The sequence below is a fragment of the Peromyscus leucopus genome, chromosome 6, assembly GCF_004664715.2.
Source record: "Peromyscus leucopus breed LL Stock chromosome 6, UCI_PerLeu_2.1, whole genome shotgun sequence".
In the NCBI taxonomy this organism is placed as follows: Eukaryota; Metazoa; Chordata; class Mammalia; order Rodentia; family Cricetidae; genus Peromyscus; species Peromyscus leucopus.
In genome coordinates, this window is record NC_051068.1 from 42,316,355 (window position 1) to 42,541,562 (window position 225,208).

Genomic DNA, 225,208 nt, shown 5'->3' on the forward strand with positions numbered 1-225,208 from the left:
AAATCACAACTAATCAAAATATAGAGTTCTCGAGCCTAGTCCTAGTGAATACATCTATAAAACATCTCACACCTAAGGCTCAAGAAACACCGTGAAAGAGGAGGCAGAAAGATGGTAAGAGCCAGAGAATCAGGCAGCATGCCGTGAGAGTGTGTCTCCTTGTAGCGTCGGAACCCTACACACATGGGTGGATCAGCTGCAGGGAGAAGGGGTGGCTGCTCAGAGGAGGGGAGGGGCACTCTGGCCACCCAGCCCCCACAGACCCAATCCTGGGCGTGCGCCTGTGAGAATGGAAGACACCACCCACATGACTTCTCGGTTAGTGCCCACCAGACCTTTGTTTCCAGTGCCTAGAGTGGGGAACACTAGGGTCCCCAGATGGATGACAGGCACACAGCATGCTTGCCCACACACTGGAATATTATTCACCAAAGTCTCACCAAGACTGCCGAAATATGAGGTGAACAAGGACAGCACCCGTGGGCATACCATCCCAATGGACAAACAAAACAAAGGCTGCATGCCCTCAGCCCTACACAGAGAACTACAAGTAACCAAGGAATGCGAGACGGGAGAAATAGTCTTCTCCAGGAAAGCGCACACCAACTCGTTATCTAATACCAAATAGTCAGCCCTTAAAACACACATACCAGTAACATTATTGTTGTGTAGCACTTTCCTCTGCAATTGGAACATTCCATCCTGCAGGGAAACTCCTTAAACCAGAAGGTGAGCATTTTAAAATAGCTTCAGGAAGTCCCTGAAACTGATGAGATTTACTAGCCCCACCCCCTGCCAGAATAAGCCATAAAGACAGCTGAGTCATTCTCAGACAAGACAAGATGCAAAGAAGACTCTTAGGCCAGATCAGCTGCCTGGAAGAAGCAAAAACCAGCCAAGCCGGCCTGCAAGAGATTTAGACTAACAGTCACTTAGCAAGGACACTCTCCAACCTGTTGAGCTGCCCATAGGCTGTGCACTGTGCCCCAGGTTCCCAGCTTTTATGAACTGTCACCCATGCTGGGGTGGGTTTTGGTGATGCAGCTGTCTTTGGGTCATTTCTGCTCCTATAAGTAACCTTTTCACCTATATTCCTATAAGTAACTTCAATAAAACTCCCTGGATTACCAAATTGATCTTTGGTGGTAACCAAAACTTTGGTCTGCTGTAGGATTCCTATTTGTGGTGAATGAGTGTTACATCATCTCAAGAAAAATCTTGTCACATAATAATTTATACAGACTGACCTGGTTATACTTAGGAATATATATATATATATATATATATGTGTGTGTGTGTGTGTGTGTGTGTGTGTGTGTGTGTAAGTATGTATATGTATATACATATATAACAATCAATGAAAAAAGAGGCAGTGAATTTGAAAGCAAGCAAGGAGGGGCAATGGGAGGGTTTGGAGAAAAAAAAGGAAAAGGAGAATGATGTAATGATATTTTAATCTCAAAAAAATAAAAAAGAAAGCAAGAAGGAGAAGAAGGAAGGAAGGGAGAGAGAGGGGGGAGAGGGAAGAGAGGGAGAGGGAGGCGGGAGGAGAGAAAGGCAGGCAGACAGGCTGCCTGGCTTCAAAACTGCTAGCCTCCTGTTTCAGCTTCCCTGTTGCTGAGATTATGGGCATGCATGTGTCCACTCAGGACACACCACTTGTTTTGTCTTTGGTATTTGGCTTTTGAAGGGAATCACACTGACCACCTTCAGGGGCTTTTTAGAATTTGCTCATTAGTCTCTCCTTTATGGATCCATACAGCCCCTTCTGATGGATACCTGCCTTTTCTGAACCAGATTTTTTAGTTGCTCACCCTATTCTGTGGGTTATCACACATCCATTTAATAAATTCATTTTGGAATGAGAGAGCTAAAATCATTTTCTATGACTTGAAGTAAAAATAAAACCATGAATATAGATGATACATTATGCCTCTCTCAGCTAGCAAGACTTTGTGATAAAAAATGGATGAATTATAAAAAAAGATGAGCATTAAATGTTATATATTTGTTATTCATAAAATCAGTTCATAGAAATTACTTTCAAAATGTCGATATTTTCTGTTTTCTTCATACTTTACTTTGAAATAGTTGCTCTGGGTGGTAAGAATGTCCTTAAGACATGTCAATCCAAAGCCATAAGATCCAATAATCCAAGTGGTTATTGATTCACAGAGCAAAATAACTTGATGATAAGGAGGGCTCATTATGCCTCTTATTCTTGTTTGTTTCTTGAGGCGATGTATTCTGTTATATTTATTAAGTTATAATAATCCATAGTATCTTTAATTAAACATTTTAGAAATAAAATTTTAAAAGATTCCCATGCAAAGAAAGCTGTAATGTTGTAATCATAAAGAAACTTGTTTATTTGCAGTTATCTTATATAAAAGAATATGAGAATTCATGACATAAAACCAATCAAATATAATTTAAAGATGAACTAGGACAATTTGAGCAACAAAATACATATGGTATGAAGTATAATCCAGAAAATAAAAGTTATTCATATCAATAATGATATAAACAGTTAATAAATAAATAATAGAATCCCAAATGAAGTATGGATAGAACTATTAAGTCATCATTTAGTGATAGAATAATAATGATCTTACTCAAGAATCATGAATGGGTGCTAAAATAGATTGTCATGAAGAATAGGGTATTTACATAGTCTCAAATATCTCATATGACCAAATGCTAATAAGTTATTGCTGTTACAGTGGAGAAACTTGGAAGACTGCCTTACCCAAGTGGTCTGTCTGAGTTAATATAATTTGTAATGAGACAAAAATCACTGTGTGCTTTCAGACTCGTTATGTCGAGAAAGTGTGATGACTCACTTCATGTGTTGAGTTGACTGGACCATGGGATGCCCAAAGAGTTTATTAAACCTTACTTGTGTAAGTGTCTCTGTGGTGGTCAGAAAGAGAATGCCGCCAACAGGCTCATATGTTTGCATGGTTAGCCCCCAATTGATGAATTGCTTGGAAGGATTAGGAGGTGTGTCATTGTCAGGAGAAATGTGGCCTTATTGGAAGAGACATGGCCCTGGGGGTGGCTCTGAGATTTCAAAAGCCCATGCCAGGCCCAATGTTGTGCTCTCTGCCTGGTGCTTGTAAATCAGGAGGTAAGGCTCTCAGCTACTGTTACAGTGCCTTGTGCCCTGCCATTCTCCCTGCCATCATCATGGAGTGACCCTCTGAAACTAAGTAAGGCCTCAATTCAATGCTCTCATTATAAGAGTTGCCTTGGTCATGGTGTCTGTTTGCAGCAATAGACTATTGACTAAGTTTATTTACATATTTCTGGATAAGGTTTGCACTGGCATTGACAGACTGAATAAAGCAGACAGCCCTTGCCATTGTGGATGGCCTTCTGTCTGTCACAGCCTTGACTAGAATAAAAGGCTAAGAGAGAATTCTGCCCATCTTTGCTGTTGGCAATGGCCTTCTCCTGACTTCTAGCTCATTCACTCTGGAACTTATATTATTAACTCTCCTGTTTCTCAGGCCTTCAGATTCAGACTAGAACAATTACCACAAGCTCCTTGTGCCTGGACAACTCCATAACGACATAAGTCAATCATTTATAACAAACCTATCTATCTATCTATCTATCTATCTATCTATCTATCTATCTATCATCTATCTATTTATGTTTTCCACTGGCCATGCTTCTCTCAAAAAATATGGCTAATAATCATTAACCAAGAATAACTGATTCAGACATTTCCAGGATTTTCTCTTCAGTGTACTTAAAAAGACAGACCATGCATGTTCTGGTCATAGAGATATCCTAAGTGTCTCCACTGAATAATCCTAGTCAAACAGGGTAAGAAGCAAGGAGCTGGGTGATCACATCTATAGTTTTGAATATTTCTGGAAGGTGATGAATACAGTAAAGTTGGCTGCTTGTTTCTGAGGTCACAAGGCACAGCGGTGAGAAATGCTAAGAGCTCAGGGATGCAAACTCCTACCTTGAGTGCCAGATAAGTGATCCTAAGTTTAATACATGTGTCATAGGAGAGATATTGACAAAAATTAATGCAGAATCTTTCATTCTGCAATGAGTGTAATTATGGTGCAAGCTGAGTTCCCAGGTTCATAGGGTGAACCTTAAGAGTTCGGGTATTGATTAGGAAATAAGTGGATGTTGTAAACCAGAGTGGAGACCATACAGGTGAAGGGGAGGATGCTGAGGCCCTAAAGAAGTCCATCTTTGTCAATGGTAAGATCTTATGACTCCCAGTAGAGGGGAACATCAGATGTTTGAGATTTTGGCCCACAATGCACAGCTTGAATTTGATCATGAAGAAATAACTGGCAATAGTTTTCAGATCATCAAGGCCATGAAATGCAAGTAAAAGTTTTGAAATTTCTCATACTAGGGAAGATCAGCAAGATGTGTCAGTTAAATGCCACACAGAATCTTGGATTTGAATCTCATTTAGACAAAGGGCAGTCATGGGACAACTGATAAAATCCGAGCAGTTGTAAGTTAGTTAACAGGACAATTTGAATCTTAACGTCCTATTTCTGACTATGGTGCTATGCTTATGTAGGATGTTCACAGTTAGGGGAGACAGATGAAGGTTGTGTAGGAATTGGCTGTGCTTGTTTTAAACTGTTCGGCAAGTCTAAATTCATTTCAAAATGAAAACATTGAATGTAAGAAATAAGCTCAGAACACTATTTAGAGCAAATCACCCAGGCTCCAGGTACACAGTAATATATATATTCCTGTAGTCCCAGCTATATGGGAGGCTGGGCCAGAGAACTGTGAGCTTGAAACCAGCTCATGCAGCACAGTCAACAGCAAGATCCTGTCTCCAACAACAGAGAGCCAAGAAGACACAGTAAATTACACAAACATGCTGAAATAGCAACCGAAAGTGGAAGACGACGGACGCACGGAGGAAGTAAATGTGGAAAACATTCAGAATACTGATTCTGTCTTTTCACATTACACTGTGTTCAGAGCAATCCTTGCTATCATTGAGAAAAACAAAACAGAAAGAAAAAACTAAACGTAAGAATATAAATCACAAGGCAGCATGAAGAACAGTGGAAAACAACCATTTATTCAAAAGATCTTCAATGTAAGGAACTGACCAAAGAAGAGATTGGAAGTATTGAGAAACATTAAGGAAAACAAGAGTTTTCACAAATGAACAATTCCCTTTCTCTGTTAATTTCTAGCAATAAAGCATAATTACACATTTGATGGACATAGATATCCTATTTCTTCAAACAAGAATTATCTACCTGTAACTTATAAGTAGGACTTCTTTCTCTTCCTACAGACAGTAAATGAAAGCTAAAGGGTATTGTACATAATCAGAAAAGTCTATAGAAAAAAAAAATGAAGTCGTGCTCCAAAGAAAAAGAAACTGGGCATGTACATGTATCCCAACTACTCAAGAGGCTAGGCTAGGGGATCACTGGAGCTCAAGCATTCATGGTCAGCCTGGGCAACACAGCAAGACTGACCCTTGAAAATCAGAAACTAATGATTGGTTACACAGTAGCTAAATGCAAAGGAGACTCAGAGTACCACAAAATAATAATAATGATATGGTGTATAAGAAAAGAATTTGACCATTCAGTATATGAAAACCACCATTAAGAATTTCACATGTGAATCTGTGTGACACTTGGGTAGTTGTGCTCTTGTGGGAAAATGCAAGTAGCAAAACACAATTTAAATACAAGCAATTTGTTGCCAGGGTGGGAGGGTGTTTTACCACAATGTTAGTCTGCCTTGAAAGTACAAAAAAAATGACTAAGCAAACCAAGGAGTTCCCATCTTCTCCTGGGAAATGATGCTTCTAATTTATAGTACTTTCATGTCTTAGTAAACATAGGGCCTAACAGTAGAATGTTCCTGGCATGAAGGAGGAGAATGCTAGGCAAGTTGAGGCTCCCATAGAGGAATTGGGTATAGAGAGGAGGTGTAGAAAACCCACACTCCTTGACTTGTCACCAAAGCTGAGTGCAGCTCCCCCAAAACTAAGGCTCTTAAAGACACTGCAGAACTATCCTGCCACCCAGATACCACTTTATCCTCAGGAGGGACTCCTCCATGCAGAATGCTTGGGAAATGATCTGTCAGGTAGAATTTGATTCTCTGCTCCAAATTGGCCACTGGGGAAAGAGTCTATGGAAAATGAGGATGCAAATAAATGCTCCAAGTGTAGATTTAGATATTTTAAAGCATCTCTAGTTCATACAGTCTGTGTTCAAAAAATATAGACATTAGCATTCAGAACTCACTGATATTAACTGAACAGAAAAAAATAGCATGATGGAAACACTGGAAATTTTTATTCTGGGAATAGAATTTGCAAATGAAAGTTGAATAGAGTTAACTAGAGAGCCTCCAGCAGCCAGAGAAGAAGTGAATTAATCCTGAGACAAGGTGTTGTCAATTGAAGAACCTTTATTTCCTTATATTAAGCTCATAGAATAGTCTCAACTTCAACAGAAGCTCTCTTCGATTCTGTTTGAAACACATAGGCTATCTTTTGTTTTCCTAGCTTTGATGGACGAATAAATGGACAAACAATGACATTCGATGTAACTTGATGACAAATGAGACCCCAAGCCCTAAATAAGAAGCAGACATCAGTGAGAACACTGGAAGCTGAAGAAGGTACTTAACAATCATTTTAGTTGTTGTTCTTTTGCTGCAAAGAGACACCATAACGGTGGCAATTCTTATAGAGAAAAGAATTTAATTGACGCTTGCTTATAGTTTCAGAGGTTTAGTTCATTGTCATCATGGTGGGGAGCATGACAGCGTGCAAGCAGATGTGGTGCTGGAGAAGCAGCTGAGAGTTCTACATCCAGATCTGCAATTAGAGAAAGACACTGGACTCAGAATGGGCTTTTGAAACCTCAAAGCACATTCCCAGTGACATAATTCCTCCAACAAAGCCACGCCTCCAAATTCTTTCAAATTGTTTTACTCCCTAGCAATCAAACATTCAAATATATGAGCCTATGGGGGTCGTTCACATTTAAACTACCACATGGAGTGAGCAAGACTCTATCTACCTGCAACTTATTCCTGCCATGAGAATGTGGGCCACATTTCTTCTATCCATTCATCTGCTGATGGGTAACTAGGCTGGTTTTATTTCCTGGCCGTTGTGATAGTGTAGCTATACACATGGGTATGAGAGTATCTCCGTAGTATGTTCACACAGAGACTTTTGAGTATACACTCAAGAGTAGTGTACATGGTAGTTTCCTATTTATGTTTTTGTTGTTGTTGTTGTGTAGCAGGAATCTTAAAAGTTCTTATTAATAAAATCAAACCCGAGGCCAGTTATTGGGGTCAATGCTGGTAGATCAGAGAGACAGACCAAGCCACAGCTATCTCACCTTGCCAGTTCCTCAGCTGGTCCTGTTTCCTCAGATTGTAAGCTTCTGTGTCCTCATCCAGAATGAATCTCAGCGAACTGTGTTGCTCCATAGCCTGAATGCTTAACCAGCCAAATGCTTCTAGTTTCTGGTCCTCACGCCCTATATATCTTTTTGCTTTCTATTACCACTCCCTGGGATTAAAGGCTGGTTTTCTGGGATTAAAGGAGTGTGTCACCACCATGCTTGGCTATTTCCAATGTGGCCTTGAACTCACAGAGATCCAGAGGGATTTCTATCTCTGGAATGCTAGGATTAAAGGCGTGTGCCACCACCGCCACACTCTTGCTATGGCTCTAATAGCTCTGACCCCCGGGCAACTTTATTTATTAACATACAATCAAAATCACATTTCAGTATAATTAGATTACCAGCACATTGTTGTGAGGACTCTCCATGCTGACTTCCATAACTATTGCATCAGTTTATACTCTCGTAGGGATGAATACACATGAGCCTACCACCTGTGTCTGTTTTCCTTGGGGACCCTTCACTGAAAAGTACACCAACGATGGGGATACAAAGCATCACAAGGAACTTGATGTTGACTTTCTGCTCCAGCCAACGGGCAGCACTGGAATAGCACTGGACTCCCTAACACCCATGGGGACATAGGTATTCTAGCAAAGCAGAAGCCTATTAGCTACAAACCCCACAATGAACAGTCAAGGTGCCTTGTTCTATGGTCATCTTTCAAGATGACTAAAAGACAATGCTTTCCCCAAAGGTACCACTAAGGTACCTTTGACACTGAACCAGGGTTTGGCCTGATTTGTATAGTCAAAAATAGCATCACTGATGAAGAGACTCCAGTCACTATAGTGAAAAGTACAATTTCCAGTTACAAGATCTAGAGAAGTTGATAAATCCAGAACCCATCAGTTGAAAGGGAAGCTTGGTTCCACAAACCTGGCAAGTATTTCTCTACTATTGCTCAAACTTTGCCGCGTAAGTATGCCCTTTAAAGGAACTACCTAGAAGTTAGCCTGTTGTGTGTGCTTGGCACAGTATACATGTAGAGGTCAGAAGAAAATCAGTCTTGTTTGAAACAGGGTGTCGTTACCCCTCATACCCCAGGTTGACTGGCCCACAAGATTCTGGAGTCTCCTGCCTCCAATTCTCACCTCTAAGTCAGAATGCTGGGATTCCTGATACACATGCTACCACATCCAGTTTTTGCACGGGTACTGGGGACCTGAAATCGCATCCTCATGCTTCCATGGCATGTGCCTTCCCTGCTGAGCCACCTCCCATCCCCAGACCCTGTTTAGCTTTTGGACAGAATATCACTGTGTAGTCCAGGCTGGCCCAGAGCCTGTAGTCTTCCTGCTTCAGCCTCCTGAGTGGTGTGTACAAGACCTGTGCCTAACACCTAGAACATAGTGAGAAACTGGTCACAATTGATACATGCACTAGAGGTCCTAAAAGTTCACCATACCCTTCTAGTTAGAAATTACCTTGTGGTGGTATTTATTGTGTTCCCCAAAATATTGTGTACTCTAATAAATTTATCTGGGGTCAGAGAACAGACAGCCACTAGATACAAAGGCTAGAAAATGGTGGCACTCACACCTTTAATCCTAGCATTCCAGAGATAGAAATCCCTCTGGATCTCTGTGAGTTCAAGGCCACATTGGAAATAGCCAAGCATGGTGACACACGCCTTTAATCCCAGAAAGCCAGCCTTTAATCCCAGGGAGTGGTGGTAGAAAGCAGAAAGATATATAAGGCGTGAGGAACAGAAACTAGAGGCATTTGGCTGGTTAGGCATTTGGCTGGTTAAGCATTTGGCTGGTTAAGCTTTCAGGCTTTGGAGCAACACAGTTCAGCTGAGATTCATTCTGGATAAGGACTCAGGCTTCCAGTCTGAGGAAACAGGACCAGCTGAGAAAATGGCAAGATTCCTGTTACATTACCTCTAACAGATCCCAAAGCATCAAAGAGGTTCAGGCTAAAGTCTATCTCTCAATGGATCCAATATACCTAACGGTCCATACCTAAAGGTCCACCCTGTGGTTATTTTTCTCATCTAGTTTTCCATACATAATAGGACAGATATACTTCCAAGTTGGTTTTTTTGTTTCCTGACATATGGATTAAATGACATTATGGTAGAAAAGTCCACTGTTAGTCTTTTAAAATGTAATGCACTCTCCCTCCAGGCCAAGGCAGTAAACAAGAGCACTATCTCCTCCTAGGAAAATCTGCAGAATTTAATATCAAGAGGAACTCAAAAGGATTCAGGGTTGGTAATTCCTATGTCTCCTATGTTATTCACCTGTTTAAGCTCTTTATATAAAACATGGCTTATGGTAGATATCAGTGAACTACTGTGTATTTAACCAGAGTACTTCAATTATAACTTCTGGACCAGATTAGTTTCATTACAGCAAACCAACCCAACCTCTGACACTTAGCTTGTGGCTTTTATTTTTTTCAAATCCTTTTTCCTGGCTCTTCTCAGTTGAGAATACCAAAAGCCACCCATCTTTACATTTGCAAGGCACGCAGTAGCCCTCACTGCTGTGCTGTCCAGGATCTGTTTACTTTTCTGATACCTGGAAGAAGACATTTGCAGTGAACGCAGCCATCTTCATATTCCACAGAGCACTTTAGTAGTCTTCTATATTGGCTGACATTTTTTCTAATTGGATTTAGTAAGAGACTATGTCATAAGGTCTCACATGACCTGATAGGATTGTCAGTAGGTAGATGAACATGTAAGAGGACTGCGGCATCAGTGAAACTCTTAGGGGACAGTGGTCTGAATCATTGTGGGGCAGCTACCCACCAACCCCTCAGTTCTCCAGCGTTTTCTTGAGTGAGAGCAGCAGGAAATACTAGACAGAAGGATTTAGATTGTGGAGATAAACAGATAGAAAATACAGTAGAGCCTTAAGAAGGCCTGGAACCTGTTCCAACGGGTCCCGATTGTCTCTGCCCTAGGCCATTTATAGAAATGCCAAGGGGTGGAGCAAAAGACCCCTCCCCCAGCACAGCCAACGGCAGACTATCTCAGACACCTGCACTCAGGCCCATAGTCTAATCATCCTCTCTATGCAGACCTGCTGGGTAAAGCCACTAGGAACCTGAAAATGGGCTCCCACAAATCATGCAGCGACACATCCTATAGAGTGAAGCCTGAGAACCTATGGCATACCATGTAACTCTGCAACTACAGCTGCCCACGATGAGTGTAGACTCAATAGGGAATGGTCAGGAAGCATAGGGTTTGGCAGGTGGCTCAGCCGGGTAAGCCAAGTGCTTGCTGTGCAAGTATGAGGACCTACATTCTCATCCTGCATGTATGCAGAAAGGCAACTGCAGTGTAATCCCAGTGCTGGAAGTCAGAAACCGTAGGTTCACTGGGGCTTGCTAGCCAGCCAGGCTAGCCAAAGCGTGAGCTCTAGGCTCAGTGAGAGACCCTGTGTCAAACAATAAAGTGGAGTGTGTTAGAAGTCATGCCCCTAATGACCTAACTTCCTTCTAATAAGCCCCACTTCCTAAGTGTTTTTTTTTTTTTTAACCTTCTCTTAGGCTAGGGACCAAGCCTTTAATAGACAAGCTTGTGGGGAGCATCCTAGACCAGTGTCTGATAAACTCATACATACCAAGGATAAGGGACTGTGTCAAGCAACCAGATAAACAACTTAAGGGGACAGAAATAATCAGTGAAAGTGTGGGAAGTAAATAGGTAATGAGAGAAAGGCACCAGCTATGGCCATGGGCCTGCTGCAGCACTGTGGATAACAGTCTAGTTTGCTAAGCTTGGCTTGTTTTTGGTTTTTTGTTTTGTTTTTCGAGACAGGGTTTCTCTGTGTAAACAGCCCTAGCAACTTTCGTGGAACTCACTCTGTAGACCAGGCTGGCCTCGAACACACAGAGATCCACCTGCCTCTGCCTCCCGAGTGCTGGGATTAAAGATGCGCCACCATCACCTGGCTCAGTTTGCCAATCTTAAAGGACGAAACTGATCACTGTCCTGTATGGAAGAACTGGCCATCTACCTCTCTTCGTGAGGTAGTGAAGGTCTCTTGTTCTCATTTAAGAGCTAGTACAAAATAAAACCAGCCTGAGGAAAGGAATACAGTAAACAAGGCCCAGCTGTGGATCACTCTAGCTCATTTTATCCCATCCTTCTCAAAGTCAAGTGTTGGCATGGCTTTCGGCTACCCAGCTGTTCCCACAGCTGCTGATGCTGAATGCAGCTGTGACTGTCATGGCCATCATGGAGCTGTCCCCATTTGCAGCACCAGCTAAAGTGGAGACCAGTGCACCAAGGGACTCCAGCTCTGCTGTGGCTGTCTAGACTCACACAAGTCCGTGCCTCCTAGGGTCCACTGAAAGTGGATGGGAAGGCGTAGTGATGCGCACTGCCCACCCCCCTTCCCTCCTGCAAGCTGCTCTTGGGTGCAGCCTTTCATGGGACTTCTTTGGAGTCATCCTATAACCCTCACAGCTAGCTGGCTCATCTTTTGGTCATCTCAGCAGCTTATGTCCTGGTATTTTCTTTTCCTTCCCTGCCTAGTCGTCTCTCTAGCCCCATTCTCATTTCCCTGGGAATTTTCCCTGGACTTTCAGTAATTTTCTGGGGGGGGGGGACGACTGGGTATTTTTTCAATGTCATAGATTAAGATTTTAGCTATTTTTTTGTTTTTTCAAAACTCATGGGTTGGCAACATGTAGAAAGGTCATAACCGCACAAAGCGTTTGGAACAAGGTCCTGTGCTTCTGACAGTACAACAAACCGATACCACACATGCTATTTTCTTTCTCATTTCCCTTAAGCTTTGCATTTACCAATGTATCAAACATTTACCGAATGCACATACGTGCTGGATCCTGAGCTAGGAACAGGTCATAAGGCATGGTCACTGACCCATGGCTAATGGAGGAAAGACAGGTGTGAGTGGAGCTTCAATACTTCCAAAAGAATTGAGCAAAATTCAAAGCAAAGTTATAGAACCTTATTCTGTGACAGGACCAGAGAAAGGAGTTTAAGAGGGAATCGTTGCTTTGTTGGATTCATGTTAAGCAATTCCACTTTCTGCCCTCTGTGGATGTTATCACTGTTCCGAAGAGCTCTTTCAGAGGCCTCAACTACTCAGACTTGGAACACGCAATGCAGCCTTAATGAAAAAGCAGTAAGGACACGTTGACACTCCACAGGGCTTGTCCTAAGTGGGAGGTTCAGAGACTAGCAGCTTCCCACACACTCACCATTGGTACTGATTGAGACTTCTCTTGTGTACTTGCCTTGGGGACTGAGTCAGTCCTATATCTATCTGCTAAACAGGTGAAATCTTAATGAGCAGGATCTGAACATCAGATGCTTTTATTAAAATGTAGGCTTTATTGCCTCCTCTTGGGTATTATGCAATTCTCAACTCACTATTATGAAACTGGTTCCCCTTCTCTCCCTGTGTTCTGTCTGTGGGTAGAAGACGATAGCATGCGAGCAGACAAAATCATGGACACCAAGAGAACTCCCCTATTACCTAGCTCCTGGCCCCAAACATTCACATTATGACGAGACACATGATTTTCTTTTCTATTTTTTTTTCCTTTTTGGACTAAAGATTCCTTAAATCATAAAAAGCAACTAAAGTCTATTCATAGCAATTTAATTTCAAAAACTGTATTATGTCAATGTCTCCTAAAATAAAAATAATATCAAATGTGCCAAGGTCTCAGGATAGAACATTAGAGGTTCAAAGACCCCAAGACAGAAAGACTTCAAGCTCATTAAAGGCATACAAATGGGTTCTGGTTCCTTTCATCTTGATACTTCTGTCTCCAACAAATTTCCAATGTTTGTGAAAAAAGATGACTCCCATCATTAGGGAAAAGCTAAGATTTGGCACTGAGGGAAGCAGTGTGTGATTGTTCCCTCACACCACAAACCTATGCATGTATGCATACACACATACACGTGTACACATACACATGTACACACACACACACACACACACACACACACACACACACACACACCAAAAAGAGCATCTCGCTTACTTTCTCCATGTGAGTTACAACCAATACCACAGGACTAGTTGCCAAGAATTATTTTTAAACTTGCAAATCCATACCAAATGCACAAAAAACATTCTATTTGATACCTGTTTAAGTTATCTTACAAATATGCTCTTCAGTAGGACAGGGCTGGAGAGATGGTTCAGTGGCTAAGAGCACTTGGGCCCCGCAAGGGACCCAGGTTCTGTTCCTAGCATCCACACAGAGCAGCTTACAACTGTCTATTAATTCTAGTTCCAAAGTATCCCCCACCCTCTTCAGCCTCCTCAGGTACCAGGCACACACATGCTGTACATACATACAAGCAAAGACACTCATACACATAAACATATCTAAAAATTAAAAGCAAAAAATTAATATTTCTTCAACATAATGAAAATACCCAGAGACATAAACTGCTGTATAAAACCATCCCTGACACTGAATGTTCCCAATTCTGTGATAAGCACACTGAAAGGAAGCCATATCCAAGCACTCCTGGCCCTGCACTCAACAGCTAACACCCAAACTCCAGCTGTGATTCTGTTTGTTTTTGTTTTATAAATAAAACCACCAAGTGTTCAAAAATCTGTTTTAATTATATTTTTATGAAGTCCAGGAAGAACATCATTGTAATTCATGGTACAAAAAGCAAATGACACCTGAACATGCAATAAAAAATGGATTCACGATGAAAATAATATATGTCAGTACTAAAATAGAGTTACTTGGTCCCTAAAGGGAAAAGGTTTCTTTTAATTACCTATTCACTTGGATTATGAGAAAATACATTTTTTTTTCTTGAAATCTTTGGGGAAGTTTTCTGTTTGCGCTACTCTGAGTTTTAAGTCTAAGGTAAGTCTCTTTTCCTTTATTTTTTTTTCTTTTTGAAGACAGGGTCTTACACTGTAGGTCTGGTTGACCAGGACTTTACTATATAGATCAGGCTTGGCCTCAAACTCAGAGATCCATCTGCCTTTGTTGGGATTAAAGGCGTGACCCACCATGGCCAGCTGAAGTTTCTCATTCTGAAAGCCATTATTTTCATTATTTCACATCAGAGACACTTCAAGACATACTTCAAAAGTATGACAGACAGTTTGGCAACTGAATTCTTGTTACATACAAAGCCATTAGCAAAAATATGTAACAAAATTTATGCAAAACAAACCATTTTGTCCTTATATACAGAGTTCACTTTCTTCCTTAAAGCCTATTCTAAAAGGGGTTTGAGGACTGGAGAGATGGTATCCATCTTCATGGAATTCCCATTTTGGGCGAAGTGAGGAAATCATAAAGGGCAAGGTAACTATTTTAAACAACTCTTTTAAATGAATTATAAAGTTGAATCTGTGCCTTTCAATTTAGAAGGAGAATGTAGCTTCAAATACAGAATCCATTTATCTTTGGAAACTCTAGTCTTAATGAGCTCAACGCTCAGTGAGTAAAAATGACAGCCTTGTGACTGTGACCCAAGGACTCAGGAAAGAGCATTTTTGTGCAACATGCACACGCTGTGACCCAAACTGCTGAGAAGTTTCACATCGAGGGCATGCACACATTTCATACTGACACAATTTACAATACCTTGGGGGAAAGAGATCATGGGTTCCTGGGAAATGTCACAGAATCTATCTACAAATGCATAAAGTGAGAGAACACAGGAAGTCAGAGGGAGACCCAAATACAAGTTCAAAAACACACTTGAAAATCATTTCAAAGCCAAGGATCATGTTCGCTGACGATGGGAAAATTCTAACATCCTATAGAATATCATGTAAACAATGAAAATGCAGCTTTATATAATTCACAGTCTCAAAAGAAAATAAATTTCCGGTTTATCATCACTGCTTGGCTCTGTCTGCAGAACTGAATTATCTGAGCAAAACTGGTCCACGTAGCCATACCGAAGGGCTGTGCATGCTCCCTCTGGGATGCCTCGGCCCTCCAGGCCACCAGCTTTCATGTTCCTCAGGTAGCTTGCGATGTATGAGCCTGTGGAGTGTCGGTTCACAGCCAGAGCAGGAGCTGAAGGCTTACTTCTGAGGACTACTCCTCCTCTAGTGCTGTGGCTCATAGCTTTTTGCTTGCCAGCTTCCTGCTTCTCCTTGGCACGGCTGGCAATGTTTCGGACTCTGCTCTGACTTCTTGAGGACAACTTTCTGACTAACGCCCTGGGACATTGATTGGCATCCTGCTTTGAATAGAGCACTTGACAGCTGTCTTCTTGGTCAAAGGACACCAGCTTTCGGAGCTGTTCAGTTAGGGCATCTAAAGGCTCTAAAGACTTTGTCTTCATAGTCACACTCTTGTCTCTAATGCCGTTTGTCACAAAACTTCTACTAATACATTGGTATTTGCTTTCAAAGTTGCACGCAATGTCCTCTGATGTTAAATCCCCCAGACTTTTGGATTTACAAGGACTTGGCAGTTTCAAAGCAACCAAAGGAGCATGTGTTGACTGCGTGGGTGTGGGGGCATGCATATCTGGAGCCCTAGGCTGGTTTGTTTTTGCATCTGAACTTGAGAAATGGTTATGCACAAAGCCAGCACCCTGATAGGTTAGGTGAGAGATACTTTGATTTTTGACACCTTGAATATTGTTGAATATTTCAGGGGCAGAAGGCAGGAGGGTATCTTTACAGTACCTATTCCTGAAGCCTCTCTGGACCTGCTCCTCCATCTCCTGGCTGTGCTTCAGTTCTAGTGGAGAAACAAGTTGATTCAGACCCTCTCCCCTGTAGTCACAGGTCGTTAGAGACAGGTTTTCAGATTCTCCATCGATTTCCACAAGGCTGCTCTCTGCAGAATTTACACAGAGAGCAGGGTCTATTACATCTTCCAGGCCCAATTCAGTGGGAAGAGGAGGGCTATTCATCACTTGTCTCGGGTCCTTTCCATGAGTGGGGCTTTTGGGAAACTGGCCAGGAGAAGCATCAGGGGACCCAGGCAAGTTGCCTTCTATGACCCTTGCCTTGGCTTTATCACAAGGGTCATTACCTGGTTTTGGTTTAGAGAAGGGAGAGGCAGTCATTTCACGAAGAACGGTGTCATTTGCAGGTTTGGTGGTCTCAGCATTAGAGACCTTGATCAGCTCAGGAGATGAGCACAAGAAGGAGGCCTTGGGTTTCCCCTGGGGGAAACCATGCTTGACGGGTGTTTGTAGACCCACTGTGTTAGGCAAAGGAGCACTTTCTGATGTCACATCAGTGCAAAGGAGACGAGAGACCACAGCAAGGTTAGCCCGGTGGTGGCTCTCTTCAAACTGACCAATCAGTGCTGAGATGGAACTGCCCGGCTCATTCTCATTTGTTAAAGTAACATCATCGATGAGATTGGAAATTTCAGTGTCCTGAAGAATAGCAGTTGAGTGCAAATCAGGGCTGTCAGAAGAGAGCGCAGAGACATCAGATAGAGAAAAGGATGTTGCCGCTCGGCCCTTGAGCCTACTGCCTTCCAGGGTCTCCATCTCCAGAGCACTCCGAGAGAGAAGACTTTCAGACAACATGCTTTTGCCTTCCCTGGAGGCCTCAGCATACCCCTTTGGGTTGGTTTTCATCCCAGAGAGAGCTTGTGGTCCCTTCGTCGCAGGATCAAGTGCCAAATGCTGCCTTGGGGAGAGGGATTTTTTGGGACAGTGGGTTTCCTGGCAGTCATTTGCCACATTTGGTTTGGTTCTCCCACCCTTTGGACCTGGTCCTCCGCACTGTTCTGTGATGGGTACACTGGCGGTTGAGACAGTGCGGACCCCTTGGTTGGCATCTTTGTGGAGGAGGGCACTGGAGGAGAAGGAGAACTTTTTGTTGAAATTGGAAAACTGTGGGTCTTTTATAGTTGTCTCGCCCTTTCTTCCGCCATGCTTGTCCTCTGCTAAAGAAAACAAACAGCATTTTAGGTAAAGTGTATCGCTTTCTGTAGGCTCTGCTGACACTCACGTTTGTCTTGACACAGACAAATGGGAAATGTAAATCTGCTTTACGTTGTGACAGAATATAATTATGGAATAAGCAGAAGTTTGCAACACAGTGTCTGTGTGATGGATAAATGGTAAAATATATTTATAGGAACTTCACTGAGCTTCCTTTTGAATGTCTATTACATCAGCTGAGGATGTAATATTCATTGTCCAGAAAATGTCAATGAGTTACTATGCTTTCATGGTGAGGATTACCTTACGCTGCTTCCTAGTCAGATCTGTACTACAGAGAAGCATGGCAATAGAAACAGAACAAGACAGCTCTGTTAAACAATGTACTATGGCACCTGGAAACAAGACACTGTCAGCTTTCAATGTCATTTATGTATTAGCAACAAGCAAACCACACATGATATCATTTAAAAAAACATTTTGGCAAAATATTTAATCTAACCAATTAATTTCTAACACAGTTGGAATGTACAATATGTGCACAAAACTATGAGTATCTTTTGGCTTAAAGTGAAAAGATTACCAGATGACCAGTCATCAATTCCACATCACTACTAACATTTAATATTTTGTTGATATTTTTTTTGTTTCAGTATAAAAAAAATATATTACATTATTTCCCACTTTATGCCCAAAGTGGTAATACAATGGTAATTAAGGAAAACTGTAAAAACATACAATTCACAATAACCCGGGATACCTCATCCTATTTGATATGTGCTGAGGCAATTCAATGTTCAGTTATTTTTATCTGATTATTTAATTGACTATTAAATCTCTCGAAGTCATGATGTGAATGAAGAATTTTTTCACTAAAATATTTTCTCCTCACTAAAATTTTAATCATCATATAAAAAAAATTAAGCTTCCCAAATTGTAAACAATTAAAATCCTATAACTTCATTTCCAAAACGAACACTTTTGTAGAGACAGACTATTTAGAATTTTGTATTCTCCTTTTTCTCTACTTTATTTTTTGTCTGCAATTATCTGGGATCCCTGCAACGATTAGGTATCATTCCATATTTGCTGTAAATTTAATCCATACAATTAATTCTTATATCTTTTCAAATGTAGGAAAGAAACTCTGTCTTGGTCTTCCTTCCCAACTCATCTTCTGCAGTTAGGACCAGTTAGTACAGATTTCTATTGGACAGTTTTACTTTGCTGTAATAGGTTTTTAAACTACATTTAAAGCCATGTATGTCCTCTCTTCTCTGACACTATTCTTAGCAAAATTTCAACCATTTTTCCAGTACTTGGTAGGCTCCAGGGCCTTGCAAACTAGGAAATTTTCAATTTTCACCTCTCCCCTTTCTTCTAATGAAGTAATCAAAAACTGGCTTTTCTTTTCTCCCTGGAAGATCTTATAATAAGAACCAATACAAGCAAAACAGCATTTGTGGGAAAATAAATCACTGGAATTATATTGTTTGGATAAAGACTAATTTTGCTAAAATGCAAGGTATTTACAGTCTACTTGTTTGAGATAATTCCAGAAACAGTCAGTGGACAGTTTTCGAATACGAAGGGGAGTCACAGACACAAATTCAAGAGCTCTTTGTCACATTGTAAAGTGGCCATTTCTTATCATCAGGTTGTCTCCAAGTTAAGGACGAAGATGGCTCCCAACTCCTACACTTACAAAGCCTGCAACCGAGCAAGAGCCGTGGGCACGTCTCCTCCCCTGCCACTATCCAGAGCAGGGAAGTGAGATCATAGGAAGAAAATGCTGCCTCAACCACACCTTAGGGAAGAAAAGATTTTTCCAAGTGGAATCAGCAATGGGCTTTTAACAGCATCCTTTCCCCATGAACATTTCCAACTACAAAAAAATATTTTAAATAGTGAAAAGTAATGCAGCTGCATTCAATCCCAGAAAAGCCAGGGTGGGTCTATACAACCTTGGGACAATCTTTAAAGCCCTTGTCCCTGATCTAGGCCGCTACCACTCAGAAACCAACACTGTTTTCTTTTTGTAGGTTTCCCTTTCCTCTCAGAGCCGCATGCGCAAAGCCATCACACCAATGCTCCTCCCCTTCCCCACGGATGGAAATGTTAGGTTCAAGGCCATAGTAGAGGAGGAAATAGCTCACTTTTTACTTTCTTACCAAAGTTTACATCCTCTTGCATAGAATTAACATTAGAAGTTGATTATTTTTCAGAATATTTTAATAGCAGAATGGTAACTATGTTGTAATGGAAACAAGGGACGAAAATGCAGCTTAGAGAAACCGAAAGCACCTTACCCAGAGAATTTTCTTTTCCATCTGTGTCTTTTGCTGCTTCGGATATGGGCAGCGACAAAGCCCCCAGAAGACTCTTGTCAACCGGCATAGAGACAGGGCGCACTTGCAGACTCCGCGTGGTCCTCCGAAGGACACCGTCCTGCTCTCTTGTGGCCTCAGAGACGGAATCTTTTATCTCAACCATTTCTTGGAATCCCACTTTGCTTTTTTTCCTGCCTTTGGCCGGAGCGCTGGCTGTACGACGCAGAATTCGATCTCCAATTGATCGCTTCCTAATATAATGGGAGTTGTTTTCTGAAGAACTGTGCCTGGGATTCTTATTGAACAGTCCCTTCAGACCTTGGAGCTGTCTATTCTGAGGATGAAAAAAAAAAGAACCAAGCACAAATTAAACACATGCCATCGTAAGAACGACTTGAGTTTGAAATGGCAGCTCCATGAAGAATGAACGTGAAGTGAAATTTTACAGCCATCGATTGAAGGACGATCAAAATAAGAAAGCAGCTCACAGTGGGTTCATACAATACCATGCACAGCTCATCAACATTACTCTGTGAGGAAGGCAGTCTTTCAATTTCATGGCCAACCTTTCTAGAACTTTCCTACCCAGAGATGATAAAATGGTAGAAAAGTTTCCTCGGGTAACAAACTAACAAAATTTCAGCAGCCTTGAAGCAACAAATGTGTGTTTCCAAATGGTAAGCAGAAGATGGAGAGACAGGAGGGGGCATGCCACCACAGTCATTTCACAAGACTATGCCAGGGAGAATGCAGGGCCATGCTGAGAAACTACCTTTGTAGCTCCTAGAAAGTGTAGTATGGTATAACTGGGGTTGAGGATTAGAGGGCTCCACTGCAGGGGAGGAAAAAAACAAAAATAACAATAACAAAAACGAAACAAAACACAATTGGGCTCATTCAAGTAGGCAGTGCCAGTCAACATAAAAGACTAGTGTGCCGACCTGTACACACCCTTCCTCCCACCTCTAAGACCTTCCCATCTTCTGTTCATTCCTTGTTCAACTCAACACCACCATGTTATGGTACGAGCATCCCAACCCAAACATACATTGAAAATAATAAATGACTCCAAATTGGTCATTTATTCAGGAATGAAACAAAAGTTACATAAAATACTTTATTTGTATTTTATTTCTGGGCTGAGTTTTAAACAAATGCTGTGTGCCTCATCGTTCCCCACCACCTTGAGTGAAGTTAGAGACATTACATAGTTAAACTGGCTTTCTGGTATTCGGGCATCATCTTAACATCATCTATGTATGTTTCCATTTAGGCTAACAGACAGAGCCCAACAAGCTGTATAAACAGGAATGCAAGACTGAACGTTTTCACCAACATTTTCAGAAATAAAAATCCTTTGTTCCCTTCTGCTGAATGATCCGAGGCTCAACCTACAGTCCTATTCAATTCCCAGTTGGATCGTGGCCACAGTAACAATGATGTTCGCCAGCAGTATGCTTGTTTACTCCATGGCAGGTGGTTCTCAGAGAAGAGCAAACCTACTTATGAGGCAGGTACCATTTTCACCTCACATTGACACATGGAGAGTGAATTCACAGAGAATGCCAGTACTCTGGACAAACTCCAGGCGACACAGACTATGGTCACGAGCAGCGTGGGGAAATCCTGGGCACTGTTCCATTCTACATTCCCACCAAGTCACATCTGGTCCTGAAAATCCCTGACAGGGGCCGAGTCTCCAGCACTTGGCATGACCAGAGGAGCACCTGCTGGGGTCCAAACCACCATCCCATTCTACAGAGAAGGGAGAAAACTCGAGGCAGAACTAGATACCTCTTTGTGATATTTGATCTCCTTTTCTCCCTATTTCCTTTTGTCCATCTCTTTCTCCTTCTCTCTTCCCACCTCCCTCTTCTTCCCCCTTTCATTCTAACTCCCCTATCTGTCTCCCCACTCTCCCTCTCTCCATTTCTTCTGTGGGTAGTTTTAAAGCCATTCACACTTTTTTGATTTTCAATTTACAATTGTTCCATATGAATGCATCCTGCCTAGACCTGGCTGGAATCATAGCTAGATTAGCATAGGCTATTCATCAAACCTCTGAGATACATTTCCTACTGTAGAAAATGGGGTCACTTTTAGAATTACAATAAAATTCAAATTTTAATGGTCTTCATTATTTTCATAAAATGATTGCCTGAAAGTATGATAGTCTTCTCAATTCTATTAAACCTAGAGAGAACCTCTGGGAAGAAGGAATGAGCACACCTCCTGAGTAGAGGTGGACAGGGACAGGGCAGGAACACTGCCTGAGCTTGCTCTGCTCCCCACAGACACCCACAAAAGAAGACTTTGTCAAATGTACATTCCTTTAATGAAATCAGTCACTTTCTTGAGGTTACACTACAGTTTTATGCTCTTTCTCACCTTTCCAAAGATCTCATTGATCGTAATGTGAACAAAGATGGATGCTTCTGTGAGTCCTTCCAAGTAGACATGCCGGTAGCCTGCAAAACCAAAAAGAATTGGTTCTTTGGGTCGAATTTGGCTTTCCAGAGGATACCACAGAATTACGTATCTCTTATTTATCATTCTCACATTTTACATCACATCTATCATATAACATGATTTACATAATGAATTTGACAAATATCCTGTGGAACCCATGTCATGTATTAAACCTTCCAAAGAGAAACCAGTAAGCCAGCATATAATAGACCCTATATACTTCTCTTCCACAGTAGAAAACAAACAAAAACAAAAAAGGAATAGCCAATCCAGAGAGGAAAGGCCAGCTTACACCTACCAGGTACTAGGCTGCTGAAGGTCACGGTCCTTTGTCCCACAAAGTCTCTTCCAATTGGATCATGATCCCACACAAGGAACCGAACTAAAGCTATTTCTGGCATGTGGACTGTAAATGTTAGGGTTTCTTCCCACACAGGGTTAAATCCTTAGAGAAACAGGAAAAAGAAAAATCAGCAAAAGCAAAGGGCTTGGTTGGAAATGATTTAGTAGCAACGTCTGTAGAGCAGACAGTGAAAATTGCTTGTAATGGTTATTAAACTCATGCAAATGCCTGAGCCTCTCCAGGATGCCCTGCTGAAGGAAAGCCTCTGAGTTTACTACACTATCAGAAAATAATTGGTAGGAAAATTGCCGGGAAATTATCACATCACATCAGTTCTATTAATCTCTGATGCCCATTGTATCAGGAAGCTTCTTAATCGTCACTAAAAAACTTCAATAAGCTTAAAAATTATAGTAGTATTCTAAGAGTATTTTAGCAGAAACATTATAGAAAGTTACCCCCTAAAAAAACCCTATTTCTCATCTACCAAAGCTTTTCCCGCTGGAGTAACTAACCACCAAGAACCACCATTTCATATGGTTCTTTATAGCTTTTGATTCTGTTGTGTACAACAGTCCTATTTAATTCCTAGAGAAACCCTGTAAGAACAGCAGAGCAGGGACTTGTGGATTCCCTTTGTTTTGTATTTTGAGACAGGGTTTCATGCAGTAGTCCAGGTTGTCTTGCAACTCCTGATCCTCCTGTCTGCACCTCCCATGTGCTGGGACTACAGACATGAGCCACCACACCCTGCTTATTATGGTCTAAATAAGGAAAACGTACATACATTATCAAGTTTCGAACTACAACTTTTTCAAATTTATACAAGTAACACATGCTTATACTTTTGAAAGTCCAAAACATTTGTTACTCATTCTATAGTTTATAGAACTGCTGTTCACAGAAATGTGTTGAAGGTCCTACAGTGAGCAGGAGGCCCAAACTAGACTGTGCACTGCACATTCTTAGTGGCTTCTCATGAAGCAAGAAGTTACTCTATTTCTGTTCGCACTGAACATGAAAAAGAAAGCAGATGCCTTGGTTCAAATACTGCAATAGTCTGCCTGTGGTTTGTCCCCTAATAATTTCCACTTTGCCCTATAAAAAGCCTCAAGCTCATTAAATAATGAGAGGCTGAAAATCAGGGAGCCCCTGCAGTGAACCAAAGAGATTATCTTTTTTGTTGACTCTGTCATGACCCCTCAGTTACATCTGCAACTGAGAAAAGAAGGAACAACTTCCTGAGCCCTGAAAAAATACAACATAAGGATGGCTTTAAGAATGTTATTTCCTCACGGGTTCACTTTACTTTTGAACAACTAACATTCCTACAAGGGGGCTCCCTGCGAACTGCTGATTTCTCAAATGTTTTGATAACCTTGATTTCAAATCATTTTAGGATATTAATTAATATAAATTAAGAAAATATGTATGAAATATTACTTGTCAAATATAGAACAAGCAAATATAATTTTATAAGATTATCCAGAAAAATATGCTAGATTTGGGTAAAGGTAACACCTTCTTGCCACTATTGAAATGCTGGCCACTCACCATATTTCAGAAATGAATGGGCCAGAGAATTCTGGCCCAATCTTTAGATACTTTCATGCTACAAACAAACAACAACAAAAGCCAAGAGAAACTGACTAAACACATCGCCTCAGGAATGAAAGTTTCAAGGAGACTCATTTATGAGAATACACAAAACACATTATAAGCAACACACTAGGAAGTATTCCCCTGGGTGAGTTTGGAATCCAGGTCTTTAAGAAGACACTCATGCTTTTCCATAGAAAGGCCAAGCAAGAGTCCTAGGGGTCTTGATTATAATAACTTCATCAAAATGTACCACGTATCCATCCCAGTTCTTCAGGTGTTAACCAAACCTTCTTTCCTTAGTTGCAGAAGTAACTGGGGGGTTATAACAGAGTCAACAAAAAGGATAATCTCGTTTGTTCACTGGTGGACTCTGATTTTCAGCCTGTCATCATTTAAGGAGCGTGAGGTATGTTATAGGGCACAGTGGTTGACTCCTCCTGAAACTACGTGTTTGATGGAACTTACTTTCCTTGGTCAGAAAGGAATCAGAAGCTTAGCGAGTGGATGAATTTTATCCGTGTGTTGAACACACGTGCAGATGGCAGTGACAGATCTCAGCCATCCTGCTCTTCCAAACAGGACACTTTTCCTAGTTGGTCCAAACTGCAAAGCACCTCCTCGGGAGTGCACACCGACCGCCATCTTACCATTGTCGTCCACCACCCGAGTCTGATCCTTGCAACAGTCTACTGGCAGTCCAATAATTTCAACTTCAACAAAGGGGTCAATGATCTGTAGAAAAGGGAGGAAGTATTAGTGCCCATGTCACATGCAAATGAGTGTTAATGATTCTGAGAATAAATTAGCCAAGTGTTCACATTTCAATAACCTTGATTTTACTACAAGCTTACTCAAAGAATTATAGAACCAGGTACAGTATTTTTAGATACATGAGTGAAGAGTGGAATTAAAACATTAAATTCTTCTACACAAGCTTTTACTCAAAGAACCTACAATTTCAGTTCAGGATACATACCCAACCAAGGTAGGAGACTCTCACATACCCATGCACAGAATCTCAGAGAAGTCGCAATCTTATGGTCAAACACTGGAAGCAACTTAAAGGTCTACCATGAGTAAGATGGCTACATTGTTCCAATGTCATAAGATCAAAATAAAAAATCTGGAGAATTATTTTGAATCACACAAGACTGGAGAAAAATGGCAATAAAAAGTTGCTGATGATTGAATTGAAAAATAAAAGAAGATAGATAATTTGAGGATAACCTGAAAGGGTTAGATACAGGTACTATATTAGATAATATTGTACTTTGTTGTAGTTTTACAAGAGAATGTCTTTGTTCTTAATCAAGTAGTGAGACAGTCACAAATGACTGCCAAGGAAAACAAACATGTAACCCCCAGCAGACATACTTACAAAATATGTAAACATGAGGGGACAGCAAGCATGTGCTATAAAATTTAATCATTGAATTAGTGAATTGAGGAGATCCATTGGACTATTCTTGCAACTTTTCTGGAGCTAAAGACTTCTCAAAATGAAAAGCTTAAGAGACACAAGAAATGTGTATTCTTTCTTCAGACATAAAGAAATAAACACAAACTTTCTGATTATACCAATTAACTAGTCCTGCTGTTGAACACAGAGCAGAAGGTAAAAAGAAAGGAAAACAGAGTGGTGGGTCCATCGGAGAAAGCTGCAGCAGACACGGAGGCCATGGCCCTGGATGATGTGTTCCTTTCTATACCTGGGCACTGTGCTATCTGTCAATAAGTACAGAGATTGGAAAGAGCCATTATGAAGAGTGGGATAAGCCTAGGGAGGAGAACTGTGTGTGTGTCCTGCGTTACTGTACTACACCATACCGCACTATGAAGAAGGGGATGAGCCTAGGGAGGTGAAGTGTGTGTGTGTCCTGCAGTATTGCACTGCACTGAACTGCGTACAGGTCAGATAGAGTTTGACACACAGCATTCACAGTGGTATGAACACACAGAGCTGTATGGCCCCATCCACAAGGTCAGGGGCGATAGTAGAGAGGGTGAAAACGCCGAGAGCCTGGAGCAATGGGAAGCCCTGAGAGGAGGACATGGAAACGGGACTGACTGGCCAGTGGGGAGAAAATAAAAGGCTGCTGTATCCTGCAAGAGAAGGACAGCAGCTGGTGACAGCAGTCTGCATGTGGCCACAAAACATGAGGCCAAGGAGCAGGCGGCAGTGAGGAAGGTTGCCAGACATGTGCGATTTAGAAGCTAAATACATGCTTTGGATCATGTTTCTGCCAATGAAGAACTCAGCCTTTGTTCTTTACATCCAAACTGCCAGCATCAGTCTTGAACTGTGAACTAATATCATGCCTTCAAGCCTCCAAAGCAGGTGATACTACAGCCCTGCAGGAACTCTGTGTGACTGACAGAAAACCAGCTCCTGCCTGGTAAGTGGAAGTCAAGACTTATTTAGGAACACAGACACAGGTATATACCCACCCACAAGCATACATAGACACACACACACACACACGTATACATACACACACACACACACACACACACACACACACACACACACACACTCATATATAAACCTCTGTATCCCCCAACACACGTACCCCTAAAGACACTGAGATGACTGCTTAAACAAAATAAAATAATCTCATATCTAACTAATTAGGCAGTCAGATGTGACTTACCTCGCCTCGGTCTCCAAACATAGAGTCAGGGGGTTTGGGAAGCTGCTGCCCACTGATCACTTTCAAGATGAGCTGTTTTTTGGGATTGGCAGGAAGTGGATCACCGGAAAAAGGGTTGAAAGTACCTAGGCCAAGTAAGGTAGAGGTCAGTAGCATAGGAGCACACACACACACACACACACACAGTCTGCCAAACAAACAACAGTGTCATTTATCACAGTGTTTGCTAAAAGTAAGAAATTATCATGTAACCATCAATGTGACTTTCAGCAGAAGCAGCAGCAGGCACTTCCATAGCTGTGTTTTCATTACACTCTTTCCAAAAGCCAGGGGATGGGATCCTTTAAAGCCATGTCGACAGCGCAACCATGACATGGATGGACAATCTATTTGAATGCCTGTAGCATCACAAGAAGGGCAGTTATACCAGATTCCAATTATTGTCTAAGCTATCTCGGGTCTAGAACAAATACAGGGAACAGAAAAAAAAAAATCTGAAATTAAGTCGAGAACAGAAACTCTGTTGTCTAACTTCTACAAATCCAGTTCAGTGGGTAACTCTCTTGCCGTGAAGCCTGAAGACTTGAGCCCAGTCCTTGGTGCCCACAACGGTGGGAGGAGAGAACAGACTCCACAAAGTTGCCCTCTGACCTCCACTAACATACATATAAACACACATGCCCACATTCACAACAATAATAATAAATTCAAAACTTTTAAATAGCGGAGTATCACCTGCATTCAGATACAGCTGTGACCCCGGCGCTTACCTTTGCACATCTGCTGCGGCTTGAGGATGTAGCCACAGTTGCCGTTTGCCTTGAATTTTGCCCGATTTAGCTGCATCATTCGTCCTTCAGACTGGTAGTTCAGAGCCACTGTGAACATTGAACGTTTGAGAGGATTAGAAGCAATTTAGAGTTAGTAAGGTAGAGAGGGGATGCCAAGGACCGCTCCTCTCAGGCCACACCCACCTAGCTGGCAGCCTGCATTCCAATAGGGCAGAGGGTTGAAGTTGCTGGAGTCGATGCGGTAGGCAGAGGGGTAAATCCTTGTGAGCTGTTTTTGGTTGTAGATCATGAATTGCTCTGACTTCTGCTGGACCACTTGATGTGCTCTTGTCTCACTGAAGGACAACACATTCCCTGTGGTCCCTAGCAGTCAAAGAAACAGGGAAAGTGATGGACGCACCAAAGCCAACACTCTCTTAAAAGACTGGATAACGCCAGAGCCCACCCACAGCCCACAGCAGAAGTGGATCCAACCTGTCCAATGAAAGACTTTAGACATATCAAATCCACCAAAGACCTTTCACAAGTTAAAGGTTCACCCCAGAATCAAAATGGGTTCAGAGTGACCCACCCCACTCCGTGGCAAGTTATAGGTAGAACCACCAAAAGAAAGTGTCAGGAAAAACAAAACTCAGAGACACTCTGGTTGGTGGCAGCTCATATGGACTATCTGAACCCTCCTCAGAAGAGGACCCCATTGTAATTAACTGAGACTCAGGTGCTTATCAGAACAAGAAGTTAAAGTATCTTTATCTATCACATTAAGCTGTAGCTGGTTAGAAACAGGAAAGGTTTAAGTCAAACATAAACAGGTATGAACAAATAGACAAAATTTGCCGTTTAACAAGCCACAATGTAAGCAATTTCTGACCAAAAAAAAAAAAAAAGACCCATTTAAGACTCCGTTCTTGGGACTCTGCTGCCAATGCAAAGCTGAATAAGAACTTCATTTGCTAAGGTGCCCCCATTGTGGGGTCCCATATTCTCCCATATTCCAGTTATTTCATTGATTCATGTCTGGTCAGCAAGAAGAGGCAGGAAGGAAAATTATTTTGTAGGTTCATGACATAAGCTGTATCTTTGGCAAAGATGCAGGTGACAGTGAATGGATGAAGCCACATATACAACTTACTCCTGACACCAGGGAGACAAACATTGAAGATGCTCATTAAAAACACGCATGTAGGGTTGGGGAGATGGCTCAGTGATTGTGCACTTGCCGTGTAACTATGAGGACCAGAGTTCAGATACCCAAAACCCACATAAAAGTCCAGTGGCTGTGGTGGCCTGCCTGGAATTCCTCCTTGGGCAGGTGAAGACAATGGAGCCCCACAGCATTGTCACCAATATAGCTAGCAAGACTAACCATATGGGTGAGCTCTGGGTTTGATGGAGAGACCCCACTCAGTGAATAAGGTGGAAGAGCAATGGAGGATGGTTTCCAACATAAACCTCAGGCCTCTACATCCTTCGGACTCCATATATGCATGCCTACTCCCACATGTGTGCTACATACATAGACATGTACATACATATAAGCAACATATAGGTCCGAAAATGTAAAAAGTAAAAAGCATATGTGAAATACATGTACTAGTGAAGGAAAAAATGTCATGTTGGAAAAAAAACAAAGAGCTTGAGTTTTGAAGGTGATTTGATCACTCATGGAATCAATAGAAATCTGTTTGAAGAGGGGCACAAGATAGATAGTGCCCATGCAGTAATGCCAGCAACTCTGGAGGCCAGGAGGAAGATTCCAAGTTGAAGGATTGCCTGCACTAAGCAAGTGACTTCAATGCCATCTCAGACAACTTAGACACTGTCCCAAAATCAACACAAGAAAAGATGTATGGCTATAACTCAGTAGTATAGCATAAAAATGGAGAGAGGCAGAAATGCATGGTGCCCGCACCTGGGTTTCTGCTTGGACAAGAAAATGTTGTCAATGTAGACTCTACAGATGTGGGGATCGTGTGCAATAAAACTTTAATCATTCCCCATTCTGTCCCCATCCATCTCTTGAGCCATCATCCCAGTGCCACAGCTGTTACCCACATTTACCAAACCTCACATCCTGGAACCTATGTACTCCTGTGTCTACCGGGCCTGCTGCAGAGGACCAGCCTGAATAAAGAGCAGGCTCGCCCAGAGTCTCATTCTCACCAGACTCTGACAAGGTGAGAGTCTAAATCCATGGAAACCAAGAATGGAATGCAGTTGCTGTGCTCAGACCATAGCTGTCCGGCTTTGCTTGTTGGCAACGTGGTCTGCCAGGGTACCTGTTGTCCTGGGGGCTATACTCCCATGGGTGGGAAAAGTTGACAACTGAGTCAGTGACATTTCATAGCTGGAACCTGAACTAGTCAGAGCTCAGGAGGAAGAGATGGGAGGACTGTAGTTTTCAACCTAGTGATTTTCTCTAGCATGGGCCTGTTCTCTGAAAACAATTACTAGTATATATTATGGACAGAATACATGAACAGAATTTATGCATCTCAACAAAACTGAAACTGAATGTATGTGCAGATTCTGATGGAAAATGCATTGAATAGAGCAGGAGAAAATACACTTATCGACAAACCCAGTTCATATGGAGCATCACTGCTGATCAATACCTGAGTTATTTTTTCTGATTCTCCACATAAACAGGCTCACCAGGGTATCGTTAAGATGACCTTGCTTACTAAGCTCGCATTAATTAGTATTCTAATGGAATTGAGTTGTTTTGCAGAAAGATAAGCAACATACTCATTATGTACTGTTCATTTTGTGTCTTTTTTAAAAAATTAAAGACAAACCAGATGGAGTTTAAGAGGTAAACAATACTCAAAACTGTTTTCCCAAAGCTACTAGGCTTGTGATTTCCAAAGGTATTATTAATAAACATGTTCATTCTGTAAACCAGCTATATATTCAACTCCATTCAGCTAATCCCTGGGTTAATCTGGGAGCCATGGGCAGTCATTATAAAAAAACATCGTTTGCTAGTTGAGAGTCTTGAGGTTTCCTCTTTCTCACAGATAGTGTTCATTTAAATTCTGCATAACTGCCATTGTTTCAGGAGGAAATCTAAACCCAGGTTGAAGAAAAGTCATCTTTCAATGGATACAGAAAGTGTACTTGTGGATTATGGCCAAGAAAAAAGAACCCAGGGAAGACTCCGAGGCCTGTGAGGACAAGAGCCTTTTCCCACACTGCTGTCTTTGTGCTGAGACCACTGAGAAAATGGTCGCCATTTCACTCCACTATAATTAAAATGGATTGAAGCACCACAGGACTCTTGTATCTCAATAAACATTTGGTGACAGAATGAAACAGGACACAAGGAGGGAAAGAACAACTAGGAGACTCAAAGATGAGGACAACTGTGACTGGACCCTCCTAGCTTGATACAGTGGAAAGCAGTGAGACGGGGATGGAGAGATGTCTCTGAGTTAAGAGCACTCTGAGGACCTTGGTTTGGTTCCTAGCACCCACAGTATTCTGTAACTCCAGTTCCAGGGGATCAAACACCCACTCCTGGCCTCCACAGGCACCAACCATGCATGTGGTGCACATACATACATGTAGGCAAGATACTCATATATACACAATATATAAATCATTTTTAAAAGAAAAGAACAAAGGAAAAATCCATGAGAACCAGTGATGCTGAAATATGTCTACTCTTTCTGTTAAAATTTCAGTCAGTGAAATAAACTACTTTATTCAAAGTCAAAATGTTTAATGAGAAAATGTGGTCTCTCCAGGTTATTGTTATAGCTAATTAATTCACTCCTTCTGGTCATTCACACTTGAAATGGCCATCTGTGACCTGGTCATGAAAGTAGGTCAGGTCTCCACAGTTCGAGTCCTGGAGTGAGACCTGACATTGTCATTGTCAGAATAATAAAAGCCTTCTCCATCCTGTAGGAAACTTCTCTGACCTCCAGGCAATCAGGCACCTACCAACGATTAACGCAGCCCCGTATGTGAGCTCACAATCACATTAGCTATCATTTTCCTGGCAAATGAGAATCCATACAGTCACAGACATGTGTCGGAACGATCTGATCAGTGACAACATTAACTAGCAATGACAAAGAAAAGTCATGAGTGTTGGGACGAATGAGAGATTCTTGGGCCTTACCATCATCCACAATGTCCTGGGCTGCCACCGAGTTTGTGTACACCACCAGGTCCGAGAGCTCTCTGCACAGTTTCATGGTTCTCCTTCGGCGGCCCAACCTGCAGAGCATACACTCAAATGAATAAGTCTAGAGCTGGAAGGGTTGGGAGCTTCTGGTTGCACCTCCTTCCCTGGGACTTGATGGAGCCGGAACTGGACCCCAGGTCTGACTCCCCATTCAGTACTTCTGTGGTGTCTACACCACCCTACCCCCTTAGTTCTAGTCAGGCGCTGCAGGGATCTGCCTTTTTGAGTTCTCTTGGGAAACAGCTGCCCAGCTAGGGGCAATCACAGGAAACAGACTAAATAGGTACAGAAATGTGGGCCATAAAATCTAAAGACCTAAAAAGAAATGAACCAAAAATTTCACAGTGATTTTCCTTTAGAAATACAATTACAAGTATTTTAGATATTCTTTAAATGACTATACATTGTATTATGTGATTTTTAGTTTTCCTAGGTACCCTCTGAGTTTTCTCCCTACAAAATATTCTTATAATCTTGACTATAGTCTTACATTTTTAACCACTACTCTTTACCACAGTAAAATCTCCACATGCCACCTCATTGCGCGCGCGCACACATACACACACACACACACACACACACACACACACACACACACGTTTCTCCTCTAGAGAGAAGTTAACTATCAAACACTTCAATGCTCATCAACACCATTCCAATGGCCAATAAGCCCACAAGATAATGGTCAATAAACATCATTAGTGAAGAGCGAAGTGGAAATGTACAAGAAGGTACCATGTCTCTTCTGTTAGGATAGCTCTAACTAAAAAGGTAGGGGAGTGACGACAAGAAGAAACTCAGACACAGTCAGGGAATATAAATGATGCAGTTCCCCTGGGAAATGGTTAAGCAGTTGGTCAAGTGAAAGAGTTACATTGTTACCTAGCAATTCTACGTCCATGTAAAATCCTGCATCTGAATATGCATGACAATACTTTTTCCCAACCAACAAAGTGAAAGCTACCAAAACATTCTCCAGCTGCTGAATAAAATACATAAAACGTAGTATATACATACGGTGAGTGGTTAGGCAACAAAACTGAACAGAGCATATATATGCCACAATGTGAGTGAATCTTAAAAACACAAAGCTATGCCTGGTCTAAGCTCCTCCTCAGTTTTAAAAAATACTTATTTTATTTTTTTGAGATTATAACACAATATCTTCATTTCTCCCTTCTATTTCCCCACTATAAATCTTCTCATATATGCCTAAACGCTCTTTAAAATTCATGGCGATTTTTTTCATGAATTGTTGCTACATACATGTATATCTAGGTATATAATATATATTCCTAAATATATAAATGCAATCTTCTCAGCCCATATAATGTTATTTGTTTGTATGTTTTCAGGAATGACCATTGGAAAACTCAGAAGGGGCTTAGACCAGGCATAGTGGTACACACCTGTAATCTCAACAATGGACAGATAAAAGCAGGGAGATTACATGTTGAGGCTAGTTTGGGCTACCCAGAGTCTCTGTCCAAGAAAATCACTGCTGCTATCATCTCAACTGACAATAAGTGAATGCATAAACAAATGTGTTGATGTATTAAAAAAAAATAGAAAACACAAAACTGAATGAAAGAAACCAGGCAGTTTTAAAAGGTCAAATATTGTCAAGAAAAAGTCTACCCAGAGACAGAAAGGAGAGGGGAGCAGACTGACTGCTGAGGGGTAGATTTTTTTGGGGGGATGATGAAAAGGTTTGAGAACTAGATATTAAAGATAAAAACTGAACAAATCAGTGTCAGATCATGCTTAAAACTCACAAGCAAAACTCCCAGGACAGTCAGCGGCATGGAGACATTTGACACAAAGTTAGCTCTTTATATTGCTCATACCAATAGTGAATTGGGTTAGTCAAGTCCCAAGGTGACTGTCTGGGATGCTCAGGCTCTCACAGGTATTAGGTGAAAAATCTCTAAATGACTCAAGAGCAACATGTAACCTTATTTCATGTAATACCTTCTATTACACCAACGATGACACCTCGTTGGAGTGCAGGAAGAATACTGTGGCTTTTCAAATGCTATTCCTTCCCCAACTGTGCCTAAGACTCTTTAATTTAGAAATAGTAAAGTTCTTCTGAAAGGTGTTCCTGTCTCTCCTGTATCTTTTACTGTAACTAACATTCAACTTTTCTGCACATTTCTCCTCTGCCCTCACTAATGAGCATTTGATGCATATGCATCCCATTAGGGCACAAATATAAAGCCTACCTGAGCACTAATGGTAAATTCCTATAAGGCCTCTATGGCTTTAATTTCTCTGTCCAGTAAAGAAACAAAGTTGTGTGTGTGTGTGTGTGTGTGTGTGTGTGTGTGTGTGTGTGTGTGTGCGTGTGCCTGCCTGCCAGGAAGTCCCGATCACAGCATGGGTCACAATTGGGTTCTGAAAACATTCATCGTGAATACTACTGGCAACAGCTTAAAGAGGGGGAACAGGAAACTTTCCACACCTAGTCTCCTCCTCTATTTTCAGATCATGTGTTTACTCTAGCCCTTCTTTTTCGGCCTCCCCGCCCACAATCGCTGGACTTCTTTCTTGCTTCTTGGCATCTACAGGTATCAACACAATTTGAATACAGAAATCTGAAAAACTGAAGTGAGGATCTGCATGACAACACATGGTGTCTGTCTTTCTGGGTCTAGGGTACCTCGCTCACTATAATATTCTCCAGCTACATCTATTTTCCTGTACATTTCATAACTTCACATTTGTATGGTGTTGAATTGGACTCCATGGCGTCTAAGCACCGCATTTTCATTAGCCATTCATGGGCTGGCAGACACGTGAGCTGACTCACTTTCCTAGCTGTTGCGGATAGAGCAGCAGTGAACATCTAAGTACAGGCATCTCTGTGACAGGCTACGTGAAGTCCTTTGGATATATGCCCAGGAAGTGTGGCCAAGTCCTATGGAAGTTCCACTGTTAGTTTTCTGGGACATTCCGTACTGCTTTCCATTGTGGCTGTACCAGTTTACACTCCCACCAACAGCGAATAAAGATCCCCCTTTCCTCTCCTCCTCGCTGACATTTCTGCCCTTTGTTTTCTTGACAATAGCCATTCTGAGTGGGGTGAGATGGATCTCAAAATATAAAAGTGTTTGAATTTGCATCTCCCTGGTGACTAGCGATGTCGAACACTAGTGTCTATTAGTCATTTATAGCTTTCTTTGAGAACTCTCTGCTCAGTCCCATAGCCTAGTCTTTAAAATTAGGTTATTATCTAATGTTTAGTTGTTTCAGTGTTCTGTATATTCTACGTGTTAATCCTCTGTCCAGTGTATAACTGACAAAAGGAAGGAGGGGGATACTAGGTGTAGAGATGTTTAAACAGGGATGGAGTTGGGCATGGAGAGAAGGGGGGGGGGAGGTTAATCAAAACTAAGAATTGTGAAAAATAGAGAAACCTATTGTTTTAGGCTTGCGGGCTTAGAGGGTAAAAGCATTCGCTACCATGTCTGACAACCTGAGTTTGAATGCCAGAACTCACGTGGTTGAAGGAAAGAACTACCTTCCTTCCTTCCACAAGCTGTCCTCTGACCTCCACACACAGGCCATGACACGTGTGTGCACACACATGCACATGCGCAGTCGCGCACACACACACACACACACACACATACACACACGAGAGAGAGAGAGAGAGAGAGAGAGAGAGAGAGAGAGAGAGAGAGAGAGAATATTTTTTTAAATATCTGTTTTCTAAGATAACTAAATAAAACTTTTTTTTTTAAAAGAGTTAGTAGGGAAATGGCCTGCATGGCAGATAATGCCGTGCCTAGAAGCCATGAGTAAGTAATCAAAACCTCCAGTGCCAGGTGTGGGGTGCCTTCATGTGAACTGGTGGTTAAGGGAGACTTCCAACAGAATACAGACAGGCTCTGGGCACTTGGCTGTCTGCCAGGACTGGATGGTAAGACACAACTGTTGAGGATCCCATACACACTGGCTGCAAGAAACAGAAATAAAGCCGGAGCGAGGCAGGCAGTGCCTCCCTGCCAGCTAGCTCCCATAGTGCACCAAGGGGCTCCACACAGGTTGCTGGGGGACATGAAGAACTATAATGCCAACCTGCCTAGCAACATGCGCCCGCTATGAGGTAACCAACTGCTGCTTGGTTGAAGTTGAGGCCCTATCCACAGGGGAGAATCCATGCATGGTACTATAAAACCAGCCCAAACCAGAGGGCTGGTGAAGTCGTAGGCCCTAGGAAAGAACTTACTGCTGTTTAGATAAACTGACATAGCAAAACAAACAAACAAAACCAAAACAAAAAACAAACAAACAAACAAAAAAAAAAAAACACAGTCTTCTAATTATCTACATTTATACATAGACAAACACTACTCCCAGCCTAACCTGAGAAGTCTCTCTTTGCAGTGAATAACGGGAATGCAGAGACTCATGGCTGCTCAAAGTGCAAAAACAAGTGACAGTTGAATGCTCAGCCCTAAATAAGACATGTAGACCTCCCCAGCTAAGGTTCAGGAAAAGCTGCAGAAGAGGGAGCAACAAGAACGCAAGAGCCACGGGGCGATGGTGGCGCACGCCTTTAATCCCAGCACTCGGGAGGCAGAGGCAGGTGGATCTCTATGAGTTCGAGGCCAGCCTGGACTACCAAGTGAGTCTCAGGAAAGGCGCAAAGCTACACAGAGAAACCCTGTCTTGAAACCCACCCCCCCCCAAAAAAAAAAAAGAGCCAGAAGTCAGGGAGGAGGCTGTGGGAGGTCATCTTCTGAGTCTGACACCTCCACTGCAATCAGCAGCAGTGGCCGAGGGTAGCTGCACTGAGCCTGCCCAAGACTGGTCCGGTCAACTGTCAGTCATGGATGAGGGAGGGGCTCGCGGGGCCTCGCCACTCCCTGTTGAAGTATTGGTACTACTAGATTCTAGGAGAGGAGTCACTGTCTTCAGCCATATGTCCATTAGGGAGCCCACCAGGTTCCAATGGCTAGTTCTAAAGCCATGATCACCCAGAGAGGTCTGTTTAAACTCGCTGGATCCCAAAATCAAATGATACAAATGTGAGATTTATAGGGAAGAGGGAGAGCTGACACGGGTGGTAGCAGGAAAAGAGAGGGTAGGGAGTGAGAGTAATCAGAATTCATTATATACATGAATGAAATTGTTAAAGAACAGGTTTAATTAATAATAATAATTTAAAAAAAAAGACCAAGTTTAAATTTAGAAGTCTGAATGGAGGTAGTACTGCTCTCCCTAGAAGTCATAAGTCTTTAAATGAAATTCTCAGCACTTAGGGTAGACTACTCCCTATGTTTGTTGGTCAAGAAGACTGCAGGAGCTTCAGAAACAATACAGGCTGTGGCCATTGCTCTTGGTTGCCTATTAGAACTAAGTGAAATCGATCCCTTCCATTCCACAGTCCATTTTATTGTGTGTTATCTTAATGCTCAGTGTGGCTTTAGTGCTCTGACTATTCTAGATACTAATCTTCTGTCATAGGAATAGCTGACGAAGATTTTCTCCAGACTCTGTTGCTGAAGACACCATATATCCCACCTGCAGGACATGGAGAAATCAAGAAGAACCTGATTGGAAACTTCTTTCTTGCTCTCTAGTTTCCATAGCACTAGTAGGTTTTCTGCAGGACACTGTGGGAGAAAAGTCAGTATCTTACCCAGCTAAGGACCATGCACCAGGCAAGATCTGCTCATTGGTGCAAACAGTGGCATTACTATGTGGGGATAACCAACAGTACCCACTGCCTTCTGACTGGGTTTGAGGGCTGTTCTATGGAAAGGAATAAGTGTCTGGTACTATTCATGTGGTGAATGGCCTATAGCTGAGGCAGGTCACTGACCTATAGCAAAACCTACTACCACTGTTTTGCTAACAGGACAAGTAGCCAAACTGCTATATAACTACATGCTTGTAATCAAAGACTACTCCTGCTCCCAGCCTTGAGCAGAGAAGCTTCTTCATGCAGTGAGTAGCATTTAACGGAAATACTTGTAACTAGATAAAAGTGCTGAGAATTAGTGACTGTTGAGTATTCTGCTCTAAAAAGAACATCTACATCATGACCTCCAAGGCATAGGGAGCATCATGGAAATCGGGGAAGAAAGAATGTAAGAATCAGAGGATTAGGAGACATGTTAGGAAACACTGTTTTCTGGCTATGGTGTGGCCATTATGAACACACAGCATCTTCGGATAACAATATGAGACCTGCACAAGACCTTCAGCATTCCATCCCTGGAGGGGATTATGAGGGTCTGCCATTCCCCGAGGAGCAACTGGCAGGTAAGTGGTTCTGGGACTAAGGGAGTATAACTTTGTTCAGTGGTGTAGCTACTGATAAATGTCCCAAGCTTCAGCAAGTGACCCCGTACTCATCCTCATGTCAAGAACCCTAATTCATCTCAGTGGGTCCAAAGAAAGACGTGAAAGTAGGAGGAGGCCAGGTTGGGAAGAAGTGAGTCAGAAGGAGCAGGAAAGGAATGAGAGAGGGTAATAATGGGTAGATATGACCAGAATACATTGTATATGTGCAAAGTTGTAAAAAATAATAAAATGGGAGCTAATATTTTTGAGCATTTCTTTAATGGAGTTGGGACCTACCATGCTAATATGCAATTCCTTTAATCCTTTCGTGTCCCTAAGAGATGGAGAGCTTACATTGCTCAGTATTAAAGATGGTTGGTGGATAAGTAAACACCTGTGGTCTGGCTCCAGCTGTATGCTTATCCTGTCCTACAAGCCCTCTGCCAGTCCTGCATCTGCACAGCCCTCTCCTTCTTTGCAGATACCTTTCATGTGATAACTACTGCCATTAGCATGGGTCCAGTACCTCACTGACGTTATGTTCCCTCCACACTGGATCTCTCTCTTGATCTTCACATTTTACTCCAACACCTTACCTTGTGATTCCTCTCTTTCTCTAGACATACAAAACTAAAACAAACAGGATCATAGGATGGAGAGGCCATGGAAGTCTGAGCAACAAGCATGAATATGCTTTCCTACCTGTACAGCTGGCCTCCCTCCTTGCCAGGATTCTGAAATATATCTTCCTCATCGTCAGTACTATAGGATTTAGAACGTGATTTTGTAGTTTTCTGTTGGAAAAATCATAGTAAACTTACTAACTCACCACATTAGGCACATTCACCACATAAGAGATTGGACTTGATTTGAACACAGACACACACACACACACACACACACACACACACACACACACACATTATTGAGGCATGCACACAGAAAGAATGACCAATAGCAATCATTATATTACACCAGCAATGCAAAACTTAGAGTTTCATGCCCAAAAGCCAGTTTCTAAGCCACAGAAAACTGACATCTTAGAAGAATTATATTAGTTGTATACTTTGAAAATGTCCACAAGAGAGGGCCAAAATTAAAGTATCTATTTAAATAATTATAAGGAAAAAATGTCCTTATGTACAGAAGCTTACTATTGATAAGTGATAAAAGGCAACTTTGATTCTCAAAAAAGGTATGTATTAAGTAAAAAATAGAATGACTGCCATTCTACCTCCGATCAGCACATACTCAAATAGTTATGTAAATCAAACTGCTTTTTTGACTTTTTGACCCATTTTACGTCCTAGGAGTAAAATAAAAATTGCTACTCATAGGAATGAGGTGAAAGTCTCCAGAACTAATCTAATGTCTTCTGGACAGACTTGCGGGGGTGGTTCGTTCTCACACTGGAGACTGTTCTTTAGTTAGGCAATACCTTGACCAACAAAACAAATGATGAAGACCCCGTCACTGCAGAAGGCCTTGAGACTAAACGTACAGCTCCTACAAAGGTTAGCCATCTAGATGGTCTACTCTGGACATCAGAGAGGTGTGGGTTTGAAAATGAACACTATCTCCAAGTCACCACAGGATCACATCCGCTTCCAGATTTTCTCATTCGTGAAACTGAAGACAAGCTACAAAATACCCACTGTACTGACAGTGAGGAGCTACTTCAAACTTCCTCAGGAATTACTTTTGTCCTGAGAACTTCAGATATGGAAGCCCTAGTGGTCAAATTTCCATTCGAAGCTAGCTTTTCAACCAAGCTGGTGGAGTAGCAAGCCCCATCAAGCTTCCTGCTATACTTCAAAAGTAGTGTGTAAATACTGTCCATTCTACAGGATTCTTATTATTTCAATGGTTAAATGAGATGACATAAAAAGCCATTTTGCAATCCATTGATTTTAACTTTCTATGTAAATTATTACTGGTACTTACTAAAATAATTTGTCAACAGTCTCATGGACAGCCTACTATGATCACCAGCTGTGTAAAAATGTTCACTCTTTGGTAGCTGGAATGCTTCTGAAACATTTACCTCAGAAGTTTCATTTTTATTATAAGATACAAAAAGTTAAGAAATTAGTAACTAAAGTCAGTGATGTAGCATACACCTATAATTCAAGCTCTTGAGAGGTGGAGGCAGGAGGTTCAATGGGAATGTAAGGCCAGTTTGGGCTACACAGCAAGATGCTGCCTCAAAAACAAAACAAAGAATGATTAATGATGATAATTTTTCTGGCACAGTTTTGATATATGATATACATGAGGTTGTGATTATTACACCTAGAACCTATTTTCATATTTTTTTGTTTCATGTTTTGTATGTTAAGCTCTTCAGAGATCAGCCCCCTGTGGCTACACACCTGCCCATTATGCAAGAGAGTCATGACTTGCTTAATCACTCTTTATGACTGAACAGTTGGTTCTTTATTTTTTTTATTGCTGCAACTAATTTCCCTAAATTATCCTACTTACAGACATGAAATTCCAGATAGAACATCCCTACAATAGTAGGAAAGGTCTCATCAAAACTCTCAGATAGTGTTAAGTTCATCACCTAATAACTAATTTCCTTTATTAATTTTTAAAACTACATTTAGTTTATGTGTGCATGCCTGTGTGGTGCCACACATGCATGCCACAATGTTGTGGGTAGCTGTTTGAGCCATGATCTGAAGCACCACCCCTAGTGAGGCAGCTTTAGCTGTTACTCCTGCCTATGACCTTGAGGTACCTGCCCCTGGGGCATGGCCACCAGAGTCCCCTAAGGCCTGGGATGCACATATGCCTGCTCTCTTGGCTACTTTGTGGTTTTGAATGCTGAGATCTTGGACCAAGCCATTCAGTGTGGGACAGAGCTCAGCTTTCCTGGACCCTACAATAAATCATCCGTGGTTGTGAGTTTATTCCCAAATAAACTCCTTTGATCATTAAATAGACTCAGTGGATTAATCCCATTATCTGGCACCCAATGTGGGCATGAACCATGACCCTGAGATTAAGAGTCTCATGCTCTGCTGACTGAGCTAGCCAGGGACAGTCTGTCAGAGTAACTTTATCTTTTTCCACCATGTAGGTCATAAGAAACTCAGGTCATCAGGCTTGGCACAAACACTTTACCCGCTGAGCTTCCTCACTGGCCTAATGACTGATATCCTGTATAATATTTTCACCTCTTTATTGAGGTATTACATATATTTGCAAATGATTTCCACAAAGTGAAAGCACTCCAACAAGGAAGTAGACTCCTACCTGCTCTGTAAAATCCTTCTAATCTTCCCACATGGTCCTTACTTTCCCCTCAACAGTAATTAATAACTACCCTAACTTCTACCCTAGAGCATTTTTTTACAGGGCTTTCATTTCATACAAAGATACTCATACTACATGTACTCTGAGTTTTACTTCTTTAGTTCAGATCGTGTTTGAAAGACTGTATCATTGCACATAGATATAACTGTCTCCTTTTTGTGGCTGTCCATATGTGAATTTGCCACATTTTAATTGATTCTACAGTTAATAAGCATTTGGGCAGTTCACTACACACCCCATTACAAATGCTACTGTTAACTGTTGTTTCTGTCTTGATCATAAACCCAACAGTGGAGCTGCTAAAAGATAAGACTGTCACACAGTGTGCCAGAGTGGTTTCTGTTCCACAGCAGAGTGAGTACATGTTGCTTAGCACTCCAACACTTTGCACTTTTTATGCTATCTATCACAGTGTTCATGGAATGGCAACATTAACTGCAATTTGCTCTTCTTTTCCCTGCCATGTGCTATCTGCTTTTGCAATGGACACATTTAAGCTTTTGGTTTGGTTTTGTTCTTTGGAAATGCGAACTGCCTGTCTTCTTACTTGTAGAAATGATTCAAGTACTATGAGTCCTTTGTTGGATATGTTTATTTAAAAGACTTCCAAAATGCAACTTGATTTTTGATACTTTTGATTAACAGTGGTTCTAAATCTCAAAGTCTTTTAAATTTCAAACTTTTCTCCTTCAGACATCCTTTTGATGAACTCTTCAGTCATTCCAAGGTCAGTTTAATACAATGTTGCCCTGCTACTTATAGACTCTTCAAATTAACTGAATTATGCACATTTACCACCATTACTATGTACATACCTTGTGTTTCCCAAAGTTGGTCATCAGGGATCGTCCATGGGACTTCTTTCCACTTTCTTTCACATCCAGGTTCTGCATAAATAAAAAGCATAATATAATGATTTGTCTTTCTTTTTGTTCTGCTTAGCTCAGGTGGCAAAGGGACCCTCTCTTCTCTTTCCCTAGTTCCTTTCTTCCTGCTTCACACTTCTGACATCTCAAATGTGGCTGTCTGCTGTAAGAAGGGGGGCACTGTCAGGATACAGCACTGACCCATGGCTTTCCAAAGCTGACATCTAGCTCTTAGCAACAGCCAGCTCTGCTGGCCCTCCATTCCTATTCACCATGTGCCTAAAATCAGAAAGTGGTGTTTTCAACATCCCGAGTGGAGATAAATCATTTCCAGTTAAGAGGAATTTTAATTTTGGAAATTAACCAGAATTGGATAAAAGCCCAATCTGCTAAGTACAGCAAATGCTCACACTGAACACTGTTGTTTGGGATTTTAAAATATTACAAATAAAACACAGTCATATGACTTCCGTTCATTTAAGGAAATCACTGTGTGCTTATCTATATAGTAAAAGCATTGCCCTGGTAGTAAGCACTGGGGTGTGGAATTTTAGCCTCTGAAGATTTTTCAAATGGGTTAATTTTCCAGGCAGAGGTGGTGAGCAAGTATCCTCTTGAGTCAGCCCACATGTGGGAGTAGGGACAGAAATGCCCCCTGTTCAGTTATGTTCCTGAAGTTCATTGTGTGGAAACCTGCAGATCCCACCCACCAAGGGTTCCAGCTGTGTAGAAAGAAAAACACCAATAGAACAAAGGTGGGTAAGCAAGCCACTTACAATAAAGAAGCTGCAAGAAGTGTCAGCTAAAGCCATAGACAGATATCACAAGTGATTCACGGGAGAGGTGGTAAGGAAGAGCCCAGGAGATGGCTGGTAGAAAAACCCACCCAAAACTTGGTGAGGGGTAGGAACCAGGTGCTTACAGGGGGATGTTGACTCACCCTTAACTACTTTATGTGTGTGCATTGCCTGTGAAGACCTGGTAATACTGATCACTAACTGTTCAAACCATGCGGATTGGGAAGGTAGCTACAGTGGACAATGTCACAGAATTGGCACTACTCTCCCTAAGCTAGGAGAAATAGTATTCTCACCAAAGCCATGACCCTTCTCTAGGTCTCCATTTTCTCATCTGTAAACAGGAGAAGAGTGAGCCAGCTAACCCATGAGTTCTTTGGTACTTCTAAGAGCCCATCAATTGGTAGGAGGACTATGTCACTTATTGTCCCAACTAAGATGATTTAAGAGTAAAACTGGGCATATTTAATAGGACACCAGGCCAACAGCACACAGCAGAGCTGTCTCACATAATCGGAGATAAAAGTCATTGACTGAAGTTGGTACTTTCTGTACCCCAGGACAATGCTAAGTGTGTTGCATACATTCTCACTTATTTTGCAGAAGGATTTTGTTTCTCAAACTTTACAAAGACAGACAGAGAAGTTTGAGAAGCATTTCACAAAGGAAAGGTGCTTAGAAACCAAAGAGAAGGGTACATTTTTTCCTTGTTGAAGGGTGAGTTCAAGGGAATTATCTACCTGTTTCAGGTGTGTGTTTAAGCCTTCATGCGTGGCCTTGAGCAGAGCCCTCACTGTGAAACTATCAGGGTCTTCTTTGTCCCGAATTTGAGACTCCCTTAACAATGATTCCAGTTTTTCCGTATGAAAGATTCTACTTGGTGCTCAGTGGTCCCGTTACTCTGAAAAAAAAAAAAAAGTAATATAAACAATCCTCTGAGAAATAGACTAGTGTAGACTTTAGTTGAAGACAGCACTGAGTATATAATCTCATGATCTCTCAGTAATCTGTAAGAAATTAAGATACTCCTTGAACAAGTTTGAACCCCCTCATCAAAAAATTCTGCAAAGCACCTGATGATCAAAAATCCCGCTCTCTGTCAGTAGCTCCTCATTGGCTCACTGGTCCCCACACGTTTTCAACACTATTCACACTTACAAAGTCTTATTCTATTTCATTTCAGTGATGTGGAATCTGAGGCCTTGAGAAATGAAGCAATTTGTTTTAACATTTACAGAGGTAGCCAGTAAGTGAGGCAAGATTCTAAACCATTCCTTCCTGAGATGGCAAGATCTCAGCAGGAGGCAAGCCAGGGAAACCTTCTGGAGACAGAGCTTTCTAAGCCTATGTGGTTACAACTGAGCAAAAATGCTACTTTTAAGAATGACTTCCTTCACTGAGAGGCAAAGAATGCTGTGGGAGTTTTCAAAGTTGCTGACAATTCTGAGACAAAATTTCTTTTGGTCTTTAACTCCTTGACGTCACTAGAGGGTACACAGTATACCTCTGATTACAATTATTTTGAAAATCACAACCAATTTCAAGGCTTTCGGAAAACAAAGCAATGCCAATATCTTAGATGGCTTTTAGGTGGTCAAGGCATGTCATTTCCTGGAAATCTCACACAGCACAGTGTCTAGCCTCCATGTCCTCACTGACCAGTGGCCCCAGGCTATGTGCACTGCCCCCCTGCTGGTGAACTGCTTTTGCCCCTCCCTTTGTCCAGATCTGCTCCACAGATTACTCAACCAGTTGCCAAAGACCAGCCCACTCCAGGCATGCAGGGAGTGATACCTTTCCGCACAAACATTTCCCACACTATTTATCACTAGAAGGCCCGTCTATCTGACTCTCTAATTCTGAAGGTACTTCACAAAATCCTGTAAGAGAAAGGCAACAGAAGCATAACAGGAAATTTTAGAAAGGGGAACACTCCTCCACTGCTGGTGGGAATGCAATCCTGTACAGCCACTCTGGAAATCAGTATGGCGGTATCTCAGAAAAATGGGAATCAACCTACCTCAAGACCCAGTAATACCACTCCTGGGCATATACCCAAAGGATGCTTAACCATACCACAAGGACATTTGCTCAACTATGTTCATAGCAGCATTATTCATAATAGCCAGAACCTGGAAACTACCTAGATGCCCTTCAACTGAAGAATGGATAAAGAAAATGTGATACATTTACACAATGGAGTATTATGCAGTGGTAAAGAACAGTGTCATCATGAAATTTGTAAGCAAATGGATGGACCTAGAAAAAAATCATCCTGAGTGAAGTAACTCAGACCCAGAAAAACAAATATAGTATGTACTCACTCATAAGTGAATATTAGATGCAAACCAAAGGATAAACAGGCTGCAATCAACAACCCCAGAGAAGCTAGGTAAAGAGGAGGACACTAAGAGAGACACACATGGATCACCACAGAAAGGGGAAAGGGTTAAGATTTCCTGGGTAAACTGGGAGGGGGGAATAGAAGGAAGGGGGTGGGAGAAAATAGGAGGTGGGAACATGTGGGAGAGACAAAGAGGGAGAGCAATGAAAGAGATATCTTGACAGAGGGTACCATTAAGGGGATGGGGAGAAATCTGCAGCTAGGGGAAACCCCAGGATCTCACAAAATTGACCCAAGCTAAGACTCACAGCAATGGTGGAGAAGATGCTTGAACTAGCCTTCCCCTGCACTCAGATTGGTGTCTACCCTAATTGTCATCACAGAACCTGCATCCAGTGGCTAATGGAAGCAGATGTAGAGACCCACAGCCGAGCACTTGCCAAGATCCTGGAGTTCAGTTGAACAGAGGGAGGAAAGCTTATAAGAGCTGGGGGAGGGGGGCGGTCAGAGTCATGATGGGACAAACCACAAAAATAGCTGACCCAAGCTAGTGGGAGCTCATGTACTCTGGACTGACAGCTGGGGAGCCTGTATGGGACTGCACTAGGTCCTCTGAATGTGGGTGACAGTTGCGTGGCTTGATGTGTTTGTGGGTCCCCTGGCAATGGGACCAGGACTTATCCCAGGTACATGAACTGGCATTTTAGAGCCCATTCCCTATGGTGCGATACCTTACTCAGCTGTGATGCAGAGGGGAGGTGCTGGTTCCATTCTCAACTTGGTATGCCAGACTGTGCTGACTACACAAGGGAGGCCTTACTATAAGGAGGGGATGGCGTGGGTTGGGGGCAGGTGGGGGGGAGTGGAAGAAGTGAAGGGAGGGGGGACAGGGGTTGGTATGTAAAAGAAAAGAAAAAAATTTAAATAAAAAAGATTATTAAAAAAAAAAAAAAAAGAACACCTGTGCCAGGATGGATTGCTACATTTCCCTGTACTTATAAAACATAAATTAACGTGTTTAACATACCAATTAACAATGCATTCCACCCATTATAGAATCAGGCTCTGAAGGAGACACAAAGATGAAAAAGAGCTTGCACTTGCTCTCAGAAGTGAGCAAGTACAGCCCACCAGTCACAGGATGCAAGGAAGGACATGCCATTCCTCCTGGGTGGCACAGATGGAGCCAGAGAAAAGGTCTGACCAGACAGCTAAGTGTTCAACAGTGAGGAAAGGAAGGACTTCCTGTGATACACAGTCTAAACAACCATTTAAATGGGTCAGTCATGTCCTAGAGCAGGAGTTCAGAGAAAAGGAAAGAACTCTGGGGACTGAAGGGACTTGAAAGCCAGAAGATGGGGCAGCCAGAGTTTTGCATAAATAATACTTTAGGAATAATGGCACTTTGGGAGCGTATGCCAAAGGAGGCCAGGAGTCTGGAAATCCAGACACACCAGGTACCGTGGCAGGCACTAATTAGTATACAGGCGAGCATGCTGCGGGACGTAGTAAGGATCACAGAGAGTTTGGAGGGGAAACTCATTTTGATTAAAACAAACTCGTACTGAATTTCTGCCATATGCTAGGTGACACACACTAATAAGGATCAACCCACTGTCACAGTCCTTGGTGCCATGAGAACTGCTCACACAAGTCAGTGTGGGGAACCACTAGCGCACAGAGGAGGGGCACTCCACTTGTCTTGGGAATTCAGCTTTGTGGCATGAAGAAACATGAAGCACTGTATCTTAAAGGAGCAGAACATAGATTTCCTGTGAGAGCTGTAATAAATGACTCAAATTTAGCATCTTGAAACAACAAATTCATTTCATCATTAGTCTGGAGGACAAATGTTTGGAGCAAGGTGGGGTCACAGTCCCTGTGGAGTTCCAGGCCCTTGCCTCTTCTCACCTACAGTCGCTCCCTGCATTCCCTGGCTTATGAGACCATAGCAGTCTCTACCTGGGTCTCCACATCATCTTTGCCTACGTGTTCCCATCTGTTGGCCTTCTCCTCTTCCTGGAACACTTGGCACTGAATTGAAGCGCACCGGGTCAAGCCCAGGATAGTCTCAAGATCCTTAACTGAAGAGAGTTAGGGTTGCGTCCTTGATTGGGTTTCAGGACCCAGGAATGTTCTGGCCAGTTTATCTTGTATCCAGACCACTAGCGCTTTCTTCGTTATCGGCAGTAGGTCTGCTTCACTTTTTCCCATCCGTGCAGTCACTGGAGTAAACTACCTTCATGTCCTTCGCCCTTCCCTTTGTATTTACAGCTTGGCCAACAGCTTAGCACGGGAGGCCTTGCTTCCAGCTGCTCAGTTTCTGTCCCTTTGTCCCCGCGACTCATCAGCTCCAGCTTGGACTTGAAGAGACAGGCATGCAACTCTCCCTTTGGCCTGAGCACTTGGGGGCCACTGCAAGGCTATTAATTAACCTACTTCCAGTACTGTTGTGTATCAGGGACTGGCAACGCCCAAGCATAAGAAAGAGCTGAGGAACGGCAAGCGAGTGGATAGGTCAGAATACACATATTAACAGACTGGGTGAGTTTAGGGTATCCCCCGCCCACCCCCGCCCCGCCTCAAACCATGAGAATGCTAACATCAAAAGTCAGAGATCAAGCCGGGCGGTGGTGGCGCACGCCTTGAATCCCAGCACTCTGGAGGCAGAGGCAGGTGGATCTCTGTGAGTTCGAGGCCAGCCTGGTCTCCAAAGGGAGTTCCAGGAAAGGCGGAAAGCTACACAGAGAAACCCTGTCTCAAAAAACCAAAAAAAAAAAAAAAAAAAAAGTCAGAGATCACCACATATAATGACAACATAATCATGAAGCTTAAAATATTGGGAGAATTACGAAAATGGGCCAGAGACACAATGTGAGCACATGCTGTGGGAAAAACTGGGCTGACATGCTTTTGAGGTGCAACATCGAAGTAAATCCACTGGCTAAAGATGCAACATCTGTCTAATGTAATAAACCAAAGCTCAAAACAACATGGCGTGCCTGTCTGGAGAGTGCAAGCATGACTCTGCACAGGGCCACCTTACAAAGCAATGTCCTTAAACAGCTCGTTATCTGAACCACTCAACAGCCTCTAAGGGAGGCACTCGGGCCTGTCAAGTTCCACTCATCGTGACACAGACAAAGACTCAGAAGCTCATCCAAACACGGCCCCATGGATGATGATCCTAGGACAATCCGTAACACTTCCTTAGCAATGCAGCAGCCCTTCCTTTCGCACTGTGGCAGAAAGAGATGAATTTCTGAGTTGAGTTGTTGCTGAGCTGGCTCATATTTTAAACAACCACCATTCCTCCTATAAAATGTGGAAAACGGTCTGAAATCCCTCTGCAGGAAACATTGAGTATGTTTCACTTAAGGCCATGAGTGGACCCAACAAAAGAGCTGTAAGATCTCGAACTTCTAGCATCCTTGATCGAGTACTCCTGAGCCTGGAGGGGAGGGCCTGTGGGGATAGAAAGAGAACACTTGCAAGAGAAAGCTTGCAAGAATGCATGGAATGCCCAGAGCCAATCACAGAGGGCTCCCTACACCATCTACTTCTTTTCCTTGCTCAGGGCCTCCCAGGAAGCTGGACACAATGAAGAGCTGGACTGTGGGCATGTCAGAAGAACAGGACTGAAGCTACAAAGCCCAGGATGGCAGGTGCTGGAGGAATAACAAACGCCTAACTCAAGAGCTTATAATTCACCTCACATCCTCTAGATGTGGGGGTTTGCCAAAGGAACGAGAGGTTGCCTGGTGATCTTTTTTTCTTCTGTGATTTTCATCACTACAAAATTTGCAGCCATAAGGAACAAAGAAATACACAGCTGAGGTTTCATTACTGTGTTATCATTCAGTCCTGGAGCCTAACAGCACTCACTGACAGACCCTTCAGACAGACACCTGACCTCAAGACCTATGTGCCACTGTGCAGCTGTGGTAGAGAATGAAGCTGAGAGCCATGTGTATCTCATTCTATTGTTCCCTGGGCCAGAGGAAGGAGGCTGCAGTGGAAAAGAGAGAATCGTCATTTAACATGGTCAGCAGCAGTTCCTCCCTCATTCAGTTTTCTGAGAAAATGAGTCCAATCTAGGAATCTCTGTCATCCATCAATGGATTAAAAAAAAAAATTAACAAATGAACACATTCTCCTTTCCCCCCAGCATATTTTTCCTAAAGCATCATTTGGAAAGAAGGATGCCCCAAAGCAGTCTAGGAAGGAGATGGAGAGAGAGAGAGAAAAAAAAAAGAGATTGAGCCAGAGAACACTGATGTTTCACTAGACACTGGAGTCACCAAGGCATTGGGCAAGACTCCCAGGTAATACCCAGACCAGTGTCACAGTCTCTGGGCTGGGGCACAGGCACTAGCACTTCTGAAAGCTCCTTGCCATACCAAGATGCCACCGAAGTTAGGGGCCTTCTCTTTAAAAATGAACCCAGAAAACAAGATACGGGGCCATCTCTACATCCCCAGATGCCTTTTCTTCCCTGTTCAGTGCTGGACTCTGGCAATAGAAAGAAAATGTATTAACTGCTCCATCGGTTGCCTTATGAAGCTTGGAGCCCATTTCCTGAAGGCGGGGGTGGGGGTGGGGGTGGGGGTGGGTGGGTGGGGGGAGGTGGGCAGCACAGCTGCTTTTCAGCTATCCGAGTCTGCATTCACTTCGGCCCTCACCTGCCAGTTCCTTTACTTCCCATAAAACGTGTTCAAGAGTCATGTCACAGAGCAGAAAGAACTGGAATCTTGCAGGTCACCTCATCTAGTCCTTATAACTTGTTGCTAGGATGTGACCTGCTGCTCAGCATGTATCACTTCATCTCAGAGTGGACACGGGAGTAGCAAGGCTTCAGAGCCGCAAGAGGCAGCTCATCCGTTCTATGAATGCTGTTATGTTTGAGACTAACAATGCTCACCAGTCTTCTTAAAATGTCTCAGAGGAGAGATGATGAAGTTGCAACTATAGTTGCGAGGAGGGGAAAATGATTAAAATGTTCAATGAGAGACAGAGTGCATAATGGTGTACGGTATAACGGGAAACAATGGCGTGCAGTGGGGCTCAATTTGGGCTGGAAGGCCTGGTGTTTGTGGGACGAGCTTCATGCAAGAGGGAGCTGCTGTTTATGCCCAACAGCCTGGCTAAACACAGATTCAGAGAGTTTTAAGAAAAATAACTGAAAAGCTCAACAGAAAGAGAAAAAAAATAATCAATGAAGTTGAAATTCAAGAGTGAGAAGCCTGTGCTACCCACTGGCACAGGGAGCTCCCCTAGCTGTGAATAATGGTGATCGGGCTGCCTGAAATCAAATCCGCTAGATTATTGCATTGTGGCTGGGAGGAAATTGTCCCTTACGTCTCTGAGCTGTGTGATTCTTGGGTCACTGAACACATTGGCTGTACCCTGTGGCTTACATATCATAAACCAGATTTTCTCTGTTGCTGAAGCTACAAAGGCATACAAAACCGAAGCTTAGACAAGTCAAGCACAGCAAAAAACTCATTGCATAAGCAAAAAAAAAAAGTCACGGGGTTTGAACAGCTGACAGACTAGGAGAAAGCCTTCCTCCTGCTCAGCAGGGAATATTGGGTGAGCTAATATACCTGCTCTGTGGAAACTAACATTTGCATGTGTAACCTTCAGGGGTCTCTGCTTGTGCCTTTAGTTTCCTGGCTCTACTCTTTGCCTTGGGGTTTATTCTGCCTAGAACTTTCTCCCCAAATATTAACCTGGCTAATTTTTTTCTCTTCAGATCTTTAGTTAAATGTAACTTTTAAGGAAAGTTTCATGTCAACAACCCCTCTAAAATTCAACACACACACACACACACACACACACACACACACACACACACACACAACTGTTTCCTTTAGCATTTATATCTAACATACTATATGTTTCACTTATTTGCCTTGTTTCTTATCTGTCTCCTTTCTCTTTGATTAATGCTTCAACCCCAGGAAGACAAGAACTTTCATCTATTTTATTCACTCCAATGTCATCTAACACCAACAACAGTGATGGTGCATCTCCAACAGGAAATGCCCAGTAAAAATTGGTGATGTGCATAAAATATCTTTATAAGCTCATGAAAGTTAATGTTCTGGTGTCTATAAACTGTGTTAAAAGCTTTCTGTGCTACACTGATTTAGATATGGCTTATAAATCTAACCACACACTTCCAACTTACAGTTGAGGTTAAGAGAGCTTCCTTTATAGAAATGGTTTTGTGGGTAATGGCTGGTACCTACGCTGCTCTTGGTTTTGTAGAAATATGAACAACCATCTTTAAATCTGCCGCATAGATAAGACTTCCTGTTGTCCAGTGGAGTATAAACTGACTAGTTACAATAGAATACTCTCAAATTCTAAACAGGACATTCACTGTCTTTTCTCAAAAGAGCTCAAAAATAGAGAAAAGGGGTTGTATAAGAACTTTATATATTTCTCCTAAAAATGTTGTATATGTGTTAGCATATTTTCTTCCTCAGTGTATAACAAGGAAGCCTCTGTAAAGCCTTTTAAATGGGGTGCTCCCTAGCTCTATTCAGGTCAAATGAATGGTCATGACTATCTTTGTGGAGCCATATTCTAAAGTATTTGTCCATACCAGAGCCTAGAAAGCAGCCAGGAAACTAAAGGCACAAGCAGAGACCCCTGAAGGTTACACATGCAAATGTTAGTTTCCACAGAGCTGTGTCTACAATGAAATTTCATAACCACAGATATTTACTGTCAAAAGTAGAAGTTTGTCAGGTATGGTGACGTGAGCTGATATCCTAGCTGTGCAGGAGGATCAGCAAGTTCAAGGCCAGCCTTGGCAACAAAGTGAGGTTGTGTCCCAAGATAAAAAGCCAAAAGAAAAAAGCTGGGGACATAGTTCAGTGGTAAAATACTTGGCTAGCAAACAACAGGACCTGGATTCAACCCTGAGTACCACAAAGAAAACCTCTCAACAGACTCAAAGGAAAACTGATACAGCCAAGTGGACCTAAGAACTAGATCAACTTGGCTTGCATGTGGTAGGAGATGACGGCATTGTCACAGTAACAGAAGCTAAAGCTTCTACCTCCCATATCAGAGAACAGCATCCCCCACACAGTTAATATGCATGGGCTTCTGCTTCCTCTATCAGATGGTAGACTATACAGCAAGTAACCCAGAGATCTGAAGGACTATATGCAAAAGAGTGAGAATCTGAAAAGCATGGTTTATTAAATAAGACTTTAACTATCCACAGTCAAAAGGAATCACTTACAAAGATAGCAAATACATAGAAAAGCATATATTAAAAAAAAAAAAACTAATGTAGTTGCTATATTTTCAGTTAAGAAGCTACCTAGGTTTTTGTGATCTATTAGATATGGGTATTTAACTGAGTTAATAAAAACTACTAACAGGGAAGAGATGAATTCAGATCACCATTTTCTCTCTCTTCAAGCTGAATCTTTGCTATTTCCCCCCTTCAAAGCACTTTAAAGCCAAGAAAGAAATGTCTATGGAGACTTCAGCTGTCATTAAGCTCTTGTCTCCTTTGAAAATGATGTCAGCCCCTGCTGCCACCTCTGAGGTGAGGCATCAGAGTTAGTGTAATTTAGAAGATAGTGTCTTGTTGTAACAACATAATTGTTGAATTCTGGGTAATGGTGTATATTAGGAGAGATTATACAAAATGCATCTGGAGACAGAATAATGGTTCTGATGTCCACGAAGTACCACTTTCCTGTAGAAATGAAACTGTACAGCAAGGCCTGCACTGCTTTGGGCTTGTCATGTGGCACCAGAAATCATGTGACCATTGACAGTGACAGGGACAGCATTTCTTCAAGCCTTAGGATTCTGCAGGTTCAAACTGAACCCCCTCCACCACCACCACCACCACCACCTGTCAAAACACTGATCTTCTGAACACAGGCTCCTTCCTGTAAGAAAAGGTCCCAATCCCGAGGCAGATGGCTCACCTCAAATGCCACTCTGTTGAGGACGTGGCCAGTTAAACATCCAGCCAAGTGTCCCACTCTAGGAAGGGCTTAGGAATCACTGAGACCAAGGCATATTTTCTTGGTGAGGGGTTTGGAATCTTAAAAAAGTAGACCCAGGTGCAGCTGGGTCCTGGAGCCGGCCTAAGGTACCACAGTGGGCAGCCAGTATTTGGCAGGGGAAGTAAAACCATACCTGCTCATGTTCGTCAAGAAGATTGACAGTCCAACCACAGTTTGACTCTCAGCCCTATTATAACATGTGTGTTTGTCCCTGGGAAGAGGACGGATGGTGTGGTGGTTTGAATGAAAATGGCCCCCATGGGCTTATAAGAGGTGGCACTATTAGGAGGTATGGCCTTGTTGGAGTAGGTGTGGCCTTGTTGGAGAAAGTGTGTCACTGGGGGTGGGCTTTGAGGTTTGAAATGCTCAAGCCAAGCCCAGTTGTCTCTCTCTTCCTGCTGCCTGTGGATCCAGATGTAGAACTCTCAGCTCCTTCTCCAGCATCATGTCTACCTGCTTCCTGGCATGATGAAACAGACCAAACCTCTGAACTGTAAGCCAGCCCAAATTAAATGTTTTCTTTTATAAGAGCTGCCATGGTCATGGTGTCTGTTCACAGGATAGAAACCCTAAGACAGAAGGACTCACCACTAACACACCTCTCAGTTCTAAGGCATAGACTCCTCCACTCACTCACTCTCTCACCACACTGCTGGGTGCCAGCACACAGAGTCATTTTAAAGGAAGATCCTTTCACACTACTACAGACGCCAGTATTTGTGGAGAGTCCAACACAGCACTGACTTAGGGCCCCATTCCTTCTGTGGTACGTGAAAGGCAAAAAGAGGGCGGAGCCTGCAACTCACGTAATGGAGCTTGAACTTGCACTCGTCTTCAATTTCATCTGCGCTGTCCTCATCCGAAACTTCTCCTTCCTCTGCATCATCCCCAAGGTGATAAGGCAACTTCTTGCCCTGAAATAGATCAAAACACCCCATTTGAAAATGAAAAGAAATCCCTAACAGTCCCCAAAGTAGAGGCAAGCCAGGCGTCTGTTGACAGAGGCATGGACACACAAAGCCTGCTCCTCTCATATGGAATATTACTCAGCCTTCTAAAAGCACAACACCCTCATACACATTACAAAATGGGGGAACCTGGAAGGCATTATGTCAGACGACATAACCAAAAACAAACCTTGCATGGTTCTACTTGCGTCCGGTATCCAAACAGCAAACCCAGAGAGGGAACACAGAATGGTGATGGAAACGGGTGGTAGAAAGCAAATGGCTGCTCTGAAGGAATATGGAGCTTTAGCTTTTCAAGATGAAAAAACTCTGATTGTATAACATTCTGTCTATTTTTAACAATACCGAATTATACACTTAAGTAATTAAGGGGTAAGGTACATTTTCTGCTCTATGAACCATAATTTTTTTATAGAGAAAACTGAATACAAAATGAAGTGTCTATGCAATGACCCATCATTACTTCAGACTGACTGGAAAGCAAATAGTCTGGCAGAAAGACAAAATAAAGATGAGAAGAACTTTTTATCCTAAGGCTGTTATTACCTCAAATAAAATGAAATCAGTTAATAATACTGTATTTTTAAAAACCAGACCAATGTCTTTTTTAAAAGGCCTGACTCCTGACAATGTGCATATGATTGTACAACTTTCACAATCTGGGTATTGGTGTCCCCTCATTTGCTGGAACCTGACAGCATGAAGAACTCAGGCCTCTGGGAAGTTACTGAATGAGGAAGGGTCCCTTAAGTTGCTTGTCTCTTCCATCATGGAAACATACCTATGAGGAGCAGACCCTCCTTCACCAGACACTAAACATGATAACCTAGCTCACAACTATAATCCTAATACTTGAGAGGTTGACAAAGAAGACTGAGGTGAATTGGGGACAAGTCTGGCTATATAGTGAGTTCCAGGCTAACCTTGACTACAGAGTGAGATATACATCAGGGTGTGTGTGTGTGAGAGAGAGGGGGGGGGAGGAGAAGGGAAGGGAATTATAAAACCTGGAAGTTGGACTTTCAGCCTGTAGAACAGAGAAATAAACTTCTTTGTTTTTAAGTTACTCAGACTAGGGCATCTTGTTTTAGCAGCCCAAAGCCACTATGGCCCCAGAGCAGCCTGCTGTCCTCAGTGGGCAGAGCTGCCCTTGGCTGCTGCCTGCTGGTGCCCCTTTGCATCCAGTCCTCCCTCCACAGGACCACTATGTAGCTTACACAACAGTCCTCAGGACCAGGCCACTCTCCAGTCACCAGTACATTTTAGAAATCAGGGACCTTTGGCAGGGAAAAACTCTCATAAGATGGGAAGAGATTTGAGCTACATAACATACAGCCCTAAGCATCCATGGGAGATGGGCTCTAGAACGCTTCTCAGACACCAAATCCTAAAGATGTTCAAGTCTTTGCTACAACACAGTTTTGTATTTGCACATCACCCTGTATGTCCTCCTGTTTCCCTCAAATCATTTCTAGGCTGTTTATAATAGGTAATGTAACATAAACACTATGTAACCTAAGGGAACGAAACCTGTGAGGCTCAGTTCAGACACAGGAGGCGGACTGTCTGTACTCAATAGATCACATGATCTATGAGATCACTGGAGAATAATTTGGAAGTAGATACAGTCAATTGTTAGGGATACGTATCCAGAGCTGAGGAGATGCTCACAGGATAAAACACTTACATCACAAGCATGGGGATCTGACTTTGGACCCCTAGAAGCCACAAAAAGCAGGGTGTCATTAGCTTGCGTCTATAATCTCAGGGCTTCTATGGCAAGATGGGAGATGAGACAGGGGAACCCCCAGAAACTGACAGGGCTGCCTCAGACAAGTGGAAAACACACACTGATACCTGTGGTTGTCCTCTGACCCCCACATGTGTGGCACAGGCACACGCACAAACACACACACATACGTGTGCACATGCATACACAGACAAAATTTTTTTAAGAGTGAGTACCTCTATGGGTTTCCCCCCTTCTTCTATATTTCCCAACTTATATTGAGAAAAAGTTAAAAAGGAGAAAAAGCCAAGAGAAGGCGAGACCCAGGGGTCTGATAAGAGAGAGCTCTAAGGTAGCTATCTACATCGGTAGGCTTCTGACTTGAGAGCAGAAAGGAATGTTAATGGGATCTGCAGTTGCCCCCAGAACATGCTGGAGGGTCGGGGTGAGCAGACCAGGCTCTCAGGCAAGTGGCTGAGGCTGTAGTGATGGGCAGCCTCCAAAGTGTCACAGGTGCCTCCAGGCTCTTGTCTGTCCTATTGCAATGCTCTCTTCTTGAATGTGGGCTGGACCAAGTGACCACCAAAACATGGAGAAGATAGCAATTGCCCCCCCCCAGGCCCTACACACACACACACACACACACACACACACACACACACACACACACACACACCAGTGAGCAGTTCAGTGGAAAGAACCACGTGGCAAAGAACTAGGAGTCTCTAGGCCAACATCCTGCCAGCCACTGCCACCAACTGATCCTAGAGTACATCTTCCTCTCCCCAGTCTGCCCAGGTGACTGCAGTACCACCTGACATCTCCACTGCAGCTTTGGGCAGAAAACCCAGCAGGGACTCTGGGATAATGTCTGCTACTTCAAGTTGCTAAATTTGGGGGAAACTGCTATGCAGCCGTCGATGCCTAATAGACTTACAAATAGAATCTTGGGGGGGGGCAGAACTAATCCAGTAAAAATACCTTTTTCAAAACAAGGGACAGAGATCATTGCCTAGAACCTCACCACCCACACGGTGGCCTCAGCAAGTGCCGGCAGATAGGCAGCCATTGGCCTTTTCCAGCATCCCTCAGCTGGAGGGGCTCAGTTTGGGCCCTCCTCCTATTTCTTTTTCAGTGACAGAGGGAGGTTCACCTGATGGGCCATCTGTAGGCAGGGTGCACCCCCTACTTTTAAGAAAGGTTGAAAAATCAAATATCTAGCATTTTTAACTCAATGCAGAGATAGAAATGTTTTAAGAACGGAATGAACTCGGCAATTGCTTTGTGCACATGAATGGTATTTCAGGTTGTGAGAGGGATCTCACCTGCTGACCTTGTCCCGAATGCTCCTGTACACCCAAAGCCTTTGACCTTAGACTTTAGCTCAGTTATAATTTCAAAAGGATTATATAATCATGTAATAAAAATGAAGTCTGCATTCAGATCAAGCTTTTAGGATTTGGAGACTGACATATGTTCTCCAACTTACAGAATGGCCTTTCTGAGACTGAAGTGGTCAAAACAAATTTGTGCATTGTTTTAGACAGGCTTTCATATATTACAGGCTGGCCTTGAACTCACTTTGTAGCTGAAGATGACCTTAAAGTTCTAGTCCTCCTGCCTCCACTCCTTAGTATAGGAATTAGAGGTGTACATCACCAAGGCCAGTTTAGGTGGCGACAGGAATTGATCCAAGGGTTTCACACACACTGGGCAAGCATTCCACTAAGAGCTACACTGTGGTGATATATTGTGCACCCTAACAAAATTTGCCTGAAGATCAGAGAACAGAACAAGCCACTAGATTAAACATAGAGACCAGACCGTGGTGGCACACACCTTTAATCCCAGTACTTGGGAAGCACACACACCTTTAATGGCTGGGCGGAGAAAGGTATATAAGGACATGAGGACACAGGAACTAAAGGCTTTTTTTGTCTGGAGCCTTTCAGATGAGGACTCAGAGGATTTCAGTCAGAGGATTCGTGGAGTTGGTGAGGTAAGACATGGCAGTGGCCTGTTCCTTTGTCTCTCTTTGTCATACCCACCCCTTCTGGATTCCGCAACCAACTCAATTATTCTTGTTGTGAGTTAAACCCTGAATAAATCCCTTTGATCTTCAACAGACTCTGTGGAATCATCCCATTATCGGGCTCCCCGTTTCCCACTACCTGCCTCTTGGGTGCTGGGATTAAAGACACGTGCCCCCATGCCCAGCTTTTTCCTTAACTTCTAAGAAACCAATAGTGAATGGATCTCAGACACATTTGGGATGCCCATAGCTCACACTTCTGCCACCCCTTCCAAAAATTGCCTCAGACCTTCTACCTAATACATTCTGGTACCCATAAGTCCTGGAACACCACATATCTATCTTAACTCCCACTGTCCAAAAAGCAAGATTTTTTTTTGAGACACAGTCTCACTGTACAGCTCTGACTGGCTTAGAACATACTACGTAGACCAGACTGGCCTCAGATTTGCACAGATCTCCCTGTCTCTGACTCCCATGTGCTAGAATTAAAGAATGTGCCACTGTGCCCAGCCAAACAACTGTTTCAGTCTACATGCAATTTTCTTATAGTTGGGTAAGGAATGTGAGGTGTTTACAATATTATATAGATAATTCTTCAATTTTGAATGCAGAAACTTGTTTTAGCACAGCAGTTACCTCTGGCCAAGTTGGGCAAGTTGATATTACCTGTCATGTTATCAGGACCTTTCATTCAAAATGTACCTACACAGGAGGCTGACAGCACCTCTCTGATGGACTCTGGACCTATCCTTCTGATATAATTGCTAGAAAAGCACGTTTTGACTAACTCTAAAGATTTCATTATCTTTCTTAGAGTTCCCCTGTACAATGGGGCTCTTACTTTACTGTTCCTCCATGACACATATCCTTCTTAAGTAGCCTAGTCTACTCTCTATTCTTTATCATTCTAAACTCAAACTAAGGCAATCATGTAAGATTTTAGTCCAAAGAAAACGTTTACTGGAGATCAGTGAAATCACAGAGCTGGAAATCTGAGAACTCAAGGAACTGTCTTTCTACCATCATTTATATTCATGATATTCACTATAGTAAGTTTTCTCCCTTGGAAAATCTCTTGATAAAATGTCACTCCGATCACCCCCTCTCCTCTCATACACACAGGTCCTGAGGGGCATTATGTCTGTGCCCATGTTCCTGTCTGAAGTGAGTGCTTCTCACACACATAACCAAGACCAACCAACCATGAAGATTTTTTTTTTCCTTTTGACAGACAGTTATTGGAGCTTGAAATAGAAGAAAAGAATCTAACAGAATGCCTTCAGACATGGAGTCAGAGAGCTTTCTCCTCTCTTGCACCTCACTTTGCCATACACAGCTCTCTGTGGGAACTCACTCAGACTAAAATAGCTCGCACGGCATGGACAGCCAGCAAAACAAATCCATAGCATTCAATCAGCCATAACCTGCTTCTGAAAGTGTGACTATACATTAACATAAGACATGTACACAGATTCCTTTCACACGTATTGATTCTAATCACTTTCCCTTTTGTTGGTTTGTTTATTATTTATCTATTGTTACCAGGGAGGAAAGACCTAGTTGACATTGATGTCTGGGCTGTAACCCTGAAGTTATTTACCTTCACTAGGATTTTGCCTTTCAGACTCTGAGGGCTTGGAAGCTGCCTGCTCTCTCCCGTGTCCACGGATGACAGGTCCAGCTTGTCCTGGAATATCCCCTTCAGGTACTGAGCAATCTTCCTCTGCTGCTGAATGCTGCAGTGGTTCTCAATAGACAGTATAACTGGAAACCTGAGGGAAGAGCAACAATTCCACGGGCGTTCAGCACAGCCGGCTCACAGGCATCGCGGGGACCTGGCAACAGAATCTGCAAGTGCTGCTTTCTTAAAATCCCAGCCACTGAATGGGCAATACTGATAATGATTAAAATGGCACTAAAAAACAGAAAGATTAAGAATGCATTGAAAAAAAATTCCTCCAGGCAAATACACTTTGCCATGCACAAAGGCTAAACAATAGTTTAATGTTAGGCAAAAATTGAGGAGTATATATATATATGTGTGTGTGTGTGTGTGTATGCATATATAAGAAATATGAAGCCTAAGGAAATAAAATTCATGATGTCATTTTTTTTCATATTTATTCATATGTATAAATGAATCACAGAGACTACTGCATATCATTAAAGGCCATTACTTGCTCTAAAAAATATAGCAGTCCCACCTTGGGAACTAAGGGGAAAAAATAACATAATGTAGCTTTGTTTTATACATCAAATGTCAGGCCTCCCCAACATTTTTTTTTTTAATAAAACACCAGTGTTCAATTAAAAAAAAAAAAAGCTGGGCCAGTGAGCTGGCTCAGCCTCAGCCAGTAAAGGCAGCTGCTGCCAAGGCTGATGGCCTGGATCTGATCCCCAACACCCACGTGAGGAAGGAGAAAAGGTATTTCCGTTAGCTGTCCTCTAATACCCACATGTGCAATGTGGCATATGAACACATACACCCCACATCAATGTCTAAAAAAACCCACTATCCATGCTATAGCAGGACACGGGTTTTCAGCACAGAAAATGGAAGGTGATTCCCAAAATCTGGGGGGTTGGTAGCCAAAGCAGGAAAAACAAAACAGAATTTAGTTTTCTAGCACGAATCTTCAGAAATAATATGTGAGATCTTTCAGAGTACACAAACCAGTATTTGAATTGCCTAACACATTTGTGTAAAGAAAAAAAAAGATGTTTTGGGCAAGCACAAGCTCCACAAAATGGCCCGTGACCTTTTCAAATTAAATTCTGTCCAATTAGAAAGGCCTGTGTGGTGCCTCCAGCCAACGATGGCTTGCTGTCCTGACTGGTCTGTTGGGCTGGTTGGGCTCTCATAGGTTTTTATCCAAGAGTGTTGTGAAGAGAAACCAACAAACAAAAAAACCCTAAGATGTCTTGCAATTGTATAGGTTTTAACAAAACCAATTTTAAATTATCACCTCCTATAGAAAGAGCTCAATAGTATCTAGTGCCGCCAAGAATAAGGCTGTTGTCAATGGGGGAAGGGATTTTGAGCCTCGTCCCACTAAGGGACATTTGTAAATGTCTAAAGACAGTTTTGGTGGGCACGATTTAGGGATGCTGCCAGCATCTGGTGAGTGGAAGCTGGAGATGCTACTAAATGCTCTACAGTACACAAGATGGCTCCTCTACCACATAGGATCTGCCCCAAATGTCCATAGTGGCAAAGTTAAAAAACCTTGGTAAAGGGGAACATTAAAAAATAGAAGGAAAATAAAAGGTCCAAAATTTGTTAATGTCCTAAACAAGTATATGACATTCTCATTGAAAGTGTTTCCTGTTTTAAACATTTATTTTCTATTATTTTATGTGCATGGGTGTTTTGTCTGAATGTATGTGCACTCCAATTGCCCACAAAGGCCAGAGGAGGGTGTCAAATGCCATTGAACCTGAATTAAAAAAAAAAAAAAATTGGTTGTGAGCCAAATATGTGAGCTCTGGGAACCAAACCCAGGTCCTCTGTAGAAGCAGCCAGTGCTCTTAACCACTGAGCCATCTCTCCAGCCACTACAGTGCATTTCTTCTAAGGGTTCATAAACATGAAATCAGCATTCTAGGAATCAGAGGGTCCTCTGGGGTATGGGGGTGGTACTATTTCATAAAATGGGAAATACTGACATGTAAGACCCAAAGAAATCAGGGTTTGGAAGACTGAATTTAGCACTAAATTCTTCCATGTAAAAATGCCACAGACTAAATTTGCTATGCAGCAAGAATCTCTCATTAGAAGAGCATATCTCAACCTCATGGTTAATTAATAGGATCAAATATTAGAGATTTTAAAGGCTACTAGCTTCTAAAATATTGATTTTTATGCAATCACAATTTTAATTTGCTTCTTTAATTTAAAAACCCTTTTTCATATGCTTAGTATATTGTAGTACCTGCTAAATAGAAAGAAATCAATAATTACTGAAATACAGTTCCATATTTTCAATGAGTTTACCACCTCATACCTATAAAAGGAAGCAAGATATCAACCTTTTTATCAGGGTGTTATATGCTGGGACAGATACATGTTCAGATACTTCAGTATCAAGAAAGAGAGGGTAAGTCAGCTGTGGGTCAAGATATGCTTCCCAGCGGGGTGGTGCTTAAATCATTTTGTTGCATAAAAAGGAAGCATGTGCGGGTGGTATGGTGGGAAGGGTATTTGGGGCAGAGAATAGCACACACTGGTTTGGGAGTTGTAAAAGTTCTGGGCTTGTTGGAGAAAATGAAAGGCAATTGTTGCTAGCAGATGCTAGGTCTCTGTGCAGCAATGATGGAGGAGGATAATACTGGAAGAGAAGGAAGTAGCCACATGTGAAGGGCATGAAGACATCCTGGGTCCTGAAGAAGCTTTAGAAAGAGCACTAGGACAAGAATTACAGCAGCGTTCATGGTTCTGAAAGTAACCATAGTGTTGGGTGGTGGTGGCGCACGCCTTTAATCCCAGCTCTTGGGAGGCAGAAACAGGCGGATCTCTGTGAGTTCAAGGTCAGCCTGGTCTAGAGAGAGAGAGATCCAGGAAAGGCACCAAAACTACACAGAGAAACCCTGTCTTGAAAAATCAACAACAAAAAAAGAAACCATAGCATCAGTACAGAGCATGAACCAAAGGGGAAATGAGAATTAAGAGAAAGTGCGAAGTCAAAGAAACGGTTCATCTTCTCTGTGTTGGATGTCCCAAGTATCCTGAAGTGTCTGACAGTCTGTTTTATTAAATTATGATGTAGTGTCAAATAACTGTTATGGGGCTGGAGAGATGGCTCAGAAGTTAAGAGCCCTGGGTGCTTTTCCAAAGGAGTGGGGTTCAATTCTCAGCACCCATATAGAAGCTAAGAAGTGTCTCTAATTCAGGTCCCAGGAGATCCAGTGCCCTTTTCTGGCCTCCATAGGCACTGCATTCACATGATGCAGAGACATACATTCAGGCAAAATGCTCATACACATAAAAACAAAGTCTCAAAAAATTTAAAAACGATTATGTATAATACTTTGTTTCCAAGCTTTATAGGTTTAGAAATTCAGAAGCCATTCTTTGCAAGGATATTTTCAAGGAGACAGGACGAGAAAGAATGGGATTAAGGAGTAAGTGGGTCACAAGAACCCACAAACTTGGAAGCCATAGTATACTTGTTCCCAATCTTTGCTGGAGAGAAAGAAGAGAACCAGGGCAGTGGGAATAAAGGCGAGGGATCCAAGAGAGGGCGTGTTCCTGTAACCACATTACCTTGGGCTACTAGAAGTGGAGCATAGCTCCCATGTGTTGCTATACTTACTCATTCTTCACAAAGGCATGCTTGTTGATGGTCTCCACAACATCTCTGAAGAGAATCTTTGAAGTGAGAGTGTAACCATGGTGGACCACTGGCTCTCCATCTGGGCCATCCCAACAGTCAACTGCCAAAGACAGACGTTCACATCAACAATATAAAATGTCTGGTTTCTTAACATCTCTGGAAATACCACAAACGTTTAGGATTATTACTAGAACTTATACATACTACAGTTATGAAAAAGATGTAAAGAGAGAGAATTGAACATTCTGGCATACTTAGCAGAACAAAAAGTTAAAGAGGATAAATTATTTGGGTGCTTGCTTCTGAGTGCTTATAGTATGCAAAGACATCACAAGGAGACTAGCATTACCAAAGTTTCTCTTGGAAATATCGTCTTCTAAAACAATTCCTCTTTATTAGCTAAAATAAATTGAACAGAGAAATCCTTTCATCTGAAAGTTGCTGTTGATTACAGAAACAGAAAGGAAGTAGGACATGTAAGTCCTGCCTGAGCCTGCTTTGAGCCCATGCAACTAAAATATCGCCTTTAACCAAGGTCTCGGGCTAACCATTAGTCAGTCTACAGATTTCAGACTTGCTCACCCCACAACTGTGTGTGCCCATTCCTTAAATGCAACTGGCTAATCCCAATTTCCCTTTCTTACTCTATTTTATCAGTTCTTTTTCTGCTGATGTTTAATGAATACAGGATCCGATGCCCTCTGTGCACTATACATTGACTGGTTCTCTACCATGGCAGCAAGTGATTGTAACCACTGAGCTGTCTCTCCAGCCCTGAAATAAACATTTCTTTCATTTTGTTATTTGTTTGTTTACTTAGGGTATCAATATGTAATAGAGACTGGCATTGAATTTACAGAGATCTACCTGCCTCTGCTTCCCAAGTCCGAGGATTGAAGGAGTGTACCATGATTTCCAGCCTGAAGTGAACATAACTAAAATCTTGTGGCACAGTAGCTGTAGTGACGTCTTAGCATAAGACATTCCTCACATGTTAGTGGCATTGCTGGTGTAAACAAATATACTGTACTTTCAGGTATACAGAAGCATAGCAGTATAATTCTATTCAGTATCTAATACTTGGTAATAACAATGAATAACCATGTTGCTGGTTCACATGCCACTGTGCCATGCTTCGTATCATTGCTTCAGAGTGTAATCTTTCAATTTATAAAAAAGTTTATTAGAAAATAATATGCTGGTTTCCATAGGCAACAGCTTCATAGAGATCTGCAAGATGTAGGACTCTCAGCTTCTTCTCTAGTACTATGTCTGCCTGCATGCTGCCATGTCCCACGATGGTGATAATAGACTAAACCTCTGAACTGTAAGTAAGTCACCACAATTAAACATTTTCCTTTATAAGAGTTACTATGGTCATGGTGTCTCTTTACAGCAATAGAAACCCTAACTAAGACAAAGCTATGGAATGTTAATAGGCCATTCTGCTGTAGGATTCAAAGTCCAGAATGCTGACAGAAAGGAGAAGAGAGGAAAACAAGAACTCTATTAGGAGGCTATCCATGGTATACTCTGGCTAAGAATCTGACTGGACCTGCCTGTGTCCTGAAACTTAAGTGAAATTGGATATAAAAATAATGGATCAATTTATTTGTCAGACAGTAACATTCATGGTATGTCTTGTTATTATTGTCCTTTACATTTATCCAGATTTATAGTGAGACACAGCAGAAAGTGGAGCACAAAGATATGGAAATATTCAGTTCAGAGAGAAAATCAGCTCTTAAAAGAAGTGTTAAAACTGAGCACAGGGCAGGCGGGGACACCAGGGCTACAATTATTATAGAAGTTAGTGCCACTAGGCTGGGGTATAGCTCCAATGGTAGAGCACAAACTCAACATGCCTGAGGCCCTGAGTTCAAGCCCCAGCGATCAGGGAGGGCATTAAGGAAAATCCAGGACTTTGCACTCGGCAATGAGAAAGGTGATTTGAGGACAAGGCACAAGGAGGGCACAAGCCAAAGCTCCCGAATGGAACAATGTAAACTTATTTGAAAACCTTTCATTTTCTCAACAAAAAGAGCTTCAGGGTGTCATGCTTGAGTCAGGCTGATGACGGAAGTATTTCCCCAGGTTCCGCCACAAAAGAACACAGAGGCCACTGCAGTGATGGTCCAGTTGGGCCAGGCCACATCTCAAGCAGTAGCAGAACTTAGCATCAGTCACATGGAGCTGGTTTTGCAGGCGTGCAAGATGCAAGAGTGAGGAGTTATGGGGACTTGGACCAAGGTTTGAAACATCCCCTGAGGTCAGGGAACTTGTGGCATGGTAGGGTTCCCCAAACGGGGCTCCTCAATCAGCTGTGAAGATGTGAAGGTGGGCCTAAGCTGCAGTGAAGATCACAGATACTGGAGATAGCAGAGATATAAGATGTTCATGGAGTTAAGCAAGCTCAAGAGAGAAACCACAGATATGACAGCCAACGGAGCTGGCAGAAAGGACTTCTCACGCTTGTTTCAATCCAGATGATGCTGCCAACAGCTCCACATGCTGGATGTAGCTATGCAGGGCTTGGTTCTCACCCTCGTGGACTTCAGGGTTGCTTTGGTAGGATCTTTCTGGGCTAGACCCCCATTCTTCCTTTAGAAGTGGTTGTATTCTCTGTGCTATTGTATTGTTGTTAGAGGAGGCTCACAGTTATGAGTAACTGAGTCTCAGAAGAAACCAAGCCTTAAACAGTATTGACTATGAAGGCTTTGGAGACCCTTAAAAGACAGAGTGCATTTTCTATTATGAGATGAAGACACAGAGAAGTTAAGCTGATAATGGAAGACCCGCTCAAACATGGATGATGTCATCCCATGAGCTTGGAGTCCAGATTGAATAAAAGGGGGGTGGGTGAGAAAACCTGATGACCAGCCAGCATCCATCTCTCTCTGCTTCCTGATTGTGGATACAAGGGGACCAGCCTCCTCACGCTCTCACTACCTTGCGTTCCCCATCATGATGATCTAGTCCCTTCAAGCACTTAGCCAAAACAGGGAAAATTCTTTTACAGGGAAAATTTCGTCACCTGCCCTCAAATCAAAACTTGAACCTAAAACCATCATGCCTGACCCAGCTCTGCTTGATTAATTTCATCTCACACTCTGTTTGCCTATAGTAACACTCCTCTACCATGCCTGTGACTCAACCCACAGAAGCCTCATATCATACTAACATTTTTATGTACGTGCTCCCTGATCATCTGCGAGCTCTTCAAAGTCAAATACCACATCTTACTCATATCCGTGTCTTCGCCACTGAAACTGATTAGCAATTTAATAAATGTAGACCATGAAGTCTCTTCAAAATAGATAGAAAACTATTTTGCTGGTTTTTTTTTTTTATTTTAAAACATCTTTTCAGGTAGATTGTTATTTATAATGTTTTATTAACAATTCAGAGTATGCTTCCCCAATACTGGCACATGATTGAAAATAAAGAGACAAAGAGAAAAATGACTCTACAATGAACAAATATTTCTAATTAGTACGGAAATAGCTTTTGGGGCTCTGTTATCTAACTGGCCTATTAACCAATCACACCGAGCTCAGACAGACCACACTTACCTTCGACACATCGGCAGCCCTCTTGTAGCACCCGTGCATACATATCCACTTTGGACTGAGAAAGGAGCTGGTCCCCTGTCAGGTATGTGTTGTGAGATGAAGCAATGTAGTAGTTGCAGAGGGGCTGATCCATGTCTTGGTACACTTCATGGTGCAAAGGGTTAAATACGTCACAAGCAGGACTACGCATGAAGTTCGTGAAGCCTTCGAGGAAAGAGTGAAATGACACAACTTTCAAAGAATATCTGCTTAACTGATGCCAAGAGAGACAAAAAACGGTCCAAGAATAGTCAGAAGCAAGTATCAGGACAATGTTTGTGCTGGCAACTGGGGCAATGAGAGGTTTGCTTGATGCCAAAAAGAGTATCCAAAAATATGACTTCAGGGAGTAGCCATTTAAATATATCTTATAGAAAAATGAATTGACATCTTGTCATGACAAATGCATTAATTAACTAGTAAACTCAAGCTATGTTTATGTAGTGTGACCTCAGGGGTGACCAGAGTTGTATTATAGCCATATTTATACCTCAATCAACCAGTAACTGCTAAGTTGTTATGATGTTCTGTAAAACAGCACATGGCAAAGTATAAGGCTAAAACATTTCAGCATTACCTAAATTCAGAGGGTGACTAACTATGAAACTAGCTTTGGGGAAAATGCTGCCAACGGTTTTCACATAAATAACTTAGAAATGGTGCTTAAAAGTTTGTGTAGAAAATCTACCAGTTTTTCTATAAGCTTTCAAAATATAAAATCTGAGTAGAAGAGGCAGCCATTGTCATGGATTCATGAATTAAGATATGAGTGACCACAAGTAGTCACCATTACAAGTTGTTTCAAGTCTTTGAGACTCGTTTGGTGAAATTCAGTCTGTAAATATCCTCAGAGTCTTCAGAGTTTCTTCATGGCAACCTTTATGTTTATAACTAGGGACCATATTTAATTGCATCTTTGAAGGAAGCCTCAATAAAAATATTTATATCTTGGTATAGTCTTAAGAGGCCCACATTAGTTTGTCTTCTGTTTTAAAATAGTTTTAATGATAGAACATTTCAAATTATTGCCCTTCATTTTAATTCTCTTCCACCCCAGGAAATAAGTACTTGGCATTAAAGGTTCCTGGCCAAGCCATGTATGTTGTTTTGAGCCTGACTGCTTGAGACCAGAAGTTCAGGGTCAACCTGAGTAATATAGTGAAGACTGATCTCTTGCTTGCACACACACACACACACACACACACACACACACACACACACACACCCCTATCTGTCCACACTGGGAGCAGGGAAACACCAGAAGTCAGCAATCAATTGTGGCTTTGCATGTTCTTGAGGGATGTTGAGTTTCCCAGTAGTCTTCAGTTAAAGTTATCTGTTCTGCTTGGGAAATCTCACAGCCTATAATTTATTTCTCTGCATATTTTAAAGGCATATAGCTTATACACACAGTAGCTATATTTATACCATATTATTTATGTATAAATCCTAGGAACTAGATTCTGGGTGGTTGTTGTAAGTAAATTATTTAATTTTCTTTGGTCTTACTTTCTTTAGCTATAAAATAAGGTGGTAATGTTCACAAGACTTCCGTTTCTAACAGTTTCTGAAATGCTACCAATTAGGAAAAACAAATCAATTTTTAATATTTTACTTAAAAAAATGTTTATTTTGAAGTCACAACTTTTGCAGATTATTGGTTTGGGGGCCAAATTTCCCTTCCTGCAATCATCAGGACATGACTATTTCTTTAAAAATAATTATCCATTTGAGCAAAGTCCAAATATTTCTTGGCATTCATCACACACAATGGTAGCTTGAGGAGTACTATAAAAATGAGACACACAAAACCAGAGATTCGGCTATGAAGGAAAACATATGCTTTCAGGCTGTATCTGAATTACCTGAAATTCCATGACTATTTTCCGAGTTTGCTTCCTAAAAATTTGTAATTAAAATTTAATGTAGCAGATGAGAAACACAGATTAAGACCACCAGTTACCTTCAATCCCAAGGACATTTTTCACTTTATTTTCTTCAGAAACTTCAAACTTCTTTATGATGTCAAGACAATAGTCCACGGTCACATTACTCATCTAAAGGAAGCAGAATAGAAAGAAAGCACCTGAAACCTCATGAGCTGTGCCCCCCTACACCACAGCAAGAAGGACTGACTGACTAGTATCCCACACTTGACATTTCCGGGGGCCGCAGCAAGCACTGTTTGAAGTTCCCAGACTCATTTTTGCTTTCATCTTTGGAGGATGATTATGATCTTAACATGCCTCGACATCCTTCAGCTTTGGTCAGTGAACACGGCCTTTCAACTCTCCGACAAATGCTCTCCATGAAGGAATAAAAGAAAATGAATGCAAACCCATTCATATGCAGTAGCGATCTGCAAAATAAATTATTCTTACATAAAAACCGAACTGTGATAGTCATAAATATATGTAGGAAGGAAATTATGGTCTATCAAAATAGTATGTCTCTAAGTAAATTCAGCTGTATGGGCATCTTTAAAGCATCTTCTGCCGAGCAGTCAGCTATGGGGATTCAGGAACACAAAAGTGAGCAAAAGCGAACAACTGGCCGAAGGGTGAGAATCACACCCTGTGCGGTACTCATAGTGACAGGGTGACCACAGAAGTCACGTACCTTTGACATGGCTACAGGACAGGGTGGTGGTGAGGGTCAGGGAATGAACACTTGGGGACCATTTTGCAGCGCCAAGAAGGCAGCACATGTGCTTATCACTGTCAGCCCCAAGGCTGCTGCGTGGATAGTTACACGATGCATGAAAGCAAACTCTTTAGAAAGAACCTCTTTAAAGACCAGCAGAAAGCTGGAGGGCAGGCTTGGGATTGTAGTTCATTGGTAGGAGACTTGCCTAACATTTATAAATCTGTGGGTCTGAGTCCCAGAACGCAAAAAAAGGAAAAAGAAAAGAAAATGTGTTATTTTTACTTAAAAAAAGAAAAGTCCATTTACTCAGGAATCTAACAGTGACATTCTAAAATACGGATGAATAACAATAGAGGAAGACAATCTTGTGAGCCAGAATAAAATAATGAATACTGAAAGCACAGTTCGATTACAGTCTTCAAAGATCCCATTGTCTTTTAGGTTCAATGGGTTTTAGTAAAAGCTAGTTGTTTTTGTTTTTTGTTTGTAAGTAATTTATTTATTCTTATTTTGTGTACATTGGCATTTTGCCTGCGTGTATGTCTGTGTGAGGATGTCAGACCTTGGAATTACGGACAGTTGTGAGCTGCCATGTAGGTGCTAAGGATTGAACCCAGGCCCTCTTGAGGAGCAGTCAGTGCTCTTAACCACTGAGCCATCTCTCCGGCCCCCTTGTTTTGCTTTGTTTTGTTTACTAATTTTTTTTAACTAAATTTTTATTTAATAGCATTTAAGCTTTCTGTAGGAGAAAAGGCTGCCATTTGCTTGTTTGTTTGGGGGATTTTTTTTTTTTGTCAGTTTAAAAAATACACAATGCTTTGTTTTCCAAACCTGTTGCATAATAGCAATGCATCCTTTGAATAAAGTCCATAATCTTGACCACATCACCAGTAAATACGGTTAAGTAAACAGAACTGCAATGTCTCCAAGGAACTCTAGGGACCCAGAAAGCTGTGAGCAGCTCAGTAGATTGTCTACTATAAGCTAGACATAGCACACATAACCTAAATGGTAATTTCTCATAATATAAAAAGAACCACACCACGGCTGGGCATGGTGGTTCCCACCTTTAATCCCAGCACTCAGGAGGCAGAGAAAGGTGGATCTCTGTGAGCTCGAGGCCAGTGTGGTCTACAAAGTGAGTATCAGGACAGCCAGGGCTGTTATACAGAGAAACAGGATCTTGAAAAAAGAAAGAAAGAGAGGGAGGGAGAGGGAGGGAGGGAGGGAGGGAGGGAGGGAGGGAGGGAGGAAGGAAGGAAGGAAGGAAGGAAGGAAGGAAGGAAGGAAGGAAGGAAGGAAGGAAGGAAGGAAGGAAGGAAGAGGAAAACCACACTGATAACTTTATGTGCCATAGAGAGACTGAGTTCACTCTGCAGTTATTCAGGTATGAGGCCATTTGTTCCAAGGTACAGAGGTTATGAGCTACACTCAGGTAAACCACCGTGAGTCCATGAGATCTACAGCAAAGTACAAACAACAAACCACCCTCATTCTAGGGTAGAGGTGATGGTAGATGAGCAGAGAATTCATTATCACCTCAAGAAGCAAAGCAGAATTCGATTTTATTAAATCATACTTGAAAATATGTTCACCAAATTAATGGAAAAGATTAGTAAAGATTTCACAAAGCTAAAAAAATTCTAGAAATAACTTTCTCCCAATTGACTGTATAAACTCTGCTCACAAGAGTAGAAGTCAAAGGGTGAATCCACTCCCACCCTGTCCCACCACCTTCTCGTGTAAGCAGCATATCAATTGGCATGACATGTTTTCATTTTTAAGCCTCTCTTTAGGGTGCCTTTTTACATTTTCATATTGATATCATGCAAAATAGTTAGTACAATCTATTCTATTGTGCACAAGTGCCTCTGTAGAACGTGAGAGAAGCCTTGAGTGTGTGAAGTCCTGAGTTGATGTGTGTTGTTGATGAGGCATGGCCATGCCAAAGACTCCAAAGACTCAGACCCACAGGAAAACTGCAGTGCCTTTCTTGGGCTGGGCTCAAAGAAATGGCAAAGCCTTCCTCTGGGGTCTGAGTGCTGGCGTCGACAGTGTGCAGATGGCCACTCTCTCTCTCCCCAGATATTTATAGCCTTAAGACTACAGAAACTGCTCCTACTGAGATTAGCTAAAACTGTCTCCTTGATCCAGCTGTACTCCATAAACCCTTCCTTCTTGAGTATCTGTATCACTAACGCTGCCTCCTTGTTCAGCTGTAAGTAATCACCTCACCTCCCTGTTCAAATGTACATAATAAATACACTGAGCTTCCAGGTGCTGAGGCTCCTCCATCAGAAAGTCCAGCCCACTGTCTCCAGCTAGCTCTTTGTGTGTGTGTGTGTGTCTCCTTTCTTTATCCCCTCACTGCTCCCAGTCAGGTCTGTCCCTGGAGCCATGCAAGGACATGGAAGCCTGCAGGGGCTGAAAGAGGGTATCAGATCCTCTGCAGCCGAAGTTACAGAGAGTTGTGAGCCACCTGAGGTGGGTGCTAGAAACAGAACTCTGCAAGAGTGATACGTGTTCTTCGTCACCGAGCCATCTCTCCAGCCCTACAACTGTCACTTAATGTGACACTTAATGTCTCCAATCCCGGTTTACAGATGAGAAAACGGATGCAGAGAATAGTTAAGCAGCGCCACCAAAGTCCCAAAACTGTATGAAGCAGGAACCAAGGTACAAATTTGGACCTTCTGGGTTTCAAATCCAAATCTTTTTCCTTCATATAGACCTAATCCCTCAATGTTTTTCTTTGTTTCTATGAAAATATTGGAAGGATGTTTGGCTTTTCAATATAGCTGAAATTTACGAATCTTTGGAAGGTGTTATAATTCTCAAACCAGTTACTGGAGGCTGACTTCTTGCATTGTATAAGAGTGAGCTGTTCTGCTCTGTTAACTACTCTATTTTAAAACCATTTGGAAGAGAAAAAGCCCTCACATTATAGGTAAATACACATAATACACCTGAGTTATAGAAACCAATAATGTTTCTGTAAAAATCTCCACATTCCGACAATGCTTATCTTCCCAGTGAAATTTCAAAACAAGAGTCAATGGACTGAATAATTACATTTCTCATGGCCATGATTCCCTAGCACATCAAACACATACCTGAAACAAAAATTGCAAACTTTAACATTGCTGAACTTATTTTTACCCAAATACCTCAACCCATTATTGAGTACGTCAAAAATCAGTGTTTATGGCTAAATACAATTCCCTTTTATCTACCCGGAATCATCCCTCCAAAGGCAACAAAGCCAATGTTTCTATTTCTTTTGAAATGGATCCCCACACCCCTCATTGTGTTTACAGTATTTTTCTGTCTTATACACTTCCCTGTTGACTTACTATGTTCAACATTATGTAAGCCTCATCTAACATAAGCTCTCTTGAGTCAACAAGGCTCTCCTACTTTGTCCATCATCCCACTGTGCACCCACACAACGCTCACTAAATAATCTGGTATTGAAATGGTTCCAGCTGTGCAAGCATTGAACACTAGAGAATATGCTATGTGGGAAAATTACATTCCCTTTCTTAATCAATTTTTTGGGGTTTATTGATTGCTGGAATTCCTATTGATTCAGTTTTAATAAGTCTACCACAAACATTTCCCATGATTCTAATGGCTCCTTGGGATATTTTTCACATAACAGAAAGGCAAGAAATGACCCCTGAGTTCCATTGTTCCCTTCTTGAATTCATTGTCCCGCCTCTCCTTCTAAGCTTGTCTGATTCAGAGCTCTGATGAGCTGCTGCCCTGACTTCCCTGTGTCATGTCTATAGCCAAGCTCTAAGGAAGTCAGATGTCTGCGTTTTGCAGGGGTTTTATATGTCCAGTGATTTTTCTTCCACACACACTTTTTTTTTTGACAGTTTAGTGCAGCAGAACGCTCTAGGTTGGAATCATTGCCCCTGTGTTTCTCGGCTTCCAAGTGGCTTTGGGAAGTGATGTTTGTGCCAACCCTGGTTATACATCCTGCCTCAGCTTAATTCAGCTGGCTTTGGTCTTTTTTATTTCTCACTTTAGTTTTACAATAATGATTTGATTTGCAGCTGAGTGGCTCCTCTTCCACGGTGTTCATAGCCCTCAACTGGCTTCTCTAGAGATTCATCTCTTTTTATGCTTATCATTTTTTATTGCTTGATAATTCCCTCCCATCTACTTATCGTTTTCTATTTTCAGTTCTGTCTGTTCTATTTATTGTTTTCTATTTTCAGTTGTCTGTTCTATTTCCTCCACTTTATAAACCTCCCATTGTGTTTACCTCTCCACTCTCAAACTTTAAGTTTCTCAGAACTCATTTTCCCCCTCTGAATCTCTTCCCATAGTGTCTTGTTCTCAGTTTACAGCTATAACTTTCTTGTTCTGAACCAATGGCTTCTTCCTGTGTAGCCTCTATTCTACTTCTACCAAGTTTCTTGTTTCTATTTGTTTCCTTTTTTTTAATAGTACAGAATTTCCTCAAACATATGGTTTGTTAGAATTCCTAACCACTCTCCCAACTACATGATCACACATGCCCTGTCCAGTAGCCAAGCCAGAGGCTTAGTCATTCCAGGGCCTTACATCTTATGTAATCTGTGCACTACATGATCACATAATTTGCTCGCAGCGTGATTACACAATCTATGCGCATGCGTGGCATAGCAATGTAAGCCCATATGCGCATGTGCAGGTGGAACCTCTAAAGGTGGGTTCCATCTATCCCTCCCCTCTTCCTGCATGATCTTTCCATAGGCCTAAGCACTCCTTCTGTTCCCTTCCCTTAATAAACTCTTATAGTGGTTTTTGTTGTACCTCGTGGCTTTTCTCGCACGATAAACAGCACCGATTATTAAATAGCATGGTTAGCCTTGGCAATCTTAAGGTTTGAGTGTTTGGGTTGGAGTAACTGAACAAGCTAGAAAAGAAGAAATGGATCACTGGGGAAAGGGCAGGTAACAAAGAGCTCCAGAGAGGGGAACAGTAGAACATAGGTGAATGGGGAACGGGAAAAAACAGAGGGGAGAATTTACTGGGGTTAGGGTGGAGGAAGGGAGGGTAAAGTGGGGGTGGGGGGAAAAGACACTAAGGATCTTTAAAATTATTTAAAGGCACATTTAAAACCAAGTCAATAGTAATTTGGACAGAAGATTTATATTCATGAGCAGAGCTGATTCCTGGCTCCACTGTAGGATTCTTGGGTTATGCTATTGTATTTGATTTCTGATATAAGTTAATATCTTAGGATCACCCCCTAAACATACTTGGGTTGTGTTAGATATCTAGGGATACTATACAACAACAAGCTGGTGGCTTATAAACAACAGAAACTTATTCTGTCATGGTTGTGAAAGCCAGAAGTCCAGAACCAAGGTGTCAGCAGGATTAGCTCCCCTGAAGTCTCTGAGGGAGAACCTGACCCTACCTCCCCTTGTATCTGAAAGAGGCATGCATACCTTGGCATGAGAACTACTGCAGTCTCCACCTCTTTCTCCTTCCTATGGCCTTCTTCCTGTGTGCCTTTCTCCTTCCTATGACCTTCTTCCCTGTAGCATGAATCTTAAAAGTTCTTATTAATAAAATCAAACCTGAGCCAGGTATTGGGGTGAACTGGAAGATCAGAGAAACAGAATGAGCCACAGTCACCTCACCTGGCCAACTTCTCAGCTGGTCCTGTTTCCTCAGACTGGAAGCTTCTCTGTCCTCATCCCAATGGCTCTCAGCTGAACTGCTGCTCCAAAGCCTGAAAGCTTATCCAGCCATATGCTTAACGAGGCCAAATGCTTCTAGTTCCTGGTCCTCACGCCTTATATACATACCTTTCTGCTTTCTACCACCACTCCCTGGGATTAAAGGCTCGATTTCTGGGATTAAAGGCGTGATGAGTCACCATGCCTGTCTGTATCCTTGGACACATGGATTTCTGCCTCTGGAATGCTAGGATTAAAGGCATGTGCTACCACTGCCTATCCTTTATGTTTAATATTGTGGCTGCTCTGTCTCTGACCCCAGATAAGTTTATTAGCATGCACAATTTGGGGGAATACAATACCACACTTCCTGTGTGCCTTTCTCCTTCCTGTGACCTTCTTCCTGTGTGCCTTTCTCCTTCCTATGGCCTTCTTCCTGTGTGCCTTTCTCCTTCCTATGACCTTCTTCCCGTGTGCCTTTCTCCTTCCTATGACCTTCTTCCCGTGTGCCTTTCTCCTTCTTAACAGCCTTCTTCACATGTGCCCATTTCTACTGCTCTTCTATGGAAAAGTCTCACTTTCGCATTTAAGGCCCATCTTGAATTAATAATATCTTAATTGTATCTATCAACATATAAACATTCACTTTAGCTCCAATACATTCACAGGTACTAAGAATTAACACTCTTTGGGCATCAATATTCAACTCACTATAACTAGTAATATTACCTTAAGAGAAGTTTCTAATATTCTATCTGATGAGGACAAATCTGGGTGAAATAAGAATCAGTCTATGCACCAGTATTTGATTTCATATAATCCTTGATACTACCCGTGACCAGCAGTGGTGTTTCATTTTGCAACTGAGTATGTTTTAAAAGATGAACACTCTGGTGTCTGTAACCAATCTTATGTCTTAAGAAGATAATGACTAAGTAGCATGGAGACCAAAATGCCTCAGGTTTGTCCTATTGAGCAAATTCAGTTTCAAAACTCAAATGCTGTCAAGCTCTTGTCTGTCTAATGATGCTCTTATTGCACATGTTAGGTTGTCTTCAAGTTTCCTTCAGTGCTAAAGAATACTGAAAAGCACAACTTCCTAACATTTTCTCTATATGCTTTTTTATACCTATTTTTGTGTTCTTTTCCTATAGCTATTTCTTTGGGTTAAGTGACTAAAAGTAAAACGGATCAAAGTTTGGTAAATTCTGAAAATTCTCAGACTTGTAAAACTGCTGTACTGAATAATTAGATCATTTACAAGCTAAAGTAGATACCATGTTTGTTAATGTTCACTAAATTAATGGGTTAAATTAATAATCTTTTGGCCTAATTTTACATTTTTGGTTACTAATAAGGACAAAGTATTTCCAGGTGCACTGATCCACAAAAGAAATTTCCATACTAAGGAAACTTGGTATTTCATTTTTCTGTGTTGCAAATATTTCCCTATCTTGTGATTCAGTTATAGAGTGTTTGAAATATCAAACCTTAAGGTTTCTATACATTAAAATGTTCCTTTGTGGTTTCTGCCTCTTGAGGTACAGTAATATAGGTAGATTAGATAGATAGATAGATAGATAGATAGATAGATAGATAGATAGACAGATAGATGATAGATGGATGATATATGAGTGAGTATACAGAAAGAAAGAGAGAAAGGAAGAAGTAAAGAAAGATGACAAGATGACAGATGGATGAATAGATGGATGGGTGAGTAGATAATAGACAGACAGTGATAGATAGATAGTGATAAATAGATAGATAGATAAATAGATAGGTAGATGATAGGTAGATAGGTGATAGGTAGATAGATAGATGATAGATAGATAGATAGGTGATAGGTAGATAGACAGACACACATTGTTTCAAGCACTACCCAAATGTAAGTAGCTTAAATGCTAATTTAGAAATTAAACTAGGTACAGATCCACCAGGGCAGACTTCACACAGCACTGACTTCTGTTTACCCCAAACCAGAAATTTTACTGGCAGAATTTCAACATAACCAGAAAAAGGGAAGGAATGCATGCCCCTTAGCAAGTGATGTGCACTACTGACATTCAGATGGGCTGGAGTGATTCCACCAGCCTAGATGAAGTTAAAGTCACTAGATTTATGCATTTTAATTTGAATTCTTCACATTGCTGCACTTCTGAATATCTCAGTCGCATTCAAGACCAACCTTCAACTTGACATTGTGAGGTGGGAAAGTGGGTACCAGCTGCCCTTTGTATAAAAAGGAAAGCAATGTTCAAAATCAAGAACAATGAGGATGAGTAGATAAAGCACCACACCAAGAGGAAAAGGGAACTAGACATAAAGACAGAGTTCTTTCAGAAAGCCAACCAAGATGCTCAGACGTCAACTAGGGCCTGGGGGGCAGGAACAGGCTGAGGCGTTTCAGTTTTGAGGATGGGCATTCTGGCTGAGAGAACAGGACGATTCTTTATTGAAAAGGGCTTTTCGAGAAGGCTTGGAGAGACCTATTTAGAGGCCTCAAGGAGCTAGCTTTAAACTGTTCTCCCAGACCTCCTTCAGGTTCAGTCATTCAACAGAATGGCTCACAGAGTGACAGTGCTTTTTCCCTCCATTATCTATGTATAATAAACGGCAACTCAGAAATAGCCAAACAAAAGAACTGCATAGAAGTGGAGTAGCTGTAGAGAACTATGGCCATTCTGGACATCTTCCCTCCATGGCACCTGGAGTGTGTTCATTAAACCCGGAGCCCCAGGGCATTTTAATTATGGAGGGTCTATGATAGAAGCATGAAGGTACAGATTGATGATGTCACTGACCAAAGTTATTAATTTACTCCCCAGCTCCTTCTCTCTTATGTTCAGGGGTGTAAATGAAAGCTTACCACCTCTCATCACATGGTTGAAACTATTCAGAGGGCCAGGAAACTAGATTTGAAGGGAACTGACTCACTGGAAGTATCAAATTTATCCAATCACTCAGGAAGTCCCAAGGGTTTAATGGCTCCTTATCAAGGTCATGGAACAAAGACCACATACATTATCATCATCATCATCATCATCATCATCATCATCATCATCATCATGTTACATCACAGCCGACATGGAAGTGATGAGGCAAACGAGAAATGACTTAGAAGGAAATCCTAGTTGTGTGTAAGTGATATGATTCAGAACTGGTTGCCTAATATACAGCATCTCAGAATGTGAAGAAAAAAACACAGGGAGGTGTCTCTGACTCCCCCCAGGCCTTCTCCTTTAAGCAGGTATTTACTCCTGGGAAGGACTTTCTGGATTTCCACTCTCCCCACCTCCCAGGTTAGGTGTAATACTAACATTCAGAAGATGGCCTGCCTATACCCACAGAGAAGGAGCAGAAGACACAGATGCCAGAGGGATCTGAACAGTCTTGCCAAGTTCCTTCTCTGCTCCTACTTAACAGCATGCTCTCACAGCCTTTCCATCAATCACATTTCCCCATGTCGTTATGTATGTCCATGTGTCATCAGACCTGGCATAAAACGTACACAGGTATTCCTATTTCCTCCCATCCTCACTTCCTTATCAAGTCTTCTCTGTGTCATGAAAATTTATCACAGAAATCTCTACAGTCTTTTTTCTTCTTAAAATACTTTCAATATCCTCAAGTTGTGCAAAGGATTAAGAAAAAAAAATTTTATTCTCTGTGGAACTGTAAAACCTAGTAAACCTGTGGGTCTTGCTCACTTATAATCCTACATAGGTTCCTTGGAAATGACCAAATCTGTACAATTAAGTAAACATGACCATTTATTGAACAGTTAATAGAAGAAATTAACCAAAAACAACTATTTCCATTCTTACCCTAATCCTGCCAGGGCAATATGGTCCACAAAGGCATCTTATGTAATGACTCACAGATTTGAGAATGAGAGGTTGTTGTGGTTTGAATGAGAATGGCCCCCAAAGGCTCATATGTTTGAATACTTGGGCTCCAGGTGGTGGAATTGTTTGGGAAGGATTAAAAGGTATGGCCTTGTTGGAGGAGGTTTGTTGGAAGGGCGGGCTTCGATATTTCAAAAGGCTCATTTTCAGTTTGCTCTCTTTATCTCCTGCTTAGGGTTTAAGATGTGAGCGATCAGCCGTTCCTGCCTCCATGCCTTAGCTTAGTCATGGATTCTAACTCTCTGGAACCATAAGCCCAATTAAATTCTTTCTTTTATAAGCTTCCATGGTCATGGTGTTTCATCAGAGCAATAGAAAAGTAACTAATGCAGAGGTAAATGTGATCCAAGTCAAAGAAGCAAGGTGTATATCCAGACCTGCTTGAGCCCACCCTACCATATAACACACAGTCTAATAATAATAATTAATAATAAACAGTCTATTCACAACAAATAAAGTGCTAACCAGCTTGAATGGAGAACAGAATAAAAGAAACATCTCATCAGACATCAGGCTTAATAGATTTAACTTTAGAAATCTTAGAGACACCAAGCAAGGCCCTGAGACCAGCTGGTAGCTGAATATAGCCTTCTCTTAAGTGAGAACTAAGGGGCCATGCTCATGGTGGCTCTGTTGGCATTTAAACGGGCTGAGTTTCCCCAGGAACCCGGTCAAGTAACACCTTTGTCTGCTGGCTCCCTGTCAGTTGGTCTGTGTCTCTTCTTTCTTTCTCTTTCTTACAGACACACATTCCCAAGATTGGCACAATAGAAAAACAGGAAAGACTGCATATGGTCAAATTTTCTGTCTTAAAGGAGACTTTAAAACACAATAAAAAACAATACAATTAAAAAGCAAACAGATGATGAAACTTCTGTGGCACAGTTAGCAAGCATTCTTAGATCCATAAAAAGCAAACACATGGAAAGAAATAGTTATCTCTACTACAAAGAAATGTCAATCATATAAATACTAAGATGACATTCTATAAGTCCATATTAGCACAAAATAACTAAAGATTTACTTGCTGCCTTATTCATTACAAACTGAAGACACTCTTTTATACATCTTTATAATGAAAACATTTCAGGCTGAGGCTCTGTGGTAAGCAAATTATACAGAGAAAACACATGTATGGACCGAGCTTGCCAAATTTTTGCTGCTTTTTCTCATTCTCTCTAAAGCAAAAGTCTGAAGATCCTAATTAGCCATAAAATGTAATTGAAAAATTGCACTTGGCTGTCCTAAAAAGTACCTGTCCTGCTCGGTCAGAGCAGATTTGAGTCGGTGAGACTTTTGCCACTTCTGAGCCTGCACGCAGCACTGGCGGCTCAGATTGAGAACGTCAGACAAGTCTGGGACCATGACAAGTAAAACTGGTATTTTTCTGGCTTACGCAGGAGAAAATTAAAGGACGTTTTAAGATTTGGACCACTGGACCAGAAGCAAGTTCAACTCAGATGCACAAAACCCCCCTCCCACATACAACGAAAAACAGTATTTTTTAGAAGTGACTTCAAAAATTGAATTTAGAGTACATCAAAATGGCTCTATGGGTAAAGATGCTCGCCATACAAACCTGTTGACGCTTCAATTGTTGGGACCCATGGAAAGACGAAAGGAGAGAACCAACTCCCAAATACTTCCCTCTGGCTTCCACATACACATTGTGGCACATGTGTCCATACATACACACATCATGCACACACTGAGCAATAAAATTTTAATTCAATTTAATTCAAATTAGTGCCCAAACTGATTGTATGTATAAAGCAATGTATTAGCATCTTAGCACAGGCATTTTTTTCTTACATGTATTTATTCATTTATTTCATATATTTAGTGTGCTGGCTAGTTTTTTGTCAACTTGACACACGCTAAAGTCATCTGAGATGGGGGAACCTCAACTGAGAAAAAGCCTCTAAAGATCCAGCTGTAGGCAGGCAAGTCGGTAAGGTATTTTCTTAATTAATGATTGAAGAGGAAGGGCCCAACCTATTGTGGGGAGGGATACCCCCCTGGGATGGTGATCCTGGGTGGTATAAGAAAGCAGGATGAGCAAAACATGAGGAGTAGCAATCCAGTAAGCAGCAGTACTCCCTGGCTCTGCATCAGCTCCTGCCTCCAGGTTCTTGTTCTGCATGAGTTCCTGCCCCACTGCTTTCAATGATGATGAAACGTGACCGAAAGAAACCGTTTCCTACCCAAGTTGCTTTTGGTCATGATGTCTCATTACAACAAGAGTAACCCTAACTAAGACACATGGCCACATGCAGACTGTTCAGCTATAACCTCCAGCTCACTCCTGCTTCATCCAAACCCCACCCTCTCAGAGAATCTCCAAGAAAGAAAAGACACCAAAAAGCCCAGTTCCGCATTCTTGGCAGCCACAGCAGCCCCTCGCCTGAAGTTCCCAGCAGCCCAAGTCCCAGCCTAAAGTGCTCAGCTTTTGACCATGCTTGGGCGCAAACCCAGCTCATGGTGGACACGTCATCACCCATTGCCTACAGGCTATATAAGTTCCCTGATTTAGTTCAGGCGTGTGGACTTCTGCCTTGATCTCTGGGACTGGAGAATTCACCTGGGAGTTGCTTTGCTCAAATAAACCTGTTCTTCACTTTTACAATCCGGCTTGATCTAGCTTACTGCTTGGTGGAGAAACCTATTATCGCAATGCAGAAAACGTACTACAGACCATGGTGCACAGGTCGTGGTCAGAGGACAGCTTGTGGGAGTAGGTCTCTCCCTCCATCATGTGGGTTCTGGCAATTTAAACTCGGGCTAGGAGCAAGCAAGTTAACCTGCTGAGCCATCCCACTGGCCCACAAAAATGTACTTTCTAAAAAAGGATTATTTATGTGTATATGTGTGTCTCTGCCCATGCATATACACAGGAGTATAAGTGCCCATAAAGGTTGGAAGAGGAGGCTGGATCCCCTGGAGCTGGAGTACCAGTCAGTTGCAAGCCTTCCCGTAGGGGTGCTAGCAACTCAACTCAGTTCCTCTGTAAGAATGGTAAGCTCTCTCAATAGCAAAGCCAGCCCCCTGTTCAATCATTTTTAAATTACATGTGTGTGCCTACGTGCATGTGAGTGCTGGCACCCAAGGAGGCCAGAGGTGCCAGCTCCCTGGAGCTCTAGTTACAGATGGTGTGAGCAACCCAGTATGGGTGCTGGGAATCAAACGTGGGTCCTCTGGAAAAGCAGCCAATGTTCATAACCACTGATCCATCTCTCTAGTCCCTCAAAGATACTTTTAAAGGAAGCAACAATTCAGGAAAACAATACATCACCATTATTTTTTTTAATTCATAATTAGTTTTATAAGCTTAGGAAGGGAAAACTTTAAAAAGTATGTTGCTTTTCTGGGTATGTACTGCATGCCTGTTCTCCCAGAGTTCAGGAAACAGTCGGGGAGCAACAGGAGTTCCAGGTGTCCTCAACCACATGAGAACCCTGTCTCAACACAATAAAAAACAAAGCGTATTGCTTTACTTCTTAGCATTCATTAATTTTATCATAGACTCTGAAAATTATAAACTATCAAGAAATATCTCTCTATTTCAAGATATCTAAAGGTATATTTTGCACATTCCCAAAATTTAGCATGATGTCTCAGAAATGGACTTTGAGTTCATACATGGCGATGAATTAACTTGAAATGACACAAATCTGAGCGTCCACCCTGTGTTTGAGATTTATACATAAAACCCATTTATTTCTCACTGTACTGAGAAATGGAGTTAAAAGAATTATAAAATAGCCATATAAAAAATTAAACAGTTGAACAAAATTTAGCCTATATTATATTAAAAATTTAATGTTTTCCTTTAAGTAGATTTAGGAACTCCTACTCCAGGCAGGCCTAATTTACTAACCTTTATACATGATTAGATGCTGATTTCCTAGTGGAATTATAAGTGTCCATGGTGTGATCTAAGAATTATGTCATAGTTTAAAAAAAACACACAACTATATACTATAAGTTAAATATCAACTTATATTTTGGTAATATTAATTTATACTAACATAAATCAATACAAAGCTCAAATTTATGCTATTACTAATGCCTCACAATATAAAGAAAACATTACCAGTGAGTCTAAAATGAAATATGAGGTGGCTTTCATTTCTTTGTAGAAAAATGCACATATCCATATGCAACACAGACAAGATAAAAAGTTATATATGCTAGGTGGCACTTTCCTTAAAAGCTACTACATAGATGGTTTAAATGATCCATTGGTATGCTTTTTGATAACTTGTGCTATTGGTCAGTGTTTCCTGCCTTTAACGTATACCTACACCCAATACCCAAGTGCTTTCAAGTGAACAGTCCATTCCACAGTTTAATGATACCTTTTGCTCCACCTTCAAAAATTGAGCCAGCTCCTCCACAGTCAGGTGGTCTTTCTTGTCACTGTAGCTCAAGAGCAGCAAATAAAGGTCTCGCCTCAAAGACATCATTTTGTAAAAAACGCAGAATTCTTCAAATGTCAAGGTTCCCTGGTTCTCATCTGTGTCAGCTTCCTGGTATAGAAACAAAGTATAGAAAGGCAAGAATCGGTAACAGTGAGTGAATTCAGAAGAAGAAAGTAACATTTACCATAAAAGGGCCAACACTTAAATCACAAAAAAATACATTTTTAAGCACACGTGGAACATTATAAAAAAAATTATCAGGCAACCAGTAAAACTTCAACAAATTGTAATCAACTTCATACAAACCAATTTCTCAGACTATTATAGTACATCTATAAATTAACAGAAAAATTTTAAAGCAGAACACTGTCGTAATGTTTCTAAACGGGAAAGTAAACACTTCAAAGTGAACAAGTCTAATTCAAATCTATATGACCCTAAGGCTGGCGAGATGGCTCAGCAGTTAGGAGCACAGCACTGGCTGCTCTTGCAGAGGACCCAAGTTCCGTTCTAAGCACCTACATGGCAGCTCACAACTATTTGTAACTCCAGTTGCAGGAGATGTAATGCCCTCTTCTGGCTTCCTTTGGTACTGCACACACATGGTGCCCTTAATATGCATGCACGCAAAACACATTTTTCTTATGCCCAAAATTTGTATGACAGCCCTGCATCAATTGCAGCATCAGAAATAAAAATTACAAATAAGCAAACAAACCAACAGTAAAATGATATTGATACAATGAAACTTTTAAAGCAAAGCTTGAAGCTAAGTTAATTAGAATGTGTTGTTAGGAAACAAAACTTGAACTACCTGTAATTTCAGCATTCAGGAGGATAAGGCAGAAGAATGGCTAGTTGGGGGCCTGCTTGGACTGCATAAAGAGACTCTGTCTCAGAGATAAAATGCAACAAAAAAGCTAGCAATTCAACTAAAAGGCTAAAAGGAATGAAGCCAAAGGAAACTATAAACAAAACCAAAAAAAAGCAATGATACTTTTTAAAATGCCCATCTTTAAAAGTAAGCAAGAAAACCAACAGCTGGTCTTTGAGGGAACCAATCAAAAAGATGCCTTGAGCACAATGCATAAAGGACAAGGGAGAGGCAGTGCTTTAGTGCACAGCACAGACACATGTTTCTCACTCACTTCAGAACTATAGTATCTTAAGAGATGTAATTTCTCCCCTAAGACAATCTCTCTGATGACTCATGGTGGCTTCAGGTTCTGACATCTACAGAGCAGTGTAACCATCCAGCGCTCCTTCCAAGGAAAAGTCCAAACAGCTCATGCAGGTAGATGTTTACTTTATTTGTCACTAATAATTACTGCACAAGAACTGTCCGGCATGGGTCTTGCGATTGGCTGAACTGGCCATTAAACTGCCAGGGAAGCATACTGAGCAACCAAACCGTTTGCAGGATCACCGCCATTCATGGTGAACACAACTGTACCAAAACAAACACTGACAGGGAATGAGTGGCACTTCGAAGCCCTGGGTTTTGGAAAGAACACTCGGCTGTTAAACAGATTTAAATATAGCCTTGAAAGTCGAAATGCTGGTGAAAATTCTGCCTATTGCTCATGCTCAATTCAGTGGTACATTTGCAAAAAATGGAAAAATACAGATTAGCATGGCCTCTGAACAAAGATAGCATGCAAATTAGTGTGGGGCATTCTAAACTTTTAAGAAAATTTTTGCTTAATGCTAACTTTAGGTTAATTAAGAGCACATAAAAACATAGTTAAGTCTTGTACGGCTTCTATATGAAGTTGATATCTCCTATCTTGTCATTTGAAATGTGGATATAGACTGGTTTTTGATACATGAGGCCTAATGAGGAGTCTTTGCATTTAAGAAACAGAGTATACTGTTCACTTTACTGTTACAATTTTAAATCAGCATGTTTAATCCTGCCAGGCACAACAATGTACACCTTAATCCCAGAATTCAGGGGGCAGAGGAAGGCAACGCTATTCAAGTTCAAGGCCAGTCTGATCTACATGGTGAGTTCTAAGTCAGCCAGAACTACATAGTGAGACCCTGTCATATATGCTCATTTGAAACAGTAACTATTAAATAAATAAAGCTGTCTGATGAATTTACTCTGAACCCCTAAGACATAGGGCATAAATATTTCTAGTTTTTCTGGATCTCACGCCTTCCTCTTTTCCTTTTTGCTCATGTTGTTCTCCAGGGCAGTGGAACCAAGTATCCCCAGTGCAAACCATCCCTAGCCAGAAGTATCCCCTCAGCAGGACCACCTTGAGGGTCAGAGAAGGGAGCCAGCCTCTGTCTTCCATTCGAGATTGGAACACATGGCCCTGTTGTTTATGTCCTGGCTCTGCTGGGAACAGCAGATGGTGAGGGAGCAAAAGCCCCAAACACAAAACATTTTACCTTTCTATGCTTATTATGTGTCTAAGATATAGACCTAGTCACATAGAAGGAGAAGTCTTTATAAAACATGGACTATGTATATGATTTATCTACAAATAAGTACCATTTTGTAATTTAATTCTAGCTCATTACTAACAGTGCAATCTGGTGTTTGCCCAACACTGCTCACTTCCAAGCACAATCCAGCTGGATGCTGCAGAGTAAATTTCAACCCAGGACCTACTTCAGGGTTGTCCTTAAACTCTTCTGAAACAAAAGAGAACTCTTGGGGCTCCCAACTGTGCTGTTTTTCTCCAATGGCACGGTCTTTATTCTAACCCCCACAACAGCACCCCAGCCCTGCAGCAGGCAGATAAAGTATTTTCTTCCTTTAAAAAGGATTTGATCAAGTTCACATCATTGTTGAAGTGTCAGGAAAAGTGTTTATTGCTCTCCAAAAACAGCAACAACAAAGAAGTATTCGAGGGGATGAAACTGAATGCTCCTTAAGTTGATGAAGAATTTTTCCTTTAGTGAGACATAATGCCTCTCTTTATCAAAGAAAAATGAAAACAGTACAGAGCAAGTAATGCCAGCTTCTAACAAAATAAAAGGTTTTAATGTGCCTAATTACAACAGCAGTCGCTGTGTTTTACAAAAGGCCAACACAACTGTGACCACATACCTGAAACATTTGCCTGACTTTTCTTCGGGGCAGATTGACATTTAGTTTATGCATCAACTGGTGAATCTCTTCAATATTCAATAAGCCATCGCCATTCTTATCGGCCTCCTCAAAGGTCTGCTTCACCCACGTGCAGAAAGGTCAAAGAAAAGTTTTCTTCGAAATAAGAACCGCTCTCTCACTGAATGTCACGGGGACGCTATCAGCAACATGGAATCAGAAGAAATGCTTTTGAGGAGACCCTGCAATGTACAGGCTCTGATGAAGGGGGGTGCGCGTGGATAGTACCCTCCACTGACAAACCAGAGTCAGACTAGAATGCTGGAAGGTTTAATTCAAACACTCTTGCCCGACCTAATCTGAATTAAATGTTAAGCCTATTGTTGAAAAGCACTGTATTCCACCAGCTGTAAGGTGGACAGCTACATCACTAGTTCCAATTTCCCTGTAAAGGACATCACCCTAGCCTCCACTGACAACATCACAAGACAAATATTTCTCTATGACTTCCCATATTATCCTTTTCTCATGTCCTGACTTCATCTTCTCAATAATGCAGCCACGCTAACACAAATTTTGTTCATACACAAAGGTTAGAGGTCCTCATTTGTGGATACAGAGACAGCACACAGCTGGAATAGCCTGGTGTTAATGCTTTCTGTTCAAGGATCTCATTATGATGAGATTTGAAATATAACAAATCTAGGCTTTATGTTCTCCTATGCCCTCTCACTCAGAATGTTTTTGCTTTCATCATTCTCCCAATCAAGAGCTCAACTCTCTTTTCTGCCTCTTACTTTTCTATTTTAAAAATTAAACTCTCTAGTTATTGCTAATAAAAAGAGAAAGTCTCTGGTCAGAATAGGCAAGAGAATGAGGTCTCATCTCAATTCCACGAGTCTTACAAGCTGATCTAGCATCTATGTTTCCTGCACATAAGGCTGCTTTCTGGCCTGGATTCCTCCTTTATCACTAGATAAGATAGATAACCCTGAGTTCACTTGCAATTTCCACATTCTATGAAAGGAAAACCCATTATTTCCAGTAGTAGTACATGTAGAAAAGCAGTTGAAAGGTTCCTGGTATCTTCAAGCTGTGCTTTATAACCAAGATGTGAGTATCCAGAACCCTCTGAGCTGATGGTTCATTACCACCCACAACAACATTAAGAAGAGCAAGTCATTCTGCAGAGGAAAAAGGAAATAAATGTTATAGTTGGTGTTTTCTATGACAAAACCATGGGAGGATGTGAAATTATGTGGTATTAATTCATATTGGGGTAAGAGTGCACAAAGTTTCTGTAAAGTGGCTGGCAGTTAACCTTTCGGTCATGGCAGATGATTCATCTCAGCTACAGCCTCTCCACACACGGGACAGAGGTCTGATGAACAGCAGCAGAAATATGCACAGCTGTGTGCTGGTTATACTTTGCTTGTGCACAATGAAGCTCAAACTCTAAATAAAAATGTTATCATTCTTTTGACTTTTTTCAAGCATTAAAATTAAAACTCGGCTGGGCGGTGGTGGTGCACGCCTTTAATCCCAGCACTCGGGAGGCAGAGCCAGGTAGATCTCTGTGAATTCGAGGCCAGCCTGGGCTACCAAGTGAGTCCCAGGAAAGGCGCAAAGCTACACAGAGAAACCCTATCTTGGAAAACCAAAAAAAAAAAAAAATTAAAACTCATTCTTAGTTCATGATTCTGGACAAAGCCAGACAGTGAGGCATTTCCCCTGAGACCTGAAAGAGTCAAGTTCTAACCTACAGTACATGTAAGGGGATGCCCACAAGTGACAACTTCCTCCCAGTGTCAGGACAGAGTGAGTGGAGAAAACAGAGAATGACGGGTTGATGGAGTAAATGCTGATGCTATACACCACCACCATCATCATCTTGGCATGGGGTGGGGGACACTGAGATTTCAGAGTTCATCTACCCAAAGGAAGATGGAAGAGATTTGGCAACCTTCACCGCTGCAGCAGCAAGTAGCCTCTTAAGGAAGTGTTTGCTATGTGGTGGGTGATGCTTACATCAATTCCTTTGCTCTCTACACCCTCCACTGAGCAGGCACCAGCATTACCAGCACTGACATCCTACAGATGTAATGAGACAAAAGGGTAGAATCCACCCAAACCTGCACACTACCTGGCCCACCATGATGCCAAAATAATTCATGCCTTAGGTGGATGGATTTTCTCCTCCGGCCACTTAAAATTCGTTATCCTCAATATTTATTCAATAAAGTTTAAGTCCTAAGTGAAATCTAATCATGAACATCCTCCATCCTTTCTCCCTGATTAATTAAACATATGTCAAGTGAAGAATGTCAGTCTGGAACTGGAGAGACAACTCAGTGGGGAAAGGTCCTTATTGTCAACCTTTGATGACCTCAGTCCGACCCCTGCAACCCACATGGTAGGAGAGAACTAACTCCTGAAGGTTGTCCTCTGCCTTCCATACTCTCACCTTGGTATAAACATGCACAGTCATGTGCGCACACATACATACAAGAAAATAGATGTAAAAAAAAATTAATGCCAATATAGTATTTTAAACCTTGGCAATTCTGACGAATGGTTCCCTGCCTCAACCCACTTCTCACAATTTTTTATACTGTCTATTAGTTTCTTCTTCCCTTTTCCTTCCCTTATTGGCATGAACACCAAGTGTCTCTACGTGTCTTTAATTGCTCCCCTGTGGAGTTCTCAGGAGCACTCCATTCCCAGATCACCTGTGTCCAAAACATGAAATGTCTTCACCACCACACTGACTAATTCAATTACAAACACTTTCAAGAGACAGTAAACCTAAATGCATTAAGCTTAAAGAAAACAGAAAACCCCACTAACCAACAAAGCAAGAAGAGGACCCCTCAGTCTGTGCCTACCTCTTACCAGTATGTCAAGGATCATGACTCTGACCTGTGGGCTAAAGGCTCTGGGATATTTGAGTGGGTCCTAATTAACTGGGTACAGAACAAAGCTTCCAAAACTGATTGTTCTACCCGGTGACCACTGTTTTTCCTTGTTTCACACAGAACCTCGACTATATTAACGTATCCAAGAGTCATATGCTCTAATGGTCGTCAGCCACTGAAGGGAAAGAGGGGAATCTTGGACTTAATCCAGCCATCCTCAGAGAGCATGCCTGCGTGTTTCTGGTGTTTCACATCCTGTCTGTGTGAGGCTGGATTTTCGTTTATGTACTTTAAGCCAATGCATCACTATAGGCTAAGTACAAAATAAACGTGAAAACTCACGTGCTCTCTTATGTCTGACATAAAAACATGTAAGGTGATTTGGCAACGAGATCCTTTGAGTCTGTTTGCTTTCAAAAAATTACAGTCATTCTATATTACATTAAATGTAAAAATTACTATGATTTTAAACAAACTGACTTTTTCAGTGCTCAGATTTAGCTTTTAATATGACAAATATCACTATGTACCTCATGTTAGCAAAGCATCATGGCAGTCTTCAAGCGGCAACAGGCCTACAGTAAGAATTCTCGTCAACAAGGAGAGAGTATCTCTGGAGGTACTTCTAGAAAGGCTTTCTTTTTTTCTTCTCTGTCTCATTTATAAGATGAAACGCTGTTCCCCTGGCCAGGACTGTGTTTGGCACTGCCACCTGAAGATATTACATCACCTTTGACCAAGAGTTAGCCAGCCAGCCGAGGGACCAAGCCCACATTAGGAAAACAGATCTGGGTCTCTGATGATGTCACTGAGCCACTGAATTAACCCCACCCTGAAAATGCCCATCTTAGAGATCTCACCTGAGAGAAAGCCCATCTTTACAAAAAGCCCCATCATCAACATGGCTTCTGATGATTGAACCACAAAGTGCTGCCACTGTTTCATACTGTTGCTTACTTGTGTTTTTCTGATTTTTCTGTTTCACCAAGCGTCAAACCAACAGATGGAGGCAGAAATAGTTAGCCCCATGTTTTAACTCATTCAAGAATCCCACCTGTGCTCATCTGCTTGCTATGAATACAGATGAAAGCACTGTGGCTCTTCAGCTCAGCCTTCACACTGCTGAAATCGCTTCCTGGGCTAACTGTTCCATTCTAATTCAACAGTATCCTATTTGTGGATCTATACACCAATGAGTATAAATTTCTCCTCACTCTTGCATATGATGGTGGTGGTGGCGGTGGCGGTGGTGGTGGCAGTTGCGGCAGCCATGCTGGTGGTGGGAAGGAAAATGACACCAGGATGTAACATTCTCCCTTACACAGACATGACACATATACTTTAAGACCATCGAAGGCATGAAGAAGGAAACCACAGACCTGGACTAGCCAAATACTCTCACTTCACAAACAGAGAACTGGGGTCAAAGAAACCACTGAACATGATCAACTCTACCCCAGCAGGAAAGTGTCTTCAGACCAAGTGCATTAATTATTTATCTCATCAGCAGGGCAGGACCACAGGGATAGGTTTCATCAAGAATCGGAAGGATGGCAAAATACATTCATTGAAGCTATAATGACATGAATGTTTCACTGAGGCGACAATAACATGAATGCTTAGAGAATAACCAACTGCTTTCTGACGGGATTTAAGGCCCATTCTACAAGAAGAAACTCATGCTTGGTACTGTTAACTGGGTCAAGAACCTATGGCTTCCCTAGAGAAGAACCTAATACTATCATTCTACTAAATGGACGTGGTTATTAAACTTCCTTCTAGATACTTGTCTTTATACATGAGTGTACCTTTCAACCCTTATCAGACAAGCTTCTTTTTGCAGTAGATGTCTATTAGTACAGATACTAACAACTGGTAAAAGTACAGAGAATATGGAGTACTCAGTTTTAAATAGGGCGCTTACATCACATCCTCTTCCCCCAAGCCTCCACTCAGATTTCAGAAGAGGGAGTGGAAAGATTTTAAGAGCCAGAGACGGTAGATGACTATTGTGAAACAGTGTTTTCCAGACATGGAAAACATGACAGGGCCATTATACACATGAATTCACAACGGCTATGACTGAGTCACAAGTCCTCTGCAAGATCAAGCAGCCAAAATGCAAGCACAAATGATGAAGGACTCACAAAGTCCAATACAAACTGAAGAGCTATTGCTAACTGATGGCTGTGGGAAGAGAAAGAGTTAGATTTCTTCAGATGCGCCCCTGAGAAGCTGCCCACGTACCGTGGGTAGCCCTACACTTAGTAGCATCACCAAATGGCTCAGTGAATTAAAAAAAAAAAAAAAAAAAAAAAAAAAAAGAGTACATGAAGTTTGAGGAGGGAGTGGGAGTGGGGAGTTATGGAAAGAAGATAGATTTAATCAAAATGGAGACTCGTTTCTCAATCACTTTAGAGAAGGCAAGCACGGAAAGAAGACAATCCCTTCCTCCCTCTACAGTGTTAACCAGTCAGTGTTCATGCTATAAGTTCAAAAGGAGAAAAAAAAAGCTGAGAGGCACATGGAGTGCATGACATTAATTAGAACCCAAAATTTATTTGTTACATTCAACTGGATTTATGACATGATAGGATTTCCTATAATCCAAATTAGTGCTCCCCCAATTACAGCTCATGAACATCTCATTATAAAAATGCAATCAGGTCTAATAGGGGACCTCTCTGATTATGGTGCTAGATACAGTTTCTTCAGAATTCTGCTCCTGAGTTCACACATGTTTATGTCTCTTTGGTTTTATTTATTCATGCCCTGGGGATGAGAGCAAAAAGGACAGAGGACAGTTCAAGAGACAGAAAAACAGACACCAAGGAGAGATGCTTCAGACCTCACAATCATGGAAAGAAGCAAAGTTCACTTTAATCCTCACTTTGTGAACATACATCACCACCACTACCACACACACACACACACACACACACACACACACACACACACGCACTCACGCACGCACTCACGCACACACACGCACATCCACATGCACACACATGCACATCCACATGCACACACATGCACATCCACATACACACACACACACACATCTACACACACGTGCACACCGGGGCACATACAAACATACAACTCAAACATGAAGTTCTAGGAAGGATATTGGTCATGGGTCCTCTGCCTCTTGGCAAGGGAGTCTTCGTCACTGATGCCAGCCATCAGATACTTGAGGCCTGTGATCCAGGTGCGTGCCTCCTCTGGGTTGGAGGTAATGAGGTCCAGGGACTCCATGTGGTTGCCATGGTAAATGGTGAAGCAGCAACTGGGATCAAAGTTCCCCTCAGCCTGTCTGTGGAATATTTCAGACTGCCTGCCCTCAGTGACTTTGTAGATGGAATCAATAAGTACTGTAAGGGAAGTACATATAGTTATATGGCAGGTGAAAACATTTATCTGTAATAATTATGAAACAAGAAATGCAACATCTTTTAAAGAACAAAATCATTGTCTATAAGTAGTGCTTTTTGAGACCAAATGTACAAAACTGGCTTCAAAGGACTTACCTTTGGGGGGCATTCTTGACAATGTATTCCCCAAAGCAATCATTCATAGTGTGTTGAGATTTAGGAAAGAAACAGAGGTGCCTATCGGGGCAGGAAGGCTAGTAGAAAAGGTGGCTAATAAATATTTCAAGTTTAATTTACATATTTATGTAGGGAGATGTGCACAAACAGAAGTGAATGTTGTTTGCGAAATATTTAAGATGACCATGAAAGGTAGCAGAACAGTTAGTGTGAAGTGTGACTCACAGGTGAAATGTAGGGACAGTGTGGCTTGGAAAAGTGGGAAGGAGGAGGGGAGGGATAGACAGAAACAGGGCCCACTGCCAGGATGCTGTTCTGAAATGCTCAGAAGACAGAATAGAGGGAGATGAAGTTGGAGAGGTAGACACAGGCTAGGTCTTAGAGGGATCAACAGGCAGAGAATAACATTATTCAGGGAGCCTAACAGAAAGACACTTAAGGACTACACCAGAGAAGTACTATTTTTTTTTTGTTGTTGTTGTTCATGCTGCATGTTTATTTTAAAGAAAGAGTCTAAAATGTTCCATTTCCTACTGACTGCCATCTACCCACCCCTCATTCTCCATTATGGTCTGGGTCCTCAGGGTTGTACTTTGGTATCAAGTCATTCCTGCATGACTCACAGGGAAATCAGCTGATGTTCAATCACAGGAAAAGTTCTGGCAGATCTTAGCCACTGAGAGGAGGAGAAAGAGGGGAGTCCCTATCTATTTCTTAATTTTTATTGTGTGGCTCAGAAGTTATGTTACTATTGCCTTGATTGCAGTATCAGCACCAGGGACAGAGTCAAAAACAATGCAGGGATCAGAATAAGAAATAAAATATCCAATGCTTGGTTCCGAGTTTCTTGTTAAGGGTAAAGAGATTTTCAACCAATGACATTAACATGAAACAGAAAGAAATGAGCTCATGAGAGCTATTAAAGGGAAATCTAGGCCGGGCGGTGGTGGCGCACGCCTTTAATCCCAGCACTCGGGAGGCAGAGGCAGGCGGATCTCTGTGAGTTCGAGGCCAGCCTGGGCTACCAAGTGAGCTCCAGGAAAGGCGCAAAACTACACAGAGAAACCCTGTCTCGAAAAAACAAAAAAAAAAAAAAAAAAAAAAAAAAAGGGAAATCTAACATGAACTTGGTGTTAAATCCAGAAGTCATGTATAATAGTTACAGAACCAACATGTTTGTTAAAGAAATGCCCAGATACCAAGGACAACATCATTGCTGAGGATGTCTAGAAGAGTTAGTATGAAAGAAATCAGTATTTGAATAAATGGCCTGAATAAGGAAGAGTCATCTTCACCCAATAGGAGTGGGCAGCATCAAATCAGCTAACAGCCCAGAAAAAACAAAAAGGTAGAAGATAAAAATGAATTTTCTCCCTCTTAGAGCTGGGACATTCATCTCCTGTCTAGTGATATGAAAACTTCATGGACTCAGGCCCTTGGACTATGGGACTGAAATCTACAGTACCCAGGGAGCTCAGGCCTTCACCTTAGAACTTAGAGTCACACTATCACCTCCCCTAGCTGCAGGCCCTGAGACGTAGGCTGAACCATATTACTGATTTCTGTGGTTCTTCAGCTGGCAGTAGGCACATACACCATGGCACTGTTTAACCAATGAGTCATTGTCCCTTATAAATCTCATCTACCTATGTCTACCCAAGTGGCTATCCATCTACTTGTTCTGTTCCTCTAGAGTAATCCTGGTAACACAGATAGTACAGATGGGAGAAATAACACTAGCCATTTAAACACTGTTGTTAATTCATTGATTACTTGATTGCTTGGAGGATACAATAGACTTTAAAGTCCATTGGATTTATAATATCCCTTATCTTTTATAGGAAAAAGTCTCAAGCTATGAAACCTGATATCCCAATTAAAAATAAAACACGGAGTATCTCCAACATAGGGGAAATATTAGCATTTGCAACATTTATGGACAAGAAAGCCTTCATGGATTTCCATCCCCCAAAGATCATTGTCATTTATTGTTTAATGATCAGCTGACCCCAAACTTGTAAAAGTGGGACAGTTCCACAGATACGAAGAGTCCATAGAGCCTACTCAGCACTTCCCATGTTATTATCCATGCATTACTGTGCCAATCAAAGCAGAGAAATCAAAGGGTGGTTTTACTTTTTGCCTTCTCACTCTTCCTCGAGGGTCGCCATCGGAGGCGGGTCCGGTGCTCATCCAGGTAAAAGAGGCGAACGAGCCCTTTGGTGCCACGCTTCAGTTTGACCATCTGTGTCCCGGACTGCATTACACTCATGCATCTTTCAACTGCAAGAGATCAGAGCACATTCAGCTGCGCACAACACAAGTGCATGCTGGCATGCAAAGCTTACAGTCAAAAGAACTTCTGATTCATTCTGAGACCCGAAGGAACAGATGACATGTTTGGCAGAGGTAACCTGAAAACAGACTTGTTAAGGAACCTATTCATCAAGCTTAAACCAGTAAAAAAAAAAGCCTTATGGGGACAAGAGTCGAACGCTGTAGCCTAGGTTGTCCTGGAACTCCCTGTGTAGCTTCATGGTAGCCTTAAACTCAAAACAACTCTCTTACCTCAGTCTCCTGAGCACTGGGATTACACATATGAGCCACCGCACTGGGCTTGGATAAGAATTATGGTTGTTGCTACCATTTTCTGAGCAAGGGCCTTGTGTATGTTAAATGAACACTCTGCCATTAAGCTAAAACCCTAGCTCTTAAAAAAAAATAAATAAACAAATTCTATTTCCAGATTTAAAAAAAAATGTATTGCTGTTGCACAAAGCTATCTTTTGTTGTTTGTTTGTATGAGACTCATGATGGACTCACACTTGAATTTATATTTTTAAAGAAAGTTTTCAAACAGGAAACCTTGTGAGTTTTTATTCAACCAGCTGTATAAAGTACCTCTAAAAGGGCTCTAAAATGCAACCCAAAGAAATAGCATTGTGCCAAGGCCAGTAGTTAAAGTTGGATGATGATTCTATGTGCATTCATGTTATATTTTTAAATGTTTAGAAAGTTGAATACATGGTTTTATGTAATTAAGAAAAAAGTTTTCACAATTGCTGGTTCATTTAGGCTGCTGAGATTTTTTTTTCCATCTAGGTGAATAACTTGGAAACTTAATTTATGTAATATTCAAACCACTTACTGTGGACCTTCAAGCTCTTATTCACACCTAGTGTGCCTTGAGATCAATTTCCCTGTCAGCAGACATCCGTTTCTTAACCCACTTCCCCTGATTCAGTAAGGCTGTTCTCCTTTTTTTTCTAGAAACACTCTCACAGATTTTGTGCATCTTTGGTGGCCTGTCAATCATCCTGTCCAGGAACAGGCACCTGACTTAGGCTTAGAGCAAATGGATTTTTTCAGAGGAACCACGAGTAGATGATTGACTAAAATGGCTTTGGTCATTTCAACAACTGACCTCTGCAGGATGCCCCGTTGGTCTCCCCAAGATGCCACCACTGTCACGTTTCTTGCTCTAAGAATGACAAGGGACTACATCATGCCCTGACTTCTACAACTTTTCCAATATTCTTTCAAACACTCCTTTTCATTGTATCAGTCAGAAACAGAGTACTTGACATATCTGGCTGAATTCCTGCCTTGTCAAACAGATGCTGTTAGTGGCAGATTTTTTTTATGATAAAAAGAAACCTCAGCAATGCCAAATCTGAGCTCCTGGGGATGGGGATCAGGGAGTCTTTACTGGGAAAAAAAAATGATCTGATTCAACAGCTTAGGCTGCATGCACAGGATGTCCACTAAAGGTAACGTCAACACACCCACTTTAACTTAATGGAACCAATAAAGAATCACACAAAATTATAGTTGGAGGGTTTGATGGTGGGAAGAGATGAAATAACGGAAATATTGCTTGAGAAAGCTGGACATGGAGATATACCTCAGTACAGAATATTTGCCTATAACACTTGGATATATAAGGCCCTGAATTAAGTCCCCAAAGAGAGGCTGGGATAGAGAAAGGGACGGGAAAGAAAAGACAAGAAAGAAAAGGGGAAAAAGTAAAGAAACTTAACAGCACACCATAAAGCAAAACACAAAATGGGAGGTTTGGGGTCAAGAAGTCACTAAGCCATCAAGAGCCACCCACTGTGCCAATGAAAGCTAAAGAGATAAATTTACTTTTAACTAGCCAAAACAATTTTTATTTCTAGTGTTTAGTGGATATTGCACACATTACATGACCTGGGTTTAGATTTAAGCCCTCAAGCAGAATTACATTCCTCACAGTAAGAAGCCAGTTCCATTCAGGATCCACTAGCAACACACCAAGTTAAAACATTTACATCATACCTGGCATCTAAATAAAAGATACGCATATATTTAAAATTCATATTTTATAGAAATATTAAAAATTCAAGTTATACACACACAAAAAAATCTGTTAAAAAGTTTTCATAGCATTTCTGTACCCACCTGTGTTAGAACTGGGAAATGCAATGAAATCTACCTTGATAAAATATATTCATTTATTTAACATGTTACCTAACTGTAGCAATCTGGCACCCCCAAAATCAAATCATCATCAAAATCATCTTTTATGATGGGGTATTTTGCTTGGTAGGAAACCAAAAGCCAGTCCTGTTGCCTCCCAATCCTGTTGCAGCAAACACCTTGCTTATTTGTATGCAATGATTTGATTTATTTTTCAATACGTTTGTGTGTTCTTCTGGCTGTAGTAGTACACTGTAAAGCTACCTCACAGTGCACAATGATGAAACCTGCTCAAAAGAAGGCTGCATGATGGCATTTCAGGTATAAGAAAATATTTACAAATTACCGGAACATGGAACATCAGCTTTTAACTTGCTAGAGTGGACATGCTCCAGCTTAAAGTCATGGGTAAAAGTGCCTTAGCACTGGGGATTTCCGAAAGCCTGTGAGGATGGGTGTTGGCTGAAGCACTCACATTTTGGCTCATGCTCTGTACACTTCCTACTTATTTGGTCAGGTGACTGTGGTCCTGTAGAAAGGACGTGCCAGACGGTGGAAAGCAAGGCACCAGAGCACCCTTTGGCTTTGATGAGAGAGACAGTGGTGCATCTTTGGCTGGAATGTTTCTTGCATGCCAGCAATCTTTGACTGGTCCTCTTGAATTTTACCTCAGGTCACATATTGACCGCTTAATACCGGAAATTAAAAGGACTACAGAAGTGAACATTTCAGAGAATCAAGACAAAGCCATCAAGTTTAGAGATGGGGCCTTTGAGAGACCACTGGGCAGTATAGGTCTTGGGAGTAATGAAATTTGTGTTCTTCAAAGAGGAGTGCTTCTGCTTTCCTTCATTCCATCCCTCCTCACTGAAAGGATGATAAATGGCACTGGTGGTGGTACTGGTTACTGCGTGGAGAGGTCACGGTCACGACAGAACCCAGTGTTAGTTTCCAGAGCTTTATTAGGAGGGAAAAGAGGGGGGGGTGGGACCAGGCCTGGTGAGAGAAAAGATGGTGGGGTGGGGAGCAGAGCAGAGAGCAGAAAGATAGGGTGGGGTCTGCGTCTGGCTTTTAAGTCCCGTACATAGTCACTAGCGCACACTAATGATGTAAGACGCAAGACCCTGAACTGGGCATAGCTGGAGTGAGGGCAGAATCCTAACACTCACCATCCTATCCCTTTCTCTTTGCCATATAGAGGAGACAATGATAAGAAAAGAGCCTGTTGGCAAGCCAGGAAAAGAGGGCTTCCCCCACCCCCAGGTAATGCACGCGTGTAGAAAGAGAAGACTATTGGTTGGAGCGGCCTGCATGCTGTTCTGGGAGATCTAGTGATAACTGCTTCCATGCATCCTTCTGGGTAACCTTTTCAGTCAATCGGGACCCTTGCGTCACTGATGCTCCTGAAAGGAACCTCAATGAAGGCACCAAGAGAGAGTTGGCTGGAAGTGTCCTCTTCTCTGTTGTCAGTGCTCTACATGGGATGGATGGATACCTGTTCACATCTCCCAAGGAAAAACCACGCAAAAACTCCCCAAGAACTTGTAAGTTCATCTTGGATTTTGCAGCCCAGGTACTGTAAAATACAAGAGTCTGTGGTTTAAATCACTTAGTCAATGATAGTTTGTTACAGTATCTGAACTAAGGCATAAACACCTATCTTCAAAGTCTTTAAACACAAAGGTCAAATCAGAATTAAAAGAGCAACACTGTGCAAGCCAGAAAAAAGTGGGGTAGGCCGGCCTGCTGGGGAGGGCAGTCTTGGCAAGATGAATGAAGACACAGGGGCAGGAAAGTTGACTCCAAGTTACTCAGCCTTTGGCAGAGTAACTCAGAGGACAACTGGTAGAGAAGGCCCTCCACATGCTAGCAAGAAGAGGCTGCAGGGGTCTGGGGTGGTGGCAGACTTTGATCCCCTGGGAACATTCATCAGCTATTTCTGTGCAAAGAATTAGCCAGATTCAGACATAATTCAATTCAGAAGTCTGTCTCCCGGAGATAGAAAATGCATTGTTTAAACCAGAGTGAAAATTTAAATTACTATACCATCCACACACCTGGCAGTGAGTACTGCCTGTGCATCTGACTCCATGTCCACTATTGTTGGCATTCCACTTACTTGTTATTGTTTAGATAAGTTACACATACACACACACACACACACACACACACACACACACACACACACACACAGGTGGGGGAGGGGAGACTCATATGTTAAAGCCTTGGTTGCCAGCCTCTAGCAACTATTGCTAGAGATCGGTGGAACTTAGAAAGGTTCAACCGATCTTCACGGCCCTGAAGAGGTCTGTAGGTCCCCATCTCTTCCTTTGCACTCCGTGGCTTGTGATGTGCACATGGTTGACTCCGCTGCACATGCCTAGCCACAGGTCTAAAACAAAGGCCACTCAACCATAGACTGATTGATTGTTGCCTGGTAGTTAAGTTAACCCCCACCGCCTTTTGAGAATATTTGGCTCTCATTACAGCAAGATAAAGCTAAGACACTGCCCCTTCTTTCCTTCTCCCTTCCTGAAAGGGGTGGGTGTGGCTGTGCCATCTCAGCACTTTAACAGGAAAGGCATGTGGATTTAAGAGCAGATTCAGTGAGCAAGTATCACTCTGACAAACCCAATATTTTTGAAAGTTGAACTTAGTCTCTCAATGAGGAGTGTATTGACACAATATATTGAATGTTCATTTAGCTCTGCGTTTATCTACCTACTCAGTCTTGGGTATTTCATGAGCTAAGGCAACATGTCGCCTGCTGCAGTGGACATACACATGTGATTACAAAGTACTTGGCCATCAGAGCCTGAATAACATAAGAGCTAAATTGCTTTTGCATTGCATCTGCTTTATGCTGCCTCCCTACTTGTTCCCTATCAATAGAAAAATGATTTGGTTAAAATTAAATGGAAGGAACAAGCCAGTGAAGTCTTAAGAGACATGCAGCCCACCTCTCTTTTCCCCAAACCTGACAGTACACAATCCTTCACAGGTGCAAAGCTAAGCAAATAAGGAACACTCAATCATGACTTGTAACACATTGTAGTGAGAGAAAATTACCAAGGATGAAGACAAAATTTTCCCCCAGTCTTACCAAAATTACTTACATATCAGAATATGACAATCTCCAAGTTCTACTTTTAGTACAACTACATAAAACAGTTACCACCCTCCATAAAAGTCAGTCTCCACTCATGGAAGATTGGTAGCTAACTGAAAGAGGGTTTAAAGGATCTTACTTGGGCAGAAGTGGCTCAAGGGCTAAGAGCACTTGATACTTGTTCTTCAAGAGGACTGAAGTCTGGATCCTGGCACCCAGCTCACAACTGCCTATAACTCCAGTACCAAGGGATCTAATACCCTTCCCTGGCCTCTGAAGGCACATGTGGCTTACACATACACATAAATAAAAATAAAGTAGATCTTAAAGAGAGACAGAAAGAGAAAAGGAAAGAGGGGGAGGGAGGGAGGGGAAGAAGTGGGAGGAGAGAGAGGGGAGGGGAGGAGGGGGAGGGAGGGGAGGGAATAGAAGGGAAGGGAGGGAGAGGAGGGGAAGGGGAGGGGAGGGGAAGGAAGGGACTAAGACTTTACTGCAGGTAAACAAGGTCTGCTGCCTCACTGAGTACATTTCCAGTGCTGGAGATTTCCCCACAAATACCTGCAAAATCAGACTATAAATTGAGGCAGCTATCAATATATAAAAAAAGCTATCTCTGATCCTATACAGTAAAGCTTTAGTATGTTTAGAAAACAAGTTTGTTTGAAGAAAATCCAGCAACAGATGCTGAAAGAAATGCCCACAGCCCCTTTGCACCAAACACAGTTCTTATTTGCTAAACTCCATATGCATAAATTTGCTACTCTCATTGAAATCATGGTAGTTTAGCCGTCTGGCACTCTGCTTTTGCATTTGTATCATAAACCAGCTTCCCATGTTTCTACAGACTTTATAATTATCATTTTAATGGCTGCCTACCAGTTGCATAAATATTTAAAGAGCAGAACAGATGAGTTGAAGACTATCTTAACTTTATTACATAATTAAGAGTTTTAAAACTCATAATAAAGTCTCGGCTATAAAATGAAAAGCATAATAATCTTTTAAAGCATTAAATAAATCTCTGACAGAACAATTAGTTTAAAATATACAAAATTTCCTTAAGGGTTGTCAGTTCTCTAAACCCACAGCAGAAGAAGCAAATAAATAAATAAATAAATATGTAAATAAATAAGTGAATGATGAAACAGATAGATACATAGATAAACAAACAAATAGTGCGTGCCTATAATTCCAGCAACCAGGAGGTAGAGGAATTTTGAGTTGGAAGCTATAGTAAGACTCTGTCTTAAATGACAATGAAAATGCCACTTGTGATATCTACATCACTCCATGGCTTAGAGACATTCGTGGAAGAGGAACAGGAAGTCTGTAAGAGCCAACTATGGAGGATGACGCCAAGGAAATAGTATCTAGCAGACACAACAGGGCAGTGGCACATACGAACTCACAGTGATCATGACAGCATGCACAAAACCTGCACAAGATTAAGCCAGACAAAATCCGAGAGGAGGGGGGCCATGAAGTCCCACCAGCTGAGGAGCTATTGGTATCTGACAGCTGCCAGGAAAGGGAAAACTAGTCGTCTGTAATGATGTGACCTCTGGTATGTTAACCACACCGCAGGGCAGGCCCTGCACCCGAGAATAGTAGGCCAGGACAAATCGGACTCAATGGGTTAGGGTGGTAGGAGGTGGATCTAGGTGGAGTTGGGAGAAGGGGATGGACATGATCAAAGTCCACTGCATGAATTTCTCAAAGAATAAAAACATTACTTTAAAAAATCCGTTTGTGCACATGAACTATGAACCAAAGGCTGAGGGGCCCCCAGCTGGATCAGGCCCTCTGAATAGGTGAGACAGTTGATTGGCTTGATCAGTTTGGGAGGCAACTAGGCAGTGTGACCAAGTCCTGTACTCATTGCATGAGTTGGCTGTTTGAAACCTGGAGCTTATGCAAGGACGCTTGGCTCAGTCTGGGAGGAAGGGACTGGACCTGCCTGGACTGAGTCTACCAGGTTGATCGCAGTCCTCGGGGGAGGATTTGCCCTGGAGGAGGTGGGAATGGGGGGTGGGCTAGGGGTAAGGGGGGGTGGGAGGGGGAGAATAGGGGAACCCGTGTCTGATATGTAGAACTGAATGGTATTGTAAAATAAAATAAATAAAATTAAAAAAAAAAATCCGGTTGTGATTTGTGGGCTGAAGTAACACACTAGTGAGGTGGCTTAGTTGTTAAAAGCACTTGCTTAGTGGAATGATGGGCAAGGGTAGAAATAAAAAAATGAAGTCTATATGAAAAAGCTATGTGGGGACCTATGCTCTTGCAACTCAACTAAAAATATATAATAAGAGATGGTTGAACACATTATGAAAAAATACAGAGGGATACTGGGAACTAAAGGTTTAAAGAAAGGAATGGAGGGGGTGGGATAAAGAAGGAATAGGAAGCAGACTAACCAAACCTAAAGCTATATAAAGAAGCCTTATAAAAACTCACTAGTTTGTAAGCTAATTAAGAACAGTTTTTAAAAGAAGTTTGAACAGTGGTACCCCACATGGATGAAGAATGCTGACTCTCAGAGGCATGGGCTATTAAATGAAAAGTCTGAGTGCAAGGAATGGGTTACTTCTTAGGAGTCATTGGTCAGAGGCCTCTCACAGGCACCCAAAACAACACTGAAGACACCATACAATTAGGTTCTAGGATACAAAGAAATCAGTCTGGAACTAGCCAGGAAACTTGTAAGAGCAAGCGGATGGGTAGGTGTGCAATAAAAAGTTGTCTTCTGGACATGACACAGTTCCTGCACTCACGACCTCCCAGCTACAGTGACTTGCATGAGATAATGCCAGTTAAAAATTCCAGCATGGATAAGAGAGAGACTACCAAGGAAAAGCTGAGAAGTTATTGGCAAATGATGACTACTGAGACAAGAGGAGTTCCTGTTTTAGGGGGATATTGGTAGGTTGCCCATGCCCCAAGGGATGATCCTACACCCATGGGCAGCACTAATTGGTTTGGTGGGTGAAAACAACAATAATAATGATGACAACAATTTTTTTTAAAGACATAAAGTTAGAAGAGAGATATGTTGGTGGGGAAGTCCTACAGGAAAATTGAAGGGGAGACTATGGGTTGAATATGATCATGATTATATATATATATATATATATATATATTATATATATATATGAAGTTATCAAACAATACATTTAAAATATTTTTAAGGTGCTTGTTGAAGAACCATGATGACCTAAGTTTGATCCCCAAAATTCTTGAAGGAATAAATTGATTCCCCAAAGTCTTCTGACCTCCAGCTGTAAACTGTGGCACACATGTGCCCACACTCACATGTATCATACACATATAGTAGTAACAAGCAAATATTTACATAGATAATATTAATATATTTATGAAAGTTTATCATTAGGAAGAAGAGTTTTGAGAATTTCAATGACACATAACAGCTAAGAGTTGTATTGAGGTATGTGATAAAATTGACCTGCTTTAAATATTTCATTCAATGACTTTTATTTATCCAGAATGTGTGACTACATAGTACTTTTATTCTGTTTTTTGAGACAAACAAGATCTTACCATGTAACCCTGTCTGGCTGACCAAGCTGGTCTCAAACTCAAGAGATCCACCTGCCTCTGCCTCTTAAGTGCTAGAATTAAAGGTGTGCACCAACATGCCTAGAAACAATATAATTTTAAAACATTCTGTCATCCCAAGAAGAAACCTCAGACAATTATAGTCATTTCCCATTTTCATACACTGACAACCACTACTCTGATTTGTCTCTAGATGTCATTCCTTCCTATATATTTTATACACAAAGTCATGTCATCTTTACTAGTGACTGGCTTCTTTCACTTAGCATAATGTTTCCAAGGTACTTATGATGATGATGTTATGTCTTATCTTTTTGTCCTTCCTCCATGGCACCAAGATGATGTTAAAGTCTTTCACTGGCACTTAGGGTTAAATGATCCTGAATAGGGAGACGTTTGGATAAATATCATGTACATTACAGAGCACTGTGTAAGTATAAGACTCACTATGAACTGGTATGAAGTAACCTCTAGGAGATATAAATAAGAGAACATGAAAAGATGCAATGTATGTTAACTTAGTAAAAGAAAAAAATAGAACTACACCACGCGACTGTGGCGCACACCTTTAATCCCAGCACTTGGGAGGCAGAGCCAGGCTAACCTCTGTGAGTTCGAAGCCAGCCTGGTCTACAGAGCCGTCGAGATCCAGGACAGGCACCAAAACTACACAGAGAAACCCTGTCTCGAAACTGCCCCCCACCCCGCGCAAAAAAAAATAGAACTACAAACAATATACAGTTATCTAAGTTGAGCACAGTCTACAAACTCAGTACTTGGAAGACAGGCAAAAGGATTAGGAATTCAAGGTCATTCTCAGCTACATAGGGAATCAGAAGCCAGCTTGGGTAACATGAGACCCTAAAACACACCCAGGAGTAAGTGTGTGTGTGTGCGCGCGCGCGTGCGCGCGCGCACACGCGCACACACACACACACACACACATACACACGTTTGTATAGTTATAGTTGTTTAGTGATCAACTCATTGTTAGAAGAGAGAAACACAATAAGCTTAAGCTAAAAATAAAAACAAAAAACAATGGAACCCATTAGCTGTCTGTAAGCAAGGGAATCTATGTGAAAAGAAGTGATTCTCTATTAGTATCCTACATATTTAAAATTAAAATAAAGTCAGTAAGAATAGGAAGGTGAGAGAAAAGTAAATACATATTTATGCACATGCCCAGAAAGAAGTCTACACATGTCTACAGCTCTGTACATTTTTATGTTTATATGTTTAAATATATTCTTTAATCTCTGTCCTTTGCCAAAAAGCAAAGTCACCTCCGTTTCAATCGTCACCTTGAGGCAGATTTGCACACACAAGGTCATGACCAAACCTCACTTCTGTTCTGATAAGCTGACCACCAAACCACATTAGCAGGCAAATAGAAAATAAACAATAACAACAAAAATCTCAGGTCTTTTGCAGGAGAATCTTTTCAGCCAAAAAGCACATGAAAAAATGAGTTGACTTCTTGCCAAGTTTCACAGATTAAAATAAATCTCAGTCACTGAAAGGGATTAGCTACTGAAAACAATTTCATTTCCATGCAAAGACATCCCAAATAACACAGGCAGCATTCTGAAAAGGGGAGAAAGGAAGATTTCCTAAAATCGTTGCAAAAGTAGGAGGCTTATTTGTTGAATCCTCAGCACAAACCATGACCCCGTTCTGGTCTGGTAGGCACTGGGTGATGGAGTTCACAGGCATGCAGCTGCCCACAGGAAAGAGTGTCAGGGGAAGGGAAGAGGGGCCCTCCTTCCAGCTCTGTCACTAACTGCCTGTGTAATTTTCCAGAAGGTCATGGAGTAGCCTTTCTTGAATCTAAAAGAGCATTTTCTTATAAAACAGCTGAGCTCTTTGTGTAAATATTATTTTCTTTCAATCAAAGTTCCAGGGTTTCTGAAAAGCTTTTAGAATGATTATGGGAGGTCTGGAGGTAGGGGGTGCGATCTGGGTGTCTTAGTAGAGATTGAATTTTCAAAATGAGTTTTATATATGAAATATAACTCACAGGAAATGGCTTCCTTTTGAGAGCTACCCCCTGTCACTAACAAGCCTTTGAGTCAAACAGCCTAGGAATATCTGTGCTCACAACCATGAGCAACTCATCTCAAAGGAAGAGTCTTCCTGGTGAATAGAAAACAACGTGAAGTTCATTGACCACCCACCCCCCTCACTGCTGCCAAATACCTTTGCCTAATCACTCCTATGGAGAAGATAAGATTACTCTAAAGCCTTTATAAACTAGTTGGTCATCAATAATATTGCAGAATCTGTCTGCAAGCCTTATGTGCATACTGTGAGTAGATAAATACATTTGAGATTTAGGTCAAAGAAAGGAATTAGTAAGTAAACCTTAAAATGGCATAACCTTTTATGTTTCCTTTATGGAAACCTTCTACCTAACATTTTGCTTCTTAATTGGGTTTATTTTATAGGCAACAATTGTCCTGTCCCACAGTCTTTAGCCCTGAGAAGTAAATAAAATACTAATCAGAATTCATTACAATATAATGTTGTTGGTTTTATTTAATGTGTTTCCATGGGAAAATAGATAAAGATTATAAAACATTACATTTAGTTCCAACTACCATGTAAAGAGTTTTCCATTTGAATATCAGATCAGAAGTGACCCTACAATATGGTTTTTAATATATGGTATTTTAAAAAAGAACCACAGACCCTCTTCCACCCTTGTTAGGTGACATGACATAGTTCTGGATATTTGAGGTCAAAATTCTCATGCCATGATAAAGAACTGGCCTTGCATATAAAGAACATTATCATCTAAGAAAGCTTACACATGTTTCTCAAACTTGCTGTGTACAAAAATCACAGAAAGACATTCTTAAATGCATTAAGCACAGGCCCCCGGCACATGCCAATCAAATCAGAATCTATTGGGACAGGTCTGAGCATCTGATATGTTTACAGGTTGGTTTAAGGTTCTCAGAGGTCTCCTATGAACCTAGAGTGATGTATTGGCTCACTTATTCCTAATAAAACCTCTATGACAGCAGTAGAGGTCAATAATTGCCCCACTATGAGGAGCAAAAGAAACAAACTCTAAGCAGTAAAGAACTTGTCTGACATCATGAAGCCAAGAAATGACAGTGACAGAGGTTGGAGTCAGGTCTCTTGAGTCCCACAATGGTATTCCTCCCATCACACCACATAAAACGTCCACGTTCAAAAGCTGTCTAGGTCACTAACTGGTCAGTTTCTACAGCAGTCATTACCCCAATATTTGGCTTCCTGGAGGAAAGAGGGGTTTGCTAGTATTCTATAGCATACAAAGCCCAGCTTTTACATATTAAGAAACGGTAACTGGTAGTTTAAATAAGATACATGTCCCCGGTAGGCTCATGTATCTGAATACTTGGTCCCCAGTTGGTGGCACTATGTGGGAGGCTGAAGAGGTGTGTGTGGTCTTGCTTGGGAAGTATGTCACTGGGTTTTGAGAACTTAAATACTCAAACCACTTCCAGTTTGTTCTCTCTGTTTTGTGCTTATATAGCTCAAGATGTGATCTCTCCAGCTGCTACTCCAGCTGCCATTCCTGCTACTTCTCTGACATGGTGGACTCTCATCCCTCTGGAACCATGAGCCCAAATAAACTCTTCTATAAATTATCTTGTTCATGGTCTTTTAACACAGCAACAGAAACATAATTAATACAATATCATTATTACTTCACAGAAATGATGAGATAAATTATGTAAACACTAGCAATAAAAGTTCATGTCGTCTTTTTTTCCCAATAACCCATTAAGTTCAACTAGTGCTACCCATTCATACATGAGTGTTATTGTTTGTTTTTGCTCGTTTTTCTTTTAGGGAGCCTGCCACCCAGCTCCCAAATAAATCACACACGGAGGCTTATCATTACTTATGAATGTCCAGCCTTAGTTTGGCTTAGTTTCTAGCCAGCTTTCTTTAGATTAAATTATCCCATCTACCTTTTGCCTTTGGGCTTTTCCTTTTTTCTTACCTCTGTAAATCTTACTCTTACTCCATGGCCTGCTGTGTAGCTGGGTGGCCTGCCCCTGATTTCCTCCTCCTTCTCTGGCTTCTTCTTCCTTCCTCCCAAATTTCTCCCTCTATGTATTCTCTCTGCCTGCCAGCCCCACCTGTCCTTTCTTCTGCCTTGCTATTGGCCATTCAGTTCTTTATTAGACCATCAGGTGTTTTACACAGGCACAGTAACACAGCTTCACGGAGTTAAACAAATGCAAAGTAAGCAAAAGCAACACACTTTAAAATAATATTCCACAACACATGAGCACGGGAAGCCTACTAGTGGAATATCATCAGTAATTAGTGATTCCTCCTTCCCTAGCAGCTGTCAGCTGCCAAGAGCTCCACACTGAGGGGTGACTATGGAAAATATAAGGACTTAAAAGGGCCAATTAAAGTTTAGACGGCATGGCAATGACGTGATATCTGATATGAGTCACTAAAACATGACTGATGCTGGATATCCAGGGGACTAGGAGTCAATGAGCCAGTAAATGATGGCTGTCACCAGATGTCAGGGGAACCTGGATCAAGCAGTGACATCATCTGTCACATAACAATTTCTGGCAAAATGTCTTTTTTATACACAAGAAGTCAGAAGTGAGCACCTTCACAAACCTGCCTGTGTGTGTGTGTGTGTGTGTGTGTGTGTGTGTGTGTGTGCCGGTGTCACTGATGTGCCTACCAGTGTCCGGTTGCCTGTTGGGGTACACGTATGTCTCATCTGCATACAGCTCCGAGTCTTCTTCTATCTCCCAGCTAGTTGTAAATTGTTCCTCTCTGGCTTTATTATTATTATTATTATTATTATTATTATTATTAAGAAAAAATTTCCATTCATTTTACACACACCAATCAAAGATCCCCCTCTTCCTTCCTCCTGCCCCCCCCCCCCCGGCATCCCTCTCCCAACCCACCTCCCACTCCCCCTCACAAGAAGGTAAGGCCTCCCATGAGGAGGCACATCCAGTAGAGGCAAGTCCAAGCTCCTCCCCCTGCCTCAAGGCGGCATGAGGTGTTCCATCATAGGTAGTGGTTTCCAAAATGCCCGCTCATGCACCAGGGATAGATTCTGATCCTACCACCACAGGGGCCCCCAATCAGATCAGGCTACACAACTGTCTTGCTATGCAGAAGGTCTAGTCCAATCCCATGCAGGCTCCATAGCCATTGATCCAACTTTCATGAGTTCCCACTAGTTTGGTTTGGTCGTCTCTGCAGGTTTCCCTAGTATGATCTTAATGCACTTGCTCATAGAATCCCTCTTCTCTCCCCAACTGGACTCCTGGAGTTCTGCCTGGTGCCTCTGTGGATCTCTACATCTGTTTCCATCATCATCCTGAGTGAGGTAACCCAGACTCAGAAGGACAAACATGGTATGTACTCACTCATAAGTGGATAATAGATGTAAAGCAAAGGATAATCAGACTACAACCTACAACTCCAAAGAAGCTAGCTAACAAGGAAGACCTAAAATGGGATGCAGGAATACATTGCCCTGGGAAGGGGAAATAGATGACATCTCCATGAGTAAACTGGGGATGAATGGAGGGTAGGGGATGGAGGATGCAAACATAAGGGAACAGTGTGGTCAGTCGAGCTGGAACAGGGATGGAGTAGGAAAGCAGTGAAATAGATACCATGATAGAGGGAGCCATTATGGGGATAGACAGAAACTGGGTACTAGGGAAGACCCCAGGAATCCCCAGGGATGACCCCAGCTTGGACTACTAGAAATAGTGGAGAGGGTGCCTAAACTGAACTGGCTTGCCCCAGAGATCAGATCAGTGAATACCCTGACATCACAGAGCTTTTCTCCTCTCTGGCTTTAGACCTTAGCCTTTACAGTGGGGTTTGCTGAGCACCTCCCTCTCTATGCCAAGTCAGCTGTTACTACATCAGCTGGGCTTGACTTTTCCCCAAAGCTAATGTGATCATTTTAATCATCAACTTCATAATCTAGAATCACCTGGGAAGAGTCTGGACAAACTGCCTAGATTAGATTGGGCTGTGGGCATGCTTGTGAGGGATTTTTCTTATTTGGGTTAATGAACTGGAGAAGACCCTGTGTGGGCAGCACAGTTCCATGGGGTCGGCCCTGGACTGAATGAGAAAGAGAGAGCAAGCTGAGCATTAGGATGTTTGTGGTAATTTATTGCTTTCCGCTCTTGGCTGTGGATGTGTGATCAGCTGCTTCAAGTTCTTGTCATCTTGGATTCCCTGGAGGGAGTGACTTGAACCTGGAATTGTGAGCCAAATAAATCTCTTCTCCCTAAGTTGCTTTTGTCAAGGAATTTTATCCCAAGCACAGGAAATGAAACTAAGACAACTACTGAAAACTAGTCTCTGTTGGCTCTACAAGAATGGTTCTATGGAAGCCAAAGAAGCATTTGAACTCGGCATGTTTTAAAAAGGGGGAGGGGGAGGCTTACCATACTTACACACTGATTTCAAAGCTCTAGTCTATTGCTTGAGTGATGGCCAGGTCAAAGTGAATTGTTGAATGTGGATGTACATGTCTTGAGGAGATGGAGGTTGAATGGGATCCTAGGAGAAATCCATCTTCTCCTGAAGGACCTGTCTGTATTGATAAGATAAAATAGACTCCCAGGTAGCATCTCCAGACATCTCCACTGTCTGAGAATCTGGATTTTAAATATACCCCCAGTAATTCTAAAGTTCATTTAAGTTTAGAAGACAAATTCTAGGTACCAATACTGTCAACACTGCTCAGTCCACTTGACTATCATAGGATCATCAGGACCAACCCAGTGCTAGAGGACACATAATGGAACTTTATTTTATAGGATGTCTTAGTTAGGGTTTCTAATGCTGTGAAGAGACACCATGACCATGGCAACTCTTGTAAAGGAAAACATTTAATTGGTGGCTTACTTACAGTTCAAAGATTCAGTCTATTGTCATCATGGTGGGACATGTCAGCGTGCAGGCAGACATAGCACTAGAGATTAGCTGAGAGTTCTACATCTTGCAGGCAACAGGAAGCCAACTGAGACATTGGGCGGTATCTTGAACAAATATGAGCCCTCAAAGCCTACCTCCACAGTGACAGACTTCCTCCAACAAGACCACATCACTCTAACAAGGCCATACCTTCTAATAGTGCCTTTCCCTTTGGGGGCCATTTTCTTTCAAACCACCACAGAGGGATACCTAAATCAAGGAAGTGAAGACCTCTTGCACAGTTTCAAATATGAACATTAGCCCACCACTGATAAGAGATGAACTATCCCAGTTAAAGCAAGGGTTAAAAAAGAATCAGTCCCGCCACATGTTACCCACTAGCCACCATTCTTCTATGAGCTCACAACTCCTTGAAGTCTGCTCTGCATCTCACGTTTTAGCTCTTACTTGTACAGAGTGGCTAGCTGGCTAGGAGTGGGGCACTCCTGAAGTGGGGCACCTGCCTGTAGCAGGGTCTGCTACAGGCCTTGACGACCAATAATCACGGTATCCGACTTCACCCACACCACACTCAAAGTCACCTCTTTGAAAATCAAAATCCCTCTGCAGTATTCAAACATGGTACACTACATATACTAAACCAAGATTAATTTATTGTCTGTTTCATTTCTTCAAGTCCCTGAACTCTTTTTTGGGTGTCTCTGGTCTTTGTTTCAAATTGCATTTGAAAACGGAATACTTACGTGTGTTCCAGCAAATTCATACCCTCTCAAGTAGGTCCCAGTTAATAATTTGAGACCCTATTCCTTCATCAACTGAGGGACTATGGAGCTGATCCTTTTGTGTCAAAAGCAAAAACAAAAAGCCCAAATAAAATCTTAACTGATTTCATGCAAAATGAGCTAATTTTGTTCACAGATGTCCTAATTCAGAGAGCTTTTTAACACTCTTTACCAAAGAGTCAAATGACTGAAGACGGAAGAATTCATGCTGCCCCTGGTGGAAAAGGCTATGCTTTCCTTTTCCCACCCTTTATTGCTCTCAGACCAATTTCTCCCTAGAGCTGGGGGTTTGGGAGACAACCTGCTGTGCTGAATGAAGCAGACCTGACACCTTGTAGCCATAGCTATTAGGAATTCAAGTCGGGTGGCACTAAAAGCACACATCTTTCTACAGCGGGGAAAATGTGCGCATGAATTCCCCCAGCTTGCCTTTTAAAACCATGTCCAACACTTTGTTCTTAATAACAAGCTTTCTTAAAAATTAAACATCACAAAGGAATCACTGAGTAACTGAGAGTTACCACCGCCTATTTGTGGAATTTTGATTGGAGATGCTATCCCAAATCTGTGTACTACAGGTCTTAAAATCATTTCTAAAAATAGTAGAACTTTCTAAAAATGGGAGAGAAGACAAAAATACTGCAAACCTCTTATAAGCAAAGTAAGCAGATGTAATCAGAGCAGATGTTCTCCGAACAGTCAATCTCGGGGGAGGGCAACATTAAATCCCTCCCCCACTGCTACAACATTTCTTGAGTCTCTCTGAATCCAAGTCATCATACATACTAACACATACAATGTTCACACATTCACATACACCCTAAGCATTACAAGGATTGTAGGGGACCAATCCCCACTTTTAGACCAGGGTACTCTTAAGCAGGGAGAAGTGAGGAATATTTAGATAGAAATATTTAGACAATGAGAGGAAAGACAGAAACACAATATAGCCTCGAGAGAGCCTGGGTCAAAACCCACCAGCCCAGAACTTTATTCAAAAGGGCTTTTATAACAATGCCAAGAAGCGGCGCAAAAGACCTCCCCCTTGCTAGGTACAGCCAAGTGTAGACCCTTCCAAACACCTGGTACTCAGGCCCATGGTCCAATCATTATCTTATGCAGTCCTGCTGGGTAAAGCCACTAGGAAACATCGGTGGGCTCCAACAAAGGATGACCATCTAAGAAGAATAAAGAGAACTAAGAAATAATAAAGATGGCCATATGATAGTTGGCTATGTCAAGCAATACGTATGTATATATGTATGTATGTATGTATGTATGTATGTATGTATGAATGAATGAATGACAGACAGAAGCTAAGAGGACTGTTATGGCTTGGATATGAAGTACTCCCACACACACCAAAAAAAGAGAATCATACATTAAAGTTTGTGTTCCCAGTTGGTACCTCTATTTAGGGATGTTCTGCAAACTTTAGGAGGTGAGCCATAGGTGAAAGACGAAGGTCACTGGGGGCATGCTTTTGCTGGCTCTGCCCTTGTCCTTGCCCCCACCCTTCCTGGCCACCATGAGGTAAAGAATCTTCTCTATCAAATACTCCCCCACCACCATTATCTGTTCAGGGTCATGAGGCCAAGTGACCGTGCCCTAAAACCTCAGACAGTGAACCAAAGCAAGTCCTTCTCCCCTTCCATTGCTTACGTTGATAGTTCTGTAACAACAGCAAATGTCCAACACAAACTGCATTAGAATGAATCCAACGAGAACAGTGCCAGCAAGGCTGAAGGGCAACAGAAGAAAACCATCTACTGGTGAAGGGGACAGCCAGCCCATAAACACCATGAGACAAGAGTTGCAAGCCAGGAAAAAGGGGGAGCAGCACAGGAAAAGAGGGGAACCCTGAGGGGCACCTCAAATGTTCTTGGCATCCAAAACACGGAAGAGGTGTGATGCTGGCTGCTCAGCGACACGCAAAACATCCACTTTAGCCACGCACTTCACAGAATACCACACAAGCATCTGTTCTCCGTGGTCCTGTTCCAGAGAAAGCATCCACTGGTCTCCTCAAGCGAGCAAAGCCAGAAGCCCTGGTTTTGTTTAAGCACAGGCAAAAATAGTGACAAAAGAAAATTCATTTGTGGGTTAAAACATAGTAAAGCAGCATTTCACTCGCTGTGCAAATATTTCAGGGTCGCTTAAAAAGTCATCGTGGGGACTGGAAAGATAGCTCAGCCATTAAGAGTGTGTGCCACTCTGACAGAGGACCTATGCTTGCTTCTAAGCACCAACGCTGGGTAGCTCAGAATAGCCTATAACTCGACTCCAGGAGAACCCAATGCCTCTGGATTTCACAAGCACCATCACACACGTGCACATACCTACACACAGACTCACACACATACATATAATTTAAAAAATGAAATCAAAAAATCATTGTGGATAAAGTTGGGGAACTGTTAATAAAATTGAGGTGGGTGGGCCGGAGAGATAGGTCAGTAGATAAAGTGCATACCTTGAAGATATGAAGACCTGGGTTTGATTCCGACAGGTATATGTACGATGGTGCACACAAGCGCATGCACATGAGTGTGAGGGCACAAACACACACACACATAAATTCACAAACTGAATTGGGAGACATCTGAATCCATTTGGTAATATCCAAGTTTAAAATAAACATGCATTTTGGTCTTGCAATCACATTACCAAGGATGTCCATGACGCTCAACTAAATGAATTATGAGTTAACCATAGAATTCAATATGAGGATGTCACTAAAAATAATGTCAACTCTATGACTAGGGAGATGGCTCAGTGCAAGCATGAAAACAGGAGGAGTTCAGACCCCAGAATCTACACAATACCAGATGGGCATTACAAGCCATATATCATTCAAGCACTTGAAAGGGGCAGACAGGGAGAAGCAAGTTACCTAACCAGACAAGCTCTACAGCAAGCTCTAGGTTCAATAAAAGGACCCTGCCTCCCTATAAAAGGTAGAGAGCAACTGAGACAGACTCCCAACATCAACCCTGGACCTACCTTATATGCACACATATGCACACATCCACACACACACACATCAGTACACACAGTATGTGCCCACACACATGTGAACACACACATAAGGGGGAAAAATGGCATGAATCTAAATTTTCCAAAAAAGGAAAATGAAGATGTTTTTAAGTGAACAAAAGAGTTAGAGAATAGATCTGAGGTAAAACTCAATGCCAAAGCTCTTGCTTAGCATGTACCAAGTGCTGGTGTTCAACACCCACCACTGCATACACATGCATGCACACAGACAGTTAGAAATCATTTATAGCATGACTTTGTTTGAATTGTCTAATCCACCGACTTTAACATATGCTACATACTGACAGAATTTAGGACATGCTGTCCTGAAATTCAGCCAACAGTAGCAGCAGAAGGTGCTGGCTGACCTCTCCTGCTCTCGTCCCACATAGAAAGCCATAAATAAATGACCTGTCCTTGCTCCAAAAATGGGTCAAGCAACATTCATTCCAAAGGTGCCTTCCCTAGAGGAAAGCGGCATCCTTCTGCATGAAGACACAGGGATACCTAGAACAAACTGACCAACAGGCCTTGCTACGTTCCTTCCTGCTGACCACAACAGAGCATGCCCTTTGTTCTTCATTCACCCTTTACTATGTCTGTCCATAAAAATAGAGTTTCTGTTCTTCGTGTCTCTGTTTCTAAAGGCTCTTATCACATAAAACTTACACTAAATAGACTGGTCACTTGCCCATGGCCGAAGGATCAAGAGTTCAAGATCATGGATGGCTACACAGTAAGTTCAAGGACACATGGCAACCACATCCCTTGCCTTCCGTTCAATTTTGTCAATGTAACTGCTGACTGAAAGCACCAAGAAGTCTAAGACCTTAAACATCACATATCTTAAGCATGCCTCTTCCCGGCCTCTCTATTCGGGTAAGTGGCTCTTTCATCTCCTGGCCTCCCTATCTGAGTAAGTGGCTCTTTCATCTCCTAATAGTTTAAGCCCCAAAGGAACAAGTGCCATAGTTTCCTTTCCTTTCTCCATCTTTCATAAGTCTAAAATACACACAACTCAAGACCACCCTTTCTCTCCAATATGGCAACATCTTTTCCATGTTCTACCAACTGTGTTGTTTTTAAAATATCAAGTAGATCTTCCACACATTCCAACAGACTCCCACTGGAGAAACTGTCAATCGCAAACTTCTCTAACAAAGGTCTACATGCATACACATGAGTCTAGCCCCCCAGCACACTGCATTTGCTGCTCTCTTCCTGTGGGATGCTGTCTGAGCAGAGGTGTGAAGGTCTTCTTCCTTTCATAGAGTTGGCATTACATCATTTAAAGGGCAGAACGTGTCCATCCAAGTTAAAAGAACTTCTGGTTACCTACTATATTAATCTCCGTTTTCTTCTCTAGTTCAGGTAAAAGAACAGAGATGCCTTTTTCTCCCATAATTTCCTGTACCTGATACATGGTTGAGACATCACACAATTTTGTTTATTTGGATTAAAATATTTGTGGTTCCCAATAAGCTACTCTAAAAAAGGAGTTGCTAGTTGCCATCCCTTGCCAGTTGCTCTCAAAAAGATATGAAGAATACTTCATCAATAAAAGCTAGGGACTGACTTATTCACTTCAGGATCCTTAATGTTTAAACCTAAGATTTGGTGAAGAATATAAATGAAAATAGATGAGCATAGACTTAATTGCCAATCAATGAGTCCATTCTGCTATTAATACAGAACTCAATTTGAAGATGTTTTATTAGACCAGTTAGAATATAGTGGAGCTATCCAACTGGTTGGAAAACAGTCAAAAGTATCTTCCAGAACTCTGAGAACTGCAATTTTCAATACAAGTAGATTTCAGTGAATCACAGTAGAGGAGCATTATCAAAGGTCTTCCAGTTCCAATGATTCATCTCCTTACCATCCACCATCTCTGTTCCTTCTGACTCCTGTATTGCTGTGAATCACACAGAGATGAGCCTCAAACATTATATTTGTGAACATTATGGGGAAACTCAAAAGACCAAAAGGCTTTGTATCAAAATTTCAACCATTATTTTTGGGGGATTACAGAATTAGAAATTGTTGGAACCTGGTCCAAGAATGAAACTCTGTGAGGAGAATTCTGAGAGCTTGTGAGAAAACTCCAAGAAGACAAGATGTGAGTCCTGCAACCTCAGTTTCTTCAGAACATGTAATTGTTCTTGGAATGCGATTTCCTGCCCCTCCCAGATGTATTGGGTTGGAGTGAGTTGACTTCAGCTGTTGTTATTCATGTGTCTTTGTGGAAAAACATGGTTTTGCCATGTGCAGCTTGTCCTTGTGGTTATATACAACTTGAACTCATGAGAACTTGACTCAGGTGACCCTTTTTTTACCACTCGGGGTACAAATCGTCTGATGTTCTGAATAAACTTGGCTATTGCATGAACTTTCTTTAGTCTACCTCACTGTTAGGCCGTGCTCTCCCAGGTCATGCCACCAACTAGAGAGGTGACAGAAATAATTCACACTCTTTATTTGCTTCTTACTTTGCTATTTTCTTGAATAAACAAGTAACATCTTAATTTAAAATTTTTATAAACTTCCTAATACGATATTTGCCTACATGCAATGAAAACTAAAAAAGAGGCTTAAATCTGGAAATGGTGAGAGAATACCTATAATTCTAGCACTTGAGAAGTAGAGGCAGGAAGACCCAGAAATTCAAAGTCATCCTCAACTACATAGCAAGTTCAAGGCCAACCTGGGCTATGTGAGACTCTTGTCTCAAAAATCAAAGGGGGGGAGTAGAGAGAGGGGTAGATTGATTTCATAGACAAACACCAAAATATTTCAACATGTTTAAGAAAAACTTAGAATTTAAAATATTATTTTATTACTCTTTAATAAACACTACTTCAAATTTTTCATTGCAGGGGAAATTTTTCTGTCTTACTTATAAAAGTTATTTACATAACCCTGAAATTCTGACCCAAATTATTAAAGTCAAACTGATCCACCTTTGGGTCACCTTCACCTGATTTAGAGGCAGAAGAACATTACATAATACAGAAAGCAATTCTGGGAATTTTGATAAATTCAAAAAAATATAGTCGCTGAGCAATCAATTATCAGCAGCAAAACTGTGATCTTCCACACTGGTGATTTGTCAGCAGCTCCCAAGCCATCAATGCTAGAGTTATCATCATGCTGAAGGTACACAATGTCAAACATGCTGCATCTGAAGGAGCAGAGGTGCTGTAACTTCCAGGAGATGGACAAGCTTTGCCAGGACTCCAGCTCTCTCTGCCCTGGATCACCAGAACATTCCAGACAGGAAGGAACAACATTCAGAACCCTGGTCCCCGTGGCTGCTTCCCTGAGGGCCTATTCTCAGGACAATTATGTCCCTTGCTATTTTGAAATTCTGCAACTGCCTCATCACTCCAGTTAAGTGCTATAATCACGGCTCTGTTTTCTCCAGCCAGAGCAAGGGCAATTGAGACATCAGAGTCTTAACAAGGCAATCCCAATCCAAACATTCAAAAGTCATGGTAGGTCCATCTCTTCTTAAATCTCAGAAAACATTTGCCCTTTGCAAGGCAGTGGTATTCTAACAGCAGAAGAAACCTCTGGGGATGGCACAGAAGCATCTGTGGTCTTTAGAACTCAGTCACCACCACTGGTCCCTCACAAGTCTATCCCTAAGTGAACAGCGACCGGAAGGAGTCTTTTTCTAAATACCCAGGGCAGCATGGAAGCTCATCAACAAGGTCAGTGTCACTGAAAACACATCTGTGGAGTGCAGCCTTCCTGTGTGCTCGCAAATGAGGAGCCAGGCCTTCAAGCTGAAGCCAGGCTTGGCAGGGTGACTTATCTGGGACAGCTGGAAGCAATGTCGCAGTGGCCATCAGCTGCCAGAAGTAGACATGCATGGCTCATTAGATCTCTGCCAACAAGTGATGATTACTGTGCTGGAACTGAGGTATCCTCTGATGCTGATTACTCCAGCTACCCAGCAGCTAGACGTGGAATCCCCCCCGCCCAAAAAAAAACCCTATTGATCTTAGTCACAGAGTCCCTATTCTCACCCACTCTCGCCCACACTGTGCCCTGGACCTGTCTGACAACAAAAGGTTGGCCTTCTCCACATCACTTACCATGCTTTTAGCCAGAATGGGGAATTCCTCAGGAAGCTGGATCAAGCATCTACTACTCTGCAGCCATCATCATATCCATGAACAAACCAGCTGCCAAGCAGCTTATCTCTGGGGATTATCTGTTTCCCAGTTCAAAATGCACTTTTAAAATACAATTGTCTGCCTTCTATTCTGTAAACAAGGATGACCAGGCTTAAGTCAATCTCACAGTTTCTCCATAAAGCCATGTTCCACAGAGGAACCTTTAAACAATCTACCATGAAGATTTTTAAGGGCTTAAAAATGAATATCTCATACAAAATAATTCTTGACATTTTGTAGTTTTGTTTTTGTTTGAGGCAGGGTCTTACTATGTAAAGCAGACTGGTCTTGAACTCAGAGATTCCCCTGTTTCTGCTTCCCAGTATTGGGGGCTGTGCCACCATGCCTGGCTCGGCTATTTATTTTTAACGGGAGATAAACTTCTTTATTTTTATTTTCTCTTTTGTTATTTTGCTGTTGTTGTTTCTTTGTGTGTTGGTGTGTGTGTACTAGGCGAGTGCTCTACTACTGAGCTACACTCACAGTCCAGGACAAGCTTTGTAAACACTCAATTCTGGCTTGTGGAATAGCAAACAGCCTGCACAAGACCAGTAATACTAAGTGCTCATGGCAATTGTGTTAGAGAAGAAATCCTCACTTGAATTTTTATATCAATAAAAGGCTCACTCTAACGTGTCAGATTCCAAGCCTGTCCTCCATTTGACATTGCACTTGAGACACAGAAAAATCAAAACTCTACCTGGAAAATAAGGACCCCATTCCTTTCTACTGCTCATGCTGCCCATTGGGTGGGTGGTCTATTTCAAACACGCTTTTCTTCCCCTTGATGTGAAGAACTCTTTAGTTCTCCTCTCATCCTTCACTTCTCCTGAGGTCACTGAAGGGGATGGGATGGAAGCTGCCATAGAACAGAGGAAGTCCCCTGTGCTGAGAAGTGACAACGTGCATCACTGCTGGATGCTCAGGGTACCCGTTCTCAAACACATCATAGTCCAAACATGCATCTGCCCTGTGAGACCAAGCATTCTAAATGGCCTGTACATTTAGGGGTACACACCTGGAACCCTAGCACTTGGGAGGCTGAAGCAGAAGGATCAAAGGTCAGCCTGAGCTATATAGCAAGACCCTGTCTCAAAATCGCCGAAGTGGATAGATAAATAAATAAATAACCTGTTGTAGTCATATTTGGATTGTTGTCTTTTGAATGTGTCTATCTCCTTATGCCCAGGTAATATGTGCCTTGAAATAGGTTAATTGTTCACATTTCTTTCACTGTTTCATTTTTTTTCTCAACACTTGTTATCTAATGTTTTATTATGCATATAAAGTACTTTATATAAAATTCTTTATACATATAATTATACATAATATTATGTTTATAATACATATATCACACACACACACACACAGACATCCAACCTCTTAACTTGTTTTCATTGTCTGTCTCTATATTCCTTCAGTGAGTTCTCTCTGGGACAACTCTCACAGGCCCATCCAGAAATGTGCTGTGCTAGTCTTCTAGGCATTTATTTCTCAGTCCAACCAGATTTACAATCAGTATTAACAAGCACACACAATATTAACAATTTATCCAAGCCATGAAGATGCAGCGTGCTGCATTAACCTGTTACACCTGCCTGTGTGAGTGAAGAGCAGATGTGCTCAACTCACCTATGTACAAATATCAGGTATGGAGTAAGACCGTCCAAGGCAGGACTATGAAGCCTTTTCCCTCCAGTCAAGTCAACAGCAACGTCACCAGTCCTGGTGTATGGGGGCTCCCGTGGAGAGGAAGCTGGCATAATGGGGCTATAAGTTATGAGGCCCAACAGTGAGGAGTGGGGCTGCCTGCTGGACATCACCAGGAAAACAAGGACTCGTCAAGACGGAAAGGATCGAGAATTCACGCAAGACAAGCACTGAGCCAGTCAGCAATGGCCAAAAGTAAACATAACTCAAATAACTGTCAGCCAATAATTGCATTCAAACATGTGGGCTAGAGCCTAGAGAGATGGTTCAGTCTGTAACATGTCTGCCTTGTAAGCATGAGATCCTGAACTGAATCCCCAGGACTCACATAGAGAAAACCAGGCATTGTGGCATATGGCTGTATTTCCAGCACAAGAGGGATAGATAGGTAGATACCTGGGGGTCACTGACCAGCCAGCCTTGGCTAGTTGATAAACACTAGACCTGTGAGAGACCCTGTTGCAAAAAAAATAAAGTAGGCAGCAATAAAACAACACCAATGTGGTCCTCTGGCCTCCTACATGTGCACCAGTACACACACAAGCATACATATGTATAGTCTGGACTATCCATATAATTGGAGTTATTCAGCTACAAATACATGCCACCACATGGACAACTTTGAAAACAACAATACTAAGTAAAAGAGACCAGACAAAAATGCCACAAAAAATTCTTCATATGAAATTTCTACAATAGGAAATCCATTAAGACAGAAGAAGGCAGATCAGAAGTTACCAGGGCTTGGGGTGAAAATCCTCTGCATTCAAGGATTCCCCCCCCCCAAAGAAAGAAAGAGGGAGAGAGAGAGAGAGAGAGAGAGAGAGAGAGAGAGAGAGAGGGAAGGGAGGGAAGAGGAGGAGGGAGGGAGGGAGGGAGAGAGGGAGGAGGGAAGGAAGGAAGGAGCCACTAGAGATGAAAAAGTTGAGAAAGTATATTTCTGTGATGGTTGTGTGCAGCATTGTGAACATACATACCCCTGTGCCTTACAAATTAAAGGGGGAAAAATGGTAAACTGTTATATTTAGACCACTCATAAAATATTTATCAGTAACAGAAAAGGATGGGAGGAAGAAATAATGCTTAGAACAGTACCTCTGACATGATGATACAGACCCTTAAAATAATATTAATTAAAAAAGTAAAAACCCAGGCTGGAGAGACGGTTCAGCTATTAAGATCATTTTCTGCTCCTGCAGAGGACCTGAATTCAGTTCCCCAAACTCACTCCAAGCAACTCACAACTGCCTGTGACTCCAGCTCCAGGGAATCTATTGCTCTCTTCTGACTTCTGTAGGTAGGGCACACGTAAATGTGTGTGTGTGTGTGTGTGTGTGTGTGTGTGTGTGTGTGTGTTGTACACGTGTACACACATGCACTCGTATATGTGTGCATGTGTACTGGTGTGCACACATACACGTGCATACACATATACACTTAATAAATAAATATATATAAAACTTTTTTTAATTTTAAATCCAGCTACACTGCCAGCTGCACTAAAATGGCTTTATTTGGCCCATATGTTTCCCACTTCCCATTCTCTTTTTGTACGCACCAACTCCCCAGATGTCTAGCAATCATTCTCTCTCTACCCCTAGGTATAGAACTTCTCAAATCCTGCAGCTTCCACCTTCATCTGTCTGAGGATTTCCACGAACTTTAAAGGCTGGGAACACAGTGCCCAGGAGGGAACATAATAGGCAGGCCCTCAGTCAGAGCCTGCAGCAGATATCGACGATCCAAATCCTGCAGCCAGCTGGGAGGATTACACACACTGCACTCCCCTTCCAGGTTCAAACAAAAGACTCAGACTTGACCTGCACCACCCCAAGAGTTAGAATTGCCTAACATCTCAACACAAAACTTTTTACAGCGGTGGTATACCTTGTTTCGTGCTAAGTTCAGTTTAAACATTGGCTAGCAGAACACATTCTACACATCAGCTTCTTTTATAAGTTTTCCACCCGTAAATGTAAAGGTAGCTGCTACTGATAAAAAGCCACTCCTTGGGATAGAACGTTGCATAACGAATTGACTCATAACCATCTGATCAGTTACTGAGTTTCTTTAAAGTCTGAGCCTCATTGAAGTATTGTATCCATTCTTGGTTACTGTAGAGGTGCTCCGGCTACAGCTAAGAGGAAGATGCTACAAATGGCTGACACAGAAAGGATTTCTTACACTGTAGAAGAGAACACTAGGGAGGCAGTTAGATGGTTACTTTATTTAACACTTCAAGAATTCATTAAAAATCTAACTTTTCTTCGGGACAGAGAGATGGCTCAGCAGTTCACAGGGCCTACTGCACTTGCAGAGGGCCTGAACTCCGTTCCCAGCAACCACACAGTGGCCCATGACCTCCGTCAATTCCAGTTCTAGGGGATCTGATTGCTTCCTCTGGCCTGCACAGGCACAGCACACACGTGGCACATATCCATATATTCGGGCAACACACACATAAAATAAAGTTAAATAAAACATTTTTAACACCCCATTCTCCCATCTTTCTACTGTTGTAGCCCTAAGCCAATAAGCTACCAGATGGCTGAGGCAGATCTGCGCATCTTAGCTCAACTTTGCTTCATTGCACCATTTGTAAGAGAAAAGAAAATATCTCTCTCCTTTTTCTTTCTTTCTTGTTTGTTTTTTGTTTTGGTTTGGTTTTTTGGCTTTTCAAGACAGGGTTTCTCTGTGTAACAGTCCTGGCTGTCCTAGAACTCACTTTGTAGACCAGGCTGGCATCAAAATCACAAAGATCCACCTGCCCAGTACAAGTGCTGGGATCAAAGAATAAAACATCTCAAGCACCAAAATTTCCTGTCTAATTGCCTCACTATTACCAATCACTATCAGGAAGCTAGAATAATCAATCTGGTCACAATTTCAAGGATTGGGCACATAAACCACCCTTCTCTGGAATAGGATCAGCCCATTGGGGCTCTGTTAGGAAATGAGATGCAGTGAATGTTTTATTGTTATTTAGAAAATGCACTAGCAAAACAAATATAAATCAAGATAAAATTTGAGAGCATTTTTCAAATGGTTTGATTTTTCAACCTCAACTAAATAAATATATTTGGTACCTCAAAGTATAATCCCAGGATTTACCCCAATCTGCAAACTATTCATTATGGATTTAAGTCCAAAAGAGTAGATATCTGCAGGTATAAATAACTTCAAACAATTCAGATTCTTTTCTAACAATTTGAAAGACCAATTTTATATATGGTTGACTAAATAAAAATTGGGCGGGTGGTATGGTTATGTATACCTTTATTCTCAGCACTTGGAAGGCAGAGGCAGTCAGATCTCCAAGTTTGAGGTCACCCTGAACTACATAGTGAGACCCTGTCTCAAGAGAAAAAAAATATGAAGCTTATATTTTTATGCCTTGATTTCATATCTTTAATGGTCAATTTTAATTGTATTATACAAAAATTTTGGTCTGTTGTAGACTAGAAATTTAAAACATCAAAACATTTACCAGAAGGGATTAAAAACATGCTAAGTCCTTCCTTGGTATAAAATGACAAAATTCCTTAGGATGACCAAGATGTCACTTTGGTGAGGAGCAGATTCAGTGCCATAGTTTTTCCTTTAAATGAAGAAATATTACCTATATACATTAGCACTTTCACTCCATGGATATGGAAAATGTATTCCGTAAGCACCTTCACATCTCATCATTTTTGCTTTTTAGATATCAGATCATATTAAGTCCTGCAGTGCTCCACAGAAGAAGCCAGGACATCTCTGAAGAGCACACTACCTTTGTCAGCTATTGCATGTCAATCAAACTTTCCACACATCTACTGCTGTGAATTCAGTGGACTTCAAGTCACCTTGCACACCACTCACTTCAGAGACAACACCCACCTTGAAATTTATCCAAATTGAGATCTTGAAGGGGATGATTAACATATGTTCTTTCTTAGGAAAGGAAGACCTCCCTGAGTACGAGCCAAGCAGAAGGTTGGGGACAAAGGATCAAAGGGAACAGAGCTTCATGTTAGGACATCAGCTTAATGTGCTTGAGGCCCCTTCTCAATCCCCAACAGCAAACAAAAACCCTTCTGAGCTTTACTGATGGCATTTGGTGGTAGATTGTGTTGCTTCTCTTTATTTTACTCTTGTTATGGCTCAGCTTTCCAAGTGATCTTTAATATTCCATCTTAAGAATACACTGGGGCTAGAAAGATGGCTCAGTGGTTAAGAACACACATTGTTCTTGCATAGGACACGAGTTCAATTCCCAGAACACATGTGAGACGGCTCACGACTGCCTGTAACTCCAGCTCCAGGAGATCTGATGCCCGTGACCTCCTCATACATAGACATACACATGTACACACAAACAAATAATAATAATAAATAAAATATCTCTTAAAAAATAAGACACTATTTTTTTGTGTATGTGCCATACTTCATTGTAAGAAATTATGTTTCATGTGCTCAGCACATATGTTTACCTCAAGGCCTCTCTGACGGAGTCTCCTTTTCACCCTCATCAAACACAGGAGATACAAGTGACTTCACCCCTCCACAATCCCCATCACGGAGCTCTAAAACTACAATGCCACATAAACCACCAACCTGTCACACACTCCCCTGTGGGGTCGGTCCCCACAAGGAATGAAATTTAAGCACAGAGAAAACAGACAAAACCTTTTAGACACTGCAACACACACTATGGGCATGCAGGACAGCTAGCTTGCTCACACACACAAAAAAAGCTTATCCCTCCTTTTCCTAAAGCAGCCAGCTGGGACTTCATTTTGGATTTATACAATGATGTTTCTAGTTTTTCTTTCTGCATGTGATTGTTTATTTATAAAGTCCTGAACTTTGAGCTACCTCCAACACTAGAAACTATTCGGGCATAATGCCATGTTCATAATCTTAAGGCCTCCAGCTTCCCAGATTATACAAGATCCATCTCTTGTTATTCAATTAATGAAAAACACAATGTCACCCAACACTGCTGTTGGGAACTTCTATTTTCCCAACATGCCTATCCCCCTAGTTAGTTGCTTCTAACTAGAATCAACAAAACTCATGAATAAACCACAGGCACCTATATAGGTAAGTGATTAAAGTAGATGACTACCATAATATTGGAACAAAGTCTGGGAGAAAACATTAAGAAATAAAGGATTCTGACCCTGGAAAGGCCAGTAACTGAAACTTAAATACTTACCACATTTTCTAAAAACTTAAATTCAACTTTAAACTATATATGATAGCATACCACATGTATTTTGTAATATTCTTTAATAATCTAATTAATAAATATTTATTAAGCAAGCAAACAGAAATGTAAAACCTTATCATATACCACTGAATGAAAAGAAATTCATTAGAGACCCTTCATCCAGTAACTGATGGAAACAGATGCAGAGACCCACCGCTAAACATTAAGCTGATTCCCCAAATGTTAGGGAAATCCTGCTGAAGAGAGGGAGAAAGGATTGTAGGAACCAGAGAGGTCAAGAACATCACAAGAAAACACACAGAAACAACTAACCTGGCCCATAGGAACTCACAGCAACTTGATATGCCATGCTTTGTTGACACTTATGGGAGGACCGCCCCTTTCTAAATAGAAACAGAGGAGGAGTGGGTTGAAAGGGGGGGTAGTGGGAAGGGAGGGGAAATTGTGTTTGGGATGTAAAATAAATTAATTAATTAAATTTGAAAAAAGAAATTCATAGCTTTGTTAAGATTCCCATAAACCAAGCATCCTTGGTACCAAAGATATAAGTGCAAGCCTACTGAAGACATCTAAAATCGCAGTAACTGAGCAGCAGGAAGAACCTATGAGGAAAGGAACACAGGGGAAATAATCCAAGGATTGATATCTACAAGCATGTTCTGTGTGTTATGATTTGCTATGGTGCTGGTGTGTTGCCCAAAGATCCATGTGTTAGAAGCACAGGTCCTTGTGTGATGGAGGTGTTGAAATCACAGAACCACCAAGAGGCAGAGCCTACTGGGAGGTGACTAGGTAACTGGAATCACCACCAAAATAAGATTGTTCCTGCCACTGTGGGTTACTTATAAAAGAGCAAGGCAGGTCTCTCCCCTCTCTCTGCCTGTCTTGCCATGAGCTCTCTCCTGAATACACTCCTACCTTTGTGATGTCACCTGTGAGGGGGTCCTATGGAGCCAGGTGCTAGTCAAGATGGCCCCAAGGGAAAGTGTGAGGGTGGAACCCAAGTTATTTATAAAAATATGATTGGAGCTTCAGATCAAGAAAGATGATGTCAGTACGTGATTCCCTCATCGGCAACATTGTAAATACTGTAGACTGGCGCATGATTGGATAACCTTTAAGCCCACCGCCTCCCCCGAGCCTTGTTTTCTTTATGCTTTAAAAGAGCTTCCTGTTTTTAAATAAAGGAGTCCTTGCTGCGTCTGATTGTCTCCCGGTAAAAAGGGAGGCTGGGGAAGGTGAGCAGAGTACTTACTTTTCCTCGGTTCCAGGTCGTCCCTTCTCAGGAGCCCTAAGTTCCCAGTGGGGCAGGACCCCACAGCTGGCGCCCTAACACAGGCTTCCAAGGTAAGTGAGACCCTCAGTATGGGTAATGCAATCTCACCAAAGGAACAGCCGGCTCTCAAGGCCCTGGGCTACATGTTCAGGTCCAGGGGGCTTGAAATATCTGAACTCAATGCCATCGCTACTTGGGAGACTATTGTTCTCCTAGTGCCCTGGGTGTCCAGTGCTAATCTCTTTTCTTGGAGAACTTGGACAGGGTGGAAAGATCGGCCAGAGAAAGGGAAAAACATTTTGATACAGTACCACCATTGGGGTTCTATCCCACCATTACTACCCTTAAGGCCGGGTTCCATCTGGACTCCCTGCCCCCTCCTCCAAGTGCCCAAAAAGGGAAGAAGGACTCCCACATAATGCTATGGGGAAGACTGGGGAGGATTAAAAAAAAAAAAACAAGAAGAGGGAGGGAAAGGGAGAATGGGCTAAGTTTGAGGAGGAGTACACAGATGATATGGAGGCATGCATGACAGAAGTTAAAGCAGAAGTCAAAGTTTCTCCCTCAGCGCCTTCTGAGCCTCATGCCCGACAGGGCAAGGCCCTCTGCCATATGCCCGGGATGTAGAGGAACGGTCCTCACCATACATGGACGGCCCTTAGAAGGACCTGCATGATTATAACCCCCACGGCAAGCCATCGCCTGGGAAGCAAGAGGCCAGTGGTCCTGAGCTTGTGGAGGCCTATGCTATCCACATGGGACCCCAGGGAGGGCTGGGTGCGGAGCCTCAGGAACAAACTCAAACCCCCCAAGGCACTTCCCGTCAACCTGGCTCTGGGCCCTAATAGACCTCAAGAATGGTACCCATGGGAGGCCAAGGACCTTAAGGAGCTCTGCAAAGCAGTTGCAGAGGATGGTCCAAATTCCCCTTGGTCCCAGACCTTGTTGCAAGATATTGCCTACAACCCCTGTGTGCCCAAGGACTGGCTAGATTTGGCTGAGGCTGTCCTCTCAAGCACCCAGTACATTAAATGGTGTGCCCGTTATAAAGAGGAGTAGGTGCGGAAGAAGCCAATCAGGCCACTTCAGCCTGCGATTCCAATTACCTATGGCATGTTGGCAGGGACGGCTGACGGATATTCCACAGGAATTCAGCAGGCTGCGGTCTGGGCCCATACCAGGACCAGGTCCGACAGGCAGGGCTGGCGGTTGGGCAAGTAGATGAGGGCCACAGAACCTCTAGGGGTCAGGCAGAAGCCAGTGAGACTTGCCAGAGTTATAGACAGATCACTAGCTGCAAGTGAGGCCATCGTCACGGTACTTGGATTGTCTGTGTAAATGTTGTCTGTTTCTGTCTACTAACAGACAAACATTTTCCTGGAGAGAAGGACAGAGAGGCTCAGCATGGACCACCTCCCTCCCTCCCTAGCTCTCTCGCTATGAGGACTGCAGCCAGCTGGCCGCTCTCACAGAGGGTGGGGCTCTCGGTACAGGCGGCAAAGACGCGAGCTCTGACAGGGCGATGGGGACTGCCTGCAACTGACAAAAACTGTGTGAACACTGAACAGAGAATCTGACTTGAGTCAGAGGAGTTAACAAAAACTTTTTTTCAGCAACACTGGCAGCCAAGGACACACTCGATGCCCACTGCTCCCCCTCCCTTCCTTCCTAAGCCAAGTTCTTCACCATGATAACTTCAAGGTCTCTTCTGCCGGCCAGCAACTTCTCTTGTTAACCCTTCTCTGTCCTGATATTGCTTGAAAAGAAAAATGTTGAATTAATATTCAAAAATACATGGGTTTTGGTCATTTGAGTTCAATGGGTTGCAAATACTTGCCATCATTTAAGAGAATTGGTTACAAATTATTGTTGGTTAAGACAAGGAGAAAAAAAAAAACTATATCAAATTCCAAGTAAAGAATATTTCAATGAATTAAGAAAAAAGATGTTTTAGGATGTAATGTTTTCATAAAAATATGAAGACCTGAGATACAAGAATAAAAATTTGAATAAATGATTTTTTAGTTTGAGGAAGCAGTTTAAGATGTAAAATTTTGAAGGCTTAAGTATGTCATGAGGATTTGAGTACGTGATATTTTGGGTCTGAGAAAGTAGTTTGAGGTATAAAAATATGAAACTTTAAAGTTTAAGTAAGTTGTGAGGTTTGAGTATAAGTAAAGTTTATGTGGGGTCTAAATGTAAAGGTTTTAGGTATGGGAATATAAAAAGAATGTTTTGGGAAGGAGGAAATCAAGTGAAATACAAGTTATTGGGATGTGTAAAAGCAAGTTATAAAGGTCTGAGAATGAAAAGACTTAAATAATGATTTTAAAAAGTAATTTGAGATATATAAAAGAATGAAACATGTTTCAGATTTCTTTTTCTTGCTATTCTGCTGTTACATTGAGACTCCAAAGGTTCATAGTTTTAAAAATGTCTGTCTACTGTGTAGGTACGAATGAAAACGTGGCCACATGTATGTTTGGTTTTTAATGTCTGAATTTGCATGTCTTTTGTGTTAAGGAATACAAGTTAATGCTAGTCATCCAGCTACCAAATACTAGTTTAAAGCATAAACTGTTAACTCTTATTTAATTATGAGCTATTTAAATAAGAAGAAAAAACAGAACTGAGAGGTGCATCCTCATTGGGGCTTAGCAGCTGGACCCCGAATCCTTAGGGACGGTTGCACTCCTTAAAAGATGAGCCCAGATGGAGAACAGGGCAAGAGACACCCCCTTGTGGTGGAAAACCTTGCAGCCAACCTTCTGGGACAGGGCGTGTTACCCCAATTGGATGCAGCGCTCACCACTGACCATCAGGCCTTTTATGATGATATTTTGGAGGAAGAGGAGGCCCAAGGCAAGGGGTGGAGAATAGAGAAGATAAAGGGAGAGGACTTCTTACAGGAATTTACAGGAATGACCCTAATAAGCCCACTCGGGTCTACCCCCAATCCTAGAGGCCATTGTCCCCCAGGTGCCCCCTATTAGGTGGAAGCCGGGTAACCTGATATGGGTGGAGCAGTGGCTGCTTACTAACCTAAGCTAGAGGCGCTTCATACTCTGGTCAAGGAACAACTGGACCTTGGGCATGTACGCCCTTCCATGAGTCCCTGGAATACACCTGTTTCTGTCATCAAAAAGGCCTCTGGAGCCTGGTGTATGCTGCAGGACCTAAGAAAAGTAAATGAAAGGATGAAATTGGTGGGCACCCCTTTGAGGGGTTTGCCCTGGGTCCCAGTCATACTCTCTGGCTATGCCCTGGTGGTAATAGATGTTAAGGACTGTTTCTTCTCTATTCGCCTCCACACAGATGACTGTTCTAAATTTGTCTTCTCCATTCCTTCCCCTAATTTTTCTCAACCTGATCAGAGATTTGAGTGGACTGTGTTGCCCCAAGGAATGGCCAATAGCTCAGCTTTCTGTCAACAATACCTAGCCACCTTACTGGGGTCCCTGCTAAGGAAGGATGGGTTACTTGCCTATGTCTATACGGATGATATTATTTTGGGACATAGGGACCCCTCTCACTAACAAGATCTAGTACACCAGGTGCTGGATCAACTACAAAAAGGAGGATTCACAGTAGTGCTCAATAAAGTTCAGAGGGTGGCACACTTTAAGATTCTTGGTACAGAGCTTACTCTGACCCAGCATGCCCACTCAAGCTCAAGCTGGATGTCCCTGCATCCTTGACCCTGACTCAGTTACAGAGTGTTCTGGGAGAAATCAACTGGTTACTGTGCTGGATTCCCATTTCCAAAGAGGACTTGTACCCTTATTCTCCTTGCTGAAAGGCAAGAAACCTCAGGACATCATTGTCCTCACACCTGAACATCGGGCCATTCTCCTTCAGACTCAGGAGACCCTTGATAAGATCTCCCTAAGGAGATATTCTGTTGAGCTTCCCATCTCCCTCTGGTTATTTACAAGTGCCACCCTAATCTCAGTGGTACTGGTACAGGAGGGAGAGCCTATAGAATGGGTCCACACCTCCCTGGCGCACCTCAAGTGTACTCTCAGGCTGATCAGTTCAAGGATGTGATAATCAAAGGTAGGACACAAGCCCAGAGACACTTTAGAATTGACCCTCAATCTATTGTCCTCCCTTTTCGGATGGCCGATATGGAATGGCTTTCTAGAGCTAATGCCCCCGGCTTGCCCTCTCCCTAGAAGGGTTCTTGGGGTCCCTTGGCTGCCATTACAGGCCTTCCCCATGGACAGTCATGCTCTGGAGGCTCCCACTAAAATTTCCTCAACTATTCCCACTGGAACTCATCCCAGATGCCCTTGATGTATTCACAGATGGGGGCCAAGCAGGCCAAGCCCTTTGCCATTTTCAGAGATGATCAGGACTCCCCAGACCTGCAGGAGTTCCAACCCTGCCAGGGATCAACACAATATAAGAAACTGTTGGCAGTGTTCCTGGCCTTTCAGAATGTCCAGGGGCCTTTCAGTCTATATTCTGACAGTCTATATGTGGTGAATTTGCTACCACATTTGTCCCACACACACATTCGCCTGGATGTAAACCCTATCTCTCCATTAATGATGACCCTCAGGGGACTTCTGGGGGGAAGGGAGCATCCCATTCATGTGTCACACCGGAGAGGGTACTCCAGGCTTCCAGGGTTTTTGGCTAGAGGAAATAGTTGGGCCCATAAGTTGGCCTCCGGGGCCCAAATGCTTACATTACAGGAGGCCACTAGCCTACACGGCCTGACCCACCTTAATTGGAGGGCTTGCAGCATAGGTTCCCTCACATACCTGTCAAAGATCTCAAGAAAATCGTACATACCTATAAGGCTTGCCAGCCCTTTCTTAGGGTGCCTCCCCTGCAGACACCAGGGGTCAACCCTAGAGGGCTGAAGCCCAATGTCCTTTGGCAAACTGATACTACTCATTTCTTGCTTTTTGGCAAACTTAAACTTAGTATATTTCTGTTTCAATAGACACCTTTTCAGGGGCCTGCTGGGCCACAGCCCACCTGGGAGAAAGGACCAAACTTGCACATTCCCATTTCCTTCAAAGTTTTGCTACTCTGGGCCTGCCATTACAAATTAAAACAGATAATGGGCCTTGCTTTACCAGCAGGGCCATGGCAGAGTTCTTTGAGCAATGGCATACAAAACCCTCTAGGGCAGGCAATCATTGAAAGAAACCACCAATGCCTTAAAGAACAGCTTTTAAACCAAAAAGGGGAAGTAACCCCCCCCCCATATTCAATTACATCAGGCCTTATTCACTACTAAGATTTTTAATCTGCCTAGAGGAGCCAATAAAACCAGGTTCCAAAAACATCGGGGTCAGTTACACCCCAAGCCTCAGATTCAAGTACAGTGGGAGGATCCTTTAACATTGAAAAATGGAGAGGACCAGATCCTTTACTTTCTATGGGAAGGGGGTACTACTGGCTGAGTCTTCTTCATAGGGGAGATGGCCCCAATCTGGCTCCCAGCCAGGAATCTAAAATTCCTTCCTACACCCCCACAGGAAGATGCCCAAAGCCAGACTGACTAACAAGGAGAAGGGGAAAAAAAGTCTATGATGGTCTCAAGTTGATTTTAAAGCAAAAAGAAACAACAAAAACAAGGTAAGTAATAATCAAGTCCAGGGGCTTATCGCCCTTGAGAAAACTTAATGTTCCTTGGCTCTTGCAGATAATGGCACCCCAGACAGAACTCCTGCTGGCGACTCTGGCACTCCTCCAGACAACAAACATGGCCTCGGGAAATCCTCACCAACCTCAGAAAGTGACCTGGGCGGTGATAAGGACTGGCGATGGAAAGATCCTCAACAGCACCACTCGAGAGGCCGTCCCTGGAGCCTGGTGGCCTAAACTCTACTTTGACCTTTGCGACCTGGCGAGAGGCTCCTGGGACGTTGGAGACTGGACCCCTGCTCATGAAGGCCGACCTGAATGCAAAGGGGTGAATGGGTGCACCCTACCACAGGTTTCCAACCCCCAGAGTCCTGGATGCTCCCATGTATTAAAGAGGGCCGTTCTACGGGACACTTCTTTCTACGTATGCCCTGGAAGCAATCGGACTGCGAAGGAGGTTGCTCAGTGTGGAGGTGCAAATGACTATTACTGTGCTCAATGGGGATGTGAACAAACTGGGACAGGCTACTGGATAAAACAAAGGGGTAATATCAAGGTCCGACGAGTCCCCCAGACTCGCCTGGCATCCAACCCCTTGTATGGCCGCTGCTCCAAGTATAGATGTAATCCCATCCAGATGACTATTACAGAGATAGGAAAGAGAGCAGTCGATTGGGATGTAGGGGGAACGTGGGGCCTTCGATTATACCAGCAGGGACATGACCAGGGGCTACTCTTCTCCATAAGGAGAACTGTCCAGCCCATTCAGGAGCTCCCGGTAATAGGGCCCATACAACCCATCCTACCCTTGGTCCCTTCTCCCCGTAAAACATAAGGTGAACCTAAACCAAGGTGCCATGGGCGAACCTTGTAAGAGGTGCCTTGTGCCTGAACCTAAACCAAGGTGGGCATAAAACAAAAAGGGGGAGTCTCTGGGGGGCCTATGGAGCCAGGTGCTAGTAAAGATAGCCCCCAGGAAAAATGTAGAGGGTGGAAGCCAAGTTGTCTACAAAAAAAAAATATGACTGGAGCTTCAGGTCAAGAAAGATGATGTCAGTACATGATTCCCTCATGGACATCACTGCAAATACTGTAGACTAGGAGCATGATTGGGTAACCTTTAAGCTGATTGGCCCAATAGGACATTTACGTGTCTCCCCCCCCCAGCATTGTTTTCTTTATGCTTTAAAAGAGTTTGCTGTTTTTAAATAAAGTCCTTGCCTGACTTGGTTTCCCACTGCGTCTGACTGGGAAAAGGGAGGCTAGGGAATGGGCGAGCAGAGCACTTACCTTTCCTTGGTTCCAGATGGTCCCTTCTTGGGAGACCTAAGTTCCCAGTGGGACAGGACCCCACAGTCACCTGCCAAGAAGCTCTCAATCCAGAGTTATTCTTTCTATACACCCAGCTTTGATATTTTATTAGGATACCTTGCTTCAAGTACTTTGTTATAGCAACAGGAAATACACTAAGACACTGAGCCTTTTTCTTTCCACCTTGCAAAACAGGCTGCTCTCACAGCCAGTGCCCACCACCCCAGGTCATCTGGGAGGCTGGCACTAATCTTACTCTGGCCCATCCTTGCCCATCACATTAACTTTCTTATGAACTTGTGTAGATCCTGTAAAACTAGTCTCCGACTCTGATGATCAGTTGCAGGAAAGACGTGTGAACTGGGGAGCTATGGGTTGCCACTTCCAAGCCAGTCTAAGCAAAAGCAGTCTGCAGAAAAGAGGAATGAGGCAGATGACAGAGATCAGAGCTGGGCAGCAAGGATTGCCTCTGCTCCTAGTTCCAGCCTCTTTGAAGCCTGGTCACCCTGGGTCCTGGTGATGACTCACTATTGAAGCTGCCTGAGTAATAAAATGGCAGGGTGGAACAGAGTTCTAAATGGCAGAGGGGGAAAGTGTAATAGCTGGACCACTTTCAAGGACTCTGTGTGCCACAGAAGGGGTTGAGATGAGCAGCCCACAGTGAGGTAATGGTTACAAACAGCACCCCGACTGAGTGGAGAGTAGGATGGAATGAAGCAAGATTGAAGACTGATGTGATATCTCAGCACTGTGGACCTGGGATGTGTCACTGTTAAGGTAGAATACTGGCTACCAGCATAGCTAAAACAGATGAGCCACTTCTTTTCCAAAAGGCATCCTTTATATAACTATATAACATTTAAATAGTGTGAGGACATGATACATGCATAGTGTGCATGCTCTGTACACAGAACCGTGGCTGCAGTGACGTCTGGGATATGACCTGGGTAAGAAGAGAAAGGGAGGGAGGGAGAACCTAACTACATTTAATTATTAGTTTATTAAATGCTAGACCAGAAATGAATATTGCTTAATCCATCAGAAATATAAATATAAATAAAAACACTAGTTCATAGTCACCAATGTCTGATGGTTAGCACATATACCAAAGGGAAAGAAAGGGGTCAAGAGTAATTTTGCCTGTTTTAAGAGCAGTAAAGGCAGAGATATGGGTAACAGAAATACTGAAGATGTCAGTTATTCAATGGACACTCACAATTCCCTTAGCACAGCGCAAGGGATTCTGGGAGTCTTTCAACTATCAAAGAATCCAGATGAGCATGCACCACAGCCATCACTATATTATAGCAGATGATACAAAGACACAAGTGAGTTAAAGTTCCCAACCCATAAGTGGTGGTGCAGGATCCAGCATACACTCTGAGCTACTTCCCGAAGCCTAGATGTTAGAGCAAAAACCACTCAATGCTGTGGGATGGTCTGTATGTTAAATTGCTCTGATTGGTCAATAAATAAAACACTGATTGGCCAGTGGCCAGACAGGAAGTATAGGCAGGACTAACAGAGGAGAATGAAGAAAACAGGAAGGTGGAGAGAGACACTGCCAGCCACCGCCATGACAAGCAGCATGTGAAGATGCTGGTAAGCCACGAGCCACGTGGCAAGGTATAGATTTATGGAAATGGATTAATTTAAGCTATAAGAACAGTTAGCAAGAAGCCTGCCACGGCCATACAGTTTGTAAGCAATATAAGTCTCTGTGTTTACTTGGTTGGGTCTGAGCGGCTGTGGGACTGGCAGGTGACAAAGATTTGTCCTGACTGTGGGCAAGGCAGGAAAACTCTAGCTACAACTCAAGATCATTTGTTGGCTTGCTATGGGGTCTGTACCACAGCCTTCATTGAAAGAACACTGAAAGGTTCCCCTTTGATGATGAACTTTACATGCCAACTTGACTGAGCTCAGGATATCCATAGCTGAAAATTCTCTGTAGAGTGTCTGCTGGTCTGTGGGGTGTTTCTGGTGAAGCACATTGCCCCCTCGTTGTGGATGAGTGCCTTCAGATCTTCTGAGGGTTCACACAGAACAAAGAAGCAGATGAACATTAAGCTCTCTGACGACTCACTTGAGCTGAGATACTGGTCTCTTGTCCTTGGCCTGGTGCTTACCTCATCAGTATCCTGGTTCTCTGGACCTTTGGCAATGGACTAGACGTTACTAGCTTTCCTAGGTCTCCTGCCTAGATCATAGAACTTCTCCATGTCTGTTATCATGTGAGCCTATTCTTTATAATAAATCTCACCTTTTATACATGTTAAAAATCTCACTTTATATGTCCATATACAGTGATTTCTACTATAAAGAAATGGAGCCAGCTCATTGGAGGAGGGGAGGGAAAAACAATAATATACATGCATGGAAATGTGATAATGAAAGTCATTATTTTGTTCACTAAAAATATTCATTTAAAAAAACTAAAAACAAGATATTGCAGCCAACCATCATAGTGTGTGCCTGTAATTCCAACACCCAGTAGGCAGAGATAGTTAAGTTAGAGGCCAGGCTAGGCTAACTAGTAAGACCCTGTCTCAAACTAGACAAAAATAAATAGCATATTTCCTATTAGTTCTATTCCTCTATACCAGTGGTTCTCAACCTTCCTAACACTGTGACCCTTTAATACAGTTCCTCATGTTGTGATCTCAACCATAAAACTATTTCATTGCTACTTCATACCTGTAATTTTGCTACTGCTATGAATTATAATATAAATATCACAACCCAAAGGTTGAGAAGCACTGCTCTAGACCAATACATAGTATTTCTATTGGTTTCTAAATTCTATAGATGGCAGATTTTTAAAAACACAAACATACAAGCAAGTGCACCCTCAGGACTTCCTGTATCACGTGACAGTCAATACACCAATCCTGTGGTACCTGGAGCTACACTGTCCCAATTAAAGGTCACGAAGGACCTCCACTGAAGCCCAGACAAACCCTCAGTGCATGCATGGGGAGAATAGCAGCAGGCCACAGCATTCTTTGTGAGCCATAACTTTGGCTCCAAAATGAAAATTCACATGCTTAAGATCATCACACAATTACAGAGCAACAACCAGCCAATATCTGACAGAGCAACCAACCAGGCACAATCAGCTGTTAATATTAGTTTCCTTGGCAAACTATACCCAAGTGAAAACAGTTACTAGAAATTTAAGAAAGGGGCATCAGAATATCCACCCAGGAAGATCAATTTTCTAACATTTATATAGTGGGTTTTTGGGGCAACTCAACCAAACTTTAACTACCTAACCTTATTTTGGCCCACTCCATTTTATTTTCTGAAATTACAGCTCAAGAGTGATTGACGTACAGCCCTTGGATTAAATCTGAAAAAGTTCTCCAAATAAACTGTCTTCCATGCTAAAGTTGAAGAACTATGCCCTTTCCTTCATTTCTCTTACATCTTGTACTCAAGCTTTTTAACTAAATAAGGGATCAGAACTGGATGTAGAAAGCAGACCAAAGACCTTTACTTTCTGGTTCAAGGAAATAAAGCTTCAGTCAACAAGCACACACTGCTGTGACATGGGACAGCAAACACCAAACAGAACACACACATAACCTCCATCCAAACTTTTGGGCAGTGTGCGGCACTCCATGTAGAGACCCTTTCCCATACAAGAACCTTCCCCACAGTGTTGGGACTTCTATGAGCAGTAAAGGGAAACAAATGTCCCTGAGACAGTAGCTTCCACACCAGGAAATCCTAGAAATCACCTCCTAAGAAGTGGCCGTCTTTATTTTATTTTGAAATATGTTTCCCCCTCCACCCCCACCCCTTTTTGGATAGATTTATCTTTATTTTATGTGTATGGGTGTATGCCTAAATGCATGCGTGCCTGTATGTATGTATGTATACCACATGATGCCTGGTGCCTGCAGCGGCCAGAAGGAGGCACTGGATTCCTGGTACTGGAGTCACAGGTGGCTGTGAGCCACTGTGTGGTTGATTTCCCCAACACATACTCTCATCACAATGTGCTCCCTCAATTAGAAGCCTAAAATCCTCAGAATCTTGTGCCAAACTAACCTTTTTCTCTTTGTAAGTCAACTGCCTCAGGTGTTTTGTTATAGTAACATAGAAGTTACTAATATACCAAGTCATGTTTGGTATAGTTATGTTTTGTATGTTCAATTACTACTTCCATATTGAAACATTATCCCCGAATATTCTTAAGTAGTTCCTTTTCTGTTGGCATAAACAGGCTCCGTTTAAAAGTAAACACCAACAGAGTATGACAGTATATGCCTATAATTCCAGCACTCAGATGGCAAAGGCAAGAGGAACACTCAGAGTTCACAAACATCTGATCTGGTTTACATAGTGGTTTCTTAGGCCAACAAAGGCTACATATCAAGACATTGTCCTGAGGTAGAGTATGGGCTCTAAGAGATGGTTCTGCAGTTAACAGCACTTGCTGTTCTTCTAGATGACAGAATTTGGTTTCCAGATTCACATGGGGCTGTTCACAACTACCTATAACTCCGGCTCCAGGGGATCCAACATCATCTTCTGGCCTCTGAGGGCATCCACGCACAGACACACAAAATTAATAAAAGATAAAAATAAACATTTGAAAAATCAAACCCAAGCCATTGTGGTGTCAGTGGATCAGCAGGACTCCTGTGAGTGGATCTGTCTGAGCAGAGATGGGCCGGCCACATAGAGCAAAGCTTCTTCCTTCCTTCCATCAGTAGGGAATAGCTAGCTAACAGCCCCAGACTGTGAGAAGTGGAGAAACAGTAACTCCCATTGATGGGCACTTCACAATCATTAAAGCCCCTGCTTGTGTATTTCAGCCACTTCTCCCATGAGAGGAGGGTGATGTTACCAGATCCACCATAATACACAGGTCCTAATGTCTGATCATTCTTAGATAGCTCCACCCAGACAAGAGAGCACCGCACATACTTCTAACTCAACATGGCATACATAAATCTCCATTAATGTCAACTGAAGGATGCTGGAACCTGGACAGTGTGTCAGAAGACACAGGGGATGCAGGTGTGAGGGGACTGGACAGTGTGTCAGAAGATAGGGGATGCAGGTGTGAGGGGACTGGACAGTGTGTCAGAAGACACAGGAGAGGCAGGAGTGAGGGGACTGGACAGTGTGTCAGAAGACAGGGGAGGCAGGTGTGAGGGGACTGGACAGTGTGTCAGAAGACAGGGGAGGCAGGTGTGAGAGGGACTGGACAGTGTGTCAGAAGACAGGAGAGGCAGGTGTGAGGGGACTGGACAGTGTGTCAGAAGACAGGGGAGAGGCAGGTGTGAGGGGACTGGACAGTGTGTCAGAAGACAGGGGAGAGGCAGGTGTGAGGGGACTGGACAGTGTGTCAGAAGACACAGGAGAGGCAGGTGTGAGGGGACTGGACAGTGTGTCAGAAGACAGGAGAGGCAGGTGTGAGGGGACTGGACAGTGTGTCAGAAGACACAGAAGACGCAGGTGTGAGGGGACTGGACAGTGTGTCAGAAGACAGGAGAGGCAGGTGTGAGGGGGAATTGGGAGTTTGGGTTCACAATTTTTTACCTTTTCTTTGAATACTTTATTTTGCTATGTATGGTTATATATGGCCACTTTCATGCAGGATATAATGTCCTTGAGTATATTCCCACAGCCCACACCCCACATCTCTGCCTCTCCTCCTCCTATTAATTCCGTATGTTCCCCTAGACGGTCGCTTTTCTAATTCCATGTCATCTGTACGTATGCATCTCTATAAAATGCAGGACCTACAAATGAGAGAAAACAGTCTTAGTCTTTCTGAGACTGACTTAATTCTCTTATACTAGCTCCATTCCCTTCTGTTTCCTGTTAATGCATAATTTCTCTTGATAGTGAAAATTTTCCATATTTGTGTATATAAACCATATTTCTTGATCCACTGCTCTGTTGACAGGTACTTAGGTTGGTCCTTATTCTGAACAGTGCAGCAATAGACATGATTTGCAAATATCTCTGATATGTTGTTGTTGTTGTTGTTGTTTAGGTAAAAACCATGACTGATACAGCTGGTCATATGGTCTCTCTACTTTTATTTCTGTGAGTCTGTGGCTCTCAACAGTGTAGAGGTGCTTCCGCTTGTCCACATCCTCACCAGCATTTGTTGCAATTTGTTTTCTTATGACTACCATTCTGCCTGAGGTGAGATTGTTTTGATTTGCATCTCTAATGGCTAATGATGTTGGTCAAACAGTTTTTTTGTTTTTTTTTTTTCATATTGGCCATTTGTACTTCATCTTTTGAGAACTTATTGATTTCATCAGCCCAGTTACTGACTGGGTTACTCAGATTTCTTTTATGAGGTTTTGTTGTTTTTTTGTTGTTGCTGTTTGTATATTCTAGTATATACAGAGCATTCTAGTAACACTCTGTCAGATAGATAGCAAGCAAAGAGTCTCAAGGAAGTCTTCGAATCTTGTGGTTCTCTACAACAGAGGCACAGCCCAGCCACTCAGGGGGTGGATGGGAATGAAACACAGGGGAGCAGCAGAATCAAGCAGGGAACAAGAGGAGCAAGGGAGGTGAGATGTAGGCAATGGCCTTCATCAAAGCATCTAAAGGAAAGGAAGGAAGCAGTGGGGCAGCCAGACTTAGGACTGGCTTTGTAAATAACTGCAGCAGGCTGCAGAGACACAGGGCCTGTCCTCTATGCCTGGTACCTGACGCTGGGGTGGTTGGAGCAGGTGATAACGGTCCATGTCTACGAAGCTCACAAAGAAGGTGGATGAGGAAAGGAATGAGGGGTAGGATGTGGACTGGTTGGCTTGCATGTGAAATGTTGGCTTACATATGATGTTTTGCTGTAGGATAATGCTCTTGGTTTAATAAAATGCTGATTGCCCGGTAGCCAGGCAGGAAGTATAGGTGGGATGAACAGACGAAGAGAATTCTGGGAAGAGGAAGGGTGGAGTAAGAAGTCACCAGCTAGACACAGAGGAAGCAAGATGACAAGGCAGAACTGAGAAAAGGTACCAAGTCAAGTGGCTAAACATAGATAAGAATTATGGGTTAATTTAAGTGTAAGAGCTAGTCAGTAATAAGCTTGAGCTAGTGGCCAAGCAGTTTTTATATTAATATAAATATTATATAAAATAAATTTTAATATAAGCTTCTGAGTGATTGTTTTATAAACAGGCCATGGGACTGCGGGGACCTGGTGGGACAGGAGAAGCCTTTCAACTACACATTTAGCTATCTCTGGAAATTTGTCAACCCTGGGAGAATCCATCCATCCAGGCTCAAAATAAAAATTCAAACAATAAATAAAGCATTAAAACACAGAAAATAAGCTAGACGTGGTATACATGCCTTTAATCCCAGCACTCAGGAGGCAGAGGCAGGTGGGTCGGTGAGTTCAAGGCCAGCCTGGTTTACAGAGTAAGTTCCAGGACAGGTAGGGCTGTTACACAGAGAAATCCTATCTTCCAGGGGAATCATCATCCAGACATTGCTCTCCCATCCACATGGGCAACCTATCACCAACAATGGCCCAGCCAGAAACACGCAAGTCACCAAGTGCCCCTATTCTTCCATGCTGCACACCTGGCTTCTCCTCAACTCCTCTCTGTCCACACCGCTCAAGTCTCATCTCCCACTGAGCACCACTCAAGCCTATTAAATGAAATCCTGGACACTTGCGAGTATCACAGCCCTTCCTTACCACGTTCCTCTTCAGCACAGATCTTCCCAACATGCAACTCTAACACTGGTCTTTGAGTTCTCATGCTCAAACCTTTTTAAAATGTTGGGCTTACCTTTTAATAGTGTGTAAAATTGTACCTCCAAGTCCCTATTAGGAGCCACCTCAAAATTCTTGAGACAACTGTCCATATAATACTATCTTCCCTTTTATCTTGATCATCTTCCACACAACCTGGAGGGTAACGTCACCAAAGCTGGAAAACGCAGGACAAGGACAGGAAGAGAAAACTTTTCAACAGCATCTGGCAAGCCCCTCTTTGCTAGCCAGTTTCATTTCCTGCACCACCTGCCTCATGTTCCATATTCATTCATATCTTGTCCCTCTTGCTGTGTCTCTTTATCTGTCTCTATGTCTCAGTCTCTCTACCACCCACTCAAGTAAATCTATGATACCCTGGCTCTTATTTTGCTGGGTTGGTTTATGATAAAATATCTCAGTGAAGCAATGAATCACAAGGAATGTTACTACAAGACGTATCTGCAGTGGCTTTAAAAACTATGTACACATTCTCTGACACCCTTCTCTGAGAAAAGTCCATTTCTCCACCACTTCAAGATGGGCTAGCCTTGGTGACTCAATTCTAACACATGGAATGTGTCAACAGAACAAATACTGACACAGAGACAGGATTTGTGGCTGTATGGAACTAGCTATCACCTTCATTCTTGATTTCTAGCTCTCTCCCACAGAATCAAACAATTCTGTATAAATGCTGCATCACCCAGGGCCAAACACATTTGCTTTTTCTATTCAGTAGGCTGGGGATGTAAAAGCATAGCTAATAAAAAATGCATGAAATCTTAACCTAAGAGTCAAAATGCAAAATGAATGCACTCCCCTGCCATGAAAACAAGCCTTTGTACTCAATTTAGAGGACTCCCTACACACACTTTAACAGTGTCGGGATGAAAGACCTTGTGACTGCCTCACTCAACAGAGCCTAATAAAAATATTCCTGGGGACAGTTCTATTAGGCCAACACACATTTCCTGAAGTTTGTTCTTCCAAATTAGGAATCCTTTAGCTAGATCAAAAGACACAAGTAACAGGAAATTACATTTTCTTTGCACATCAACAAAGCAGTCACTTTAGGAGACCAGAGAGAAGAAAAGATGTACATAGAGCTTAGGGAAAGCCAGTGTGCAGAGGCCCCGGGTGAACACACCTAGACAGACTTCACTGTAGAAAGGATTTAGCTAATGTCTGGCAAACATTTAAATCTATATCGCACCCTCATTCGGAAACTAGATTTTTTTTTTTTTTGTAATAGTCTGTTAAACAATAAATTAAAATTTCTTTAAAATCTGAGGTGAAATATTTTTAACGAACCTGAAGAATCATCAGGCACACAGCAAGGACTTCCAGCATTGATATCCACGGTCAGACTAGTATCTCACCTGTGTGGTTCCCTACCTCCAGTAGTTCCTGCCACTACGACACAGAACAAAACTGACACCATTCTCAGAGGGAGGAAGAATGTGGGGTTTTACTCTATTTACCTCAGCTATCAGAAGAGGGACTCTTACATGTTTTCCTTGAGAACCTGGAAGGTAATGAAAATGTGGCTCTTAGAGGCAGAGCCAGGAGGGGACCATGACACAGACAATGACACAGTCATGTTAAAACCACCAGGCCTTGGTGCAGCCAAGATTCTGCCCACGGGGTCACAGCTTATACATTTCAGTATCTCCAGTTCCAGGGAGAAACAATGGCGTGACGTGGAAGATTTCTCAATGACCAGTTTCGGCTCTCTTAAACCCACCAAGTCAGGTTCAAGACAAAGAAACAGGCGGGCGGGAGGGCCCTCACCAAATGATGCTGACAGCTTTGCACAGAACTCGTGGGAACACAGCCTGGCTGGGCAGGACCACCAGGGCCTCTGTCTGCTTGCTGGCTTCTGGCTTTGGTGTCCTCTCCAGCAGGCTTCTCCCTTTGAAGGGCCTCCCCACCCCGGTGAATGCCAAGCTTCCAGCAGGTAGAAAGGCCTGCTCGGCTCACACCTCAATTTCCTAAGGTGTCAATTGTTCATAGACACAGCCAGTCTCTCTGTTTCAGTGAAACAGTGAGTGTGTAGTGTATACATGGGTTATTCCTGGGTGCTAACGTAGCACAGAGCATGAGCAAGACAGAATGAGCGCCTGTCTCCTCTAGACAGGCATGAGTGACATAAAACGACAAATTAAGCAACAAAATGTCATAACATTTGTCACACTGCCCCCTAAATGTCCAGCAGGACAGAAAGACAAAGCAAATGATAATGGACTCCACCTAGACTTCTCTGTAGAAGTGGCCTGATGTCCGTGCTCTGAGGCCGAAGAGCAGACAGGCAGGAAATACAGGGTCCCACAGTTCCTTACCAGGCACTACCATTGCAGAAGAAGCTGTGACTGGGAAGGAGAAAAGGCAGCACCCACTGAGCTGAGCCTTTCAATCACGGAGACTACCTGAGTAGCTGGGCTTTTTGTTTTGATGGTATTCGTTGGTTAATTGGGTTGGCTGGCTTTTGAAATAGGATCTTCTATACCCCAGGGTGGCCTTGAACTTACTTCCATAGCCAAGAATATCTCTGAACTTCTGATCCTCCTGCCCCTACCTTCTATGGCTGGGACTACAGGTGTGTGAAACCACAAGCCCAGTTCAGAAGGTGCTGGGGATGGAACCCAGGGCTTGGTGCACGCTAGGAAAACCCTCTGCTGACTGAGCAACAGGACCAGCCCTAGGGAAGCCTTTTCTGAAGATCTGCCGGGTTGTGGCTTAGGAGGGTAAGAGCTGGGCCAAGAGGACAGCTACAGCCTGAGCACACAAGGGGAGAGAGACTCAACTAGAACAGACCTGTGATATAACCGAACTCATACTTGCATCCTGATTCAAGCAGCAATCATTAGCCTTGATTGAGAGATGTGCCTGAAGCTGCCTGAGGGCAGGGAGACCAGGAAGTCCCCGGGAGGCAGCTCCAGCCATCCCTCTGCTGCTCTCCACAACTGCATTAATATCCTGACTGAAAACAAATCCGGCCTCTGGCATGTGTCTGTTCCAAGGAGTAGTACGCAATTATTTCCTCCCAGCTTCTCCCTTATGGAAGTGTGTGCCTCCAGCTCGTGGAGGAGTCGCTGAACATGGACATGAGCCCTCTGGAGGCTCAGAATACCTTTTTGGCTAGATGCTAAAGGCCCACAAAGGTTATCATCTTAAGGCAGATAATGGTGAAACTGAGCACCAGCTATCACTAAGAAAAGTCAGTTTAAGTCAAGGACGAATTCTACATTCCTGAGGCAGAAGCAATGAATTAAGAAGGCAGTCCAGCCAAAGTAATCGTAGCAACTCAGAAGACATCTGTACAACACAGTTTCCCTTGGGGGCTTTGACATGACACCACCCATAGTCTTTGGGTTAAAGTGAAGTTCAGGGGCTGTGCACATTAGTGGACAGCATGGCGTAGCTGTAGAGGATGAGGCAGAATCAGAAGATGAGGAGGATGTAAAACTCTTAAGTTTGTCTGGAAAGCACTCTGCTCTGGAATTTAAGAAAAAAAGATGAAGATAATGATGATGATTTTGATGAAAAAAAAAACTGAAGAAAAGGCTCCAAATCAAACAAGAATGGAAAAAACTTTAAACCATCAAACCAAGACCAAGAGACCAAGAATCCTTTTTTTTAAAAAAGGGGGGTGGGGTGGGAGGCGTCTTTAAATTTCAAAGTGCTTAGTTCTGTAGAAGACATGAAGGTAAAATGCAAGCAAGTATAGAGAAAGTGGTTTTCTGCCCAAGTTGGAAGCTGAGTTCATCAGTTATGTGAAGAACTACTTCCGGATGACTGACCAGGAGGAAGCTATGCAGACCTCTGGCAGTGGTGAAAGCCACTTTGAGAAGATGGTTGATACCTGCCCATCGCAGGTGAGAGGCTTAGGGTTAGGCTTGGGCCCTGGTGCTATTCAGGAAAGCTGGTGTCTGGGCTCCTGCCTGGGAAAGGTGGAGTCACATGAGGAAAGGGAGGCAGGACATCCGCTCCAGGGCTGCTTCCTTTAGATAGTATAGTAGGGGCCGGACCTGACAGCTGGAGCCACTGGGCTCCCTCCTGCCACAGGCCATCTCACACAGATGACTCCTGTGAACCACTGCACTGTTCACAATGTCACTGGCCACTGCCATGTGTGTGACTGTCAATGGAATCCTAAGTTCCTAAGAAGTGGACGAATAGCCGGGCGGTGGTCGCGCACGCCTTTAATCCCAGCACTCGGGAGGCAGAGGCAGGCGGATCTCTGTGAGTTCGAGGCCAGCCTGGTCTCCAAAGCGAGTTCCAGGAAAGGCGCAAAGCTACACAGAGAAACCCTGTCTCGAAAAACCAAAAAAAAAAAAAAAAAGAAGAAGACGAATAATTTTCAACATATGTGACTGATGATGCCTTTTCCTCACATTCAATGAGCTCTAACACAATAACAAGAAAAAGACAAACCCTTGGGGCCTGGTGGTGTGTACCTGTAACTCTGGGGGCAGGGGACAACCTGAGGATCACCCCAGCCAGCCTGGGCTATACACAGCAGGACCCTGTCTCAAGAGCCTTCAGTAATATTAATACTAATAACTGTTACATATAAATGGCTACAGCGTAGAGACAACACAGAGATGAAGAAATTGCCACTAAGCATGAAAGCGTGCCCAGGGGTGCTAATACTTAAAAGATGGCGATTAAACCATGATAGTCTGTTGCTAACTATATTTAGAAGATTGACACTGTCTGCTGTTGGCTAGAATGTGAATGAGCAGCATTCTCATAAACACGGGAAGTACTTTAGCAACATCTACTAAAAATGTAAACACAAGAATTTCACAAGTCTGTGACTTTCATGCATGGAACATATGAGGCGGGGAACTGATGGGGGAGTCAGTACAGACTGAGAGGAAGAGAAACATGAAAAATAAGGATTTTTTTAAAGCCATAAAGAATCTTATATATTCAACTAAAATTACATATAGTACATAAAAGTATATGTGTATACGTATATAGCGTAAACGAAGCTATGCCACCTGGGCTGACAATGCTCTATCCAAGCACCATCGACCATCTATCAAAAACCCCAGAACCAGACATGAGAAAGCCCTTTTCAAGTTGTTGTCCAAGAAACTCCCAAGTCAATATAGGCTATTGCTGTTGTCTCTGGTTGCCTCCTGGAGGTTAAATCTTTTGCTGAAGACCCCATGCACTTCAGACACAGCACTCAGAAGATCCCTTTAAGCTCTGTCTGACCTGAATGCCTCCCCATTGAGGACTAATTTTCATAGTATCGGAAGCTGCTGCGTAAGCTTCCGAGGGAAGGAAGCCATCAGTACTCCAGCTGTGACCCCTATGAACCACAGCAATGACCAGCAAGGCAAGGTATCCCCAAAGGTGCAATGGTGGCATCCATACCTTGGTTGTAACCAACAGCAGTCTAACTGGACTTAAGGCCTGCTCAGCAGTAAGGAAATCATTCAGGTTACTGGAAGCCTAGCTGTGCAGGACTTGACACAGGCTAAAGTCATCTGAGAGGAGGGGACCTCCATTAAGAAAGTGCCTCCATAAGATCGGGCTACAGGCAAGCCTGTAGGACATTTTCTTAATTAGTGATTGATGGAAGAGTGCCCAGCCCATTGTGGGTGGTGCCATCCCCGGGCTGGTGGTCTTGGGTTCTATAAAAAAGCAGGCTGAGCAAGCCATGACAAACAAGCCGGCAAGCAGCACCTTCCATGGCTCTGCTTCAGGTCCTGCCTCCAGGAGCTGTTTGAGTTCCTGTCCTTTCTTCAATGATGGACAGCAATATAGAAGTATAAGCCAAATAAACCCTTTCCTCCCAACTTGCTTTTGGTCATGATGTTTTATCACAGCAAAAGAAACCCCAACCAAGACATTAGCCTCTGGCTAGTGAGATCATAGGTCTCACTATGAATAAGAGAAGAATCTACTACAGTCATTTTACTAAAGTCGCATAATTCTTAACTGCATTCTAAATACTTAACCTGATGCCCAGAAATAAGTGTAGCTCTCAATCCTCATTGAAGAAGCTTTACTTTGCAACAGATGGTGACCATTACAGAATACCACATCTGGTCAAAGTGCAGAGAACAAGTGATTATAGGTGCCCAGTCCCAATGGATACATACATCTACAACACAGTCCCTACACATAAGGCTCGAGGAACACCAGAGAAGAGGAGAGAGAAAGATTGTTAAGAGCCAAAGAATCGGGAAATCTTCTATGAGATTTTGTTTCCTAGAAATGTCAGGGAAGCTTCCCCCATGATACCTCAACAATATAGCTGCCTGAGTGAGACCTGAACAAGGACACCACCAACAGACATGCTAATGTGGAACAGAGAATTCTAGGGGGGCCCCACCCCTAGAGAAAGAACTACAGGAGGGTTTGGGAGCATCTTCATGGTGAAAATATTCTTCTGTATGATAAACTTAATGTGTACATAAATGTGCATGGTAAGCAAAGAAAATAAAACCAATTAGTCAAACATAGCATATAACAATGTGGGTTTGCATTTTTAAAGTACAATATAATTGCCTGTGCATAAAGGAAGATACAAACCAGCATGTCAGCTGTGAACATTTATAAAGCATAAGATAACAGGCAGTATCCATTGAGGCTTAGAGGACTTTTCAATTTTATTTCACATGCTTCTGCCTATCAAATATTCTACTAAGTATACACTAATACTATAATCTTTAGACCAGTAAGAATATCTTACCATGAATAAAGTATCTGGAGCTTAACATTACTACGCAAGGATACTGGAAGATGAACACACTCCATTTCTATTCCCGCTGCTTTAGTGTTTAGATAGGAAATTACCATCACCAGCCTTTTTATGAACATTAATATAAGGAGTCTCTACTTCCTTCTTTCAGTTTTATTTATAAGCATATTAGATATTCCAATTATTTTCTCTGAAGCTGTTCTCAGAGAAGAAATTCTTATCGGCACAAACTAAAAAAAAAAAAAAAAAAAAACCTCTGAATATCTAATGGCTTTCATTTTTCAAATCCTAACTTCCCAGGCTCTCTCCCTCCAGGAATCTCTAAAATGATGTAAGTTGTACCTCAGTGCCTTTGGACCCATGTGGCTAAGCAAGCAGAACAAGCTTATTAGATTGGCTTTCTGGGTGAACACAATGATCAGTCAGATCATGTGTGCAGGCGGACAGAGCGAAGTCCAAGGCAGACGTTAGCATTTGTTTGACTTCTGACCTAACCCTACCTCTTCTCTCATTTTCCCAAGTACTCCAGGAGAATTGCGGCAGCAGGAAGTTTGCTAACTTTATTCAAGCCACTACATCCTTCAAGCGGCTGTAACATTTGGACTACAAAGCATTATGTTAAACTTCCCAGACCAGATCACTGGACAACTTGCCATTGATGTACATCTGGGTTGCACCATTTGTCTAAGGCACACACAGCTGGATTCAGCAAAGGCACCCACAGTTAAAGCAGATTGGAATTCCCCTTCAGATCAGCAAAATAGATGGACGGACGGACGGATGGATGGATGGATGGATGGATGACTGATAGAGAGATTAATAATTCCATTTTGATTTTTGAGATCCTGAGGTATACGGTAATACTTTATAAGCCCACTTTGAACACAGTTTTACAATTTCAAGGTTATTAATTTGCTAAACCGCACGTTATCACTGGGTACCATGTATCATTTCTAGAATGCTAGTACATGCTAGGAAAGTGTTAGGCATTTTATCTCATCCCATTGGCCTCCTTGCTGTTGCTTTGAGACCACTCTTCTCCCCACCCCTGAAAACAAATGTACATCGTCCACTGTCACATCCACTACAGCGGGCCCCACTGCAGTTATAAACCACACTGCCACTCTCTTTCCTCAATTTAATAACCAAGCTCCCCCTCTCCGCCAACCAGTGTTCTTTGGTGATGCTGATTTAGAATTCAGTGGTGCTCCAGCTCTGGCCACTTCATTACCACTTCGTATGTTATGATTTCACTCACCTCAGCCTCCCATTTTAATGGTCCCACCCTGAATAACCTTGATAACAGAATTGCTGCTAACTGTATAATTCTCCCAATCTCCACTTCAAGATTTCCACTAGAATACGACCACCTCAGTTTTTATTCACTTTCCTGCAGTATCCTAATTATCCAGCCCCACTGGAAAGTTCCACTCTTTGGTTTTTTTCTTTTTCTTTTTTTAAACATGTGAGCATGCATGCATGCATTTACTAACATGCACCACAGTGCACCTGTGGAGGTCAGAGGACAATTCTCCTGAGTCAGTCCTCTCCTTCTACCATGTGTATACCTGGAATTAAACTCAGGTCATCAGGCTTGGCAGCAAGTACCTTCACCCCTGAGCTATCTCACTGGTCCACAGGTGGCATCTTTAGCTGTCCACATGTCTATGACCTCCACTAACAATGGCTCTACAGTTTTACACATGCACTTGGCCTCACCCATTCTCCCTTACCAAGCCTACTTCCTATTCTCCACATTTCTGTATCTGCATGGGAACATGATCTAATCTGCATTTATCTTCACACTTTTCAAATGAGCAATCATTCCCATTATCATCCATTGTATCAGAAATAACTTCTATACAAATTTTCTCTTCCAACCTCCACTATCTTTCCCACTCAGCTGATAATTATGCTCCTAGTTTTAGCAACAAGTCAAACGGAAGAACTTTTCATTCACTTACCACTTTTATCTATTTTTTTTTAATGTACTCAGCTTCCTTTCCTTCCTACATAAGCTGGTTTTTTTTCTGTCGTAGTATCTATAACAGCCTTCAAGTCCCTCTAAAAAAATTCTGAAGTCTCTTAAAAAGTAAAGATGTAGCAGTACATATCTGTGGTCCTAGTGCTTCAAATGACTAAGGCAGAAGGATTCATTGATCCCAGAAGTTCAGGACAGTATCATGCATAGCAATAGCATGTTCACACCTATGAATAATCAAACCAGAACTACATAGCAAAACCCTACCTCTTAAAAAATATTTCCATCCCTATACCCTTCACCTCTCTAGTCTTTACCTTGTGGTGCTATAATGTCTAAGAGAAAAAAATCCCTCAAACCTGTTGTCTGTCTCTCTCCACTTCCCTCTAATGATCTTTTCAGTTCATACATTCTTTCAGGCTTCTAGGAAAGGTCGCCCATTACCAAGGTCTTCGGGTATCTTTCCATATAAAGTGTTCGCCTTTAGATTCCAACTAAAATATTCACTTTATGTTTTAGCACTTTTACTTTATTGGATTAATCTTTCACTTTCAGAATCTTCATATAGTAAGAAATGCCTAAATCCAAATCTCTCTAAACACCCACCAAAACAAAGTGAATAAAACCATTTGCAACACATACCCCAGGTATAACCTCGCCTCAAGAATACTAAAAATTGGGCTGGAGAGATGGCTTAGCAATTAAGAGCACATACTGCTCTTCCAGAGGAGCTGGGTTTGAGTCCCAGAACCCACATTAGGTGGCTCTTATAACTCCACTTGTAACTCCAGCTCCAGCAGAATCTTCTGCCCTCTTTGGGTACCTGCATCACACACACACATCCCCCACACATATATACACATAATTAAAATAATAAAAATCTTTTTCAAAAATAGTAAATTTGTATTTTATATGCAAATAATGAACACCCTAAACCAGCAAAGCCAACCCTAAAAGGAGACTACATTAACTGCATGGAAAACAGAAAAGGGTTGTGGAGACTCAGGAATGGCAGAATACGAACAAGTCTTTCCCAGAAAGAAAGGGTCACATCCAGAAGACCAGCAAATCAAGAGAGCTCACAAAAAGAAATCAAAGATAAAAATCAAAACCAAGAGTAAAATGACTAAGTAAACTTGGAATTCAGATTCTTGAGGGAAAAACCAACAAAGTAGACAAGAAGATATTAGCAAATCTATTTAAGAATGCAATGAAAAAGCACAAATAAACCAAATGGAAATTGTCTATTGAAATATAAGTTATATTTTAAATGCCAAAAGATAATCTTTCACAAACTCAAATACACTGAAAATCTACATAAAGAGATAATTTTCTTTAAAAAATATTTCCCTCTTTGACTCCAAAGCAGATTATCTGAAACATTTTCATAAAACAGAGAAATGGAGACTATTATACTCCTAGATAAAAATGCTTCAGACTAATGTGTTTTTAGGGGAGGAATCCAATCAAACCTTCAGAGAACAGATGAGTCCTAAGCTACTTATCTGCCATTTGTATTGCTTCAGAGCCTAGGAAATGTTTAAACTGCAGTCCTTTTTATAAAACCAATGTAATTCTGGCACCTAAACTTGATTTCATAACAGAATGCAAAGGAAATAACTACACAAAAACCTTACTCAGGTATGTTGATATTAGTTGTGCATACAGACCCCCACATACACACAACACACACTTGTACACACCAATAGCACAGAGAACAGCAGCACATTAACTAGTGAAACTTCTTCAGAACACAAAGATGTTTCCTTTCTAAGAAACCTGTTAATGCAATTCATTACTTACCAGACACACAAAAAAGGGAAAGTATGCAATTATCTCCAGAAATGCTAAAAAGGTCTTGCAGAATTTAATACCATTTATGAATCTTTAATTCAAAAAAATTGAAATTGGCCTGGAGTTGCACCTCCGTGGCACAGTGCTTGCCTTTGCCAAAGGTCTGATGCCCTGAACTACAGGGACATAAATCAGAAAGAAAGAAATCAATGACTAGTTCTGGGTATGTATACCCATGTGCACATATAAACCCCCCTTAGGCGAAGCTAGCATCTCACTTACTTGAAGAAGGTACATCGTAAGAGAAATGTCTCATAGGCAAGAGCAATAAGGGTAAAAGTTGTTACGCAATATTTCTTCTGCAGCTAAAAGAGCTGGTCCTTAAGTACACAGGAAAATGAACATACAAGAATGGCTAGGAAATAAGCCTTCTGCTATGACCAACACGGAATAACCCAACTGAAACAAACACTGGATGAAATCAATGAACAAGAGTTTTAAGATTTAAAGTTACCAAGAAGCAAAGAACTGTATTTCCTGAGAGATAAGGATCATGACAGAACCCTGTAACTGCTTCAGCTTGATGCCTGGAGAGATTTTCCAGACTCTAAAACTGAACAGGAGAATTTAGACAAAAAAGCACAGCTAAGGGAGTCAGGAGATTAGAGTTCACAGAACAGGTTACCAGGGAAATGGTGTGAACTGCCCACAAAAACAGCTTGGAAATGTGAACTGCCCACAAGAACAGGCAAGAGGTGTGAACTGCCCACAAGAACGGGCCAGAAATATGAATTGCCCATGAGAACAGGCTGGAGATGTGAACTGCCAACAAGAACCTGCCGAAGGTGTGAACTGCCCACAAGAATGGGCCGGAAATGTGAACTGCCCAAAAGAACAGTCTGGAGGTATGAACTGCCAACAAGAACCTGCCGAAGGTGTGAACTGCCCACAAGAATGTGCCGGAAATGTGAAATGCCCAAAAGAACGGTCTGGAGGCGTGAAATGCCCACAAGAATGGGCCAGACTTGTGAATTGCCCATGAGAACGAACCAGAGGTGCACACATCTCCTTCCTCCAGTCTTAAGTAATGATCAGAGGAGGTATGTGAGAAAACTACCTAATACCAGAAAGGAATCATCCTAAACTATTACTAGAAACAGCCAAAGATCACTGTGTAATATTAGGAATAACATTTGCAAAGTATTTGCTGAGTTACAGAACCTGAAACTGTACTTACTGAGGAGCTAACAGACTCCCCTCACTGCTCATTTAGTCCATAACCTTTGCCAGAAAAGTATGAATTATTCACATAGAAACAAATATTCCCCCAAAAGTAAAATAAAATTTGCAGCTGGGTGTGGTGGTATACACCTGTAATCCAGAAATTGGGGAGTAGAAGCCAAAAGAACAGAAGTTCAAGGTCCTCCTCAGCTACTTTTGCAAGTTCAAGGCCAGCTTGAGCTATATAAGACCCCATTTCAAAAAAGAATAAAGGGCAGTAGTGGCCCATGCTTTTAATCCCGGCACTCAGGAGGAAGAGGTAGGTGGATCTTTGAGTTCAAGGCCAGCCTGGTCTACAGAGCGAGTTCCAGGACAGCCAAGACTACACAGAGAAACCCTTTCTTGAAAAGAAAGAAAAAGAATAAAGTTAAAATTTCTACTAAAGAAGTTTATATCTAGGCCAGAGATGGCTCAGTGGTTAAGAACATTTGCAGAAGGAGTGCGTTCAATTCCCAGCACCCACATCTACCTATAACTCCAACTCCAGGGAATCAAACTCTTCCAGCCTCTGTGAACAACCACACACAAGTATCCTATATTCACACAGACACATAAATAAAAATAAGCATTTTTTATTTATTTATCTATTGCTATGACCCACTTCTACTAACCTTCAATCCAACTATTTCAGTGTATCCTAAGCCAGTGTTCAAATAATCCTACAGATCAGTATGCCTTTCATATCTGGAAAGAGGTAGTTACACCTTAAACAGTACTTTTTCTCCATGGCTGACTGCCAAAACTCATCACAGTTCAATATTACCACTTCCCTTCAGTTGTAATTAAGAAGCTAATCTTACTTTGAAAACACCATTACCCAACAGACTGTAAAACCAACTTCACTACTGGAGAGAGTGAAAGCTCATAGAAACAGTATCACATTCAGAGACAAAGACAAAACTGTCTCCCTGGCTGTCACATCACTACCTAGCTGTCACATCACCACCCATCAGTCACTAGAAACCAAGCCTTCTCAGCATCATTAAGGTATCCAGAACAATCCATTTCCTTTCCCAGTTCATCATGGTAATGGGTGTTGTCTCAATAGCCAAGGAGCCATCCAACCTCAGGAGATTCATTTACAGCTCTTGACCACATGCCAGAGAAGATATGTCCATACATTGCTTGGACTGAAGATATTGCTCAGCTGTTAATAGTGTGCACTGTTCTTGCAGAGGACCTGAGTTCAATTCCCAGCATCCACATAAGGTGGCCCATGACCACCTATAATTCCAGCTCCAGAGGAACCCCCATAGTCTCTGACCTCCTGGGACATCTACACTCTTGTGTACATATACATATACACAGAGAGTACACATCCACACATATGTAAGTTTTTAAAGAAGAAAATTGAACATCTGCTTCATTTGACACGGAGTATATCCAGTTCCCACTGTGATTTCTTTTACTTAACTTGGAAAAGTATCTGTGACTTAGACCCATTACCCGTACCCACAAACGGGAAAGTCACACAGCTAGAATAGACACACCTTTGGCTGAAGGATCCACACCTGGATCAGGAAGGCAACTGCTCACTCTGTGTGCCAGTCCTCAGTGACTAACAGGCCTCCACATGAAAATCAGGTTTTTCTCTAGCCAGCACCCCCACGGCTACCTGGACACTCCAGCTGGAAGAACTGTATTTCCAGAAGTCAACAGCTTCTTTTACCAACCCATTCTCTCCCTGAGCTGGCTCTCAGAGAAAATTCTGAAGTCAAGAGTGCTGCAGGAATGGAAGGCATCTGAGGCTGAGGTGACAATGGTGTTCACGTTAACGCCAAGGCCGTGGCTAGCCAGCCATGGTGGATCCCACACAGCAAGGATTTTTTGGTAGCTAACAGCCCTTGGAAACCCTCAGTGGACCCAGCACTAAGCTAAAGAGTTGGAATTCACAGAGGAAGAGAACTATGTCTACCTCTGAGAAAGACATCCCTCTCCCTAGAATCCTAATACCAAGGTGACCTAAGTGTGACTGTGCCTCAACTTTAGCTAACTGATTTCCATAACTGTACAAGCGGGAAATGATTCTACACATTTTCTCCTACCAGTCTCTTGAGTTCTGCCTCATCTTTTGTACATTTAGATTTCCCATTATCAGAAGAAAAGCAACAGCCCCCACTCCTTTAAAAAGAATCCCTTGTTAGAAAAGAAATTGACAATTTTCCTTTCCTGTGTACCTTAGAATGAGTGACCTCCCTAGAGTGACTTCATAGGTAATTGAATTTCTGATGAAATTTACTGAATAAAAATGTCTGATGTGCTCTGCAAAACATCCCATAGAGCCAAATCCCTGCCTGCCAGTCTGAAGCTCCCAAACATAATGCCAGATGGAGAACTGGCATATTGGAGAATAGGTGTGCATCATCCTCTGCCCGGTTTGTTCATATAGCCCACTGTGCTAGAAACACCAGTTAATCAAATTTTTCAACAACCATATAGGTCACACAGTACAACCTACTTAATTCCGAGCTAAGGAAGTAAAGGCCCTCAATTCAATAACTGGGTTCAGGCAAAGAGAAGCTGATTAGAGTCTTGGGTCAAGGACTCCTCACTTTGGTCCCAAAGCAGCTCCATCTTGGGATAGGAGGCAGACTTTGGCCAGCCCATCTATGAAGATGTAGTGCGGCCGATGGGCGAGGGGGGGGTGTCTCAAAGGCCAGGGACTCACCAGCAAAGTTGATCTGTAGCTCAGATCCAAGCCTGGGCTCTAAGTTCCATCACTCTGCTCCTCCAGAGCTACCCTTCACCTGCATTATCAAATCCCTCAGTGTCTGTTTCTTCCTGTATCTCAAAAAGAACATGCTTAAGGTAGAAAATGTAAGGAGAGGGGGAATCACCATCCATATATGCTATTAATAAACACATCTCCAGGCCACCAAAACAAAGATGGGAAAAGAAGAATGTGTCCAGGAGGTCTGCCACACTTTTTTCTCTGACACTTGGCTATTACTTCCAACCTCATTCTAAAACAAGAAAGACAGCCTACAAACACGTGCACAAAATTGAGTAAAAATTTAGCTGTAATTGAAGTCCACTTTTTGCGAGATTCCACAACCAAGCCAGAGTCACTCAGGTGATCCTCCTGACAAAGCTAAGGTACCAGTCTTAAGAAGCAAGAGCTTCCTCCTCCGTCTAGGGCTGGACTCAATAGGAGGCAGCGTATGAATCTAAAGGTCTGATTATCTGGAAAACCCTCTGAATGAACAACACCTGTACAGAAAGCCAAACCACTGACCTGAGCTGCAGCTACAGACTTCTGCTTCCTGAGAGGGAGGGTCCATCACCTGCACAGTTCAACAAAACTTCCCGAAGGTACTGCTTGGGCAAGCTCACAATGGGAACAGGCATTGGAACAAAAGGAACTACTTGTAGGATCTAAAAACTACATGTACATGCTTAATCTACATACGTATTTTATCTCAACCCTGAGACTAAAACAAGGATGGAACAGGAATGGAGAAAGCAGTGCACTCAACTCCAAGAGCCCCAGCGAGAATACTGACGGTCCGTTATCTTTGCCTTCTGTGTTTATGTCTGCTTCCTCCACACACCTTTTCTAATGACTAAAAGTTAGACTAAATCATTGCTTCCAACAGAAACCCTCCTCCCCCCCCCCATGTTTTACCAAAAACAATCCCTGAGCACAAACTCCATGTGGGACACTTGCTGTTGAATTACAGACATCAAATGGAATTAAACACCGCTCCTGTTCTGCAAGTTTCTCAGGGATAACAAGGTTCTGATATTCTCAGTGGCTGAATCCTAAAAAGGATTTCTGGTACACATCCTGTTTCCTCCATGTTTTTAAAACTCAACTGCCCAAAACAAAGAGAGAAAAACCATCCAAGTGTTTACTGAGCAGATCTGCAAAAGCAGCTTTCTATAACCTGTACTTGATCCATTTAGACAACTGCCTCTCGGGCTACATTTGGGTAACAAACAACGTGAATAGAAAAGTAAATCCTGACCCAATTCTAGCAGTAGTTAATTGTTGAAACCTTTTTTCATCTGTTTTTCTCCCTCTACCTTCCATGTGCTGGGTAAAGTATTCAGATTATTTCAGTGGAAGAGGCTACTGTTTCAGATATTAATGCATATAGAAATACTACCTCCAGGGCTGGGGAGGTCATCCCATGGGTAAAAAGCATGCTGCACAAGCTTGAGGCCATAACCTTGGATCCCTCAGTACTCATGTAAACAGCTGGAAGAGGAGGCATCTCTGCAATCCCAGCACTAGGAGGTGGGACAGGAAGAGCCTAAGGACTGATAGACAGCCAACCTAGCCAATGGGTGAGTCCCACGTTCAACGAGAGACTGTCTCAAAAAATATCATGCACAGACACATACAATTACACCCACATGCACACACACACACACACACACACAACTACACCCACATGCACACAAACAGACAACTACACCTTTGTGCACACATAACAAGTACACCCACATAGACACACACATGCAACTACACCCAAATGCACACACACATACATACCACAAATAAAATCTCCTAGCAAAACCCTATCTCTGAGAAGTAGGTCTGCACATCCCTTTGGTATCTTCTCCCACTAACCTGGACCTGCCTTGACCAAGCAGGGACTGTGGCTTATTCATCATTGGTGCCCAATATAATATATGACACATAGCAGCTCCTAGTAAGCCAGCAAATGTGAGCTCAGTGAACATCCTCTCCATCATCTGTCTTACAGGCTCTGCATGCTAAATCTTAAATTGGTACTGTTGGTTGATACAAATTCTTAGTTTGCCCATCTTTAGGGGAAGAATTACCAACTTTGCACCATTATTGTTTTGATGCTTATATGTTCAAACTAGCAAAATTCAGGCTGTGTAAATGCACACATTATCATGACAATGCACTTCTAATGCCAAAGCACTCCGCAGCCAGCTGGTTTTTACTCTTCATTTTACTCCTGCCCTAATCATTCCTTAAGGGTCACCAATCGTGATGAGTTAAGCGGTGAGGTACTGTGCAGTCTGAGAACTGTTCCAGCTGTAAAAATAAGGCAGAGCAAGCGCTGAGGCTCACAGAGAATCCAACAAAGGTAGCACGGTAGAAGTGATTCAGTGTGAGTGTTGAACTTGGATGCCTGAGTATCTTGGCTACTTGGCTATTCAGAGCACAGCAAATGTACAGGGCTCACTCACACCAGAGAGAAACATCTTTTTATTGAAATTACCTCCCAGCTGCATAATTTCTGAGCTCCAAAAAGATATTTTAGCCCTTCATTGAAGATTCCTCAAGCTGTATCTCAGACACTGTACTGAAGACCACGTGAATAAGACCTCACACATTTGTGTCTAGTATAAAAGTCAGCAAACGTTCTAGGCAGGCCAGCCTATTCAGTCCCTATGGCAATCACTCAATTGTGAATGTAGTGCAAAAGCAGCCTTAGAAAAAATGTTCACTATTAAACGTTGCTATGTTGCAATAAATCTTTTTTATAAAATTGCCAGCTAACCAGATTTGACTCACAGGACACTGTTAGCCAAGGTTATCAATCAAGTAATTCTACAAATTATAAAACACAGGCTGCAGAGATATCTCGGTGGTTAAGAGCATTTCTGCTCCTGTAGAGGACCTGGGTTCCATTCCCAGCACCCAGACAGCAATTTTAACAATCTGTAACCCTGGTTTCAGGTGACCCATTACCTTCTTCTTCTGACCCCCAAAGGCACCAGGCCACACATGAGGCAAACACACGAGGCACATATGCAAGCAAACTCTCATGCACAAATAAATCTTTCAAAAAAAAATATAAAACAGTGAAGTGTGTGTCACAAAGCTCCTTGTGTTCATGTGACATGTTATAGTTTGTGAAACTTGCTTATGTACACTGGCTCACACTGTATATTGTGATGTGTTCAAACTCTTATATTCACTGCCTCACACCTATCCTCTGAAGCCAATAGATATATAAGGAATTAATAAGTCAGTTTGTCTGAGAATGGAGCAAGGATCTGCACTTCTACCTTCAAAATGGAGAGTACTGCATGTTGATAAGGTTTGCTTTCTCTTCTACAGGGTTCAGGGTCAGAGTACGTTTCCCAGGTGCCTACTGAAGTCGGGTGTAGTCACGTGATTTAGTAATTTTCCTGTTGCTGAGACAGAATATCATGGCCCACGCAACTTATCAAATAAAGCATTGATGGGCTTATGGTCTCAACGTGTCAGAGTCCATGACGGTGGGGCACCTGCATGGCTGCAGGGAGAGACAGCTTGAGGCCTCACAGTTCGATCCACAAGCAGGAGGCAGAGAGAGGCACAATGGGAACAGCCCATCCCCTGTGACACACCTCTTCCAAGAGGGCCACGCCTACTCATCCTTCCCAAACAATTTAACCAACTGGGAACTAAGTGGTCAAATATATGAGCTTATGGGGACAACTGTCATTCAAACCATCACAGCATGTGACCAGGTTCCGGAAAATAGAATTGGAACTTACTCATTAACATTTCTTCATTAAAATCTGCTTTTTTGATCCTCCATGGTGTATCTCTTCACAGTTGGCTAAAAGGAGACACCTCTAGGCTATACCTAGGTAAGTCGTATGTTGGCCTCAGCAGAGTCTTACGATAGTAGGAATCTGGTCCCCTGGTTTACCATTTGGGAAAAACGACCCAACTGAGAACACCTGCGTCAGAACGTTAGCGCTGTAAGAAGGTGGTACCTGGCCACTGAAACACAGAGCCTCATCTAAACCAGCATTGCCTCAGCTGGTGTCCAGCCCTGGCTTCACCTGCATGCAACAGGCAGAGCATGGGAAGGATGGAGAGACAAGATTAAAATGGGATTGCCACTGTACTCTTGGTCCCCGCTAGTAATGCTGCTTTGCAAAGTTGTAGGACCTTTTGGAAGTAGAACCTTGCTGTAGAAAAGGGGCTCCGGGGGTGAGCCCTGACATTTTACAGCCAAACCAAACACCCTGGCCTTCCCTGCTTCCTTCCTGATGCAGACTGCTGTGGATATCACTCTATGTAAATAAAACACTGATGGCCAATGACCAGGCAGGAGGTAGGTGGGACAAGGAGAGAGGAGAATTCTGGGAGGCGGAAGGCTGGGGGAGAGACACTGCAGCCACCGCCAGGAGAAGAGCATGTAAAGACGCCGGTAAGCCACCAGCCACGTGGCAAGGTATAGATTTATAGAAATGGGTTAATTTAAGATAAAAGAGCAGTTAGCAAGAAGCCTGCCACGGCCATACAGTTTATAAGTGATATAAGCGTCTGAGTGATTATTTTATAAGTGGATTGTGGGACTGCGGGGCTTGGGGAACCTGGAGAGAAGCCCTCCAGCTACAAATGGCGCCCAACGGCTCGAGTTTCCACCTTAAACCTGAGAATATTTAATAACCAATTCTAAACAGAGCCAAAACCAGGTTCTTGCTTCTTGTCTCATACAGGCAGCTAGATGCGGCAAAACGCAAGTTTGGACACTGGCGGGTTCCTGGCGGGTGCGTTTGACCGGCAGTATGGCAGAAATGAGGCATCTGCCAGCGGCAAATTAAGCTGTGTGGTAGATTTAGTCTTTACTAGTATTTAAAAAAAAAAAAAAAAAAAAAAAAAAAAAAGAGGTTTCTGGGCTACACGCTGCTTTGATAAAAGCTTAGACCCACTATTTCTGAGACTTGATGACTCCAGAGCTGGCGCAAAACGTACCACTGCCTTGTTGGGAAGCTGAAGTGGGCGGAGCCAGCAGCCACAGCGCCGTTTCAGGCTTACAATGGTACAGTTTAAAGCAATAGGCTCAAGGCTCAAGGTAATATAAAACATAAGCCACATAAAGATGGCTACCACACAGAGAATCTGGATTATGTTCTCTTTGATATTCATAACTAAAGAAAAACATTTGATTACAAAACCTGTTGAGTTATGCCAAAATGTATATTTTAAAGGTACCTTGACTTCAAAATTTGGATATAAGGATATGTTACTTTGGAAAAGAGGTTCTGCTTTTGTTTCCACAGAAAGCCAGAGGCTGTGGACTTGTTCCAGATTAAGATACATCAGGTTTCACCAGCCAAGACCCCTGAAAGGTCTCCGATGACACCATGGCCCAGATGATCCAACATCCAGACCGGTTTCAAGGCAACTGGTTCACACAATACAGCCTCACGGACTACCCATAGGTCTAAAATTTTCTTTGTATCCCCATAAGATACAGCGCCCCCCTCCAGCAGGAAGTAGTAAGAGATGCTATGCCCAAATTCCCAAATATACCAAGCTGGCTTTAGAGGTGGAATTGGCTCACTCCCCTCTAAACCCAGACATATTGCTTTAAAAAAAAAAATGGTTAAAAGATTCTTGTGTCCCAAATCAGAAGAGCCTCTGGTGTGGGACAGAGAAAAACCAATATTTTTATTTAAAACAGGTTGATTATAAATGTGATCTCTTTCTAAAAAAGAAAAGGGGATATGATATGGATATATAGGATATGGAGATGATAAGATTAAAGGGTAGATTAATGAACCTACTTTTAAAGAATAACTTGTTTAAAATGTTTTACATTGGTATAGATTTTAGTTTATGTTTAAAATGTTTTACATTGGTATAAATTTTAGTTCATTGATACAAACTTGAAGTTAATTTTGTTATACTATATATATATATATATTTCTATTCTTGTTTGAGGTATTATGTTTATATAACTCATTTAAAATTGTAATAGATAATTAAAAAATAGATTAATAATTAGTCATCTATGATAATCATATCTGTAGCCATGTTAGTTAAGTCTTCTAGGTATACATAGATATATTTCAGATAGATAGGTAATCTTCAAACACTTCATAGACCTGGAGAATATGGCATTTAAATAACTTAGAATTCTGTTGACGTGAGACACAATTGCTCCTGGCTGCACCAATTTGATCCCGAGAGAATGTTGGGCTTCTAAGACATTTCCATTTGGAAGTTTGTCTTCTTGGCACAAAATGGCCTACTGGGCAAAGAACTGTCCTTGCCTTGATGGCTGACAGTACAAATACAATGCTGTCCTTTCTGGACAAGCGGGACACAAGGAAAGCGACCACTGTACTCTGCAAGACAGGGTAAGATGGTCTCTTAAAATTCCTGCTTCTAAAAATGGTCTGTCAGATACTCTAGGCCTGTAGCCAATTTGAATGCACCAACAATGCTGAGAAACATTAGGTGACTGTCCAGGCTGCCAGCTGTCTTGGTCTACTCTTGCAAGATTCCCGAAAGTTGCTTGCATCCATCTTCCATTTCTCAGGTACCATTATGTTCCTTCTCAGGTCTTTGATGTGGTTGAAGACTAGATAGTCGTAATTTCCTCAGTTATGATAAAAGATAAGTTAGCTATAAAACCTTAAACTCACAAATATAAGATAGATAGGACATCTTCTTTAATATTGTAACTATAATTCTTGCTCGGTAATTGTTTTGTTATATGTAATTTTACCATGTTAAAGTTAAAACCTTCCTTTTTAAAAAAAAAGAAGAAAGGGGAAGTGCTGTGGATATCACTCTATGTAAATAAAACACTGATGGCCAATGACCAGGCAGGAGGTAGGTGGGACAAGGAGAGAGGAGAATTCTGGGAGGCGGAAGGCTGGGGGAGAGACACTGCAGCCACCGCCAGGAGAAGAGCATGTAAAGACGCCGGGAAGCCACCAGCCACGTGGCAAGGTATAGATTTATAGAAATGGGTTAATTTAAGATAAAAGAGCAGTTAGCAAGAAGCCTGCCACGGCCATACAGTTTATAAGTGATATAAGCGTCTGAGTGATTATTTTATAAGTGGATTGTGGGACTGCGGGGCTTGGGGAACCTGGAGAGAAGCCCTCCAGCTACAGCAGACACAATGTGACCAGTGGCCTCACATCCCTGCTGCCATACCTCTCTCACCATGATGGGCTGTATTCCCTCAAACTAGAAGCCAAAATCAGAAGCCCCACATCCCTTAAAAGTGCTTGTTGTCAGGTCACAGCAGCGAGACAAGTAACATGATTCCCACACACTCAATTTAAGAAAAAGGCCAGAAGCTCTAGACCCTCGGCATCATGCTGGTCTAACCAAACAGACCTGTGAGCTGGAAGAGACTGTTTTTTCTGTGTAATTAATCTTCAAAAGGTTTTTAGTCTCCCTGATTGTATATGTAGCATATCCTAATTATATGTATAAAGAAGTGTGAAGAAACATCACAAAGAGAGTTTCTTCTTTAAAAGATAACCAGCATTAACTTCAGGTTTTATTATAAACTTCTTTTCTTTTCTTTTCTTTTCTTTTTTGGGACAGGATTTCTCTGTGTAGCTCTGGCTGTCCTAGAACCCACTCTGTAGACCAGGCTGGCCTCAAGCTCACAGAGATCTCCCTGCCTCTGCCTCCTGAGTGCTGGGATTACATTGTTTGCCACTACAGCCCATCCGTAACAAACTCTTGAGCTTACTTTCCCTTAGAGCACCAATGAAAATGGGAATTTGGTGTAATTTCCATGACTACAGCCAGAGGCACTTTCTCTCGTCAGTCTGCATCTCTACACCCCCTTAGTAGCTGCACTGCCTCCTATGGTATGGGCATGCCACCTGTTAAAAATCAGCTGTCTGTTAAGGCTCTTACCCCTTTCTTGCTATCACAAAAACTCATTTCAATAACTTCCTCAAATATATCTTCCTGGAAGTATGCATGGATTTTTATAGGAAAAACTGGCAGAATCTAGAACTGCTGGACCAAAGGTTTGCCTATCAAATTGCTCTCCAGAAAGGTGATTCTAGTCCAGACTAACAACGTCTACAAGTGCCCCTTTCCCCAAATCTTTGCTGACATTGTCACTTTTTAAAAACCTCTTGCCAACCTGATAAAGCAATGTAAACCTCATTAATTTAATTTTCTCAGTGCTGCAATTGGAAGCCGAGGTCTTGCAGATACTAAGCAAGTGCTCCACCACTGAGCCACATCCTCAGCCTTTACTTCATCTTTGAAAGCACCGTGGTGAAAGTCCACCACCCAGAACATGCCCAATCCTATCTGAAAGCACTGCTAAACTATTTTTTAGTCTGCCCCCCTGACATTCTCCCTGTTTAATCTACAGCGGATCTTGAAAATATTATCTTTAACAAGGTTGCCTGTGTTTCATTTATACAATTAGGCTAAGTGATAAGAAGCAGAATAACTTGTGGATCTCAAAGCCTTCCCATGAGAGTAGCTGGTACAAATGGTCAGATGCTGACTCTCCTTGTGGGGTACTGAGTATCGTGGGAGGGGCAGGATTGTCAGAACCGGGGGAGCAACCTGTTTCTGCATTTGTGTCTCCTAAGTGATGGCCTGTGTGCTAATTAAACTCAGCTTTACTTCTATGACGAAATAAGAGATTGAGGAAACTGGTGAAAAGGCAACCGCAAAAGAAGAGTCCGTGTAAGAGAGATCATAAAACAAGAATATGGACGCCCAGAAAGCAAAGAGAGACACAGAGTCATGAGAAAATGGAGTGGCGCTTCAGTCTCTATTTGTCACATTCTCCCTTTATCCCCTCGTACACTGTTTGCTTTCGTTCACTGCTCTCTGAGAAGAGACAGACATGTAAGAATTTACGCATACGGAGAATATAAAAGGAGTTCAGAATGACTGCAAACTAGGGCGCGCTCCAACGAGGAGAGGTCTGGCCAGTCCCGTTATCCTGAAAATTAAAAGGTGAGTAAACAAGAGCCACGACTCCTCTCCAGAAAACCCACTGCACCACGCATGCTGCTCCTTGCTCTGCCTCCGATTACTGCCTTCCCTTCCTTTCCTAGTTAACGGGGTACAATTTCAGAGTGAAATAACGAATTAAAAAGATGCATGAAGATGGATGACCTTAGAGAAAAAGGTTCGAAGAGGAATCAAGTGAATAAATGGCAACGTGGTCCCTTCACAGCTGCCCTCGCTGCATTTCCTCACTTCTCTACCGATTGCTCAACCTACATTTTAGTGGGGAGGGGTCAGGCCCTGCCGACGTGGGAGAGGGAGGGGGAGAGGGAGACATGGTCTCCAGTTTCATCTTTGTACATGTTCCCTGGATAAACAGACAGTGTATCAATCTTAAAGAAAAACAAGAAGCAACAGGTCACTAGATTAGGCAGAAACCTTATGCCGTACACATCTATAACCATGACGTAGTCTTTAAACAGATCAACAGAAGCAATCATTTACCATTCTTCAAAGTGACAGCGGCAGCAACGCGAGCTCACTCACAGTAGCTCCTGTTGACTTGTAATTAGAGAAGTCATGGATCATTTGTCAAAGCCTCAATGACTAGGGTTCATGGCCTTAATATGCCTCAACCAATTTCTCTTCCCGCTGACTGCAGGATCCTTTCTCCAGCTTATGCCTCTGCTCTTCCCTGTACTTTCAGACTTTGTTTCCAGAAGTACTCCTTTGATATTACCCATTTATTCCAAAGCTTGCCATCTTCCCTTATGTCCCTTAAAGTCAGCCGAAGTCCTCAGAGGCATACCAGAAGCCCACATTCTACTCATTCTTACCCCACTGCTTGCCTGCACAGATCTCTATGCAACCTGCTACTTGCCTTTCTGTCCTCCATCAGGGAGTATTCATTAACAAGTGCCCTTATTCAAAAGAGTGTCACGCAAACCTATGGTGGTGGGGCAGAAGGCATCTACAGAAAAAAGTGAGGTGTCTTTAACAAGATAGCGGAGAGTTCTTCTTCATGGCGCCTCCTAGGTGGTCATCCACGCAAAGACAAAGCTGAGTACCTCCTTCCCAGTCAGACGAATGCAAGCTTCATACTTTCTAGACAAGCATATGACCACAGGAGTACCTGTTGAGGCTCTTGGCGAAGGGTGGAAGGGTGTGTGGTCTGATGAGTGGTGGGAAGAACCGACAAGGTTTTCCCATGAACCAAGGTGTCTTGACCCATGGCAGAGTATGCCTGCTTTTGAGTAAGGGGAATTCTTGTTATAGAACAAGAATTGGAGACAGAAAGTGCTAGTCTGTTCAAAGATGCATTGTGGATGCCAATCTGACTAACCAAAACTTGGTTAACTTTGGTTTGTTTGTTTTACTGAGAATATAGCCCTGACTGTCCTAGAACTCACTGACTTTGAATTCACAGAGATCTGCCTGCCTCTGCCTCACAAGTGCTGGGGTTAAAGACATGTGCCACTATGCCCAGCACAACTTGGTTATTGTTTTTCAAAAATTAAAAACAGACTGATGTTACTGTGCCTTGGTGGTTAGGGACCAAAAGAGCTAGCAGGATCCAAAAGCTCTTCGGTCTCTCTAAAAATGATGTCCACCAATGTGTTGTCAGAAGGCCCTTAAACAAAGAAGATAAGACGCCCAAGACCAAAGTACCCATGATTCAATGTCTCATTACTCCAGGTGTCCTGCAACACAAATGCCAACGTATTGCTCTGAAGAAACAATGCACTAAGAAAAATAAGGAGAAGGCTGAAGGATGTGCTAGACTTTTAGCCAAGAGAATGAAGGAAGCCAAAGAAAAACACCAGAAACAGATTGCCAAGAGATGGAGGCTGTCCTCGCTGAGAGCTTCTGAGTTTCAGTCCAGCCAAAAATAAGTCTTTAAGAGGAACAAATAAATGTCCAGACCTTGAACCACCAAAAACAAAGAATGGGAAAGTTTTTACAGAAAGGTGTAAAAGAAGTTTTACACCTATCTATGAAATGACCTCCAACAAAGCAGCAAGTCTCCTAAGATAGGAAAAGCGACTGGAAACCCAGGCTCCAAAGCCAGGCAACAGGATTAAAGTGCCAGCTCCAACAATTACAGTACAGCCTAGGGCAAGTCCAAGTTCTCTCTATGTGTGCCTGCATGTCAGGTTTGCCATCTCAGAAACCAAGATAGCAATCCCACCCACTTCACAGAGGTATCATGAAGGTACCTCTACATATCAAATTTAGTGTTAGGAATTTTGTATAATGAACTTGATTTATCATTTGCTGTAGAAATCTCCAAAATCCATCTTTTTCCTTATATAGCATCCTCTACAGGAGTACCCTTAAGTCACTTAGCTAGTTACTTTGTTCTGTGGGCATTTAAATGACACAGTGATGTAAAACTCGGTCTCTTGTAATCAAATTTTCAAAATCAACCTGTAATCAAACCACAGGAAAATATTTGTGAGCACAGAAGAATGGAAAACATACTGAGAGATTATAGGAAGATTTTAGAGGCAAAGAGAATGCTATGGCCATTAGATGTATTAGACAAAGGGGTCTAGATGGCAGAGCAGGAGACAGGGATGTAAGTGAGGCACCTGGGGATGCCACGGATCCACTCAGCAGGCTGCAGGGCCTGGCTCAATCCCAGCACAGCAACAAGAGCACAAATGAAGTGCTAAAGGTACAGAAAGGTGGCCAATGAAATGACAAAGGGGGTGTGGTGGCCAGAGAAGTGGCAGAAAGGGTGTGGTGGCCACTGAAGTTGCAGAATGTATGTAGCAGCCAGTGATGTGGCACAAGGTGTGTGGCAGCCAGTAAAGCCACCAAAGGGCTAGTGGAAGTAGTGCAAATGAGCAAACACCTCATCTACCATATGAAAAATATCTAATCAAAAAAGATAATATCAAAAGCTAGGAAATCAGTGAGTGTATCATTTAGACACAGGAAAGCAACACTGGAGCCTTGCAAAGGCGCTAGGTTAAAGAGGTTTGTAGGAAAGCCATAAAGGCAGCCAAGAGGGAGCCCTGTGCTCTGGTCCTCGCTTCATACTCATATCTAAGCTTTTCAACTAATACATATATATATATGAAAGTATCATTCACAGGGGGTGGAGAGATGGCTCAGTGGTTAAGAGCACTGGCTGCTCTTCCAGAGATCCCGAGTTCAATTCCCAGCAACCATGTGGCAACTCACAACCATCTATAACTGTAATTGCATGGGATTCCTCTTCTGGTGTGCAGACAAAACATTCATACACATAAAATAAATAAATATATGTCATTCAAAAGAAGTCTACTTGCAGTACCAACTAGACACCACAAAAAATAAATGAAACGATAAATGTGGACAACCTAACTGGAAAAGACACTAAATCTTTGCTTATAGAAGAGAAAATTGAGCCACATAGGGTGGCTCACACTTATAATCTCAGAAGGGCTGTCATGAGTCTGAGACTAGCCTGGCCTACATGGGGAGTTCTAGGCTAGCCAGAGAAGGGAAGGGAGAGAAGGAAGGGGAGAGAAAGAGAGAGAAGACCTAAAATACAACAAATCCCTTAATTTTCCTGAAATTTCCAGAATATAAATTTCTCGAAAAGGAGACTACAATGTCCATTGGTCACCCTTCCTCTTCAGCTAAATTGTAAATTCACTTCAGTAAGAAAAAAAAAACACCAACTGGGTTACATATGGAACTGGACAGGCAGTTTTAAAATTCAGCCAGAATAGAAAAGCACATGAAAAGAACTATTTTTGTTTGTTTGCCAAGAGTAAAAGAGGGTCAGGGAGACACCTTAGTGGTCAACGTGCCTGCCATGAAATGATGGTCTGAGTTCAAATCCCAGACCCCACCTAAAAAGTCAGATGTGTGAAACTGGGAGGGGAAAACAAAGAACCACCCAGAAGCTCTTGGGTCAGCTAGCTCACAGCTAGTTCACAGCTCACCAAGAGTGACCCTGCCTCAAAAAGAAGGTAGGCTGACTGCTCAAGTTGTCCTCTGAACTCTATAAGTGCTGTGGCTCACACCCATAACTGTAGAGAGAGAGAGAGAGAGAGAGAGAGAGAGAGAGAGAGAGAGAGAGAGAGAGAGAGAGAGAACTTGTCCCCATAGTTGGCTCAGAAATAGACTAAAGATTTGTAGGAGGGAGTATAAGACATGGCATGTAAGCAGCATCTTCACTGAATAAGGAAATGGCCACATTCCAAAAATACCAAGAAACTGCCCTAATCTCCTTGCTCTACTGTTCTCTGGGATGGATTTTTACAACCAACAGGATTAACACTCAAACAAAACACCACAACCTGATGAGGTGTAATCTTGGCTGCTCAGGGAAATCTTTTTCTTTCTTTCTTTTTTTTTTTCCACTATCATCACGGTAAAACGTACCCATAATTAGGTACGATTCTGTTCCACAGGTAAGTCACAAACTTAGAACAGAAGTGTTGACTGTTTTAGCAGCCATCTTATCCTAGACAAGCATCCTCAGAGGAAGAAGCAGTGCAAGTTCTAGGACCGCTTTGGTCAGGGACAAAGGCCACCAATGTGGATGAAAGCCCAGTGCATCCTTATGAGAGATAAGGGAGCTAGCAAACTCCAGAGGACGGCAGCTGGTCTCCAACCCCACCCCTTCCTCCCACCACTGGGCTCTAAATTGCTTTCAGATTTTTTTTCTAAAATTAGAATCTACCTGGGCATGGTGGTACATGCTTGTCATCCCAGAAGCTGGGAGGTAGGGCAACAAGATCAGGGGTTCAAGGCTAGCCTTGGCTACATGGTGGCATTAATACTAGATTGAGTTTATGAGACCCTTTCCCAAAATTTAAAGAACTAGACTGATGAATCTTTCCTCAGTTCAAAACCTTATGCTGAAAATAATAATAATAATCTAAATTCCGGGTTAGCAGGTCTTTATTCTAATGCCTGGCCTTGCCTATCTTTAAACTCCAGAAGAAGCCTGCTGGTCTCCAACCTCACCTCCCACCATCGGGCTCTGTGCTGGGTAGTTTTACATTAATTAACTTGATACAAGTTAAATCATCTGAGAGGAGGGAACCCCAATTAAGAAAATGCCTCCATAAGGTCCGTAGGGTATTTTCTTAATTAGTGATTGGTCAGGAAGGGCCCAGCTCACTATGGGTGGTGCCATTCCTGGGCTAGAGGTCTTCACTGAGCAAGCTAGAGGGAACAAGCCAGTAAGCAGCACACACCCCCCATAGACTCTGCATCCAGCCCCTACCTCCAGGTTCTGGACCTGTTTGAGTTCCTCTCTTGACTTCCTTCAACGATGGACTGAAACGTGGAAGTGTGAGCCAAATAAATCCTTGCCTCCATAACTTGCTTTTAGTCCTGGTGTTTCATCACATCGATAGTAACCCATAATAATTCAGACAGGCTCTAAATTGCTTTCAGAATTCTTTCTAAAATGAGAATCTACCTGGGCATCTTTATTCTGATACCTGGCCTTGCCTATTCCATAAACTGCAATTCTTGCTTTCCACCTGCTGTAATCTCCCTTATTCCTTATTCTTCAAAGCTCAAAACCCTAAAACTCTCCTGTTGACTTTTCCACACTCAAGAACCTCTGAGAAGGTCTCTCTCTATTACAGGGCTATGAGCATGTTTGTATACAGTGGCACAGGAGTCACTGAAAGGGGCAGATAATTTTACTCACTCTCATATCCCTAACCAGTACCTTGACAAGTACCCACCACGTCACTATGGATGGTACAAAATTCACTATTATCAGTTAATAATTCTATAAGACAACAAATAATATTTAAAAAGGAAAATAGGCTGGTGAGGTGACTTAGCAGATAGAGGGGCGTACCTGAGGGCCCCACAATCTCAGTTCCATCCCTGGACCCACACAGTGACAGGAGAAGGTCAACTAGAACCAAATGTGTACTATGGCATGCACACACACCTGCACTCACACACTTACTAATGCTAATACTAATAATTTTTTAAGAAGAATTCTCTAAGATGCTCCACTTTCCTTTCCCTAAACAGCAGTTTTGTGCTAAGAGTTTAAATGGTATTAACATAAGTGGCATCACAAATACCAAAATAATTTGCATCTCCTAAAAATCAACAATTGGTACAAGTGGAAAGGGCAGGTCCCACCATGATAGGAATTGGAGGGCTCTGTTCCAGCTGCAGATCTGTGTTTAAAAGAAAAGCCCGTGTAGCATCTGTGCCTATTGTATCTCTGTGAAAGAGGAACAGTGCCATGGTTTCTTCTGACTCCAGGAAGCTAGGGCATGCTCCTACACTGACATCTGCCCTTCCATAAGGCATGCTACACAGAACCGCATCGTTGCCATGCAGGCTACTGAGCCACAGGGGGAGTTACCAGATGGTACCCACGTTCTAGGTCAAAGTGCTTTGGCACCCTGCCCCCAGGACAAATACGGTTTCCTTTCTATTAATGAAATGTACATTATCCACTATCCTTACTTATTTTATCCTCCACCCCTTCTCGTGTGTGTGTGGGGGGGGGGGGATGCGCAGGTGCGTGCTCACATGTGCGCCACAGTACATGAGTGGAAGTCAGGGGAAGACTTCCAGGAATTGTTTCTTTTCTTCCACCATGTGAGTTCGGCGAGGTCAAACTCAGGTTGTCAAGCTTGGCAGCTTTGCCGACTGAACCATCTCATCTCCCCAACTGCCCATTATCCTTATTTCTAATTAGATTGTCTTCCGTGTCTACAATCCTTTTCCAAGTATTTTTAGAGCTATTGCACCATAACCCTCTTTACCACTCTACAAGGGTAAGGGAGTGCTCTGTTGTCTTGTTACTAAAAGAAGAAGTTCAAGTTCATTGACATCCTAAGGTTATAAAAACAGGTTACGCCTCAAGCTTGTTCCATTTCTGATTCTTTATTACAATGAAGCTCTACCTTCTCTCTGTACTGTTTTAAAAGTCACTGAGATGATTCTCCAGCTTGGAGATTTAGTCCATCAAACCAAAGTCTGAGGCTAATATAACACTAGTTTTCTAAGCAAGCAATAAATACAAATATATTTACACAAAATATACAAGTATAAAACAAATACAAATAAAAATGTACAAATGTGCATTTTACATTTAATAGGACAGCTTAAAGACTGAAGCTCTTTCATCAAAACTCAGGGTCTCTTAGATCTTTCTGCCTGTGAATTGAAGATTTCTCAACTTGGTGACCCAATCAAGTGAGCCACTCCCACTGATGGCACTATTTAATAATGCAACTTAGACGTCATGAGAATTTGGACTCTATCAATGTTACACATGCTACATGACCTAAGAGATCCTTGTTAAAACTGCCTGGAATTTATAAGAAATAGTTTTTCAAAAATGGCCTTGCTAACAAAAAAAAAAATTAAAACAGGATGGATTCAGTGAAGGTTTTTATTTTTTGCCCAACAAAGATAAACTGTTAAAATGAATCAAATAAAATCTGTTATATAACACACCAAAAAGCTTAATTAAGAAAGAAAAATCTTACTATCTATATGTGAGAACATTGAGCCTGAAATGACACCTTATATTACCTTTTAAAGTTCATATAACTGGAAAGTTAATTCAAATTTCTGTAGCATTTAAGAATTCGAGTTTATTTAGACTTCAGTCTTAGAGATCACATCATATGGTGGGAGTAACAGCAGATACTTTTATTACTTCCATGGCAGTACAAACTACATAATCCTGACAGGATGTCACACAAAGCCATGTACTCCTACACTCTGCAAACAAGAGATTTCCTGAACACAAGGAACAGACAACTCTACATGGGAATCATTGTAACGACCTGCCTTTCAAGTGAACTAAATCCTACTCTATGGCTGAATAAAGGTTCCTCTTCAGACTTGGAAAACTCAGGTAGACTAAGGAAATCAGCTAGGGTACAATGTATGTTTCTGAATAAAAAGCAAGCACCAGGACCGGCATCATAAGCACAATATGTTGAAGCAGCTCCCAGAGGCCAGCAACAACCTCCAGACAGGCTCTCCTATGGAGCAGTGGCTCAGGAAAGTTACATCTGAGTCAACGCACCTCAATAAGCTGGATGACACATGAATTTCAACATGAAGATGGGCTTAGAAGACATTGCTTGACATGTCATTTGCTCTGGCTGAGCAGGCAGCAGCCTTCTTTCAGTACAAGAACAGCCCCCGTACATTTCAAATTCCCCACTCTTAATTCATACTTTAGGATGCTTTCCTCAAGCTCTTGGAGCTGACAGGTTCTCCAAACAGAATACATGGATTCTGCCTCCATTTTATCTAGGCTGAACACTCATGCCATTTCATCCTATAAAGCTAATGCTTTTCCCTAGCCTGCCTGTCTCTCGTTGACACATATTAGAAATCACCCCCCTAGATTATTGTAGAAAGTTAAAATATAACTCTATTCATCATAATTCAAAGTGAACAGGATGACAACACTTAAATTAAAACCTACTGTTTGTACCAAACAGATGAAATTTTTAACATGTCTCTGTCCTTGATTTATAGTTCTTGACTATAACCCCCGACTACAAATTATCTTCTCACAGTCCACTTTATTATAATGATGCACTTTGTTACAATGATGCACAATTTGTCATCAAGTACATCTACCATTGTACAAACACACATTTACAAGGAAAACCCACTTTGACCTAATCAAACATACCTTTCCAATTAAGATTAAAATATAGTATCTCAAATATGTCAATCAACAAGCAAATAAATCTTTAAATGTGAAATAAAATAAGAAATGCTTGCCACCTTTTACTATTAAGCTATCAACTTACCTTAAAATTAGTAGCATGGGTCTTACCTTTTTCTGGACTTAAGTTTTTATACACTTCAAGGTCTGCCATTAAATTTAATATTGCTACACATTATTGGCCAAAGCAATAAAAATTTTTCTCTACAGGCACAGCCTTTCTCTGATAGACATCTCCAGAAGGGAGAAAGGCAAAGAAATCCTTAACAGCCCCAAGAACTTGGCTCATGCTGCCCCTGATGGCATGATGACATCTTCACAGTCCAGGCTTTATAATGGAGAGAAAATAAATCCATGAGATGACTGGAGAAGTTTGTCCTAAAGTGCACAGCGCAGCCAGATAAGCACAGTGGAAGCATCTGCTGTGGCTGCCGCTACTGTGGGAATGCAGGCGCTGTGGCTACTTAGGCTATGAGACGTGCATGCTTAGTGAGTGCAGTGCTTAACGCCCTGCGGGCATTATGCACATTTAATGTCTGGGAACTGGAGGTCTTTAGCCATCAAAGAAACCCTCCTCACCTACGGAGGTCACTGAGAGATACTGATTACCGTATAGGAGTGACGCAGGCTGAATGCAGAAAATGAACATGCACACACAGAGACACAGAGAGGCACACACACACAGACTACGTGCATGCTCTTGGAAGCAAACATCACTCCATCAGAGGCAAACACTCCCATTAAGAAATAATCTGCATGCCGTTTTCTGCATCCTACGCTACTTTTGTTCCAGTCTGGGCAAGAGCACATTTATTCAAATTGTTGAGGCTTTTTCTTTTTCCACACAACCGTAGCAATGATCACAGAAATGAATGGAATGTTTCCAACTTAGAAGGGAAGAGTCTAGTCTCAAAGTGTCTATTCAGTGGAGGCTATGTCTCTGTCTTGGCCGGGTGGGAAGCATATTTCTATAAGCAAGGGTAAACAGCATGGGTCTGAAGAAACTAGTTTTCAGCAAACAAGCTATTATTACAGTACAGTTTTCCCTAAAGTACATATCTGAAAGTTAATCAACTTCTTTGAAGAGATACATAGCTAGCCAGATTCAGAGGCCGATAGCTCAGAAGCAATTTATTATTGTCTTGCTTTTAAACATTTGAAATGAGTCTCTCCACCCTGAGTATTAACTCTATTACTCTCAGAATTTAGAATTTCTAGTGACTAACTCCTATTGCCATCTTTTTCCTCCCTAACTCGGACTTACTCTACCCACCCCAGATCCCCATCATCTCCAGTATGCACAGGACAAAGCCAATCTCTGCTACATTTCCATTAGGGCCAAGCAGCCCAGACCACTACACCTCACCATCACCACCCCTTTATCTAAGGTGCTACACCAGTTCCCATTCACCTGTTTCCCAATTTATAGGTTGCCTCCCCAAGTTTGTAAATCTCACTATCTACCTTAAATGCTCTTAAGAATCTCATTGGAATGTTAAATGTTATCTGGGTGCTCATAATCAGAATATACTTCTTGTAAGACTCAATTTAACATGCATCCATACACACCATTATACAAAATAGTAGTGAAGATTTTAGAGGTCTTCTGTTTATGTACAAACCCTCCCTGCCACAAGCTGTGTGACCCAGAAAATTACAAAACCTCTTTGCCCCTTGGTTTCTTAATTTGCACAACTGGTGTGCTGATACACCCTACTTCAAAATGTTCCAGTGAGAATTTATCCATAAAGAGTTTAGAATAGTATTTTTATTATTATTACAATTACTACAGACTTCAGTGTTTAAACTCACCGCCAACTTTGAACATAAGATGCACCCCAAAGCTTAAGATGGCTCAGAAATAACCATGCCTCTTAACTAATTAAAATGTTGAGCACTCTCAGGCTCATTTTACACAAAAGACAAATGAAGACCTGGAGGGATGCATATTTCCACCCAACAGCTGCTGAACAAATGCTGAGAAGAGCGAGAAAGGGGGCTTGTTAGAGAGCCATTACTCATCACTGGACAGATATAAGCATACATTGTAATGACAGAACATACCCTACACATCATTCATCCCTGTCAAATAAACCGGTTTGGACTTCCCCACACTAAAAACCTGACACGCATCAACAGACAGTAATTGCTACACATTTCTAAGCATCCAAATCCCTAAGCAGGCTGATTATTACCCATATTTAATTTTGCTACATTCCACAGGACAGAGATCAACCGCCGCTTAGAAGCCGCGTCTCATTGTTGATTTATTGATCTCCCCTACAAGATGTGAAGCTTGGCTTTAAAATATAATGTCTTCATTGTTTTTCTGAAAAGCTGTTTATTCACAGTTCCACTTAAAACTTATAGGTTAGCGTAAAAATTTACAGGCTCATCACTGGCAATGATGAAGGTATCAGAATAATTCAAGGTAAATCTCAGCCCGAGCAAACCAGGAAAGCAACTGGGACCCAAGGCAAGATATTGCTCCCGGGTTCTGGAAGATATCCAGAACTCACATTTAGTGAGCACATAAAATGCACTTGAACTGCATTTGGTGGTGTCTCGAGAGAGGTGAAAATTCTATTGACATTTAGGCATAACAAACTCATATGCAGATATAAATAAAAATAGCCAGACTTTGTAAATCAACATCTCCTGCTTAGCCATTTTCCATCCATTCTCATAAGTGTAAATTAGCCAGAGTCAGGTAGGCACATGGGAATGTCTAATGGCTGCTGACAGCGACATATATTAAAATAAATCTTCCCTAAGAGTTCTGACTTAAATTAAATTCTCAAAACTTAAGAAGGAGCTAGAATTTCAAACTTGCCCCAACAACAACTGAGGTGCAACTTCCCCTGAATGCAGAAGCCCCTTTTCCTCCTCCACCCAGAGAAAGAACTAGACAGCCAGGTGAGGAAGCTAAGGGAAAAAACCTTAGTGCTGGCACTCTCCAGCACTCCAGCTTAAAAAAAAAAAAAAATCACAGTAACCAACTTGATCATCATCTCCAATGGTTAAAACAGGCCATATTTCCAATGCGCTAACCTCACATCTCTGAGTCCATTGAAAAGCAAATGTTACTAACGGCCCAAAACATCCTGGTTGGAGCCAGTCAAACAGGGACTATAATATGTATGTTCCAATGGGGAGCGGAATGTGTAGTCATCATAGTGCAAATTGGTAACACTGATAATATACACTAAACATGCAGACTGATCCCAAGAGGTATACAAGCATAATGAGTCATAAAGAAAAGACAGGTAGAAGACACTAGTTAGCTTCTCATTGCCGTGACAAAAATATCTTAAAAGGGGGAAAGATTTATTTTGGCTCAGAGTCAGATGTTTCAGCCATGGTCTGTTGACTCCACTGATTCTAAGCCTGCAGCAAGAGAAAAACATGTAGAAGGATGTGGCAGAGAGAAAGCTGCTCACACCTCATAACAGCCCAGGAGGAAACAGAAAGGAAAGGTCCAGAACAAGGTGTATGTTTCAGGGGAAGTTGCCAATGCTTACTTCCTCAAACTAGACCCCACCCCCTAATGTTGATGATATGAGAAGTCATGTGATCTAATCACATCTCTATAACTTCACCAGCTATGGACAAAGCCTTCCACACATGAGCTTTTTGATGGAGCCTGAGGGCACTTCATAATAAACCTTAATGGTCTCCCTCAGTACAGCTTCTTCTGCATACAAAGGGCATTGGAAACACCCTAGAAGCTGGATGTGGTGGCACATACTAATCCCAGCACTCACTCAGCAGGCAAAAAGGCAGCCATATCTCTGTGAGTTTGGGGCCAGCCTGGTCTCCACAGCTAGCCAGGGAAGCATAACAAGATCCTATCTCAAAAAAAAAAAAAAGAAGGAAAAGAAACAAACAAACAAAACCAACCATATTCACTGCAAATAACATCAATATCCACAAACGTTCAGGGCAGGGCAAACATATGTCTCTCACCAAACCACCCGACACCAAGACCTGGCTAGGAAGGTCCATGGCTTCTTCAGAAAAGTAGGGTCACCCCAACCCCTTCTGCTGAGAATACAATCTCTGGGCATACTTAGAGGGCCAGAATGCTACCAGAGGACTGGAAGATTCACTCCTCACAAAACCCTGTCCACGATGCCTGCAGATAGTTTTGTAACAAAATGTGACCTTTAAAAGAAGGGTTCTTTATGAATAGTGCTCCTCTCTATAGGAAAATCAAAGAAAGAAAGCATACTGACTCTTTTGATAATTTTCAACATGTCACAGCTCATAGTCCCAATGCAGCATCTAAATCCCTAACATAAATGACCCTTCCAGAAGAAAACACCCTTGCTGAAATAGCCGTGACTGGTCCCCACAGCTTCGGCATAAGTTTTTACACATATCAGTGTTTGGGCAGGATCTCTCCTCCACATCATAGCGCTTCGCCTTTTTCTCCTTACTTTATTTTCTCCCAACTGTACTGATGATTCATTTTCTGTTCTTCCTAATGACACTGTGACAGGAAGGTGGGACACAGCAGCAATAAGGGCAGTATGGGACGGTGACTGCTTAGTTGACCTATGTTCCCCCACAGATCAGAGGGTCATCAGGACCCCGAAACTCAGGAACTCAGATCCAGATATTGCCTCCATTCTCAGGAAGATCAGGACATAAAGCCGGTTCTAGACTCCAAAGGATGACTCAAAGGCAAGGACCATTGTGGCTTGTAGAGTGAATAAGAGAAGGGCCGTGGTCAAGCCTTTCCTCTATAAACCAGAGGGAAGAGTAACGGAGGTACAGCATTCCCGTGGAACCAAACTGATTCCTTTATTGACACTTTCCAAACAGCCCAGGGGTTTCTGACAGAGACTACAAAAGGACAGAGAAGCCATGGGGCAGTTCTAAACCAGAAAAAAACTAAACACCATGGGAAGAGCTAACAGGCCTACAGTTGTTGGAATTGATGGCAAAGCCACGGGATGTGGAATTGGAAAGAACTGGGTTCTACCAGGTGGCTCAGCAACATAAGCCAAATTATTTTATATTGCCATAAGCTTCAGTTTCCACACCCACAACAGTGCCTACAGTAACAGGTGTGAAGTTCCCAGCCTAGTATGTAGTACTACGAGAAGTGGATACATAATCTGCTGTTCTGTTGTAAAACAAAAACGTGGGTCCTCCCCACACCCAGACTTCAAGATGGCAACCAAAGGGCTCTTCTAAGGCCACACTCATATGAAGCCTTTTCCAATAAGAACTGATGGGAGCGGGCGTGGTGGGCACGCTTTATCCAGCACTCAGAAGGCAGAGCCAGGCGGATCTCTGTGAGTTCGAGGCCAGTCTGGCTACAGTGATTCCAGAAAGGCGCAAAGCTACACAGAGAAACCCTGTCTCGAAAAACCAAAAAAAAAGAACTTGATTGGGCTTAGGAAGCTGTGGGAGCCCGTTCTCAGGTTCCTCATGGCTTTACCCAGCAGGTCCGCATAGAGGATGATCAGAACCACAGGCCTGAGTGCAGGTGTCTGAGATGGTCTGCACTTGGCTGTGCTGCGGGGGAGGTCTTTTGCTCCACCCCTTGGCGTCTCTATAAATACCCTGAGACAGTCGGGGCCCATTGGAATAGGTTCCAGGCTCTCTCGAGGCTATCCTTTATTTTCTATCTGTTTATCTCTGCAAGAGTCTCCGCAATCCTTCTATCTAATATTTCCTGCTGCTCACACTCTGGGGAGCTGTGGGGGTGGTGGGTAAACGCCCCACAGGAAGCTTAACACTGACTCCATATTTAGCATTTTCTTTCCCCTGCATAATTAAGTCAATCAAAAACTAAAGTCTTGGGCTGGCAAGATTTGGGCTCATCAGGAAAAGGCACTTGCCACCCAACAATGCAAGTCTGATAACCTGAGTTCAATTCTTGGAACCCATATCAAAGTAGAAGGAGAGAAAGACTCCATAAAGTCATCCTCTGCCTCCACACATGGGCTGTGGTGCACAACACACACAACACATGCATTCATACACATCGTGCATACACATGATACAGTCATACATGTATATACAGACATACTTTAAATAAAAAAGGGAGGGAGGAAGGAAGGAAGGAAGGAAGGAAGGGAGGGAGGGAGGAGGGAGAAGGGGAAAGGAAAGGAAGGGAATGGAAGGGAAGGAAGGTTTTTTTTTTTTTTTTTTTTTTTTTTTTTTTTTTTTTTTTTGGTTTTTCAGACAGGTTTTCTGTTACTTTGTGCTTTCTGGGACTCACTGGTAGCCCAGCGGCCTCGAACTCACAGAGATCTGCCTGGCTCGCCTCCCAAGTGCTGGGATAAAGGCGTGCGCCCACCGCCCGCGAGGAAGGTTTTGCTAAGCTATAATCCTAGCATTCAGAAGGCTGGGGCAGGAGGACTGCTGTGAGTTATAGGCCAGCCTGAGCTACATAACACCACCCGTTCACAAACAAAAAAAATAAAACCTTTCAAAACTGAAAAAATTAAATTATATATTTGCTGCTGTTCTTCTCCTCTGTGTGTCTTCTTATATAGACAGACCAGTTTAAAAATAAAAATCTTTGGGATTGGTGGGATAGCTTAACAACAAAAAGCATTTGCTGCTCTTGCAGAAATGAATTCAGTTCCCAGTTCCCAGCACCAACACTGGGCAGCTCACAACCACCTGTAACTCTAGCTCCAGAGGATCTAACCCTCTCTTTTGGCTTCCATAGGCACCTATACATATATGTGCCTAACACACACAGAGACACACACATAAATTAAAAAATAAAGTAAACCTTTTAAATAAAAAAATTTTAAAAATAAAAGAATTTTTTTTTAAAACATAAGGGGATTTATTGATGTTAATGTCACCTAAATTTGAACACAGGTTCAATTTCCAGTACCCACATATCAGTTCACAATTATCTGTGACTCTAGTCCCAGGGGGCTCCAAAGGCAGCAGGCATCCACATGGTACACAGACATTCATACAGGCAAAACACTCATACACATAAAATAAGTAAAATAAAAATAGATCTTTTTAAAAAAAAAATTAAAAAAGAAAGAGACCAGGAAACAATTTCTGAAGCAATAAACTTATCAACTATCAACGATAGAAGCAGCTTTGAAGTACAGATTAATGATTAATATTAAAGTTAAAACACCAAAAGTATTTTAATTTTCTGCTTCATTTGTTCTCCACATTGATAGTCAACTAGCACAAAATGGTTACAAAGGCTAATTTTGCTAAAGACCTTGGAGAAAAGAGAAAAGAATTGCATTTTCATGAATACTAATGATTATAAAATAGAAAACCAATAACATTTACCCCTTCATATTAATATAATTTAGAAATAATTCAGCACTATGATACATGCAGAACTTGTTCTCCGGCTGAGAAAAAAAACTGTATGTTACTAGTAACACAGGGACTACAGACACATGGGGAATGCGGTTGCTAGACATTAAATATGTGCACTGATTTATATGTTAGAAGAAATGGCAAAGAGAGAAGGAATCGGAAATATAACAGACCAAAATAGGAGACATATGACATCATTATATCCCAGATAGATTCATGTGGCTCGGGCAAAAACAAATACTGTAAAAAGATGTTTCCAACACAGACTATCAGCTAAGAGATTGACACTAGGTGTTTGTCCCTGAAAATCAACCACTGGTCACTGACCAGCATAACTCTGGAGGACCTGACCACTCACTCTCACAGACACAGAAGGGGCCTGCTTCACAGAGCCATCTTCCATGGAACCTGTGCATCTGGAGGAGTTTTACAGAGTGGTGACTTCAAAATGTTTATCCCGCAGCATCCTTTGAATTCATTGAGTCAACACTCCAAATTATAAATTACCAGATAATGAAATCATTACTGGATCTAAATGCTGCATGGATTATGTGACTCAACTTGTAAAATTTAGAACCCCGCCCCACACAGAGAGTTTATTATCATTTCTTAGCTACAAAGACACAAAACATGGGGCCGTTGAGTGTTGCTAGGTAAGGATGGCCCCACGGCACTGAATTCTACTGCAGCCAGGGAAGGATAAGCCAGAGCCAATACTCAGACCTGCGGGCCTAGGCTACTCAGGATTCCTTGCTCACCTTTTCATATGCATATCATCTAAAACAGTTTGATGTAAAATTCGTTTTATGTCTCCATAGTCCAGTTCTACAAAGAAGTCATTTCTGATAATCAGAAAGTGCAAGCCCTGGCAAGATTTAGCCTACTGAAAACGCACGTAGCCTGTCATCATACTCAGCTCCGAGCAGGAAGGCCAGCTGGGTTGAACAGCAGCTGTTGGCCTTTAGAATTAACTAAACCCTGCTAGGGTGAATGATGCTCCGCACACAACCTTGCCCCCAGCGACCTGGAGCCAATCTCATCAACTGAGAATATCGCTGGAGTTTGATAGCCCCGAGCTTGGGTTCAGAGAGTAGATAAAACTCTGGAGCCACCTATCTGCCATGCAGGGCTAGGGAGAGCAGTGCTTGCCGGGTCTTCGGCCTGTGCAGATCTCAATGCTGCGTGTGTTGCTCCCCACTTTCCCACTGCACTTGGGAGATACCCCAGCTAAAGTATCAGCCACTTCGGGGGTACAAACGGGGAGGCTCATGAGAGTAAGAGAATCCTGTCCAACGCAGAAACTGCAAGGCTAATAGATACAGCCAGAAGAGACCTCTGGTACACAAAGAAGAAACTACAAAAGTAAAGGCAGCTAAGGAGGCATCAGCCAAAATAAACCACAGGAAAGACAAGAGTCAGCAGGATCCACTAACATCCTCAGCCCCGTGCACTTTAGCAGACCCTAGGTAAAAGAAACTTAAAAAAAAAAAAAAATTGGGGGAAGATCTAGAAGAAATAGATAGACCGAAACACAAGTGATCTACCAAACTTAAATCAACAAGATATAAATAACATGGATCCTTTAAGAAGTAACAAGATTGAAGCAACAATAAAATGAGGTTCTTCCCGCTACACCCCCCACCACCACCACCACCACCACCACCCCGCCCCAAAGCGCAAGACCATGGATTCACTGCCAGGCAATCTGTGCATTCTGTGAGGAAGATCAGTAAAGATCAGATTGCTCCACAAGAAAGGGGAGAGACACTATCAAACTCATTCTACCAAGCCAGCAAGCCAGTGTTACCCTGATGCTAAAAGCAGATAAGGACACACACACACACACACACACACACACACACACACACACACACACACACACACGGGGGGGGGGGGGGGGCGGGGGCAGACAGAGATAGAAAGAAAACTATAAACCAGGACAGCCAGGGCTACACAGAGAAGCCCTGTCTCAAAAATAAATAAATAAATGAATGAATGAATGAATGAATGAATAAACAAATAAATAAGAAAGTTAAATGCATGAGACAATACATATTGAAGACATTAGGTCTGAGATATTCAGCTAGAACTGAATGAGCTACCCCCTAGAATAACCTGAGGAATCCTGAAACTTTCCTCAACGATTTGCCAGATTAGTAACAGCAGAACCTCTAGTCGAGGGCCAGGGCACCCTTTTCATTTTTGTTTGTTTCCCCGGGTGATTCCAGACCACAGCCCTGACTGAGGTCCTTTGGCTAAAAGCATTAATTACAAATCTCCTCAGCTGAAAATAAGCTTCTGCTCAACCGAATACAGCGTCAGGAAACCTGACACGGGCAGCACTCCAGACAACAGCGATGTTCTAATAGACGTTGATGCTCAATTTCAAGTCGGCAAGGGAAGTGGGGCACAAAACAATACATCCTTTTAATTGGGCATAAGCCATTATCCCTTATAAAACAGGAAAAGCTGATACAACACGTCAGTCACCTACAAAATGACAAGACGTGGGAAAATGTAATTGGACAAACAAAGTTTTCACAAATTCTACCCTTATTCCACCCTGGTAGGGTCCATTTTCTCAGGGCAATCTTGCTGCCCCTAAGTCAGGACTATGGTCTCACGTTGCTTGAGATTCTTACATGACAGGCACAGGTGAGAGCATTTCTGTCTTTCTTTTTTTTTTTTCGAGACAGGGTTTCTCTGTGTAGCCTGGGCTGTCCAGGAACTCAGTCTGTAGCCCAGGCTGGCTTAGAACTCTGCCTCTAGAGTGCTGGTTTTAAAATGTGCACCGCCACCACCTGGCTCATTTTTCTTTCTTTCTTTCTTTTTTTTTTTTTTTCTGTTGTTGCTGTTGTTTTGTTTAGTAATTTATTTGAATTTGTTTTATGTGCATTGGTGTGAAGCTGTCCGATTCCCTGGAACCGGAGTTATAGACAGTTGGGAGCCACCACATGGGTGCTGAGAATTGAACCCACGTCCTCTGGGAGAGCAGCCAGAGCTCTTAACCGCTGAGCCATCTCTCCAGTCCCTCATTTTTCTTTTTTGTACAGCTAACGTAAGTGCATCTTCTTAAGTTTTAAGGAGGCCTGTGCTGCTGGTGACTGCACGTTCCCCAGGCCTTCTTTGGGCCTCTCCTACCGAGAAACCTGTGCCCTTGTCTTAGTAAGGTCTGCTCCATGCTGTCTGCAGTAAGAATTACCCCACAGACATGCTCATTTAAGACTCACAGGGCAGAGAATTTTAATGGCATGCAAAATACCTCAGTCAAGCACCTTTATTAATAGTGCCAATTTAATGAAAGAAAACTCCAGTTTCAGAATTGAATGAAACACATACCTATAACCAACATGAGAGCTCTAGGAAGTATTATTAAATGAATTTGAACAGCCTAAGAAGTTCTCACAGAAATCGTGTTGCCATGGTTCATTTGGAGTCACTGCATATCGGCAATAATAAGGTACACTTAAGTTCTTAGAAGAGATTCTCTCCTTCTTTGTCAGAAAGGAATGGCTTATGGATCTCTCCTGGGTTTCCCATGGCAAAAGTGTGAGTGAAGGAAAAAGAGGTTATAGTCACTGTAACATGAATCTTAAAAGGTCTTATTAATAAAATCAAACCTGGAGCCAGGTACTGGGGTCAATGCTGGAAGATCAGAGAAGCAGAACAAGCCACAGTCACCTCACCTTGACAGTTCCTCAGCTGATCCTGTTTCCTCAGACTGGAAGCCTCTCAGTCCTCATTCAAATGGCTCTCAGCTGAACTGCTGCTCAAAAGCCTAAAAGCTTAACCAGCTCTAGTTCCTGGTCCTCACGCCTTAAATACCTTTCTGCTTTCTGCCATCACTTCCTGGGATTAAAAGAGTGTGTCACCATGCCTGGCTGTTTCCAGTGTGGCCTTGAACTCACAGAGAGCCAGATGGATCTCTGCCTCCAGAATACTAAGATTAAAGGTATAAGTGCCACCCATTTTCTGGCCCCTGTATCTAGTGGCTGTTCTGTTCTCTGACCCCAGATAAGTTTATTAGCATGCGCAATATTTTGGGGAACACAATAATCACCACAAGTCACAGAACCATGCATTCCATGGCTAAAGATAAAAACCAAAATCAACATAGTGCAGAAATATGAAATAGCTGACGATTCTTATCTCCCCTGTTAAAGAAAAATGAGGAAACTCTGTGGTATTTTGTTGGGACTAGAGTTTGGATCCCTGGCACCCACATAAAAGCTAGACGAATGTGGTAGGCAGCCCACAATGCCAGCATTTGGGAGGCAGAGGGAAAGGGTTCTCCCAGAGGCAAGCTGGCTAGCTAGACCAGCCCAATTAGTGAGCTCCAGGTTCAGCAAGAAACCCTGCATCAGTCAAGTGGAGAGCGATCAACACAGGCACCGCATGTCAACTGTTATCCCACACACATGCACACCACATACACATAGACATGAAAGAAGAAAGGAAGGAGAGAGAGAAGGAGAGGGGAAAGAAAGATAGATGGCTAAACAGAGAAAGGTGGGGCTTTGTGGGCAAGAACAACGAAGGTCAATGAAACGGAGACATACGAAGAGAAGATAAAGTGGCCAAGACAGACAGGTACCGGGAGAGGGGAAGTTCTTCTCCAGAATGATGAATCCCAGAGCTGGAGTACCTCACCTTGCACACCAAGTAGGCACTCGGTGTATCACTATGCAGGCCAGGAGAAAGGCTCATTTAGGAATGCACTCACTGTTGGAGTGAGCAGCCTATACATAGGAGTTCCGGTTATGAACATAGATTAAACTACTTCCCACTTTGGGCTTTAAATGAAAATCTTAACATCCCTTTGAACTTGACAGCTTACATTTGGTAATTACCACAAACATATTTGCTGAAAGGAATGAGCCCTAAAACAAACACATCACATGTCTGTTGGGATGACTTTTCATTTACACACTAGAAAGGGACAAACCGCAGTTTTTCATCTTTGTTTTGACAGATGGGAGATAAGAGGTTTCCATGATTACAAATGCAATCACTAATAATTATTACCATGGCCTAAGGAAAAACTCCAGATCGTTTGTGTAACTAAATTAAATAATTATGGTGCCCTAGAAGAACCCAAAGTCCACTAGTGGAAAGACATCTCGTCTTTCTATCAATCTGCATACATTAGGCAGAGAGTATGAAAGACAATTGGGAAAACGAGAGAGCAGAGGAAAATTAATTATAATTATGGAAATGCAGCTTAAAGAACAAAGGCTTAAATATGTAACACAGGTCTGAAGGGAAATAATTCTCACTTAGTAACCACTTAACATTTAAGAAGTCTGCAAGTCTGAAGGAGAAATTAATGGTATTAGACACATTATTTCTTCCTTCTAATTGAGTAATTAGGAGATTGGGATTCCCAAGCATAGATGAATGAAATGATCATGGCCCTTTTCTGTTTGGCTGACCTCTCCAAATGGCCACAGCCTTCACAGGAAGAATTGGAGGATCTAATGGGAAAGATTAGCCATGGATTTTTCTTGAAGGTGATAGGCTTGTTTGACATAATTAAGAGTGAACTCAGCTGGGCAGTGGTGGCACACATCTTTAATCCCAACACTCAGGAGGCAGAGAGAGATAAATTTCTATGGGTTTGAGACCAACCTGGTCTACAGAGCAAGTTCTAGGGCAGCCAAGGGTACACAGAGAAACCCTATCTCAAAAAACCAAACAAATAAACAAAACAGAGTTGACTTAGCACCTTCTCTCCCACCTAGGTTGCCCACACATGCAGACCTAGGCACTCAGAGGGCCTTTTCATCCCCTCTATTACTATACAGTGTAAATGTCCTTGACAAAGAAAACTCAGCAGAGAAATCATGGGGCTTCGGTTTTCCGGCCAAATCCCTTCCCTGAATTAGATTCCTGAAGAAAAAAAAGGGGTTGAATCATCTCAATTGAACGTTTTATAGACAGATCATTGCTTGGCTCTGACCAGTGCAGGTATACAACCTGGCAAGAAAGACACAGTAAATAATGCCAGTATGCTTAGGGACATGAAGTCACCCTAATCTAAAACATTAAAAGACAAAAACAGGCCTAGAGTGGCTCTAGAATCCACAAGCTGCCAGGAGATATGGGAGAGCCCTTCAGAACTCACAGAGCCCGAGACCCTTATCTTGGGTGTCCAGGGTGGCAGAGATGGCAGGCTGAAGAGCATGCTTCACTCATGAGATGGTCAGGGGAAGTGATACAGAATAACTTAGGTGTATTTTAAGGTATAGGCTGATGAAAGTAGCAGCCACTTGAAAGTGAGAGGAGAGGTCTGCAGAGAAGGAACAACCTCATAGCCCACCCATCTTTTACAGCCTTGGAAATCCAGATAGAGTCAAGGGAGGAAACATGGGGATAAGAGACGGAATGAATGCATGGAGCAAGTTGCCTTAGTACCTCAGAGGCAAGGGAAGCCAAGTGCTAGAGATGGGACTGGGAAAGGAGAAGAAATCACATTGGAGGGAGACAATGGGTTCTCTACCTCACGGACCCCTGGTGACAGAAAGGGTGAGAGTGAAACCAAGTGCCCCCGAAACAGTGTCCTGATCACTCAGCGCCCAATCACATGCAAACAGATGTCCAGGTAGGGGCTGGAAGAGCTCAGCGCCACTATCTCTCGCCCACACACCAAATCGGAGGAACCAGGCTTTCCATCCAAGGAGAAAGGCACAGACAAAGGAACCGGCCTTCCTTCTAAAATGAAGCTTAGGGTGGAATTGTTAAACATGGTTCAAATTTTTAAAATGAGTTAGACCCTCAGCCAACAGCAGCCAAACAGAAAGAAGATGCCTGCCCGAGATGGTGTGATGGGACAAAGCACTCCGGGGAAATAAGAAACAAATTCACATGAATTCTGTACTAAGTTACGCATGCTCAATAACCCAGTCACAATGAGACATGACTTCTGGAGAAAGGCAAAAAGAAAAAGAATGAAGCTTAAAATTTTAAATACATACAGCATTGAACATTTTATGTATTTCCGAAATATCAAGAACGCGCTCAAATCCCCCAAGATCATAGGACAAATACGTTTCACGTCAGCTCATTTCAAAGTATTATCTTTATCTTTTTAAATTTTGTTGACAGTTTTACACATTTGCATAGTGAGTTTTAGTCTTCTCGCCCTCCCTCCGCCCTCCGTACTCCTCTCTCTGCCTTCTTCTCCACAAGTCCCCTCCCACTTCCACGTCTTCTTTTTGGGTGTGGCCCGGAGCTTAAGCAGCGGTTCTTGCCTGAGGAGTGAGATCACTGTGAAGTAAGGGCAACTTATCAGTGGTTACGCCGCTGAAGAGCTTGGCTCTCCCTCCTGTATCAACCATTAATTGCAACAGTCCTTCTAGGAGGGGTGTGGTCTCATGGCCCCTTCTCCTCCCACAACCGAATGCTGATAGGTCCAATCTTGAGCAGCTCTTAGGCGGATACCCACAGCTATAGTGAGTTCATGGGTGCAAGACGACTACGTCATAGCCAGAAGACAGAGCTGTGCTTCACACCTCCCCATCATCCGGCTCTCACAGTCTGTCCGTCTACTCTTCTGCAAGGCTCCCTAAGTTTTGGAAGAAGTGGTGCAGCTGTCCCATCTAGGACCCGGCACTTCCACATTCACTTATTCTCAGCATTTCGGCCAGTTTTTGGTTTCAGCCTGGTCCCAGCTCTGGTTACACAGCCTACCCATTCTTCTGCCCCATCTCTGGGTCTTCACTGGAGGTTAGGGAACACCTCTTCAGCTATATCTCCCTACTAGATCAGGGAATCAGAAGAGTGTCTGGCCAAAGTCAGGCTCCACCAGGCTCTTGTTTACCTCTACTGATCTTCCTTATTTGCACAATGCCCAACATCAATGCGGCACACCACGTCAGTCAATCTCTGTAACATAAACTTATTTCCTGGTTCTGTTTGGTTTAGGTTCTGAAACCATGTGCCATGTTGTATTTATTAAATACAGCTAGCTGCTTTGGGATTATTTAAACCAGCTGATGTTACTGACAATTCTTTGGCTTTTTATTGTTTGAAAAAAAAAAAAATTCAGCCGGGCTGTGGTGGCGCATGCCTTTAATCCCAGCACTCGGGAGGCAGAGGCAGGCGGATCTCTGTGAGTTCCAGGCCAGCCTGGTCTCCAAAGAGAGTTCCAGGAAAGGCACAAAGCTACACAGAGAAACCCTGTCTCAAAATACCAAAAAAGAAAAAGAAAAAAATTCATAAAATATATTTTGATCATATTCTTTCTCCTCTCCCAACTCTTCCTAGAACCTCTCCACCTCCCTATCTGGGGGGGGGGGAATCCCACCCCCACTTTTCTCCAGGATACTCTTGAGCAGGAGCAGCAGAAAATATTAGATAGAAATATATATATATATAATATATATATATATATATATATATATATATATATAGAGAGAGAGAGAGAGAGAGAGAGAGAGAGAGAGAGAGAAACACAGAAGAGCCACAGGAGAGCCACAGGAGAGCCTCAGGAGGGCCTCAGGAGGGCCTCAGGAGGGCCTCAGGAGGGCCTCAGGAGGGCCTCAGGAGGGCCTCAGGAGGGCCTCAGGAGGGCCTCAGGAGGGCCTGGATCCTAATCTATTGGGCCCTGACTGTCTCTGCCAGTAGATGGAAAGACTGTAAGGGCTTTTAAAGGAATGCCAAGGGGTGGAGCGAAAGACTTCTCCCCAGCACAGCCAAGTGCAGACCATCTCAGACACCTGGTGACCATGCACGTGGTCAAGCCATCCCCCAATGCAGCCCTGCTGTGTAAAGCAAGCTCAGATCTAACTACGAAATCTGTGTGGGCCCCACACCTACCCATCTAACTTCACATTCTCCCTTTAAAAAAAAAAGGAAATTCAAAGATAGAAAGACAAAAAAATAACAAAACAAAGAGCTCACAAAAAAACACAGAGTCCTTTTGTGTTGGCCAACTATTCCTGGGTATGGAGCCTGCCCTGAAATGTGGTTGGTATAACCTGTGTAACTTCGTTGAAAAAAACTTAATTTCTCTTTCCAAGTCGGTACCAATTGCAAATAGCTTCTGGTTAGATATGGGACTTTGTGTCTGGCCCCCTTCTGCATGCTGGGGTTTTGTCTGGATTGAATTTTTGCTGTCACCATCTCTGAATTCATGTGCCCCTCATATCTGGAAGACACTGTTTCCTTGTGAACATCTATGATGAGCTCAGATGGGGAAAGAAACTGGTACAAATAAATCTAGTTACATAATTCACAGCAGTTAATCTTGGTTGCTGCTCTTCTAGAGAACCAGAGTTCTATTCCAAGCACCCATCTCAGGCGGCTCATAACAGCCTGTGACTCTAGCTCCAGGGTATCCAATACCCTCTACTGGCCTCTGAGAAGACCCATACACACACATGCACACACACACACACACACACACACACACGCACACACGCACGCACGCACGCACGCACGCACGCACATAAATAATGAGAACAAGAGTGAGAGAGATCGGGAACACAAAAATTTGTAATTCCTAACTGAGTTTCTCTTATAATTGAACACAGAACTAATTTTTTTTTAACACTTAAATTTTTTTAACCTTTATTTTTTTTTAAGATTTATTTATTTATTATGTATATAGCATATGTGACTGCAGGCCAGAAGAGGGCACCAGATCTCATTACAGATGGTTGTGAGCCACCATGTAGTTGCTGGGAATTGAACTCAGGACCTCTGGAAGAGCAGTCAGTGCTCTTAACCGCTGAGTCATCTCTCCAGCCCCAGAACTAATTTAATCTACCTGATAATTTAATCTCAGCTAGTAGACATCTGCCAGCCTTTCCAGCTATCCCATTCCTGCACCAGCAACATCACAAAGATGAAAGAACAGAGCTCTAATTGGGTTCCTGTTACTGTGATAAAGACCATGACCAAAAGTCACTTTGGTAAGAAGGGCTTATTTGGCTTGCACTTCCACATCACAGTCCATCACTGAGGGAAGCCAAGGCAGGAACTGAAGACAGGAATCTGCAAGCAGGAACCGTGAATCAGAAACCATGGGGAATGCTGTTTACTGGCTTGCTCAGCTACTTGACTTACACCGGCCCAAGAGTGGCACAGCCTATAGCAGTCTGGACCCTCCACATCAATCAAGAAAACACGCTACAGACATGCCCAGAGCAGTCTGCGGGAAGGAATTCCTCATTTGAGGTTCCCTCTTCCCAGGTTGTGTCAAGTTGATAAAAGTTAATCAGCAAACAGATACAGTTCAGAGCAGAGCAAGATGTTCACTGGATTAAGCAGTCTCTTCTATTTGGACTATAATTATTCCAAATTGATTCCAGCGAGAATATATTGCCACTATAACCAGAAAGTGAATGTAGGATGTGCTCTATGGACACAGATGTTGCATTTTCAGCTTTTATTGAGAATCTTAGTGCACAGAGTCCTCATTTTAATGCAGTCCTTGCCTCCTGGGAATACTGCTCGCTTCTTTGTGGAAAAAGAAATGTTAAGACATTTGCTCATTCGAGTGGGTGTATTTCAAAAGGCTATTGTATGTGTGGAATGATGCTTTTCTGTTTGTGGTGTAAAGGGTTTTCTCTCTCTTTATCCAGTTTGCTTGGTTATGTAAGGATGGTCATAAACATAAACAAGATGTCAAGCTGGTAAGCAAAAGTTGATTAGGAAGCACACCTGCTCTAGAAGCCCCTCCTCCAAATACACATTTCTTCACCACATCTTGTCCTGTTGTGTCCTCTCTCTGTCTGTCTGTCTGTCTCTCTCTGTCTGTCTGTCTCTCTCTGTCTCTGTCTCTGTCTCTCTCTCTCTCTGTGTGTGTGTGTGTGTGTGTGTGTGTGTGTGTGTGTGTGTGTGTCTCTCCTTTCCATGTTCTGGAGTCCCCAAAATACTATTACTAGTACGCCCTTAACATGAAACGGACCAACATGTTCACTGAGTTCACTGTCCCCGTCTCCCAAGTGCTGAGTCCCCATACAGACCAACACCCCTGTTCAGTCCACGGCTCCTAACTTGGCCCAATGTTGAGTCCCCACCCAGACCATCATGCTCACTAAATTCACAGTTCCTACCTTAGCCAAGGCTTGAGTTCCCACAGACGGAGGAGCAGGGTGCCTTTCAGTTCTTAATCACTGAATCTCTTCAGGCAGAGAAACCCAAAGTGATGCCTTACCCTATCAGAAATCAGTTCTTAGTGCTACTACTTGCATTACAAATGAACAGAATCACGGTTCCAACTGGCTTTGATCCTCTTAATCTTGAGAGGGCTTAATATCTCTAAATCCTTTGAGAAGTAATTCTTGAATTGTAAGAAGTAACCGATTCACATTTTAAGTGCTACACTGCCCCCTTGTGTATCTTGTGTTCAGTGAAAAGTCACTCACAAAAAAGTAAAAATTGTAACCTTCTGAGACACTTCAACAGGAATCTAAGACACTAGAACTAGAAAGCGCCCTAAAACCTATCAAGACCAGCATGCTCATTTCACACCGGGAGAATCACATACCTGAAGGATTGTCTCATTTTTCCAGTTCATCCGCTACTGGCTAATGTCAGAGCAAGAACTCTTGACTAGAATTCAAAGCTCTCAAGGCCTAGGGGTATAGTTCAGTGGTAGAGTACTTGCCTAGAACTCATCTCTCAGAATGGAATGATAGCCTGAAAAGGACAGAAACCATGGGGTGGTGGAGCCCTGACGATTGGAGTTCAAATATCCAATCTCCATGTCAAAATCTCCAAGATTTAGTTCCCCTATCCACAAAACGGGATGAACGCTTACCAAGATTTCCAAAGGGCTCAACGGGCAATGTTCATTATCAAGCCCTGCATGAAGAAGGAGTTCCTTATGACAGCTAACTGCAGTTGTCAACTTGACTGCTTAGAAGAGACACCTTTGGCTGTGTCTGTGGGAAAGTTTCCAGAGAGGTTTAACTGAGGAGGAAAGAGTTCCCCTAGATGTGGATTTAACATCCCACCCACTGGAGCCCCAGGCTGAGGAAAACTGGGGAAAGGAGAAAACAAGCCAGGCACGAGCATTCATCACTGATTCTTGGTGTGGAGGTAATGAGACCAGAGGCTTCATGCTCTTCCCTCCAAAATTAGAACCCCCCTCTTTTTTTGTTTTTGTTTTTGTTTTTTGAGGCAGGGTTTCTCTTTTGGAGCCTACCCTGGAACTTGCTCTGTAGACCAAGCTGACCTTGAACTCACAGAGATCCTCCTGCCTCTGCCTCCGAGTGCTGGGATTAAAGCCTTAGAATCCTTCTGGATACCATGCTTTCCCCCACATGACGGACTGTGCCCTCAAACTGTGAGCCACAGTATTCCTTCCCTGAAGGACAACAAAAGCAACTAATACTGACCATAATATAGTAACATGTTAACTGGAACATAACTAAAAAACATCAGAAGTGCATTCACATTGCAAGTGTATTTTAGCACTCTGAATGACAACATTTAAAATAAGGAAAACAGCAATGAATGTACAGCATTTCAGCAATACAGAAAACTCCACCTCTTGAGACAAATAAGCCTTAGCAGAAATCACTGTACAACCAACAACATGTGTGTGCTCACAAAGCAGTCAACAGGACTCTCGGGTGAGAGTCAGAAGAACGCAAGACAGAACTTGTGCAGTAATATCCCAGTTCCATCCCCTATCGTCCCTGTTGAGGGTTCTTTACCATGACAGTATCAGGAGAGTCAGGCTAGAGAGACAACTGCACTCTAGGGGTTAGCTGAGTGACACCTGTGTCACCCTCTGCCATCATTTCATCTGCACTTCCTTTCTTGTAAAATAAAGTCACCTCTGCCAGGTCACACAAGGAGCCTTGAGGAAAGCACAACCACTGGACCCAGCATGTGACGCTGCACCTGTCACACGCTTAATTTTAAAGTAATGATACACACTGAATCTGTTACCAACATGAGGAAGAAACCCAGGCATAGAAAGTTGAAAACAGACCTAGATAGGATGTTTAACTAAGCAACACCTACGTTTCACGAAAGCTCTCTACTTCCCTCTACATCTCCGTGGGCTTCCAACGGACACTGCGTCACAAATTCCAGTGCCCCAGGAATCTTTGGCTCACAAATAAATTTCTCCCATGGGAATCCGATAGCAGGATGGCCAAAGCTTATCGCTGACTATGAGCCACTAAACAAGCAGCCTTCAGCTGGGTTAAAGGCAGTGGCTGAAGATAATGTTTATTTGTCAAGAAAACGACTAATATTGATTACTCTCTGCTCAGCTACAGTAATCCACCCATCGGACAAGCTGAAGTGTGCCAGACAGCTCTATTCTGTTTTCCTGTGTGACAGGTCAAGTCTTCAAACCCCAAAGGACAGCAACGTAAGTGAGTGGACTTCTTTTTAACGAGTTACTAGAACAGAGTAGCCATCAGCACACTTTAACATTTGAATTTGGAAGGCGCCCACCATTCTAGTAATAAGCACTGAATGGTGAGCCTCAAATATTTACTGAACACTTCACTTCTATGGGCCCAGCCCCAAACAGTTACAAACACCAGAAAGGTGTGTTAACTGGAGTCAACCAGAGCAGAAAGGCTGGGAGACAGGAAGGGGGAACACCATTGCTGTATTTGAGGTGGTTCACACTGCTAACAACTATGGGTCATGAGTCCGGATGGAATGCTAAGGTAATTAACCATAAGCAAGTAAACTCAAGCTCTTGATTCAATCCAACAATGAGGCTATATTTGCATCCAGAACAGTACAATAAAGGTACTGTCAGAAACCAAAGGAGAGTCCCAGCTACGTAAATACAGCAGTCAGCTCACCATGAAACACACTGTTGTCCACCAGAAAATGCCTGCGGTACTGCACACAGCCCCTCGGCTCGGCGTTCCAGTAGCTCATTGTGGGAGGATTTCTGGCACAGCATCAAAACCAAATTGCCCTGTCAAGAGGAACAGAATGAGACAAAAATGAAGAAAACGGCAGCCACACGCTCACACTGGCAGCACAATGCCATTGGTTGCCTAGCATTAGGGGCAACACACAGGGCTACAATTTGGAGCTGGACTCCTCCAGGCCCTAACAAATTTCCCACAAGTCTGCCCAGGACCTGAATGTCTTTTTTTTTTTTTTTTTTTTTTTTTTTTGCATACCAAAACAATAACTTCTTCCAACAGCATCATTCTGGACTCAGTTACTGCTTTCTGCTAAAGAAAGAACTCTATCATTTAAGCAAGTTTCAGGATCGCTTATGTGCTCCAGGTCCGACTTACATTCCATCAGGACCCCCAACCAGTCATCCCTGGTAAGTTTCCATAAGTTTCACTAGCAGGTGGGCCATCATTTCAACTCCCGACTTTTGTGTTGGTACCATCCTGGCCCGTTATGTAACAACCCATGAAATGTTAGAAATTAGTATACTGTCCGTGTGGGTGCAGATACGCCAGACCACAGCGAAGTTTGCTGACTTCTTTTGGTTTATTGCAGCTATCTATTAGCTATCTAATCCCTGTTTCCACCCAGGCTTCCATGTAACTAGAGCCCGGCCAGGCCTCCAGCCCTGTGAACTCACGGCACCTGCTGAGATTCCCACCTCTGCGGAGAGCAAGGACTTGAAAAGCCGAGATCTGAGCTGATGACTTAAGCTGCGAAAGCCGATGTGCAGAACCCTGAACAAGGCCTGCTTTGTTCACGAGATTTGGCTAAAGTGACTTTTCAGAATTCCAACCTCCTTTCTGTTCACAAAGCCAGAAAAACCACAAGCAAGGCTGGGAAGAAGCAAAGCGCACAGGTTTTTGTCATCTGTCTCACTGTCACAGTCTAGAGTTCTGCAAGTGTACCCCAAATTTAAGTCAGTGGCTCAGTGAAAGAAGCAAGCTAACTCAGTGCTGTCTGTCACTGGGACAGCCAGTGGAGGCTCCTGGAGCAAACTCCCACCAAGCGGGTCTTATCTACACTCAGCCTACCTGCCTCTCCACACAAGGCTAGACCCCCGCCCCTTCTTCTTACCTCACTCCTACAGTTTAGAATGATTCTCCCGTCCTGTGAGGCTGAGGCAGTCAGAACGTCACGTGGGAGCATTGAGAGACAGGGGAGAGAGCTGCTGACTACAGAGACGGCCCTACCTTCATCCTGCAAAACCAACCCTTCATATTATACAGACGGCACATCGCAGGTACTCCTAGTTACATAAGTAATGTGGGAAAAGCCTGACAGTGTAGCTCATAAACAGAGCATGTGCTTAGAAGTGCACGGCCCTGAATTTAATACCTACACCGTAGATAAATAAGCAGAACACAATTAAACGGGTTATTAATTTTTTAGAAACTGCCAGAGCTGATGCTACTGCAATCTGCCAGTTTTCTTTCTAGTCCCCCCTTCCCTAGAATAACTACTTTTTAAAAATATTTGTCATGCCAGCATTATACACAAATCTACAATTTTTGAAGCCCTCTATATCATTAGGGATACTACCTTTTTCCAAGAAAGTGGTTTTTAATAATTAACGGTAGTATTGCGCAATTATAAAAAGCGTTCTTGTCACTTCTAGCATAAACACGTTAATTCACATGGAATGAAAAAGAAGACCCTATCTATACTCACGCTCATTTTTCCTTGCTAATTCAGTTCTGTGGTTCTGTTATTATCAGATTTTGCCCTCTATACCCAATCCATTGCTGTAAAAGCACAAGGAAACCCTAAGGTGTTTACAGTTAGCAAAGCAGCTACATGTGCAGGGCTCCCATCCAGGCCTAATTAATCTTCTGAGACAGGTACCGTTATCTCTTTCTACCACACCAAAGAGGAGAAGACGCTATTAGGGAGATTGATTTGTTTATATGCCAGAAAAAGACAGAAGTACAACCTTCAATCATATCTTCAGATTCCAAACTCAAGTTTCTAACCATGATAGGCCATAAGGAACTAGGTTGTTAGATGAGGTGAAGGTTTCGCATACGTCCTGTAGCCAGGCATGAGAGTTCATGCCTGTAATCCCAGAACTTGGAAGGTTGAGGCCAGGGGATACTGTGTTCAAGGTCATCCTGGGGTACATAGTGAAGTCCTGTCCAAAATAATAAATAAATGTGTGTGGGGGGGGTTCCTGCAAATTCACAAGGATTACAGCTAAAATGCTGGTTTTAGTAACTCTCTTCCAAGATAAGAACATTTCAAAGGCCCTAGCCATCTTCTCTGTTGCTAATCGAACACTGACCAAACCAACTAGGGAAGGAAAGGGCTTACTTTATTTTAGCTTACACTCTACCGTCCATCACTGAGAGAAGCCAAGTCAGGAACTCAACAGAGACCACAGAAAAATGCTGATTACTGGCTTGCTTCTGCTCAGCTAGCTAGCTTCCTTATAAAAACCCAGGGCCGGGCTGGAGAGATGGCTCAGTGGTTAAGAGCACTGGCTGCTCTTTCAAGTTCAATTCCCAGCACCCACATGGCAGCTCACCACTGTCTGTAACTCAAGCTCCAGGGTTCTGACGCCTTCACATAGAAACACATGCAGACGAAACACCTATGCACATAAAATAAAAATTAAAAAAAAAACAGGGCCTAGTATGACACTACCTTCCCACAGAAGAAGCGAGGTCCTCCACAGTTAGGAATCAAGAAATGCCCACAGACATGCCCATAGGCCAGTCTGATGGAGGCACTCCTTGGTTGAGGTTCTCAGGTGTGTCAAGCAGACAGTTTAAAACCAGCCTCACAAAAAAAAAAAAAAAAAAAAAAAAAAAAAAAAAAAAAAAAAAAAAAAAAAACCCTCAACATTGTTTAATGTAGTCCCTCTCACTTCAGCATTAGAGAATTTAGCCCTAGTTAAAGTATTCCAGCCACGGATATGTGCTGTGATCTCAACATTCGTGTTCCCCAAGTTCCCATGTGGAAATCTTTAAATGATGATTTCAGGAGGTGATGCATTGTGGTGATAGCCTCCCTGTGGTTCCTGTCTTTATGTAAGAGGCATCAGAGCTAGCTCACTGCATACAGCATGTGAGGATACACCAAGAAGTCAGCAGTCTGCAACTGAAGAGGGCTCTCCCTAGACACCAAATCTGACTTGATTCCTAGCCTCCAGAATTGTATTTCTGTTATTTGTAAGCTACCTTGTCATTTTGTTATAATGACTCAAATAGATTGACAGCATGAGAATAAATGAACATAGTCCAGGGCTTCAAGTCTTAACAAGTGAAGCCTGCAAAGTCCTTGCGGTCCAAGCATGAGGTCCTGAATTCAATCCCCAGAACCTACATTAAAAAAAAAAAGGTGTGGTGGGAGGACACTTGGAATTCCAGGGCTGGGAAAGCAGAGACAGGAAGACCCTGAGATTCACTAGTGAGCTAGCCTACTCTACTCAGTGAGCTCAGGGCCAGTAAGAGACCATGTCTCGCCTGGCGGCTGGTGGCGCACGCCTTTAATCCCAGCACTCAGGATTAAATCTCTGTGAGTTTGAGGCCAGCCTGGGCTACAGAGCGAGTTCCAGAAAAGGCTCGAAAGTTACACAGAGAAACCCTGACGAGAGAGAGAGAGAGAGAGAGAGAGAGAGAGAGAGAGAGAGAGAGACGATGTCTCAAAAAATCAAGGTAGGCAGCATCTGAGGAACACTCAGGGTTGACCTCTGGCATACACATGTGTATCCATGAGCATACATGTGCATGCACATGCCTGTACACAAACACACACACACATGCACACACACATAGAACTTTAGCTCCAACTAGATTTAGAAGAGGCAGACCACTCACTAAAGGAAGGCAATTGAAAGGAATGTCAAGCTTCAGTTAAGCCAAACTTCTTATGAAACCAAAAGGAAATCGAGGCCCAAAAAGCATGTGTAAGTTGCAAGCTATCACTGCTAGCTATTCAAAACTGCAGAATCCCACCTTCAGGAGCCCAGAGTTCTTCTGAATGCTCTATGATCCTATTTGTATGAGCACAATGAAATGCACTTGTGTTGCACTGACCAAAAGCCAAGATGCTTTAAAAATGAGTGCCCTTTTTTCAGTCGTATTTTTACCTCACAAAACATTCCACATCCTAAGGAACCTATGTAGTGTTTATATTATACCTAGAACTCTGTGTAAATGCATTTGCAAGCCATAGACTATGTAAGCTTATTTTATGGGTATGGGTATTTTGTCTGCATGTATGTCTGTGCATCACATGTGCACCTGGTGTCCTCAGAGGCCAAAAGAGAGCATTGGATATCCTGGAACTGGAGTTGCAGATGGTTGTGAGTTGCCATGTGAATGCTAGGAATCAAACCCAGGTACTCTGTAAGAGTAGCCAGTGCTCTTAACCATTGAGGGATCTCCCTAGGCCCCTGTGTTGATTTGTTATTATTACACCTCTTTATTGTTAGTGTTTATGTGAGTTCACAATAGCCACAAGACACACATGGAAGTCAGAGGGCAAGGATCAGGAGTCGGTTCTCTCATTCCACAAAGTGGGTACCGGGGCTTGAACTTGGGTCATAAGGCTTGGCACCAAGTACCTTTACCCAAAGAGCCATCTCACCAGAATGCATAAATTGTTGATCATTACAGAGGTTCACAAAATTATTAACTTAAAAGAATATCAGAAATAACCAGTAGTTATTAAAGAAAGTTCTGTTTCAAAGTAAGGTTAAGGTGGAATTTTTGGTTTTGCTGATATTGCTTCTTGTTGTTTTTAGGAGGCAGAGTCACTAATGGTCCAGGCTGACTTCAAACTCACGATCCTAGCTTCATTTCTTATTGCTGTGATTAAAAAAAAAAAAAAAAAAAAAAAAAAAAAAAAAAAAAAAAAAAAAAAACCTGACCGAAAGCAACTTGGGGGAGGGTTTATTTGAGGACACAGTTCCAGGTCACAATCCATTATTTTGAGGAAGTCAAGGTGACAGGCACTTGAAGCTGCTGGTCACATGACATCCACTGCCAAGAGCAGAGAAATGAAGGCTTAGTGCTCAGCTACTTTTCTCTATTATTCTTACACAGTCGAGGGTCCACAGCCAGGTAATGGTGACTAGTGCCCAGTCCCAGGCTAGGTCTCCTACATCAGTTAAGGCAATCAAGAACAGGCATATCCACAGACCAGCTTCATCTAGACAAATCCCTCGCAGAAACTCTTCCCAGTGATTCTATGGTGTGTCACACCGGCAAAACTAACACAATACAGGTATGTGGCTCCATGCCTTAATATATTTCTTTACTTTTGCCATTTTTATTTGTATTTCCATGATCAAAACTATCTATGTAAAGAGAGTCAGAAGACAGCCTAACACCAATACCAAACACATATACGAAATAAAGCACTTTTATAATAAAGCATGAAAGACAGCACTTTTAACTAAGAAAACAAAATACTTGAAATAATAATCACTTGCCAAACATTTTAAATTCTATAAATAAAAAAGAAAAAATTTCCACACCATATCTACATAGTTAAGCCAGCATAAGAAGTTGCAGGCATGTAGAGGGACGCTCCCCATTATCTGTGTTTCCCTCTAAGAAACTCCTTCTCCCATTTCACCCTAGAGATACAGGTGCTATGGGCTCAATTCACATGGTACGTATGTGGCTTGGGCAGGCAACACGGGCATCCCCAGAGACACAGTACAGGAGATTCCTATGGTTTGTCTTAGACCATCGAGTCAGGTGGGTCTAATATATGTATGAGACACAAAAATTCATTCTCTGTTGGACTTGAAGTTGTGGAGATGTGAGGCTCAGGGTCTAGAACTTAGAGCCACTATGTCTGGATAGAAGGGGAAGGCCTGCCTGAGCCTGAACCACACAAAGAGAAACCTAAGTCCTGCTGATGCCAAGCACACAGAAGCTAGAGCGACCCCTGCACCATGTGTTAAATGAGCCTTAAATCTGCTTGTTGGTCTGCTTAGTTGTTGAAGCCATGTGTAGCCAGAAACCTAACTAATGAAATATGTCACCATAGCAGAAGTGGAGAGCCCATCTGGTAGTCATGAGCCCTCCACCTGGTTTCAACTCTGATTCACATGTGACCTGCTTTTTAACTGGATCTCTTTGAGTTGAAAAATAAAATTGAGCTTAGGAAAAACAACACCAAATGCTTCCTTCATGCCTTACTGAAAAGTGTTCCCCACACTATTTGTAGGTACTTTTAAGCAAAGCAAAACCGAACGCCTTATCTTTAGCTTTAGAATTTCCTTAGCTGTCTTTAACTGTCTAGCAAATCTACGATACTGTTTTAACACATTTTACGAAACAGTTCAAATCTGTTCCAACCACATAAATGGCTTTATAAGCAAGCTTCTCTAGTCCACCAGCTAATAAAAGAGAATCTTAGGGTGAGGAAGTGTAGACAGACATTGTTTTTTTAAAGTGGGTAGTGAGATGGCTCAACATGTAATGGACCTACTGTCAAACCTGATGACCTAAGTTCAATCCCTAGGACACATGTGCTCACTATGGCTGCAAGTGCCCACCCCCCACACAATAATAATGATAATGATAATGATAATAATAACAACAACAACAACAAACGAAATAAAATAGATTTTTAAGGTTTTGTTTTTTTGTTTTGAGATAGGGTTTCTCTGTGTAGTCTTGGCTGTCCTGGAACTTGCTCTGTTGACCAGGCTGACCTTGAATTCACAGAAATCCACCTGCCTCTGCCTCCCAAGAGCTGGGATTAAAGGCATGCACCACTACCTAACTAGATTTATTTTTATTTTATGTGTATGCGTGTTTTGCTTATATGTATGTTTGCGCACCAGGTGCTTGTCTGAAGCCTGAGGAGGCCAGAAGAGGGGGCTGGATCCTCTGGAACTAAAATTACAGATAGTTGTGAGCCATGTGGATGCTGGAAACCAAACCCAGCTCCTCTAGAACAGCAACCAGTGCTCTTAACCCATGTGCCAAGATGTATTTTTTTTAAAGTGGATGAATTTGTCTCCACACTTTGACTAACATCTCTACCACCTTCTCTCCTATGACTCCTACAACCAAAGCTATCATCCTCTGGAGTCACTGTTCCATAAAAACAACACTCCCCATGCCATTCCTCTACATTTTTGAAGAACCAGTGAGATGCAAACCCACATCTTCTGATTCTAAGCCCTCCATTCCATTCTGGGACACTCAGCATTGTTGCTCGCTCACTGACATTCTACGTCCCCAAAGAAAGAGCTTAGAGTCTCCTCATTGACTATGCACAAGACTGATTCTTCCCACCTCTACTATTCCACCCACCTTACTGCAGACCAGAAAAGGGAAGGAAATGGCTACCCGAAATGTTACTTACTTTTTAAAATGTGTATTTATCCCTCCAGCCAAGAGTTTTTCAAGTGTATGGTATGCAGATAAGCAAAGTGTGAACTCTTTGGGTATGAAATGCTGTTTTAAAATGAAATTTGAGTGAATGCGGTCTACCAGCCAGACCTCATGGTAAAAACTGTCTCATGGGCTCACGCTGTCTTCAAATTGCTAACCACAGGACCACAAGGCTCTGGGCAGAAATTAAAATGCAATACCTAAACCTGCTCTCCTTTTGGAAAAGGAAGGTTCTAACAAATCCAGAGGCGGCAGGAAACTTATGCCTGACTCCGACGTCAAAAGGCCAGAATTCGGCCAGGTCCTGCCTCTGGGGTTCGCTCAGGCTAGCGTCTCCACCAATCTGTGCCTTATCTGAATGAAAGGAAGAAAAAAGGATGCAAGAAAGGAGGGAGGGAGGAAATATAGGAAGAAAGGAAGGCAGTAGGGTAGGCCTAGCAGCAGCAAATGAGAAGCTCTCTGGAGCCCTTCACTCAACATTAGGCAAATCTTCCCCTAAGTCTCTCAATCCATTCATCTGTAATTATAAATTTAAATAACGTCAAAAGCCCACAGAATCCCCACGGAAAGTGCTGACTGTACTTCTCATCAAGCCTTGCTGGGAGATAAAAGGCAAAATGAATAGCCCCTGATGGTAATGTTCATAAGGCAGCATGCGTTCAAAACAGCAAGTCCTGGGGAAAGTGGTCTTTGAACTCCATCCTGACCCTCACGGCCTGACACAAGGGACGCTTGAGGGCTGCTGTGCCCTAAGATGGCCAAAACCTGAGGATTCAAATGAAATCCAGTGAAAAGCTAAGATTTGAAAGAAACTTGGCCCTCTCTCGTTTCCTCATTAATTTTAAGGCAATCGGGATTAGTCAGAGGTGTGGGAGTCGGGAGGGTGCAATGCGAGGTCAGGGGATCCTCACGCCTCCAGACGTGTCCGTCCCATTGGAACTCCTGTCCTTCACTTCCACTGCTTCCATAATAGTGCAAACTCTGCTGCAGATAGCCTACTTCCACAGCCCGCCCTCCAACAAGGCGGACTGAGGGAAATAAACACAGGCACTCGTTCTTTTTTTTTTTTTAAAGCACTCGGAGACGTTACTAAGTCTCACATTTCTGGCGGGTTTTTTGTTTTGTTTTTTTTGTCTTTGCAATCAGGGCTTGACATGCTCTGAGCATGGCAACGAGATTCCTCAGCTCTCCTAGACATGAGGATGCTACATTGAATGAACTGGTTTAAAAAAAAATAAAACAAGTTGGCTGAAAGATGACTCAGTAGCTAAGTGCTTCTACAGCGCCCTGATGGCGGCGCCCTGAGGCCTGTGAAGCAGAAGGAGACAACCACCCTCAATGACCTTTTCTCTGACTCACATGTGTCTACGATATGCACACGCATGTACACACGCAAAATAAACAACTTAGTAAGTATAGCTTGAAAAAATCAGTACCTTTTGTTTCAATAATTCATATTCACATTCTTAAGGAATAGACGTTTTCTGGCAGGGCTGGAGATTGAACACAGGGCCTTGTGCATCTTAGGCTAGCAATCTATTCTGAGCTACATCCTAGCTCAGTGAAACTTTTTTTTAAGTTTGAAAACTTTTATTTTTTATTTTTTTCAAAAGTAAAGAGTACCGGCAGAAACAATATTAATTAATAATTGCGGGAGAACCAATTTAAACAGTACTACAGGTGACAGAGTTCTCATCTGCACACTTTGGGGGCTTTTCTTCCAATTGCACATTGTGAAATGACTTATCCCCTCTTATTTTAAGCATGCTCAAGGTAAAGCTTTGCAAATACTGGAGCATTGCCAATATCTACCACAACATTTTTTGACACAGAAAAATAAGAACACAAATACTCAAATATTACCCAATAAGCACTGATTGTTGTGTGGATAGTTTTAATTATATTTGCAAAGAACTTGTAAATTTATAGAAAAAATGTTCATGAAATAATGGTATGTGGGAAAAAATAAGATACAATACTCATTATGTAATACAGTATTTTGTAGAATAATGGTCACTGGGCTAGCAAAGTGCTTTAATTTCAACTGCAAGTTATAAATATTTTATATAATTCATATAAATATATATTATATGAATTTATAAATATCCTTTAAAATATTAAGAAAGGTCTCTTGAATTTTTTTTAACATTTTGCACAATTTAATATCAAACACTATACTGTCTCTGCATCTAATAATGTAATCCTGGAATATTTCTCTGTTAATCTGGTAATGTGAATTTTCCAACTTCAATTTCCAAAATGAATCCAATCCTGTCAGAGTGCATCACTTTTTTACACATCGCTGAGTTTGCGCTGTTCATGTTGCTTATGATTATGACTTTTACGTGTGTGTTCCTCAGGAAGATTAGCCTCTAATTTTTATTATTTTCCATATTACTATCTTCCCTTGGATCCTCAGGATTAAGTTTCTCATTTTATCAAACCTTTGCTAGGCAGGAAGCTATCTGTTCTCTTGTAAAGTTTAACATGCATTTATCAAAGTCTAGATAATCGGTATCTTTAGTCTCTTCCCAAACTGTTCCGGAACCTTAGGACACAGGAATCGCATTTGCTTTTCCAACTTATGTCTCCATTCCAGCTCAAGTTGCATTGTCATTTTCTGTGGCTGACATGTGCTTTACTCACAGCTTCTCCCCTTCTTCAATCTCCATTGCTTCTCTTTTTCTCCACTTTCCAAAAGTCTCGTCTTTTGTCTCTATTGTACAGGGTTACAATAAGGCCATTTTCATGCAAGTATGTAATGCATTTTGAGTCTATCCGAGGTACTCCAATACTCTCCCATTCTTGCTCCCCTCCCATTCCTCCTCTCCCCTCCCATTCCTCCTCTCTCCCCTCAATCCCTCCTCTCCCCTCCCATTCCTCCTCTCCCATCCCTCTTCTCTCCCCCATCCCTCCTCTCTCTCCCCCGCATCTTTTCCTCTCTCCCCTCCCATCCCTCCTCTCTCCCCCCATCCCTCTTCTCCCCCCATCCCTCCTCTCCCCCCACCCCTCCTCTCCCCTCCCACCCCTCCTTTCCCCTTCCTGTCCCATTATTTCTCCTCTATTCCCCTAAGTAGTTTCCCTCCCGCTTTCTTGTTACCTGTACATACATGACTTTATGAGTCTGTGAAGTCTGGGACTCACAAATGAAAGAAAACATGTAATATTTGTCCTTTTGAGACTGAAATCACTTTAGATTATCTCCAATTACACTCATGGCCCTACCCACCTCCACTCCTCTTTCTCTTTTTAGGATAATTGAGAAATACAGGTTAGTAGTTAGTCATCTATAGCAATCAAACTTGTGGTCATATTATGTATATTTTCAAGTTTAAACAGATATATTTTAGATAAGTGATTTTCAAATGCTCCAGAAACATACAGAATATGACATTTAAGATGTTTAATAATCTAAGGCTTTTCATGACAGTGAGACACAAGTCTGCTGCTGGCAGTACCAATCTACTTCATAAAAGAATGAAGGGCATTGAAGAACCTCCATATGGAGTTTGCTCTAATTGTGGCAAAGCTAGCCATTTTGCCCTTGCCTCAACTACCAACAGTATACTATACAAATTGGACACGCAGAACACAAAGGAAAAAGACGGCCTGAACTTTGCCAAGTCAAGGTAGGACAGTCCTTCAAAATGCCTGCTTCACAGGAAAGTCTATCAGATATTCTAGGCCTGTAGGCCAAAGATGGATGCCCCAACATTGCAGAGGAACCTTGAGTGACTATCCAGGAAGCCAGATGTCTTTGTCCTTTCTATAGTTTTAGAGGTTGCTTGCCCTGAACTTCCTGTTTACTCAGGTAATACTATATCCTTCCCAGGTCTTTGATGGCATTTAAGTCCAAATAATTATAGTTACAGTTTTCCTTGTTACCAAATTTAGAAAAGAAACTCACATAAGAGATGCAAAGTTTATATGGTTGAGAAACATAAAAGCTTAAGTTGCTTATCTAAGAAGATGTTTTAAGGTCTAAAAAGATATTTTTTGAATGGTAATAAAAGTTATGATAGAAAATGGCTTAAGTATAAAACTTTCAACTGACTAAGATAGGATAAATAATACAGTTCTTTCTCCAAATTTGCCAAATACAAATGGACTGGATATTGTGAATGTAATTCTGATTTGATAATTGTTCTTATTGTATATAGTTTTACTATGTTAGAGTTAAAACATTTCTTTTTATTTAGACAAAAAGAGGAAAATGTTGCAGAATATTTGTTTAACTATGCAAAGATGTGTTGCATTTGTTTAATTAAGTAAAGATGTGTTGCTCTTTATCTTGTCTGCCTAAGGCACCTGACTGGTCTTGATGCATGTACCTAATTATTCTTTACCAATAGAAAATCGGGAGTCAGATATGGAGCTGTCACCGGAGACTTCCTACATCTTCCCTCCTCCATCCAAAAGGGCTCGGATTCTCTCTCTGCCCTGCCTTACTATTTCCAGTCTCCAAGATCTGTCCTGTCCTCCAAAACCTCTAGGATTAATTCTGGTCATCTAGTGGCTAGCTCTGCCCTCTGACTCCAAGCAAGCTTTATTGTCAGAATATGATCAAAATATCACACAACATGGTCTAATTAAAAAGCTGAACAGCCAATAGCAAGGGAAGAGATATAGACGGGACTTCCAGGCAGGGAGAATTTAGGCTCAGGGGCAAAAAGAAGAAGAGACCCAAGGGAGACAGCAGGGGCCAGCCAGCCAGAACGGAGGAAGCAGGAAAGCAGGACATACAGAATGAAAGAAAGGTAAAAAGCCCCAAACAGAGATGAATAGAAACAGGTTAAACTAAGTTATAATAGCTAGTGGGACAGGCATAAGATAAGGCCAAGCATGCATAATTAATAATAAGTCTCCATATCTTTATTTGGGAGCTGGTTGGTGGCCCAAAGAAAATTCCAACTATATTCTACAATACCAGAGGCATTTTGTTCAAATGTATCTAGCCTTGTCTTTTTGTCTCCTGCAGCCATGAAAACTAAAGTTGAAATAATTTGTCAGTTTTTTTCAGAAAATATCTTTTTTAAAAAAGTTAATTGCATTTGTTTGTTTATTTATGTGTGTAACAACTTGCAGGACCCACCATGTGGGTCCCAGAGATAGAACTCATGTTGCTGGACGTGGTGGCAGGTGCCTTTACCTGTGGGGCCGTCTCACTGGCCGTGTTTGGCAGCTAACTTCAAGGCAAAGGCCAGCTTTAGTTTCCAATTGGCTCCTCTTTACTTAGCTTTCACCTGAGCTATTCATTTAAGAAAATGATTTAATTTACCTGGTATTATAAAATTATTTCAATATGTAACAGGCCCCCAGACTTTAGTATGCCCCCAGACCTTAGCACAACTGATTCCATAATAGCCATAAAACTCAGCACCTACACAGTATCACCTGCCAAAATGAAAAGACCTAAACCATCAAAATTCATATAGTTCTGGAAAAGTCTCTAAATGTACTAGCCTTGCTTTTTGGCTTCTGTAGTTCTGCTTCTAGCTAACTGTTCTCGTTTACGGAAGTATGTCAACCCAGAATATGGTTTTGTGCTTAAAATCTCACCCTGTGAAAGACTCAGGGCTACACTGAGATCCTGAACAATCAGTATAGTCGCCATGCAGCGAAATAAAGACTTTTCTTTGGCTTAAACATATGTCTGAGTAGTGTTCTCTGGTGGATACCCACAAGTGGTATTAGAAACAGAAACCAACCAGGAAAGCTCACTCAGAGCTCAGAGCTATGTAGCTCCAAAGCCAAATCAGCACCTAAACAAACCCCAAAATGTACCCCTCGATGCCACTTTGTCACAATTGCTAATACACTGCAATAGTCCCTGGGCCAAGTATCATGGGAAGCGTTTCACAAATAACTATCCCAAAGTCATAAAGACATAACTATTATCCATGTCTTACAGTTAGAAAACTAAAACAAACAAAGATTTAAGATCACCTAAGGACCTACATCTCTCAACCAACAGTGCTGAGATTTAATAAAAAATTATACAGCTTCAAAGATCCCACTCCAAAGCTCTGTGCAATTCTGAATAAAAAAAAAAAAAAGGTGGGAATAGGCGGGCAGGGAGAGAGAGAATATTTGAAGGAGAACCCTGTTAGTGCTGCAGGGACACGAGGAAAACCCAGACTCCCAAATTAGCGGTCCTTCCACCTCCTACCCTCATAGTAGGAGTGACCCTCATCTTAAAAGTGGCCTGTTGTATACTGTGTGGAAATATATTGCTGTGACTGGTGTAATAAAAAGCTAACAGGCCAATAGCAAGGCAGGAGGTATTGGCAGGACTTCTGAGCAGAGAGAGAACTCTAGGAAGAAAGGCAGAGTCACGAGTCCAGATATGAAGGGAGCAGTATGGGCAGCGCCGAGATGAGGTAACAAACTATGCGTCAGAATGTGGATTTAAAAAAAATATATGGGTTAGTTTAAGTTATAAGTTATATAAGTCGTAAGAACTAGTCAGGAACAAGCCTAAGCTAAGGCTGAGCATTCATAATTAATAGTAAGTCTCCGTGTCATTATTTGGGGCTGGTGGTGGAAAAGAAAGTCCTACTGCAGTGGGCACACAAAGTGACTTAACATTAAGACTACATTGAAGCCTGGCAGTGGCGCACGCCTTTAATCCCAGCACTCAGGAGGCAGAGGCAGGGGGATCTCTGTGAGTTCGAGGCCAGCCTGGTCTACAGAGTGAGTTCCAGGACAGGCTCCAAAACCACATGGAGAAACCCTGTCTTGAAAATACAAAACAAACAAACAAACAAACAAACAAAAAAACTACATTGAAAAACTAATACCCAAAGCAACAGTGTCTGGTAATTAGATCTTTGAATTCTCAGTAGACATTATTATTCTTGAGCTCTAGCCCAATATTGACATATTCAGTCTCATCTAAAGTCCCTAATAACACACAAATCCTATACTTACCTGTCATTCTGGCATCCAGAGATCTTGATTCACACCAATTGTCTCTAAACTAATCATCTGAGGGCTGGACAGATGGCTCAACAGGTAAGAGCCTGCACTTCACCAGCATAAGAACCTGAGTTTGGGTCGCAGCACCAATGTAAAAGCCAAGCATGACCATACCTGCCTAAGATGGAGAGTGACAGAGCAGGACACTCAATATCCTCCTCGGGCCTCCATAAATGTACATGTGCATAAACCTCACATACATCCAACCACGCACAAAATAAACAAATAAGCCAATACTATCCAACCTATTCCTGCATGCATAAGGGTGCCTAATATCTAATCTCAAAGAAGGGTATCCCCCCAGAGAACAGATACCTAGGATTCCCCCAATTCATCCAGCCTTCTTCTTTCCACTTCCCGGCTCACCAGTGAGTAAATGAAGCTTATCATCTGGGAGCATTAGATTCTCCTTCTTGCCTACATCCCTACCATCCAGCCTGAAATGCGTTTGGCTCCAGAAAGAGAATGCCTTGCTCTGGAAATTAAACTTCCACTCAAGGAGCATCTCTCCTCCTTCCAAACTAGGTAACAGGATGAGTGAAAGAAGGTCTTCTCCTATTTGTGCCCCATTTACTGATGAATCAAGTAATTAACCTGTATGCACTGAGCCCTACAATGCACACTACAGATACCGAAGGAGTGGGGAGAAGCCTGAATGCTGTCCCAGCCACTGAGATGCTAATGAAGAATAGGTCACAAAAACTGAAGATGTATGTAAAACCTTCACATTAAAAAGCAACATACGGGACTGGAGAGATGGCTCAGCGGTTAAGAGCACTGGCTGCTCTTCCAGAGGTCCTGAGTTCAATTCAGCAACACATGGTGGCTCACAACATCTGTAATGAATCTGTGCACTTCTGCCTGCAGCATACAGCAGCAGAACACTATACTAAATAAATAACTAAATCTTAAAAAAAAAAAAAAAAAAACAACATACATGACAGATGGAAAATGAAGCAGATAAAAAAAGGAATCATAAAAAGGCATGAAAGCAGGAGGGGAAAGGTCCTGAAAGGTTATACTCAGCTATCAAAAGATCCCTAAGTTTAAATGGGGGAAAACAATATTATATTAGGACAGACGTTTTAGAACAAAGAAATAATGGATGCTTTAAAACTTATTGTCAGTTATCAATGAAAAAACTCATCTTGGCCCATTTTCTGCTGCTGTAACATAGAACCTGAGTCTCAACAGTCTATAAAGAATAAAAGTTTAAAAACTGGGCATGCCTGCTATCCTAGCACTTGGGGGTGGTGGGGAAGCAGGAGGGTCAGGAGTTCAAGGTCATCATCAGCAAGTTGGAGGCCAGCCTAGGATAAGAAATAAAGATTCAGGGTGGGGAGGAAGGGAGGGAGGGAGGGAGTCAGGAAGAATGGTCGGGCAGTTTATCTGGGTTCCAGATTCTAGATGCTGGGATATCTAAAAGCAAAGCACCATTGAAGGGCCCAGCCACTTTACTCCAGAGAGGAAACAAAAGGACAAGCTGGCACATGCAAAAGGCACCAAGTAAGGAGGGCAGACTGGCTTTGTAACCATCTACTCTTACAGTAACCATTCTAGTTCCACGAAACTAAAGCAAGAACTTGGTCCCACAAGAATGATACTAATCTCTTAATAATCTAATTACCTCTTAAAAGCCTGGTTTGAAGCACTGCCACAAGGGCAATCAAATTTCAGTATGAGTTTTGGGTCAATGGACGAACCACATCCGAACTATACCAACTATCAAGGCATATTATTAATATGCTGGTTAAATCAATGTGCTATAATAGAGAATGTGTAAAGAAATTAGATGGATAGGGGTGTGGCTCAGCAGTGTTGTGCTTATCTGTGGAGCACAAATCCCCCACTCTAATCCCCAGCACAGCAAAAAAGAAAAAGAAAAAAAAAATCTTCAATAATGTAGAGACCCACAGAGGTTTCCTAGTGACAATCTGGGAGATTGCTTTACCCAGCCGGGCTACATAAGGGGATGATTTGATCACAGGAGTGGTTACCAGGTGTTTGGAAAGGTCTATACTTGGCTGTGTGATGTGCTTTGATCTAGCAAGGGGCAGGTCTTTTGCCTCTCCCTTTGGTGTTGTTATAAATAGCCCTTTTGAAGAGACCGTTGGATTTTGATCCAGGTCCTCCCGAAGCTATCCTGTGTTTCTGTCTTTCACCTCTCTGCTATCTTTTTATGTAAAAGTTTTTTATCCCTCTCTCCTCCTCATAGGAGCTCTTTAAAAGGTGGGAGCTGGCCTCCCACACAATAATATACAAAAAAAAATATCCAGTAATCCATAGTAAATAAGAGAAAAGCAAGGTTCATCCACACAATTTTATCTATTAGATTATCAAAAAACTAAATTTTCATGAAGTGCCGCAGCAATGCTGGGTCAGTGGTGGAGAGATCATCACACGTGATATACTTCCTATAGGAATAAAACTTGGGGGGTGGTGGGCACGCTTTAATCCAGCATCGGAGGCAGAGCAGGTGGATCTCTGTGAGTTCGAGCAGCTGGCTACAATGATTCCACGAAAGCAAAGACACAGAGAAACTTTCGAAAAAAAAAAAAAAAAAAAAAAACAACTTGTTCAGACTCTTTGGAGACCAATGTTCCAATCCTTACCAAAGTTACAAATGTACTGTCTCAGTTAGAGGTACCATGACTGTGATGAAAGACCGTGAACGGCATCTTAGGGAGGAAAGAGTTCATGTGGCTTACATACCCATTGAGGGAAGCCAAGGCAGGAATTAAAACAGGGCTGGAATCTGGAGGAAGGAGCCAATGCAGAGGCCATAGAGGGGTGCTGCTTATTACCTTGTTCCTATGGCTTGTTCAGCCTGATTTCCTATGGGACCCAGGACCACCAGCCCAGGAGTGGCACCACCCACAGTGGACTGGGCCCTCCCACATCAATCACTAATTAAGAAAATGCCCTACCAGGCTTGCCTACAGCCTGATCTTACGGAGGCGTTTTGTCAATTGAGGCTCCCTCCTCTCTGATGACTCTTGCTTGTGTCAAGTTGATATAAAACTAGTCAGAATATGTATATACATTTGACTGTTTCAAAAAATTTTATAACCATTCTTGGGCTTGTGCAAAACTGTGCAAATACCATGTTAGTCTCAGCATTTGTTTGCATATAACTCAAGGCAACCTAATTACCAATTAATATGGTTAAATCACAGTACATCCATGAACTAAAAAATATTCATCCATTAAAAAATAGCAAGATAGTAGAATAGGGGCTATGGAGATGATTCTGTTAGTCAAGTGCATACTGAGCAAACAAATCTGAGTTCAGATCTCCAAAACCATTATAAAATGTGGCACGGCATCTGATACCCTAGTACTTGAAGGAGGCAGAGACAGGTGGATCCCTGTAGTTTACTGGTCAGCCAGTCTAGCCAATCAGTAAGTTCAAGGTTCAATGATAGGCCATCTCAAAAAATAAGGTGGAGAGTGACAGAAGACACTAGATGTCAACCCCTAGCCTTTATACATGTACACATACACTACACACACAAAAAGGTTGTTGTTGTTGTTGTTTTTTGTTTTTTGTTTTTTTTTTGATTTTTCGAGACAGGGTTTCTCTGTGTAGTTTTGCGCTTTCTGAGCTCACTTGGTAGCCAGGTGCTCGAACTCACAGAGATCCGCCTGGCTCTGCTTCCCGAGTGCTGGGATTAAAGGCGTGCGCCACCACCACCCAGTGTTGTTGTTGTTGTTTTTAAGATAGTGACTCTGACTTTCTGACAGACACCTAACCACAAATAAATCAACTTGAACAACTATCAATGCATGACAGTAACTTCCCAAGATCTAAGAATTCAAACGAAAGATTGCAGCACCTCAGTGTAGCATAGAAATAAGAAAAAGCCACATTCAAGAGTGTGGTGGTTTGAAAGAAAATGGCCCCCATAGGCTTATAAAGAGTGACACTATTAGGAGGTGTGGCCTTGTTGGAAGAAGCGTCACTGGAGTTGGTTTTTGAGGTTTCTAAGTGCTTAATCCAGGCCCAGTGGCACTATCTCTTTCTCTCCTGCCTGCAGATTCAGATGTAGAACTCTCAGCTTCCTCTCCAGCACCATGTCTGCCTGCACACTGCCATGCTTCCCACCATGGCAATAATGGACTAAACCTCTGAACGGTAAGCCAGCCTCACTTAAATGTTTTCCTTTATAAGAATTGCCATGATCAGGGTGTCTCTTCCTAACAATCGAAACCTAGCAAGACACAGAAGGTAGGAGGAAGTTTCCCATTAGTGATATCATTCCTCCTCCAAACCCTAGGCAGCAGAGCATGGAGACACCCTCCTTAAGGGAGAAAATAAAGGAAGCAAGCACTAGACTTTGCCTCTGACACTAACTTTCAATCTGAGAAGGCCTTATGATTTCAAATTCTGTGCCAATGGCACAAACTAGCACCCAGATCCCACTCTGGTGCCAGGCAAGCTTCTATACCTGAATTCAGCTCCATGTAATTAACAAGTCTAGCAGATTGACCACAGCAAGCTCTAGATGGGCCTCAATAGTACTAAGTTTATGCTGCACCGATACATAGACCAATCCCTAGGGACTCGAGCTCTAAGACAACCCTCATGGACCTGGGTCCTGAGTCCAACACCCAGGACAAATCCACTGAATTGGAGCTTCAGCTCCAACCCTTAGGACCAACCCTGAGATGCATGACCAACCTTGCTGACCAACCTGTACCACATCAGCCTGTAGCAAGCACACTTAGATACCAGACCACAACAGACAATCCGCCCAGAATCTCTAACAGACAAGATAAGTTCTTTAAACATGTAGATACCAATGCATGACCATAAGCACCAAAAACAATCAGGGAAGCATGATACTACCAACAGAACAAAATAAAACACCAGTAGCCCATGCTGGTGGAGACCGTGAACTACCTGACAAAAAAACCCAGAAACTCAATGAGCATCAAGAAAATATAGGAAAATAACTCAATGAAATCAGGAAAATAATAACTGGCTGAAACAAGAAATTTAACAGAGATTTAAGTTATTTTAAAATAATAAAATTTAAAAACTGAAAAACACAATGAACTAAAAAAAAGTGAAATAGCAGAAGTAATCAAGCAAACAAAAGGAGCAGGGGTAGGTCTATAAACTCAGAGACAGGTTCCTAGAAGGCATAAAATATGAGAGGAAAAAAGAAACAAAGAAAGCTTGCTGATTGACAGGACAGTACCCAATGAGTAAATAATCAGAGCTAAAGAGAAATATTTGAGAGACAAAGAGCCCAGAAACTTATCTAAGGAAGTAATAGCCAGATGTGGTAGTACATACCTTTAATCCAGGCACTGGGGAAGCAGAGGCAGAGGAGGGGGTGTCTTCTAAGTTTAAGGTCATCCTGGTCTACATAATAAATTCTAGGCCAACTGGGGTGACACAGTGAAACCTTGTCTTAAAAGAAAGGAAGGTGGGGGGAGGAGGAGGAAGAGAAATATTAGCATAAAACTTTTCAAATCAAAAAAGTATACAAGCAGGAAAATGTCAAAGGTCTCTAATCAGAGTCAATCAGTAAGATTATATACACTAAGATATACTTAACTAAAATGTCAAAAATCAAAAGCAAGAAGAGAATCCTAAAAGCAGGAAAAGAAAGAAATATATCTACCTACCTACCTAGCTACCTACCTACCTACCTATCTGTCTACCTGTCTGTCTATGTATCTATCTATCTGTCTGTCTGTCTATCTATCTACCTACCTATGTACCTATCTATTGTATGCAGAAGTTCCAAGAAGTCTAGCAACTTACCACTGAGCTGAAACCTTAGAAGTCTGAAGGGAATGAAATGATAGATTAAAAGAGATGAATTTAAGAGGAGGAATCCCAACAACTGTGAATACTTCATCCAATAAAGACATCCTTCAGACACGAGGAAGACTTCAGGCTGTTCCAGATAATAAGGCTGAAGAAACCTACCACCACCGTCTGAGTCACTGTTCTATCACTAGGGGAGACATCAAAGTCAAGACAACTCTTATTTTTTTTTTTTTTTTTTTTTTTTTTTGATTTTTCGAGACAGGGTTTCTCTGTGTAGCTTTGCGCCTTTCCTGGAACTCACTTGGTAGCCCAGGCTGGCCTCGAACTCACAGAGATCCGCCTGCCTCTGCCTCCCGAGTGCTGGGATTAAAGGCGTGCGCCGCCACTGCCTGGCAAGACAACTCTTATTAAATAAAACTGGGAGCTGGCTTACAGCTTCAGATGCCTTGTCCATTGTCATCATGACAGGAAGCATGGTGGCTGGCATGGCAGGCATGGTGCGGGAGAACTAGTTGAGAGCCACATCCTGATCCTCATGCAGAGACAAAGAGTCTCTGGGCTTGGCATGGGCTTTTGAAACCTTAAAGCCCACCCTCAGCGGCATACTTCCTTCAGCAAGGCCACACCTTTTAATCCCTGCAATACTTTCAAATAGAGCAACTTCCTGGTGACTCAGCATTCAAATACATGAGCCTATGGGGGCCATTCTCATTCAACCACCACAGCTACCAAATCCATGCTTCTAGAAATGCTAAAGGAGGGTAGGTTATTCGAGCTCAGAGGAAATGACACTATGCAGTAGCACAAAAGCAATGAATGCATTGGGCAGAGGATGAATATTTTAATAGTTTCATGACATTATGTATATAAATGATTGATATTCGTTAGTATAAAAATTTAAACATAAAGGGATAGAATGATGCCTCCAAGCTAAGAGCATGTACTGCTCTTTCAAAGGACTTGAGTTCAGTTCCCATCATCAGAGTTAGGCAGCTCACAACGGCCTCTAACTCCAGCTCCAGGGAGAGCCACACCTATGGCTGCTGTGGCCAGTTGCATTCACATGCACATATCCCACAACACACACACAAACACATACACATAATTTAAAAATAAAATAAATCTCGCTGGGCCTGGAGGTGCAAGCCTTTAATCCCAGTACTTGGGAGACAGAGGTGTAGGTAGATCTTGGGAGTTCGAGGCCATCCTGGTATCATGGTGAGTTTTAGGACTCTGTAGAGAGAGTCTTGTTAGTTATTATTAGGCGGTGCTGTGTTATTCATTAAGCAAACCGCTGGTTTTAACCATGTGAGCAACAAAGCAGCCAGTGGAGTGAGCAACAACAGAAGAACCCACTGATGAAGAGTTTATTAAGAGAAGGAACAGAGGGGAATGTGCTTAGGCCTATGGCCAATTGTGCATGGAGAGAGAGGAAGAAGAAGAGCGGGGAGGGGCCTGTGACTCACTTTTTATGGATTCCCCCCGCACAAGCACATATGGGCTTGCGTAGCTATACCACGCACACACACACACACACACACACACACACATAGATTATGTGCTCACACTGCTTTAGCAATCACACAGCACGGAGATTACATAGGACATAAAGTCCTGGAATGACTAAACATCTTGCCTGGCTACTGGACAGCGTATGTGTGGTCATATAGATGGGGGAGTGGCCGGGAATTCCAACATCTCTGTCTCAAAAAAAAAAAAAACTAAATAAATGAAATCACTTTAAAAAAAGATAAAAACTATTAAAATATTAGCAATAATAACTTTTTAAGGAATATATAATGTAAAATTATAATATTCAAAAGATAGTCTGGGGCTGGAGAGATGGCTCAGTGGTTAAGTAACTGGGAATTGATCTCAGGACCTCTGGAAGAGTAACTCAGTTGTGCAAGTAACTATAGTTGCAGTGAGTTCACAAGTACAGTGACTGTCCTGTGCAGAAGAAAGTATTTCCTAGAACTGCCCCCCCCAACCTCTGGCCCTTCCGTTCTTTCTGTTTCATCCTCTAAACTGTTCCCTGAGCCTTGCAGAGGCGATTAGAAAATTTATTGACATTCAGGGTGATTATTGATGAGTAAGGACTGCTTTGCTGTCCTTTTATAACATATTTCTAGTTAATTTGTACTCTTCCAGAGGTCCTGAGATCAATTCCCAGCAACCACATGGTGGCTCACAACCATCTGTAATTAGATCTGGTGCCCTCTTCTGGCCTGCAGGGACACATGCAGGCAGAATACTGTATATATAATAAATAAATTAAAAAAAAAAAAAAGATAGTCTGGTAAAAAATAAAACAGAAAATGATGGAGGAGTGGAATAAATAAGTTAGATTTGTTTATTTTGAGGTGTGGTTGTTATTTGGGGTTCTTAGTTTTTGGCTTTGTTGGAGTGTTTTGAGACAGAGCCTCAAGAGGCCAACGCTGGCCTCAAACTGGCTAAGTAGCCAGGCCTAACCTTGAACCCCTGACCCTGTTGCCCTCATCTCTCAGGTGCTGGGATTACAGGCATGCACCCCCACTTGAGTTTTTAATGCTATCTAAGTTAAGCTATCCCCTCAGAACAGCCTATTATAACTCAAAGATGTGTTATATAAGGACCATTGTAAAAGCAAAACAGAAATGGTTAGAAAATGCACAAAATATTTTTAAAAAGTCAAATCATATTAAGAAAACCATTTAACCACAAAGGATATTTACAGCACGAGAGAATGGAAGGAAGAAAGGATCTACAAATTAACTAGAAATAAGTTATAAAAGGACAGCAAAGCAGTCCTTACTCACCAATAATTACCCTGCATGTCAATAAATTTTCTAATCGCCTCTGCAAGGCTCAGGGAACAGTTTAGAGGATGAAACAGAAAGAACGGAAGGGCCAGAGGTTGGGTGGGGGGGGCAGTTCTAGGAAATACTTTCTTCTGGACAGGACAGTCACTGTACTTGTGAACTCACTGCAACTATAGTTACTTGCACAAGACTTACACAACACTGGACCCATCCTCACTTTATCATAGTTGGGGAGGAGCTTATGAGGCCCCACCCCTCAAGGTGGGACTGTCTGAGAGGCCTTGGCAGGTTTGAGCCATGGGGGCGGCATCCAAGGGGGTATGACCCCACGCGGAAAGTTACTCACACATGCAGGCACAGCATCCACGTGGGAAGTTTTATTATTAAAGGGGAAGGAGAGAGGGAAGGGAGGAGAGGAGAAGGGGGAGAAAAAGAGAGAGAGAGAAAGGAAAGTGGAGGTCGTGCAGCCTCCTGAAGAGAGGGAGAGAGGAAGAAGAAAGAAAGAGGAAGGGTTTTTTCCTCTTAAAGGGGACTTGACGCCAGGATGCTGGGCGGGTCCCCAAGGGGCGGGCCTGAATGCCAAGATACAAGAAAAGAGGTGTGGGGGGGGGTGTCATTTTCTTCAGTGGTGTAGCCACTGGTGAGTGTGGCTCATGTTCCAGGAAAGTAACAGCATGCTGATACAGGCAGCCGTAAGTCAACTCGGTGGTTCCAGAAACAAAAGACGTCAAAGTAACGGGGGGGGGGGGGGGGGGGGGGGGGCTTGTTGGAAAGAAGGGTTCCCGTGGAAGAAGGAGTGAAAAACGGAAAAGGAAGAGTGAAAAGGACCACAATTCAGGGTCCACGGAGACAGCTCAGTGGATAAAGGCACTTGCTGACAAACCTAACGACTGGAGTTTAAACTCTATGCCCCACACAATGGGGGAGAAAACTGACTCCACAAAGGTGTCCTCTGCCACTTACTCACACACACACACACACACACACACACACACACACACACACACACAAATGTTAAAAAAAATAAATAGTTCTTTAAATAATGAAGCTGTGTATAAGTTAATATGGGATAATAAAAATACATGGAAAGTGTGAAATGCAAAAATCAGGCTGAGCATATGAGCATATAGCTCAGTGATAGAGTGCTTGCTTACTATGTGTGAGGCCTTGGGTGCAGTCCTCAGCAGCACTAAAGAAAGGGGAGGAAATGTGTGGATGGTATGCTATCATTTGAATTTTTTTTTCTTAAAAGAGAATCTCCTGATGTATCCCAGAGTGGCCTTAAAGTCACAGTCCTCTGGCTTCACCCTCTTTAGCACCAGGATTACAAGCACACCAGCATGCCCAGCCCATCAGCACACCAAGGATATAAAATACACTACGCCAGGCTGGAGAGACAGCTCAGCTAGTTAAGAACATGTGCTGCTCTTGCACAGGACCCAAGTTCAATTCCAAGCATGCACATAGTGGTTAAAACCATCCATAACTCCAATTCCAGAAGGAACCAGCGTCCTTTGTTGAACCCCAAGGGCACCAGGCACAGATTTGCTGTACATACATACACAGAGGCAAAAACAAAATAACTAAATCTACAAATAAATAAATTAATTAATTATATCTTTGAAAAGAAACAAATGATGCTTTTGGTCTAGGAAGGAACCAGCTAAAGGGCTAAGAGACAGTTAAGAGACAGAACATGCACTAAAAACACTTTAATTTTTTTCTTTTTGAGCTGGGTGTTATGGCTAGGCCTGAAGTCCCAGCACTCAGGAAGCTGAGGCAGAAAGCTCAAAAGTTCAAGGCCCTCCTGGGCTACAAAGGAAGACACTGTAATAATAATAATAATAGTAATAAACATACGTAGATGAGAATGTGTGAGCTATTCAGAATAAGAACACTGTTCTTTCCCGGTGAATGAGAATTTACAGAACAACAAGAAGAATTCTGTGAGAAAAAATACTGGACCAGATGTGCGGGGAGATTGTTCAGGGCTCTGCCGATAACTGTTGGCTTTCTGCCTTTGATTGAAACTTGGACACTAAATAACAGATTTCACATTTCTCTCTTTTGACAAATGAAAGGGAAGCTGGTCCACAGTTTGCACTTACTTTCTTCTAACACTGTATCTCAATGATTCACTCAGTAAGCAGCAAATTCTTCCAATTCACAAGCCGTTTACAGCGAGAAAAGCTGTAGTTCAGAGGAAAGCATTTGTATACAAACTCTTTCCCCTCCCCCCTTCTCAAAACATGTCTGTGATGCCCATTCAGAAACTGCTCAGGAAACTACAGGAATGGTCAAGAGGTCTCTACAGTGGGAAAAGAAGTAGTGGGTAAGATAAAAAGACAAGGAAGAGAGGCTTTCTAACTTCACTGTACAAACACTGATTGCCAACGGTCCACTGAGTCTATCTGCAGCCAATAGGCAGGCTTTGTGAGAAAAAGGAAAAATATTAAAAACAAAACAAATCTCCTGGCAGTGTCAAGAGCTTAGAGCACACCAGTTTTAAAAAATTACTAAATATGGCCCATATGATGATGTGTGCCTGAAATCTAAGCCCTAAGCCCTTCCAAGACTGGGGCAGAAGGACTGTCATGAGTTTGAGGGCAGCCTGGGCTACCACACTGTGAGTTAGCCGGGGCTACATAAAAGACCTTGTCTCAAAAAGAAACAAACATCACTGAGTGTGAATTTTGATGAGATTTTCAAAAAGAGTAAGCACTGCTTCTCTTCTTTTTACGATTGTTTCCCAGCCTCTTACATCTAAGGACTTGGAGGTAAATGCATATTTTTCTTTATTATTGAAAAGCCAATTTTTTTTTATGTTAACAGTTTTAAATATTCAAGAGTCACAGAAAGGTTATACAGTGAGCAGTTTGCTCCTGCCGTCTATCACTCAGCAAGCCGTTCTACTAGTCTCCTGTGCTTCTGTCCAGAGATATTTTATGTGCATATAAGAAAAGACTTTTTTCCTCTCCCCTCCCTTTTTCGCCTTCTAATATCAATGGTTATATGAAATTGAAATAAAAACCAAAGGACTATTTCGATAATCCTAACTCCCTTATATGAACCAATTACCTTTGTCTATAAACAAATCTCTTCTGAAAACATAATATTTTCTTTTCAATGCCTCTCGTTCCACTGACAGTTAAGAAAGAGCTGTTGGCAAAAGAAAGTAAGATGTCTAGAAAACTGAACTGTACACAATTACCAGGAAAACAACTCACTTAACTTCTGCTCCTGGATTCTGGTCCCTGGAAACCCTGCACAGATCGTCCACGTTTCTGCTCCGGGTAATTTCACAGAGATTTTACTAGCACTCCGTGGAGACCTGTTCTGAGGTCCGGAGGCCTCTTTACTACATCCAAGAGGCGGGAAGAAGGAAGTGGGAAGCTGAATTTGAATGTTTGATTCTCGTAGACTAGCAACAGGAAATGAAGACTGGTGAAAAGAAACCACGAGGTCTTTCATTGGTTAATCAATAACTCCCATGCACTAGCACTAAATGAGACCTTCCAGACTTCCAGCGCAATTTAACAGGTGGGCCCCAGCACCTGACTAGTTGGACAGGTTAGTTAAGTTCCTTGCCAAAGACACAGCCACAGAGAGAAGAGCTGTAGAAAATGACTCAAGGTAGGCACGGAGGTGCACCACTGTAAGCCCCGTATTCAGGAGGTAGGAAGATCGGGAGTCAGTCCAAGGCCATCCTCAGCTAAACCTTCAGTTCAAGATCAGCTTAGGCTACTTGAGACCCTTGCCAAAAAAGAAGAGAAGGAGAAGGGCTTGGAACTAGCTGAAACCAGACAATGGGGAGAAAGAAGACAGAGGGCAGGCAGGGCTGTATGTGGGCTATATCAAGGACTACTACTGACTCCAGTCCCAACCCAGCTGCAGCCCAGCCCCAAGCGGCTGTGTGGGCAGGGACATGCTTGAGCCTCCGTTTTTCCAGGGATAAAGAAGCATCAGAAAGTACTGTGACTCTGCAATCTGTAATCCCATCACACGCTCCCAGCACTACAGCACAGAGGTTTAAGGGTGGCCAAAACACCAGCTTCTGGCCTGACTTCAGGCATTTTCAGCAACTATCCAAGGTGATTCTGATCCCAAATTTGAAAAGCATTTTAGTCAAAGCTCGTCTTCCTTCCTGGAGCAAGTTTCACAATACTACCTCAAGGGAAAAAAACAGGCAAAGGTTATCTAAGATAAAACCAAGATTTCTGTCTTGACATGTCAGAAGACAGGCATTAAGTTGGTGAAGGGTCCTCTCAGATCTAACACAAGATGACAACAGACCAGAAGTGATAAGTGGTCTGCTTTGATGTGGAAAGAAAGGAACCTAAACATCAAACTCACTTCTAAACAAATAGCCAACACAGTTTATAAACAAAGCCTTGGATGTTCTTCTGGAACCAGACCTAAATTTATAACCCTATCCTCCCTATCCTCCAGAATGAATCTTCTCTACTCACCGCACAGCAGAAACACTTTACCTATCTGTACTTTATATGAAGTGAGGAATTTGAAAATAAAACCAACTGTGTTTTGCCTAAATGTGTTCTTGCATTCCTGAGTGGCAGTATGATATAATGGAACGTGGAGGTGGGCAAACCTAGTCTCAAGTTCCAAATTTCTTCCCAGCTTATGGACATCATAGGCAAGAAAGTAACCTCACTGAGTCTCATCAGCACCATGAGATAACTGCAACCTCTTTGGATTACTATGGGTTGTAAAGAGACATACAGTACATGCCTAGTCACATGTTCATTTCTTCCTTTTCTTCCAGAACCCTTTAAGATATTCACTAGACAAGAACCTGCTAGGAAATCCCCAGTTGTATTAAATCTCAACCATGCCAAAATTCCTAAGTTACTAAAGGACTCCTGCATCTCTATAAACAAAACATGTGCTTTCATGATATACTCATGCTTGGAACCAAATACATTATCAGAACTTATATACATGGTCAGTTCTAGTCACTATCAGATACAAAGCACGTGAAATGGCTACTGTTTCACCACTTTGCATCTACAGTTCAACTGACTTCACAGGACTCTAAACAGCAAGTTCCCAGTAAGGATTTGGTGTCTGCTCTCCCTAGGTTCCCAAAACAGCAAGATTAAAAATCAATAGCTCTGTAGTTTCATCCCAGGTCTGCCATTTGTTAGCTTTAAGAACTTAAGAAGGCCACTTAGTAGCCTTAAGCCTTGGCTTCCTAATGTATGCACCCCATATGGCAGACTCATCTCTCTCTGCCCTGTAGCATCTGCAAGGCCCAAGCACTTACTGGATCCAAAATGCAGAGCTGGAAAGAACATTTGTAACTTTGGCATAAACATTTTTTTTTTGTGGCCCCTTCTTTATCCATCCTGTCCTCCTCTACTTTTGAAGCACAGAAGACAGAAACTTTGATGATAATAGCAAAAAGCTGTGTAAACTTCTCCATGGGCTTCCTAAAGTGCCCTTCCAATTTGGCACACCCTATCACAGCAATACTGGATTTCTCCCTAAACAAAAATGGTCACGGGTGTCAAAGACAAGCGAGTGAGTGCCTGCTGAACTGTGTCTAAATGATTTTCCTTGTGACCACAGCTATCCTGGAATAAGCCCCTGCCAGCAAGAAGAGAGCACACACTTCACAGGCAGGGAAGGCATTGTTCAAAGTAATGAGTTCTGCATCACTTGGTCCACAATTCACAGCTGAGTCTGGTTTTCCCAGACAAAGAGCAATAACCAAATGGGGGATGCTCCTCGGCACATCTCTGACCTTCTAATCTTTATTAAAGTCCTGAAGTGCTGAAGGAAAGTAGGCCAGAATCTTCCCTAGCCTTCTGTCCTAGAAATGACAAAAGCAAATGTTCATCAACCCTAGTCTGTGTTTCAATAGAGTTCTTGCAGTGGACACAGAGATTTCAATAGTCTGTACTCGCTAAAAGTTACCCTAATCTAAAAGTTAAACTGTTCCACTGCATTCCTTTCATCAGTCCATAATTTTGTGTCCATCCTTTCCCCCCTTAGAGAAATAATCGTCATAATCCTTCAAGCATGCAGCCCAAACTCTGTTCTTCGAAGGGAGCTAGCTGGCAGCAGGTTCATTATGTTGTGAAACCCGGACCCAGAACAAAGGACTGCTGAAGCGCTCACCTAGCTTCCCCTGGGAAACCTGAGCTGAAGGCTCCTTGGTTTCTCCCACACTAAGTCCTGTACCTGCCCAGACCACAGTCTGAGGGCTGTGTCAAAGTACACACACACACACACACACACACACACACACACACACACACACAATAGTATTATCTAAATTGCTTTTAGAAAAGCACACTCGTTTTTAAATAAGAACTCAACCTTTTTTTTTTTTTTTGGTTAAGTTTTTTGGTTTGGTTTTATTTGAGTCTAGAATTCTAATCAGCGCCAAATTAACTCTTCTCTTAAGAATGCCAAAAGTTTCAGTGTAGATGCAGCTAGTGGCGGGGTGCAGGGTGCTTGCATGCCATATGTGAGGAGCTGGGTCCGATCTCCAGTGCTAGGCTACAAAAGAAAGAACCACCAAAGGTAGTGTCACCACCCCGGAAACCAAAAGCTGCATTACAACTATTCCAGAACCCAGAACTCTTCACTCACTGAGGCCAAGAAACTGAACGTATTCATCTTGCTCATACAGAAGTTCTCAGTAAATATTTGTTAGCTAAATGAATTAATTAAATCCAAAATGTTTTATTTAGAATTCTCACAAGGGCTAGGCAGACAGCCTGATAGTAAACTGCTTTCC

At 42.3% G+C, this 225,208-nt stretch overlaps 1 protein-coding gene and 1 non-coding gene across 2 annotated transcripts; one reads left to right on the forward strand and one right to left on the reverse strand.

The window, feature by feature from the left end:
• Positions 1 to 14,017: 14,017 nt before the first annotated feature.
• Positions 14,018 to 221,792, reverse strand: Plch1 (phospholipase C eta 1). Its single transcript, XM_028894530.2, is given in 25 exon segments — positions 14,018 to 17,309; positions 19,617 to 19,971; positions 20,410 to 20,469; positions 22,026 to 22,105; positions 22,405 to 22,551; positions 24,699 to 24,783; positions 26,703 to 26,827; positions 27,473 to 27,580; positions 27,677 to 27,856; positions 31,623 to 31,720; positions 38,688 to 38,779; positions 42,122 to 42,193; positions 43,710 to 43,828; positions 43,831 to 43,870; positions 54,165 to 54,272; positions 59,691 to 59,862; positions 63,403 to 63,523; positions 66,996 to 67,199; positions 68,998 to 69,091; positions 83,625 to 83,795; positions 86,752 to 86,881; positions 92,797 to 93,040; positions 95,354 to 95,500; positions 195,409 to 195,527; positions 221,670 to 221,792. Coding segments are annotated over 24 exon segments (5,094 nt in total). The 5' UTR covers positions 195,488 to 195,527; positions 221,670 to 221,792; the 3' UTR covers positions 14,018 to 15,246.
• On the forward strand, positions 85,273 to 85,374 carry LOC114710402. Its single transcript, XR_003737053.1, has one exon. It is a non-coding gene; the product is annotated as a U6 spliceosomal RNA (small nuclear RNA).
• Positions 221,793 to 225,208: the final 3,416 nt, after the last annotated feature.